Raw genomic sequence first — 288,358 nt, 5'->3', positions numbered from 1 at the left:
ACATTTGTGGTGGAGGACTGAAAACTCGCTTAACAGCCCACTTAAAAGCAATGTAAAGTCTTTAGATACCATTACAGCACACCACACATACAATCAGTTTGAAATGCTATCCAAATTCACTTTAAGAATTAAATCATTGATTACTTTTAAAAAATAAATTCAGTATTTGACAAATGATATCGAATTTGGAACTGGGCCATACGAACTGCATATTGTTTAGGACTGGAACATCATTTGCTATATACAAAGGTTTCTGAGAAATTCTAAACTCTCCTTTTAACATGCACTGAAAGTCATTTGGGAAAGGATACACATTAGTTATATGAAACAATGCACTTATTTAAGTTGCAATTAATGTTTTTAAAAATATTCCTAGTGTTATCTTTTTTAAATGTTTATAATTCTGGAATTGACTGTATCATTCAAAAACCGAAACTGAGCCTGTTGTAAATAAGTAAAATAACACGAAGTAATGATGTGCTGGTTTGAAAATCTCCTTTGAAAGAAATTATAGCTGCCTGCTACACAGGCCTACGATTTGCTGCATATATTTTGCAGGCAACACTTTAATCTTTTCATTCGCCCAGGTAAGATTTTTAAGTATTCTTGTGAGCACTTGAGATTACGTTTGTTTATGTCAGGTTTTTGTTTTAAGTTTGCTACCTCATACATTAGGATGTCATGTTTGTAGTCAGTATGAAGAGCTGGTAGCAAATCTGATCGCTCCAAAGCACCTCACATAGCTGCCAAGGTTTCAGATTGGTATGTGTGACATTTTTATAATGTCAGTGTAATTATGAGTGACATTCCTACAAATATGAGTGACACTTTCTCCCGAACAAAATCAAGCAATGAAGAGGAGGGAAACATAAATATTATGACATTTCACCCATTTGTGCAACAAGAAACTCTAAGAAGATGTTATAATTGCCGGAAAGCACCAGAAATTGAAGGGCAGACACATAGCTAGGGGTCACAATTCGGCCACAAAGTGTAATTTTTTTTCAAAAACACACATTGAACAATTTAATAAAAATCAATTAGCTGATTAAAGTACGGCGCCACCAGCTATTATTAACCTGTAGCTGAGAGTATGTTGCATGGCTATTCTAAGCACATAACATTACAGTACAATGAGGCATGATTGGGAGGGGGGTTAGGACAAGCCTCAGGAGAAAAGGCTGACTGAGGTACACATAGCCTACCTATGTAGGCTGTATTATATAAAAAAGACATTTTCTGAGACACTGACTTGTAGTAATAATTCTAAAGCTCAGCGTCCGACCACCCTGGCCAGGGTCCTGTAAGTTGCCCTGCGCTATGACCTACGAGTAATTGTACCAATGTGTGTCATGCAGCAGGCTGTACGACTAGTCTAAAAAACATATATGGCACAGAATTGTTTACTTTAAGATATTCCCGCTATTTGGCAGAAACATGTCGAACCGACACTGTCATTTGATACTTTTGCATGGCCCTTGCTACCCTTGGTCTCACAGATCAACAAGGTAGTAGCAGGAACCGAAATTAAACAGGGCTCCAAAGACTTATTATCCTGTAGTTTCCATTCCTTGACTTCAATATACCCTTTGCAGCCAATAGAAAGCTGTTGCGAGGCAGAGGGAGGGAGGGAGGGAGGGAAGAGACAAGCAAGGTGCCAAACGTGCATGACATTGGGGGGGGGGGGGTTGTTTGGTCAAAGGGTGCATGATTTCACAACTAGAACACCAGATATGTTGGTGAATTTTGTCGATGATTTTATAGTCCATTTATATTGATGCAGGTTCTAGAAACCCACTTTGCTGAAGGGCTTAGGTATCCCATCCATAATTGAAGAAGATTTGGTGAAATGTGTATTAAGTGGCCCGTGTTAAAATACATCTTGTAAAAAAACACAAACTATGGATATGTTTGAAAGCCAACTCTAAATATAATTTAGTGTAATGGTGCAATAACGTTTAGAATTGGTGTCAGGTAACTGCATAATAATAATTACTATCTGGCAATGACCGTATAAGTGCGACCGGCGCTTTCTGCAGCAGTATTAGATTAAATTGCGTCGCACTCCTAAAATTAAATGAATTTGATAGTGTTAGTGACGCACAAATTATAGTGAGTTCACTTACAGTGTTCACAGTTCGCCTTCGCATTCTCTTCTCTTCCCAGGCTAAGACAGTGTGACTCTGCACCGGTGAAGACAGGCCGGGGCCCTCAGCCTCCCACGCACTTAACGGCATCATGTTGCCTCTTGTTGGCCGGCCCGAGCTGCTGCCGGGCGGCGTGACCATTTAGCTCCTGAGCCTGCCTCCCCAACATCGAAGGTGGCCTGGCTGGGCAGGACACTGACCTGTCTAAATAATGACCATTTTCTCAGCTGTCAAATCAGCAAGATTGCGGGCAGTTCGTAATTAAAACAGAAACGGGTTGGTCATTTAGAACAAGCAAATGCTCTGGGCAGTTAACATTGTTTGGGCTTTTTCTAAAACAAAGTTCTTTCATCGTCATGTCCTTGTGATTTCTGTGCTTAGGAACAATAGGCTGCTTTAATGAAGAGAGGAACCAAAGCACTTTTTAAATGAGGATCGATACTTCGTTCACGTCCTCCCAGCGCTTCAAAATGCCCTGCTGTTTTGGTCCGTGTTTCGCCTGCTGGTCAGCCTATCTTTAGTTCTGACAGTGACCTCAGACACGCCGCAACGCAGGAATTCAAACTTTTAACCTGAGGGCAGGGCAGATCAGTCTGAGTTAGTGGTGCGGGGCCGAGCAGCACCACGATCCCCCCATCGTCACCCACGAACAAGTGAGTAACACTCAGCAGATGGGCCAGTCCGCAGTTGAGAGGGAGTCCTCACAACAATCATTTAAAAACTCCCGGCGGCACTTTCGACGCAGGACGTGACGTCCTCCTGTGTCACTACACTCACTGAACGATGGGCGGGCTATGGCGCCACTCAGGCTGTCTAGTGACACAGAGCCCCTCTGCGCGCCCCACAGGATTAACAAAAGATACATTGTAGCATCATTGGCTGCCACTCTCGAAGGCTGAGCCTGAGTTGCTAGGAGGGCTCCCAAGCCTACAGGAGCAGTCCGTGCAAGCACTGATCCGCGCTGCCAGCTGTAACACACTGTTTACAGCGCACTTTCTGTGACAGCTCTCATGTGCATTATGCGTGACAAATGCATTTCAGTGCGGTGATGCGGAGCACCACACTGAAATGCGTTAGTGTCACGTCTGATGTGTGATACTTGGCAGGACTGACCTCATAAAAGGTTTCTCAAAAGTATGATCCAGCAGTGTGGCTGGGCAGGTTATAGGGTAGGACCTGCACCAATCATTTGAAAACGTTAACGCAAAAATCATCTACTGCCCTGGTAGTGAATTGAATGCTTATGGTCATCACAGAATCGCCATTGTAGTAAAGGATTGTCTCCAGGTTACAATGTTCAGTTTCTTGTGGATTTGGCTGGCATGATGTTGCATATTAACCTAGATTCCAGGTAAATCATTCAGGCTGGGGGCCTCAATATGTGGGTCAAAGATTACTTTTCGGCATCATCCTTGCCTGCCCTCAAAGAGTCCAAACTAGAAATAAGATGCTACCACAACAGATGGCTGCTTCTCTCAATCGGAGGGAAATTTACTGGATCTTGCATTTATCACTATACAGCTTAAGTATCCTGACAATTACCTGGTCAGGTCATGCTATTTAATTTGACCAGACCAAATGCCAGACGTCTGGGCAAGAGAATTAGGGCTAATTGTGTTAAATGAACAGGTCTCTAGCTAGCTAACACATTTCTTCTCTTATCAATGGAGCCAGCATGGTGTTTTATCATTTCACCTCTTAGGTATCCCCCAATTTCCATCAGCTGGTCCCTTTAAGAACAAACTACTACTGAACCCATGGGTCTTCAAAGACGTAGCCCTTCTTTAATCCCTCTAGGTAGAATTCTCAGGTTGTCGGGCTGGGGACAGATAGAAGCAACTATGTTATATATTTTTTTTATAACTATGTTTTGAGTTTTTAGGCTACTATTTATATCTGTCTTTGGGTTTTGACACCATTAACCAAGCATTCCTCCTAAGATGCCAAAAGGGATGGGTCAGGGAGTAATAGTCATGATTAGCGATTACTCTTATTTCAATGTTATTCACAGGTAATTAGGTTTTCAATTTTGTTTTACTTGTTCAGTCAATTACCTGCAGCTCCCTATAAGAAATCTTCACTGGCCTCACATTACTAAACATATGCGTCCATGTCTAATGACCTTATCAGAATGCAAGACTTCATGTTTTGCAAGTATGCCCATCGATGTGCCAGCAAGACAGAGGAAAGCAAAGATGCTATTAGACAAAGGCTAGAGAGAAGCTTAACCAAAAGATATAACTAGTGTCCAGGGGGATTTAAGCCCCAAGACAGTCTGCTTCCCCATAGAGCATTGGGGACATATACACGCAAACAGAAGGGGAACCTTTGTCTCTTTTCCCCCACGTCCATTCACTACGGTTTGATTTCAGATTAGTTTCTGTGTGAAAACCTCAAGTGATCTATCTAGAAAACAATACTGCCATATTGTATTAGATCAGGCAACTGCAGAGTAAATTACAAAGTCTGAGTATCTATACAATATCCAACAAGTGAGATACGAGGACGCCAGATCGGCGTGAATATGTCAGTGGAAAGAAATAAAGGCCTAGGCGCAAACAGTACAAAATGGATCAATATATGGTCATGGAGGAGGTTAACCCTCACCATTAAAGCAGCCATAAAAAACTCACTAAGTAATTGGATTACGGTGAGATACAAGAAGCTTCCTGGCCAGACATATTGGCTGGATGCCATAAAGTCTACTTTGATTTCTGATAAATTATTACATGTGCTAATTATGCAGAGTAGGATTAGTAGTAGTTAATGCATTATAATCATGCTTAGTAAAACGAAGCTTGTTTTCTAACACACATCTTGAAAAACTAATACAACAACCAAGATATAAAAGGTAAATCCAGAATACAAAGTTCATGAGGGAAACACTTTATTATGAAACATGATCGCTCAGGTAATCTAACAGATTCTTAGTTTATGATCAAGTTGAATTACACATGAAATCCCATTTCACACAGTGAAAAGACCATTCATCATTGTTAGAAAAATCAGGATAATTGTGTGCCCCCATTTATCTTGATCCTGTTATGGTGACTGACTATACCATCGATCAAGAACATCCTGGCCATTTTAAATGTGGCATAACACTAATACACCCAGTAAATATTTTGATGCAACAAGCCTAACCTACTATCAACAGCTCTATGCTGGATAATGTACCTGTACACACTGTTTCACAGTGTGTTATACATGTGAAAATGTAATTGAAAGAATTAGAAAAAAGAACGTTATGAATCGTATCTTTTATTCCTAAAATGTATCAGTCAGTCAGTCAATCAATCAAAGTACTTGTAAAGCGCACTACTTACCCTTGAGGGTCTCAAGGCGCTGAGGGAAGGGGGTGCCGCTACTGCTCGAAGAGCCTGGTCTTGAGGAGTCTTCTGAAGGCGACCAGGTCCTGGGTATGCCGTAGGTGGGTAGTGACGGTGTTGCGGGTCTTGGCGGCGAGGTAGGAGAAGGATCTGCCGCCAGAGGTTGTTCATTGGATGTGGGGGACAACGGCGAGGGCGAGGCTGGCGGAGCGGAGCTGGCGGGTGAGGGTGTAGAAGCTGAGTCTGCTGTTAAGGTAGGCTGGTCCGGCGTTGTGGAGTGCTTTGTGTGCGTGGGTGAGGAGCTTGAAGGTGATCCTCTTGTCGACAGGGAGCCAGTGTAGGTCTCTCAGGTGGGGGTTGCTGTGGCTGCGGCGGGGGACGTTGACGATCAGTCGGGCAGAGGTGTTTTGGATGCGTTGTAGTCGTCGTAGGTGTTTGTAAGAACTAAGTCAGTATACTCTAGCTGCCTAACCAAAATAACGTAGTGTGGGAGTAATATCCTGTTTGATGTATGGGCCATTCACACTGTGATGGGGGTTGAACTAGTGGCATACATTTCCCTAATGAAATAATGCAGGGAAACACTGGCTCCAGACCCACACGTAGTACAGTGAAGGGCCATTCCTAAGAGAGGATGAAGCTGTAGAAAGCGCAGAGGTACATCAGTAAATCTCAAATATTCACTCTGTACTTGTCAGCAAAGGGAGAGCCGCAAGTGCTACGCTAGACTAAGGTTCACAGAACACCTTTAAGTCGGCCAGGTCCCTTAGGATCTCAGAGCCAACACTAATTAAAATCTGACTTTCAGAAGGGTGCCTATCTGGTCCAATGTTCATGTCCTTTACTTCACATGCAAAACTCTGATTGATTTCCGAAGAATGACAGGAAAACCCGTTAGGGTAATATGAAGTCTATTCTTACATTTTACTTGTTTTGCCCAATTCCCATATGAGTTTTTCCTTTTTCTAGGATACTAGGTTTAAATATTTTTTCAAGCAGCGTGTTACTCTTGTGCAGTGTGTACTGTGAACTGGCCACATCTATGTGTCACTGTGAGTTCAGGTTGCGGTTGGATGTTTAAGCCGGTGTAAGATTAGGAGCTCTGGAGTGGAGGCTGAAGCCAATGCAAGTTTCTCACAGTGCCTGTCGGTAGGTCATTAAAGTGTTGTCCAAATACATGTTCTCCAATTATTATTTTTTAATGTTTTTATTGATTTTTAACAAATGAAACTTGCAATCAGAGAGATCATTAATACACAATATGGGTTGATTAGTGAGCAATAGCATGTGGAGCAAGGCAAAAGGTGTAACAACAGTTCCTCTGACAGAGAGCACATGGCTGAGGGCCAACATTATATACATACATATACAAGGGTTTACTTCTGACATAGTTACATCTGTCAACAGAGGGTCATGCATCACAATCATCAAGGCCCCATACCCGGGGTACATCCATTCCTTCCTCATCCACTCATCCATTTCCAGGTCTAAGCCATAATATTTTATCCATGGCGCCCAAATTTTCCGGAATTTCTGGGGGGACCCTCTTGCCTTATAAGTCACTTTCTCAGTAACCATAAAGAGACCATACTTGATCTCCATTTTTTGAGTGTAGGGAGTCAGGGGGGGCGCTCCAGCATTTGGCTATGTCCCTCTTGGCTACCACTAGCCCTAAACTGACCAGCAAGAGCTTATGTCGCGGCAGGTCTACATCAGGAGGGATACCTAAGATGAGGAATTTTGCGTCCAACCCAAGCTGGGCTTCCAGTACATTGTTTAGTTCCTGCACTATCTTGCACTAGTAGTGTTGAATCCTACTGCAATCCCAGAGGGAGTGTATGTATGTAGTGTGTTCTGTGTGGCATCTGAGGCAATCTGGGTTGTCTGCCCTCCCCATAGAATGTAAGCGTGCCCTATCAAAATAGGTTCTGTGTAGAATCTTGTACTGTATGAGATGCAGCCGCAGTTTAATCGCTACTTCGCGCGGCCTCCCAGTCAATGTCTTCCAATGGGCCGGTGGTAAGTTTCCATTTGGCTCGTAGCAGGCCGAGTTTGTCAGGCATGTTATTTAATTGTGTTTTATAGGTCAATGATATGGCTTGAGTCAGAATCACCTCTTGTAAAAGTCTGCCTTCTAACGGGTCATACTCTGGCAATGTCTCTGTGTCTAATCCCTCCGCTTGCCAGGTGTGTTTCAGTCTGAGGTTGGCATAAGCTTGGGAGTCCCGAAACAGGTATGTAGCTTGAAGCGAGATGAACAGAGCTAAGGAACTCGCCTCTAGTTGATCTCCTATTTTGGAAATCCCTATTAATTCTCACTGTTTAAAGCCTATCAATTTTCTAATCTCAGGCAATCTAGTCCCTTCCCATAAAGGGGTTTCCCCCGTGCTCATCCAATTATTAGTCATATGTGCAAATTGTAATTAGGATTCTAGGCGAAAGTGTGCGAAGGAGATAGGCAGCTATGGCGTAAGTGTCTAACATAGAAAGATTAAAGAAGAAAGTGGTGGAATGCGGGGTGACAGACCCCAAAAAACACTACTACTTTTTATAAACTTCAGTGAACTCTAATTCAGAGTCTCATATTTTCGGGATTGAAACCATTTTCAATGTAATTATCCACAACAAAATTATTGTTACTAATTTATCTTATACAGAGAACAAACACTGGCAAGCCAATAGTTCTGGCTTGGGCAGGCATATGCCCGCTGTTGTGTTATTTATATGGATGCAATAACAGAAAACTCATAGAGAGGTACCAGAATATTAGTTGTGGCTCTCTATTGAAAGCACATGATTTTGGTTTACATGTTTTAAACCATGCCCTTGATTACATAGCGCATGCCTCTAGGAAAGGATTCCTAGATGCGCTCCTTAGGTCACAACCCCTCTAAAAACGCCCCCCACACACACATACTTTTACGCCCCCCACACACACATACTTTTTCCATCCTACTTAAAGACCTAGTTCACAGCATCAGCAGAAGTGTAAGAGACAGAAAACAGCAACTCCCCTGCAGAATCCATCTGCCTGTGGCGTCTCCATAAACAGTGAAATGATTCGATCTCCTAGCCTGTGAGTGACAAACCGCTATCAAACGTGTGCTTAGCAAAGTAAGAAGAAAAGAACATTGGAATACTGTAGAATAAAGATCTTAAGGGATGTGGTGAAAGATGAGATGAGCAAAAAATAGGGCTTAAGAGTAGAAGAAAGCAATGAGACATCAAAAAGAAAATATAAATAATTAAATATGGGGCGAACATAAAGATTAAGAGAAGAAAAGAGAAGGGAGACCAGCAGTGGAATGGAAGGAAAATTACCTCAATGAGACCATCGTGTGAGACATGAGAAGCGAAAGGCAGGTGGATAAATCAGAGATTGTGCAGTCCATGCTGCTGTAGGCAGAGGCTCAGGTGGGTTGTACGTTCGTGCTGGAGCTCAGTAAGGGCCTGCAGAGGATCGAATAGATGCAGGCAAGAGGATCCCTTCAAGAGATCGCTTGAAGTCCTATGGCAACCCATTAAGGGCCATATGTATGAACACTTTTTCCCATAGACACAGAATGGGTAAAACCCTTTGATACATCTGGCCCTAAACCACTTGCATGAAGTCTTAAGAGGTGACTGTGGAAGCTCTCTGGCACACATGCTGGCGCTCAACAGCAGATGCTTGAATGAACTTAGTGAGGTGCTACCATGAGCTCAGTCGGGCGACTCCCACAGCTCAGCGGCCGTCTATAGGAGTTCCTGTGGTTGGTTACTGCAGACCCCCATCCAACAGCAGGAAGTCAGTGAACGGGGTACTTGTTATTAAAACAGTTCACTTACATTTAAAACGCTTAAACTCCATCAAGACCGCAATAATTTTACTTCACTGTATATCAGCGAATGTTTGCTAAAAAATCAGGATAGGGTATATTTCAAAACTGGCTTTCAGGACCAACGTGCACACAAATAATATCAACTATAGCTGTAGCAGCTTCGAAGTGACAACTTAAAGCAGTACTTTACAAGCAGCAGTGAAATGCTTAGTCCAACTTGAAGATTTCTCTCGAACCATTTAGTGAAACCATGGCAAGACTAAAGAATGAAACTGCAAAGGCTGTGGACGAGCGCTTCCAGTAATATCAAAGCTTACTCCTGTGCTGTATGGGAAATAACCTTTACAATGCAGTCATTACATCGCACTATACTTACAACGCAGTCATTACATCACAACATCCTTTACAACGCATGTCACTATCACGCAGGCATTACAACGCATACCATTACAACACATGACACTACATCGCATGTCACTACAATGCAGGCATTACAACACATACCATTACAACGCATAGTACCCCTACACTATCCAACACTTACCCTACTGTCGCACCCCCTGGAGTTAGAATAGTAATTTTTACCCCTACACTATCCAACACTTACCCTATTGTTGCACCCCTGGAGTTAGAATAGTAATTTTTACCCCTATATTATCCAATACTTACCCTAAATGCAATGTAATGGTATGCGTTGTAATGGTATGCATTGTAAAGGTAGTATGTGATGTAACTGAATGCGCTGTAAAGGTAGTTTTTTAAAATGCGATGTAGTGTCATGCGATGTAATGGAATGCGTTGTAGTGGATGTTGCGATGTAAAAACTGAGTTGTAAGTGCAAGCGTTGTAAATGTATGCGTTCTAACGTCATACATTCGTGCTGTTCGAATAGCAGTGTCAAAAAAACCAACTCAGAAACACAGCTAAAAAAGTTTAAATTTTTTTAATATTTTTCTACAAAAAAAACGTTTCTGTAACTCATTTTCAACACGTTTTAAAGCAAATAGCGTTCTCCATTTTAGCAGCTGTCGGAGAGCTCACATGTTATTCCCTAGAGGCCGCTCTTTATCTCGGTGCACCACAATGAAGGCATTTCACTTTGTCATGCCACATTCCACCTTACCCCATCCCCTAGCCTAGAAATAGGAAGCCTCCTTGTTTTTATCCCTCAAAGCAGAAATAACGATTCACTGCAATGCTCGTAAGAGCACTTAGAAAGCAAAGCTCTAGAAAACAGACATTCAATGTAAATATATTGGAAATTCTTACTATTACAGCGACACAAAACGTTATGCTGTGTACTACTTTACAACGCAAGGTTTGCTTCACATTGTCATTTGTAGTTACCTCTTTAGTGGCTCGGGAGCTACGGTATTTTAACAGGAATAGACTACGAACACAGTTTACTTTAAGTTTGTATGGCAATGTCTGCACAACATTTCTTTTCATAAGCGACTGCGCAATGCTGAGCACTTCTATTCCTTAACGTCTTAACATTTTGAAGCAGTGGTTACAGCGTGAGCGCATAAATGATGTGCGGCAAAGTTATGGTGTAGCTGAGTTTACAGGACCAGGCACATTAACAGCCTTAAATAAAATTCAAATATTTTCATTCTTGCTTTGTACAATGATGGTTTTATCAGACTGCAATTGAGCACTCACGTTTCCAGAGATCAGTCTAGGTAATGACTTTACTTTATGAATTCATGGTATAACACTTTAGTATTTCCCACCAACCTTTACTTCTCCTTAATATCTTGCACGCAAGAATTCTCATTTCTTCAAAAGTTTTGATTAGAGCCATACTTTAAATGTGTCTTGTATGGCAGGAGACTGACAGTTATTTGCTGTACGGACAACATACGCTGGGTAAATTATTAAGGCATTTGAGGAGTCTGCAGTGCGAAGTGGTTCATGCATGTTTCTACTTGGTGTAATTGCTACTTAATTTGTACTGCAGGTAATATGTTATTTGGTGCTGTTCTGCTTGTAAGCAAATGACGTCTGCCAGTTGCCCAGTATTTGGAAATAGATAGCACCCTCATCATATACTATATTCAAATGTTTATATTCAATACTATATTTAGAGAAGCCAGTAAAATGGCATACCTTCATACCTGATAAGTTATGTTGATGCTACTAATTGAGTCTGTGAATTAATTTTTCACACAGCTGGAAGTTATAAATACGAAGAAAGGTATTTTGAAATCCCTGATTACCATATAGATAAGGTGTGTGTTCGTCATCCCGTGAAAACCCCTATGGGAAGAAGATTGTCATTGTGATAATCCTTGTTAGGTCCTTTTGATATGTTGTATACTGTGTTGCCAATTGTAATTTTGCACATATTTATAATTGCATAACTGTATGCATGATGTTTGCTAGAATATGCACACTTCAGTAGGTCGTATTGGTTAAGGTGATAAGCCATTGGTAAAGACTATTGGCCTTATTGGTTAATGTGGCCTAAAGACTATGGGCCTTATTGGTTAATGTGGCCTAAAGACTATGGGCCTTATTGGTTAATGTGGCCTAAAGACTATAGGCCTTCTTGGTTAATTTGGCCTAAAGACTATAGGCCTTATTTGTTCATTTGGCCTAAAGACAATAGGCCTTATTTGTTCATTTGGCCTAGAGACTATAGGCCGCCTTATTTGTTCATTTGGAAAGGTTATGTCAGATTTTTAGGTTTGTTAAGTTTATTAGGAAAGGTTGTAAGAAAAGCACTAGGTCTGACTAGTGAAAGGAATGTGCTAAAGGCACTAGGTTTTAAACAGTGGATTGTTAGTACGCCATAGTCGAAACATGTAAGGAGGTATTTTGTTCAATGGAATCTCTCAGATTACCAGAGTAGGTAAGGCTTTTGGTATTGTTGACCTACTCAAACAAACCATGGAGATATAAGATTTGCAATGTGATACTCCCTAATAAACCCCACCATGAGTGATTTTATATGGCTTGGACAACTGTCATTTTGTACATATTTGTAATTTTATTAGTCTATCTGATGCTTGCTTTGTGGGAAAGCCCATGCTCAACTCAGTATGTGTGATTTGGTTATGAAGACAAGCCAGTGATAAAGGCTGGAAGTCTAATTAGTTCATTGGGAAAATGTATGCCATGTGTACTAGTTCCGATCGATTTTAATAAAAGTTCAACCAAAATTAAAAGGCCTTGTTTATTAAGAAACACATATGTTAAAGCCAATAAGCGCTTAATGCCTTAACCGCGGCGGCAATTCCACTGGGGTGCGGGCATTCTAAAGACGGCTGAGATGGCCAACGGTCGTTCGCAGCACCAGGGAGGGAGTGCTCCCGTCGGGCAACGAGCACGGAAGGGGTTACGGGTGGATTGTTATTGTATACTGTGTTAAGCATGCACACATATTTTATTACATGAAATCTCACAGATTACCTTTGTGGGCGAGGGTTTTGGTGCTGACTGCCATCTCTGACATACCCTGTGGGGTAAAAGATTGTACTCTAATATTTCTTGCTAGAATCTCTTGGGAGGCGCAGGGTCTTACAGAATTACTTGTCTGCCAGGACTGTGTAATCAAAAATAAATATTAAATCAGATCAGAAAAATGATTTTACCCACATAACAAGAGTCAATTGCTGAACACTCCAAATGTATTCATGACCATTTTCAGCATGGGGCAATGGGCCAATCACTACAGAAATTGGCTCTAGTGCCCCATGAGTGACAACATTCTTCTGATCATATCCACATCCACCTGAAAAGGAGTATGCTTCATTGCCAGGACTGGCAGACCAGTTCCTCAGTTTTCCTGTCATACTTTGCTTCTCATCTTTCCATTTTAATTAATTTTAGAGTATACTATAGCTCCTAAGACAATTCCAACAAAGTACTTGCTTGCCATTCATTTAATCTGCAGTGTGTTGCATCCCACAAGGCAACAGCTTCTAGACCAGGAATGGTTTAGTCCATGGTTTCACTACCTCAGCATTTCAAGATGGCCAACACATTAGATCAAAATGTGACGGCCATACCACAACTTCAAAACAACAAAATACCATGTACAATACCATTGCAAGATGGACACCTGCTGCTATGTTTAATTGTATATGTTACTGCAAGCACATGCCTGTTTTATTTTTAGGCAGCAGCGCATTTTCTTTTTCCAATTGCATTCCTTTAATTTATATTGTGTATGTTGTTGAGTTTGTCCACTAGCTTACTGTAGTAGTATATGCAGAAGAATGAGTCAGTGGGGTGAAGAATGGGTGTGCGACTACTAAGATGAGTGACAGAATGTATGTTTAATTACTTACTGAATGCGTAAACCCATCACTGACTGAGGAGGCACTCATTTAAAAGCCAGGCCTACAGTCATTGCCAATGCTTGTACGAATTGTTTGGTACGGTTTTAAACAAATACTGTAAATGATAAAAGAGTGATATAAACAAGTAACCTGAACACTTACGAACACATTTGCAATCTAGATTAATTAATATTAGTTATTTTTTCCTTCCCAACAACTGCGGCCTTCATACAGCGCCTCGAGACCCTTTAGGGTGACTGGTCGTGTTTAATAAGAAAGCATAACATATGTACAGCGCTGATTCTTTATAATCATGTGTAGTGTAGACTACACACACCGAATTATGATTTAGTCTATTTATAGCCGTCGTTTTCGGTTGTCTAGAGCAACTTACTCAACCTTTTTTAAATAGTATTGGAAGCTTCAACCCAATTATTAACCTGAAAATAGGGAAGCACCAAATTCATAGCAGAGCTGTACCAGAGACAAACCACGGGTTAGGTTTGGACATAAAGCAAGAGCAGAGCCATTGATAGACCGATCACGTCTGCTAGACATAGGTGCACGTTTTTGTTCTGCAAAATCTATTCAAATAGAAACAAACACAAGCTTCTTGTTTTATTCATGCTCATACCGAGTTACAGCATCTTTCTTGCATTACGCAAAATACTGTTTTTTATTTATCTTTATTAGCTGCATAATAGAAGAAAACAGAGAGGACATACATGGCAGTATCTTGGCTTATCTGCAACTAGTCCTTTAATAAGGTCAGAGAGAAGAACCAGGGCCATTTCTTTGGTCCGAGCCAGGCTCGAGTCTGCCGTGGCTCAAACACCTATATTAACACTTGCGTGTATAAGAAACCAGATTAAATCTATATTGCCGTACTATCAACGGCGAACATAAAATCACAAATACCGTGCCACGTACTATATGATTGATACATTCGAAAGCAGAATATAGGAGAAACGCGAGGGCTATCAAAAGCAGGGTCATGGTAAATCTGATTGTAAAAGTGGAATATTCAAAATTCCAGAATTGTCTTCAAGTAGCAGGAGTTCAGTAGAAAGATACATAAACTGTCAAACTTTTTGGACAGACTCGGGTAGTTACAAAAATTGGTAACGTGCTAAAACCAACCTAGAACGTACTTTCTAAATTATAATATATATACGTAAGAATTGTATCGTTATGCGTGTGGAGATGTCATTTAGTGAAGCACATCTGGTACGTTTCAGATCTAAACATCAACTACATACTGCATGAAACCGAAGCCCATTGATCCAGGCTTTCTTTGGAGTTGACAAACACTGCAGCCGAGAGAAAAAAATCTTCCTCGCTCCACTTTAGCACGTCCCCTTCTCCCGACGACTGCCACACACAATATCACATGATCTTACCTCTCGTGACCATTGGCAGTGTCAGATTCCTGACAGTTGCCACACATTGTAAACAAGGGTTTACTTCATTTGACAACTGTCGAAAAAACACAGTGTCCCACTTCAAAGCTAATATACACACTGCCCGTCACGTCCAGCAGGGAAAGAACTCCACATGAAAGTTAATCCTCGGCCCAAGCCGGTCTCCTGTCATATCTAAATATCAAAGAGGCACTTCTGCGCCAAATATCCGTTCGCAAGGCACACGGTGGTCCTCTCTGACAATTGTTTCCCATTCTACAGGCTCGTCTCCAGTAGTACCCTCCCGCCTCCCTTAGAGGACCTGATCTCCCTGGACTAGGTCACACCCACCCAAAAAGGCACTCAGGCACATTCTGCACCCAGCCCAAAACAAAATCCCATAGAAATACAACACTACACAAAACACGCTGCGAAGGGGTTATCATTCATAAAAGTTATCCCTCTCATTCCTTCACTGACGAAGGTGGTCACTCACTCACCTACAAGACCAACTATCATGACAACTGAAATTGCCTTTAAACTACATGGTGTCTCTTTGACAGAAATAATGACCTTTCCAAAACTAACAATCGTCAGCCCTAATTCCCCGTGCCACATATTTTCATAGCACACGACCTCATATTCCTCACACCTATCAAGAATTTCCATGAATAAAAGAGAAGGGTCATTAATGGCACCCGTGATTCCACCCACTCCAAAGAGTTCCCTCCCACAGGCTTCTTTCGACTCTCCCTGCAGGATCGCTTTGGATGACAACTGTCAATCATCCACAACAGTGCAGAATCACTCCTGACAAGCATCTCTCCCGCAGGGTGAGTTTCTTGACAGCAGCAACCCTATTGAACTGGGTAAAGTCTCATTTAACTGTCAGGATAAAAACGCCCCGGCCGCCATGAAGTGCATGGCCCAGTCTTCTCGTGCCAGCGGTCATCCCCATGGTGCATGGCCTCACTTTGATACGCTAATCCTTCATCAGTAAGATGTATCTTTTTCGAAATATGTTAAGCTCCTACTGCCCCAAAAGAAGGCACACTCTTCTGACAGCTGTCACTCCAACCGTTCTGCGGATTTTCTTTTCTGCATAATGTAAACTGCCTCGTCTGACAGCCGTTACTCCCCCAACCCAAATAGTACAAGGTATCTCTCCTGATTATTAACCAAGACAGAGCAATGTCTATCGACTGACTCCTGTCACTGACGCCCTCCGCCACTTCCCCCCGTTCTCCCCCCAAAAAGTGCACGAGTCTTAGTACAGCTGCCAGCCACCAAAGTATGTGCTGCAGTCAAAATACTGTCACTTTTTCAATAGAACATGGTTCGCTCTGGTCAGATCTCATTCTAAAAATCGCAGGGTCTCTCCCTTGACTGATGTAAATCCTTAGTCTTCAACAGTACATGGGCTGTAAATTGGCAAATATAATCCCTTCACCCTCAAAATAAAGTGCACATTTCAACACAATTGCACCCATCCTTCCCTACAGGGCAGTCTGGCTCACATTGCAGATGACTGCTCCTGACTGGTCTCGCCCTCTAAGTGTAATCTCTCTCTTGGGAGATGTCACACCCTCTACAGTCCATGTTCTCTGTCATGACAAATGTCACTTCTACCCTCAAAGTGCATGGTCTGGCTCTCTCTAGACACATGACACCTCCTCCGGTGCAGTCTGTCTCCTGACAGCTGTCACTAACAACCCATCCCGCCCCTCAGCTGCTACGGATCACAGTCGGGATCAAAACACAGGCGCACGCAGTAGTCAGCTTCAGACGCAACATGTTTCTCCCCGAGAGAAAACTTCTACCCGTGGCCCTGTCCCTGACAGGGGAAGCCTGCAGGGGCCTCCCCTTCCCAGGAGAGGGGTGTCGTTCTCCTCAACACCCAAACCTTGCCACACAGCCCCGCCCCCGGGGGTTATTCCCCTTCCAGGCCCTTAAAATAGCAGTTGCTGCTGGAAAAAAAAGCCCCGCCGTGCCTCCTCACCTGCTGCGGCAATGCTTGCGTCTCCTGCCCCGGCCGCCGTCCAGTCTCGGGTTCGTTCTCCCCGTCCCCGGTGCTGTCTTTCCTCAGCCGCCGTATGCTACGCTCTCTCAGTCTCTAGCTCCCTTCACGGATCCCCGCCCCTCAGACCGCGGACCCCGCCCCCTTCCTCTCAACCGTCAAACCCCCGTGGTTCTTTTTCCCCGTGCTCCGCAGCGCCGCCAAGCGCTTAGCGGCGGCACCTTCAGCCTTCTAAGAGAAGCAGCTGCGCAATAGGGTCGCGGGCACGCGCGCACAATAGTTAAAAAAAAGCAAGACTGGTGCTGATAGGTTTGAAGGCTCGGAGACAGGACCAGCGCTACTGCCTTGCCCTCCGTCTCCTAACGTGTACGTTTCTCGGGGGCGCGCTTTGTACGTGTCCCGCCATAACAGTTGCCATGTTTGATCCAGGCGAGGTGTTCGTGATTTTGCCTGAATCCAATATGGCAGCCGCACAAGATAACGGCACGCCCATATGCCGTTTACCTACTTACTTACACGCAACCTCAAGCCGCGTCCAACAGTGCGCAGAAGCGCCACTTTACTGAGCCTCGGGTGTCTCGGTTACTAACCCTCAACCCACTGCTGCGCAGTCTCATTTGCTCCTATGTTTTGATTATTGTCTTCTCGCTGCGTAGCGCAGGTCCGGTACAATGTCGAGTCTGAACTAGCAGACCTAATACATACAAGTTACCCTCTAAACCTAGAACTCGAGCATTCTGAAGAGATCGTTCTATTTGCTGACCGGACAGGTTTTTTTTTTTTTTTTTTTTTTTTTTAGTCTTTAACGTATTGATAGTTAATATGACGTTTTTAATATAGGTACGACAGTTAAAAACACGCTTTAAAACGTTTCCTACCCAAACATGCGGTTATTTCCTTTTTCGGACGTTTCAATGAGAGCGATCTTGCCCCAAGGACAATATTTTATTATACAAGTTAAGATAGTTTTTTTCAGTGAAAATAAGTGATTTGCCGATGTTGAGCTAACACCAGGGGTCATATTACATATTGGATCATGCACTTTCCCTGTTTGCGCCACAGCACACTGGGCACATACAGGGAAAGTGTGCTGTTTTACCATGAATGCGCTGCCATCAAGTGAAATACAGAGCAGCTGCTTCAAAGCCACACTGTTTCACTTTGCAGGCAACAACGCACCTGTACTTTGAATAAGGGAGAGGGATCCCCTTGCAGGCGGGTGCAGTGAGAGACTGCACCCGCCTGCCAGGGGATGTCTGGGGTGGTTCCATGAAAACCCTTTTTCTCCCCTCCACAGGGCTGCCTTTAGGAGGCGCACTTTGACATATGTGCTTCTGTGCCTGCTTCCATAATAAGGTGAAGGCTCAATGGCACAGTGATTCCCTCGCTTGCATGGGGCCACGCCAGGGTCGGATTGGGATCACAATTTGGCCCGGGCACGGTCAAAAAAGTGGCCCACTGTTGTGGTTCTAGTTGTTATTTGTTGAAATCCTTTCCTATTGGTTACTAGGCACGCGCACATTAATGTCAAGCATGTATATAGGTGACGTCACGGACTGAATACCAGGAGAGACTCCGTGACCCGGCGTAGTCACCCATCCTCGCACAGGCTCTTGTAATTACAATAAATACTTAATTCCATTCCTTTCTTCTGGAAATTCATTATTATTCGATTTCACAACAATTGGCGACGAGGATAGGATACGATTCACTTAGAGCTTGTGGAGGAATTTCTTCAGGAGGACTATTCTTCATTTCGAGGCAGGTACCTGCTTTTCAATTCTAGAAAGGGGGCATTTCTTAAAAATAATTCTTCTTCTTTTCTGTGTTTCGATGAGAGGAAAGGAAACGTAGGAGTTCAAGAGTCTGGGTTTAGGAAATACATCGTGGAGGAACGTCGATTCACAGAAGCATCGTATAGTTATTTTTCAGGCAAGTGAGAATATTCACGTTTGGGAAGTGAAAATTTTTGTCATTTCGTGAAATTGTGTCACATGTATTTTACAGCGTTGTTGTGAAACTGATATTCGTGGCAAAATATTTGCTGAGGAGAGTGCATAGTTCGTTGGCAACGTTCGTTGGTAAGCAACTGTCAACTGTCAAATCACAGCTGACGCCATCCGTCATTCATGTCCATTCTTCGATCAGCATCATCGGAAGTTAAAGCTGCGTGTGCGCGTCATCACGTGTTCGACGTAAGTACGCGACGCCAATTTGGATTGGCGGTTCTTTTCCTTTCAGCAGCGCATATTTGCGCGCATACGAGGCAAATAAGTGTATTCGTTTTCGTGACTAATTCTTCGGTTCTCATCTCTACGCTGAGGGAAGATAAACGATCGGAATTTGTGGTTATTATTGGTTATTTTGAAGATATTCTGAGCATAAAAGGTAGAAGTATCTGTACCAGAATTTACGTGGTAGAAAGGGGAAGAAACGTAGTAGAGTGGAGAGATCTTGCCAAATTGAAGATAATTATAAAACCAGGTTCTGACGATCCCGGTATGCAGACAAAATATTGATATTTAAATATCGATATACAATTATATCGAAGTTTAAATATCGATGGGACAAAATATAGAAGGTAAGTAATATCGGTAAATTAAATATCGATATTAGTAATATCGAAGTATTAAATATCGATGTCAGTAATATCGATGTTAATAATTTCGATGTTACTAATATCGATTTTTAAATTATTTTTGTGTATATTATTATGTATTTATTATGTATTTCATTTATTTTTATGTAATTGAATACAATTTTGTATTTTAGTACTGTAGCGGGTTGTGGGTTTATAGGGGAATAGGGTGGGAAGTAATTTAATTATGTTAAATTAATTATTAATTAGTAGGAATTATAAATTAATATTTATTAATTGGTAATTATTTTTAATGAATTGGTAATACATTTTAATTAATTGATTAATTGATAAATATGTTCTGTAGTGGGTTGTGGGTTTATGGGGGAATAGGGTGGGAAGTAATTTAATTATGTTACATTAATTATTAATTAGTAGGAATTATTAATTAATATTTATTAATTGGTAATTATTTTTAATTAATTGGTAATTAATTTTAATTAATTGATTAATTGATAAATATGTTCTGTAGTGGGTTGTGGGTTTATAGGGGAATAGGGTGGGAAGTAATTTAATTATGTTACATTAATTATTAATTATTAGGAATTATAAATTAATATTTATTAATTGGTAATAATTTTTAAATAATTGCTAAATATTTTTAATTAATTCATTAATTGATAATTATGTTTTGTAGTGGGTTGTGGGTTTATAGGGGAATAGGGTGGGAAGTAATTTAAATGTAATTAAGTAATAATGTTCTTTAATTAATAGTTTGGTTAATAATCTAATTGTTAATTAATTATTAATTGTTAATTACATATTATGAAATGGTATTTTTAATAATTTTTTTAAATACATATATTTTGTTCACATGTTTTTAATAATTATGTATTGGTATTTGTAAATGGTTTATATTTATTTAATAGTTAATATTTTTATTATTTAAAATAAAACATTTATTTATAAGTATGTTATTTTTATCCCTACGCTATCCAACATTTTCCCTAATGTTGCACTCTCTGGAGTGGGAATAGTAATTTTTACCCCTACGCTATCCAACACTTTCCCTACTGTTGCGCTCTCTGGAGTTGGAATAGTAATTGTTACCCCTACGCTATCCAACTCTTTCCCTACTGTGCACTCTCTGGAGTGGGAATAGTAATTGTTACCCCTACGCTATCCAACTCTTTCCCTACTGTTGCACTCTCAGGAGTGGGAATAGAAATTTTTACCCCTACGCTATCCAACTTTTTCCCTACTGTTGCACTCTCTGGAGTGGGAATAGTCATTTTTACAACTACGCTATCCAACACTTTCCCTACTGTTGCACTCTCTGGAGTGGGAAGAGTAATTTTTACCTCTACGCTATCCAACACTTTCCCTACTGTTGCGTTCTCTGGAGTTGGAATAGTAATTTTTACCCCTACGCTATCCAACACTTTCCCTACTGTTGTACTATCTGGAGTGGGAATAGTAATTTTTACCCCTACTCTATCCAACACTTTCCCTACTGTTGCGCTCTCTGGAGTGTGAATAGTAATTTTTATCTCTACGTTATCCAACACTTTCCCTACTGTTGCGTTCTCTGGAGTGGGAATAGTAATTTTTACCTCTACGCTATCCAACACTTTCCCTACTGTTGCACTCTCTGGAGTGGAAATAGTAATTTTAACCCTCCCACTATCCAACACTTTCCCTACTGTTGCGCTCTCTGGAGTGGGAATAGTCATTTTTACCTCTACGCTATCCAACACTTTCCCTACTGTTGCACTCTCTGGAGTGGGAATAGTAAATTTTACCCCTACGCTATCCAACTTTTTCCCTACTGTTGCACCCACTGGAGTGGGAATAGTAATTTTTACCCCTACGCTATCCAACGCTTTCCCTACTATTGCACTCACTGGAGTGGGAATAGTAATTTTTACCCCTACGCTATCCAACACTTTCCCTACTGATGCACTCACTGGAGTGGGAATAGTAATTTTAACCCCTACGCTATCCAACTCTTTCCCTACTGTTGCACTGTCTGGAGTGGGAATAGTAATTTTTACCTCTACGCTATCCAACACTTTCCCTACTGTTGCGCTCTTTGGAGTTGGAATAGTAATTTTTACCCCTACGCTATCCAACACTTTCCCTACTGTTGCACTCTTTGGAGTGGGAATAGTAATTTTTACCCGTACGCTATCCAAAATGTACTTATTTTTTTAAGTAGTTTTACATTATTAATAATTGTTATTTATATTATTAATTTATGTATATAAATTTATTTGTAATTTATTATATTTTAATTTATTTATAAGTTATTAAAATAAATATTTTAGAGTTAAAATTAATTAAGTATATACTATGTATTATATTTTTATTATTATTAGTTTTTATTACATCATTTATTAATTTTAAATATTATAATATATTTTTAACTATGTTTATTATATTTATAAGTATTATTTTGTTAATATTACATTTTATTTACATTAAAAAAAAACGATATTTTCTAAAAAACGATATTTTTGACATCGATATATTATTTTCGATAGTTTTGTACTTACCTTTTTAGAGTTAGGATCCCGATATTATTGTCCTCGATATTTTTGTTGCAATATTTTTGTACCTCGATATTTTTGTGGTCGATATTATGTCATAGATTCGACGATCCCATTGTGTTAGATGAGAGTTTAATTTCTCTTGTTTCTATTCCATCAGAAGCCAGTGACGAGTAATTACTATTTTAAGTAAGTATAGTCATGGGTCGAAGATCGTATTGGGAGTACGCAAGGTGTAGGAAAGCATACCCACACTTTAGTTTTCAGATCTTACAATGTAATCCTCGCAGGGAAAATTTAAGCACTTCTGAAGTCATTCTGTATTACTATTTTATAACGTTTTGTCCATCAGGCTAACTAAATCATTTTTGATAATTATTCGTTCCTTTAAAAGAAAAGTTTATTGCATGTTTGTCAATATATTGACTCTGATGCAGTGTTGGACTTCCTATGATTTTATTTCCCCACTGAAGATATTCCTCGAGTCTTTCTCGCATTCGCATGGTGTTTGCCTAGAAAAGTCTTCATCATACTCTCCAAAATCCTATGGACCCATGGAAAAAGTTAACTGTTTCCTCATGGACGTTTACAACTGGCTTTGGCAGCTAAATTAATGGTAAAGACTTTATTCACGAAAGAGTTTTCTTGTACAATACTACACCTTACTTGGCCACAGGATATTAACCGTTCTTTTTGAGGATAGGGATAGAGGTGTCAATGAGGTTGTTTCATTGTTTTACTATTTATGTGACAAATATGTTGTTCCAAAGTTTTACTTACAGGTGTTAGTATTTGATAAATGATCATAGTTACAAGTAAAAAAAAATGATTATTGTATGTCTGGTAAAATCTAACAGTGTCATACATCGTGCTAGGGCTACGTACATGGAAATCTTCAAGGGAGAAGGTCTGTTAGCTATATCCAGATATTATATTGGGAGAATCTATATTCCTCTATCCTTAAGAAAATATGATTCTTTTCGCCACAAATATGATGGTTGACACAACAAAAGGTAGGAGGTATTGTTCAACAATATACACAAGGAAAGAAAAGGATATGTTGAGGGTATTAATAGTTAAAATATCAGGACCCATTACTGTAGTAGATAAGATGTTTGTTTGTGACAACCTGTTATTTATTATTGATAACAATGTTATGGTCTTCTCTTTTAGGAAGATCTATACCATCAATTTCCGTAGGGGATATACCATATAGGCCATGTGCGATAGAATTCTGTTGTTCATAATTCTACCACCTTCTGTGTTCACTCCGTGTTGTGCATAGAGTGTGGTAAGGAACAGGCACATATATCATATATCATCTCAATATCCAAGTTAACCAGTGTACTTAAAGAGTATTAATTTATGTAAGCTGTTCTTCCATAAAAAGGAAGATGTTGTGGTTCTAGTTGTTATTTGTTGAAATCCTTTCCTATTGGTTACTAGGCACGCGCACATTAAGAATGTCAAGCATGTATATAGGTGACGTCACGGACTGAATACCAGGAGAGACTCCGTGACCCGGTGTAGTCACCCATCCTCGCACAGGCTCTTGTAATTACAATAAATACTTAATTCCATTCCTTTCTTCTGGAAATTCATTATTATTCGATTTCACAACACCCACGTTGGCGGGGCATGCCCTTTCACAAAACACCATTTGGTTACTCTCAGAGTTCTAATTTGGAGATAAATGTTTGGTAAATTAAGCATTTTAAAGCTTATAGAGCCAGTAACATTGGTAAAGACTAGGAACACTGCAGTTCTGAAAATTGAATTCTTACTTGCTGTCTTAACGCCTTCACAATGTAGTTAGATCCTCTTTCCCAACCAGCTATGTCCTTGACTCTGATCTTCTCATAAACCAGAAAACTATTACAAAGTCAAACCGAAGGGGTTAGAATGAAATCTTTGGGAATAGAACATGTAATAACAAAAGTAAGAGGAAGAGCAGCTCTGAACCTATGCCTTGGAGAACATTTTGAAAAACACTCAAAAGAAATGAAATCTACTTCACTCAGGAGGATTATATTTTTCTTTTGATCCTGTTGGGAAGTGTTTCCTTGTCATGCGTGATGGTCACTGAGGCGCGGATAACATGTAATGGGATGAAGTACTTGGAAGTGTGATCGATGAACAAGTGTGAGACACATGCACACATTTTATGGTTTTTAGTAAGCTGGTAGCTTTTAGCTGCTCTGTAAAAAAAAGCTGCTCTGTAAAAGCAGAGTGAGACCCCACAATCCAAAGGGACATGGTACCGCAACTAGACTATCAAGTTCTATACAAGAGCTCCCTTTGGAAATGTCTTGTTGAATCTCACACTCAAATGACATTCAACTCTTGATTACATCAAATAGTTCCCTAAGACATCAAGGTCGGACCTCATGACTGTACATTTCTTTCTTTATTGATGTAGGTCGCAATAACTACAAATTAACAAAAACACTTATTCATAGAAGTTGTTAAATTAAAAAAACTCTGACAGTTAAAAAGTTCTTACATATAATTAATAAAAAATTTATCTTCTCAATGTATAGGCTGGTCAACAATAAGAGAACTAAGAAAAATACAGTAATTAATCACACTTTTATTTATATGCACAAATATACAGAGACAGTCTACTAGTTTTGAGAAATACAAATTTATATAAACAAAGACCAGGAGAATACAATCAACAGAACACTTATGTCTTTAAGTCACTAATCTACAGGGTCATGGTCAAGAGTACAGGGTATCTAGAATTCATTAATATCCACTGTCTCACTCATTGCCTTTTAGATTTAGTACATAGTATTGCATTGACGCATTTCGATGTATTTCCAATGATTCGAGCCACCTTCTTCAGGATAAATTTGTTTTCTCCTGTCTTATCAAACATTACTTGGTGCAGAATAGTATAGTTATGACCATTTTGCTCATTATTTCAGTGTGAAAACGATTTTTTCTCCCCAGGAGCTTTGTGGTCGAATAGAGGTTAATGCTAATTATTTCCTTATGCTCCAAAAGTCTCAGTCCTTCATTAGGGTATACTTTTCAGGTTTTCAGGGAATTATTGTCTCCTTTAAACACTTTGTCTTTTTACTACTTCATATTTGATGCAGTCTACAATGGGGCTCTTTACTGTATGTTCAAAAAGGTCTCCTGAACCTTCCCTTCAGACGGGATGCATGCGTCTTCCATTCCCTTACAACGCGTTAAAATCCACATAACAAGCTGTAAGGGAGAGGATGACGCACGTGTCCCGTCTAAAGAGAATGTTCGGGAGACCTATTTGAACATATGATAAAGAGCCCCGTTCTGGACTGAATCTAATAAGAAGTAGTAATAAAGACAAAGTGTTTACTGGAGAAAATAATTCCCCGAAAACCTGAAAAGTATACCCTAATGAAGGACTGAGACTTTTTGGATCATAATGAAATAATTAAGATTATAGTCTATTCGACCATAAAGCTCCTGGGGAGAAAACAACATTTTCACACTGAAATGATGAGCGAAATGGTCATAACTACACTATCATGCACAAACAATGTTTGATACGAAAGGAGAAAACTAATTTATCCTGAAGAAAGTGTCTCGAAACATTGGGAATCCACCGAAGCACGTTGATGCAATATTCTGTACTAAATCTAAAAGGCACCAAATAATGTTTCATATGACAGGAGGAAACTAATTCATCCTGAAGAAAGTGGCTCGAATCATTGAGTATCCACTGAAACGCGTCAATGAAATATTGTGTACTAAATCTAAAAGGCAATGAGTGACACAGTGGATATTAATGAATTCTCGATTCCCTGTGCTCTGGACCATGACCCTATAGATTAGTGACTTAGAGACATACGTGTTCTGTCTATTGTATTCTCCTGGTCTTTGTTTATATATATGTATTTCTGAAAACTAGTAGTCTGTCTCCTTATAATGGAGCATCTAAATAGAAGTGTGATTAATTACAGTATTTTTCTTATTTCTCTTATTGATGACCTGCCTATACATTGAGAAGATCGATTTTTTTTATTACATGAAAGAATGTTTTAACTGCCAAAGTGTACATTTTTTTTAACAACTTATATAAATAACTGTTTTTTATTAACTTGTAGATATAATGACTTTTATCAATAAAGAAATGTACAGTCTTTGATGTCTCTGGGGAACTATTTAATATAATCAAGAGTTGAATGTGATTAGAGTGTGAGATTCAACAAGACATTCCAAAGGGAGTTCTTGTATATAGCTTTTAGCCGCTCTCCAGGTTCCTTATTGTATTACTATTTCCATAGTTCATAACGCTGTGAGGGGAAGTCTTTGTCAGTACCTTGATTATTTTTAGTTTGTCGTCTCCCTCACACACTACCTGTTGCTTCCTCCTTCCTACTCCACCCATCCACCTCTGCTGTACCCCCATGATCTTTTATTCATTCAGTTAGGAGAGTGCGATAGCAATTGCCAACAGCTGCTCAAACGTAGCTTGCTGGAAACCTGCCGCCACTGCCGAGAGTCACTCTTACCTTGCTGGGGCTTTGCTGAGGGAGCCGCCACTGCCGAGAGTCACCGGGGGTCATTCCAGCAGAAACAGACGCCGGAGGAGAGGCGAACTACGCCTCCCAGCGTCCCCTGCGGCGCGCACGCCGCTGACACCACTACACAGCGCCAGGAGGGGCCCAAAAGGACGGTCGGGCTCCTGCGGCAGGGGACGCGCGCAGATGTGCCCGGGCAAAGCCCGGGACAAGGGCGGGCCGTTTTAAGCCGTCAGAGGCCAGAGGAGGCCGGGCTGGGCCACCCCTCTGAGAGGTCCATTATTGGTAAGGTTAGTGGCAAAAAGAAATTGAAACATGGGGAGACGCACAGCAACACCTGGATTAAGGCCTACCACCACCATAGATAGCATGCTCAAAAGAGCTGTTAGTATCGTCCCATCAGAGATTGAATTAACAGAGAGGAGACTATCCTTGGGCCTACCTGCATCCCAATTGACTCTGCCTGAAGGAGTTGAGTAGGGTAACTTTAATGCCCCTCTTCATCTGATACCTACTGTGATAATTAGCACTACCTGCCACCAAGAAACGCAGCCAGATGGTCTCGAGTCGTTGGGCACCGAGATTAATGAGGGTGGTGTGGATTTTACTGATTGCCAACTCCCGACTCCTGCTAATGTCACTGTTGAAAGTCAAAGTATGCCAGTGCAGATTGTTGATCTCCCTCCCAACATCGCTTGTGATATGTGTGGTAACCGCAAAAGTAATCCATCTTCTAAATCAACCCATAGTGCTATGCCTCCGTCACGTTCAGCATCTGGTCATAACACCATTAGCAATAGTTTGCCTTGTAATCCTGCACCAGTCGACCCCATGCTCCTGGACCTTACACCCACAAATATTGTTAAGGTCCCAAGTGCCCCTTCCACTTTAGATAATTGTGATAACAAGCCATCCGCAGACGTCCTTCATCTACCACCTGAGGCATGTCCGTATGTTGTAGTCCTAGCAGGCGTCCCTCCCCTAAAGAAAGACCAAATTGAGTCTTGGGAGCAACTCCGGAACAAGTGTGTCGACTGGCTATCTAAACATAAAGGTCTAAGGATGGCAAATGCCGGTGAGATATTAATGGTCCGACAGGTGGGATGGGTTGGATCTTCCCAAAAGAACATCACAGGGGACTGCATTGTTGTAAATTTTAGACGCTCTCCGCTGGTAAAATGGCTATTGCGAGCACAGGTATTTTATAATAATTTTCCATTTCTTATCCATTCATTACCCCTGGGTTTTTTCTACAAACCTCCCCAACCCCCATGTAATCTCATCATCCCTACACACACCTCACAGAATCGGTTCGCTGTTCTGTCCAGTCTAGAGAGTCTGGCTGACTATCGAACCGACTATTACCTGCTGCACCTGAGACCAAGGAATTCCCAATAGATTGTCCCACTGCCGTTTATCCCAGACCCCAAGATTCTAACTTAGGTGTGCTTAGTTGGAACGTCGCAGGACTAGCAGCCAAGCTAAATTTCATGGAGTGGGTTGACCTGGTCCATAAATACGATATTTTAATGTTTCAAGAGACATGGTGGACAAAGGAATTATTCTTAGAAGGTTTTGTGTGTAACAATTTATTTATTTTTTAAGCTTATATCGCGCACAGCTACCCACAGTGGGTTTCCCGGCGCAAGGGATAGACTAAAGAAGAAGGAGGCAACTTCACCTGATTTGAGCTACAGCAGACTATAAGGCACGTTGAGTGAAAAGCAGTGTCTTTAAGGCCTTACGGAAGCGGAACAAATTGGTCTCTAATTTTAGAGCCAAAGGGAGTGAGTTCCAATATTTAGGTCCTAGAGTGGAAAAGGAGCGACCTCCCATCTTTGTCAGCTTCCATCTTGGCATGGTAAAATTTCCCATGTCTGATGACCTTAATGGCCGTAAGGGTTTATAGGGTGTTATCAGCTTTTGGAGGTAGGCTGGGGCACTGCCCTGCTTAACCTTGAACATATAGCAGAGTGCCTTGAATTTGATACGTTCAGGGATACTCAACCAGTGAAGGTCATGTAAGGCGGCCTTGGCTGAGGAGCGTCTGGGAACATTCTTAAGAAGGCGTGCAGCTGCATTTTGCACTACTTGTAGCACCTGTAAGGTGGCTTTGTCTGCACCCAGATAAAGGATATTGCCATAGTCCAGGCGAGATGTTACAAGCGCCTGGACTACAGTTCTGCGGGATGGAAGAGGGAGCATCCATAGGATCTTGTGGAGCCACCGTAACGTTGAAAAACAGATGGCCGCAACCTTAGTGGCCTGTTGTCGCATAGATAATCTATCATCTATGATAACACCTAGGTTGCGGACAGCGGTGGAAGGAGTTGGCGCGGTACCCAATTCAACAGGCCAGTGGCTGGGACCCCAGAGATGTTTATTCCGGCCCAGGATGACCACCTCGGTCTTCTCCCCATTCAGTTTGAGACAGTTTCTCCGCATCCAATCGGCCACAAGAGTGAGGCCAGACTTGAGTGCGGAGATGTTGTTCTCGTCTCTCCCTGATAGGGAGAAGACAATCTGGGTATCATCCGCGTACGAAAACAGGGTAAGTCCCGCCTGTTCTACAATGGATGCCAAGGGTTTAACATAAATATTAAATAATAAGGGACTAAGGATTGAGCCTTGAGGGACACCGCGGGTAGAAGGACAGATGGTGGATGCTGCTTTAGGAGAGAACACTTGGAAACTTCGGTCATTAAGGAAAGACACCAGCCAGGCCAAGGCCTGGCCACCTACTCCTAGAGATTTCAGAGAGTCAATAAGGATGGAATGTGACACGGTGTCGAACGCTGCGCTCAAATCCAACAGGATGAGCGCCATAGTGTTACCTTGGTCGACACCGTGCCTCAGACTCTCCGTTACCCCCAGGAGTGCTGTCTCAGTTGAGTGCCTAGGCCGGAAACCCGACTGAGAAGGGTGGAGAAAGGCGGTGTTTTCGACCAGTTTAGAGAGCTGTGAATTAATGTGTCTCTCCAATATCTTCGAAAAGATTGGCAGCAAGGATATCGGGCGAAAGTTGGCAGGGTTGGAAGAATCAGCAGCTGATTTTTTTAGTAAAGGTACCACCATGGCGTGTTTCCAAGGTTGAGGGACCTGGGCCTCGCTCAGAGAGGTGTTTAATAGCTTAATGAAAATGGGATGGGTGAGGGGATCCAATTGTTTTAAGATTTTGGCCGGGAGCACATCCTGTGGGGAGCCAGAACGCACGCTGTTTAAACAGGACACAAAAGAAATGGTGTCTAGCGGCTGCCAGATAGTGATGGTGGCATCAGAGGTTGCATTCACTAATTCCTTGGCCATGTTAGGAGAGATGAAAGTGGTCTCAGAACATGGAGAAAAGTGGTCATAGATAAGATCCACTTTCTTTACAAAATAATCTGCCAAGGATTGGCATTGTGCGGCATCAAGAGCCGGGGGAGGGGGAGTGGAATTTGCACCGGTCAATTTTTTCACGACAGAGAATAATACCTTAGGGCAGTTTTGTGCATCAGTCACTGTTCTCGTGGTGTAATTTGCTTTAGCCGTTTTGCAGCTGTTGTGGTACTTTTTTAAGGCTTCTTTATATGTGATTTTACGGGAAGGAGAGTAGCCTTTTCTCCATTTTCGCTCCAGGATCTTACATTGTGAGCGAAGACTCTTAAGTTGTTCCGAGTACCATGGAGCAGGAGGATGATGTATAACTGAAGACTTAGACGTCATTGGTAACGCCCGTTCTACAGCATTAGTAAGCCAAAGTTTCGTAACGTCATCAAGAACAGTAATCGATGCCTCAATAGACGGAAGAGTTTTGATCAGTAGTTTGTTAAGTTCTGGAATGCTGACCTTCCCCCAATTCCGAGATGGCCCCAGTTTTCCTGTCAGAGATCTAGTTACTGTATCAGCCATATCTAAGGTGAAAGGGACAGCTAAATGATCAGACCAAGTAATTTGTAAAGCTTCACGAGAACAATCTAAAGGCAAATTCGAAAAAATAGGGTCAAGTAGGTGGCCGGCACAATGTGTGGGACCAGTGTTGAGTACATGAAGATTAAAAGCTTCTAGGGTGGAAAAGATCTGATTTCTATAAGAGCATTCGTTATCATCCAAATGAATGTTTAAATCTCCTAGAATAGTAAAATTAGATGCTTTAAGCAGAACTGGGGCTAGTAGGTCAGGTAGTGAAGTTATCCAATGACTCGCTGTCCCAGGGGGACGATATGCCAGTAAGCCTGACAGCGTAAATTGAGGGGTTATGGACAGTTGGAATAGAGCTGACTCACAATCTTTTTGGGTTGCATCAACTAGTTTACAATTATATATATTCTTGTAGATAATTGCAATTCCACCCCCTCTGCCAGAAACTCTATCTTGGCGAAGAATAGCATAATTAGAGGGGATAGCATTGTACCTAGCCCTAAAGCAGGTCGCCCTTCCGGCGGTCTCTCCACATGGATAAATATCTCAGCCGGGGGTAGTATAAAACCACTTGCGACAAACAACGAGAATTTTCAAGCCACGATTTATACACGGGAGGCATCGATTTGTTTTATTAACTTTTATGTTACGTTAAAAACATTTATACCTCGCTCGATCACCAATCGGTTTCATGGCGCTCATATAACAATGATTTTACAACACTACCAAACAGGAATTTTACTAACTTGTTCGAGTTCATCGATAATTTAGATCATCAGTACGCGCACGATAAACTGGATGGAATTTGCCTAGGTGGCAATTTTAATGCACAGCTTTTTAGCGATACTGATACAATTACCATTACTTCAGTTAGGGAGCCCACATTCAAAAGAGGGGTGGAACTTCAGGATCATTTATCCTCGTGTAATTTAATTAATGTAATGGAAAGGGTTGGAGTACATCCAAATAACAATCGCCCATTGCCCACTTATAGGGGACGTGGATGGTCATCTATAATAGACTATGTTTTTATATCGTCCTCATTGGCACACCTCTTAGTAAAGGCGGAGGTTCTATGTACCACCCAAGGCGATCATAACCCAATTTCCACAATCATCAGATTTCCCCCCAAACCCAGCACCGTAACAGAAGAAGAGGCTTAACATTTAGTGGCACCTACTGATAAACTGAGAGTGATTTGGAAGGGCATAGATAACAAAGTATTATTTGCAAACATGATAAAACTGCATCCCTACTTATAGAAGCATGTTTGTCATGTAGCGTTTTTGATGTAGGGATTATTGAGGCATTTAGCAGCCTATGTGCTGGCAATAAACATATTATTTCAAGACCAGCCATTACCATTAGCAAGAAACCCAAATGGTTCGATGGTACATGCTCGCGGGCTAATAGAGAACTGCGTGTAGCATTAGCGGCTACACCCAGGGACATAATCTTAGTTAGATCGTTAAGAGCTTGTTATAAGAAAGCGACCAGGACACGTACAGATGAGATATTAAAAGAACGCTGGGCTTACTAGTACTGCCTCACTTCATGACGGAACTGGATTCTGGAAAGCAGTGAAAGCCATGAGATCTATGGGCTTGGATATTACTCCATAGCTGTAATATAACGAGCGAATCATGGGAGATGCATTTTGCTAGAATCTACACAGTACCTTCAACGACTCCCAACATCAATATCAGCTCGTCAGTCACCAAGGTTTTTATATCAGTGACTGAAGTTGAGGATGCCATACACCAAAGCATAGGGAATAAGGCCCCAGGACCGGATGGACTCCCCACCGACCTTATAAAATATGAACCGGATTTTTGGGAACCTCTTTTATGTAATGTTTTTAATAACCTGACTAATACAGCCATCCCTAGTACCTGGTCAACTAGCATTATCGTGCCTATTTTCAAAAAAGGAGATCGATCCAACCCCAGCTGTTTTCGCCCAATTTCTTTGATAGACAACACTCTGAAGATTTTGGGCAGGGTTGTTTTCAATAAGAACTGTTTAGAATCCTTAAGGAATTTACCACCCCTACTGCGAGTAATCCCGCAGGTCCCATGTCGCAAGACTTTTGTGAGGAGTTGGCTCTACATTATACTAGCAAAATAGATGAAATCTACAATTCCTTGTCCGCATATCCGGAACAAACGTCAGATAGTTTGCTCGTAGATAAGTCTACGCTCTTAAAACTGGAGCATTTTGACCCCGTAACGGTGGAGCAAGTCCGGATGTTATTAAGACATAGTAAATCAGGTTCTCCGGCTGATGTGGCTCCGTCCCACATCATGTCCACCTTGGGGATGGAATTGGCAAATTCCATTACAGAAATTTGTACTCTTTATCATCTGCCTCTTTTCCTCTGAAATGGAAATAGCCTTTTATTAAACTTTTACCTAAAAAACCCTCGGCAGATCAGGGGGATCTTCTAAACTATAGGCCCATTTCTCTCTTGCCCTTATGCTAAAAAATCATGGAGTCGACAGTTAACCATCAACTGTCAAACTATCTTGAACAGCATAACCTCTTGGATCCATCGCAATCGGGCTTTCGTGCAGGTTTTAGTACGGAGTCCGCTCTAACTGAAGTGTCAGATACGATCAGGCTGCTGTTAGATGAAGGGACACCTACAATGCTGGTTCTGTTGGATCTATCAGCAGCTTTCAACACCATCTCTCACAGGCTCCTTTTAGAGAAACTGTGGGCGATTGGTGTCAAGGGGAGGGCGCTGGACTGGGTACGGAGCTTCCTGTCGGAAAGATCCCAATGTGTCCAACTGGACACCTTTGTGTCCAGGGTCACAATGGTGGACAAGGGAGTCCCCCATGGCTCTGTGCTAAGTCCTAAGTCCTACATTGTTCAATATCTACGTGTCGTCTTTGGACTTCCGTTATTAGGTCATGCGGGTTTCATACAATCTCGTACGCCGACGACACGCAGATTATTGTCCCGATAGAGAAGGACATAGGGGGAACCAGAGACAGATTCAAGACTTGCATGTCCAAGATTGCAGTATGGATGAAAAAGAATTTTCTGCAATTGAACTCAAATAAAACTGAGATCTTACTGTTCGGCAAAGCCGAGCAGATATGGACCATGGACTGGTGGCCGGAAGAACTTGGAGAAGCTCTTCCTCCCAAAAATTGGGTAAAAAATCTGGGTGTTCTAAGGGATTCTAAACTATCCATGGAGGAGCACGTCAAGACATTATCGGGTAAATGTTTTGGATTGATTCGTATGCTAAAAAAGATCTTTCCTTGGATTCCTCTATCTGCCCAAAAGGTGCTACTACAGGCAATGTTGGTGAGCAGGCTAGATTATGGAAATGCCCTGCTGGTAGGGATGAGGGAAGATTTATTCTCCAAACTTCAAGTCGTGCAAAACGCGGCGGCCCGCCTAGCTCTCAATAAACCAGCATGCACCCCATCTGCTCCATTATTGAATGAGTTGCACTGGTTACCAGTGAGGAAAAGAGCAGTTTTTAAGCTCCTGTGTCTGGTCTTTAAAGCCGTGGTCGGGCCAGGACCAGAATATTTAAGAAAAAAATTAATATGGTACACTCCTTCACGTCAGTTAAGATCTAGCGGCCATAAGCTTCTCCAAATACTGAGAATCAAAAAAAAACAGGATGGGTGGGCGTGCTTTCTCTTATGTTGCACCTAAGCATTGGAACGCCCTACCAGAAGATCTGCGGATCTGTCCCACCTTTATGACCTTTAAGAAAAAACTAAAAACATGGCTATACTAGTGTATGGACGTCTGAATAATGCTGCCTGCCTCTGGGGCACCGAGAGATCCCTCTGGGGATGATTTGTGCGACATATAAATAATAAATAAGAATAGTCTAGTTATGACCATTTCGCTCATTATTTGAGTGTGAAAAAGCTTTTTTCTCCCCAGGAGTTTTGTGGTCGAATAGACGTTAATGTTAATTATTTCCTTATGCTCCAAAAGTCTCAGTCCTTCATTAGGGTATACTTTTCAGGTTTTCAGGGAATTATTGTCTCCTTTAAACACTTTGTCTTTTTACTACTTCATATTTGATGCAGTCTACAATGGGGCTCTTTATTGTATGTTCAAAAAGGTCTCCTGAACCTTCTCTTCAGACGGGACGCGTGCGTCTTACTCTCCCTTACAGTGCGTTAAAATCCACAAAACGCGCTGTAAGGGAGAGGATGACGCACGTGTCCCGTCTGAAGAGAATGTTCGGGAGACCTATTTGAACATACGATAAAGAGCCCCGTTCTGGACTGAATCAAATAAGAAGTAGTAATAAAGACAAAGTGTTTACAGGAGAAAATAATTCCCCGAAAACCTGAAAAGTATACCCTAATGAAGGACTGAGACTTTTTGGATCATAAGGAAATAATTAAGATTATAGTCTATTCAACCATAAAGCTTCTGGGGAGAAAACATAATTTTAACACTGAAAGGATGAGCGAAATAGTCATAACTACACTATCATGCACAAACAATGTTTGATACCACAGGAGAAAACTAATTTATCCTGAAGAAGGTGTCTCGAAACATTGGGAATCTACCGAAGCACGTCGATGCAATATTCTGTACTAAATCTAAAAGGCACCAAATAATGTTTCATATGACAGGAGGAAACTAATTCATCCTGAAGAAAGTGGCTCGAATCATTGGGTATCCACTGAAACGCGTCAATGCAATATTGTGTACTAAATCTAAAAGGCAATGAGTGACACAGTGGATAATAATGAATTCTCGATTCCCTGTGCTCTGGACCATGACCCTATAGATTAGTGACTTAGAGACATAAGTGTTCTGTCTATTGTATTCTCCTGCTCTTTGCTTATATATGTGTATTTCTCAAAACTAGTAGTCTGTCTCTGTATATTGGAGCATCTAAATAGAAGTGTTATTAATTACAGTATTTTTCTTATTTCTCTTATTGATGACCTGCCTATACATTGAGAAGATCGATTTTTTTATTAAATGAAAGAATTCTTTAACTGCCAAAGTTTAACATTTTTTAACAACTTATATCAATAACTGTTTTTATTAACTTGTAGATATAATGACCTTTATTACTAAAGAAAGAAATGTACAGTCCTTGATGTCTCTGGAGAACTATTTAATATATTCAAGAGTTGAATGTGATTAGAGTGTGAGATTCAACAAGACATTCCAAAGGGAGTTTTTGTATATAGCTTTTAGCTGCTCTCCAGGTTCCTTATTGTATTACTATTTCCATAGTTCATAACGCTGTTAGGGGATGTCTTTGGCAGTACCTTGATTATTTTTAGTTTGTCGTCTGCCTCACACACTACCTGTTGCTTCCTCCTTCCTACTCCACCCATCCACCTCTGCTGTACCCCCATGATCTTTTATTAATTTATTTAGGAGAGAGTGGTAGCAATTGCCAACAGCTGCTCAAATTTATAAAAAGCAATTTGTACTACGTGGAATTTCATTTATTTTATTTACCGATTTATATATTTACCTTTTTATTCCATCCGTTCTCCTCTCCAGCCTTCTCACTTCAGACGATTCCTCAGTGGGTTAAACGCACTTTGAGGAGGTTTGAAACTCAAGTATGCTGAAATTGTCATCCTTCCCATGTGGATAAAATGGCACTGGTGCAAAACACTACTGCTTTCCTAGTACATATCTGTACGGTCAACACTGCAGCCCAGAATAGTGCTCTCATGGTGTGCACCTGTATGACGTCTCTGCAAAGGTGACAATAGCCTACTGCATGAGCAATAGAACAACTGCCAGGCCCCTTCTATTAATAAATTACTCTGCAGCCCTCCATTACCGGAGCAAACAAACAACAGTGAGGCCCCTTCAATTACTAAATTACTCAGCCCTCCCCTGCCCTCCGCTGCCTCAGGGGAGGCGATTTAGAATTTGAATTTGAATTTAAAATTTTGAATTTGAATTTGAATTTGAATTTAAAAAGCTTATATAGCGCATCGTACACCATTGCGGTTTCTTGGCGCTTTAACGGCTTGCAATAACCTAGTACTAGACCATTTATAGTGGGAAAGCCTGAGCAAACAAAAAGGTTTTCAGGCCCTTGCGAAAGGCAGAATAATGTTTAGAACTTCGAAGGTGGTCCGGCAAAGAGTTCCAGAATACCGGAGCTAGGAAGGAGAAATTAGAACCTCCCCATTTTTTTCTAGAAAAACGAGGAACTTGAAGTAGGGACCGATCCGACGAACGAAGTTGTCTGACGGGAACGTAGTTGATTAGAAGTGATGAAATGAAGGCCGGAGCCGTTCCCTGTCTTGCCTGAAAGACCATGCACCCCATCTTAAAGAGTGAGCGTTGCCGGACAGGCAGCCAGTGTAGTTCCTTCAAAAAAGGTGTAAAATGATGAAACCGGGGAAGGCCATACACCAGCCGTGCTGCTTGGTTCTGCACCAGCTGGAGTCTGCGGAGGCTGTATGCCGGAATGCCGTTGTAAAGGGCATTGGCATAGTCTAGCCGGGAGACGACCAGGGCAGACATAATGAGTTTAAGTGCCAGCGGGGAAAAGAAGCGGGAAACAATACGGATAGTTCGAAGCATCAGAGACCACAGCAGCAACCTGTGAGTGAAGGGTGAGCTGGTGATTAATTTTTATACCCAAAGTTTTGACCGTAGAAGAAGGAAGGGGAGGGATACCAAGAGTGAGGGGCCAAAAGGAAGAGTTCCAGGGACTGGAGGAGCCACCAGTAAGCACCAACTCGGTTTTGTCCGGATTGAGCTTCAGATGGTTGTGGCTCATCCAGTCCCTGATAAAAATCATAATAGATTGAAAGTTTGAAATAGCGTGAGGAGAAGAAGACAGGTCAAAGACCAGCTGGAGGTCATCCGCATAGTTATACACCGCGACCTCCAGCTGTTGAAGTGCAAAGATCAGAGGATAGATGTAAAGATTAAACAATAAGGGAGAAAGAGAGGAACCTTGAGGGACACCACAAGTGATCTTCAAAGGGTCTGCCATGAACTCTCCTAGCCGGACCGCCTGTGTGCGATCCCGCAGGAAGGACGAGAGCCACACTAGTGCTGACCCCCCGATTCCCGCCGCTCCGATACGTGAAAGTAAGATGGAATGGTCCACCGTATCGAAAGCGGCGGAGAGGTCGAGGAGCACCAGGGCTTGATGTTTATTTTGGTCCCGACCCTCCCTGAGGGTGTTTAGGACCGACACCACCACAGACTCAGTCGAGTGTTTGGGGCTGAAGCCAGCCTGGCAGGACGCCAAACCTCCCGTGGCCTCAACATGAGTGCTAAGCACCGAGGCTACATGCCGCTCAAGCACCTTGCTCAAGAATGGCAGCAAGGAGATGGGCCGATAGTTAGAAGAAATTGCAGGGTCGGCCCCTGGTTTTTTCAAAATGGGCACAATAGTTGCCACTTTAAGGGCCGGGGTCACAACTCCCTGAGAGAGGGAACTATTTAGGAAAGTAATCGGGGGCTGTGCGCAAACCGAGAAAATCTGCTGCAAAATACGAGCCGGGCAGATGTCGGCTGGTGAGCCCGACTTAACTTTCAGCAGGGTATCCCGGAACCCAGTTTCCGTGATAGGAGGAATTGATGTTAGGCTAAGCGGCAGGGCTGGTGGGCAAGGGTCAACATAAGAAGCAGATGGAGGGGAAATGTTGTTTTTAATATTAAGCACTTTATCGATAAAATAAGAATTTAATGAGTTACAGAGGGTCTGGGTAGGAAGGGGTTTCGATGTACTCCTATCTGAGAAGGCTAACTCCTTAACTAGCAAGAAAATTTCTCGAGGTTGGTTCTCAGCTGCTAAAATTTTTGAAGAAAAGTAAGTGATTTTGGTTTCAACAATCAGTTTTTTATAGTCCTGCCGTAGTGTTAAGTAGCTACTTTTCAGAAGGGGGCAATATTCCCTTCTCCACAATCTTTCAGCACGCCGAAGGGACGATTTCTTATCTTTAAGGTTAATGTCAAACCATCTGTTCGCCTCCTTGGGTCTTTTAATTGAAATCCGGCGTAGGGGCGCCGCTGGGTCGCAGCCTTCCGTTAGCCAAGTATCAATCCCATTGACTTGTGCCGACGAAGGTAAACCATCTAAGTCAGGCACAGTGGCTAGGAGAAGAGATGATAATGAGGTCATATCGACCCGGTTCCAGTTCCTGGCCCAGACGTTCTTTTCCCGCGGAATCCTAGGTGGTAAGCTAAGATGGAGGGTAAAGAGAATGATGGCATGATCGGACCAGGGACAGGGAGACACTGCTACTGAGGAGATAGAATAGTTAAGGGACCAGACTTGGTCGAGCACGTGTCCACCGATATGAGTAGGCACCTGAACACGGGAGATAAAATTTAAAGACTGAAGGAAATCCGAGAACTGTTTCGAGGCCTGACATTCAGACGGATCCTCGGGCCAGTAATTGAAGTCCCCCAATATAAGGAGAGAGGCATGATTAACCGTCAGCGTGGCTACTAGATCTTGAAAGGCTGTCGTAAAGTGAGGGGTATTCTGAGGGGGACGGTAGGTAAGTAAACAAATCAAAGGAGGGGAGAAAGTGTTAGACCGGGCTACCAGATACTCAACAGAGTCAATGAAGGCAGATGGAAGTAACTGAAAGTTGTATTCAGTTTTGGCGATAATCGCCACACCGCCTCCTTTTTTCCCAGCCGGGCGGTCTGCTCGAAGAGCCACATAGGTAAGGAGAAGAGCCGCTAACAGAGCGGGGAGTGACGAGTCCCCGAACCACGTCTCTGTTAAGCACAATATATCTGGCTTCTGGGTGTCAAGCAGAATAAATAGGTCCTGGTGATGTTTTACTGCTGACCTTGTATTCAACAAAATAAAAGATAGCGAGGAAGGGGGGGAAGGCGGGGAAAGGCAGGGTATTGGGGTAGCGGGGGTGAGGCCCAGAGATGCAATCTTAGTAATGATGACAGGAGGAAGTAGCCACTCACCTTGTAGGAGCCGCAAGCTAGCCGGGGAATAGGTAGTAAAGGGAGCAGAGTGACATGCCCCTAGCCCCGGCCGGCCGCGGACGGGCGCAGACGGGCTTAACTCAGGCGCAACTCCGGCGCGCCTCCGTCGCGCCCGCTGCGCTCGTCCGCTGCGCTGACACATGAGGTCTGACTAAGTAACCCGTGACCAAAGTGGGCGGGGTCACCAGGGCGGGTAGGGCGGGGAGATTAAAATTAAATACCCAAGAGAATCGCCGCTATTAATCAGCGGAAGAGCAAAAGCCAAAGGCTTGCAATCAGCCTCAGACGAAAGTAAGGGTGAGTGTTAAAAAAATATCGCTAGCCGTCAGCGAGCCCGTCCTCTGCCACCGGACAGCTCGAGTTAGGCAGGCGAGTCAGAGCAGCAGTTAAGTAACCCGTGACCAAAGTGGGCGGGGTCACCAGGGCGGGTAGGGCGGGGAGATTAAAATTAAATACCCAAGAGTATCGCCGCTATTAATCAGCGGAAGAGCAAAAGCCAAAGGCTTGCAATCAGCCTCAGAGCAAAGTAAGGGTGAGTGTTAAAAAAATATCGCTAGCCGTCAGCGAGCCCGTCCTCTGCCACCGGACAGCTCGAGTTAGGCAGGCGAGTCAGAGCAGCAGTTAAGTAACCCGTGACCAAAGTGGGCGGGGTCACCAGGGCGGGTAGGGCGGGGAGATTAAAATTAAATACCCAAGAGGTATTTAGAGCATTAGGCACAGCTGCTAGGCCATCCGTAGGGGTGGGGGGCCGAGGTAAAGATGGCCCTAGTCCACAACATCCCCAGTCCCCGGCAGCCAGGCCCCAGCATAAACCCACCCTCCACCGCCCACCATGCCCTGATTGAGAAGGGCGGTGGGTGAGGTGTCAGATAAAAACATATTTTCTGGGCTGCATTGGCCCCAGGGGGGCTGAGGTGAGAATGGCTGAATGGCCTGAGCATTACCTGCCCCCCAGGGAGCCTTATATTCGAAGTCATCTGATCCCCAGCTCACCATCAGGACGATTGGCAGAGCAGGGGATCAAGGAGGGACCACAGCTGATCATCGCACAGGCCATGTCACACGGCCCCCGCTTTACTCTCCTGGTCCAGTCCCCTCTGTGGGTGGTGAGGAAGAACAAAAGAGCCCACAGAGGGCACTGAGACACCGTCCTTTCGGCCAATGCCCGACTGCCCGCTAGCCAATCTGTCCCTCAGCCACGCCTCCATGCAAAAGAAGGAATGCCCTCTTGAAATAGCACTGCCCTTACATGTGGCTAGCGCTATCTGTATTACAGACTGGGCTGCGCAAGCTTCTGCAGCCCCCTGTAATACCAAAGTGCCCTAAGGGTGCACGAAGAAGGTGCACATACCCGTTGCACCCTGGGGGAACTTTCAATAATACAGCCCCAGGATGTTAAACTGGTGCCACAGTTCCTAAGCCAGCAGCTGTACCCTTTAGGCCACATCACTTAGGTTAGTTTGAAGGTAAAGAGATTGCATGGTCATTCAAATAAATTCTAATTTGGTATTGGCATCCGATTCCAACAGGATGTTGATCATATGACAATTTCAAATCCATTATTTATACCTTGGTGAGCCCTGCTTCATAATACTCAACCAGCCATGAGACGTTTCACAGGTATATGCATGATAATATGCTCCAGTTCATTTTTTTTTTAATTTGTGAAGCCTGTACTTGTTTCTTTCTTTAAAAAACCAAAACTCAACAAGTATTCAAAGAAAAAAAGCATATACTAGAGTAGCTCATCACGCATGGACCTGGGAAACTTTGCAGCTATGCACAAAAATGAAAGACTCCAAAACACTTTAGTAAGACTATTCAGCTACCTTTGCCTCAGAGTACACATGACGCAAGCGTTGCAAACCCTTCATTGACTGCCTTAAGCTAGACATTTAATATTGGAAGCACTTTACATCACCAACCGAGCCTCCCAAGGAAAAAGACCACTGCACCTTCAAATCAAAGTTAAACTATACAAACAAAACAGAGCACTGCTTTCCAGGCTATCACCACAGATCATCATATCATAAGAAATCCATAGGAGCTTATATGTTTTCATAAAAAATCGCCAATCCGAAGCATCTGGGAGTATTTGAAGTTCAGAAGAGAGGTAAAGAAAACGTGGTAGTTCCTATGATAATTACATTACCTGGTGATCTTAATGTAGAGCCCGGAACTATAAACTTTCTACCAATATATGCACAGCCGAGATTAATGGAACAGTTAGAGTTGGGCAAACGACTGAATGCCCGAGCCAGATGCCTAGCTCTCTGGCTCAGATCACGGTCCTCCTGGGCTCAAGTTCAAAATGAGTAGAGCTTTAGGGTAGCACCTGTGCTCTCTTCGAACTTGGCACTTGATCACTTAAAGTGCTGCCAGTTGGACACTCCATACAATTCAAAGAGGCTTTGTACACTCTGGTTTTATGTTGCTCTAAATAACACATTGCATTGTGTTACACACATTAATAACTTCAAAAAAGACCGGTAATTCAAATCAAAGGGACGTTTCTAAGACATGTAACATGGCACTTAAAATATTAATGTCATTTATCATTTCACATTCAAATAACTGATAACTAGCTGCCCCAAACTTCTTTGCTACTTATAAGTAAGCAAACAATTAGACTGTACCCTTCTATAACTTCCTTTCTTTTTGTATCTGTAACATTTGCTGCCAGTGCCTGATGAAGGAAACAGCAAAATCAGACTTCAATGTACTACTAGATCAGGTTACGCACAGGGCCGGACTGGCCGTAGCGGGCACAGGGCACCGGGCATTTCCCCAGTGGGCCTGAAGGGTGTGGGCCGGTTTTGTGGCCGCAGCGGTCCACTTTTCTTACAGGGTGCCGGTTTTGCAGCAGTGCTGCAAAATCGGCCCTCTGTAAGAAAAGCGGGAGCAGTGCTTAGCGGCTAACAACCCCATCCCCTCCCGTTCCCAGGGCCGGTGGAGAAGCAACCTGCCAGGGCTGGTTACTGTTCCTAGTCCGGCCCTGGTACGCAGTCTAAATATAGCACTTTGTACTGTACTCAAGCACTTTGTGTTGAACTGAAAGACTGTCTTAATTCTTAAAATATGAGGATAAGATATGGGGCAATGGAGATATTAATTTTGAAAGTTTTAATTAGAAATAACCCTAAACAGCACATAGTGCTGATGATAGTCAATGGCCTAGGTAGACCAGGACCTAGGTGCTATTTGAGGCTGACTGCAATGAAGCAGAGGTCCAATACACCAACTAGGCTCATCCTGGTAAAATATTTCCCTTCCTTTAAGTTCCAATCCACAGTAGTACACTTCTAAAGCCCAACCAGACCCTTATGGGAATCAGTCAAGGGCGGCTCCTCAGTATGGCATAGGAGCGTCGCCCCACTGCTGGAACTGTAGTATGGCCTAGGGCCTGCTTTGCGTGCATGTTATGTTAACATGGCTTATTAGAAGTTTGAATGCCATTTTACCATTTGCTGCTTTTGCACACGACACTGCATAGCTGTTTTTGTAAGTTAGCCTTCACAAAGGTCTACACATGAGAAAAGGTTTGTTTTCGACATCTCTAGACTTACATCGTGCCACTAGTCTGCACGGTGAGTGCTAAAGCCGCCAAGGTTATCAAAACATTTTAGTTGTTTTTCAACATGTTCGGGTAACGATTTCTAGACACAACATTTTGGCAGCTGTGAGCCAAGTAAGATTCTGGCGTCCTTATTATCACACACTAGCCATGATTTCAGGCACTTGGAAGATTTTCCGTTTCCAGGGATGCAGAGAGTCAGATATAATTTACTCTTGCTGAGCGGAAAGGTAATGGGGTCCCACAAAATAAGCCTAAGAGACCTTCTATAGTTTATAATACATAGTTCCTAAATAGGGAGGGTGTTAAAACTAGGCGTTATAGGGCCTGTTTTCACCATCATTGTAATATGATTCCTCCTTTTGTATTTTATGGAATTGAAACCATGATGACCGTATGATTTTTAATCATATGTCTGCTTATGTTGGCTAAAATACTGCACATGAGATCACGTCGTTAAAATAAATATTTTAACCTTATTGTGTCTCTTCTTTACTCCTGTAGTGGACTGGTATGAGAGTATAACAAAAGAGTGTTCTCACTTCCCACCATTCCTGAGATGGTTCTAAGTCGCATGTTCTAGGTTGTCTAACCATTGGTTACTTTGCTATAGGACGAAGAGCTAATGTGATAATGATGCTAGCTGGCTGGGTTTTTTTAAAGTATGGAGGTGAGTTTCTGGTACACCACAATTCACTGACGTCCTAGGTCTCTGGGCACAGTTCTGTGTATGAGCAGGATCCTTGCAACATGGCGCCACCAACGAGAGTGGTCTTATTGTGAGACACTTGAGTAATGCTTATATCGGTCTAATACCCCCTCACTATTGTTTCCGGTTGACAGTAGTGATGGATAAAACCTACCTATGGTTACATAGGTCTTTTCAAGCTTGATATTTTAAAACGGGTTTCTATTGAATTACTACCCAGTTGAGCCTTTTTCTATTGCATTGTACCTATCTATCACTGTCTCAATATGGCTGTTGATATCCCAGCACACAGTCGCTTGGCTGTGCGGAATCACTTGCAGGATTACCTCATTTCTTTGGAGGGACAGTCAGTAGTTTTTGTTGTTGTATCAGCTGACGCAGTGTGCCCGTTTGAGTTGTTTTACTCATTGGTCACGTTTCCTGCGGTAGATGTTGTGTATTTCACACTTACACCCCTGCTGATGTGCCTGCAGTGTACGCTCCATATAGGACAGTGGAAATTTCGATTTTGGCTTGGCAGCATGCCGTTTGGTTTAATGGCGCCTTCACACACGTAATAACGGCAGTCAGACAAGGACCGTTGTCAATCCAAGGCGCTAATTGGCCTGTTTTAGCTGCTTACACCCCACATCCTCAGGCGGGGTAGTTAACAGCTCCGCAACTGAGACCCCTTTATGCTTCTGCTGTGTCAGTTATTAGGGGTCTAGTTCATTACATTACCCGCAACCTCCCGGGTGGGGCCCTGGGTGGTGCGGGCTGAAGCTTAGTCCTGTCATGGTTAATGCTTTCATGGGCAAGCGTCCCCAGGATAAGGATGAGATGCCTTTTTGGCTTGCTGAGAAATTCGACCAACTGGAAGCAGTATTCCCGAATACTACTCCTGTGGAAAAACACAGGATCCTTACCATAAGTTTGCAGAAAGACTCAGTGCCAGACGTAAATGACTGTACAACTTGGGGTGTGATTTTTGCGGCAGTCTATACTAGGTGGTTCGGCACCCCGTCAATGGCTGTCCTGCCCCCCGTCATTAAGCGTGTTCAGGATGAACACGAGCCGGAGGCGGCTGTGGAGTTGGGAATGTGACTCGTGGGAGCGTTTGACATGGTACGCGATCTCGTCCTTGCAAATATCAAGGGGGATGCGGTAAGTTTGCAGGTGTCTATTGCTTTGCGCGATGTCCCGGACGCCGACAAATCTCGTCAGTGACCAAAAATGATTATGGAGGCTTATAAAACCGTTGGCCGTAATAGTTTGGGTGTTAAGCCTTTTGCTGAAAAACAAACACAGCAGCAAACTCAACAAGCGTCATCTGATAAAGATGAGTGCCCAAAAGTTCAGAAACAAAATTGGAGTAAGAACAAAAAACAGTGGAAACAGCAACAGAAACAGGGGTCCCATCCTGCTTCACCTACACCTGCCTCTACTGATCGTACATATGAGTTACGTGACCGCAGTACTATGAAGTCACCTGATAGATTTCAGGTTCCTGAACATCGATCTCCTCGCTCTTTGCAGGAAACATCAGTCTCAACCACCTGTGGAGGAGGCAGCAGCAGAGGTTGAGGTGCCCAACAGAGCTATGAGCAGTCTCGCAAGGCTGACGGAAAAGGCAATCAAGACGAATCACAGCGACAAAGACCCCAGTTTCAGAAGAAGAAAGTTGCTGCTGTAACAGCGAGATATGCCACAGATAGTGAGAACGCAGCTTCGGAATCAGACATGGGCGCTGACGCTGTTGGACAGCGCGGCGGAGATTACCATAGTGCGAGAGGCCCTGCATCCACTACTGAAGGTGACAGCGACTGACACCTTCGTTGTAGTTGAGACAGCGGACACTAGAGTGGCTCCCCCTGACAGGCTCTATGAAATTGTCCTTGTAATTGAAGGTGACATAGAACGTACCATAAAAGAGGTATTTTGGGAAAATCTAACTACTACCTATGATATATTGTTTGTGGAGGTCGACTGGCCCCCTCCTTTTGTCTTAGCTGCCCCCCAAGGGGAGGAGGTAATCCTCCCCAGTTTCGCACACACAGTGCCGATAGAGCAGGCGCTGCATTTTGCAGAAGTTTGGGCTAAGGTGAGGTTCTGTAATTCTCCAGTCTGACTCCATTTTGTTCTGTGCCACCATTTTGTGTTGCGCTCACGTAGGCCTGTGAAGGTAGCCTGGCGAATAAAGTGGCCAGGCCTTCTTAGTTCATGTATACATTAACTAAGGTTTCTTTTTGACTCTGAAATGAACTGTAAGAAACTGACCTCGCAAAGCCAATTTCCCGGATCGATCTTTGTCTGAGATTGCCAATCAATGTTCAGGACATCGTTAACTTTTAGTTTCCTTGCACATGCCTTATCTTGTTCATCATCTGTTACTGTTTCTTTTTATGTTTCTTCATTACATGGGTTATGCTTTCAATTATAGGTTTGTCCGGCTTTTGGAGGTTGAATTTGGGACATTCTTAATGATTAACTTTTGGGTTGGGATACTGTACATGTAATCATGCCATGCCCTGCAGTGCCATCTAAATCAGATTAACCTTTGTGAACTATGTAATTATAATGTTTTGCCCATATCCTGCTAAAACCCCAAAGGCTACTCACCTGCTGACTCTCCAGATTTTCCATTTGTTTAGGAATGTAATTGGTACAACTCCCTTACATGTGTGGGGCAGGATAAGGAGTATATAAGACGTGAAGTAAGACCATTCTGGCAGACTGCCTCATTCAGTTGCTAAGGCTTCTGTGTGACGTAGTCTCACTCATTTGAGGTTAATAAAAATTTACTTTTATATTCCAGCTTCTGTGTCAAGTTCTTCTTTGTGAGTTTAAAAGGACTAAGTATCAGTGGAACCCCTGAGAAGTGGATTTTTTATTTCTACAAATGGCGCCCAACGTGGGGCTCATCAGAGAAGTGGCTATCTGAGGGAGTGATCTTGTCAGAAGACAGAAATCTACTGAAGAGGACAGGACAGGACTCTACTAAGGAGGTACTCTGTGCACGGAGGTTCTGGGGATTCTTTGTATCTACAGCCGGGTATATTTCTGATCTTCCTGATTTTGATCCTCCACATGATGTCACTCCTGACTGAGAACCTTTTTGGCGTGAGTATTTAAAAAAAAGATTGTTAGGTCATTTAGAACTTGGCAGTTAGAATTTGGACAACCATTTGTTTGGTATAGCTTTGGAATTTGGGAATTTGTGTTGGCCAACTTTGGATTTGTATAGGTTTGTATATGCGAATTGCAATTTGTGTAGGCAGGTAATGAGGAGACTTTTCTCTACTTTGTATAAAATTTGAACGGTGCACGTATGAAGAGTACTTTAAGCACTACTTGGGGTATAATATTGTATATTCTGTAATATTTTTGGCATGCCTGTTTCAAGCTCACATCAAAGAATGTGTTACTTTATTTGGAAGGTACCATAGTGAGATGTGAATTAAATTAGCCGGCTCCCTTAGAGGAAATACCTAAATAGGTTTAGGTATAAAAACATATTTCTTCCTTGGTGATTTTGTATCCCCAGGGAATTAAAATATGGACATAATACAAACAAGGATCCTTTGTTCTGTGCAATTTTATGAATGGAGATATGCAGGACGATTTTTGGTGTTCTGCCAGCCAAAGCTAGTGAATTGAGTGTATTTTGGCTTCTTGGACATATAGCAGTCTGTTGGACTGTTTTTGCAGTCTTTCGGAACACTATTGAGAAGCGTTTCTTGTAAATATGACTTACAACTAGTATTTACAAATGGTTTGGTTTAAGTACAGTCTGTGGGCTGTCCTTTGTTTCCGTTCTGAGTGTTGATCTGTGGGTTAAATGTGTGTTTAAATGTTTATGTGATTTTCCCATTAGTGCAACTTCTGTACGTGAATAGCGATGGCGCTATTTATGAAATGTTGTTGTTAAGTGCGCTGTATTGTGCGTCCTGAGTGTTTTCACCCCTTTCTGTATATGTCTGATAATGTGCTCAATATGTGTTTGCAGTCTTTCTTGTTGTCTTTAGTCTGTTATGCAAAATGTTAGTTAATTATTATTAATTAGAAATGAAATAAAATTCAGATATGAACTATATTATATGCTACAATAGCTATTTCATTTATAGAGTAGCAATTGCGCACATGTACAAACTGTTCAATGCTTAAAAAAAAAAAGTTAGAATTCACATTCACTAGGAATGAAAGGCCTCAAAAGGGAAATTGTGTGTTTTGTGGCTGTTTTAAATAAGACTGCCACCGTGCCCACGTTTTCAACACTAAGAAACAGCTGTTGCTGCCACTAAGTAAGCAACATGAAGCAATTACGAATAGACAGGAATGTTTACTCAGTAAGGACTTTCCCAGTTAAACACGGGTGAACCTTTGCATTTCAGAATGTTGCTTTGAAAAAGGTTACACAAATAAGGTTCATTATTTTGTATCACAGGAAGACATTTCAAGTGCGGTTTTCTTCTCTTTATGCATTTTCTGTAAGCATATTCTCGGTTTTAATGTTAAAATAATTGTCCTTTTAAAAAAAAAGTGGCGCAAACATTTGCCATGTTTTAAGTTAGGCTTCTGTGCTTAGGCTTGTGAATGAATGCGTCTAAAAATGATAGGCAAGGGATGCAGATTGCTTTTCATGTGGAATTATCAAAAATGTTTGGTTTTATTGAAGAAGAAGGAATTATTATTAATTATGAAAAAAATATTTTTAAAAAAAAGTGCTTCTAAAATCGTTTTTTTAATATTCATGAAGCTTACTACTCATACTATGACCTCCTAGCATTAACATTTAATTTAAGTTGTGTTGAACAGCAAAAATGAGAACATTTGCACATGGAATTTCACTTGGCGCAGGCATAAAAAAACTCATTTTTCTAAGGATTTACAAGAGAGATGTCCAATGTCCAATCTCTGCAATGTGTAAAGAACATTCTGAGGATGATTAATATGTAACACAATCATAGGATATAAATTTTTAAGTGCCCCAAATACCAAAGTCGAAATTGGGTAAAACAGACTATTTAAACAGTATTCTTGCCATTTAGAGTAGCTTTTAAGGTGCCTGAAGCTTCAGTAAATACATACATTTAGGTATAATACAAGTTTCCAGGTTGTTCTTATTTGGGGTTGCTTTTAATGACTCAGTGAGCCAATGTGCCCGGTGCAGAGGTTTGAGTTTGATATCAGGGTTGAAGGTTCTAACTCTAGCTGGACCTACTGAGACGTTCATCCATTTAAGGTTGATGAAATGAGTACCATTGCATGGGATGGTAACAAGCATTTGTTCTAAAGCTGGTATGTTGTGTTGTTGTGCTCTGGAATTCTTCACAGTAAATGTTTTAATAATCTAAGAATAAATACATTGTGGCCCCTAAAAGGAGTAATATATATAACAAATGTTTTTAAATAGGGTTGATTATTGCAGGTTGGAAAGAGTTAGGAAGGTTTTTTGTCTTTGTCAACTTTAGAGTGAGGAAGAGAGAGGGGGGTTGAGGAGCGTGGAGCTCGCAAGGCAGATTTTGACCTTAAGGTCTGTATGGTGGGGGTTTAGGAGTAAGTGGAAACAGATGTTTTACTGAGGTATTATTCTTTGCTCTTGAAGGACTATGTGAGGCTTTCACGTCGACATCTGCATCCTATTAAATTAGGGCTTTGTCTCCGAGAAGTGCATTCCTGACCGGCCTTCCAAGAAGAAAAAAAAAAGGCAGGGCCTCAATGGGGGTTGGTGCACGGGACACGCAGAGTGTCTGTTAATGAGTTTTACTTTTGGAAAGTTAAAATTAAGGTGGTTTAGCATGTTTACAAAAGATGGTTGGTTACAGTTGAGATTCTGTGTATTATGTGCAGTGTCAGCAGTATGTTGAAAACAGATGTGTTTTTATTATGACTTCTTTGAAAATAAATGTTTGTGCGTTTCTAATGTTTTTGCATTTTATCCTTTATGAATAGTTCCTGCTGGTCCTGTGTGTCAGAAGCGACACAGTAAGTTGTATTTGACAGTCGATCTCCACTAACTGGTGTTCTGCTGTCAAAAGGAGGGAGAGTAAAAGAAAGTGTAATTTTGGTGTAATTTTGATTTTAAGCCTGACAAATTAAGCAGGCCCGATTATTGGGTTTTGGGCTGCAGGTTCACAGTGCATGAAGTGCGTGCCTCACCGCTCATTTACATGTGCTATTGTAATTTCTCTATGCTTTTTGTGCTTGGTATACAGCACGTATATCTGATGGCTTGATATGTGCGTTTTTTATTTTTATGCATGTTTTTGTTTTATGTTGCTGCTTTTGATACTATTACAAGTTCACTTGTGTTGTGAAGGGTTCTACATGACGATGTATATCACTGCACAACAGTTGGGTGAATTTGCTCTGACACTAAATTTCACAGATATGATATTTTCATGCTGTGAACAAGACAGACAACACTTCACCAGTGTATGTCAAATTTGGCCATAATAGTATTGAAGTAAAATAAAAGAGATATACAGGATCAAAGTGTGTCACCTGCAGTTAGTCATGTTACTGCCCCCTATCCTTAAGGAACAGGCAGCCCTAGATTTATGTTTCCTTGATTGGACCTGAGGATGAAATTATAGATTTGTGACTCTTGTACAAGGTGACCTAATTTCTATATTGCATTAGTTAATCATGTTCTGCTTCCTAAATAGTGTATGGCTTAGTTCCTCAAAGGGAACCAGCTTCATTTTTTCCCTGAAAAAGGAACAGGAACATTAGCTGAGATTACCGTATATGGTGTAGCGGCCAGCGGTAGAGTTAAAATTTGTGTACTATTTTGACTTTTGTGCATCACCCATACTCTTGGTATTATGTCACAAACTTGACTATCACCCGAGTAATTTCTTGTTCGTCCTATAGATTTTTATTTTGCCGCTTCTCCCCTTGATCAATGTCGCATTGTGTCTAGTTATTGGGGATTTTAGCTGTGTCCTAGTCCCATTTCCCTTTTTCCATATTCCTTTCACTAGTCAGCCCATTTATTATTATTATTGGTGTATTGTTCAGGTTCATACTTCCAGACTGCAGTGATGTACCAGGGACCCCCATATTATGTATAATTCCCTTTTGTATGACCAGACTGGTTTTCAAGAATTTTCTTTAGGCCTACTTCGATGTTTTCCAGTCTGACTGTCAGGGTAGTGATAGACTGGTTAACTGACTCAATACTATAGTAAGACAAGTTTTCCTCCTCAATAGGAGACACCTTACGTTTTTTTTTTAATATGACAGATTCAATGCCTATTTGGTTTTTAGTTTCTTTTTTCTGCTGCTTTAATTTTTGGTGGATCAGATGTGTTCTAATCATGGAAATACTAGGACTCTCCAGTTCTTGTCTTTTGTTTCCACATTTTTGATCATTAGCTTTTGTATTGCATAGTCCACCTGATGCACAATTATTAAAGGGAGGTATCTACATGTCCCTGATAATCTGTATTATGTGATTTCTCTTTTGAGGTGTTCTAGATAAGGAATTTAGGAATAAATGAATGAATGAATGGCATTTTTATACCGCGCAAACTTAGCCCCAAGGGGTATCAAGGCGCAATACAAACAAACATAAAAGTCCAAACTACCAGATAACTAAACCAAGAGGCCACTGGGAGAGCAAACCCTAATATACTTGAGAGAAAAGCGAGGTTTTCAGAAGTTTTTAAAAAATTGTTAAGGAAGATTGACTAGTGAGCTCCAGGGGGAGGGAATTCCAGAGTTTGGGAGCCAAGGTGGAAAAGGCTCTACCTCCCCATCTTACCTTTGCAAACCTAGGAACCACAAGCCTGTTCTTCGATGATGATCGAAGAGTTCTAATGGGGTGTATGCACACAAAAGAGATCTAATACCCTCTGATCCTGAGCCATAATTAGCACCATGGGCCAGACAAAGAATTTTGAAGGAGATCCTAGATGGAATCGGAAGCCAGTAAAGGTCCCTTCTGGCCATTGTTGCAGAAGCTCGCCTAGGAAGGCTTAAGACCAACCTGGCTGCCGCATTCTGTACCATTTGGAGGCGGTAGATGGAGCCTTTATTAATGCCGCCATAAAGGGCATTACAGTAATCTAGCCTCGATAGTACTAAGCCAGCTGTTGCTTGTTTCCCGGCTGCCAAGGACAGGTAGGGGCCAATTTTCTTTAAGATTCTAATAATGCCACAACAGGTTGACACTGTCCTATTTACCTGAGACTCGAAAGATAAGGCAGGGTCCATTTGTACGCCAAGGTTCTTAGCAATTGAGGTAGGGGTCGGACACCTATATGTAATCATTTAGAGAAAAAAATGTGTTTACCCCATTAGACGATGCCACTATGTGCGAGGACATCCATTCTGTTAGAATTCCCATGTAGCTATCTACCCTTAGATGGTAGAGGATATGCTCTCACATGGAAACCCAATTGAAGAATCTAGAGGCACTGTTTTGCCTACTGCCTTTGTCTTTGTATTCTATGAGAATGACAGTGTATTTTAGATCACAATAGTCCCATGGCGTATGGCCATTCCTTTGAAGATTGCAGGCCACTTGCTTGCAGTCCCCTTGTTAAAACACTGAACTGTTTTTGTACTAAATTGAAGAAAACTAACAACTGTGTTACATTTCCTACGTCACTAGGTTCTGCGGGATCGAGTCATGACCTGCAGAACGCTGATAAGCCTAATTCCCATCAGTAACAGCTGCAGATGAATGGCAGACGTCTTGGCCCTATAGTCCCAGCACCCAGAAAGTAGCAAGGCTGGACAGCGATTGCCAGCGTGCCATCAGTGGTATCTTCAAAGTATTGTGCTTGCTTCATCAGAAGGCGTTGAACATCAGAAAAGAAGGAGGAGCTGGTTTTGCCACAGAACCAGAGTTTCAGTGCAAAAGAGCGAAAGAATTGAGGCTTGAGTCTTCTACCTGTCATGTGCTGGTAACCTCTGATAGTGTGCGGTTCCCTTGAGCCCCTTGGCCTGAGTTTTTGGCTACCACCTCTTTTTCTTTGCTCCAACGGAAGGGCAGTGCACCGGAGGATATACGGCACTACATTATGGTGTCCATGAAAGAGCAGCTTGAGCGTCTTCTGACACTGAATAATGAGTGTTGGAGCCTGAAAGTGCTGCTGAGCATGAAAGTCTGTTGCTCTTTTCAAATTATTAGTACTTGGGTCTGCACGAGATGATCTGTGCCCATGATCAATGAAGAGCACACTATCTGCAGTGCCTGCCGCAGAGGAGAGATATTGGTGCACTGCCTTGAGAAATTGAGACTTTCGAGTGAGCTGTGAGTGTTTGCCAGGAGGGCACTCCAACTAAACAGTACTATTTTCATGAAGAGGCCTGAATCGAGAGGCCCAATGCGGAAGAAGACAATGGAAGTAGATTTGATGGACGATAGAAGCCTGCCAGAGAGGCTATGAACGGACTTTGGGCATAGTTGCACAAGCGATTCCAGTGCAATTGTATAAAGTAAATGTTAATTAAGTTCTCATTTGACTGAATTGCCATGGAAGAGGAAGTGGCTCCGCCTCTAGCATCCAAAAATGGTCCACCAGAAGTGAGTCTTTGTGCTACTATGTGTGTTCGGAGACCTGTCCCGAGAGAAGTAGAGAATAATAGGATGATGCTACAGCAACACTTAGATGACCTAATGAAGATTGATATGGACCTAGATTCAGATTAACATGAGTTTAGGGTATTGCCTACGTAATGGCAAAAGGAGGGCTGAGGTTCTGTAATTCTCGAGTCTGACTCCATTTTGTTCTGTGCCACCATTTTGTGTTGCCCTCACGTAGGCCTGTGAAGGTAGCCTGGCTAATAAAGTGGCCTGGGCTTCTTAGTTCATGTATACATTAACTAAGGTTTCTTTTTGATTCTGAAATGAACTGTAAGAAACTGACCTCGCAAAGCCAATTTCCCTGATCGATCTTTGTCTGAGATTGCCAATCAATGTTCAGGACATCGTTAACTTTTAGTTTCCTTGCACATGCCTTATCTTGTTCATCATCTGCTACTGTTTCTTTTTATGTTTCTTCATTACATGGGTTATGCTTTCAATTATAGGTTTGCCCGGCTTTTGGAGGTTGAATTTGGGACATTCTAAATGATTAACTTTTGGGTTGGGATACTGTACATGTAATCATGCCATGCCCTGCAGTGCCATCTAAATCAGATTAACCTTTGTGAACTATGTAATTATAATGTTTTGCCCATATCCTGCTAAAACCCCAAAGGCTACTCACCTGCTGACTCTCCAGATTTTCCATTTGTTTAGGAATGTAATTGGTACAACTCCCTTACATGCCTGGGGCAGGATAAAGAGTATATAAGACGTGAAGTAAGACCATTCTGGCAGACTGCCTCATTAAGTTGCTAAGGCTTCTGTGTGACGTAGTCTCACTCATTTGAGGTTAATAAAAATGTACTTTTATATTGCAGCTTCTGTGTCAAGTTCTTCTTTGTGAGTTTAAAAGGACTAAGTATCAGTGGAACCCATGAGAAGTGGATTTTTGATTTCTACAAAGGCGCTTGCGCCTGCGTTGTACCATACTCACTGTGAGTGGGACAAATTTTCGCCTCGACATGAGATTTCTTTGCGGTCAATGCCACAGCCTCAACCTCAATACCCCATGCGACGTGAAGCAAAGGCTTCTGTTGCAGAAACAATTGGAATATCAAGGTGTAATTGAAACGTCTGTGTCTCCGATGAATAACCCCCTTTTTACTGTTACCAGACCAGATGGTTCGTACCGTTTGGTATTGGATTACCGCCACTTAAACTCACATTACCTTACGTGCGGGTTGAAGAATACTCACAGTTCTGCTCTTGTGGATAGTCTCGAACGTAAACGGTTCAAAACCACACTTGACATAGCCAATGTTTATTTTGCCCACAATCTGTCCCCACTTAGTAGTCAATGGACAGCTTTTACCAGTGGTGGAAACAGCGCCAATTTCGCCGTTTGGCCATGGGCTATAAGAACAGTCCAGGCATAATTGCCGCTTGCGTTGTCTCTCTCTTGGAGGGGATCGACACAGAGGCATGTTCGTATGTAGATGACATTTACCTCACAGACGATGAATTATGGCCGCATCCGTGCCGAGTGGACCGCATAATTTGCAATTTTGCGGATTTTGGCTACAAGTTTAACTTCGAAAAATTTCACATTGTAGAGTACACAGTGTTGTTCCTGGGCTATGAGCTCAACAATGAAGGTCGAGGATTGGCTCCTCACTTCCTGGAGAAATGCGCACTTTTGCGAGCTCCCTTAACACTGAAGCAACTACAATAGTTACTGGGCTTTTTGAATTTCGGGCGTACCTACATTCCCCAATATACCCAGCGTATCAAGCCTCTTTATGCTTTGATACAACCTATTTTTTCCAAATCGTGCTGGCTGCCTGAGCATTCAACCATCTTGCAATCTTTGCAGGCTGATCTGCTTGAATCTAAATTCTTGCTAACCCGTGATAACCACACCAACCTGGTGATAAGAATCGTGCTGGGGCGGTGGGGTTCACGTACCTCACTTTTAATGAGGGTGGCACAGTCCCTATTGCTTACAAGTCACACTTGTACACTTCGGCTGAGTTGTGGTTTTCCACTGTGGAAAAAGTTTTGACAGCAGTGCAAATGGCGATTCTTAAGGAACGTTCACTGTCGCAGGGAAAACGCATTTTGGTTGTTACTCCATATCCTGCCTTAGAGGCAGTGAGCAGAGCCAGTGTAACACATTCTAAAGCTTTGTACCCTCTGTGGATACAATGGGCCACGTCCTTGACATCTCCGGATGTCACGTTCATTTTTGATTCCTCACTGCAGATTCAAGAGTACTTGCAATATGAATTTGTTCATCCTGCTCCTCTGACTATGTGCCCAGTAGAAGATTTCTGTTGTATCATTTCCACTGATGGCAGTGCGCAAGCGGCTACGGGTTCAAAGCACGCGTATTCTTCGGCCTGCGGATGGTGAATTCAAGTCCGATGTCGTGCATACTCAGACATTAGGGGGCTGTACCGCCCAATTGGTAGACCTCCATGCTCTGATGCTTGCGTTAGAGTACACGGACCCCATTGTGACCACTCTAATTGTAAGTGACTCTTATTATTGTGTTCAATCCTACAATGACAATCTACCCTTCTGGACTCAAAATGATTATTGTGACTCCAAGGGGCGCACAATAAAACATAAACTGATCTAGGTTCGAGTGGCTAAGCTTAAAGAGAGGCTGCCACTTGTCTTTGTAATTCATACTCTGGGTCACCAGCGTGTTGGCGTTCACGCTGTTTGCAACTGTCTCGCAGACGAGGCTGCGAAGACAGCAGTTGCAACATATGCAGTGGCAGCGGTTACACGTTCCGTTCCAAAAGTAAGATTGATGATGACATCTTGGCAGCTATTGCCGCGACAGAGAAGGGAGGTAATTACCGTAGAGGTTTCCCTTCTAAATACTCTTATCATTTAAGCCCTGATAAAGTTCCTTATGTGAGAATTAACAACGTTGGTGACAGGTTAATACCCAACGCGGACCGCAGGCAGGCTTTGATTACAGCAGCTCACACCGGGATGGCTTCGGCGCATGCCGGCGTGTCAGCTACCATTTCTCTTCTCCAGCAACGATATTGGTGGCGGGGTTTGTACAAACAGATGCGTGATTATGTCCTTCAATGTGGCATTTGTCAGCAAATTAAACCTTCTACTGCTGCACGACTGACCCAAACTCAGTTGTACATATCTAATAAACCCCTTGCATGTGTTTATTTAGATCACTGCGTTCCTTTCTCATCTGATACTGCATATAAGTACATCTTAGTAGCAGTTGACTCTTGCACATGCTTTGTGTGGGTATGGCCTCAAAGGAGTGCTGATTCCAGATCTGTCGAAAGGGATTTGTGTGTCTTTGTGGGATTTTTTGCTTGTGGTACCTTCCATTCAGACCAGGGTCCAGAGTTCGCCTCAAAGGCGTACAAGGATGCCATGGCTTCATTGGGGGTTCAGGTCAAATTTTTGTCTCCATACCAGCCTGAGGGTAATAGTGTTGTGGAGTGGATCAACCATGACTTAAAGCAATCCTTGACAGCTAAGGTATTAGGTACTGGCAGAGACTGGCTTAACCACCTCAATAGCGTACAACGTGAACTAAAAAATATCCCTAGAAGGTCTCTCCTGGGCGGAAGGGTAACAGGTACATCTCCATTGACAATGTCAAACTACACAGGGTAGCCGATTCTTCATATTATGACTCCTGCCGTTTCGTGTCCAGCGATGGTGCGACACTCTGTTTTAGTTCTGGATCCTGCCATTGGGCCTGATGTTGTCATTAAAAAGCATACAGTTGCGAATACTTTATTGAATTCATCTGCTGATGATCCTCTTAATGATACTGAATATACTGACCCCACTGACTTGTCTAGGCCTGATTTGGAGACCCGTGTGGCTAATCAATCCTGTTTTTCATTTGACACTGGCTCTACAACATCTAAGGCCCCTTCAAAAGTTTTGATTTTTGCTGCCTGGTTTAAAAAACATTTTTTTATCCCCCCTTGGACTTACATTTGGCTGGTACTTTTTGCAATTTTTTTATTCATGTCCATCGGATTTGTGGTGTATTTTTTTTGTTTTATTAATGGACACTACGTTCAAGAGAGAACTTCAATTAGACTAATTGATGGAACTTTGGCCCCCCCACTCCTCTTCGCATAAAATGAAGAGGGACCAGACATTTGTGAATATAACTCCTTGGCCCGTTTTGGATGGAATTGTATGGGAGGCTGTAAAGTTACAGATTCATGGTCCCACAGAGGTTATTAATGTTCCCAATGTACTTCGTGTTTCTATGGGGGATGTGGTTAAACAAAATATTTGCTCTGATGATTGGGACGTCCAGGCCGTAGAGGCTTTGTTTTCTGATATGATATATTATGCTGCCTTTGATGCTGAAGATTTATATTTAGAGTCTGCAAACTATAGTGATTTGTACTGTTACCAGCATTTTGGCAATCACTTTCTGCATAAAACAAATTCATTTAGCAATGTGGTTAACTACACACAGTGGGAACATTGTCCCGCACCAGTGGAAGGCAGCTCAAAAACGCTTTTGAATTTTTTTTTTATTTAACAGATTTTTTTTTAAAAACATTTTTATTGGCTTGACAATGTAAATGTAAATGTGTGTATACTTGTAAAGCGCACTATCACCTGAAAGGTCTCTTGGCGCTGTATGCCGCTGTGGAACCCTTCCTGGCTTTCCCTGTGAGATGCCCCCTTACTGGGAACCTCCAAGGTGAGGCCAGGCATCCTAGCGCTTTCGGGGCCGTTGTGGAGATTAAGCAAGCTATTGCCCAGAGTTTCAGAGTGGGACCCATGATTAGAGTAGGCACCTAGGCGAGAATTATCGAGTCCGTGGACATTGAGCCCAAGACCCTGCCGCGTCGGGAATTGAACCCTGGTCCCGGGCCAGACCTCTGCCTCAGGGTCTGCCGCTCTAATCGGTGAGCCACACTTCTCCACAATCAGGGCATAATACATTTATCTATAAATGGCTGTACTCATAGCTACAAAGCAAGGCGACATTACATACTCCAACAATACCTGTTGTAACCCCAATATTTCAGCTGACCTGTGTTCAGGTTCATACCACTTCTTCTTTCCATTAGTCAGACATATTGTCTGTCTCCAGTGCTGGAGGGTCACAAATATAACCTCTAAACTTGTACCATGCTCCCCAGATTTTTCCCCATTTACTTGGACATCCGCGGTGGATAAAGACCACCTTCTCCGCCACCATGGCCTCATCCATGACCTTGCACCATTCCCGGAGTGTAGGTGTTTCCCCCGACCCCCACAAATATTTTACTGATTTTAATCAATCCAACCCTGATGCATTTTATTTTAAGTTGACTGAGAAGTCCTCTTCCAAGGTTAGACTTACCCACACTAAACTACTGTATTCAAAGTCCTTTATTGGCCAGTTGACTGTTGGGGGCTATGAACTGTGGAACGATACAATTGATCTTAAATCTGTTTGGGGTTCTAAAAGTTGGCAAGTGCAAGGCACTGAGGCTTTGCCTCATGCATGTCTCATCCCAAACCATATGTTGTTTCTGAATACTACTATAACTACTTCGAAAAAAATAAATGCTTCTTCATTTCCTGTACACCAGTACTTCCTTAAGTGATTTTAAAGCCCTGTTGAAAAATTCCTCTTTTAATGTCACCAGCATTAATGCCGAAGGCTGGTTGCTATGGCAAAAAAGTGCATATTCCTGCCAGCACCGTTTTCTGGGCCTGACCCCTGGCTTTACAGAGTTTAGAGCAGATCCCCGTTTTCAGACTCAACATTCAGTCACCACCTATTCTGTAGGCCAATTGTGTCAGAGCTGGCTCAGACACTCGACCTTAGCATCTGTTAAGTTGCATTTGTCCAAGCTGACTGACATCGTTGACTTAAATGATTTTGTTAAAGGTCCAGCAGCAGGCAGATCGAAAAGATGGATATATGCTGCTTACAACGAGGTTTGGAAACTGTCCCAGATTGAAGCTGCTTCTAGGCTTAGAGCTATAGATCAGGCCAATTTAGAAAAAGTGCTTGCAGTTGTAGATAATAGCATTAACACACCTTTTCTCCCGCATTTACACATTGGATAATATTGTTTAATCTGATGTTGATATTGTGCAAGAAGACGTTGTTGTACTGTACCATGGGCAGAATCAATTGCGTTCTGTTATGCAGTTTGCATGGACTCGTCAAACGTTGAAAAATGGCAAAGTGCCTTGGGATTACATGAACACGAGTTTGTTATTTTTACCTTTTAATTTGACTGTTAAACTACAATTTATGTCAATGAATGATGCCACATTATCACCTTTGTATATCGAAAAACTGGAGCTGCTACCATTTTTAGTGGACGAGTCGAATTCTGCAGTTTGGCTCATTCATGGGTTGATAACTCTACCTTTTCCCCTGTTTAAATTTGAGTCTTGCATGAAACACTATGCCATAGGTAGATTTGAAAATGTAGGTAGTGCTTATCTTCATGAAGTTTGGAATCTCCCATTCACATATAGGTGCTTGAGGGAAGGAAAGGAAGTTTATTTGAAAGGTGAAGATTGCACATCCACACCAGATCATTTATTAGTCTGTAGAAATCTGCAATTGCACGGTTCTTGCAATGTCCAGGCACCAAATCTTGCGTGTGTTTTGAAAGGCACCCCCACTCCGGCTATTCCACCAACTTTCACATTGCTCGCAAATGGTAGTTATTTGTTATTAAATAATGAAGATTGTTGTGGTATGCTTGCCGGTATTCCTTATCTCGTTACAGTTTCCCAGCGTGTGGCTTGCTGTAAGAATGTCTTGTTTCCTCCTCCACATGGGAGGCTCGATGTTTCCATCTAGCCTTCTATTCCGACCTTGAAAGCAGAATTCAACAAGATGAGTCGAATAAGAGCTCTTTTGTCCCAAAAGGAAGTCCCCCTTACATCTGCGCGTGAGACATTCATCCTTCACGTTGCAAATACTCGTACTGAGGTGAATGCCTTATTAAACACAGACCTGCCCCTGCATTTCGGTGCTTTGATTCACACAATCTTTAATGCCTCGTTAACCACTGGCCTGGCACACTTTTTTAAAGTAGTATGTTCTGGCCTTGTGACCTCATTTCAAACTATATTTAGTGTGATCCCTGCATCTTTCCATTCAATTTTTTCGAGTGTCTTCGGCGTTTTCCCGTTAATTCTTGCTTTAGGAGCGGGCATACTGCTATTAATTTGTTTACTCCAAAATGGATGCACAATTTGTGTCCCACGACGATCTGCCCCGGCTACTCCAGCTTCGTAACCGTATGCTAGAATACTATGGATCGCTGCCTCTGCCGACTCTGGGTGTGGCGTATGGTTTATATTTCCTGTAAAGTAACATGTGTGTTCTGAACCTCAGAACACATCACCACACTCGCACTCAATCAAACATCATAATCATGTATAGTCCTTCTTTAGACTTCAACTTGCTTTTATTGTTTCATGATATTTTCTGTAATTTCTTGACTATTAAACTCATAGTCTTTATATTGTATTCTTCATTAATTTCAAATTTGAGCCCAATGCATTTCGGGCACACTGCCCTTCATCAGGGGACATCAGGTGACATCTATAAGAAACATATAATTAATAGTACATAGAACTATACAAAACTTTATAAAACAACTCTGTGAAAAACAATTTATAAAAAACAGCTATGGTCCATCCGTTCATTTAAATGAACGGATGGACTATAGCTGTTTGTATAGTTTGAATACTGCCATACCGTCATTGAACCATGAGCTTAAAGCAAATTGTATATCATGGTAACAAAGCAGAATTGGAGTTCACGATGAGTGTCATGTAAATAAATGTATATGTCTTAAGTGAATTGTTGCCCCCCCGTCATACAAATCTTTATCCACACAAATTCTGACAACATCGGTACCCGCATTACTATTCAGAGCTAACTTCTACACCTTATTTACATTTTGCGTCGTTATATTGTGGTACATTCATACCTCTCTAATAGTACCGCTACTTATTTTTATTTTTATTTTTAATTTCATTTTTATTTGTTGCATCTTCTGATCTTTTCAGAAAACAGACTTTGCACGCAGTCTGTTCTCTATTTTTAACTCACGTGACCGGGTAACACACAACTTAAGTAACGTATTGCGGGAATCCCCTAGATACCGGAAGAAGCGCATTTACAGTCATTTGGTGGAAACGACCACGAAACCGAATCGGTAAGGAATCCCTTTGTCATTCTTTAGTCATTTTTTTACGTATTCCTCTCCAAACGCTGATACGTACCTCGGCCACATTATTTACAATCATGCTCATTTCTGTTTTAGATCGAGCACACGCGGAATTCACCCTCGGGTACGTTCGCATGCATAGAAGCTTCGGCTTCATTTACTTACAGTTTTTATATCTAGACCTACCAAATCACAAAGTTGTCGCATGTTCATTCACGCTCTGATATAAACACAATCCTTTTACCCTTTTTGTAATGCTCTACCGAGTACCATCATGTTGTGAGATTTGTTAACCACGTTTGAACATATGTTTAAATACACATAAACACTGGGTGTAATGGCAACAGGAAACTAATTAAAAGTTGACAGAGTAATGTACTAGTAAATATATGTTTCTTATAGATGTCACCAAGTCCCCTGATGAAGGGCAGTGTGCCCGAAATGCATTGGGCTCAAATTGGAAATTAATGAAGAATACAATATAAAGACTATGAGTTTAATAGTCAAGAAATTACAGAAAATATCATGAAACAATAAAAGCAAGTTGAAGACTAAAGAAGGACTATACATGATTATGATGTTTGATTGAGTGCGAGTGTGGTGATGTATTCTGAGGTTCAGAACACACATGTTACTTTGCAATTATCTAATCCTTGTGCCCAGAAGTATTTCCAGCTCAGCACCACCCACCTTAAGTAAAACTAGACATTCAGAGAACCAGAGTGCAACCCCACATACCAAGTGGCCTGATATTATATTTCCTGTTCTCATTCTTCACTTGCGTGCAGCCTGTTTTCCATTGCCTGGATTGTGGATTTGAATGGGCCCTGGATTTGTGTCTCTGCAACACGGTGTCTCCTGACCTGGATTTTAATCTACTAATGAGTCCCTTAGTTGCTCATGAAATAGATTGTTCTAGTTTCGGGATGATGGCCTGCGCAGCAGCTCATGGGGTTCTAAGCAATTGGAAATTTTGGACCGCTGCCAATTACTTTCTGGCGCACAGTTATATTGAAGTAAGCCCGAGTTGTCCTCTGATGGGGCTAGAGGCTCCGGCAATCTAAGAGCATGTATGTTCATTTCCATTACTTAATTGGATGGCTGAAATGTTCATGGATGATGACAATAACTTCCTATTGGAGGCAGTTGCAACGTATGGTGCCTATACGCTGTTGGATTGAAGTGTGACTTTTTCTGCTTCATAGACACGTACTGAACTCGTGAAGAAAGTTTTTTCCCCCTGTACTGCCTTAATATTTTTCTTACTTTTTGAGGTCTTTTTCACAGCATGGTCACCCGTGATTATTTTCACTAACTTGATTTCTTTTTAATTCAGATTTTACTCCCAATTCTCAAGTTTGGCAAAATTCCTAAACTTGGTTCTATCTCATTCAAGCTTGAACTCTGCGTTCTATGAATCTTGCCCCCTCTATTCTGCGTTCCCCGATCAAGGGAGGGTGTAGTATGGCCTAGGGCCTGCTTTGCGTGCATGTTATGTTAGCATGGCTTATTAGAAGTTTAAACGCCATTTTACCTTTTGCTGCTTTTGCACACAACACTGCATAGCTGTTTTTGTAAATTAGCCTTCACGAAGGTCTACACATGAGAAAAGGTTTGTTTTTGACATCTCTAGACTTACATCATGCCACTAGTCCGCACAGTGAGTGCTAAAGCCGCCAAGGTTATCAAAACATGTTAGTTGTTTTTCCACATGTTCGGGTAACGTTTTTTAGACACCACATTTTGGCAGCTGTGAGTCAAGTAAGATTCTGGCGTCCTTATTATCACACACTAGCCATGATTTCAGGCACTTGGAAGATTTTCCTTTCCAGGGATGCAGAGAGTCTATGCTGATCCAGATGCAATTTACTCTTACTGAGCGGAAAGGTAATGGGGTCCCGCAAAATAAGCCTAAGAGACCTTCTATAGTTTATAATACATAGTTCCTATATAGGGAGGGTGTTAAAACTAGGCGCAATAGGACCTGTTTTCACCATCATTGTAATATGATTCCTCCTTTTATATTTTATGGAATAGTAACCACATGACCATATTATTTTTAATCATATGTCTGCTTATGTTGGCTAAATATTTTAACCTTACCGTGTCTCTTCTTTACTCCTGTTGGAGACTGGCATGAGAGTACAACAAAAGAGTGTTCTCACTTCCCACCATTCCTGAGATGATTCTAAGTCGCATGTTCTAGGTTGTCTAATCATTGGTTACTTTGGTATAGGACAAAGAGCTAATGTGACACTGATGCTAGCTGGTTGGGGTTTTTCTAGGTACGGAGGTGAGTTTCTGGTACACCACAATTCACTGACGTCCTAGGTCTCTGTGCATAGTTCTGTGTATGAGCAGTATCCTTGCAACAAAACCAGCAATTGCATGTGAAATAAAATGATAATAAAGCAGTTAATAAAACTGCTTTGTTATCATTTAATTTTACTATGGAGCCGCCGCCGAGTCTTGGGACTTCCGGCAGCAGGAGGAGTGGTGAGCTCAGGCACTACCATTGCACATGCAGGTTTGGCCAGCTGTCCTCGGCTGGCCAAAACGACTTGCGCACTTGGATATCTCCAAGTTGTTTCTTGGAGATATTGCAGGGCTCAGGAGCACAGGCTCCCAGTCCCTGTTCAAGCTAGGAACCAGCCCGCTCCACCCAATCCCTGCGCTCCTCTCATGCTGGGTAATACCAGCATGAATGTAGCATCTGGATTAGCACAGGTGACACTGGGGCCTGGGTGAGAATTGTCACGTTGCATCTGAAGAGGCAGTAGACATCAGGCTTACATGTAAATTTCTCTTTTTTTTATTCACCCCCCCTCACCGATTTACCAAGCTAGCAGCCGCCACTGGTAAGAGACTCTCAGGGTGTCAGACAGAGGCCAACAACAGGGTCCTGTCCGGATCCAGTAGTCACAGGTCAGCTGGGTACTTCCAGGATAAAGTCTTTTGTAGTTTGTTGTATCCCCGTAGCTTGCACATGAAGTTAGTCTTATGACCCTTGGAGTCCACTTCTTTGTTCTAGGTTCAAGAGGGAGCAGGTCCAGTCCTACAGACTCTTCTCAGGTCACAGATAGCTGGTTCAGTCATCTTCTGATCTCTTAAAGGTCCAGGAAGTGTTCTGAATCGGGTGTCTGAAGGTGCTACATTAATGCCTAGCACTAGTTAGTCAGTAGGAATAACTTTTGTGCATGCCCAAACCAATGGGGTAAAAGTTCCTGGGACCAATCCTACTCACTTTGGGCATTTCCAAGGTGGCAAAAGTCTTCGGCCAAACTAAACTTGGGTGTGTGTGTTGGGAGTATAGCATGGTAGTCCTAGTGTTCTTCCACATCAAACTCTAAAACCTAGTTTGGGAAGCCACTGTACCCACAACAAACCCAGAGACAAAGTTTGGTTAGGACAAAAGCAGAGTTCACCTGCAACCAGACAATATATCCACAAGATTTGTCTCGGCATCTTGTTCTCTCCACTTTCAAGTGTGCCTTCAAAGACTAGACGTAAACCCAGAGACAGACATCTGGTAAGACAAAATGAGAGTCCTTCAGCAACCAGAAAGTGGAGCCTTGAGAATTGTCTTGGCATCTGGTTCTCTCTCCTTTCAAGTGTGCTCCTAGGGTTAAACGTGAACCCACCATACCTGTCAAGCAGGATGCCCACTGCTCCCAGCCTGCATATACTGAACTGGATTTTTAATAACTATAAAAAATAATTGTCTAATTGTTTTCTAGCTGGTCCCTTTCTGGGGATATAGTATTAATATTTAATGTCACTTCTCATGGTAAATCCTAGGGCCAGCCAGTGTGCCTTCCTACAATGAAAATAGCTTTTGAATGCTAGTCAGGGTAAGAACATGATAACATTATATTTCTACATTTTCTACATGTCCTACTTTTGAATGTCATGCACCTTGCCTTGTAGGATACATGGCCTACATTAGTGACCTAATGATATTTAAAATAAAGGTTTCTACTTGTCAAACCGGGTTATTTTGACCAGTTGCACTACGGCATTACACTGCAAGAGTACACACGGTACACCTGTAGCCATGTTTGCACTACCACTGTAGTGGATGGCACACTTGGTACTGCAGTTCACAAGTGGCATTTAACTTCCAGGCCTTGGATGTACTTTTTACTCCATATGCCAAGGACGTACTGGTAATTTAAACATGTCAATCAGGGATTAGGCAATTTAAGCTTGGTTTAAGGCACAGCACAGGCACTATACTATTGGTTAGCATTTGTAAATTGTGCACAGTTCTAAAGCCAGCAAAAAGAATTGTCCAGCAAAAGGCAAAAAATCTCGGGTGACCACTTAGAAAAGGCAAATTTCCTGTAAAGACGATAAGGCCTTCCAAAGGGTATTACAATCAATGAAATTATTGCATGCATGATAACATGTAGGAACACACAAAAGTGAGACATTTAAGCAGAAACAGGGAAAATTGCATGCATTCTGGATGCAGTGCCTGCTACATTTTCATATTTGCTTAATTCACAGCATAAAACAGCCATGGACGGTGCTTTTGATACCACTTCTGTTTTTTTTTAACCAACATCTTATGTCATCTACGATTCTGCATAGATGGATGATGTTTTGAATTGCAGGCTGAATAATGGCTTTTTGCTAAGCAAGGAAATGGATGTAGCAGAGAAACATCCTTCTATGTTTCTTGCACCAGGGAAGACAACATCTATGATAAGGAAGTGGTGGTCTATAATGCACATTTTGAGCAAAAGGTGAATGCCTCTTGCTTGCAGGCATATATTAAATTTAGCATATCCACTGAGCTCCAGAAAGCGAAGAATAACAAAATGGTAGTGGCTGCTGGATGCATGACCAAAACCACTACTGTGAACCGCCACCTTGTGACCCACATATACAGTTGATAGCCAGATTACAATTCAGCCAGGGTGGTATCATCACCGTGAATGCCACTCAGCCTGACCACAGGTACCCCAGTGATCGCAAGCCTGGGATTACAGATTTGGAAACACCAAGTCCAAAGAAACCTGGCCAGTAAAGTTAGGGCATGTCCAGGTGGCGCAAAAGGTACAGACACTGGCCTTCTATGGCACAGAGGAATCATGGATTGCTCCCTCATGCATGCCTACAGCATCACCTGGCCATAAACACCATCAATGCCCCTGCCCCCACCTCCTCCTATAGAGCTTCCTTGCTCCCATTTACCACCCACTTTAAGCATGTGTTAGATGGTGGCGAAAAGGGTTCGTTATTTGGCACAGAGTGGAGATCAACATGCATTTTTTTGATCCAGTGAAACCTGGGCTGTGTGCTATTCCTAATTGTAGGTGGAATAACTCACAATTGCACCATGCAGGGGTGAAATTGCCACCCAGAATTAGTAATTTAGAAACTTGTCATTTCAGCATCCTTGTACCATTCAACAAGTATTCTGCCCTTAACAAGGACGATCACATGGCCCAACTCTCCTCCCTCGTACAATTACTCCTATTGGCATTAGCCACATGCAACAAACAACATCACCCATATCAACTTGGTTGAGGGGATCCATCGCCACTCTACCCTCCAGTCCCCCTGGAGAACTTCCACAGGTAAAGGCAACTGCAGACTGAAGTCTCGAAACTATATGTCTTGCTCTGTTGGGTCAGTGACCTACCCATCACTTCTTGTCTCACCCTCACATGTGCATCGTTTCAGTCTGTTTAGGTTTTGACCCATAGCCCCACCCCAGTTGAACTGACTGGACCTAATATGACTGTGGGAGCCTTAGAGCTAATGAGAGCACCTTGGGGAACTTCTATTTTGGCCTCCTTTGGTCTTTAGAAGATCCTGTAGTGTCTTCTCAAGTTTCCCAACTTTGAATGCTATTACACATGTTACCTCACAGTTCAGAAGTAGGCACTATCCCTGCCCTTTAAAAACCCTATATCAGGGCATGGCCAAGATGGCGGGGGAGTAGCCGCTTTCTTTCGGAGCTCCATTCGCCATGGCCGGTTGAAAAGCATCTGTCCGCAATCTTGGTCAGCAAGTGCCACTATCAACTCCTCAGCCTCGGCGGAATAACATCTGAAAGCCAGGGTGCCCTCCCTCCGTGCCTCCAGGGAGCCGGCTGCAGTGGTCCAGGGAGGCCCGGGATCTCTGGGCCACAGGCAGCAGTCAAGCAAGGAGAGGCCTAATCAGGCACCAAGCAGAGTATTGAGTCTGCAAGTCTAGAGACCGAAGGAGAGATCACCTGGGCAACAGACCGGAGCTACCGGAGGCGGAGGAGTGGGCTTGGACCACAGCCAGACAGCACCGGAACCCTTTTTCGTCGCTGGAGCTGAGGAGAGGCGGACGGACAGCCTTGTGGCGGACAGAGTCGCGGTCTGGACTCCCCTAGAGCGCAGATGGTGAATAGCGCCTGGGAAGCAGAGGCGAAGTGGGGCGGCTGTGGAGACATGCCTCATGTCTAGGGGGTTGGATGCCACCCCCGAGCCTAGTCTGGGTGTGCAGGCTGCCACAGCTAATTTGACCGCAGGCGCTAGGGCTAAAGTGAGGCCCGGACCAGGGCCGATCCCTCACTCGGCGCAGCGGCCTGTTGTAAATGCTTCGGGGATAGCCCACATCCCACAGACGGAGGTGTGGAGCGCGGCAGCTCCGATCCACAGAGGGCATTGGGCAGAAGCAGGAGTGCGGAGCGAATCGGGGCTGCCCCTGTGGTATCAGAACCGGAACCCGCTGGAGACGCGCGGCACCGCAAGAGAGGGCGACTGGGGAGCCGTAACACTGCCAGGCTGCCCCGGGCCACAGCAGGGGGCCACCTAAGAGGGCGGCCACCCTTAGTGCCACAGGATGACACAGACCCCCAATGAGCGGTCTAGTGTGCAGGACCCTGGGGGTCCCCAGTGATGTCACTTCCGGCGGGGGGAGGGGCCGTAGGCATATAGCCTGGGGTCGCGGGCCTGGCGCCCTCTTTGACCCTGTTCAGCCTCGTGGACGGTCCCTCTCCCCGCCGCCTTGCCCCGGACGAGCTGTGCTGCTTGGACGCTGTTTTCCCTCCCTACCGCTAACCCACCTGTCGGGCAGCAGGGGGGGGTGAGTTACCTAATACTATTTTGCTTTGTGTTGCAGGCGGAGTTACAGGGCGATCCAACGCTGAAAGGTACAGAAGGGTACCCTCTACAGGAGCACAGTAAGGATGCGAGAGCCAATTATCCCCAGGGAGATCCTCGGTGGGATCCTGGAGGAGCGACAGCGCCCCGTTAGTCCTTCGGGCGGTTGTGGACCTGAGCAACCGGGGCTTGCCTGTAACACTACGCCCTTCCCGTAGGGGGAGGGGGCATGAGTAAGGGGTGGACTGGAGGTCCGCTGGGGGGAGGGAGGTTAGCTCTCCTCCCCAATATTGACAACGCCCCCGCGGTTAACACCACAGGGGGTTCATGGCTCATCAGGTGGGCAGGTCGCGAGGGGCGGCCTGACCCTGGAACGCCCGTAAGATAACCCAACATGTTGGCATAATGTTTATGTAAATAAAGCTGCAACAACTTTCTCCAACAAAACATTGTGTGGTGTCTGTTATTATGGGAAAGAAATTGTTGTGAGTGGTTTGGGGTATGGGCCGATGTTGGCACGAAGGCATAGGCCCCACACAAGTGCTGGGGAGGAGTGCATAAACACAGGCATAGAGGGGGTGAAGCCTGGTACGTAGCTGCTGCACCCCCCAAGACTGAGGGAAGGGGTATCTTTGGAGCGGTGAAAGAGGTAACGGGCCGGGAGGATCGGGCTCCGCATTGAGAGGGCTGGAGCCATCCCGAGATCGGCGTTTACTGTGTCACGCAGCATCATAGGCCCTGAAATGGACAACTGACACCTGTAGTGGCCGCTCTGGGAGTGCAGGCGTGGGGACTCCTGGGTCACAGATCCGGGTCCCCAATTAGAGGAGCGCCACTAGTGCGAAACGCAGCCTGGGAGTTTGGGATATCTCATGGCCTGGCAACACAGATCTGCTTCGGTGCGGCCTTCCCTGGGGGAGGTCCCCTTGCGAGCTGTGAGAGTTCCAGGAGTTGGAATTTGTGCCACCAGAGGCTTCAGGTCACCCGGTGACGCTCAGCAGAAGGAGCGCCCGGTTCAGGATAGCAGGGCCCGGCCTGCAGCCCCTCCAAAGTGCGGGAGAGTGGAGGAAGGTACAGCAGAGACCGGTATCGCACGGTGCGGACAGGCAGTACTCCCTAAGATGACGGCGTTTTGAGGTAAAAGAGACCCAACAATCAAACGGGGAAACTCCTGGCGACTCTGCTGCGGGCTCAGTTGGCCGCACATCGGATCAGGCAACTTAAATGCTCCAGGGGGGAGATCTTTGACTCTGATGAAGAGATAGTAGGATGATTTGAGTCCTTTCATACTGAATTCTACAGAGCGGACGCATTAGACCCTGAGGCTGCCAGACAATACGTGGCGGACATCCCGGTGACGCCCCTCCCACTCTTGGAGGCAACCAACCTGGATGCGGACTTCGAGTTGATGAAGTTCTGACAGCTGTAAAGGGCCTCACTTCAGGGAAGGCCCCAGGTGAAGACGGCTTCCCATCTGACTTCTATAAACCCTTAGCCCAGGAACTGGCCCGGTCCTGGCCCGGTTCTTTAATTTCTTTAGCGCCACAGGTCGAGTAACGCAGACTATGAACATGGCAGAAGTAGTCGTAATACCGAAACAGGGTAAAGACCCCATAGACTGTGGCTCGTATCGCTCCATTTCACTGCTAAATGTGGACCTTAAGATTTTTACGAGCATTCTGGCGTCCAGACAGGCTCCTCACATGTAGGGGCTGATTGACCCAGATCAATCGGGATATATCCCGTAACGCAACTGCAGTGATGGGACCTGTCATATGTGTCACCTACTAAACAAGACCCAACGTACTCAGACGCCCCCGGACCTTCTCCTGATGACGAAAAGGCGTTTGATTGGGTGCACTGGCAGTACTTGCAGCAGGCTCTACACAAATTTGGAGCGGGAGAACGCTTCTTGAAGTGGGTGGAGTGCACCTATGCCGATCTGCAGGCTCAGATTCGGGTGAATGGGGTCATATCTAGATCCTTCCAGATCTGAAGGGGTACGCGACAGGGGTGCCCGTTGTTGCCCCTGCTCTTCGCAATTTATATGGACCCCTTTGCGGAGAGGGTGCGCCAGCATCCGGGAATATCAGGGATTAAAATGGGAGATAGAGTGCACAAGATCTCACTATATGCGGATGATGTGATCTAAGCGGTTCAGCTTAGCACCTGGCTTTAAAGTTAATCTGCATAAAACACAGATTAGAAGCCAGGAACCCAATGCATATTGGAGCGCCTTGTGGTGTTGGTAGGTATTCTTCGTGGCAGTAGGTTTATATCCAATAACTACCCACTTTTTGTCTCTGGAGAGTAGCCTTATGTTGATAAGTGCCAATCTTTCCCACTCTTTTTCAGTAAAGTTCATAAAGTGCATCACCCACTTTACAGTCGGAAGCGTGTTATATCTAGTAGTTGTCAATGCCCTGCACGCCATGGCCCGCGCGCCACTCTGTGTATTCCATTTTACACGTGGGCGGCGCGAGGGATGTTATAAGGTGAACGGGTTTTGGAGGCAGTTGGAGGCACCGTGCCAATAAAGAGGCTACTTTTCCCGCATACGCCTTTTTTTTCTTCATTATAATAAGCCTGGGTAATTAACTCCTCTGTGAAGTAAGATGACGGGCACGGCAGAGAAGACATTATTCAACCCTTGAAACGCTCCTTTGAGGTGTCCAGACAAGGAACGCGGATGGATTCTCGGTTGTCAGCTGACTCACTGATTCAACAAATCTATTTTTCTTTCAATTTTACACTCTGGTAGTACCCATTAGGAGACGGCAAAAACATTAACTAAGCAGTGTTTAGATTTACCTGGGAAAGCTTTCTCAGTCTTTGTGTTAAGCACATAACGAATAGCATAGTCCAGATCGAGACACAAGGACAGGGCACAAGTCCTATAAAAAGAAGTGGAGGGACTGACCAAGTTAGGCAGTATGCAAGGGACATCTTGACACGTGCCAACACAGCACATGACGTCACAAAGCGTCCCACATGGCATCACAGGAAGTGACCTCACTGGAAGACTCTGCATTAATATGATTAGCGCTAGAAAAGAAATAAAATAGTGCTATTTATATTGTTATTTGTGTAAATACTGGGAAATACCATCCCATCTGACATTCTTACAGCGCATGCACTTATATACAGGGACTGAAAAAAGTAAAAAGCATGCATCTTTTAAGTATTGGTGAAGCGATAACAAGCTGTGTGCTTTTTGTTTCCTCTCCTGTGCATTTGCATTTAATTGATAAGTTCCAGGCCGCCACCCGGCCCACACTCGATCAAAAGGAGGCAGGCCCCTTAACTTCTGCCTTTATCTTTGGCACAGCTGGAGGTGTAAAAAAAGCCCCCTAACTGCATGCACGTTGCTGCTGAGAATGAAAAGCAGACAAAATGCAGAAGCTGCTGAAAGTGTCCCGGTGTCAGAAAATGACACTGGGACAAGGTCAACATATTTCTGTGGGGCCCAACTTCTTGGCAGGGGGGGATGGCATCCACCCTGTGAAAATAGTGAGTGGATGCCGTGTACCCGCGTGTACCCCCGACTCATGCCCTGCACAAGGATTGCATAGTTCTTTGGCTAATGCCATCGCTAGCTCTTCTCAAACAAGTGTCAGTGGGAAACCGAAACAAACTACTTCCACTGAGACATCTTCCCCACTCACTTCCTCTTACAGCTTCAGTGGTAGGTCAGTCACAGTTTCCACATGGTGTTACTAGTAAGGAAGTTGAAGTGGCCGATGATCTGGAGAACCTTTTAACGTCTTGTCTGCCGATTTCTAAGTGCTCAAAGTTTCATCTGAATTCAGACTGGCCTTCCTGGCATTTCTCTGATGGTTGCTGGGTAAGGGGGCTGCTTTCAGAGCAGGATCGGCTGCCATGATTCAACCATGGCCCATGGCCACAATCATATCCTAGTTTAAAGTATTCAGTTTAACAAGAATAATTCTCTAGACATGGGCAGTACTCAATGAAGGCAGGAATAAATGTTACACCAGACCCATTTCTGCTGTTGTAATTTCAGTTAAGAGATGACTCAGTTATGGCCATTTCCTTAGTAAGATTCCCAGAACTTTCTGAAGAAAGGCCTCAATTGTGCCCACATTGTATATTTCATTTCTCATTACTCTGACGGAGACAGCATTTTAGCCTTGAGCTTGTAGAAATCAACAATACAGTATCACAACTTGTCTTGTGTCCCTATTGCACTTGATTCAGCAGAAGTGGTGTAAATTTGGGAGCTTTGAAACAAGTTACCCACCACACCATAAACTCTAATCTCCATAATATAATTCACAACAACACAGTGTTTGGCCCCATAGAAACTTTACTTCCACTTACAAATCATGAGGTCCTCCGATAGATCTTTGTAAGAGCTAATAGGGACTCAGATAATTATAGATGGAAGCCATTCCTTCGTGAGGACCTGTAATGAAGAAATGCCTATCTAACAACAAAAATCAATAACCATAACTTGTCAATAAAATTCATCAATAAGTAAAACAAACTCAATATAGTCATCAAGGCACTTTTATCTAATCATCAAAATGAATAATCAATACACAAAAACACATTAGAATTTTTTTATTACATGGTTTCTCAATTAAATATAGGTAAAATCATCACAATACAATCACAGTTTAAAGCAAAATACATCATAAATCAAATAACTGGCATGAGGGGAAAGAGAAAAAATAATCATGCATTGCAATTTCAGTATGCAATTTGAGAACTAATACGAACCAAAATTCAGTAGTAGATTATCAGGACCGAGACACAAAGGTGGACTATGCACAGCGTGCAATTAGTCTGGAATAATTAACCTTTTCAGCCGTAAGGTTTAGCCTGGTAAACATCACCAACTAAGGAAGTGCTGGGGAAATCAGAAGAGTTCAGTTCAGGATAGTCAGAATTTAAACCGACAGCAAGGCACGTCCAAGAATTGCAAGGAAAATAGCCGCACACGTAATTTTCCCACAAAGTTTTTATACCTGAAAATGTTCACAATTACAGCCCTCAAATGTAGCTAATTGCACAGTTTTACATGACTCTATTGGTTGGGATCTATGGTGTGATCGTGAATGATCATTCTTCAGCCCAAATCGTCCGGAGCCTTCACATAATACCTTTGTTCTCTGTCCGCAGTGTTCTAAGAATGTACAATATTTAATTTCACTTCATAGAGAGAGGATATTCAGTCTGTAAGATAGAAACTTCAGTGATAATACTTGTAACCAGAGCAATCAAGTCAGCATTTTATTCTATTTCGAAGGAAATAATGAAAGACAAAATACATTTCTCTAAGGCCTACAATGGAGGACATAATACGTTTTGAGGCCTACATGAATAACCAAAAACATGTTAACTTTAAATACTTGAAGAAAACAAACGCATAAGAATCTAATATATCTACCATTTCACAATTTTTATAATCATAATCTAATCATATTTCATTAATAATCAGTTTCTCTTTGCAGTTTCAGATTTACGGTACGAGAAAACATAGCAAATCACATTTCAATAGAGCAATCTTTTCAAATAATATTTTGCTAGAAATCCACCAATTATATTATTACTTTTCAGATTGTTATCATAACACAGTAGTAGTTTTTCTCTCTCTGTCGTAAATCTGTAAGTTTCACCTGTTTGCGACCCTTCTGCATGCTTTTACAATGCAGTTTTTAAAACTCTCAGTGTTCAATTAAACACAATGTTAGTCATGTGTTTTAAGTATGCTTTAGTAATTCACACACAATGAGCAGGATTTGACCAAGCAAAATCATGCTTAAATAATCATGCTCCATCACCGTTCTCTGGTCAAGCCCGGCACCACTTGATCACTGATGAGCTGCACACAGGCCTTTTCTTTGCCAAAGCTTTTTCAGGGCCAAGCCAAAGTCGCTTAACCCGGCTTGCGGTTGTATACACAGCCCACACCACTAGTTTGACCAGGTGCTGGTGTCCAGGGCCAAGTGGTAGTGAACTGGATTATGAAATTTAAAGTTTCTCAGAACTAGTGTATCCCGGACAGCAGCAAGAGAAGGCGAGGAGCATACACCAGGCACTCTAAAATAAACACTTTGGTCCATGCCCAGAACTCATAGTAATACATCAAAGAGCATAAGTAACACTACATTTTCAAATTATTTGATTCAAGTCATCCATCAGGATCACAACAAGGTTAACTACCATCAACAAAAAAAAATCAACACCAATATTTGCAAGGTAGATTCACTTTTTGATCAATACTGCACAGCATAGTTGCCACATTCCTCTTTCTGTTAATCAGACTATTGTGATGCCTTTAAAAAAACCACACACTCAAAGGTGTACATGGAGAACTGAGAAATGCATGAGACCCTCTTCTAAATTCCATATATTTCCAACTTTACTGGAAAAGCTGTTTACACTCCACTACAGGAGTTCGTGGAATCTACTAACATCTTAGGTCTGGTTGCAGCCAGTTTTCACCGAATGCCAGAAAATCAAAGCACAGAAATAGTGTTGGGAGCCACTATCAGTAAACTTCGATGTATCCCTGACTCTAGCAGAGAAATAACCTTTTTTAAATCTGTTGCTTGCAGTCAACATCACAGAAAGAGGAATGAGGATTTAGATTATATATATATATCTATATATATATAGATATATATCTATATATATATCTATATATATATATATATATATATATATATATATATATATATATATATGTATATATATATATATATACTAGACACTACTATGGAAAATAATGCAATGGCCCTACCTCCACAAGGCTAGTGAGAAACAGTAGTCCATTTTGCCTTTTTTTAACTTCAAACTGTGTTATTAAAAAATAAAAAAAAAAGAAGGATGGTAGTCGTACCCCAACATCCAGTGGCACGCTTCATCATTGGGTTTCTCCTCACCACATCTGTGCTTGCTGGGTCACGGTCAGCTTCTGTAGGAGCTCGTTGGTTAGGTATGTGTGTCCCTCATTTGGGTTTCATTCACTCTGTTGAGTAGATTATTGATTCCCCCAAATGAGTTGGTATTAATTCACTCTCCTAACTTGTGAGGTCTGACTAATAGGAACTTGGCTTAAAATTTGTAAGGACTCGGATCCACTCCCCGGTCCATCACAGCTGGTGCTGTTTGTGTGGAGGGAGTTTTCAAAATGCGACCCATTGTGTAATTTCCCCACTTCCTGTGGGACACTTGGGGGGCCATTTTGGGATAAGTGACGGTCTAGTCTTTTGACTAGGCTCAATTCCCCTCACCTATTTTAAGCGCTGAGGGCGCAGACGCGCAGCGGGCGTGCCAAAGGCAAACGCGTCTGCTCCCGTCCGCACTAGGACCGGGCCTAGGGCCAGACATGCTGTTGCTCCAGGTCAAAACCAGCCTCTTTCAAGGGATTTTATATTATCGCTAAATAATGTTACATCTAAATGCCATCAGTTCCTAAATGCTGCAAAATGGGAAGGACCAATCAGTTGTATCAACTGTAAAAAGGTTTTTAAGTGTACACAAGCATTTACACCCTTGGAGAAAGATTCACGTAGAAGTCTACATGGGGGCCTCATAAATGCAAGATCAATGAGCAAACATGCTCTTCATATTTGTGATCTTATAGTTGACAATGGTCTGGACTGCCTTTTTGTGACCGAGACATGGCTGAAAGCCTGGTGCAGTCCAGACATCGTGAACACCCTCCCCCCGGGAAATCTTATCCAAAGGGTTGACAGACCAGAGCAACGTGGGGGTGGTCTTGCAATTATCTTTTGCGACATCTTTTGGTGCGCAATAGAGCAGCTACCTGAATTGAAAGAAGCAGAGAGCATTGGCTTCTGTATCCAGCTACATGACTCCTTCTCCTTTGCAGGGGCATTAGTTTACCACCCCCCGGGACAGCATACCGAGTTTTTAGAGAGCATTGGAGAGGTGATTAGTACTCTTGCTTTTAGGTTCTCCAATTTCAGTCTGTTAGGAGGTATTAATTTACATCTTGACTCCCATAAGGACCCTGGAACAATCTGCTTCAAGGAGGTAATGGATGTCTTTGGCCTACAACAACTCTCGCTGACTGCTACACACAGTGCAGATCATATCTTGGATTGCATTTGCTCTAACTTGGATACTCTTAAAGTAAAGCCCCCGGTTATGCAAACCTGGACTGACCATGAATTAATTCCTTTTGAATTCCTGATAAAGGATAGGGCCCCAGGTAAGGAACCAACTAAAACCCAACAACAGGACAAAGTCAGCTGGAAGGCACTTTTGGGGCTCCCAGATCTCGTCCCTAAAGCCCTCATGGGTAGACCCAATATGGTTGGCGATCCTATAACTGATAACCAGTCTTTTGGGAAATGGATGCTTGAACTAAGAAATCAGTTAGCACACACTAATACAACACACAGGCTACCAAAAAAGAAATCCTCTGCGCCATGGTTTTCTCCATCCTTAAAAGAACTGCAAGATCAAGTTAGAATATTAGAACGTAGATGACGCTAGAACTATGATAGAAATGTCCTTAACACCTATAAAATCGCACGCAGGAAATATCATGGGGTGATCAAAGCTTCGAAAAAAACTTTTTATACTGAGGCTGTTAAAAATTCCAAAACCAAACAGAAAGAGATCTTCAAAATAGTTAACATGTTTACAAATCCACATACCTTACGTCAAGAGATCCCCCCTCTCAGAGCCTCTGTAATAACATAGCAGACTATTTTGAAGAAAAAGTCTTGACACTTATAAAAGACTTTCCCTCTCCTACTCCAGTCCTTTTGAATAAGAAATTCACAGCTGACACAGACACTGCCTGTATGAAAACCTTCCAACCCATTACTTTGGAGGAATCCCGTTTGGCTATCTTATCCATTAAATCGGGTTCCCCTTTTGACCCTTGCCCCCCTCTACTACAGGCCCCTATCGATGTTGTAGAACCCATTATTAACAACATTATAAACTCCTCGATCCTCACAGCTAAGATCCCAACAGAATGGAAACTTGTGGCAGTAAAACCCCTTCAGAAAAAGCAACTGGCTGATCCAACGACCCTCTCTAACTTACGACCCATCTCGCTCTTACCCACTCTGTGTGAGTTAACTGAAAAATCTGTTAATAAACAACTTACCACGTTTTTAGAGGAAACAAATGTATGGCCCCGAATCAGTCGGGTTTTAGAACACTCGACAGAGTCTGCCCTTCTGTATACGGCAGAAACAGTGCGAGCATCCCTGGATCAGAGAAAGCAAGCAGTTCTGGTGCTGTTAGACCCGTTCGCGGCCTTCGACATGGTCTCACATACCTTTCTTCTAGACCGTCTAGCATCAACTGGCGTCTCTGGTAATGTCCTAGAGTGGATTAAGAACTTTCTTCAAGATCGGCGCCAAGTGATCACCCTAGGACAATTTAACTCAGAAGAAAAGGCACTCATTTCAGGGGTCCCTCAGGGATCGAGCCTGAGCCCGACCAGTATCAATGCATATATGTCTCCCCTGATCAAGCTAATATCGTCCTTCAAAATCAATACCATCTCATATGCGGACGATACACAACTTATCTTGAATAATGACACCACTGAGGCGAAAGATAACCTCAGAAATTGTCTTTCAGCAACCTTCAAATGGATGCATAATAACCATCTGAGGTGTAACTCGGAAAAAAACAGAGATCCTGCCATTTGTTAAACAAAACCCCTTCATGCCTAAACTTTGGTGGCCGGAAAATCCCAGCCCTCCCTCTATTACAATAAACACAGCCAGAAATTTAGGAATGAAATTTGACACCACCTTATCCTTCAAACAACAATCCTTGGCAGTTGCGGGCACATGTTTCCAGATTATAAAAAGTCTAAAGAAATTCTTTGACTTGCTTCCCTACTCAGCTAGGCAAACTGTTGCTGTTGCACTTATTACATCCAGACTGGATTACTGTAACAGCCTTTATGCAGCGACCAACAAATCAGTCATGCATAAGCTTAAGATGGTCCAACATGCGGCTGCTCGGTTGGTATTGAAGTGGCCTACGAAATCATCTGCCTCCACTGCTTTAGACATCTTGCACTGGTTACCAGTTCACAGACGCGTTCTGTTTAAGGTCGTCATTATTACCTTTAGGGCCTTTCACTCACGTGGCCCACAATATCGTCAAACTTGCTTTAAGTGCTACGTTCCCGCCTGCAGCTTAAGATCATCCAACTGTAATCTGTTGACTATTCCAACTTTCAGATTAGTGTCAAAGGGCGGAAAATCACTGGCAGCAATGGGCTCAAAGGCATGGAATCAACTTCCACCTCAGCTCCGCCAGATTGCTTCTGAGTCGGTATTCAGGAAGGCCCTCAAAACTAGGATTTATAGCGCACCAGATACCATGTGCAAAACTCTGATCTGAATAACCTACCTCCTTTTGTTATGAGCAGTAAACCATTCTTCCTTCCATCTTTAGTTTCCGTATTAGCCCCTAGATGCTCCCTGGAGTGATAGTAGCGCTATATAAGTGCGCCTTTACATTACATTACATCCCGTCACATGGTTGAAACAATGTCCAAAGGAGGTTGTATTGGGAAACTCTATAATGTTCTCTAATGTTCCTGCCTCATTAGTTGCTATCCTAAGGTCATGGCCATTTATCAAGTCTGTTAATTCCATATGTGAGCAGTTTCAGGAAAGGTCTCTTTTAGCTTGTTGTATCCCTGTAGTTTGAACAGGAGGTCCACCTTATGACCCTTGGAGTCCACTTATTTGTCTTAGGTAAAAAGAGAGCAGGTTCAGTTCTGCATGGCTCCCTAAGGTCATAATTAGCAGGTCCAATTCACGTCTGTTCTTCCTCAGGCCCAACAACGTTCTGAAAAGGTAGCCTGGAGATGCCACATTTATGCCTGGAACAAGCTAGTGGGCGTGAATGACTCCTGGGCATGCCCGTGGCCGACCCTCCGACTTTGGGCATTTGCAAGATGGCAAAAGTATTCAATCAAACTAAAACTTGGGCTCTGAGGGCTAGGGGTATGCTTTGTGAGTGTACTGAGGCAATCCTAGCATAATTGTACAACAAAAAATAAAATCCAGCTTGGGGCAGCCACTGTACCACCAATAAACCCAGAGGTCTGGGGGACAAAAGCAGGGGTTTTCAGCAACAAGACAGTCTATACACAGGAATTGTTTTGGCATCCGGTTTCTTCCTTTAAAGTGCAACCTAAGTGGTTATATGTAAACTTCAGCAAACCTGTCAAACAGGTTTGACACTCCAGCAGGATTTGAAACTGTAATGTCAACAAGCATTGGCATAGCCAATAGGCCTCGCTTTTGGGACTTATAAGAACACAAAAAGGGTTTTTTAAAGCTAATGTGGGCATGGGAGAGAAACGGGGTGCAAGATGAACGACAGAAGTAAAAAGGAAGGCAGGTGGGGAGATGGTTTTTTAAAGCAAGTAGGAGGAAGCAACCAATGATGGAAGCAAAGCGATGGTGTGGGTGGGGGCAGAAGCAACACTGGAGATGAGGTGTGGAAAGAACATAGTACATAGTTGGGGTTAAAAAGCAACACAGGGCACAGGTGGGAAGCTGCAATATAGGATTGCGGGTGGGAGGATCATATGGGCAAAAGACAGCAACATGGAGATGGTGGGGACCAAGCACACAAAGAGAAGGCAGCATGGGTGAGTGGGGAGAAGCATACAGGCGAGGGAGAGGAAGCAGAGAGTTGGGAAAGAGTCACATGAGGGAGACAGTAGGACAATGCACCCACTTTCAGTGAGTGCATAAACAACAAGCAGCACACATATATAATTAATATATGAATACTATGTATAAATAAAAAATTATGGAGCAGAGATAGGAAACATACATAAGCATGGGTTAACTGTATACAGTACTACAATACTAATAGAGGCTTGTTTGGGACTGTAGCATCTCGCAAACGATGAAACATGCTTTTGAACTGCCTGAGTGCTTTCACATTTACCCACTTATACTTCTCCCAGCCCCAATGCCCTCACGGTGCTCTGTAAACGTCACTGAGGCCGAACGGGGGTCGGGTCGGAATGGCGGTCAGTATACAAATATAAATGAGGAAATCGAACGGGGCAAAGCCTATAGCAGAATTCTAATTCAGGGAATGGGAAATATAGGGGTGAAAATACAATTTATATAGTAAGACGTGTAATGAAACATGGAAGAGAATGTAAGAGGGAAACTGCCCGGACGGTGTAGGGGGGAGGGGAGGACATTAAAGAATGCCCATATAGGGAAGACGGGCAGAGGAGAATATATATTAGGAAAAAAACATAAAGCTGGGAAAATAGAGGATTATAGGAAGGTAGGAGCTGAAAGAGGGGAATATACACGGAAAGCAAAATATGTGCGTAAATTCACCAGGAGGGGATTTAAGGTAGGAACTTTCAGATGGGAAATTTGATGATGGGGTGTTGTGTGGTTTTAGTTCATGGCTGATGGGCACATTCCTGAGTAGAGTGGGTTCTGCTGGTGTAGAAAGGCTCCAGTAAACGCATGGGGCTGCACAGCGCCCCCTCCCAGCCACCCTCTCCCCTCTCCCCCCCCACCCTCACAATGGAACCTTCCCAATCTGTGGCCAAAAAGCACAGAGCTACTGGTGGAATGTGTGAATGAAGGAATGAAGCGGTGTGAATATCAGCCCCCCCACACACATACACCTTCTAGACAGAGCCTACCGTACTTGCATTAAAAAGCAACCACTGCATGCATGTTCACGCACACAGGCATTCTCACGCACATACATGAACACGTAAACAAGCAGACAGACATCTGCGTGCTGGCACATAGTACCGTCATGGCGACACTCCCCACTCCCAAGCACACAGCCTGCATGCAAATAAATACACACCACACAAGTTTGTTATGGGAAAAACTACTGCAGGTTTATTACATACAACGTTATGTAATATGGTGGGTTATTTTACGGGCGATCCAAGGGCAGGCAGCATTCTCGCCACCTGCCCACCTGATGAGCCAAGCAACACTGGGGCGAACCCCATCTGTGCTGTCCCTTCTGGTGATCCTCCTCCCGGATCACGTGACACTTATTACTCACGCCCCTTTCAGGGCGTAGTGTAGCAAGGCAAGCCCCCGGTTGTTCAGGCCCACAACCGCCCGAAGGACACACAGGGCGCCGACACGGTTTACAGGCACCTCCCATGAGGCTCCTGGGCTCTGGCACCCCTATGTGCCATGCAGAGGTACTCTTCTGTACCCATATGCTTCCAGATCGCCCTGTAACTCCACCTGCAATGAAAAAGTACAAGATTACAATGTTCTCACCATGCATCCTACCACCGACCACGCCGGGTAAGCGGTAGGGTGGGAGACGGCGTGTCCCCGCGAGGCAGCGGCCGCGCGTGTCCGGGCGAGCAAAGAGGTCGCCAGCATGGTTAGGGGGGCATAAATACCCCCCTCACCCCGCCCACCGGACATGACGTGGCCCTGCCCGCACCCAGAAGGTGACTCCGCGAGAGTCCCTGCCCCTAGGGGAAAATGGAGAGGGGTGTGGAGCGCCCGATGGTACTAGAGGGCCGCCCTCCTGAGTGGCCTCCTGCAGTGGCCTCGGGCAGCCGCATAGTACCGTCATGGCGACACTCCCCACCCCCAAGCACACAGCCTGCATGCAAATAAATACACACCACACAAGTTTCTTATGGGAAAAACTGCTGCAGGTTTATTACATACAACGTTATGTAATATGGTGGGTTATCTTACGGGCGATCCAAGGGCAGGCAGCATTCTCTCCACCTGCCCGCCTGATGAGCCAAGCAGCACTGGGGTGAACCCCATCTGTGCTGCCCCTACTGGTGATCCTCCTCCCGGATCACGTGACACTTATTACTCACGCCCCTTTCAGGGCGTAGCGTATGAAGGCAAGCCCCCGGTTCTTCAGGCCCACAACTGCCCGAAGGACACATGGGGCGCCGACACGGTTTCCAGGCACCTCCCATGAGGCTCCTAGGCTCTGGCTCTGGCACCCCTATGTGCCGTGAAGAAGTACTCTTCTGTACCCATATGCTTCCAGATCGCCCTGTAACTCTGCCACAGCTCTGGCGGCAGCCACCGTCGCCGACAGGGCCCCCCCACCAAACAGCTCTCTGCAACATCCCTATACCGGCCCCCTGCCACATGATCAGGAAACCCTAATTCTATCCCAGTGACCCTTGGAACACACAATGTCTGACTATGCTGAGAACGCTGCCAGACATGGTGGTGCCTATTGTTGCGGACTAAGTCCTGCTTACCCCCTCCCTAGCATAACACGACTAGGGGGGGGGGGTTGGGGGCATCGCCTGTACCACTGAGCCGCCCTGGGGTAGGGGTTTGACCTGCCCAGCTGAGATAAGTTCTAGTAGCACCCTGCACGAGCCACCTGCTCGATTACAAAGTTTTTTGTGTTAGACACCATTGGGACCCCATTTCTAAAGACGGCCGCAACGAGAGACCTTGCGCCGTCCGTTTGGCGTGCCACGGTAAGTCACCATGGTCATGAGGACCTTGAAAAGCACCAGATTCCCACTTGGGCGTAACTCCACTTAGGATCCAAGGTTCCCCCGTTGGGTGCAGACCCTCCCACCGAGGTATATATGCTTCCGTTGGGGGGGGGGGCATTGTCTACTAGCCCACATCCCTCTTGACATCTGGTAATATGTTTGACTGTGGGAAATGTCCCCCGCTCTACACAAGCTGCCCCTGTTCCTCCCATTTGGCGCAACAGTGATTATTTAGAATAATATGATCTGGTGCGTCTGCCAGAACTATCACGGGTCACTGGCCCTCTCCCACGTCAGTTGTCGTGAAAGTTGAGGGCTAGTCCCTCCCATTAGCCAGCCCCCCCCTAAAGGAGTTGTACCCTCCCCCCTTTTGTGGCATAGAACACGGGCCCGCCTCTTGTTCCGGTGAATTCAGGATTCACGGTACTGAAGACCCAGAGGCTTGGTACTGGGCCATGTCTGTGAGGCACAGGTGACCTTGAATCCTCGGCTTGGAGAGGCTGCGAGTGAATACTGTCTAGCTGACGTGCAAAACCTAAGACTCCTGCCAACGGGGAGAGGTGGAAAATGTCAAATATCAAGCCCGCCTTGCTTCCTTCCCCCAAAGGTTGCTTGCCCGAAAGAGGCCAAGTTGGCTGTCACCCCGGTCGTCATATTTAAACTTTGCGCCCTTAAAGCATGGCAATGCTCATTGCTGCAAGCTGCCCTGTGCGTAAACGCCTGTTAGTGCGCTATTCCCTGCGGCGATGGTAAATTAATAATACTGTGCCTATGAATAAAACCCCTGCATGATTTGCTGGACACTTTCACCTGACAGTACCTGTGAAACTTATAGGTTATTCACTCGCTTTAAGCCAGTCACCCCCTAAGTTATGTCTTGCTATTTTACTCCCCATAACACTATTTGTGCTATTCAGGCATGGTGGGGGTTGCGGTAAATTAGGAAGATTCTGTGACATGCTATTACACCCTTTCAATGGTAGGAGGGGCCTGCAACTGCCTGCATTCCAGCTATTTGAATTTTGCATTCCCCTGATTATATTTACATTCCAGTGGCAGGATTTTCTCAGTATAAGGTCAGCTCTTTGGAGCTGTACTCCACAAAACTTACTGAATTCACCCAATCATTCACCCTTTAATAAGGCACTAAACCACTTCTTTCAAAGTTACATATTATAAGATTTGAATCAAACGACCTAGTGGTAGTCTGCTCCCAATAAAGGCCATGATCTAATTGTGATGTTTCCTCCAGTCTCGGAGGTGGGATTACCTCATTGTAAAAGTTGGTATGATTAAGGGTGGAACTAAGAGTAATGAAGGTTATAGCTAAGTAATCAAGATAATTGATGGTTGTGTCATGGCTGCCCTGTGCCTTTCTAATTCTCAGCACTAGCTTTTTCAGCTTCTAAGATCACTTGTGCAATGGGCAATTCACATTGGGAGTGGTGAGGTGCACCAAGAGAACAAGCAGCTCTGCCAAAACCGCATGGTCCGACAGAGAGTTTGTCCAAGTCTTTTCCCAGTACGCATGTTTTATATTGCTTCTTCATGAACTTGCACAGCTCCTGTACGCTGTGTTGCACACGGTTCGTTTTCCAAGCTTCTTACCCTTTTGCAATCCTTCCAATTAACCAATGGGCCACAGTATATTAGAGTCTGAACGCGGTTCAAAGCATCTCTTTCTACCATTGGCATGTGCTCCATAGCCTCACACTTTATGTTGTTAGTATAAGATTGAAACGTTCCTATCTCATTTTGTTCATAAGAGGCAACACAGAATCGCAATCAGACACACGGACGCGCACACATAGCCACAGGTACGCACACGCGCACTGGAACGCATATCCTCATACATCTATCAATGTGTACGCTCCTATGTACCACAGACAGCCTACCCTGGTCCTATGATCTGTGGATTTATTTCTCAATTTTTGCTAAGATGGGATTAAAAAATAGGGGGTCGGAGAGACAGTCGGGGTGCAAAATATGTCCACCCTGAAGAATGCAGCTGCCCGAGGCCACCGCAGGAGGCCACTCAAGAGGGCAGCCCTCTAGTGGCATCAGGCACCCCACCCCACCCCACCCCTCCTCCTGCTGAGGGGGCAGGGACTCTGGGGGAGTAACCTTCTTGGCGCGGGCGGTGTCGCGTCATGTCCGGTGCGCGAGACAGGGTGAGGGGTATATAGGTCCCCCTCACCATGCTGACGACCTCTTTGTCGCACCGGACACGCCGCGGTCGCTGCCTCGCGGGTCACGCCGTCTGTTTCCTCACCCTGACGCCGTTTGGCTGCGTGCCCGGGAGCTGCTGCATCTCATTTGCACGGTGAGTGCATTTCTTGGGCTTCTCCCCGCTCGATCTTCCAGCTGGGGTGGATCATGGGCAGGGTGGCCCGGCCAGGGCTGGAGGCCGCCTAGGGGGGGCAGCAGCAGCCCTCGAGCAAGCACGGTATCTACGCCTGCATTTCTGGCTGTGGGTTCAATTGCTGATTTGGTGGGCTGTGGTCTATGGGTTACATACCTCCCAACAGGCAGCATGTGCTGGACAGCTCAGGGAGGGGAGTTATTACACGATGTTTGAGCAGGAGCGGGTCTCTGGTGGCTTCTATATCCGCTGCTTCTGTGTTATTTAGGGTTTAGGAAAACTGAATACAGAGCTCTGTACTGAAAATTGAAAATGCGCATATTTCAAATGAAGCACATAGAGTCCTTCTCTGCATTGTTCTGAATGAGAATTAGGTTGAGGTCAGTGAAGCGACGTGCATGTGTCAGTTAGTTTCAGTTCGAACTTGTATATAAACCGGGTCGGGTTTGTTGAGCTCCTGCTTCGGCTGCCCCCGGAACCATTGTGTTCCCCCTCTTGGTACTGCAAACCACGGCACCGGTCTGACGCATGCTTACCAAAGCACTCCAGTCTGAAATGGTGGGTTTACGCGGTACTGGGAGCAGGGACAGCCGTGGTTTTGGATCAGACGTATGCCCCCTCCCCCCTGTTTTACTAGCGCTGGGGGCCAGCGTGATAGTCCCCCTCTCATTGTAGCAAACACTACACAAGCTGACAGTGTGTGCTGCAGTATAGTATCAGTTTCTTGGTGCAGCGCCAAGAATACCTAGGTGGAGGCCCAAAGTCACGTTGGAGGCCTGACTCAACCGACTGTTTAAAACGATGATGGAAACGACTATGCACAACAACAAGCGGCAGGGTTGCTCACGGTGGGTGGAGACTGCCATAGATAGACCCCTCGACGTTAAGTGCCCTGAGGGTGGTGGGTGTACAGTTTTAGTATCCGAACCTGAGTGGCGGCCTTGCATCCTTCTCATGCCTGTGAGAGGTCGCGTCGCTAGGCTGAGCGTTTTACGGGCGTTCGGTTCATCAGGTAAATGTGGGCCATTTACACCCCCCCTCTTCCCCCTCCCACACACACACCTTTCGATACGTCCGGTGGCCCCAACCCCAGTGGTCGCGAGAGGCTTGAGCTACAGGGCATGGCACTGCAAAGGGAAGTCCCTGGGTGTGAGCTCCACGATGGGAGCAGTGACCTTGAGTCCCGAGTCCCGACTAGTTGGGCGGTCGTGGGGGGTGGTGACTAAGAGCAAGCACTCTGCGGCATGGGCGCCCCCGCAGTGTTTGAACAATATATAATTACAGGCTACTCTTGGTAATTGGTCCAAAATTAGATTGCTGGCAATAAGTGAGAACCACGCGTCAGACAGTCGGTGATGTGCTACGTGCTTGGCCTAACGCGAGTCTTTCACAACTAAGCACAACTATAGAACAACTGTGTAACACACAGGTATGATTTGGTATTGTGGGAGGCATGGGCACATAGATAATATGCAGGACATACATCACCCCAAGTGTACAGTTTCAAGCTGGCAGTGACTTCATTAGGAATCCTGAATTTAAAGTAAGACAGCAAAAAAACAAAAAAAAACAAAGGTAGAGGTGTCCAGGAAAGAGAAGGGCGCCGCATTTAATGTGTGGTCAAGGTTGCTTCCACTTTGCCTTTCAGTTTGTGGGGTACTGGACGGGGATGGGGCAAAACAGTATGGGAATGAATATTTAGCATGTGAAACCAAATTGTACTGCCATGCTTCCATAAGGTGCTAAGGTCACTTGGTGGCAGTGTTACTCACTTTGGTAATGTGACAGTTTCCCATAGCATAACAGCGCAAACTGTTTTAAATGTGTTGCCTCTAAGTTATATTTAGTCGCAATTCTCATGCTTGCCCCCTTAGTGCGAATTCCACATCTACACCTTCCACAGCATTAGAGTACCTCCCCCACACCATGCATAGGTGCGCAGCCTGGGGGCCGAGACCAGAGTCAATGGACCCAATAGATGCATTTCAATATGCTATGCAACAAAGTTATAATAGTGGCTTATGCAACTAATAAGCATTGACAAAGCCAACAGATGGGCTTGGTGTAGGTGTAGTTCCCTTTCGGGGTAGAGTTGGAAGTAAAGTGTAGTGTTGACATATTTTGTTTTATGTCAGTTTTGACTTTTGAGTCCATAGTCCTGCTTGCTGTAGGTAGTGACACGTGTTCATTACATAATTGGATGCAATGACTGAGGAGGCAGAACCATGCAGCATACTATGCGAAGCAACGTTCCTGCTGAATTGTTTTTCTCCAACGCCGAAGTGAGAGCTTGTAGTGCAGGACCAGAATCATTAGGCGACTGCAGCACGACTAGGGTCTCTAAAAGGCACTGGTGAAAAAGGGTGCATGCTAATTTGTCTTTAAGACCTACCTCTTGCCAGAATGGGGGATCTGGCTATTAGCGGGCCAGTCTTGTGAGTAAATAACCGGCATAAAATTTTGAGGTGAGGCTGTGGAGTTGTTCTAGCATGGTTTGCCTAGTTCAGGGGCCAGTGTTTGTTACTTTTCAGGGTTACGGTTCGAAATCTTAGTCGCGTTTGCGCACTTTGACAAGTTGCCCATATTCAGGCAATGCTGCGATAATGTTGTAATTTTGTGGAGAGTTGAACTAGGTTGTAACTTACGAGAAACTCATCATAGATCGTGCAGTCCCTCCTTCACAGAACATAAGAATTTTCAACATTCTTCACGGAAGCCAGGGTTGTTGCTTAGTCAAATCATGCAGCTATTAACCATGGATAAGGCAATTTTGTCTCCAACGCGGGGATTATGTGCCGCTATTCCGTTTTCAAAAGGGCTGCCGCTTTCTGGTTGCAGCACCTGACCTGTCTGGCTATTGCGTAAGAACGGAGGGACTCCGGTGGTCTCTACATTGCCTGATATAGTGCTTCTAGTGGTGTCGTTTGGCTACAGCTGGTTTTAGCGACCATGAAGACAAGTTTACATTGGGGCTCTGCCTACACTAAAGTGGGTCAAGATCACACAAAGTAGGTGATGAGAGATTGCGGTGGCAGTCACACATGTTGATTGATACTGGGAGGTAAGGCGGGCTTGATAACTCTGGCTTCTACCTGTATTGGCACATCATGTCAGGAGTCATGGTAAAATATATTTGCACTACAGCCAGGAAAGGGTAACACCCATCCACACCAAGCCGATTGGAAGGTCACCCTGGGCCGCAGATGCCCAGCCCAGTATCCGGCCCCTGTTGTGGTCAGTTTCACCCTAGTTGGAGTGAGAGTAAGGGGTGATCAAGCCAGCATTTTGGGGTGCGATCTGGGCCCCCCCAATTTGTGTTGTCATGGCCGTGGAAAGCAGTTTTGTTCGGTTGTGGGGGGTGAGGCAGCCAGAGGGGTTAGAAGCTGCACCCTAGTCCCGGCGTGAAACCAACTGTACACAGCATTATGGTGATATGTGATGCCTCAGTTGAACATGAGGTACTTTGATATGCGCCCTACTACAAGTGTTAGTAGGGGACACTGCTGATTAAGTGGATGCATAAGGTGTTATGCTAAGTGGCCCTAGCCATTCCTATAACTTTGAGGACTTGGAATAGGCGTCAGTGTCACCATTGCACGCGTGTCGGGGTTAGCAGTTGTGGTGTTACTATGATTGGCAGCAAGGCAGGAGCAAGGTCTGGTGCAAAAGGAAGTGGCCGCCTGACGTGAGTCTTTGCATATTGTGGCACAAGTGTCAGGTTTTGCCGTCGAACTGCCCTGCTGCATGTGGTGTGGGCGTATGCGTAGTCTAGTTTTGCGCAATATTGGGCGTCTCGATGTGTGTCCCATCGTGAACGGCTTTAGGCCTAAACTTGTGTTTTACCCGGCCTTCATTTGGGGCTGCAGTGCATCTGCCTTGATTGACGGTAACCGGACAGGGTGCCCTGGGTCGGGCAAAACAGTATATAATTTTAGTGTTGAACATTGGGGTGTCAGACCAATTTGCACGGCCAGGGTGCCATAAAAGGGGAAGGCCACTTGGGGGCAGTGTGTTTTCACTTGGCTGCACATGAATGAAGAATGTCTGCATTCACCAATACCAATAATGACCATTGCTCCATCCTCCTCAGCAGGGTAGACCAAAGCGGTTGATATGTCCTTTGACTTTGAGGAGCGACTCATTCAATGCTTTTCTTTCAAGGAACAATTCTTGCCAATTTTAATTCAGTAGTTTGGATGGCGCCTATGTCTTGGATCCATCTATATGTCATTGACATTCTGGTGACTCAGCGAGTGGGTAACCCAGACCTGTTATCAGCGTCAGCATTCACCCGGGGACACGCGCTCCCACAAACATACAAAGATGCAACCAGTAGGGTACAAAGTGGCATAAACCAGTAGATAGGTTGAATACATTTCTTTCTGGCCTTACGGCTGTGTGGAGCCAACCTCATTGAAGGGTACGCCCAGGTGATAATTGTGTGCTAAGTTCTCATGACCGATACGGTTTGTGGTAACACACCAAGCTTATTGTTTAAGGCCATCCTGTGCTGCCGTCCCAGGAAATGGGGGAACAAGGTGTCAAGCACAAAAGACTATTATAGAGCATTTGGGACGTCCAGTGTTCAACTAAAATTTAAATTCAGCGGGGCAGGTTATTTCCACCCCTGAGGCTGCTCAGTGTGGGCAGTGTGATGCTCCCACCCCCACCCCCCCCATTTGTGTAGGCTAGGGGGGTAAGTAGGACTTCCTTAATGTTAGGCTCCATATGACCGGCTTCGGGCACTGTATTAAATCGGACATCCTCAGAGCAGGTATGCCTATGGGGGTTTCACCACGGAGGGAGCTGAGCTGGCGTTCCCCATAAGGATCCTGGAATGCCAGGCAAGGGCAGGAGGGCCTCCCTTGCTCACTGTCACATACTTCTAGTTAGGGACACTCAGGTGCGTCCGGATTTAGAGAGCAGAGGACGGTGCCGATGTTAAAGTATAATCCTCCTCGCCCTTTAGCCCAAAGTAGGCAGGCGGGTGTGGGAGCGGTCAGCTAACAAGTGGGCTGCTGTCCCTTAGATATGGGCACAGGTGTGCAGGACACACAGTGCTAGTTGGACGGCAGCTAGGTGAGATCAGCAAAGTCAGGGGCCTTTGAGAGCCATAGTGTCTGAATCCGCCACGCCCAGAGCTGGCCGGGCAGAGTCATGTGGAGCTGGGGAACTTTCTCATTTGAGGACCAGTTCTTGGCGCAAGTTCACAGGCCTGAAGGACGTTTGATTTTATTAGACACTAGCGGTCTAACATCAAGGGCTATTGCTATATAGATGGGTTCATCTATCCCCAGTAGGGAGGATCCCTTCCCTTGGATTGGCAGGGGGCCTGTAAATGGGAAGTTGCAGGTGAGAAAGGAGCTGTTTTGGTGGGGGGCTCTGTCGGCGATGGTGGCCGCCGCCAGAGCTGTGGCGGAGTTACAGGGCGATCTGGAAGCACATGGGTACAGAAGGGTACCTCTGCATGGCACATAGGGGTGCCAGAGCCCAGGAGCCTCATGGGAGGTTCCTGGAAACTATGTCGGCGCCCCGTTAGTCCTTCGGGCGGTTGTGGGCCTGAACAACTGGGGGCTTGCCTTGCTACGCTCCGCCCTGAAAGGGGCGCGAGTAATAAGGGACCAGGTGTCGCGTGATCTTGGAGGAGGATCACCAGAAGGGGCAGCACAGTTGGGGTTCGCCCCAGTGCTGCTCGGCTCATCAGGTGGGCAAGTGGCGTGATTGCTGCCTGCCCTTGGATCGCCCGTAAGATAACCCACCATATTACATAAAGTTGTAAGTAATAAACCTGCAGCATTTTTCCCAATACAAAATCTGTGTGGTGTATACTTATTTGCATGCATGCTATGTGTTTGGGGGTGGGGAGTGTTGCCATGATGGTACTAGTCATGCTGTACATTTGTTGCCCAGTTTAACCCAAATGCGTGTGCTCTGTTGAAAGCTTCCAGTTTTAAAGGCAGTAGGCATGTGCTAGTTTCCCTTGGCACTCATTATGTCTGTTCAGTCGCACTAAATATTTCCTTTTGCGCTTATGTGAGCACCTCTATGGCAGCAGCTGCTTCGTGGTTTTAGAGGTCACTAGTTTGTGACATTCGGGAGCCTTTCTCGCGCCAAATGTCGTAAATGTCATATTTAACCGAACTGTAATGTGTAGACATATCCTAAAAGCCTTAAGCGGACAACATTAGGCATTACAACCAACAGACAATACTATTTTATAATCCGAAGAGCTTTATGCAGCTATTTTCCCCACCAGAAATAGACGCGTAAAATTCGAGCCGTCCGACTGCGTCACGTTTGGGAATAGAAACAGCAAGCCGCGCAAAGATCGCGGATGCTTTGAAATGAATAAATAAATGAAAAAAACCAATAAAAGGAGCTGTAAAATCAAGGTTAGCGGAAATCGGAGCAGTCATGTAATGACGCTCTGAGCATTTCCTTAATGACGCTCTGAGTGTTTCCTTAATTGAGGACAGGCCCACCCGACATCTTCTACGCAAAGCGAAGGGGGGGGGTGTGTGGCTCATATCGTTGTGTTACAAAAAGGTGCCTGGTTCTGAGCTTGGACTGTGACCCCTGTGAGCTGCATGGCAACACAAGGTGTAATTTACAGTTCCTTGAACACAAGAGTCAGGGAGTTACACTCTGCTCACAACTTTAATGCGGGGGTCCCGGTACCAGCTTATTTGCGGGCTGCGCCACTTCAGGGTGAACCCCCAGCCCTTCCTTCTTCACAAGCATGCCCAGCACACACTGTTATCACGGTTTCACGCATGCACGAACACATAGCGCACGCTGTTCACGATCCAAAGGCCAGTCCACAAAGGCATTTTAGAGTACAGAAGACAGTACTCCTGTGTTGTGTTCTAGTCGGTGGAGCACGTCACGCCCACGTGACTTTCTGTTAAATAAATAGCGTCTAAGCACGCACGTACGCCAGAGAGGCAACGGCATGGAAGACGAAAGAAGCAATGCAAATGGTGTCTGTGTCCCCGTTATTTCTGGAACAAGTGTAGCCCCCTGTGCCCCTCAGTTATCCCCTGTCCCAAGTTGTGCGCTCCCGTACAACATAACACTCCTGCAGTACTCTGGTCCGTACTCTTCACATGCCTAGCGGAGTTTACCTAAGTTGTCTCAAAAGGGAGCGTTCAGACACTGGTCATATACAATGACAGCTACAAGCAGCCACGGTAAGAGCGGTGGGGCCGGGTAGGGGGTACTTCAACGGACGACAGGGACAATTAATTATTTATTTAATTTTCTCTCAGCGTAGTCGTCTGTCACTCTATCACACCACACATAAGGCACACAAATGTTTGGAAAACTGAAGTTAGTTCAGACCTTTTACAGATGAGATAACAGACATGTGGAGCAATTTACTGACCTTTCAGTTTGCATCTATTCTGCATTTGCATTTTAAAGTTCCCTGAAACTGCACACGAGAGAGCACACACAAGCACAGTTTAGCGATTTTTAAAATCACTTGAAAAGTGTGGAACTCACCCAGACATACGCACACAACGGGCACAAGGAGAAAGATCGGAGGTTATACACAACGTTTAGAGCTACTGAAAAGAAAGCATACAGTATAAGAACTCTAACCGTTACAAAAACACAACATCAGACTTCGACAAATGTCTCGGAAGTATATGAAATGCATGAAATAAATATAACATATCAGACAGCATCTTTGTAGGGGTAGAACTCTATAGTTAGATGGACTAGGTATGTATCGAAGTTAATGCTGTTTTCTAACACTCGGGAAAAAGAACAACAAGCCCACGAGTGGTGCGCGGGCGCGTGCCACAGCGAGCAATCTGTTTTAATTATCGTGCCTCTGTCCGGGCACGATAATTGAAAATAGATGTGGCCTTTGTGGTCAACCGCAAGCGATAGGCCGTGGGCGGAGCAAAGGTGGGACATGCACCCGCCTTTCCCCGATTGCATGCTGTCTTTCTTAGAAAGACGCACGCAAAGCCCAATTGCCTGCGACAAAAACAAAACAACACGCCCAAGCGTGTGGTTAGATTTTAAAAGCCCTTACAGAAAGTCTTCGCCAGAACAGAGCATTCGCGCCGTTACAGGCTCGACCTAAAAAGGACTCAAAAACGATGCTCATAACCCCCACTCTGCATATTCTGTGAGGTTCAGAGGATCATCTCTGCCCATTCAGATCGACCTGCCAATCATCAGAGACCTGTTGTGTAGGTTTTGCGGAGGGAGTTCACACGTATTCAAATGCTAAACACCACTAAGCAGAAGCTGGAGAGCAAATGCAAAATAGCCCCCAGAATCTTCAGGCAGGGAAAAGGTAACTTTTTAAAGTTACTTTTTCTTAATATGTATTCAAATCTGACTTCACCATGAATTGGATAGCTATCAAGCATTAAAAATAGTTGTTTATGTGGAGTCCCCCGAGGCTCTGTGGGAGGCCATGAAACCAATTCTTCGGGGTGTAGATATTGCATAGCGCACGGCACAGCGTAAGCAGCAACACGAGAAGCTGATAGAGACAGAAGCCCAGCTAATGGATCTGGAGAGCAGGGGTAGAGGTGGGGGGTGGGGGTGGGGGTGGGGGTGTGGAGGCACTGTGCTCTGACTATTGCTCCATGCGCAAAAAGTATATGCCAGCAAATTGATGGATGAGGCCAGAATTACTTGGTTAGCCACGCAAGGCAGGATATTTCAGTGGGGGGATAAATCCAGAGCACTACTACATCGCCTATGTCAGTGGGTACTCTGTCTCTTGGTTATCTCGAGTATTCGCAGTCCTGCCGGGGAGATACTCACTGATCCATTAAAATTGCGACAAGCTTTGCCGATAATTTTGCAGACTTAAATGCTTCCAAAGAGATCCTCTCGCCGTCTACTATTTATAAATTCATAGATGATTTGTCTCCACGAGCCCTATCCAACTCGTGAGAGAGGAACTGGATACTCCAATAATGGCTGAGGAACTCCAGAGGGCACTATCCGAGCTGTGCTCTGGCAAGGCACCAGGCCCAAATGTCTTCCGATGCAACTTCCACAAAAAGTACCAGTCCCTACTGACGACCCCCATATCTAGCAGCACTCAATGCTGCTGTGGATAACCGTTGCCTTCCACGAGAATGGCGTCATGTAGAGATAGTAGTGTTTTTGAAGCCCGTTCAACCCCCTGAACTCCACGCCTCATATCACCCAATATCGCTCGCTTCTTAACGTGGAAGCCAAACTCCCTGCCAAGGTCATCGCTAATCGCTGTAGTGTGGTTTATGGGCCTCTTTTTGCGTGCGTGTTAATTTAGCATGGCTTACTAGAAGTTTAAATGCTATTTTTCCTTTTTGCTGCTTTTTGCACACGACACTGCTTAGCTGTTTTTGCTGAGTTCGCTTTCACAAAGGTCTATACATGAGAAAAGGGTTGTTTTTCGATATCTCTAGACATACATCGTGTACCCAGTCTGTACAGTGAGTGCTGAGCCACCAAGGTTATCATAACGTGCGAGCCTGTTTATCGTCGTGTCCGTATAACACATTCTAGACACAACAATTTGGCAGCTGCAAGCAGAGTAGGATTCTGGCGCCTTTATCATAGCACACTTGCCAGAATTGAACACACTTGGAAGATTCCAGGCATGCAGAGAGACTAACCGATCCTGATGTAATTTACACTTACTGAGTGGACAGGTAAATGGGGTCCCCCTAAGAAAACTCCAGAGACCTTCTATAGTTTTATAATACCTAGTTCCTAGATAGGGAGGGTGCTTTAAATAGGCACTTTTATCACCTGTTTGCACTATCAATGTAATATGATTCCTCCTTTTGTATTTTATGGAATTTTAACCATGCTGTCCATATTATTCTTATCCATATGTATGCTTATGTTGATTAAAATACTGCGCTTGAGAGCACGTCGTTAAAATAAACATTTTAACCTTACTGTGTCTCTATTTTACTCCTGTTGTGGACTGGTATGAACTTATAACAAAGGAGTGTTCTCACTTCCCACCATTCCTGAGATGGTCCTAAGTCGCATGTTCTAGATTGTCTAATCATTGGTTTCTTTGCTATAGGACAAAGAGCTAATGTGACACTGATTGCTAGTCTGGTAGGGGATTTTGGGTACTAAGGTGAGTTTTGGAACACCCTAATTCACTTAGGTCCTAAGTCTATGTGCATAGTTCTGTGTTTGCGCAGAATCCCTGCTACAGCGCATTGTACCATATATTACAGGTCTGGTCCACCCTGACCAAGCCGGCTTTATGCCAGGCCGTGCTACATGACACAATATCCGCCATGCACACAACACCATTGCGACAGTAGATCGCCTGAAGAACCGGCGGCGCTTCTACTGGCTGACAGCGACAAAGCTTTCGACTCCCTTAGCTGGACTTACCTCTTCGCACTTTTGAGTCGACTAGATTTTGGTCTTCACTTTCTTATGAACATCCATCTTCTATATACTGACATCACCACCTCCGTCCACATCGCAGACTGGACACCACACACCTTTTCCATTGGGTGGGGTACTCGCCAGGGTTGTCCCCTTTCTCCCTACCTCTTTGCACTGGCCATGGAGATGCTTGCGGCCTGGGTGAAGCTAGACGCACAAATCTGCGGGTTGGAATGGTCCAGAGAAGTCCCTGCTCGCCTAGCTCTATATGCGGACGATGTCTTGTTTTTCCTTACACGTCCTGACAGGTCGGAGAGGGCTCCGGGCTGTATATGAATGCCCAGAAATCCTTTTTGTGGCCCATGCAGGGTTGATGCCAACTGGGTTAAAGGGTGCTCGATGTGACGGTGGTGCTAGACAGGTTTAAGTATCTAGGGCTTCTTGTCGATCCCACATCCTGGGAAAGGAATTTGGCCCCGTTGTGGATACAGATTAAGGCGCAGACTTGCTCTTGGTTGCTTTGACTACTCTCCTTGTTTGGCAGATCTGCCATATTTAAGATGGTCCCCCTGTCTCGTCTTTTATACCATCTTCAAAATTCCCCATTCCCGATACCTCTCATCTAGTTTAGAAAACTAAATGCAATTTTTGGTCACTTTCTCTAGAGAGGGAACTCGGCTCGGGTGGCATTGAGAACATGCTTCCAATCTACATATTGTGGGGCATGGCAACTCCCAATGTACAGGCATATCAAGCGGCCTCACACCTCCTTATCCTGAAAAATTGGTGGTACGGAGTAAGATGTGATCCCGCATATGCGTTAGATCGTAGGTTGATAGGCAATATGTCACTACACACGATCCTATACACAGGCCCGATGCTCAAAATGTTGCCGCCGGCAACTGCGATGGTGTTTACAATCTGGAAACAATTGCTGCATCAAATGGGGTGGTGGGGCCTATTGACAAAGGAAGCTCCCCTCTGGCATAACAGTCTTCTACCTCAGATATCAGTGCTGTCTGTTTTTTGGGGCTGGGAGGCTATTGGTATATCTACGGTGGGAGATGTTCTCCATGGCCAGACCTTAAAGTCTTTCAGGGAACTACAACAAGAATTTGATATGCCCTGCTCACAATTTTATAAGTACGTTCAGTTCCGCCATGCCTTCTCCCCAGACCTCACAAACCAAGAAGCCATACCTGAATTTAACTCGATTGAGACCAAAGTATTTATGGGGAACTCGGAGAACACAAGATTACCAAGATTTACCAAACACTTGTGACTAATAGCCCCACTACACTTAGCAAAACACGAGATGCCTGGCAGGAAGATCTGGGTCCCCTAGATGACGATGACTGGACCGAGGCACCTGAAGCCCCACGTTGTGCGGCCATTGCAACACGTTTACGGTTCATACAATTCAAAGACCTTCATTGGGTTTACTTTAGTAGATACAGGCTGATGTTGCAGTATCTCATTCGTTACCTGATGAGGTTGCAGACAGTACAAGGTGGGTGCCAGAGCTGAGGACTAGATGTGCTGCACTGTCACTCCCTCATTATTACAACACATACATAACGAAGGCCAATGATTATTTTGACAGATTGGGTATTATTCACAAGACCACTTCCTTATACAATCCCAATGTGAAAGGTGTGGTCGAACGCTTTAACCGTGTCCACTAGAATATCATCCAACTAGCTCTGTGTGAAAATCACAGTTAGGAAATCTAAATGGAGCAGGCTCTGTGGGGCTAATGTGCACCTAAGAATGAAGCAGCAGGGCTTTTGCCACTTGTGTTAATGAGGAGTAGAAATCCTGGAACTAAATATAATCCTAGTTGGCTGTTTTTAAGGCAATGTGCAGCAATGACCTGTGGAGGGAGTGTATGAGAGGGTTGGGTCTGCTCAGCTTGAGAAGAAGTCGCAGTGTGACCAGAAGCATTATACTAAAGGAAGTATTAGAGCTCCTTAGACCTCCTACAACTTTACCCCACCCCCTTACCCTTCTAAGCTCCATTTATTTAATCTTCCAACGCTCTTGAAATGTTTTCTTGTAACTGATGTAATTTTGTGGAACTTTATGTAAAGCGCTCTGATACCTCCGGGTCTAGCCAGCGCTATATAAAACTCAAATAAATAAATAAATAAAATAGGCTCTGGCATGCGGACCAATTGATGCTCCTCCCTGCTTGCGCTGTAGAGCCACAGATGGTACTCTCCTGCATACTGTGTGGCAGTGTATGGCACTCTCGAAGGTCAGGCAGGGTGTAATAAATGTGTGTCAGAAGTGTTGTGGTGGGACATTCCATATTCACCACTTCTGTCCATGCTCCACATTAAAGAGGGTATGGGGCAACATATACAAGCATCACTTATGACTCCTTGGCCTTACACTGGCAAAACGTGATATAGCAAAGGCATGGAAAGACACTTCCCCACCACTAGTTGGGGTATGGCAGAAAGAACTTGATTTTTACCTGCGGCTGGAATTACCAGTGTTTAAGGTAAAAGGGTGCCCCCAGAAACACCCCAAGATTTGGAAGAGATGGGCAGAATATCGGGGACTGTATCTGGAGCCCATTCCAGCTATATCTTCAAGCTTAAAACTGGATAAAGCAACAGATGATGTGAGTTAAACATGGTTGTAAATGTATAGCTATTCGATCTGGGTGGCTGAGAATTGCATGTATTAGATTTCGTACTGGGTGTATTTTCAAGTATGTTTTATTGAAACCAAAAAAGTCGACATATATTGAGCTTCTGCAAAACCTGTTTGCATCAGGATGGATACGGCTGTTGTCAATAACATTTGTTGTGAAAAAAAACATACTTGTTTATTATGTTTTCTTTTGCTGGTTTCATTCCTGAGATACAGTATTATGATTTGAATCCGTACTCTGGATTTCTTCATCGGGCATCTAAGTCTGCCACATGAAAAATTGCTTTTTTGGTGCTCTTCACTATAAGAACATGTTAACATTAGATTTCCAAGTCCACATGTCCTACTTTTAAACACTATGCATCCTGCCTTGTGGGTTACAAGGCCTACAGAGGGGTGACTTATTCATATTTAAAAGGTAGGTTTTAAGCTGTGAAAATGGCTAATTTTGACAGGTCGAATTGCAGTTTTTACACTACTACAGTCAGGTTACACAAGGGAGGCCTAAAGCCATGTTTACATCGCCACTGTAGCGGATGGCACAATAGATGCTTCAGTACACTGGTGGCTTTTAACTTCCAGGCCATGGATACAGTTTACACAATTTTCTAGGGACTTGTAATCAAGTTAATTATGCCAATTAGGAACTGGCCAATTCAACCAAGTTTAAAGATGGAGCACATGCACTTTACTACCGATTAGTAGGGCTAAAGAGTTATAAAGCCAGCAAATATATAGGTTCCAGTAAAAGGTGAAAAGTCTGTGGTGACAAAGCAGAAAATGCAGATTTGCTATAGACTGTAACAGCGGGAGCTCAATCAATGTGATGGCCAAGCAGCTGTTTGAAACATTTGTCTGCACTGCAGCCCACCAAGATAAAAAGTATGTATAAATGGACACCCACAATCCTGCTGATGGCAGGCAGGTTTATGACTGACATTGAGCACAATAACATAGTCACCTGAGCAAAGGTATATGTGACCCAAGGAGACTAACGGATGCAATTGAGTTGACTGGCGGCTGAAGGACTACAACCTTTCCAATTTGTATTTCAGGTGCATTCCACAGAGCGTGAAGGACTGCTGGAAGAGTTCCAGTCTATTTGATGGTATAAGATGTTTAAAAAGGGAGGCATGTACACCTCCCACCGTCCAACTGTGGTAAATAAATAAATAATACCCTATTTTTGACTAGGCATATATCATAACAGATAGCTCAATAAATAAGAGTCAAGATTCGAGGTAGTAGGAGTTTCTGCAGGTTTATTACAGCATAAGGACGGGAACAGGACAACCTGCATAGACAGGGGCCCGGCAGCTGCCGGGGCTAGATCTGGGATGAGCGCGCTAACTTTTAATAACAGTACATGAGCATTTATACATAACGCAAACACATAGCATTACATTGCAGTAGGCGTAGCAGTGGGTGGAGCAGAAGGCGTGACGCGTAGCAGTCGCGAAAGATAACAGTAAAAGTAGGTGTAACTGGGCGTATACATAGACATGTGGTGTAGACGTAACAGAATATGTCATGAAATGGGCGGAAACATTGGAGGGGGCTACCTAAGGAGCCGGGACCTCTAACCTGGTGGTGCGCGCAAACTGGCAATGACGTGTTACTAGGAGAAGCTGGGGGCTATGAACTCTGTGCTAGGAGCAGAGACTAATGTCTGGAGGGTCGGAGCGACATGTACCTAAACCCTATCTAGTATCTGATGTTTAGGGAACATGTTGATATAAACTAGAAGTCAGGAGGGGAAAAGCTAACTTGACTTTAAGACTGGACCATGCATTATTCTACATGTAGTGCGTGATGAAGAATATTAAATGACCATTAAATACAGTATTTCTCTAACGTGGAGACGAGAAGGCTAGACAATGACGGAAACTATTGATGCAGTTCAGTAGCTTAGGAATGCAGAGAAGGAGGACTGAACTGATAACTGGACTTTTGGCAGACTCAGAGGCAGAGCCAAGCTGCACCGGGCACTGCGAGGCAGGAAGTAAGTGAAAGGTCGAGGATACAGGTGGGGGCTGGATCGCTCCTCAGCAAGGCTTCAGGAGACAGGAGCTGAATCTGATGTCCGGGCCCTTTTGAGGCCTGGAAACGGGGACTTTATAATGAAATAACGTGCACACTGAGAAACGTGGCAACGTAGCTTTACATAGGCCTGATATTCGTAGTATTCACGAGGACTGGAAAATGACATACTAGAGGTGGACACAACTGTAATTGCGTCATTAATCGGACATGGGGAATAACATATGCATATTGGTCATGCACACATAACATATGATGGATGACACGTGGTGACACAGAACATGGCAAAATTTACTTTTCCACATTCCCTCCTTGTCACTACGTTTCCATCAGGAAACATCAATATTCATGATACCATCTATCATTTCATACAGTACCATTTGTTCATCTCGAATTGTCTTGGAACGGGATTTAGAACGGGGCTTGGGACTAGGAATACAAGAGGTAGCACAAATGCCGCAAATCGCAGGGCCACATTGTATACAGAGGCAGCAGCTTAATATGATCGCTACTGCAATACCTAGAAAGGACAGGACTTTCCATCCCCATGCGGAAATTATATTCCAGAACCAACCGGACCATGTCCAGGTGCCTGGATCTTGGTGTAACAGATGGGCAATTTTATGAAGTCTGGTTATAGCTGAATAAACAGACGGCGCGTTATTTGGAATGAAAATGCAGCAACTAGATCCGAGGACTCTACAGGCCCCGCCCCTATCGGCCAGTATGACGTCAAGGACGAGACGATTCTGGAGCACGACAATTCTCATAAAGGATTGCTCTTCGGTTAAGTTACTTAGAGCGGAGGCAGTCTCATCTACTACTGCTTCAAGGGTTCTTGTTAACCTACGGATTAGCTTACTGTTTACAACTGTACCTAAATAAGGGAACACACCTTTATCTATATCAATGAATTGCTCTGCGGCAGTTTCAGTATAATCGACAATCGGGAGGTTTTTCTTGTGTCTAGTATGTACTAGATGTGTGTTTCTATGATAGTCAGGTGGGGCTAGAAAAACAGGTGGCAGTAGGAAGGCAATGTAACAGGTTCCCTCCCAATCGAGGGGCAGATGAACATATGCAGTTTGACCACAAACAAAATAAGAATGACGTGAAGCTTTAAAATTAGATTTCCCACTGTCACTATACTGGATAATAGTAGTACAATCACTATGTCCTACGTGTACAGAACCATGACTACGGACACATAATTCGCCTTTGACTGGTAGTACTGAAATAGCAGGTGAGTCTGGAGTAGTATCAGACTGGACATTCAGGACCATGAAATTCGACGAATAATTACCTAAATTATACACTTCATTTTCTAGATCTAAACCTGTTCTGTGGGGGAAACCTTGCTTGTCTGGGAAACATGTACTGTTAAGAAAAAACATATCTGTTGAGGAGGACGTTAACGTGGACCATGCTCCACACGAACCATTATGTGAGAATGGATAAGGAAAAAGTGGCAGAACTCCCTTCGGGGTCTGGAAAGGGGGGAGTCGACCACACACCCAACAATTAGTGGCATTGCTGGTCTGGTGTGAGTAATGTAACATACGGATAAATGAATTGTTACGCATAGCGAGGCGGTAAGCATATTCGTGAGGAGGCAGATCACTAAACGTGTGCTCTACTGTAACATTAGCAGACTTATTTACATGAGGAACTGAAAAATACAGGAAAAATGCATAGCTGATGCAAGAAATCATAATGCTGATGAATAATATGAAGCTTAGAAAAATGATACATTGAATTGAGCTTTGACTGACTCTCTCACTATGGGGGTCTATTTTATACATGTCAGAAACAGCCTAACCGTTTCACCTAGGGGAGGACTTAGACAATCAAACTGACTGACTTATTTTACTAGACCGGAGCTTTAACTTATACTCCTGCTGCGGAGTTTTCTCTAACAGGGAAGGGGTTGTGTCAATGTCTTTTGCGGGACAGTCCTTAGGAACAATATTTCGGCAGTCTTTAAAATCCTGGGAATCCTTGGAAATATTTTTAGAAACGGGTTTCAATCCATTGAAAAGTTTTACATGAGAAAGGTGTATCCACCCCTTCCTGCCTTCCAGCTTGACGGCAGTACGGGTGGTCAGGAGGACCTGACGTGGCTCCTTCCAACGAGGTTCCAGCGGACTTGATCTGTCAAAATTTCGGATCATCACCAGCGAACCTGGAACGATTTCATGCGGTGCCACCTCGGTATTGTCTGGAAATGCGGCGGCAACCTGTGAACGACATGAGTTGAGGGCAGACATCAAGGAAGCTAGGTAATCTGTCAGCATATTACATGAAACATCAGTAATACTTCGGGGTCTAGGAGTACCCCACATGTTAGGGGGGCGGCCGAATACGACCTCATACGGGGACAGACCTGATCTGGAATGTGCGACCATGCGCATATAAAATAAAGCGACTGGCAGGGCTACTAGCCAGTCCACACCTTTTTCTTTGCATACTTTGGCGATACGGATTTTCAGAGTTTGATTATGTCTCTCGACTAGACCGGCTGCTTCGGGATGGCGTACACAATGGAACTTCCACTGGTACCCTAACAAAAGGGAAACGTGCTTCATGAGTTCAGATGAGAATGGCTGACCGTTATCAGAATATACGACTCTAGGGAGTCCATATCGAGGGAAGAATTCACGAACCAACTGCTTGGCAGTGGTCGCGGCTGTGTAATCTGGGACTGGATATGCTTCTGTCCATCTGGACAAAGCGCATACAACTACAAGGACATACTTGAAACCTCGACATCGCTCCATCTGAATATAATCCATCTGGAGGACCTCAAAAGGGTGGTCAGGGGGCTGGAAACCACCTTGTTCCACCGGGACACTTTTACCTGGATTAAACTGACAACATATCATACAGGTACAGACTTTCTGCTTGGCTGCAGCTCGTAAATGCTTGTTGAACCAAATGTTCTGGATACTGTCTAACATAGCTTTTTCTCCTAAATGTGCTGGACTATGTGCGGTATTAACAATGACTTGAACCATAGAGTCGGGGAGAAACCATGTGGCTCTACCCTTTGTTAACCATCCTTGATCTGTCTGGACCCCTCCTTGTTCAGACCATTTCTTGATTTCATCGCGAGTAGCATGTAACTGGATATCTATGACATCTTGTGTAGGGTCCTTAACTGTCATGCATGTAGTCAGATCTGGAGTATGTGTCATGTTAACTGGAATGTCTGGAGTCTGTGCTGTAAGCTTGGCTGTGCGATCTGCTAGATCATTACCTTGAGAAATAATGTCAGTAACTTTCGTATGTGCTTTGCACTTCATGATAGCAATAGATGTCGGTAAATGTATGGCATCTAGCAGAGCTTGAATAAGGAGACCATGCTGAATCTTGGTTCCATGAGAAGTCATGAAACCTCTCTCCTGCCAGAGCACTCCGAAGTCGTGTACAACTCCGAATGCATAACGTGAATCTGTGTAAACATTAACTTTCTGGTTCTCGGCGTGTATACAGGCTTGTGTCAGAGCAACTAGCTCTGCTGCTTGAGCGGACAGAGTGTCAATGCGGTGTGTCTTAATAACTTCAGTGTCAGTAGTCACTGCATACGCGGCGACTAGTTCTCCTGTACTAGTTCTCATACATGAACCATCCACATAAAGTGTCAGGTCGGGGTCTAATAACGGAATATCTGTCAGGTCTTGTCTTGGCTTTGTCGTAATGTTAACTATTTCCACACAGTCGTGTGCGGCAAGATTTGAATTAGCTGATGGTAACAGTGTAGCAGGATTCAGGATGTTGCAGCGTCTGATTTCTATGTGTGGCTGAAACAGTGTCAATTCATAACCTGTTAAACGTGCAATTGTCAAGTGCTGTGTTTGTGTTCGGTTTAAAAGAACTTCCACGGAGTGTGGGACTTGTACTGTCAGGGAATGTCCTAAAACTATGGAATCACTTTGTCTGATAGCTAGTGCTGTGGCTGCAACTGACTTGAGGCACGCAGGCAACGCCTGGGCGACTGGATCTAATGTGCTCGAAAAATAAGCACAGGGCTTGTATTGTCCTGCTTGATCTTGTGTGAGAACAGATAATGCTGTACCTTCACGTTCTGTAACGAAAAGTGTAAAAGGCTTACTGTAGTTCGGTGTAGCTAGAACTGGAGCTTGGCATAGGGCTTTCTTTAACTCGTTGAAACTAAGTGTATGGTCAGATGTCCAAGGGAGGACAGTCGATGCGGCTGCCTCCTGTGTCGTTAACTGTATCAGTGGTTTGGCTAGAAATGCATACTGCGGAATCCATTGTCTACAATAAGAAGTAAGGCCGATAAAAGCACGTACCTCCTTCTGGGTTCTGGGCTGGGGAAGACTCGCTATTAACTGGATACGGTCTGGTGTCAACTGCCTACCCCTCTTGGACAGCAAGTGTCCTAAGTATACCACTTGCTGGACACAGAATTGAAGCTTCGAAGGGGACACCTTGTGCCCCTTCTCGGCTAGGAAATACAGTACTGTAAGTGACGCTCGCTCGCAATCACGTTCAGAACGGGCTGTGATCAGTAGATCATCGACATACTGGAGCAGGGCAGTGTCAGTTGGCATGTGAATATTGTCTAGTTGTCTCTTCAGTGCTTGACTGTAAATACTAGGGCTTTCTGTGAAACCTTGAGGAGCGCGTGTGAACATATAGCTCCTTCCATTTAAACAAAATCCGAAAAGAAACTGGCTGTCTGGATGAATGGGAACACTAAAAAATGCATTCTTGAGATCTATGACAGTGAAGAACATGGCTTCGGAATCAATAGCTGTTAACAGGGAAGAGATATCTGGGACAACTGGGTACTGCGGAATAATACATTTATTAAGCTCTCGTAAGTCAATCACTAGTCGATATACTGGAGGTGCATTTGGATCAGTGCGTTTCATGACTGGAATGATCGGGGAATTACATACATTGGAGTCAGTTTCTACAACTACTCCTTGAGCCATGAGCTCGTCTATAATTTTGGATAAGGCTGCTACAGCCTCAGGTGGCAATCTATACTGTCTGATTCGTGGTAACACTACACCTGGTTTGAGAGTCACACGATGGGGTGTGATTTGCATGTAACCTACATCAGTTGGACCTTGCGCCCATAAATGCTGCGGAACTTTAGACAGTCTGGAATCAAAATCTCGTAATACATAGTGACCCTTAAAGTCACGTAGGAACAATCGTATTCCCTCTGGGGAACAGCAAATAACTGCACCTAACGCTTTCAGTGTCTTAATGCCTAACAGATTTTCTGGACATGACTTAGTAAGTAACAGATCAGTGGTACGGGACAATGGACCTACTTCTAGAGTGACTGGCTTTGAAATCTCATTAACGATCGGCTTTCCTGAAAATCCAAGGGAAACATTTCTTGAGCCTGAGAGCGGAGCCCCTGGAACTTCGGCATGACTAATTGTGGTCCTACTTGCCCCTGTATCAATCAAAAACTTTCTGTCTTTCCCTAATACTTGACTGTGAACATAGGGACCTTCTTGATCTACAGGTATCTCGATGAGAGGCAAGCCTACCTCCCTCTCTAGGCTGTTTCATGAATATGGCTGGTACTCTGGATACTCAGACTGTGCATACTGGTACATCTGCGGTGTGACATGCTGTGTTGCAGCAATAGGCTGCGGTACTGTAACTGTCTGTGGTGCATTCTGTGACTGAGGAGTCTGTGAAACTTGTTCTTGTCTAGGCGGACGTGGTCTTTCTTTAGTCTTACCAGTAGCTATGTTATGTTTCAGAACTGCACACTCGTTTATAAAATGACCTGGCTGTTTACAATAATTGCAGTTCCCTTTAACGGGAGCTGCAGGGTGACTGGCTTGATTCGGACCCCTCTTCTGACTGTCTTGAGGAACAGATTGTGCAACTAGCACTTTCATTTTCGTGTCTTTCATACGTTTTCTTTCGTGTTCTTGCTCTTCCCTGATTCTATTCTGGTGATACTGGAGCATCTGGAGCACCTGGGACGGAGTATTTGCTTGCCAGGTGCTTTCGACTTTCAGAACTCGATTTTTAATTTGTGGGCTTGAATTCTCGACTAATTTGGTAACGAAAAGGTGAGGGTATGACTCACTACTTGTCTTGAGGCCACTGTTGATACTAAAACATTTTTCAAATCTAGAATAAAAATCACTAATATCTTCGTCTTGTTTCTGTTTACAGGCTGAGATTGCATCCCAGTCTTCTTTTCTCGTTGTTAATAATCTGGGTAAAACTTGAATCAATAATTCTGGTAATTCTTTACATTTATCTCCAAGACCGGTACCTGGTACACGTGCCTTGTCTTCAGCTTCTAGAACTGCCCAATCTATCTTTTTCTCTCCCACCTCCCATTCTTTTTCCTTTAACTTTTCATACACCCCTGCGGGTAGCAGAACCTTTAACATTTTAATGATATCTGGGTAAGTGTATTCTCCCATACGGAGCATGTCTTTTAATTCTCTATGGAACCCTGCTGGATCTTTGTCATGACAGGGAATTAATTTCTTCATCTCGAGGAGTTCCATCTTTGTAATCGGAGTGTATACAAACACTCGTTGCATTTCGCCACCCGTTCCTTTGACTGGGTGGACTTCTCGTAACGGATTCTGTCTGTCTATGTAAAACGGTTTACTTTCTGGGGGTGAGACATGAACAAAATGCGGGTTCAAGAACGTTCTATATTTGTGACGCTGTTCTAGAATGACACTAATTAAATCGGTACCTAGACCTCTCCATTTGTACTGGAGTAACTCGTTCAGGACATCATGTAACGGGCCTGGATCAGAGTGCTGACCCTCATACAGAGTAATGAGGTGCTGGATCATATACATACCCACCAGTCGTTGTTCGGCTGGGGGCAGTTTCAGGAACATTTGTGCCACTATTTCGTCTGGAAAAGTGGTAGAATCAGTAATCCATCGGACTGCTGATCGAACTAGTTCTTGTTCATGCATAGTACTTAATTCACTGTAACCGATTCGTGATTTCAGAATGTGATCGGTAGCTTGAAATACTTGTTCTAGGGAACCTTGTTCTGGTGCTGAATGATGGAAAATAGACTTGGGTTCTAGACGTAAATGGCGATCTGGAAATCTAGATTTTCCTACATACGCTATTCTGGCGGAATTCTCGTCGTCTTCCTCTTCAGGATCAGAGGTACTTTCTTTCTCGCTTACTTGTGCTGCTTTACGCTGTTCGTGTATCTTTATTATTTCTTTACGGATTTTCTTGTACATACTTTCCATGGCACCGACGGTCTTGTGCTTACCCTCGGCTATATTATCACTCCACCTTGTCAGGATTCTCATTTCGGCAGAATCTTTAGACGGGTAATCTTGTTCTCTTATTAGACAATTAATCAGAAACTTTAATATCATGAGCTGGATCTCGGCTTTCCTTTGAGACATGGCTTCGTGAATACTTTCTGGATCATCCCCTGTACGGATGAAACAATATATTCTGTCTAGATCTTCTTTCATATTCGGTAAGGTGACTAGATACTTGGCCACCTTTCTTACACGGAACGAATATAAAACCATATTATCCTCGCCTGGGACTGGATCATAGACACATTCGGCAAGGGATTTTCTTATTTCTGCTACAGTCTGATGTCTAGGCGTACGCTGTGACGCTTGTGCATGTAATTCGGCTAACGTTAAACGCTTGTGTGGCGGCGGGGTTTGAGGAGGACCTCCTCCTGCGGCCCCTAAACTAGAATCATCGACGGACATTCTTCGTGGCGGAGCGGGAAGTTGAAATGCTGGCTGGACCGGGGGTACCGTAGCAGGTACTCCGGTGTCTGGAAGAGCGGGAAGTGCCTGATTTACAGGGACTGGCGGAGCGCGAACAGGATTTGCATATTCTGGGACTGTGTCGTCCAAATAGGACGAAATAAAAATATCAGCTGCGGTCTGTTTGTGACGTAGCTTGGTCGGAACTAATGGTGGCGGGAAATTACTGGATGCCTCTGGGGTCGCTTTTGGCAAGCCCTCGGCAAGAAGAGGATACATACCCTTAATAAGGGCATGCCTCTGTCTGTCTGACTGTTCGGCTTTGACTTGTTCACCTATCTCGATTAATTCTCTTTCTTGGGCTCGTTCTTGGAATTCTCTACTTAACTCTGACTTTCTGACTTCCTTTTCGGTTCTTCTATGCGCTTCTTTACGCCATAACTCGATGGCATCTTTCTGTGACTGTCTGGCTTTCTTTTTCCATAATGCTTCTTCTACTCGCATGATACATTCGGCATCCCATGTACCCGATACAGGCCATCTATACTTTTCTTCTAACTGTTTGGTATACTCTACCCATAAATCTAGATACAATATGGCACTTATGCCATGTTTCTGATACATAAAATGACCTGGACTGTCCCTCGGCGGAACAGGAACTGCTTCTTCTAATAAACCCTTTCTAGTTTTTAACTGACGTAACTTGGAAAAGAGCGGCATTGTAAACTTGAATTGGAACACAATACAATACACAAAGAATAATAACAATTGGGAAAACAATTCAGGCATACCACGACATTGAAAATACATTAAACAATATCATAACATAACAGTTCGAACAGAATATTACCTGGAATACTGAGAACAGAAATACAAGAATTTTCTCGAGAACGGAACAGACTAGAGTTACTGGATGCACTGCTGTAACAGTACGGAACATACCGGTCCCATAAAGGGACGCATCAAGACCCGTATCCACCTAGGTGAACACTTCGTTTGTGAGTCTGGGTACCACCAACCCACGGACCAGGAGTCAATTTAGATTGGTCCTGTCTAGATACTACCCCAGCAATGGTACTCACCGGGCAGCACGGAACGGAAAGCCTCGGACTGGACTGGACTGATGACGACGAACTTCGGACTTCGGACTTCAGTTGCGGGTGGGCCTCCGGATACCTCGGACCTTGGACTCTCGGCTTGGGCTTGGGCTCTGGTCGGGACTCGCCGCGTTCCTCCACCGTCTCGTTTGGATGCTGGACCGCCTCCTCCGTCTCCTCCGTGGGCCTGAGGGATACTTGAAGCAGAAATATCTGCACTTGGCCAGTATGGTTCCGTCACGACTGCAGAGGGTCAGGGGGTCGGCGTGGCTTCACCGACGCGTGGGGAAAGGGCAAGTCCCTGTTCGGGCGCCATTATGTGGTAAATAAATAAATAATACCCTATTTTTGACTAGGCATATATCATAACAGATAGCTCAATAAATAAGAGTCAAGATTCGAGGTAGTAGGAGTTTCTGCAGGTTTATTACAGCATAAGGACGGGAACAGGACAACCTGCATAGACAGGGGCCCGGCAGCTGCCGGGGCTAGATCTGGGATGAGCGCGCTAACTTTTAATAACAGTACATGAGCATTTATACATAACGCAAACACATAGCATTACATTGCAGTAGGCGTAGCAGTGGGTGGAGCAGAAGGCGTGACGCGTAGCAGTCGCGAAAGATAACAGTAAAAGTAGGTGTAACTGGGCGTATACATAGACATGTGGTGTAGACGTAACAGAATATGTCATGAACTGGGCGGAAACATTGGAGGGGGCTACCTAAGGAGCCGGGACCTCTAACCTGGTGGTGCGCGCAAACTGGCAATGACGTGTTACTAGGAGAAGCTGGGGGCTATGAACTCTGTGCTAGGAGCAGAGACTAATGTCTGGAGGGTCGGAGCGACATGTACCTAAACCCTATCTAGTATCTGATGTTTAGGGAACATGTTGATATAAACTAGAAGTCAGGAGGGGAAAAGCTAACTTGACTTTAAGACTGGACCATGCATTATTCTACATGTAGTGCGTGATGAAGAATATTAAATGACCATTAAATACAGTATTTCTCTAACGTGGAGACGAGAAGGCTAGACAATGACGGAAACTATTGATGCAGTTCAGTAGCTTAGGAATGCAGAGAAGGAGGACTGAACTGATAACTGGACTTTTGGCAGACTCAGAGGCAGAGCCAAGCTGCACCGGGCACTGCGAGGCAGGAAGTAAGTGAAAGGTCGAGGATACAGGTGGGGGCTGGATCGCTCCTCAGCAAGGCTTCAGGAGACAGGAGCTGAATCTGATGTCCGGGCCCTTTTGAGGCCTGGAAACGGGGACTTTATAATGAAATAACGTGCACACTGAGAAACGTGGCAACGTAGCTTTACATAGGCCTGATATTCGTAGTATTCACGAGGACTGGAAAATGACATACTAGAGGTGGACACAACTGTAATTGCGTCATTAATCGGACATGGGGAATAACATATGCATATTGGTCATGCACACATAACATATGATGGATGACACGTGGTGACACAGAACATGGCAAAATTTACTTTTCCACACAACCCATTGCGTTGCGACAGAGGCATGTTGCATTTCATCTCAGGAAGAGCAGGGAAAGCTGGAAAAGATAGGAGTCACTGAGGCTGTGAAAGGGCCCACTCTGTCGGTATCACCCACAGTAGTTATGTTTAACCCAAAGCAGCCTGATGAGAATGTCTATGGGCATGTAGCTTCCAAATGTGGCCATCAAGAGATAGAGAAATATCACCCCAACGGATGATGACATTGTAGAAGGGTTGAAGAAAATGGAAGTAAGATTTGGTTACCAATGTATTCTATTGGCTCCAAAATCCCAGTACATCACCACCTTTTTAAGCACCTAGGGATTCAGAGATATATACAGTTGAATTTTGAAATCTCAAGCACGGCTGACGCATTACTAAATATTGTCAGAGAAGTCACCTCCTGTGACTCTGCCCCTACGAATAAAGATCCCAATCCCTCTGCCGGACGGCCCCCCCACCCACTTCCCCCTTCAACCTCCACCAGCAAACCAGGAATGGCACATACTTGCAACCACAGAGTCCCTATGACATCTAGAAAGTCAGCTGGGAACCATTATCCGGGGCCTGAACGGAATACAAACCGAATGCCTATTCAACCACCTACCTGGACTACCACTGTGCCAAGCTCCGCCCAACCATGGCCTTCCAAGGTGCCACCCCCCAGTGGGCTCCCTGCCCCTCCCACGTCCCGGCCTTCGACTCTCAGAAGAACGGTGACTGAGAAATGTTTAGAGAGACCCAGAAGAACAAAAACCGCAATGTCTCAATTGAAGCGACAGACCTAGCCTCAACCTACGACTCTCCTCCCACAACATCCCCAAAATCTAAGATCCAAGTGATTACTGGAGTCAGCAGAGATCACCCCCCTCTGATATCCTGCCCTCCTCACTACCCTATCTGGGGTCCCACCCACTAAGAAACAGAGCAAAGAATGGCCCCCATCAACTGCATGCTCATAAACTGCAGATCAGCCCCTAAACATGCAACAGAAATAGCAGAAGCCATCCTCTCCCATGACATAGACATCGCATTCATCATGGAGACTTGGCTAAACGAACTCTCCTACCCTAGCGTGGATCTGCTTGTGCCTCCAGGCTTCAAAATTATCAACAAAGACAGAAAAGATAAAAGAGGAGGAGGTTAAGCAATCATACACAAGAACAACATCTCCATTGTGGAAACCGACTCCTGCTTATACAGCATCTTTGAACGGCTCACAGCCAACATCAAGACAAGAGACAACAGACCAACACTTTGCCACCTTCTGTATCATCCCCCAGGCAACACCACCACATTCGGGCAACAACTCTCCGAATTGATTGCTCATTGCTCACTCAGAAACTTAAATAACTTAATTCTTGGAGACCTCAACCTATGTTGGAATGAAGTAAACAACTCGCTAATTCAAACCCTGAACAACCACCTACATGACAATAATCTTACCCCTGGAAGAACACTACTAAAAGCTAAGGATGGTGCTGAAGAGACTCCAGAAGACAAGGACAAGTGTCAGTTCCCGCGATCCTCAGCCCACAAAAACTTCTGCAACTCTTCCTTATAATTCAACTAGACCTGGCGAATTGTATGTTGCCTTTAATGACCCTGTTAAAAGGTTCTATGAGGCCATTGCTTCTTGGGTGGTATAAAGAGATCTTGGTGTGCTTAATAACCCAAAAACTTAAGAAATCAGAAAACTGGGGGGGCGTGGCCAGCAGCCAACGATGGCGGCAGCTTAGAAGGCAAGCTCCGTGGTTGAAGCGGCCTCCTTGAAAATCCGATTATCTATCCGTCACACAACCATCGCCTGCGGAACGGTACTGAAGCCCAGGACCGGGCGGCGCAAACGGAGACCGGCGGATTATGAATCCGACAGCGAGAAGTGAAGTTCACAGCGTACCCCGTCCAGGCCATTAATACAGACTGGAGCCGGGGCGTTGCTTAGAGCAGTGAACGGACAGGAAGTGCGACGAGTGGGGAGAGACGCCACCGGAAGTGCCCGCTCGGGGACGAGACTCGGACGACAGAAGAGCCAGCAAGGCGGAACCACCACCGGACTAGAGGTACCCGGGTGTAGAGGACCAGGGATCACAGGCAAAGACTCGGCGCGATTCCGGAGCTCACCTGACTCACCCGACCAGACAACGGAGGCGGAGATACCCAAGCGGACTCAGGGGCCGAGGACGCCATCTTGAGCACCGAAAGCGGTGAGGCCCGGGGACCTAGAAAGACTAGTGGCCGCACAAGCCTCTACGAGACCCGGCCGCCGACCAAAACCAAGGGGAGGCATCCCGCAGACCGCGAATTCCCCGGTGGGGAAAGGGGCTGACATAAGAACGCCTATCAGACGGCAGTGGCGCGAATACAGGAAGTAACGCGCCGACGCTTGGCCCAATCCAGTCACCAAACGGAACGCACCATCTCCCAGACCCGGACCCGACATCCCAGAACCCCACGTTCCATTGGGAGTTGGGGTACGCAACTGTGCCACGGATTCCGGCACCGGGGTAAGAGTGTGCATACCGCGACGCTTCGGCTCCTCATAGGGAGAGGCGCAACACACAGCATCACATAGGTGGCCTCGTGGTGGCCTCACTGTTGTGACTGAGGCGGCACCAACATTAAAACCGGTCGTACCGCCAACAGCCCCCGCCATTGAGGGTCAGGAAGGGAAGTGCCGACTCGGACTGCACGCACAAGGGGACCGTGGCTGGAGGGACACAACGGACCACTGAGCGCTGCAACTTCGATTTCCAAACCATAACTGCTATACTGACTACCTGCGATGAGAAGCGAGGGTCGCGCTCACCGCTGGTTCAACGGAGCGGCAATTGTACAAGGTCGGCCCAAACAACTTCGGAGGGGGCTGCACAAGGGTGGCTTCCCATTAGCCTCCACACCATTAGAGACTCGGCGCAGAACGAACATACCCCTGAAAACCAAGACGGGGGTGAACGCCGGGATGGCCGGTAAAGGGACAAAAGGCGGAGCCACCCAAGCCCGGCTTGAAAAGTATGCCTATGACAAAGCTCCCTCCTCTTCACCAGATGCAAAAACACTACCGGGCAAAACAGTGGAGGCGACGGGAGGCAAGAAAGCGACCATAGATGATGTTATGAAGGCCCTCGCTCAGGTACAGGCGACGGTGGGATCGATATCGACCGAAATCACACTCATACGAGCGGACTTCCATAAAATGACAGAGAAAGTGCACTCGATGGAAGTAGTAACCAAATCCTTGGTAGAGGATGTCTCAGAACTACAGATAAGCATGGAGCGGATATCGAAAGAGAATAAGGACCTACGTGACAAGCTGAATGATCAGGAGGGGCGCTCAAGACGAAATAACATCCGTATAATAGGGGTTCCGGAATCGGAGGGCACGAGAGCTATGGACCTCTATGTAGAGGAGCTAATCAAACAACACCTGCGACCAAAAGGTCTCTCCGACTTTTTCACAGTAGAAAGGGCGCACCGGGTTCCCGGAGGCCGCCCGAAACAGGGCGCTAACCCAAGGCCGATCATCGCTCGCCTCTTCAATTTTAGAGACAGGGATGCGATCCTACAAGCTGCAAGGAACTCACCACCAGTTCGAATCCAAAACTACACGCTGGCATTCTTTCCGGATTATACGGCGGAAGTTGCACGGAGGAGGAGAACCTTTTTCGAAGTGAAGAAAGAACTTAGGGCCAGAGAAATTCCTTATTCGATGCTCTTTCCAGCCAAGCTCAGGATAGTGGCAGATAATAAAACATGGTTTTTTGACACTCCGGAGACAGCACAGGATTGGCTGGAGGGTTGGAGATCCACGGACCGACCGCGCCGTTCTAACAGGCCAAACATGCACCGCAACGGTGAATCCCGTCCGCGCTCCCAAGCATCCGGAGGGGAAACAGACCAGCGCTCACCTCTGCACGGCATTCCAGAAACGGAAGATACTGAAGAACAATGACTTCTCAAAACGGCCGTTTTAGACCAACTGCAGCTCTGACCGGGCGTGCCGCCATGGACACTGGGCGGAGGACCTTCGTGACTGTGGAGGGGGGCCGCCGACTCCGGAGAGTCCTTCACCCTAGCGTGCAAGTACTATGTTTTGGGAAGGGATCAGGCACTCTGCTGAGTTGGGGGGGCGGGCAGTTCTAAGTCCGTTGAGCAGGGGGGCAGGGTGGGGGGGAGTTGGGGGTTGGGAGGTTTTGCATTTTAGGAACTGTTACATTGGTCGAGATTGGAAATACATGGCATACTCGCATCACATAGCAGGAATCGGGCACAATAGTCGAGCTCAGTCGGGGCGACACAACGATACATTCACATACGGAACCTATGGCACACACAACACAAGTTGAGGCAGAGAGGGGGGACCCAGGATTGAGGCAGGTATCACCGTTATGCCTTATGTCATGGAATGTACGGGGATTGGGGGACAAGGTCAAGCGGGGATTGGTATTGCAGAGTGTACGACGCTTTAATCCAGCCTTGGTCCTATTGCAAGAAACACATTTAACGGGCACAGCTACACGGGCCCTAGACAGGAAAGGATACCATATGATCATCCACTCAGAATTCACTAAGGGGTCCCGTGGTACAGGAATCCTAATGCACCATTCCTCAGGGTTCATCGTTCAATCCACGAAAATAGACACACAGGGTCGTTTTGCGGCCGCGCATGGTCAGTGGGAAGGAAGGCCGCTGAATGTAGTCTCGGTCTATATTCCGCCGGCACTGCATGCAGTTGCTCTCCCTGAATTGGGGAAGTTTCTGTTGGAACTACCGGAGGGAGATCTCGTCTTAGGGGGGGACTTTAACGCAGTGGCACACAACACACATGATAGATTCCCGGTGCGAATTCAAAACCCAGGGCCCTCCCGACTGCATGACTTCCTGGAGGCACAGGGTTTAGTGGACCTTTGGAGGCAATTCCACCCAGAGGTTCAGCAATATACATATCACTCGGCGGTCCATGACAGCCTGTCACGGATTGACTATTTCCTAACACTAGGGCACGGCCTCCTCACTATCAATGACGTACAAATTAGACCTAGGGGTGTTTCAGACCACTCACCGTTAACACTGACTCTCTCCAACCCTGAGCTGACCAGAAAACGCATTTTCCCGATCTACCCAGGGTACCTTAAAGTACCTCTGGTAGCCAAAACACTGAAGGAGGGAACGAGGTCGTACTTTGCCGAAAACGAGGGGACGGTAGAGTCTCCCACTACCTTATGGGAGGCCTATAAAACGGTTCTTCGGGGGCAGGCCATCTCCGCGATCGCGAGACATAAACGTACACAAAAACAAGAACTTTTAGACCTAGAAAACAAATTGACCAAGGCCAGTAGAGAACATGAGGCTGACCCGACCACGGACACGCGGCACGCACTCCAGTTGTGCCAGCAGCGTCACACCGACCATATACGCAGCAGGGTGGTAGACAGTATAACGACCGTAAAACAAAGGATATACGATGTGGGCGACAAGGCTGGCAGACTCCTTGCCTGGCTAAACAGGAAAAGGGATGGACAAAGGGCCATATTACATCTGAGGGATCGTACGGGTGTGTTGTAGACCCAACCATCACTGATAGTCGAACTCCTGGCAGACCATTTTCAGGCAGTATACACCCCTGAAACCGAGGTTACTAGGGAGATGGCGGAGACGTCTCTCACGGGAGTACCCACTCGCACCTTGTCGCAGGCCAACATAGATGACCTAGAAGTAGACTTGACCGCTGAAGAGATTCAAATAGCTATAGCAGCATTACACTCAGGGAAAGCTTTAGGTCCCAATGGGATACCGACAGAATGGTACAAAACGATGTCGGAAACGCTCTCCACACCCCTACTCAACATGTTTAAGGACAGTCTAGAACGGGGACAACTACCGCCCGACCAACGAGCGGCGACTATAGTAACGATACCAAAACCCGGCAAGCCACCTGAGGATTGCGGCTCATACCGCCCAATATCCCTCCTCAACGCCGAGAACAAAATCTTGGCGAAACTACTGGCCAATAGGCTACTGCCACATCTGGTGCACTTAATACATCCTGACCAGTCAGGGTTTATGCCGCACAGAAGCAGGCAGCTGCATGGGGTGATGGCACGGGCTCCGCTGTTGACAGAGCCGGCGGCAATCCTCTCGCTGGACGCCAAAATGGCGTTTGATCTGGTAGAATGGCGCTATCTTTTCGCGGTTCTAGAACACTTGGGTTTCGGCCCGAAATTCGTAGCGTGGATTAAACTATTAAACCAAAACCCGGTGGCGCGAGTGACGGCAAATGGCCGTCTCTCGAGAGAAATATCATTGATGAGAGGTACGAGACAGGGTTGCCCGCTCTCACCGCTACTGTTCGCCCTGGTCCTGGAACCTTTAGCTACTGTCATTAGGACTACCCAGTTGCTACGAGGAGTGCAGTGGGGTGACGGATGGGAAGACAGGGTGTCCTTATATGCCGATGACATGTTAATCTACCTGATGGACCTACCGGTGGGTATACCGGCACTGCTGGCATTGTGTGAGAGGCATGGGTTGGCCTCGGGTTATAAAATAAACTGGACGAAATCGGTGCTATACATGTTAAACGGCACGCCACCGGTTCTGACCGCAGACTGTCCATTAATAGTAGAGGACGTCTCCTTCAGGTATTTGGGGATCCATATTACGCGAGATCATGATACCTTTCGGGACCTGAATCTACAGCCGCTGCTCGGGAGACTGAAATCAGACGTGCGACACTGGAAAACCCTCCCATTGACTTTATTAGGCAGGGCAGCACTGTACAAAATGATGGCACTGCCCCGATTCCTCTATGTCTTGGAAAATACACCAGCGACGGTCCCATCATTGTTCTTCAGACAAGTATCGACTCAGCTGTCGGGCCTGTTATGGGGAAACAAACCAGCGAGAGTGGCACATTTGAAGCTGATCAGGGACTGGTATAGTGGAGGGATAGCCCTCCCAAACCTGGAACTGTACTATTGGGCAGCACACCTTAAGGTGATCAACCAATGGTTGCATGGACCGCGTGATGATCCGGCGTTCCTGGCGGATAGACAGCAGCTAGGCACTGCCACCCTTTTGGCCCCGCTCTATAACAAAGGAATGATTAGAAAACTGAGAGGCCCCACTAGGCACACCGTGACACTATGGCATAAAGCCCAGACGCGACTGAAATGGGAGGGTGTGATCACACGCATGACACCGTTATGGGACTCCAAGGTTCTGGGTAGTCTAAGACACAGCAAGGGCTTTGACCAATGGGACACCATCGGGATATCCACGGTGGGGGATATGTGGACAAGGGGCGGAGTAGTGTCATTTGAGACCCTCAGGGAACAATACGAGTTGGGAGTAACTGAAACATACCGATACATACAGATCCGGCACGCGTTAATGACGGCACTAGAGCCTGGTACTACGGTCCCGGAGTCAGATCCTCTGGAGGACCGACTGCTGACAGACTACATGGAGGCCAAGGCTACTTCTCTCACTTACCGTAAATTAATAAATAACCTGCCCGACCCGTTGCAAAAACTAAAAGAAGCTTGGGAGGAGGAGATTGGGGAGTTAGATGAGACGTGTTGGAATGCTGCACTGGCGTCTCCCAGGGAAGCCGGTATATCGGCAAGATTTAGGCTGGTGCAGTTTAAAATACTGCACCGAGTCTATTATACACGTACTATGCTACACAAAATACATAGAGCTGAACACCCGCACTGCCTGAGACAATGCGGAGCACAGGGTACACTGTTCCATACTCTTTGGGCCTGCCCTGACATCATGGTTTACTGGCGGAGAATAACACGCACTATAGCTCAAACTTTACAGATCCCCATCACACCTGACCCCAGGGTTTGCCTATTAAATGTATGGGGCCCGAACAACTTGACGACATATGGGAGGCAATGGGTGGTCATCGGCATGATGTTGGCGAAGCGCGACATAGCGCAGAAATGGGGTGCATCGGAAACACCTACCTTGGCTCATTGGTGTAGGAACATGGACATGCTGATGGTGACGGAGAGGGCGGTGTACCAACAAAGATCTAACCCACGTAAATGGAACAAAATATGGCTACCCTGGAATACATATAGGGGGGATCTATGCGAGCCTCTGCCAGAGGAGGAAGACATAGATAGTGCGGGGGAGGATGAAGACGCGGAATAGGGGTTGGATGGGAGGAGGGTTGGTGCATGGAGAGGGAGGGCCCTATGATATTACACGACCTCCTGACGGGGCTACAGAATACACAGGTCACAGAATGTACAGCCTATATTACTGCATTGCTTCTAAACATTATGATGATGATTATAATGATCAATGCCAAGTGTCCAATCAGTGACATTTTCAGTTACTAGTTATAAAAATGAAAATAAAAGTTGCGATGTCGGTTGGTTGTGGCTGAATGTTCAAGCTACTCTGACGAATCTCTGTATATGCAACTATGACTGTAAACATGCAACAATAAACACAAATTAAAAAAAAAAAGAAATCAGAAAACTGGGTAGCAGTGAATTGGCAACCGTTATCTGATAAAAGTTAATCAGGAATGCCTTCCCTAAGAAAGATGGATTCTAAAAATACGATGATACTGGAAGTACAGGGAGATTGGACAAACCTAATTTCCGGCAAACGGCAATAAAAATCCACAACAACAATACCATATTCCAGCATGCCTCCAGAAATAACCATGGGACCAACAATGTCAATGGCTAATTTCCCTCATGGCTTACTGGGCACTTCAATTGCTTTCACAGGACTGAGGACAGTAACTTGACACTTGTCACGGCTGCCACAACTGACACAATCTCTGACAAAACGCTCAACACTCCTGTCCAACCCTGGCCACCAGAAACATTCCCTACTGCTTCTTTTCATAGCATGCATGGTGATGGCATGGGCCAAAACCAGGATTCTGTTCCTCATACCCTCAGGAACGACTAAGGCATTGGACCAGTAGAGGAGATCGTTAATGATGGACAACTCCTCAAAGACATGTCTGTATGTATCACTCTTCACCCCATCAGACTTCCAGAGAGACCACCCTGGTCATATTCCATCCTTCACCTCAGTGATATGTTCATCTGAATCACAAGCAGTGAGCCACTCACTTTCTAATATAGCACCATCATGCCGCTGTACGACAGTACACGCAAGATGAGTGTCCATGTGCTCTGATCTTTCCCCCTTATCGAGCACATTGTGACCGGGAAGACGAGACATGCAATCTGGCAACACATTTGTGGCTATACTTAACAAAGAAGGGAGGTAGAGTACAACGTAGGATTCCTACTCCACGGGCACTGATAAATAAACAAGAAGAATCCTACTACCAAAGTGTAAATAAAGGGGGAGAAAGGGGGAACACTCAGTGTTGTGTAAAATACCCCTCACACACCAACAGGCCCCTTGGTGTCATGCTTCATCATCGGGGTCTTCGCACCCCGCTAAGGTGATGCGGCACGCTACGACCTGCGACTACGCGGGAGCGTTGACAAATCAGACTATGTGTGGTGTGTGTTGAGTGTAGGTGAAGGGAAATAGATGTGAGTGGGAGGTGTAGTGAGAAATTAAAAAGTACCTGGCTAGTGGGTAAAATGAAAAAAACTTTATTTCGTACCCCTGGCTGGTGCTGTTAAAAAAGTGCAAAAGAACGAGTTTTTCTTGTCTTAATTAGGGACAAAAAACTCTGGTGTGCGTCGACATGTTTCGGTACTGGTGTACCTTCTTCAGGACGGGGCACAACTCCCAACCCTACTCACGTTTTTCTAAGGAAAATGGGTTTATTTTAATTATTCTAAAAAGTGATTACACTCATTAAAGACGGCTACAATGTGCCTACAGCGGTTCTCTGGATCATGTAATTACATGTCCTGAAAAAAGAAAAAAACCATTAGGTTTGGTTACCATATAGGACTGGCTCAGACAGGTGCAGTCACCTGGAGCCCCAAACAGTTAATTAAACCTGTAAAGTAAAACAGACATACAAACACACAACAACATATAAGACACATTTAGGTTTTTTTTACATATTGTCCTTGGACATACTCATGGTCTTTGCTGTCTATTGCCTCATGAGCAAGTCCTGAGCATCAAGGTAGGTAGGTGGATCCACAATCTATAAGGATAGAGAAGTGGATTCAGTGTTGTTGCTTTTACTCACTTTTACACTCCGCCATACACCTAGATAGGCTGGACTTTGTTTGAAAAATACTCACGAAATCCGCCTATATCGGCCTCCTTCTACCACCCTGTGCTGCTCCGCCGTGAGTGAAGTACGGATGAGCTAGGCGGTATTTAAAGGAGGAATGGATGTTTTTCCATTGGTTGATTGGCGGAAATGGCAAGTGACCATGTACGGAGAATACCTGTGTTGCCGCCCCCTCCACGCGTGTGGTCTAGTCACATGTAGCATGTAACCCTCTGTTATTCGTTCATTGCCGGGTTTGGGTATGTCCAAACATGGACTTTCCGCTCGTCAGCCACTCACTGGCTGTTTCTGTGACTCGCGTTGATCGAGAGCCCATGGGATGCAGCTGCCGCGCGTCTGTCTATCGTACGCGCATGCGCACAAACGAATTTTTCGGCGCATTCTGTGAGCATGCGCGAAAGCGATTATCGACAGAGCATGCGCGATGATGTTATGTTATTAGCGCTAGTCACTGAGGATGCTTTGTTTCTAGTTTACCAAAATACATCATCATTCAGGGTGCATCTGGTTGTTGAATGCCAGTTAGTTATCTAAACAAAAAGGGGGCATTGGTTTAAGTATGAAATGACCATGTCTCTTTCCGTGCCTACTTTTTTGCAGAATATTTTCAGGGATTTGGTGCACTATGTTGGTTGTCTGGAGGGAGTTGTCATTCAGATATACTCAATTCTGTGGCGACTTATTACCTGTACATAGGGTTGTACTTTTAATGACCCAATGATTAACTCTTTGGCCACTGGTAAAGGTTCCCAGGCTCACACTTAAATCAGAGATTGTTGTCATTCCTGTTGCATTCCAGGTGTGATCAGGTGATTTGGCTCCACGGTATATCATCATTGAGTCCTGTGATATGAGTTGCCAGGCGGAACACCCAACGTTGTTCCTTTTGGAACAAACCTACTTCCGAGGGTAGTCGTTCGATGACAGTCCAGCGTAGATCGTTGATGCAATGCTGGTGTGACAGAAAATGTGATGCCATCTTGGTTGTTGTTTTTTTGCAGCGTATATTGCTTTTATGCTCCCCTATCCTTATTTTGACGGGTCGAGTGGTCATGCCTACATATTCCAGTCCACATGGGCAAAATATTATGTAGACCACATTTTTCGTATTGCAGTTGGAAAACTGGCGTTGTTCCCATGTTGTGCCATTTCTGAAGGTAAGGTTTTTGCTTTTCTGGGTTTGGTGACAGCAACTGCAATCTCCACAAGGGAAATGACCCTGTACACCAGTTACATTGAGTCTCGCCGTCTGGTTTTCCCGTGGTCTAGTGTGGACCACGATGTCCTTTATGTTTTTGCCCCTCCGATGTGCATGCATCGGTTTCTCAAAACTTAGGTCTCCACAATTCAATATACCCCAGTGCTTATTGATGACCTTTGATACCTGGTTTGATATGGTAGAGTAAGTTGTCACACAGACCGGCCTCTTATTTGTTCCTTTTTCTTGGAGATTTTCTTCTATGAGTGCCTCCCTGTGATTGTTCTTTGCGCGTTTCATCGCTTTCTCGATGGTTCTGGTGGGGTACTGCCTTTGCATTAGTTTAGTTTTTAGGTCTTTTGCTTGTCGATTGAATTCGCTCAATTCTGTGCAGTTCCTCCGTAGTCTCAGAAACTGCCCGTACGGCAGATTTTCCCTTAGATGTCTGGGGTGAAAACTGTCGTAACGTAACAGACAATTCCTGGAGGTGGGCTTAAAGTGGGTAGTGCTTTTCAATCTCCCGTCCTCACTGTAAATGTTTAGATCCAAGAAAACCATCGATGTGTTTGAAACTGTGCTGGTGAATTTTAGATACTCGTTCTGGTTATTTAGCCAGGTTACAAAATTCATGGCGCTGTTGACGTCACCGTTCCAGATGATGAAAATGTCATCTATGTACCGTTTCCAGGTGTCAATCTGGGAACGGTAAGGGTTGCTTTCATGTAGAATTTTTTGTTCCTCTAAGTGGTAGACGTATAGTCCCGCTAAGCTTGGAGCAAAAGTACTACCCATGCTCGTTCCGTGGGTTTGTAGGTATAGTGTCTCTTTGTACTGGAAGAAATTGTCTTTCAGGGCCATGGTGATACACTCTAAGACCAGGTTTCTTGGTGTCTGGTATTTCCAAGTGTGGCTGAAAAGTACTTCTTCAATGATCTCTAGTGTCTCTTCATGGGGCAGGCTTGTATACAAGCTCTCCACGTCGAGGCTTACTAAGAGCTGTGTGGTTGGATCAAAAGTTTTATCTTCCAGAAGTTGTAGGACCGATTTGGTGTCCTTCAGGTACGTATCTGTTGCTTGTACCATTGGTCTGAGGAAAGCGTCAGAGAATTTTGATAGAGGCTCCAGGATAGATCCAATCCCAGAAACAATGGGTCTTCCAGGTGGGTTGTCGATGTTCTTATGTATCTTGGGGATACAATAAAAGTATGGTATCCTAGGTGTGGGTTGTTGTAGGAAATCAGCTTCCTTCTTACTGATCCAGTCATGGGCTAGTCCTTCCTCCACCATGCCACCGATCCGTGTTCGAAGTCTTTCTGTTGGATCACTCTCCAACATTTTGTAGTTCCGTTCGTCGGACAAAAGACGTTGGCATTCTTTGTCATATGTCTCAAGGGTTTGTAACACTATTGCTCCCCCTTTGTCTGCTGGTTTGATAACGAGCTCCTTATTGGCCGTTAATTCTTGAAGGGCTTGCTGTTCCTCTCCACTTGTATTGTAGAAGACATTCCTCCCTTGTGTGTTCAGCTTGTTGACCTCTGTGGTCACTGCCTTCTCAAAGGTTAGAATCTCTATGGGGACGCCTGAGTCGGGAGGGGTGAAGGTTGACTTCAGCCTCAGACCCGTGTCTGTCTTCTCTTCTGGCAAAGGTTTATCCTTGAAAAAAAGCCTGCAGTTTCAGTTTTCTGAAGAAGTCCTTGAGTTCCACATTGAGTTTGAAAACATCAGGTTTCTGGGTGGGTACGTACCCCAATCCTTTGTTTAGGATATTCTTCTGCATCACTGTTAATGTGATGGGTGTGAGGTTCACCACTAAGTCCCCCTCTTGCTGGTTGATGGTTGATTGGGTAGTGATCCCGTCATGCTCCGAGTTGTTCGGGCATTGGGCTGATCCTGGTCTTCCCACCCTACATTGTTCCCTTTCCGGTTCTTCCCCCGTGCGTTCTGGCGCGCCCCTAAAAAAGGCTGCTGTTGCCCTCCATAGGGTTGTTGTTGTCCGTAATAACCATTATTGTATTCCTGGTTCCACATCGGTCCAAACTGGAAGGGGTTAAATTGTGGTGGACCCATAAATTGTTGGAAATCGTTTGGTGGTTGGTATCCCCGCCATCCTCTTTGTCTAGGGAACTGTTGGCGTCTCTGTCTCCATCCTCCTCTGCGTTGTCTGTTTCCCTTGTTTCCGCTCGAATTGGAACCTGACGAGCCAGCATCTGAAGTGTCGCTGTCCGCGTCGCTGTAGTTGTTTTTCGAGACATAATCCACTTTTGTGTACGGATATGCACTCTCAGGAGTGAACTTTGCCACATCTTTAGTCAGTTTGTTGGTTTTGCTCTGTTTTAAATTGAACTCGAAGTCGGTCATCTGTTGGTTTAGTTCCTCGAGTCTAGTTTTCAGTTCTTCAGGTGACATATATGTTTTCAATTGGACCTCAATTTTATTTATTTCAATTTTGAGTTCCTGTGTGATCCTGGCAGCTGTTTTGATTATAAGGACTAACCAATCTCTCGAGCAGTGCCAAGAGATTAGTGACCACTCCTTTTTGAAAATCATATCGTGCTGGAAAATTAGTGGTTCGTTTTTCACAATCAGGCCAGGTGGTGCCATTTTGTTACGCAGGTACTGGGTCATGAACAGCCCATGCAATGCTGCTTTTATTTGGTTACGCCTGAGGTTCAGCAGTTCATTCCAGTCGTTGGTTTGTGGGCCTGTATCCTGATTGCATAAGCCTTCAAAAAGGTTGCTGTCTGCTAGAATTTTATCAATCTCGTCCTCTGCAAAAGTGAGGCCATGTTCATATTCCATTATGGGTGGACCGCTGGCTTCTTTTGTTATACCTAAGTGTGTGTCTTTCAATGTGTGTGATATGGTATGTCTGTAGGGAAAACTCCCGCAGCTGCGCGCTGCCTAGAAACTATACTTAACAAAGAAGGGAGGTAGAGTACAACGTAGGATTCCTACTCCACGGGCACTGATAAATAAACAAGAAGAATCCTACTACCAAAGTGTAAATAAAGGGGGAGAAAGGGGGAACACTCAGTGTTGTGTAAAATACCCCTCACACACCAACAGGCCCCTTGGTGTCATGCTTCATCATCGGGGTCTTCGCACCCCGCTAAGGGGATGCGGCACGCTACGACCTGCGACTACGCGGGAGCGTTGACAAATCAGACTATGTGTGGTGTGTGTTGAGTGTAGGTGAAGGGGAATAGATGTGAGTGGGAGGTGTAGTGAGAAATTAAAAAGTACCTGGCTAGTGGGTAAAATGAAAAAAACTTTATTTCGTACCCCTGGCTGGTGCTGTTAAAAAAGTGCAAAAGAACGAGTTTTTCTTGTCTTAATTAGGGACAAAAAACTCTGGTGTGCGTCGACATGTTTCGGTACTGGTGTACCTTCTTCAGGACGGGGCACAACTCCCAACCCTACTCACGTTTTTCTAAGGAAAATGGGTTTATTTTAATTATTCTAAAAAGTGATTACACTCATTAAAGACGGCTACAATGTGCCTACAGCGGTTCTCTGGATCATGTAATTACAATAATAATTAGAATTAGAATAATTAAAATAAACCCATTTTCCTTAGAAAAACGTGAGTAGGGTTGGGAGTTGTGTTAGGAAGTGGATGGCGATCGATCCAAATTTGCTGGTCGCTGCTAAAAGGACGCAGACTCTGTAAGTAACAAGATCCTTTATTGCGCATGAAGATGACAGGGCAAGGTACATCACACGACTCAACCGCCGCTATTCCCACATTCCATTCCCTTGACAACCCCAGAGTTCCACAGCATGTAGGACCCAACAGGGAGTTGGATGACGGCGAGAGGCACTAATGTACCATAGAGAACTAGCGGTATCTGCCAAGTTCCGCTTGATCCAGGGTAATTACCTGCATGCTACCTATTATGCTTTTGAAGCCTACCATATGCCTACCATATGCTGATGTAGGGTTTTCAGACAGCCAAGCGACAAATTCCTACTTACCCAATATGTGGTGAGGGGCGGTCATTTTTTTCTTATAGTGTGAACGCCCTATAGACTGCTGGGCATTGCTTGTAGTCCTGTGCCAAATAGAGGATCTGAGAGGTAAGGGGGTAAAGAGACATTGCCCGAAGGTGAAATTTGGTCACCCTACTCTCGATGTTGCCTAGCGCAAGGGAATGGACTGGTGCACCTAGACAGAGAAACACATCGTTATGGCACGGGGCTCTCCATATAAACACTGCCTATAGGGCTGAAGGGGCTTCAGCTCCTCCGTCATGTGTCTCATCCCGGGCTAATGCTCAGCCCAGGCTGATTCAGGTTTCAGGACACACACATTCACATCTGGAGCTGCTGTGGACTGGATGGGCGGTGGATGGCGCCTTATCTCAGTCTCATTAGAGAATTTTCACAGGTCTTTAACACTTTTGGTGCTCATGACGGAATGGTTCCATCAGGAGCAGCAATGCTCCTGACGGAACCATTCTGTCATGAGTATAGGGGCACTAAATCCCTCGGCTGCAGACAACAGAGGAACTTCTTTTTTTTTTTGTTGACCTCAGGAGGTGGGGAAAAGCTTCCCCAACTTCCTGAGGCTGAAGTCTTTGCTTTGAAAATGAAACTTAGTTTCAGTTTCATTGTTTCGGTGCTCGTGGGGCTATCTCAGTCCGAGCACCAAAACACTTGGGAGAGGTATTGCTGGATAAGGGGAGAATCTCCCCTTTCCAATGGTACCCTTCCCTAGTGGATCCCTGTTTGGGAATCACCCCAGGAGGGCAACACCCAAGCAGGGATCTCACCCCATTCAATTTTGCCACAGCCAGTCTTTCTGGCAGTAGCCCCCAATCTGCCCCCCCCGGGGCCAGAAAGCACCTTAGACGCCAGGGATTATTCTTTTATAGGCCAGGGGTGGGGCTGCACAGAATGGGCATACCACCCTCCCCCCAAAAAAGGCAAAAGACTTTCTGCCCCTCCGGAGGCATATGGGGGTAATAGCCCATGATCTGTCCCCGGTGGGGCAGAAAGACCACTAGGCACCAGGGATTTTTTCTTTTAATATACGTAGGGGTGGGGGGGGCTGCCCAGAATGGGCCTGCCAATTCCCCATCCCCCCAAAAATGCTTGTCTTTCTGCCCTTCACCCCGGGAGGTAGATGGGGCAATAACCACTTATGTGCCCCCAGTGGGGGCAAAAAACCCACTAGGCACCAGGGATTTTTTTTCTCCAGTCATACCTCACTGGCCACTGAGTCCGGGGCCAAAAACCCAAGTGCCCCCCCCCTTGCAAAACCAGGTCGTTTTATGATAGGTAATTTTGAAGTTTCCACACTAAGTTTAGGGCCTTTGCCTGTCACAGATACTTGACTCACCCACACAAGTGCAGTACCATTTTTATCGGTAGACCTTGGGGAACGCTGGGTAGTAGGAAATTTGTGTCAGCCCAGTGATCCTACAAATTCCCCACACAAAAATGTGAGGAAAAATAGATTTTTTCAGCAAAGTTTGAGGTTTGCAGGGGATTCTGGGTATAGAAACTTTGGGGTATCCACGCACGCTATAACTCACTGGACTCCACAGGGTGTCTAGTTTTCAGAAATGTGTGGGTTTGGTAGGTTTCCCTAGATGGCACCTGAACCCGGGTCAAAAACCCAGGTGGCACCCTTGCAAAACCAGTTAATTGTGTGATAGATCATTTTTGATGTCTCCAAAATACATTTTGGGCCCTTTTCTGCGACAGGTCCTTGGCCCACACACACAAGTGAGGTACTATTTTTATCAGGAGACCTGGGGGAACGCTGGGTGGTAGGACATTTGTGTCAACCCAGTGATCCCACAACTGTCCCACACAGAAATGTGAGAACATTTTTATTTTTTCAGCTAAATTTGAGGTTTGAAGGGGATTCTGGTTAGGAAAACTTAGGGGATCAATGCTAGCCACAACTCTCTGGACTCCACCCGGTGTCTAGTTTTCAGAAATGTGTGTGTTTGGTAGGTTTGAGTCAGCCGGGTGATCCCACAACTTTCCCACACAGAAAACTGAGTAAAATGTGATTTTTTTCAGTTAATTTTGAGGTTTGTGATAGGTAATTTTGATGTCTCCACAATACCTTTTGGGCCTCTGCCTGTCACGAGTACTTGACCCACCTACATGTGGGAGGTACTATTTTTATCGGGAGACTTTGGAGAATGCGGGTTAGGTGGTAGTGTGTGGACCCAGGCAGATTCCAGATCTTTCCATTACAGAAATGTGAGAAAAATGTGTTTTTAAAATTTTCAAAGTCTGAGGTTTACAAGGGATTTTGCGTAACAGAACCTGGTGAGAGCCACACAAGTCACCCCATCCTGGATTCCCCTGGGTGTCTAGTTTTCAAAAATGTATAGGTTTGCTATGTTTTCCTAGCTGCCGGCATAGCTAGGGTACAAAATCTACAGCTAGGCACATTGCAAAAAAGGGGTCAGTTTTCACTGTAAAAATGTGGTGTGTCCATATTGCGTTTTGGGCCATTTCCTGTAACGGGCATTAGGCCTACCCACACAAGAGAGGTACCATTTTTATTGGAAGACTTTCGGAATGCGGGTGGGTGGAATTTTGTGGATCCACGCAGATTCCAGAGCTTTCCATCACAGAATGTGAGGAAATTGTGTTTTTTGTTTACAAGGTTTGAGGTGTGCAAGAGAATCTGGGTAACAGAATCTGTCACCAAGTCACCCCATCCTAGATTCCGCTGGGTGTCCAGTTTTAAAAATGTAAAGGTTTGCTAGGTTTCCCTAGGTGCCGGCTGAGCTAGGGTTTAAAATCCACAGCTAGGCATTTTGCAAAAAAACTGTCAGTTTTCACTGTAAAAATGTGGTGTGTCCATGTTGTGTTTTGGCCATTTCCTGGCGCAGGTAATAGGCCTACCCCCACAAGTGAGGTACCATTTTAGCACGAGACGTAGGGGAACACAGAATTGTGGAGCAGCTGTTATTACCTATTGACTTTCAATGCATTTCTGCCTTTCAAATGTAAGAGAATGTGTAAAAAAAAAGTCACTTTGAAAAATGTACTATAATTCACATGCTAATATGGGTACCCACAATTTTGGAGATGTGCAAATAGCTACTGTTCCTAAACTCTATATTTTGTTCCCATTTTGGAAATACATAGGTGTCTTACATACTGATTGTTCACTGTTTCTATTTTCCCAAATGGTTTGCTATATACCTGGTACATAATAAAAAACAATTGCAAGGCGCTGCTCAGTTATTGACTCTGAGTTCCTCCGGTTCTTGGGGAGCCTACAAGCCCTATATACCCCCAAAACCAGAAGGGTCCAGCGGATGTAACGTTTTATTGCTTTAACAAATCTGGCATACTTTGAAGAAGTTACAGGTGAATAACGTTGGCACAAATGGTTGTTTTTTTCAACTCATTATCAATTTTTCCATTTTTCAGCTGTTAGTTTGTATAAATAAACCTTGACGGTTCTACACAAATGACTCCTTGCTGAATTCAGAATTTTGTCTACTTTTCTGAAATGTATAGCTTTTCAGGATTCATTATTGCTTTCATACCCATTTCTACCATTATCTGGAAAGAGGTTGAAAGCACAAAAAAAAGCAAAAATAGGCTATGTCCCAGTAAATTGCAAAAACTGTGTAAAAGATTTTGGTTTTCTGACAAAGGTCTTTCAGTTCATGAAAGCTGGGAATATGGTGATTTCAGCACCATAACCCCCGTATTGATATTATTTGCAGGAAAAAAAACAGACGCTTTCTTCTGCAGTACATCCCTCCCTCCCCCCAAAAGAACATAGCTGTATTTTCGCTATTTTCCCTCCAGGGGAATCAACAAACCTTGGGTGCCTTTAAAATCCCCATGATGGTGTAAGAAAAGGACGCAAATTTGTCATGGATACCTTATGTGGTCAAAAAGTTACAGGGGCCTAAGAGCAAATTACCTCAAACAGTCAAAAAAAGGTTTAGCACAGCGGGGAAAATGCCTAGCAGCGAAGGGGTTAAAGACTGATTACTTGTTTATTACACTTTCTTTTTTTTGTTGTTTTTTTACACCTGGTCCCAGACACTCTTCATGCCCACTCTGCCTATTCCTTAAATTGTTAAGTACTTTTTCTGCCACAGTGGGAGACTGCATTTCGAAAAATAAAGTCATATTAGGCCTATAAAGTTGCCATGTTGCCGTTTTTTCTACCGGCAAACTGGTATTTTGAGCAAATGAAAAATCACCTAAGCTCATATTTGTATTTACTTCAACCAGCAAATATAAACAGAAAGCACATTTAAAAGTGTCTAGAGCCATGTTAAAAACCCTGACTAATAATTAAACAAACGCAGAAAAGTAATGTTACAAATGAATACATAGGGTTGCCACCTTTCCAGGCCTTGTATTTTTCTCCTGGAAAGGTGGCATCCCTATGAAGGTATTTCAAGAGGCTGACAGCAGGATCCACAAATCATGTATTCGCTCCACCCTCCAACCCTGGTTGATATAATAATAGCACTATTTTAAATTATATCTGACACCCCACTTGCCATCCGAACTGAGTTACTCAGTGTGTTCCTGGGAATTCATCCTCCATATAGACAACTCACCGATCATTCTCACCGCTCAACTTTTGCTTTTAAGCTTAGGCTGCACTCACAGCGATCACATAGCACTTACATTGCCCAACATGAACTCACACCATTCACCCTCTTCTTTCCCCACACTCACACAATCACACCACTCACCCTCCACTTACATGGCACTCCTCTCACTGCTCGCCCTGCAGTCCCATCACTCACCCTGCATTCACAGTGATCACATTGTACTTACACCATTTATCATGCACTCATGCACTTCCCCTGCACTCACGACGTTCACCAAGCTCTTAACCTTCAATCACACAAGCACACCACTCACCCTGCATGCACACGGCACTCCACTCACCTGCATTCACACCACGCACCATGCTCTCGAACAATCACACTGTACTTACACCACTCACAATGCGCTCAATCCGTTCACCCTCCTCTTACCCTGCACTCCCATGAGCACACTGCTCACCCTGCATTCACATGACATGTCACTGCTCACCCTGCAGTCTTACCATTCACCCTGCACTCAATCTCAAACATGCACATCACGTACCATACATTGATTCTCCCCACACTGCAGTTTCACCTGCACCCAAACTCAAGTGAGTACACCACTCACCCTGCACTCCATCACTCACCCTCCACTCACTCCTCTCACCCTACTGTCACACAGGCACATTGCTCACCCTGCACTTACATAGGCACTTTGGTCACTTACACAGCTCACCAACCACTCACCATGTACTCACACACTCAAATAGGCACATCACTCACCCTAGACTCAAACCAATCACCCTGCACTCCCTCCTTTCATTGTACACTCACATGAGCACTCTGCTCAGCCTGCACTCACACAGCCACTTTGTTCACACATCACTCACACAGTTCACCCTGCTTGCACACAGGCACAATAGTCTACAAGAACTCACTGGGACACACAACTCATCGTGCACTAACTCCTCTCATCATGCGCTCACCAGTCACTCCATTAGCTCACCCTTCAATCACACAGGCTCACTGGTCAAGCAGCACTCACACCGGCACACCAGTCATCCTGTATTTACACTGCTCACTCCTCATGCCTCTCACTCTGTATGCACTACTCTCACCTGGCACTCACTTTGGCCTTCGCTTGGCTTGGGCTCATGCAGCTCACCCTGCCCTCACATTGGCACACATTTCTCTCGACATTCATACTACTCACACTGCATTCACTCACAGTATGCGGTCTTGGAATAACTTTATGAAAACGTGTATTATGTGCTTTGAATTACAATTTGTGGTTGTCAATGCACTCAATCTACTTTTTAAAGATCACTGGGAGTATCCGAAGAACAGTGCCAAATCTACAAAAACATGTTTGTTATATTGCCAGGTTTGTCAAATATGTTAAAATTGTACAGGTTGTAATTTCTTTTTCTCATATTGGGTAGTTCCAACCACACTTCTGGAAATGCTTGTCCTGACCCATTACTGGAACTGTTAGCCCCCCCCGCCCCCGAAGTCTGGGTCTAGTTGAGCCCCTGCCGACAAGATATGTATTTCATTCCTGATGCTGTAAAAGGTGCTGTTAATGTTGATCATAAAATCAATAAAATCTTAGATAGGAAAAAAATGAACACAGTTCAGTAGTCTGCCTTATCTCCATGTGTACTTCCTACTTGTTACTAGTTACCGCGGATGTCAGTGGTGGGAGTTGAATCACTGAGCCATCTTGCTGGCTATAATTTCATCTCAATCACTTCCTGTCGGAAACCCCACTGTTTTTATTTACAGTAAATGAGATTTTTTTTTCTTCAGTTTTTGCAGTAACAGCACGTTTTATGAGAAGGGCATGCAAGGGAAAAAGATACCCAAATTGATGAGGGTGGGGGCTGAAGGAAATGTTGGATTTGATGAACAGGAAGCAGGCAGCCTCCCTCCCCTCAGCGAATCATAACTCTGCAAAGGCAGCATTGTGATTGGTGGGGACGGCGCCCAGCCGGCGCCTATGGGTAGGCCATTTTCTCTATGTAGGCTGCATGCTGCATACATAGAGAAAAGTCAGAGTGCGCATGACTGGTTTGGTTAGCCCCAGAGGGCTGACCAAACAGTCAGGGCCCACAGCATTGGGTAAGCCACTCCTCCCTTACCCTCCCATCCGCCCGTCCCCAACCAGGCATACCCTTCTGCTTTCTCGCAGTGCAAAAAGCAGAAACATAAAATAGTATTTAAAATGCCATTTTATGTTTCTGTTTCTTGCACTGCGAGAAAGCAGTGGGGTGATCGCTCCTCCGCCCGCATGGAGGAGCCGCCCCGGTGTACATCTGTTTGCTCATGAAATGCCAAGAGTGGAGATATCGTGTGGAAGAACCCTGTCAGGTATATAAGACGTGTTTCCAACGCACGTCCATATGTTCAGGATAACGGATGAATTCAAGAAAGTAGTCCATTGAGTGGCACTGTATGTAAATTTAGCTTGTGTGGATATTTTAGAAAGCTGGTCTGAAACTGGCTGTCCTGGGCTGAGTGTTTCCCTCCCTTGTTACACAAATAGTAGAGTCGCAGCGCTGCAGCATGTATGCAGTCAGTTTGGGAGGAGGTTGCTGTTTGTGCACTGTGGCGGAACAGTGCAGAAGGGGACTTTTTAGAGCGCCCAGATAAAAATACACACACATGCACTAAGAAACGAGTGCATCCGTTTGATAAACTGCCAGCTTCTTTGAGAGTAAGACCGCAGTTTTAAGATGTTATCCTGCGTTCCACGTGCCTCAGACCCATTCACATAACTTAGCCCTGGAGTGAGAGAAAAAACACCCTGACAAAGTGCTAGAGCGTGAACAAAGAGTGGCCATACTTCCTGGAGAGAGCATATCATGTGTGAAGCCAGACACTAAGGCAATAAATCAAACTTAGGTACATGGAAACTGTCCCACACAGCTAACTGGGTCTTTCTAGGACTGGCATCTGCCTGCGTACCTATTGTTACAAATGTTTTAAGGGGCCGTGAGGTGAATGATGTCACAATGTTTTTTAAATCCCACGCTGACCTCATCAAACTAAGCAACATGTTAGAATGCCTGTTGTCAGTGATTGTTAGCAATGCAAAGCTGGACACGATTTTTTTCTTTACACTGGATCGCCCCTTTAAACTCCACATAGGCTCTCCATGGAGGAGTATTTTTTCTCAAGCTCATGTTATTGGCTGTTTGCTGTATTATTACACCTTCTAGAAAGTGCTTTCAGTGGAATGCATGGGGGACTATTTTGCATCTAAAAAGTATAAACAGTCATCGCACAGTCTGTTACATTCAGTTCGGCATTTTATAAAGAAAACACTTAGTTGGCACTTGATTCCCCAGTACTGGCAGAACCAATTGGTCAGGATGTAACATGCTAAAGAGCATTTGAGCATGCAATGTATGCAAACAGAATTTGTCTAACTCTGTTGACATGGGTCTACGTATTAGGGCCAGGCATATTGGCTTTTCCAATGTTAGTTGTCTATCTGCACCATAGCAAAGTCTTTCCCTCTGCACATCAGCAACTCCTCAGAGGCGCAGAACAATACCCTGCACAAATCACTATAAGCAAACCCTTGATGCTTTGTTTCTCTCTTCTTGGTTTTCGTCAGAGACGGACAAGTCACCAGTGGCCTAGAGGTTAAGGTCTCAGACTCTCACTATGCAGTTCGTTAGATGGATGCATATTTATTTATGTATCAAGCGCTTTATGCCTAAAGCAGCAATATATTGTATTGGTGTTTGTGATGAGCATTACAAAGGTATACAGGAGTTCCCAGCTAATTGTGGTGGGCATAGCCAAGCCATAGGAATACAAGGGTGAGGGTGGCCTTGATCTCCTAGAGGAACAGCAGGAAGGGGAAAATTCGTCTCAGCCAATTGGAGCCTTGAACCCAAAAAGAGAAATTAAGCGGTATGCCTTGCTCCCCGTTGAGATCTCCCATCACTGGCAAAGTATTCAAGAAATGGTGACCTGATGCACACATTTAAAAAGTGCCTTCCTAACATACAATGACACCCTACTGAGCAGCTACGGACATAAAGTACCACATTACAGATGAATCTCCTCCACACTGTCCAAATACTTGCCCACCTCTACGGCTTGGCTGTTCGTCAGCCCAGCATCTAGAAAATTTACAAAAATAGAGAGGCAATGATTACAATAATTGAAATCGCACAAAAGTTCTTCTAAGATGTAAAGTCCAGTGAAGTGAAGAAAGTCTCCAAACTTTGTGGTAAAAGACACAAGTTCTCTTTATACTGCTTGTTCTCAAGAAAATCAGCCACTGTTTTTCACTTTCATAGGAGCTTCATCAGGGCTGAAACATGCAAATACCAATAAAAGCTAATTAAATACCATGTAATTACCCACAAATCAACTTAAAAGACAAAACACCGCTTAACTCAACAGTACCAAGTACTGTATGGATATTTATCAAGCAGAAAAAAAGTATACATTGTTTTCAACATCTCATTATTTCAAACGTACTTACCTTTTTAGCAAACCATAGGTATAGAGTTTTCAGTGTAGTTGAAGGCAGGTACCATATATTTACCATATGTTTTATAGCTTTGTACTGAATCTAGATCCATGTATAACAATTGATCCCCCCACCCCGCCCACATTACCTGATGCGGTGATAAGTTGCATCATGGCCGCCCTGTTCAGGTTAAGTTCACATTTTAATCTATAAAGGAGTTTAACAACTTTAGATGACTGCTCCAAAGCCTTGAAATGACCAGAACCGAGCTTTACACATTGAAGGTTCATCAAAAGTGGATTATAATATTTGTAAGTTAAGGTAGCCTAGTCTTCTGTTTTCCGGGTTTGAAATTCAGTGGTGACATTTTTTTCCATTTAACTTAAAAGGCTATTTTTTATATCATGAAGAGCGGGGGCTAGGGGCGGGGGAGGAGGAGGGGTAACTCCTGTACAGATGAACAGGCTTGCATATGCTTCCTGTTTCCAAGTTATTAACACCTCTGCATGATATGAGGATTGTTTGGTACTCATTCCTGTCAGGCCGGTATTCCACCATTTCGGAATCTTTGTGGCAGATACGCAATCCTAATTTCACCTCAAAAATGGATTTCAGTAAAACATGACGGAATTTGTACTTTCTAAGGACTGTTATAAAAATGTAGAGTTACTGTTATCTATACCCAATGAATAAGGCAGCCTGTGGTATAGGTATTTATTGGGATCTATATTACCACCTCAAACACTGCATTACATGGAATGAAGCCTTTATGATTAGTGTGCAGGGTCAAGGGCATGTTGCATGTTTTCCCTTTCTTTTTTTCCCAGCTGACTACCAACATTGCAGTTTATCCATTATCATTCGTAATAACGTTTTTTTCTCTCCCCTAAGGTTTCCCCCGGTTTAAAAATATAGAATGGGAATTTGCATAGCTCTAGTACAGGTAAGTTTGATTCTATTAAGGATACGGAGGCGAGGATTATGTCTTCTTACTTAGCTTTTATTTTACAGCAGTACATTTTAAAACAACTAAAAAACTACTATTCCCATGAACATTCGGGAGTAGATCAAACAAAATCACAATAGTCCATCAACACAGTCCATTAACCAGCCTCCACTTAGTCCCTCCTCAGTGCTTCTTCCTCTTTCTTCGCACAAACAGCCTCTTTCAATACGTCACGCCTCCTGCTTGGAACCATTGTTCCATTAAAAAAACAGGCCATATCAGAATCAAGTCCAAAACATCAGTCAACAGAGGCAACACTGAAGAGACATTGCTGAGCCACAGAAAGGGTTTCCGAAATCAATGACCAGAACTTCAACAATACAATTATCAAAATTTCAGTAAATCCCAAAGGGCAGTACTTACTCCAGAACGGGGAGGGTCCGTGTGTCCTACAGACGCCGGGAGGGATAATCCTCGCCTCCGTGTCCTTAATAGAATCTGAACTTACCGGTACTAGAGCTAAGCAAATTCCCATTCTATGTCAGGACAGGAAGCTCAGATTATGCCAGTTCAAAGCTTATCCACCACCAGTTGAGAAACCTACAGCACTGGCTTAAAATAGAACCTCTATAAAGGTTGAATCCGAGGACCAATCGGCTGCACGCATGAGATCTTCTAACCGTGCTCCAAGTGCAAATGCTTTAGAAGCCATAGCACCTCATACTAAGTGAGCTCCAAACTTCCTGGTGTCAATCCCCGCCTCATGCATAACCCAACAAACCCATCTGGCTATAGTTGGTGAAGAAACCGCCTTGTATGGCTTTTGGAGTGCAATAAGCAGCTGCTTAATAGGCACAGCGGCATTGCACCACAAACAATTTTGGGGATTCTCGAAATGACGGGTAAGATATCACCCTATTATGACATTTAGTCTTTCTACTGACCGTGAATGAAACCCCATCCGGGGAAAACACTCTAGCCGAGACGTCAAGGGCCTGTACGTCAGACACCCGTCTGCAAGAAATCAGACTAAAGAGAGTCGCTAGCTTAGCCGAGAGTTCCTTGCGTGACAAGAACCTATTCTGTTGCCAGGAAAGAAAGATTCACACTAAATTCACATCCCACAATGCAGAATAGCGTGGTCCCGGTGGGAGGGATAGGCGGATGCCTGTCAGAAGTCTACACACAAACGGGTGTTCCCCCACCGGGGACCCCTGAATGAGGGTATGATTCGCTGATATCACTGAGTGGAAGGTGGGTGTTAATAGAGCGGTAAGCCAAACCTTTTTCCGCAAGATCTGCCAAGAAATTGAGAATATGGACTACATCCATGCCCACAGGATCGAAACCCCGTTGCAAACACCTAAAGCGCCGTCTGCTCCAGGCGGAGCGGTACCTCTTTGTTGTACGGTCCGCCCATGCCTTGGATAGCCAGGACTCAGCGTGTCCCGAAAGGCCCAGGAGCGACCAGCGACGCCTGAGATCCGCCAGGAACATCAGCTTTAGCCGCCCCTCCGCCACCATGCGGTGGGGATTGAGGTTCAGATCCAGAAGAATGTGATGAAAGTGGGGGGTCGCATTGGAAAATCCCAGGAAAGTTCCAGAAGAACTGGAAACCACACTTGAGGCCTCCAATGGAGAAGAGAGGGAACGCATAACACTGCTCCCATTGCCAGTCCTGCAGAAACGCATCCGTCGCTTCAGCTAGCGGATATGGCCTACAGCTGAAAAACCTTGGTAACTGATAATCCAGCCGTGACGCAAAGAGCTTGACTGTGAAAGGTCCCCATCTCTCCGCTAATTGGGAGAACACCAGGGGATCCAGCGTCCAAATGCTGGCATCCAGCAGGTGACGCGAATGCCAATCTGCCACCTCATTCGCCCGGCCTGGAAGATATTCTGCCGTGACGACACCTGATTGATCGGGCAAAAATGCCAAAAATCCTTGGCGAGGTTTGACACCTAGATGGTCGATGTACCATACCACTGAAATATTGTCCATCTTGAGGAGAACGCAGGACTGCACTCTGTCCTTGGTCCAGCATTGCACCACGAACGAACCCGCCAGTAGCTCGAGACAATTGATGTGTATCGATTGCTCGGGTATTAACCAGGCACCACCGGTTGAAAAATCTATGCATCTGGCTCCCCAACCTGTTCGACTGGCGTCCGATTCTATCACAATGTCTGGGGCGGACCTGAAGATCTCACGCCCATTCCACACCTCCATGTGGGTGTGCCACCAACTCTTCTCCTCCTTCACCCCTGCGAGAGAGGAACAGACTGCGAATAAGTTAGACCTCTCCAGAGATGGTGTGCTTTGAGCTGCTGCAATGCGTGGTAGTGCAGAGGCCCTGGAAAGATGGCCTGTATCGAAGATGAGAGGAGCCCTATTAAGCGGGCCAGCTGAAGCAGTGAGGTATGTGATTTGCCATTCTTCGCCATTTTCCTGGCCACAAGGCTCAGCATCGAAGAGGTGGATTCTACCGTGAAACCCAGGAACCTTGCGCTCTGCACTTGGGACAGGAGAGATTTCTTCTCATTGATCACAAAACCCAGCCCCGGTAGCATGTTGACTGCTACCTGAAGTTGATTGGAAAGAGTCTGGGGACACTGGGCCATCAATAGCATGTCGTTGAGGTAGACGATCATACGAATGCCCTGAGCTCTGAGGAATTCCACTGTCGGTCGAAGGACCTTGGTGAAGCACCAAGGCTCAGAAGATGAAACTGAAAAGCAGAGTGGTAAACCTGAACACCTGACCGCCCCAAGCAAACTGTAGAAAATGGTAGTGCGTGGGAAAGATCGGAATAGAGGTGCACATCCTTCAGATCCAGCCGGACCTTCCAGTCGCAAGGCCTCAGCACGTCTCTGAGGAGGTGGATCCCCTCCATTTTGAAATGGCGATACACCACCCACTCGTTGAATTCTTTCAAATTGATTACTGGTCTAGGGCCCCCGTTGGGCTTTTCGACCAGGAAAAGATTGCTGAGAAAACCTTGGGGGTGCTCCCTTGAATAACAGATAACTTCTTTTTGGAGGAGAGCTGGGAACTCTTCGCTTACCAGCTCCGCATTGTGCTGTAAGAAAGAGATGGGGCGAGGCCAGGATATCTGACGAGGATGGCCATGGAACTCCACTTGGAAGCCCTAAACAACCTGCAGTACCCAAGCGTCGCTGATGAGAGAGACGCTGGGAGAAACTGCTCAAACGACCACCCACTCGCAGGAGCACCGAAGGAAGCACACTCACCTTTGCCAGAAGAATTGGCTTGTCCCTTTAAACCTCCACGACCTCGGAACTTCTGTCCTCTGGTGGGGTAGAAGATGATGAAATGGGAACCGTCCTGAAACTGACCATGTCCGGAGCCTTGCCCCCTGTCAGGGTTGTGATAGTTTCAACAGCCAGCCGAGCAGCCCCTACCACGACGGCCCCTTGGAAAACCTGAGGGGTAAACACATTGCGAATGTTGGACTGGGCCTTATCCAACGACGTGAAGGTGGCCATGAATTTGCCCAATTCCCTCACAAAAGGGTCGCCGAAAAGGCCAGCTGGGCAACTGCACCCGCTTCCGAAGACGCGAGGTCCCCCAACTTAGGGGCCACCTTAATAGACCGCTTTGCCCAGCTGGAAAGGACCTCAGGGTCTATCAGGGACCCAGATGCCTTAGCCTCTTCGACCACATCAAGGATTTTCGTGACAGGCCCAATGGCATTGAGCTTATCCTGGCAAGAGCGGCAGGACCTGTCAATATCCAATTTAGGGTCCTTAACAAATTTGGCAAGAAAAGTTGCCATTTTGGGGTCAATGTCTGGGGTGAGGGTGACCTTATTCTCTAGACAAGGGCGAAGGCACTCCGCCCAGAGACGGTTGCGAGCTTCCTTCTCCCTTGGTTTGCGCAAACGGCCCGCAACATACTTTGCAACCTTGTCCGCCGGGACCCAGTCTGTAGACCTAGAGTGGACGGTGTCGTCCAGGTCCAGCATATCTGACCTGCCACCTGGGGTGGTGGAGGGAAGCCAAGGTCGAAAAGGACCTGCGTTGTCATCAGTATTCCCTGGGGAGTCCCCGTTGTCTTGGGGATCGGGAGTGGCGTGTGGGGGGAGTCCGGGGGTCATCCTGGGGGCCACCGGCGCCGGGAACTTGCGCTAAAAAGGCCTGTTTCCAGCGCGCTAACGCATCCGCGTCCACCCTATCGCTACACTGTTTTTTAATGGGCAGGGGACCCTCCCCTTGTGCTGCCTTGGGGGCTTCAGTAAGGTTCACTGAGGGCTTCATTCATTTGGCACACTCCCGCACAATCTGCGACGAGAGGCACTGTTCAAGAGGTTCCATGGCCTGGTTTATGGCCATATATATGGAATCGTCAACCGCCTGGTAGAAATCGTCATCCCAGGGCAGGTAGGACAAATCATCCCTCTCTGGTACTGATCCAGGTCCTGGGCTTGCATAACAGTTAATAAGCCTCTGCAACCAGCAGGCAGTCCCTCAAAATACCAGGAACATGGGGGTTACGGGCCACGCACAAAGCTCATACAAATTAGAGCTGGGAGGGAGCCCAGACTGTTGTGGGTGAACCGGGGGCTCACAATAAGGCGGGCAGGGCCCTGGAGACACTTACGCCCTGTAAATTGAATGGGCCACTATCTCCAGAGAAAAGTGCAGCCGCCAGTACAACAGACTCCACGTGGGGCGTAAACAAACGTTATTGGGGATGAACAAGACCCAAATTAGGGCGTCACTCAGGAGACCGGGGATTCGCAAGGTTCCTCACCGGGCAGCTCTCGTCAGCACTCTATGGCCAGTCCTGGCATGCGCTGCCCGGTAAAGGAAACACAGCGCCCCCACGCGGTCGGAGGACTCCACCGCAAATAAGGCAATGTCGGGTAAGGTACGCAATAGCTTCCTGCGACTAGGGGATCTGCAACGGAAAGCAGAATAGCAGGCAAACGCACCAGTAACCCCCATAACATGCAAAAACATCCACAAGAACATCCCCACAAGCAGAGAGTAAATGAAAAGGTGACTTATCTTGCTGCTGAGCAGCGAAGAAAGAGGAAGAGGAAGCACTGAGGAGGGACCAAGTGGAGGCTGGTTAATGGACAGTGTTTATGGACTATTGTGATTTTGTTTGGTCTACTCCTGAGTGTTCATGGATGTAATAGTTTTGTGGTTGTTTTAAAAGTTGCTGCTGTAAAATAAAAATGAAGGAAGAAGGCATCTAGAACAAGCAGAACCAAGACCAGGAGAACTAGGAGTATCAAGGTGATCAGAGGCAAGAAGACCAGAACAACAAGGACCACAATGAGGAAGAATGGAAGCACTAAGGCCAGGAAGACAAGCACCCCAGGGTCAGAAGGACTCAAACCTGGAAGACCATTATCAGGGCAAGGATTATCTGGCGTACTGTGAGAACCAGGGCCAGCAGGACACGATGTACGGGCTCTGGACCATAGGAGCTAGCACCAGGAGGACCAGCATCAGGAGAGTAAGGACTAACAGGATCAGGAGGAGCAAGAGAGCAGGAACAGTGCCAGTAGGATGGAGCTTAGACCTAGGGCCAGGAAAATGAGGGGGACTAAAAAGGTGCAACAGGAGGTCCCAGACCAGGGGTTGAGGAACATACGTACTAAGACCAAGAGAACAAGAAAGAACAGTATCAGGGCCCAGGGGAGAACTAGATGTATGAGGAGGAGGAGCAGGAGGACCAGGATAGCGCAAGGAGGGTCAAGACCAGCAGTAGCACCAAGAGCAAAGCTAGGGGGAGAACCATGAGCAAAAGGACAACGATGACGATGTGGAGATGACCAGAAGAGAAGGGTGATGAAGGTAAGCAGGAGGAGATAGAGAAGCATGGGAAGGACTAGGAGGAGAATGCTGAGGAGGACCAGGAAGAAGTGGAGGACCCAGAGTAGGCCAATGTGATCTAGGCCACATGTACAAGGACATCCCCCTAGTTGTAGAAGACAAAACTCTTGCAAGTGAATCTTAGTCACTGTTCTTATTTCACATCCCCTTCAGAGACCTTATCACCATTTTCAGCCCACCTAAAGCATTGTGTAACCCCTCAGTTATCTTAAAAATACAGTTTATGTGTGACCAGTAAGTAAACCAGAACAACTTCTTTGGTGGTAGAGTTGCAGTGACTGATTTTCATTGGCTCGGTTTCTCATGATGCCACTCCTCATAACGTTGCCCAATTTATGGGATCCCAGAACACAATCCTTTAATTTTCACTATAAGCCCCAGTCATACATGCCTTTTGGCCAGTCTTTGTATGATTACATTTAATAAGTTCAAGGCACACTAACTTCTTGACAGCTAGAGACACCATCAGGCATTTCGTCCTTTTGCCATTAATTTATAGCTTAAAGAAGTAAAATGTGCACTAGCTTAACATGATTGGCTAATTAGAAAGAAAATAGAAATCAAGGCAGTAAAGCAAATGATTGATTGTTATTTAAGGCTATTAAAAGCACAATATGTCATCATGAGCATTTACAAACATTCTTTAAACTTCTACACATTTGAAAGGAAAAGAAAATGTCAAACAGTTAACACTGGACTAGAAAAGGCTGCCATCCTGTATGAACACTTGCAACAAGCAATGTGGTTTATTATATGGTGTAGTTGTGTCACCTCACCGTGTAATAAAGTCATAATTCAGTATCATGCCAGGTCAGGTACATGTGTAAAAACCTTAGCTCTGACCTGGATAGCTGTGGCTCAGAGCAGTCAGATTGTATCAAAGGAACAATACAGAAAAGGGGGTGGTGATGAACAGAGTGTCTGAATTAAGCAGACCACTCTTACCCAGTCCAAAGATCAGGGCTTGATCCATCACCGTTATTTATCTCACTGCCCCATCCCAGCTCAGAACCTGGCTATATGCAAATTAGTCTGTCCCTGGCCCAGTGCATCATGGGAACAGGGCAGACCAAACTACCAAGCCAATTCTTCACCACCCCTTGTTGTAAATAATTTTGTCCACCCTAAGCGTGGAAGGGTATACTCAGATGTGAGTCCCTTGCTCATTGCACCATCAGGATTCAAGCAAGCCGGGCCGAAGACGCCTGAAATGGCAGAAACCGGTCCCCGGAAGCTTGTTTCCTTCCCAGTGTAAGAATTGGCTTTTGTAGTCTGGTCTGCCCTGTTCCCATGATGCACTGGGCCAGGGACAGACTAATTTGCATACAGCCAGGTTCTGAAACTGGGATGGTGCAATGAGCTAAAAAACGGTGTTGGATCTAGCCCTGATCTCTTGACCGGGTGAGAGTACTCTGCTTAATTCAGAGACTCTGTCCATCACCACCCCTTGTTGTAAATAATTTTGTCCACCCTAAGCGTGGAAGGGTATACTCAGATGTGAGTCCCTTGCTCATTGCACCATCAGGATTCAAGCAAGCCGGGCCGAAGACGCCTGAAATGGCAGAAACCGGTCCCCGGAAGCTTGTTTCCTTCCCAGTGTAAGAATTGGCTTTTGTAGTCTGGTCTGCCCTGTTCCCATGATGCACTGGGCCAGGGACAGACTAATTTGCATACAGCCAGGTTCTGAAACTGGGATGGTGCAATGAGCTAAAAAACGGTGTTGGATCTAGCCCTGATCTCTTGACCGGGTGAGAGTACTCTGCTTAATTCAGAGACTCTGTCCATCACCACCCCTTGTTGTAAATAATTTTGTCCACCCTAAGCGTGGAAGGGTATACTCAGATGTGAGTCCCTTGCTCATTGCACCATCAGGATTCAAGCAAGCCGGGCCGAAGACGCCTGAAATGGCAGAAACCGGTCCCCGGAAGCTTGTTTCCTTCCCAGTGTAAGAATTGGCTTTTGTAGTCTGGTCTGCCCTGTTCCCATGATGCACTGGGCCAGGGACAGACTAATTTGCATACAGCCAGGTTCTGAAACTGGGATGGTGCAATGAGCTAAAAAACGGTGTTGGATCTAGCCCTGATCTCTTGACCGGGTGAGAGTACTCTGCTTAATTCAGAGACTCTGTCCATCACCACCCCTTGTTGTAAATAATTTTGTCCACCCTAAGCGTGGAAGGGTATACTCAGATGTGAGTCCCTTGCTCATTGCACCATCAGGATTCAAGCAAGCCGGGCCGAAGACGCCTGAAATGGCAGAAACCGGTCCCCGGAAGCTTGTTTCCTTCCCAGTGTAAGAATTGGCTTTTGTAGTCTGGTCTGCCCTGTTCCCATGATGCACTGGGCCAGGGACAGACTAATTTGCGTACAGCCAGGTTCTGAAACTGGGATGGTGCAATGAGCTAAAAAACGGTGTTGGATCTAGCCCTGATCTCTTGACCGGGTGAGAGTACTCTGCTTAATTCAGAGACTCTGTCCATCACCACCCCTTGTTGTAAATAATTTTGTCCACCCTAAGCGTGGAAGGGTATACTCAGATGTGAGTCCCTTGCTCATTGCACCATCAGGATTCAAGCAAGCCGGGCCGAAGACGCCTGAAATGGCAGAAACCGGTCCCCGGAAGCTTGTTTCCTTCCCAGTGTAAGAATTGGCTTTTGTAGTCTGGTCTGCCCTGTTCCCATGATGCACTGGGCCAGGGACAGACTAATTTGCATACAGCCAGGTTCTGAAACTGGGATGGTGCAATGAGCTAAAAAACGGTGTTGGATCTAGCCCTGATCTCTTGACCGGGTGAGAGTACTCTGCTTAATTCAGAGACTCTGTCCATCACCACCCCTTGTTGTAAATAATTTTGTCCACCCTAAGCGTGGAAGGGTATACTCAGATGTGAGTCCCTTGCTCATTGCACCATCAGGATTCAAGCAAGCCGGGCCGAAGACGCCTGAAATGGCAGAAACCGGTCCCCGGAAGCTTGTTTCCTTCCCAGTGTAAGAATTGGCTTTTGTAGTCTGGTCTGCCCTGTTCCCATGATGCACTGGGCCAGGGACAGACTAATTTGCATACAGCCAGGTTCTGAAACTGGGATGGTGCAATGAGCTAAAAAACGGTGTTGGATCTAGCCCTGATCTCTTGACCGGGTGAGAGTACTCTGCTTAATTCAGAGACTCTGTCCATCACCACCCCTTGTTGTAAATAATTTTGTCCACCCTAAGCGTGGAAGGGTATACTCAGATGTGAGTCCCTTGCTCATTGCACCATCAGGATTCAAGCAAGCCGGGCCGAAGACGCCTGAAATGGCAGAAACCGGTCCCCGGAAGCTTGTTTCCTTCCCAGTGTAAGAATTGGCTTTTGTAGTCTGGTCTGCCCTGTTCCCATGATGCACTGGGCCAGGGACAGACTAATTTGCATACAGCCAGGTTCTGAAACTGGGATGGTGCAATGAGCTAAAAAACGGTGTTGGATCTAGCCCTGATCTCTTGACCGGGTGAGAGTACTCTGCTTAATTCAGAGACTCTGTCCATCACCACCCCTTGTTGTATCAAAGGAACAAGCGTAAAGCATTAAGAAGTACCAAAACAGTTGAAGAAGTAAACTCAACACAATAAAAATCCAACAACAATTTATGAACATAGGCTGTATTTTTGTCTTTAAATAGACATTTCAATGACAAAAATCCACTAGAGGGTTTGGTAGATATGAATTTCTAAAGAAACAATAAATCACAGATTTTCACATAGATCAATAAATCATTGTTATCTATAGTGACTCACGGTTTAGGGTTAGCCACGACAGGTAACTTGAAAACAGCTATAAAGGCCCGTTTGTGGCGACCAACTCCAACAGGGAGCCAATCACAGGGAATGAGAACATCCAGTTGAACAGCTCCCTACAGTTAAAGCAGTTTTCAGTCTAGTTCCAGGGCCCATGGGTGAAACGCTACAGGAATCAATGGAGTGGTCCTGATGTAAGGAATGTAAGATGCTGTAGATGCTCAAGGATGCTGAGCCAGTGTGGGTGGTCTTCTTGTTGCTAACCTGTGGTCCACAAACACAGTGGGGGATGCTGGCATCAGGGGTCCATGTCCCTCGAAGTAGCAGTGAAGTCCAGCCATAAACAGGTTGCAACTGGTCTGCTGGTTACAGCAAAATCAGTGGTTCCTTTTAACTGGCAGTAATGTCCTTGCTGGGCTACAAAACAGTACCCCGAAGACTCTCTTGAGTCCAGCAGACTTGGGTGTGACTTCTGAGGTCAGGATTCAGTCTCTCCGGGGGGCACATTGGTGGCCAGTGGAAAACAAGCATTTTTGGCTACCTACTTTCCAGGACTGGCTTCTCCAGTTTTTACGGCCCTCTAGCTATGTCCAGGAGTCAGGGGAGAGAGAGAGAGACCGATCAAAGGGCACAGTCCTTTCTATGCTAGCCCTCGGTACAGTACAGTTTTGTCTTTGGTTCAGCCTCTTTTTTGCTGGTTTCAGGGAACAGTAGAACAGTCTTTCTTTGGTCTTTTATCCAGTATGGACATTATCTGAGGTCTGGGTTCCAGGGGTGCTACTTTTATGTCCATTACAAGCCCAGGGAATGGGACAGCTAACAAGTCAATCAGGCTACCTGGTGCCTCCCGCATGATGATAACGTCCTGCAAAATGTGGCTTCTGGATAGCCCAGAAAGCACCATCTCCCCACTCTCAACATGGCAGAACCCTTCTCTTGGTGTATAGCGCTCCCTAGCCCAAGCCAGTAGTGTGGCTCTCTGAGTGCTAACAACATACAGAAAAAATTGTTTTGCAACTGCTTCCCCCTCTCTGTCCAAGATTCCAGCCTTTCTGCTAAAACAAAAGAGGAGCCCATTTCATGTGTGACTACCATTTGCCCTTTAAAGGAGGCTTCCGGTGCGTGGCTGAGATAGTGGCCACGTAGGACATCTTCCCCAGCTCCTGAGTTTACCGTATCAGATAGTGGTGTTCCTGGAGGGGAAGGCTGCTCGAATCATCCTGAGATGGCAAGACCACACTTGTAATCACACTGAGATGATTGCTGCAGAGATTTATTATGGTGAGGAGGCGGCATGCGTGTTCAGCAATCCTGCTTGTTGGCCGGAGCCCTGACTCGGCGCTGGAGAACATGATGGCTGTGGCCTGCTGAGGGCCCGCTGCTCCCACACATTATTTTGTTCTCCGAGTTTCATATAGCGTGAATTAGACCCGAGACATCGGGTATCAGAGCGCTTTACATGAGCACCAGTTTCGTTCCAGATGGACACATTCATTTTTTGTTAGGCACGGGGAGATTAAGTGATTTGCCCAAATCACAGGATGTTGAGCGTCATTGCCGAGACTCAAAGCCGGTTCCCCAGCTTCGAGGTCGACTGCTCTAGCCGTATGGCTACATCCTCTCCCCAAAGGATGTGGGTCGTTTCGCCCAAGATTCGGAGGCAGACCGCAACGGGAAACATCATTTACTACGAAGGAATTACCCCGCATAACATTTACCACGCGTCACTCACCACGCAAAGGTCTTTTCCACGCGTATGCCTTCAACGTCCGTCTTTACCACGCGAGTGGTATTCCTTCCTGTCGTTCTGCCTGTACGATCTGCGTGGGCTTGGGGGGGGGGGATTTAGGGGCTGGGGCGGCTAGGGGGGAGTTGGGGGGCGGGGGCTAGGGGGGGTTGGGGGAGTCTCCCCCCCACAAAAAAAACAAGCGGATAATAATAAATAAATAAGAAGAAAACTTTAAAAAAAACGCTCTACAATGCCTCAAAACGAACAAGGAAATAGCCTCACCAACAAGGAGACGTGTACGTCATAATTGAAGTCCTTTATCAATTTTGATAGACGTGTTTTGACGCTTGTTTCCGTGGTCGGTGGAAGAAAGGGCTGATGGGGAAAGACGTACAGGGGTCAGATAAGAATCAAAACTTTGTTAATTAAGGTATTATTTAAGCGCATTATGAAAAAAAGAAAAATAAAATGTAAGGGAATCTGTTGTTTTTAATTGTTTAAAACATCGATCTTTTTCTTCGTACTGCATGTAGCCTATCAGCATCGTTATGTAAATTTAAATGGGACGTGAGATGTTTCGTAACGTTATTTTTGCGGAGTAAAAACATGCGTTGTCAAATGCTGCGTGGTAAAGACACATGCGAACTAAAGTTCGCGTGGTAATGCCATGCGTGGAACTTGTCTTCGTGGAAAAATCATATATTCACCGCAACCTCGGGCCTTACTGGGTTCCTCTGTCCTGAGGTTAGGTGCAGAGAGCGAGTGGCAAGTGCTCTGACTCCAAGCTTGACCTAAAAAGCAGAGATATGCTGCTACTTTGGGTCTAGGAAACCAGGCTAAAGTTTCAGAGTGCAGATTTTTCATCCAGCATGCATGGTACTGTTGGAAAAATCAGGACAAGCTGAATGTCAGTGACATGCTGACAGCTGAACACCTGGTATAGCAGGGCCTAGGGAGGAGGGGGGTGAGAGGGGCACAACGTCTGCCTCTCAGACTACACAGTGGATGCTTGGTGCCAAACATGAGTTATTGGAGATGCCAAGAGGGAGCAATAAGCTTGACACGGGCAGACAGGATGGGCTTTCAGCTGAGTGCAGACCTAAGGTCCCAACACCCAAAGTGATGTTATCGAAAAGCAGGACCCTGAAGGGGTCTTTTGTAATGGGGTCACTTTATAGCTGTATGACTATAGCTTCCTACTATCTCTCCAGGGGACAAGAGATACACCACCCATATGTCACACTCTAAAAACATGTCCTGTTAATGCAGGTAAATGTGAGGAGGAGAGTGGGGAGAAGCCTGACTTAGGCACCAAAGTTCCTTTTCCTGCTGGCCTCTGTATATCCACAAGCATGTGTACACACGAGGGATAGTTGCCCCTTTCCCCTTACCGTCTGTGTGTTAAAAATGCAAGCTAACAACTGCATGTGTAGTCTTGGGGTGAATGTGACCCATTTGACAGTTCGATGTGTACAAGTCTCAGAGCCTGTGTGCACGTGTACATATGTCTTCTGCATTCATTGCTTTTGGGTACAACTCCCAGGGCCACAGATGAACGTGTGTAAACTAGTGATGACGGCAACTGTTTTTCTACATTCCAGTGTCCGTGTTCATCCTCCTGGGTCCCAGCCACATGCATGTGCACATAGGCAGCTTGAAGGCTTCTTTCTAGTCTATGTAAAACCAGGAGCCTCCTGTTATATTCAACGCATTGATATATTGACATCAGAGACTCGGTTTAACCTCTTCTATCCTAGTGGTAGTTGGAGAGGTATTGAAGGAAACAAAATAGTTTTGAAAAAAGGAGGTTCTCCCAGGCATTCATAATGGACTAATAAAGGGAGTACTGGTTCAAACAGGCCTCCCTTTTTGGTCCCTCTGAGTACAGGCAGACACCGCAAGTTATTGTAACCTTGGCTGAAGCACACGGTATCCATGACACTTGGGGGCTGCTGCCATGACAGGAGGCCAACGCTCTCTTACCTAAAGTGGCCCACATGTTCAACTCTATCCACTACTACCTAATCTCAAAGCTCGTGGTGTAGTTTTCAAAAACAGCAGGCACGTAGTTCTGAAAGAGGGATGTGATAGCAGCTGCTAGTTAGTACCGCCATGTCGAGAGGGCTGACAATTATTAGCTACAGTTGTGTTAAACAGTATCAAAGCAGGTTGAATTAGAGAAATGGTAACTTTCTTTATTAAATTGTAGTGATTACTGTGGAAGCCATGCAGATTTCAAGCGCTGTAAATTATAAATGTCAATGTAATTCCACTGCAGCGACATTCCATTTATTTAAGTGCATTAATATCCCATTCATCTTAAATCCGTTTTTGCAAGTGCCTTTATAATCCCACTTTAGTGGCACTTAGTTTATTCATGTGCCATAATAATCTCACTTTAGCGGTGCTCAGTTTATCCATCTCGGAAGGATGAAGAGCAATATAGACACAACGGTGGATTGGACAGAGTGTACTACATGTGACACACAATCACCACAGCAGGTTCATTCACACACAAATTTAGCGCACCAGCCCCAAGTTGGAGCGATGTTTGTTACGCTGCTCGTAATTGTTATGCAATGTATGGACATAACCCTCTGCATCAATTGGTTAGATGGACTGTATCAAGCTAAGGCACCAGAGGTTAAATTAATGGTAGATAGGTATCCGGGCGCCCGCAATCTGCATGTTCATGTGATGTGTGTTTATTATGCGGGAACTACCTGCCTTCTTCAGTGTGGGGTTTACTTGCAGTAGGAACAGCCATTCCAATATCCACTTCTGCAGCGCACAAGTCTGCAGCAACCCACCCTGCCCGGCCATATCAAACCCCCAAATGGGCATCCATTAAAGGAGAATAACGTCCTTTTAGACCAGGGAATCTGTGTTCTGCAAATCATCATGATGCTTTTGGGTTTTAATTAAGGTTGAGCATCTCAGACTCTAGTGTACGCGTCACCCTCCGATGTAAGGCAGTGATAAAAGCACACATGCAAGTAGCCCACATAAGGTGTAGTTTGTAAAATACACCTGCCCGGTCGCTTCACTGAAATACTACTCCTGTTGTGTGCATGGCAAACCACGAGGAACACAGGAGGTGGAGCCATAGCGCCGCTGTGCCAATTATCTGCCATAAACATAACCTTTTCAAAACAAGTCCTAAACGAGTGCATACACCTGGAGAGGATAGCTACCGGAACAAAGCATGCGTCCTTCCGCTGCAGCTGCTGCCGTGCACGTCGCTGCTCGCTCCCGCGGCGATACTCCGTGGGAGTGAACTTTTGAAGAAAGGTGGGACATGCACCCACCAGTAGCCATTTGCAGGCTACGATTTTTTAAGGACATGGGAGAAGTCAGACCTCCACAAAGTACTTACAACAGATTGCCTACCAGTGCAAGTGCTGTATAGGCTCGACCTCAAAATCATGGGTAGAGCTATCAGTGGTGCAACCTGTGCAGTGGTGCCCAGCTAGCTTGCATGCAGAGACTGCATTTATTTTACTCATTGGCTGCTCAGATCAGTGTTTTTCCTCGTATCTGCCCTGCACCAACCTCTCTGTTTCCACTTGCTGGAGAGAAAGATACTGGATGGGCAGGTAGAAAAAAACAGACCGGCTGCAGATAGGCATCAGAGATGAGCAGTGGTTTAATTTGAGTGGCGCAGCATCAGCCATCCAATGACAGCAATTCATAATCAAGACACTTTAGAGGAGGTGCTGAGAAGGTAGGGTAAGCACTTTCCGCACATGCAATGCTTTCAGTTCGTCACTCACCACCAGGGCCGGCTTTAGCTCTGGTGGTGCCCGGTGCTACAGTCTTTTTTGGCATCCCTCCTCCAATGACCTCCTCCTCGGATTCCCTCACTGCCATCTGGCAAAAGTGCCCCATATCTCTCTAAAGCCCCTCTTTCACACATACATTTTATTTGTTTTAAAGCACTGTTAAAGGCTGGAATACTAATCCACTCACCTAGCCTAATAAACAACAGAGCTGTTCTTTGCAGCAGGCATATCAACCCTCTGTGCTACTTTATGGCAAGTTAAAACTGCCACTAGACACAACTCTGATCTATTTCTCTAGCAGGAACATTCATTACAAGAGTTATCTTGACATTTTTATTGCTGCTCGAAAGCTGTATGAACAAGGAACTCTGCAGCAGGCGTTTTTTAATGCGTAAGAAGCAGCTAAGCACAACGCCCCTCCTTAGTACAGTGCCCCAGTCCAGGTCTAGTGCGGCCGAAACACTCACACTGCCCTCAATCCAGCCCTGCTCATCACTCTCAAGCTCAATTGCTATATGCATATTTCTCCCTAAAAGCTAGAAGAACTTAAAAAAAATGAACCACTAGGGGAAAGTTTAAATAAACACATCTAAGGAAGACAACGTGATTTTCCAGGGTGAAGGAAGGTGAGTGCTTCTGGTCTTGTTCCAGAAACATAGACACTTACTTGGCATTAAACTAAAGTTCGTTGTCGGTACATACAGTCCCTCCTGGGGTGCAAAGCCTTTTCCATTTTTGGGGGGATGCCAGGGCTCATTAACACAATGTATAAATGTGCTTCGATTCACAGCAGTCCATTTGGGTGAAGCACTTGTGCTGGAGAAAGGTGTTTTGACCTGAGCTCTATGGTAGACATTGCAGAGACCCCAAGCACACAAAGCGCTGGCCAGTGCATATTTGAATGTAGGGGTAACAATGCTGCAATTTGTATTTTTCAGATGACATTATGTTGTTAAAACCAATTTGCAGTATTATATTATAATGCTGCCAATGCATGAGGTGATGCAGCCCTTGGAGTTATTTAACATATTACTCCAGTTTGGGATTCTAACCTTATTTTTTAATTCTCATGTGCAAAGTGAGACGTCTACACAAAATAAGTCTGAACTCTCAGAGAGAAATATAAGGTGTTGTGTCGTGCTAATTACCCACGCCGAGACTGGCAAGCTTTCAGTATATTCTTTATTCCTTTGGTTGCCTCGTGCCCACATGCACGTCCGTTCCCTCTGCCCTCGTCCAGTGTAATGCCTGCCCCACTTACTGACCGGAAGTGGTGTCTGGTCTCTGTCTCCTCCCCTCGGTCCGAGTACAGGGTCCTAGTGCCCCTGACCTCAGGTCACTACCTCTCCCCCCTTGTCATGAAAATATGTGACGATAGAGAGAGAGAGTTCTTTGTGTATTGTGTCGAAATGATATGGGAAAAGAGAAAGAGAGAGAGATGGAAAGAATGGATAGACATGTGGTCACCCCATTGCTAAATTTCTTCAATCAGTTTTTTTTTTCCTTTTGCTCACTCTTTTTGGGCAAGTCTCTTCCACTTCTTTTTGTGATTGCTCTTCTTGTCCGTCACTCTTGTCCGTCCATCTTCCTTCCTTGTCTGTTGCTCTGTTTCTCTCTTGTGCTCCTGTGTTCTCTGCCATGGCATCCTCTCCGTCTTCATTGATGGTCTGCCCTCCTTTGAAGTGAGAACTGCTTCTTGTTATTCGGTATGGGCCTGCCTTCGCCATGATCATTGCCCCCTTGAACTCCGTTACTGTTAGCTGGTCCTTGGAAAATGGACTGTCAGACTGTTGCCGCACTATCCCTTGGTCTCCCTGCTTGAGGTGCACTGTAGTGGTATGTCCCCTAGCGTCTGCGTATGTTTTCATCTTTTCTTTGGCTCCTGGTCCCTGACAGCAATACTGCTGTGTTCTGAGGACCTCTTTGCTTCTAAATGTGGTAGCCGTGTTCTGCTTGTCCTTCCCAGCACTAACTCAGCTGGACACGTCCCTGTGGAGCTGTGGGGGGTGTTTCTATAGTCTTGTAATACCTGACAGAGCACCTGTCCTATAGAGATCTGTGCCAGCTTTGCTCTTTGGACAGCTTTCTTGATGTTTCCAATGAACCTCTCCACAATACCATTCGCTTGTGGCCACAGAGGCATTATCTTCCTGTGATGAATGCCTAGGTAGTTCATAAATTTTTTGAACTCCTCCCCTGAGAATGGAGGACCGTTGTCTCTCTTTAGTGTCTCTGGTGATCCCAGGCTGCAAATATGTCATCTAGTACCGGCAGTGTTGCGGTGGCTGATGTCGAGGAGACGAGGCGTACTATGGGATACCTCGAGTATTCGTCAATGATCACAAGCAAGTAGTTGCCCATGTCTAGCGGCACAAAGAAGCCTGCCCCCAACGTTGTCAATACTGCCTTTGGAAGTTCAGACATCTGTGGTGGTTCCGGCTTCGCTGGCTGGCCTGTTGTTTGACAGATCATAATGGTGTCTTTCACCATTTTGTCGAGACCAGGGAACCATACCTTCTTCCGTAGCATCTTCTTCGTTGTGACTAGGCCTCTGTATGCCTCGTGTGCCAAACTGACAGTCCGTCGACGTAGCCCTCTTGGCATTACTATCCTTGTTCCTCACATTAGTATGCCGTTTTCAGTCCTGATAGTTTGTTGTGTATCTTTTTGAATGCTATAATTTCCTCCTCGTTGACTCCGTCTCCCATTGCGCAACTGTTGTCGATGTGTCTCCATCTTTGCTGTTTTGTTGTTGCTTTCCCTGCTTGCATTGTGTCGTCCTTTTCTGTCTCCTGTTCTAGTTCAGCCAGTGTTATCGGCGCTGGCGTGTTCTGTCTTAGTATGAAGTTGAGATGTTCTTCTGCCATTGAGGTCTTTTCTGGTGCCTGTGGTAAGGGGTGTTGAGACATGTAGTCAGCCGGGTTGTGTTCTTTGCCCGGCTTGTGCACTATCTTGAAATCATAGTCCATCGGTCTTATGCCCCAGCGCTCAATGCGAGGCGGCATCTTTGCATTCGGCTTGCCATATATTGTTACCAGAGCCTGATGGTCAGTGACAATGGTAAATGGTTTTCCGTAAATGACCGTGTGATAGTGTTCGCACACCCAGACCACTACTAAGCTCACCTTTTCAGGTTGGGAGTATGCTCTTTCAACATCAGACAGACTTTTGCAACAATTTTTCTTGGTGAGTCTCTCACTGGCAGGTGTTGTGCTAAGATTACTCCTAGTCCTACCGGGCTGTCGTCTACGGTCAGCTCGGTGCATAGCAGCGGATCGAAGTAGGCAAGGTGACCTGCGGCCATCACAACCTGTCTGATGGCTTTAAATGCCCAGCCACACTCTTGTGACCAGATGAACTTCTGACCCTGCTTTGTTAGGTCCCGCAGTGGTGTGCTTACCGTGACAAAGTCTGTTATGTAGCAGGCACAGTAACTAGCAAGACCAAGAAACAACCTCACTTCTTCTGCAACATCTATTGGAGGGTTCACCTTGTTTAATGTCTCTACCTTTCTGCGGTCTGGCCTCATTCCTTTTTTAGCAAACTCGCTTTTGTAAGCGTTTAATGTTAGTCCTGCTAGTTCCAGCTGCAGGCATACTTCACGTACGGCATTGTCATTTGCTTCATTGGACCGACCAAACACCAGGATGTCGTTGCTGTAGTTTAGACTGTTCTTTACCGGGCTGATTACCTGCCTTATTGTTTCCTGAAATAGCTCCGCAGCTGATGATATGCCGAAACTCAGTCGCTTGTTGTGGAACAGGCCCACATGGGTGGAGAACGTGGTGATGTATCCTGATTGCTCGTCGAGCTCCAGTTGATTATACCCTTTGCACAGGTTCAGCTTTGAGAATCGGCATGCTCCAGTGAGACAGCTTATCATGTTGTTTCGATGTGGCCCAGGGTGTCGTTCTCTTTCAATGGCTGTGTTTGGTATCCTCATGTCCACGCATATGCTGATCTTTGGGGTGCTCTTTTTTGGAACCGCCACAATGGGAGACACCCAGGGAGTCGGCCCTTCTGCAGGCTCAATGATGTCTTGTGCCAGCAGACTATTTCCTCTTCAACCTGAGGTTGTAGGTGTAGGGGCACTCGTCGGTGATGCTGCGCCACAGGTTGACTGCCTTGTTGATGTGCAATGTTATTTGTTTCAATGTTAGCCTCCCAAGGCTTTGTAGTATAGCTGGATGTTCTTGTAGGATGTTTCGTTTCTCTGACATGTGGTATGTCATGGCCAGGAGGCCCATTACCTGCGCCGTGACATTGCTCAGAAGGCATGGTGCCAGGATGGCTACCCGTAGCACATGTATCTCTTCTCTGCATGGCCGGTCCTTGTACGTTAGTTTTTCTATGAATTTCCCCATATTTTCCACCGGCTTCTTCGAGCCCCAGATGAAAACATCGACGGTCGATGGTGAAGCGGCGTTCTTATCTTTCATCTTCTCGTACTCCGATGTGCACATGATGTTGCACGTGGCCACACTATCAAGCACGAAGCGTGTACTGTGGCATTCTACTTCAATCTCCACCGTTGCTGTTTTCTTTATGCATTGCTTCTCCACAGCGTTGATGTGCTCTTGCCTTCGTTCTTCTTTGGGTGCATCTGACATCAAATACAGTCGTTCCGCCCTTTCCACCGCAACTGTTCCTTCCGATTCACCTGAGGAGCTGCGATTTGCCGTCTTCCTGTGCCTGGCATGCCTGGTCATTACTGCTCACAGTCTTTCCGGTCTTCCCGGCTCATTTTTAAACTATCTACTCATGCAGGCACTCACAAAGTGATTGTCTCTGTTGCACTTTCTGCATTTCTGGCCCATTGCCGGGCACACACCGACGTGTGGAAAGTCAAGGCCGCACCGGTAGCACGTTCTTTCTTGTCTCTACGTTGGCGGTGTGCTGTCCTTTTTCTTGCTGCTTCCCATTATGCGATTCGCTTGTTCTGCCCTTCTATCTTTGCCCTGCTCCATCTCTTTGGCATGTATTGTTGCTCTTGCTTCTGCTCAGGCCACTGTCAGCATTTTCTCCAGCGTTGTTGATTCTTTCAGAATACATACGCGGAACTCTACGGACTGGCAGCCTTCGATGATGCGCAGTCGTATCGCTTGTTCATTGTCGAACTTTTCAAACTCGCAATACGTTACTAGCTTTCGCAGTCTTGTTGCGAAATTGTCCAGGGACTCCTCTGCTCTTTGACACGCAGTGTTGAATGTGTATCTCTTGAAGTCGATGTGTCTTTGTGGGTCGAACTTCTCAGTCCCTTGTACGTCTCTGTTTTATCACTGGGGAATGTTGTGAACAGGTCTTCTACTTCATCTCCTGCAAAATTCAAGAAGAGGTCAACATGTTTGGCCTCTGTGATGTCTGTGGCATGCATGTAGCGTTTGAATTGCCGAGTCCAGCGTTCCCACTTGATGCCAGCCTGGGGTTCCGATATGCTGAATGGTAGCGATCTGCAAAATACTACCTGTGCGCTGGGTTTGTCCCTTTCGTTGGCCATTGTTCTTCTTTTCCCTTCTTTCCATTGTAATGCTTTGTGCCTTCTTTCCTTTTCTTGCTGCAATTTTCCTTTAGTTCTTTATTTTCACCTTTTTTTCTGGCTTTTTTCTTAATGCCTGTCTTCAAAATGGCCGCCGGTACTTTCTCAGCTCTTCATTGGCTGTCCTGCCTGACTTAAAGATGGCCGCCAAGCTCTCGCGAGATTTCCAGCGGGCGGCTTTTTTTTACGATCGGGATCTTAATTTGCACTTTCCTCACCTCACTCTCCTTGGTGGGGCCGGGGTGGGCTCCTAATGTCGCCGTGGATGGCCTACACGGACCAGGGTGGGCTCCTGGCTCCTTTTCTGTCGTGATCGGGTGGGCTCCCGATTTCGCGTCTTCTCTTCTTTTGGGCCCGATGGACCAGGGTAGGGTCCTGGTTTTCATCTTCTTCTGTGCTCCCAACGTCGTCTTGTCGATTGGTGGACCAGGGTGGGCTCCTGGCTCCACGCGGACGTGTTGGGAAGGTGGTTTCTTGTGGTGGCTCCGGATCCCACCTGCTCATCGCCAGTTGTTGTGTCGTGCTAACTACCCACGCCGAGACTGGTAAGCGTTCAGTATATTCTTTATTCCTTTGGTTGCCTCGTGCCCACATGCACGTCTGTTCCCTCTGCCCTCGTCCAGTGTAATGCCCGCCCCACTTCCTGACTGGAAGTGGTGTCCGGTCTCTATCCCCTCCCCTCGGTCCGAGTGCAGGGTCCTAGTGCCCCTGACCTCAGGTCACTACATCAGGAACAGATTGGAAGATGAAATTAGAGCTGGGGGCACGTCTGTCAGAACGAAGAAAATGAGAGAAGGGAAACATTTGATTGAGAAGTGTAACAATATGAGGGGAAACAAATGTGAGAAGCCAGAGAAAAAATTAGGTGACAGAAGAAGCAGAGCATAAAGGGTGAAGAACAAGAGGGGGAGGAAAAACATAATGTAAAACACAGGAGGAGCAATGTAACGAGAAGGAGATAAGTAGAAAGAATTAGAGTAAGTGAGGCAGAGAGAGAGAGAGAGGGAGACGAAGGGTGAGAGAACTAAGAAGAGAAGATGACTTTGAGAGAGGAAGAAAGTGAGAGAGAAGATACAGTGAGATCAAAAGAGGTTGGTAAATTTGTACAGTTATGCCTTTGAGACTGCAGAAATAGTATCAGTGAAAATATAAGACCACAAATCTGAGAAACTTTAAAGCAACCTGAATTGTGAATATATAAACAGAGAGGAAAAAAGCTATGTTTAAAGAGCACAAATGTGTACATGTGAAAAAGAAAACAGGATTAGAGCTTTAGAAAATGTATTAATTTGTACTTAGGAAACAAACACTCTGGCGTATTAAAGAATACAAGATCAAAAGGTGAAAGAAAGCCCTGAAGAGAAAGTATAAAAGGAGACCCAGAAACCCAGAGAGCCACATAAAGAATGAAAGAGACCCGCAAGGCCAAACGAGGTAACGTTGAGAATGAGGGAGAAAAGCAGCAAAGCCACAGGAATGAGAACATATGAATTTTGAGTTTTGTAAGGATCACTGAAAAACAAGTTCTCTTTCTATTGAACACCATCAAAATATGTTGTGCAGAGAAAACTAAAGGAGCCATAGATATTAGACTGTGCTGAATGAACCGGTGTAAGGGGATAGATAAAGAGAGGATGAGCAAAGAGAGAAAGGTAATGTTAGACAACCTAGGAGAGAGAGAAAGAAATCACTTCAAATAGATTGAGAGATGGGGCGAAGATGAATGAGGTAGGGCCTCAGGAAGCAATAGTATGGGCCCAAGGGAGGCACAAAGGGTGAAAGAAACAAGCCCAGAGAAAGGTGATAAAATGCTGAAAAAGAGAAAGAAAGAAAGAGCTACATAATTGCAGGGTAAAATGATCCTAATTAGGAAAATGGGTGGAAGAGACCGGGAGCCCACAAAGAGAGTGAAAAAGTCAAAGAGAGAGCGGTGAAAGACAAAGGGAAAAGGGAGAAGGCTTCTAAAAAGTATTAAGACTTTGCAAAAGAGAGAGAAATAATGCGGAAGGAGAAATCCACTGAAACAATGGGTAAAGGAGACACATAGGAAGAAAATTAGATAAAGGAAACACCGGAGGGAGAGGAGAACATTCTTCCCTTTACATTAGTTGGTTTTCAGTGTTCAGTGCCTGTGTGATATGCTGGATTGTGAGCACAGAGTTTGAAGCTCTCTAGTTAAGTGTAAATAGCTCAGACTGGCTGATCAGCCACTGCCGTATTCCCCGACAGTGCTACCTTCTTAGATCGAGGTTCATTCATTAAGGCTCATGGACCACTACTGCATATTCCATAATTAAAATCCAACTCTGTCAGGGATTAAACTTCCCAAGCTGATAACTCTTAATACATTGATGATTTGACATTGAAGGCTCACATTTACCATCATACTAATCAACGTGAATGTACTTTCCTTCAAACTTGGTGCAATTAGAATATCTTTGTTTATAAAATAGCTAAGTATTTGTTCGCATATCCTATTCTGCTTGATATAATGAAGCCTTGGCTTTTTCCCTAATTTTTTTTAATTTGCTTTATTCTCATTGTAAATAGTGCTTCTTATTGATGTACACCACTTTGAATTTTACTTGTGTTGATGGAATATTATATTAACAATGTTAAAATAAAAATATTTGCAGACTCATTGATCTTTTATGGCTCAGATCTTTTTATTAATGTATCCAGGAACAAATACTCTTACCTAAATCCAAAGACTGATGAGATAGAACAGTGGGACATAACAGTGGGAGAACAGAAGAAGGAGATAGAAGGTGAGGAAGGGAAGGGAGGATACCAGAGGGGACTAGGAAAAGCGGGAGGGGAGGGATAAAATATCAGGGGTTGTGACCCAGGGAGCATAGCCTCTCTCACCAGAATTAGCAGTTTCGCAAAGTATTCAGTGTCAGCAGGCTGGGTCTTTTAGTGTGCTGTACCCACTGCGGTCAGTCTCTGTCTTGCTGATCAGGCGTGCCCCCTCGTCCTGTAAGCTGGTGTACTCATAAGTATAGAGGACTAGTAAGTTCCCAAACGTCGTGTGCCAGAGATTGGATGCATGGGCCCCTCATTTTGTCAAAGTGTAGTAACGTGTTCTGCAGGGAAGCAGTAAGCTTTTCCATCCCTGTAAGGTCCTACACAGTTTATGTGGCAGTCAAAGTGAGAGGACAATGTATCTGCCCCATTTGGCTTTGAGGACATGTTTAGACCCACACAAAGCCAAAGCCATTATCATTGCCTTCCATTTGTTAGACTGTAGAAGGTGTGTCAGCATTGGGAAGTCTCAGTAGATCGTAGCTAGAAAGACCATGTATATATGTTACAAACAATTCATTGATATCTTTCAGACGACCAGTAGCGTTTGAGACTGGGACATTGCCAGAGGAGTTGAGTCAGTGTGTCTGGGTGGCCGAAGTTGCGTTAACAGCCATTAGGACTGTTGAGTTTCCATTTCACCTTTTGGCTGGGGTGTAGTACCAATAGTGTGTCACCTTAAACATTACTTCTTTTCCTGAGGCATAGAATGAGGAGGTGTGCACTTTGTGGAGGATGTCAGTCCATTTCTTTTGGATGAAGTGAAAGTCCAGTTCAGCTTTCGAACTGCGAGGCTAAAATAGTTGCATAACTCCCATGTTTTGAATCGTGTACCCAGACCTGCCTTATCCAGTATTTTCCACAGAAAAGAGCCAGTGCACTCGATCAAATGCATTGTCTCTGTCAACTGACAAGAGAAGTGCTGAGACTAACTCTACAGTGAACGTATGTCTGTTCCTCAGTCTCTCAGACACCCTGGAAGACAAAGCTGCACAGTGTGAAAGGTTATGTTTGTGACTGGTTGTCTTTGTATTTCGGGATGACACCTTGGATTGTTTCTGCAAGACAGTTGGTTGGAGAAAGAGGTCGGTATTAGTTTTGGGCTTATGATCAATAAGTCAGGAGTTGGGGAAACTAGTAAGTCTTGCGTAGCGGCATCACATGTTGGTAGGTTGGGTGTTGGCAGGAGATCCTTGAGTTGTCCTCTGAACAATAGCAGGTTGGATGGGTTGTGATGCTCTACAGGAAGCCTGTTTGAAGGGCTGTTGTCAAACATTAAATAGATCATCCCTCTGCGGAGTATTTTAAAGTGAGTTATTGGGAAGGCAGTGTGGCGTTGAAACACAGCTTATTTTTTAGGGTGATTTTGTCCTTGATTGATAGTGCTGCTTATCAGTAGATGGCTTTGTAAGGTAGTGGCATAGAAGTTGAAAAAAAGCAAGAGTGAGTTGTTAGCATCCAGGAGCTACAACAATGGACTATTTAAATACATCTGTCCAAGAAAGGGAACAGACAGTTGCATGCGTTAGCCCTGCCTGGTCTTCAAAATTTATTATCAGAGTGTGTACACCAATGAATTAGCAAAATTAAAAGGCAGCCGGGAGAGATTCAAAGACGAGGTTTACTAATGTCACAGCTGATGGAAAATGTTGATAAACGTACTCTGACCACAAGAAAAGTGTATATCTTCTTTAAGCCACTGTGGTGACCTAAATGATGCACCTCATGCATTATACTATTTTTATCTTTTCCTATGTTGGAATATGCCTAGGGGGTTTTAGGAGTTGTGTCAAAGTGTATGTCTCTGTATATGAGGTATTAACCTGCTGGGGGCTATTTTTGTTTGCATAAGAGCCCATAACAACATTGCTATGTCACTGTACAGGATGCTGTATGAGTGGTAAGGGAAGTGAAGGGGGTTGAACAAGGCTATTATACATGGCCCAAAGCAAAAAGTGCTTGTGGTGGGTCTGAGGTAAGGATGTGTCTTCCACTCCAGCAAAATCCTCTCCTCCATTAGTGGCCTTTTTGTATGTGTGTCAGTGTGTGTGTTTGTAGATGGACAGAGAGCAAGAGAGAGAGAGATTCAAACAATTTAATTAAACACTGATTTGCTACAAAAGGTTGTTGGACAATTTAATGTGTGTGGCAAGGTGCAATGTCTGTTTTGTCTGTGTCGTCGCCCAATACATTGAGCAGCTATGGTGGTGGGCACTACGGGAGCCAGGACAAATAGCACTGGGTAACCGGCACCATCTGGCCTCTCTAGAGACACCAGTGAAGACTCTGCAGTAAACAAATACAACTTTTGTGGCTAGGGGTTCTGGGATAGTATGAGGAAGAAGTAGGGCAATAAGGTCTGTGCATGATTGATGAAGAGCATAGTGATAGATAAGAATGCACTGGAAGCGCTAATCAAGGGACCCAGTGAGAAAGTATGAAGGAAAGAAATCACGAGATGGTATAGGGACAAGGTCAGCTGGGGTATAAAAGAGGAAAAGAGAAGTAGGTATTGGAGAGGGTGAGAAAATGGACGGAGGGAATACAAAGCAGATAGCAGAAAAAGCAGAAAAAGGGAGAGAACTACTGCACAGGAGATAGGAAAAGCATAGGGGAATGCAAATTCCCCTTTGGTCTTCATTCAGTGGGTCACGCCTTGGGTTCACCTTGGAACACGGTTTTCTCTTGACTTGTTCTAATGGCCCCATTAGGCCTACGCTTAAGAACGTATACACATATATTTATACACACGAAAAGAGTTGCCTCTAGGTGGGATGCACTCCCAGGTGGAGATTACGACAAAGCAAGAACACACGCCATGTGCAAAGTCCTTTTTTGTATCCTGCCAGACGTGTTTCGTGCCAACGCCCTCTTCAGTGGCAGACCATGTGATGTAACGGCGTGCGGCAACCACCAGTAATAATTATGCTCAGGTGCACCACCTGAAGCAATGCTTTCTGGGACTTGTGGTTCAGTAAAACCCAAGTGGGTCACAGCTGGCACTCACATTCAAAAAATGTCTTTAAAAGGATTGCCGATGTTCCCGCCGGCACCCCTGCATATAACAGGCACTTCCTGTTCCACAGTTAGCTGTCCCAATAAAGCAGCGGCGGACCCGCTAGTGTTTCATGGTGGTGCAATCCCGCGACCGGGCTGGCGCTATACAAAATGCAAAAAGAGTTGCCCCTAGGTGGGATGCACTCACATGTGGAGATTATGCCAAAGCAAAAGCACACGCCATGAACAAAGTCCTTTTTTGGTTTCCTGCCTGATGTGCCCTCTTCACTGGCAGACCATGTGACGGCTTGTGGCAACCACCAATAAATCTCTGTAATAATTATGCTCAGGTGTACCGTTCAAAAAAATGTGGGCAGGAAACCAAAAAAGGACTTTGTTCATGGCATGTGCCCTTGTTTTATTTCCCTTGGGCCTTCTCACTAGTGAGTGCTCTGATTGGCTGCCAGCAACATGAGAAAGATATTGCTGGCAGCCATTACAGGACTCAGGGACTTAATCCCTTGTCTTGAAATGAGAAAGGACCCAAGGGGTGGACCCAGAGGGACCCTCCATGGGGTCAAAAATGAAAACAAAATCGTCGAAAAATGCAGCGATCCCGCAAGACTTTCATAGGATCACAAAAAGAGGCAGCCGGACCGCATTCAAATACCTTACATTGATTTAAGGCTGAAAAGGAATGATTATGAGTCAAATAAAGTGCCACACCAATGCTGCAAAATTTCCATTTTTGTGCCGCTAAATTTTCAAATCTATGCCGCAATATCCTGGGGGGGTCTGGACAGTGCTAGAGTTCATAAAAGCTAACAAGCATTGGCAATGCCAATCGGTCTTGCCATTAGGATCTTATATGTATTTAGCTATGCAGCACATTAGCGTGGGTGCTGAATTACTTTCGCAGTAGAAGTCGGGGTAAGTGCGTATGAATAAGGAAGGTGCTTTTTGAGGCAGTGAAGCCCTCTGCAGATATCAGCTAAAATGCCGAGTGTCGCGCTTCTTCTCCGCTAATGTGCAGCATTTACGATATCGGCCAATCAAAAAAATAGTCGGAATGTGGGCAGAGCTTCCCCCGCTATACTGTATACTGCATGCCTCATAAAGCGAGCAGCGCATGCGCTGCATCGCTAGGCGAGACCTAAAAATGAGGATCTAGAATCACATTCTAGAAGAAACAACCTCTGTATTACTGGGGTCCCGGAGACTACTGCCATCTCTAGGGTGAAGAACTATCTAGAGGCCCTGTTACATGAGCTATTCAGTACCGAATTGCCCGCTGTTTTCATTGTTGAAAGAGCACATCCATCACTCGGGCCAAGGCCACCACTTAGACCCCAGCCCTGTCCCATAAAAGCTCGCCTGTTGAACTATCGAGATCGCAACACAATACTCCGATGCACAAGGAAGCGTGGGGAGATTCAGCATCAGGCCAATGTCCTCTCCTTTTATCCCGACTTTACCTTGACTGTGCATGCTACGAGAAGGGAGTTCTTACTGGCCAAGCACGCACTTCAGCAACTTGAAGTGCCATGTGCTCTTTTATACCCTGACCATGCGCAAGCTCTGAAACTCGGCAAACAACTTAGAAAAGCCAAGTGTGCCTCATCCAAATCTCCCCATTCATCAAAGGAAGGCCGAACCAGTTACAATGTCTAATCGCATATGCGGCTGTCTGCTATTGGTCCACTTCCCTCCAATGGAAATTGAACTTGAATGATAACATTGTTGAATTTTGGTTCTCTCTTACAAGGAGTGCAGCACGTCACCAGACGGCTGCCACGCTTGCGATTTATTTGTTTTCTCTGAAAATCATTGCTTGGCCACCCTGATCCTTGAGACAGGGTTGTTCGCTGGGTGTGCCCAGGGCCCCATGGGATGATTCCTACATCTTGTTATGCTGTTTCGGGTTCTGGGTTGTGGGAGGCGGGTGGGCCTGATAACTCAACCTGTTTGGGGGTTGGGGGCTGGAGAAATGTCTGTGATTTTGTTCTTATAATGAGGATAGCTGGGGAAGGTGGGGTGAGGTGGGTTTGAGTTACTTTTAATTAGTCATTTTGGGCGACTTTTTTACTTTGAGATTTATCCTTGCTATGTCCCTCTCACCTTTATACTCGACTGACTTGTACACGCCACTGTTTCAAGAGACCTTTTTACACAAGGACAAGACTAGCACTGATAACCACACACCTGCAGTCTGTCATGATGACCAGCGTTAATTGTCTGACTTGGAATGTATGTGGCCTCAACGACCACCAGATGTCTCGCCTGGTACATGCATATCTGACACGCCTCAAGGTCGACGTATGTTTTTTGCAAGAGACCCATCTGACTTACAGTACTATTTCTCGACTGCAGGCTCGCTGATGGGGCAAGACACACTCCTGAGTGTATTCCAATTACAGCCATAGCATCTCAATACTATTCAGGAAAGGGTTATTGGGGCATAGCACACAGTCCCTCACAGATAAAGAAGTATATTATTCTGGCCAGCAGAATGTACAAACAGCCAATGATATTGGTAGCAATATACGGTCCCAATACGGACGATCCAGATTTTTTTTTGCGATTCCCATAGACAGGCAGCAGATTATGGCACACGGACGGTACTGTGGGGTGGGGTTTTTAATGTGGCACTGGAAGGGACGCTGGATCGCTCAGGTGCGCAACTGTAGAACCTGTGATCCGCCAAAGCCCTGAACACATTATTATCAGACAACCAACTTATAGATGCGTGGCGACACGTCCACCTGACCGCCCGGGAAGGCACACGCTTCTCCTCATATCACAATACGTGGTCCTGCTTAAATTACTGGCTCGTGTCCAGTGAGGCACTTGCCAGGACTACATTGGTCACACATCTTCCACACATACTCTCTGATCATGCACCGGTGAAGCCGACGATTTATGATGTGTCATTATACATTCGAGACCCGCAGACAAATCTGGAGACCATAATACGCGAAGTGGTCCGATATGGCGGATACTCGGGAATTCAGATAAACTGGTCTAAATCAATTCTATTTCCACTGACGGAAGCTACGATACCCTACAAAACTGAATACCCAGTGAAATGGGAAGCAGGACCGGTCAAGTATTTTGGCATATGGCTCAGTAATCCAGGGAAGTTATTGAGGGTGAACTATGATTGCGCTCTGGGCTGTTTTGTTTGCGTAGCACTTTTTGACTGAAGTGGGATGGGTATGCCCAGATGTGGGTCCCTTGCTCACTGTGCCACTGGATTCAAGCTAGCCTTGCTGATGAGGGGTAATACCCCAAAACTGGTTCTAGGATGCCTGTTTCCAGTCCAGGGAGGACCTGGCTTGGCATTTCAGGCTGGACTGTTCCAATGAAGAACAAGGTCAAGACTTATTTGCATATGGCTGGGTTTAAAGTGGGATGGCATGGTGAGCAAAAGAACAATGGATTTAACCCAGACCTTTTGACTGGGGGTGAATGTATGATTTACTCAGCATTCCGCCCATAATTTGTTTGCGTAGAACTTCATGGACTGGTTGGAGACACGAATCCAATTATGGATTAAATTACCATTGTCCCTCGCCAGCCACATAGCCATCGCCAAGATGGTAATACTTCCCAAATGTTTGTATATCTTTGTAAATATTCCGCTTCCACTTACTGCACAGTTTTATAAAAGATTACGATTCAATCTGATCACGCTGGCATGGGAAGGCCAACAGCCGAGGGTATCCTCTAAATGTTTAATGCTGTCACCCGCGTGTGGAGCTTTGGGTGCGCCAGATATGCAGCTATATGCACTATGTCCTCTGACGCAATTCTTGCACCATTGGCTCCAGCTCACCCCGTTCCAACCGCACCTAGCGATTGAGCAAGATCAAGTGACACCATGGCCACTCAATTCTGTACACACCTGCCTCTTTTACAGATAATCCCATATTCCCCCTTTACAGGATAAGGGCACAGATGAGTGTGAGTCATTAAAGCGGACCTGTACCTCGATGGTGAGTTTCTTCCCTGCTTTGCCGGCACCAATACACAAAAGCTGACACTATCAGATACATTAATATATATTATCAAATAAGGGCCACTTATAGCACAGTCCATGACTCATTCCCACTCCCCGTCTTGTCTCCACAGAGCTAGACTATATACACTCATCTACGTCACTGTGCAAACTTATTACCCAGCTATACACACTCACACAGGCTGCCTCCCCAATTGACACTATGAAGGCTTGCATGGCTTGGGAGAGAGACCTAAATTCAGTTATATCAGAAGCGCAATGGAACTACTGCGGCATCCAAACTGAGAAGCTGTCTCTCAACTACAGATTGTGATTAATCCACTGTACACTGTTTGCGCTCTTGAGGGCCGGGAGCCACCGTCTTACATTTAGCATGGACCTGTCCTAGAGTGGCAAGTTTTTGGACTACGGTCTGTGACACAGTGAACACCATAATTGAGGCCCCATTGCCACCAGAACCTATTGTGCGCCTCCTGGGCTTTGTGAAAGATGTCCCGGACGGGTACCCCTACCTCACTGCGATGCTGCTGGCTAAGCATAGGGTAGCGATACACTGGGGGAGACGGCCAATCCCGACCAAACAGGCCTGGGTTGCAGGCCTTTACTACTGCCAGGAGCAACTGACAGCATACTGGGACCTGATGCCCCTAGCAACACTACCCAAGGACATTTGGGAACTATGTGTGACTGGAGCATACAGAATGAATACCCCAAACCCCGACACACCTCCTGCATATCTTTTTACTGTGCTGGCCCATAGTTTGTTACAAGAGGGTGTCTGGCTCTGAGCCGCCGGACGGAATGGCCACAGGAAGAAATGCTATTTTATTATTGTTGCTGCATGTATTTCCTGAATAGTCGTGTACGTTGCACACTACATCCTTTGCAATGGAAAGTGGGACAACGAGACTCCCCGCCATTAATGCCATTGTTGGGGGGATTGTTAATGGTCATGTAATCCAACCTCGAAACTCTATAAATAAAATGTAAAAAAATCATGGGTAATTAAGACCCTAAACAATAAGATTGATTACCAGTCATGCTAGAAGTGGACTGGTTATTGATCTGGCAACCAAAGAATGGATCTGGCTGTTCGAGGGGCGTGCACCCCAAGCCTCTGGAGCGATAGCTAGCCCATGCTGGTTAAGAAACATTCAGTACAAGCTACTCAAGGGACATGCAGCCCAAGCTGCTTGAGGGATACCCAGTTCAAGCTGCTCGAGAGCCACCTAGCCCAAGCCGCTCAAGGGACACTCAGCCCAAGCCGCTCGATGGACACCCAGCCCAAGCTGCTCGAGGGATACCCGGCCCAAGCAGCTCGAGGGACACCTAGCCAAAGCTGCTTGAGGGTAAACCAGCCCTAGCTCCTCGTGGGACATCCAGCTCAAACCACTTGAGGGACAGTCCGATCAACCTGTTCAAGAGGCATCCAGCCCAAGCCACTTGAGGGACATTCTGTAAAGGTCCCACTCATCCAGGTTCTGTGAAAACAAAGATTGGGAAGTATGGACACTCTCACCTTCAGGCTAGTCCTCAACTCCCAATAAACACTAAGTGCAGGTGATTAGCCTTTAGGGGAAAGTGGGTAGGAAAAAGGGAGAAGGAGGTTTTTGGAAATACATCTCACCACTTGGTATAGTATGTGGCAAGGCTCTCAGAGGTTGCAACACTATTCCTTGTCACCGGGTACACACTTCCACTGTCTTCACACACCCCTTGGGAGTTAAACACAAAGACGGCGTGATTACCTCCAAAACATACATTCTTGCCCATTCATGTTCCACTCAGCCCTTTCCCTCCATGTCCCCTAAGCTCACTTATCATTGCTTAGGTAGAGGGTACCAATAGTCCAAAGTTCTTATTATGACATTGAAATAAGCCCAAGAACTCCTATTGTTCGTGTTAGACCTGGTATCGTTGGCGTAATTTCCACCTGTCTTTTTGCCTCTACCTCCTGTATTTTTGACTGTATGCTGGACTTTATTTTTGCTGGTATGTGTACTCTGAGCACTTTACCACTGCTGAGCAGTGCTAAAGTGCAAGTGCTCCCTGTGTAAATTGTGATTATAATTGGTTATCCATGATTGGCATATTTGTTTTACTGGTAAGTCCCTAGTAAAGTGCACTGCGTGTGCCCAGGGCCTGTAAATCAAATGCTACTAGTGGACCTGTAGAACTAATTGTGCTACCCACATGAGTAGCCCTACTACCATGTTATGGGCCTGCCACTGCAGTGTCTGTGAGTGCAGTTTTAAACTGCCATGTAGATCTGTCAAGTGAACCCACTTGCCAGACCCAAACCTTCCCTTTTTCTACATGTAAGGCACCCCTAAGGTAGGCCCAAGGTAGCCCCATGGGCAGGGTGCAGTGTATGTGAAAGGTAGGACGCTTGGCAACCATACATGCAAGAGTGACCCACAGTTTACCATGGCTCGAGAGGTCGGAAGGTTCCCATACGTTAAATAGGCAACGGCGTGCCTCAAGTGCAATCTGTACACCCCACACCTCACTAATTTTCTCATGGATCTTGATCCAGTAGCCATGGATCTCCGGGCACTCCCACAAGATATGCAAAACGTTCAAACCATACCACAACCCCTACGACAATCTGCGTTCAAAGCAAGCCCCATCCGACACAACCCTGGGCTCGTGGTGTAGGACCGGTGAAGAATCCTAAGCTGCACCAGACGGAGTCTCATAGGAACCGCCACTACCCGAGGGGAAGACACAGCCTCCCCCCAGTCTTTCGGTGGCATTGAGACTGAGACGCCTTTAGGTCTCTCACCTCCCGCTGAAGTTCCGACACATCGTCTGTGAGGCTCGACATTTTATTCTCGAGTGTCTTGACCTTCTCCGTGGTTTTGGTTAGGTCCGCTCTGATAAGGCCCACCTCGATAGTCACTGTGTCCAGTTTGGAGTCCATCCTGACCAGGGAAGACTGGACCCCTGTGATCGCTGCCATCAGATCCTTTATCGTCGGGTCCTCTCCGGAGGGATCACTCTCCTGGCCTCCCGTCTGAGCGCGCTTCTCATCCACCGGGGAGCCCTTGGAAAAACTGTACTTTTCCAGTCGGTTGGACTGAACCAGTCTGGTAGTCCTCGATGTTTTCGGCGGTGGCTTTTCGGGGTCCCCTCTCGCCGCCATTATCAAACCCTATCCGGACACCACCTCCGCCGATCGAACAAGGCCGAACCAATGTGTCGCCAACGTCAAGCAAAGAACGCTTGGCAACCATACATGCGAGAGTGACCCACAGTTTACCATGGCTCGAGAGGTCGGAAGGTTCCCATACGTTAAATAGGCAACGGCGTGCCTCAAGTGCAATCTGTACACCCCACACCTCACTAATTTTCTCATGGATCTTGATCCAGTAGCCATGGATCTCCGGGCACTCCCACAAGATATGCAAAACGTTCAAACCATACCACAACCCCTACGACAATCTGCGTTCAAAGCAAGCCCCATCCGACACAACCCTGGGCTCGTGGTGTAGGACCGGTGAAGAATCCTAAGCTGCACCAGACGGAGTCTCATAGGAACCGCCACTACCCGAGGGGAAGACACAGCCTCCCCCCAGTCTTTCGGTGGCATTCAGACTGAGACGCCTTTAGGTCTCTCACCCCCCGCTGAAGTTCCGACACATCGTCTGTGAGGCTCGACGTTTTATTCTCGAGTGTCTTGAACTTCTCCGTGGTTTTTGTTAGGTCCGCTCTGATAAGGCCCACCTCGATAGTCACTGTGTCCAGTTTGGAGTCCATCCTGGCCAGGGAAGACTGGACCCCGGTGATCGCTGCCATCAGATCCTTTATCGTCGGGTCCTCTCCGGAGGGATCACTCTCCTGGCCTCCCGTCTGAGCGCGCTTCTCATCCACCGGGGAGCCCTTGGAAAAACTGTACTTTTCCAGTTGGTTGGACTGAACCAGTCTGGTAGTCCTCGATGTTTTCGGCGGTGCTTTTCGGGGTCCCCTCTCGCCGCCATTATCAACCCCTATCCGGACACCACCTCCGCCGATCGAACAAGGCCGAACCAATGTGTCGCCAACGTCAAGCAAAGCCTGTCGATCGCGGGGTGTACGGCCCGGCAGGAGAGTACAGTAAGAGCAAGTCTTAGAGAGCGACCCGGAGGCACCTCAGATGCGACACGACTTCCGTGGACCGGGCTCCGCCGAGCACTTCCGGTCCCACTCGCCGATGTTGTTGAACTCCAGAGCGGGCAGTGCCACACTCAGGGTCCCTGTGTCGTTTCCAGAAGGCCCCAAAGTTCCAGACGATGGTGTTATGTCATCGAAGCGCCCACATAATTCAGAATTTCACCTGGTGGTTCAGGTGCTGGTCCCCCACCCGATGGTAGGGATGGGGCTCAGGAGAATGTGCCGGATGGCAAGTCAGGATGTGGCGGCTGGCGGAGCCGATGCTCAAGCGGCCATCTTGGTCGCTGGCGCGGCTCCTCCATACCCCACATCTTTAGAATACTTCTGGATTGAGGGCTGTGCCAAAAGGAAGAGCTGTCAGGAGGAGTGCTGCACTTTTGCTGTGTGTTGCTTTGCTGTGTTGGCCCACAGTTGCTTCTTTTGTCTGTGGGCAGTGTAAGAACTAGACTTTGCTTCTGAATCCTGCTTTTCCAAGGTTCTCCAAGGGCTTGTGTGTACATGCCTCCTGTTGGAAGGGCCATGAGAGACTGCACCTGCAGCATCCCTGAACTCCAGTACTGAGAGTTCTGACCTGCCAAGTGGTGCCAATTCCGGTTCTGGGCGCTTGGAGGTGGTCCCTGCTGCAAAAGGACCTCATAATCGACGCATCACCCTTCCAGCTCTTGTTTGTCCGACCCAGAAATTCCAGTACGGGAGAAATTTCCACTCATCGTCACCGTGCGGCTAAAAAAAAAAAGCAGCCCCTTTCCGCAGCTGAAGAAACCGCCGCAGTCGGAGTTCAGCGCACCGAGTCTCTGACATCCGAGACCACCGCTCTGATTCTGATGCAGGCCCTGCTGTGCTGCTGAAAGCAGCAATTCAACACCCGTCTGCGGCTGGAAAATAGATGCAGCGCCTGTTTGCCACGGACACATCGACTCCAGTGCACCTGGATTTACATGCATCACCCGCAGACCAGAACCGACTCATGGCTTCTCCTTACAGCCCAGAACTGACCCAACACTTCTCCTGAGTGCAGCAGAACTGATGCATCGCTTCCCTATGGACTCAAGAACTGATACACCACTGTGTTTTCCGACACTTCCCTCCTCTGTGGCTGTTTTTCCTTGTGGAGTTTGATGCATCCATAGAGTTCTATGGACAGAATTGCTTAAAACCTTAAATAGTGATATTTTGAGTTCTGTATGTTGGTCTTTTGTCGTCGTTTTAGCCTTGTTTGGTTTAGATACAGTTGCTTATTTTACTCAACTGCTGTGGTGGGCATTTGTAGTGTTTTCACTGTGGTACTGTGTGTGTTATGTACAAATACTTCACACTTTGCCTCTGAGATAGGCCTGACTGCGCGTGCCAAGCTACCAAGTGGGTGAGCAAGGATTTTCTGAGCTGTGTGATCACTTTATGCTGATTGGAAGGAAGGGTCCCTACTTGGACAAGGTTATACCACTGCTAACTAGAGACCCCCATTTCTAACAACCAGCATATGTGCTTAGTGCACAAATAAAGGCTCCGGGGAACTGAGAGATTCACTGTCTCTAGTCTGTCACAAATGTTCAATAATGTTATTGCTCTCGGTAAAAGAAGAGTAAATGTTAGTGCCATTCAAAGTTGCCAGGAAGTATTTAAATCTCACTGTTTGCGCTCTTGTTTTCCTTTTTCCTTCAATAACAAAATCTAGGAAATCGAGGCTCAGTGCACTGACCTTCTGCGTTAGGGTTTTTTGTGGAATACACATTAATTAGAATCTTGTCTTTGTCTTGTTTTCTTCTTCAGGCGTGGCATCATAGAAGACCCTGCCGATGACGCAATACCCTGGACACCACCACTGGCAAGTTTCTCAAAGCCAAGCACAAGAGAAATCGTTAGGTGTGGTATTTGTAGACCGCACCCCTAAGATTGTGGCCAATACCATGAGACGGAGATGCAGTGAGCACAAGGTAAGTGGTTTTATTTACTTTCACCTCTGACTTCGTATGTCGAACTCCACTACCCTCATCCCGCCCCGCCTCACCACAGCTTTATCTCTGCGAGCCGCCACTGCATGAGGACTTGCAGAATAGTTAGACAAACAAATTTGCAAAGATCAAGTTGAGCCATCGGTAATAAACGGTAACCAATAATATCAACGTACAATGCTAAACGCCTCTCAGACTTCGAAAAATCGATTTATGAATATGAAAGATGGTACAACCATCTGTCCGAGATACTTTCCTAGCAGGGAGAGCAAGTCAAGTCACAAGCATAAGACAATTAAAACACCATGTATGTGTCTGTGTGGTTCTTTTCCAAAAGTTCATCCTTTCAAGGCGATCCAGCGCTGATGTGTAATTTCACGCTGCAATTTTAGCTAATTTCAGTCTGTGGTTAGGATTTATTAGCACCTTCACAGCAAGGTGGGAGTGACTCAGCCTGTTGGAATGCTGCATCTAAAACTGTTGCGTGCGAGAGAGAAGGAAGGCGGGGGCAAAGAGGGGGCGGGAGAATAAAAAAGGTTGAGACTGCCATTGATAAATACACTTATTTATCTATTTGCGAGCTAGACCTGAAAGTATCAGAGCGCTTTACAACAGAATATGTTCACATCAAAGATAACAAGTCTATACAGAGCATCTGATTCCGAGCACTTTGCAAAAGTAAATGTTCACAATGTAGATACCAAACATATACAGAGCACCTAAACCTTTGTCCTTACAACCAATACTGCACACACAATTGAAAGGCTAGGCTCCATGTAAACTCGGACATATCCACTCAGAGTGATCCCTGGAAAATGTAAGGCCTTCACTCACATCAAATGTGGTATGCTTCAGCACTGGTCCTCCCACACCTTGACCTGATTGAGTCCCAGGTATGCTTTATCGCCCTGTTATCCTCAAACACGTTTTGGCCGTCCTCCCTAGTGCTTAAAGGGTGGGTGGGCTTCATCTGGATGTCAAAGTCTCTTGCTACTAAATTTCCCAATGTCTATGTTGTTAGCGATAATCTTGCCATTTATTATCATGATATGATAAGTATCAGGTGACCAATTACTAAATAGAGTATCCATGTGAGGTTTACAGGGTGATTGATAACCCTTTAGTATCATGCATGTAACTTTTTTTTAATCCTATCAGGACATCCAGTAAAAAATACTTTTTGGCTAGTCCTAGATACTTTTAACAGTCTTTTTACTCTGGCGACTGGCAGTTCTTTAGAGGATCAATTTTATTTAAAAAAAAAACTTGCTCCCTTGCAGAGTGGTAGAGCCCAACTTAGACTCATTTGGGTCCAACGTGTGGGCACCCCATGATGAAGCATGCCTCATTTGATATGGGTGAGGGCATAACTTTTCCTAAAGATCAGATAGAGTTTACATAAAGGCTTCCTTTCAATTGTTTGTGTAGTCAGTAAACATGGCATGCAAGTATGAATGAGAAATGGATGTGAATTAATTATCTAGATCAAGCAAAAGAAATACAGGATTTACAAACATAAAAAACCTAATTAGGCAGCATAACGTTGCGCTATATTATTCTTGCTGGTCCTGAAGAAAATCATTTCACTGTAAGGCACTAAATGAGTGGCTGAAACATGTAGACCATTGTTGATGTAGGATCCGATAAACATTCCATATACATCAAACTGCCTCTTTTTAATCTTGCCAAGGGATCCATAAAGTAATAAAGGACTAGAACATGCTGGATTCCTAAAGTCAATTATATTTCCAGATCTCATCCCAAGAAAACACAGTAAGTGTCCAGTTATTTTTTAACGTTGAGCTCACCCAGGTACATAAGGTACCCTAGGTGAAGACTTGATGATAATGCATGCAACTAACTAACCCAAGTGGGCAAGGGCCCTTTAAACTAAAGAGGGACGTCCCCATTAGATTAGTAAGGGAGGCTTTTGTAAAGAATACGAGTGGGTTTCCTCTCCTGGGTTTTGGAAATTAATAAACAGGACTAGAGTGTACATGAGCTAAATCTTCTCTCTCTTCCTTCTTAGAATTTGAATATGGAGGTAAAATTCTTTAGTATCTTGCTTAATTTTTTACATTTAATTCAACGCATTCAATCCTGAATTATATCTACACAAGAAATGTTAAAGTAACAGGCAGGGTGGATTAAAATATATGATCTGCTTGGGATTTCACCATCACTGTCATCTTATTTATATCACCTCTGAAACATTCGTACATACATTTTCCATATTAACAAAAACACACTAAATGCAGTGACTACAAGGCGTGTGTTATTGTTTTCTTATACAGTATGGGCCAATAAACAGGTATTCTGATGCTTTCTGTAAGTGTGATCAGCACATCGAAGGCGGTTGCCTATTTTGTTGATAGTTTTGTTTAATGAGGCCTTGATTATAGCAATCAGTGATAGGCTGTTTACCTAGGTTATCATCTTTGAAACTCATTTTTCATTTATTTGCGTTCATATCCAATTTTCAACACAAAGGGATCATTTGTATACTTCTGAATGTATTCCTTTAACAATCAATGACGTTAGTATTGGTCCTAGATTTGCCATTCACCCAGGGAAGGGAGAGAGAAGGGCAGGCCCCTCTTATGTGAAATGAGAGTATTTTACCTATGTGGGACAGTTAGGTGTATTGTACAGAAGGCCCAGCAACAAGGTGGTTAACATTAATGAGCAAGCACATGAGTCTACAGATTTATAAAGGAGCATCTTTGTTCCACAGTACTGAAATAAGGGCCTATTAACCTGTTTGCTGAAAAGTTAGGGTTAATCTGCTCTTGCAGCCAATTCCATACCACTCACCAACCTGCTCATCTTAGCCAAGATCCAGGAGTGGATGGTAGTTATTCAGCTCAAGGTCTGCTTGGAGGAGTAGAGCTGTTTTGCACACGCCAATACACTTTACATCCTGGAAGATGGACTTGAGCTACTTTACTGTACTCTTAAAATGTTCTGCAAGGAGGTTCGGAGTATACTGTTCATATAAGACTTGGCCATGGCCTTGAAAACGGCAGCCCAGTTTGGTCGTCTGTACAGGGTGGCGTCTACGGGCAGAGTTACAGACGAGAACATGAAGTGGTCTGTGGACCTCTCGTATATTAGGTATTGGGCAGTTCTCAATATAAACAAGTCACTAGGGAACAATAGGGATCTCGGCATCTCTTCGAATGTCAAGAAACTAATGTCATCTCTCTGCAACTTACTCAAAGATACATCAGAGTACTACAATGCTATGGTGAGGCCTCACAACCTCTAATAAGAGTGCCACTAGACACTGCTTCCTTTCCATCCCTGGTGTAGCGCCTCGAGAGGATTTAGAATAAGTAAAAAGAGAGCGTTCTCAAACTAAATGCAAGGAAGACTGTGGTCATGATATTGGAAGAGCAGGCATATCCCCTGTTCATGGATGAAGAACTTAATCCAGCAGGATAACTTGATCAAATAACCTGTTCTCCAAACTCCAAATCACTACCGTATTGATGGGAAATTCCTTAAAAGCTGTTCGACAGACTGAAGAAGTAGGAGCAGTTAACGAAGGGCGGAAGGAAACTCCGAGCGGCGAGCCACATTCTGTACAAGTGGGGATGCCAGGAATTTAAGCTCAGGCTTCCTTGTTTGAGCAGGAAGGTTTCCCTTTATTTCATTTGGAGGTAATGGACGGCTGACTCCCAACTTCTGTCTGGCCTCTAAAGGCAGCAGGATACAGATGCTTAGTTTATGCTAATTTTACTGTCTCATTACAATACACACAGATCTTTTTTATAATCTTTACAGTGTCGGCTGGTGTCAGGGCTGAGTGGTAGGGTGGCGGAGGGGTTGGTGGAGGACGAAGGAATAACCAACAAAAAATTAAAAATAAACTCATCTTACCTTCAGCCAGCCTCATCATGCTCTTCTGCTCCTCTACAGACATGCTCCCAGAGTCCCCTGCAGCCAATCCTGATGCTGCTCTCAGCAGCATGAGAGCAGCATTAGGATTGGCCTAATTGCACTCGATTTTCACTCCCAGGTAGACTGGGAGACTGTGCCTAGTGACTTGAACTTGGCAACGCAGCTGGAGTTGAAGACACCTTCAGTGCGAATGTCGGTTTGGCCATCCCTCCCAAATACTTGGCACATTTATATAACGGGTTGAAAATCAGTTTCATTTTTCAAGATTTTGGAAGTGCTGCGGTGGGGAGGGAGTCGGGGGTGATGGAGAGGCAACGCTCCCCCCATAGCCAAAGTTGCTGCCGCTGAATCTTTAATTATACTACAAAATACATATTTAGCACAGTAATGTCCTACAGGGGGGAAACCGAGAGGATATTATTTTACCCATTTCCCCCGTATCTTTATGTATTCTAGAAACAGCTGAAAAAGAGATGGTCATTTAGACTGCAGCCTAGAGATCAAGTGGGGTGTCAAGCATTTCCTTAAACAGAGAGGATATTCTGATTCATGGAATCAAACAGCAGGAGTAAGCAGGTTTCCAAGGCAGGACACCGCGTTGACTAGAAAGATTGTTCACTTGTTGTCAATGTCAGTCTACTTGGCATAGGTGTAGGGAAGGAGGCTTACTCAAGAAATACTACACGAATACTCGCAACCTTCTGTAATTTTGTGAATTCAAAGGTCTGAGTAACTAATGATTAATTTGAGCCGGTGGTTACAGGTGGGGTTGACTGGGGTTCATTTTGGGATACCGGAACGCTTTTAATCAGACTTTAACCCAGAACAATTAAGAGAAAGGCAGAAAAGAGGAAAGATGGGGGAAGGAATAGTCCTGAAAATGTGAGCTAAGCAGCAACGGCTAACACAGGTAAACGCGGTGGGGTGGGGCAGGGCGCGGCGGGGGGGGGGGGAAGCTGACAGACGACGGAATAGGTATTATTAATGTATTTATTATACCTATTCTGTCACCCGTCGACTTCCACCGCCTCTCACCCTGCCCTGCCCCTCCCCACGCTTTAACCTGGGCCGGCTGTTGCTGGAGCTAAGTAGGCATGAAGTGTACAATGGTGGATGAAAGAGGCATGAGGTGGAATCAGTACATGGCAACCTTGCTTTTCAGTAATTCCAGCATTAGGCGGAATTCAAAGGAAAACTTTGGGAACTGGGGATTATTATTTAAACAAATGAAGCACTGTGAGTAATGAGACAAACAGACTTATTTTTACTCTATTACCTTTGTGAATTGGACAGTGTTAGGCATACTTTCAAAATGTAAAATAAAAATCCTCTGTTTGGACAGGTTAATAGTAAAAAATAAAATATTTTTGAAGAAATATCCTGTCAATTTCAGACACTCCTGGAATAAAGAATTTAAGGAAAATTAGAACAGACTTTCTAGGTTTAAGGGCTCTCAGAAGCAGTGCTGTTTATTATGGATTTAAACTATATTAAATCATGGCAAAGCCGGTGAATGCGAGATGCCTAGGAAATAAACAGCTGAAAGGCATGTGAAACTGATGGAACTTCCTTTTAAAAATGGATACCTTCTACGTTTTAACCCCATGCAAGAGGGATGGGTTCACTGCTTCTGCACACTGTATATCTACATGCTGGTGAGACAGTACAGTGGGCTCACCACCTGCTGCAGAGATTTTAGTTCAATCTGCATATGGCAGGCTCAAGCGCCAGTAGGACATATTTATCCTTTCATCCCAATGACTTTCATAAAATGAGTATGATAGAGTCAGAAATAATTAGCCTGTATTATTTAAATTTTGTTTTTTTTAATTCATATATACTTTATTAATCTGCTAAATTCATTCATTTTCTAAACTGTTGTGGCCCCCCTGAGTGACTGCGGCCCTAGCCTAAGGACTACATCTTCCTCGGCGAACTAAATTTCCACATTGAGGACCCTAATGATGACAACACCGTGCCCCTCTTTGACAGCATGAGAAGCCTCGGATTGACCCAGATCGTCCATGACCCTACACACACACTGCTGTACACATGCTGAACTCCATTTCCACCTCCAGCAATGCGTCAAATACAGCCATGTCAAGGAACTCACATGGAGCGATCACTCCATCGGCCACCTCAGTATCTCCAGCCCCCACACCGCCGTCCCAAGCCAACCAGCACCTGCAACCGGAGGTGGAACTGCTGACAGACTCCCTCAACAACGCCAATCCTGCTACCGCCACAAACTGCGAACAGGGAGTAAAGAACTTCAAATCCTGGTCACCAATTGCACCAACAGCATCGTCCTCATCAGGGGCAACATCCAAAGCCAATCCTCCAAAAAGGCCAGCTGGTACTCAGAACAGTGAAATCAGACAGCAAACAGCTAGAGAGGAAATGGGGCACCAGCAAGGACACCTCTGACAGGGCAACCTTCAAAACCTCCCTCAACTTCTACCACTACCTGCTGAGGGCAACATAGAAAACAGCCCTAGCCGCAAGCATGGAAACCAGCTCCAACACCACCAAGGAACTTTTCAACATCGTTAAGGAATTCTCCAACCAGGCTACCAGCAAAAACATCATCACACCCTCACTGGAGCTGTGAGGCAACCTTGCCGACCTCTTCCACGACAAGATTGCAACCATATACAGAAACTTCGAACCACAATCCACATCTATGGATTTCTTTGACAGATACGCCACCACCGCAACCGACACAAACCACAGACTGGCCACCTGTAACCTCCTCTCCACCCAGAACACCACCTCCACCATGAAATCTATCCATTCGGGAGCTCCCAGAGACCCATGCCTGCTCCACATCTCCAGCCACAGAAACAAAAGGATCAGCTAGGAGCTTACCACACTATGTAACACGTTTATCACAACTGCAACATTTCCTGACGCCTGGAAACACACCGATGTTACACCACTGCCCATGAAACCCTCCGCTGATCCCAGCAAACTAAAAAATTAGCAGCCAATCTCCCAGTTTCAATTCCTAGCAAATATACTACAAAATATCATCAACAGCCGGCTCATGACACACCTGGAGCAGAACCAGCTACTCAACGCCTCCCAATCCGGCTTCTCCACTAATCATAGCACCGAAACGCCCTGATAGCAACAACCGACTGCATTGGAACCCTCCTTGACTTAGAAGAAACAGCAAATCTGACCCACCTCAACATCTCGGCAGCCTTCAACACTGTATCCCAGCACATGCTGATTAAAAGCCTTCACCACATTGGCATTTAAGGGGACGCGCTCAGATGGATCACCTCCTTCCTCACCAGAAGAACCCAGAGGTTCTACCTCCCACCTCCGAACCCAAGGGGATCACCCGTGGTGACCCCCAGAGCTCATCGCTCAGCCCCACGCTCTTCAACACATACGAACTTGATGGCCAACATCGTCAGATCCCATGGTCTCAACATAATTTCCTAAACAGTTGACACCCAACTCATCCTTTCACTCACCGACGACCCCACCACCACCAGAACCAACTTCCACAGATGAATGACAAGCGTTACCGACTGATGAAGAACAATTGCCTGCAGCTGAACACAGACAATATGGATGTATCCCCGCCCGACCACAGCAGAAACCTTGGAATCATGATTGACAACAAGCTCACCATGAAATCACTGTTCATTGCTGTCTCCTTCACCAGCTTCCTCACTCTGTCCATGCTACGTATGATATTCAAGTGGCTACCCCTACACACAAGATGCACTGTGACACACTTCTCCTCCACAGACATCAGACCATTCAGGATGCCACACAGCCAGACTCATCCTGAGCCTTCCCAGACGAACCTACATCACACCCCACCCCACCCGACTCCACCCCAGGCATCCCCAGTAGCTCCCCATACAGAAGCGACCCATGCTTCAAAATAAAAATGAAAAAGAAAAGCTCCACACTGGTCTGCCATCTTGGAACAGTATAAATATGATGGAGTAAGCTGAATACTGTTTCAAGATGCTTGCATGGGTTTGAAACTTGCAGCAGAGAAGCTTGGCTCTCAGCATAAGAAAGGCTGTGGTCCAGTAGCTATGGCAGCAAAGCTGCTGGTACTCTCATTATTCAATTAGCACAAGTCTGCAGCTGTGGGATGAACTAAAAAAAATCTCTCTGGAAGTTGGAGTCTTCTGGATGCACAATAACACAGAGTTAGCAGTCATAATACTATTCCTGGTCTGTCTTCCGGGCCCACATCTCATCTCACCCATGGATCTCCACTGACTCCCGATACACGAGCACGCACGCTTGAAGCTTCTCAATCGCACATGCACAGCACTTCACAACACAGGCCTTGTCAATTTGAACAGCCAAATTCCTCCATCCCTCCACGAACCTTCTCTCTGCCGGACTCTCATTACCGTAAACAAAAAGAGATCCGACGGTCCTGCCTATTTAAACATGGCTCATAAAGTCTGGTAGGACCTCCTGCAACAAATCCGAGCTTCCTCCTGCCTTCTTAAATTCAGCATGAAGCTGAAGACCTGTTTTGTAAAAGTAAGCCCTCCCGCTGCTTGCCTCACACACCTGCTCCAGCACCTGGATATCCTCTTGGCGATAGCACGCTATAAAACTATAGTTACTTTGATATAACATCCTACGAGCCAGCCAGTGCAAGTTTCCTTCAAAGACATTGAACAAGTATGGCACTGCAGGGCCGCTGTAAGCCTCCTTCAAAGACATGGAACATGTGTGGCTCAGGGCAGCACCATTTACCGCCTCCTTTAGATACAATTAATAGGAAGAATTTCAGATTTGGTACAAGTGTAAGCAACCGCACTAGGGTGTATGAGTGCAAGCTTGGCTTGCGAGCATAGGAAGATTTTCCCACTCAAAATAAGTACATCAGCGGGCAGGATTACTCACTTCCCTCATACCAATAGAACATATACTGTTGTGGCCAGAAACATGCAAGCTTTCCTCACATGCACAGACGATGGAGAGCATCTGCAGCAGCAAGCCTGTATGTAAGCACACACACACAATGCACGCCATTTGGCAGTAGTGCAAGTTCCCCCCAAACATTGCACAGGTACAAGATAGTTAGCACCAGTGCAAGCTAAAACAGTTCTCACATTACCAGCAGCATCTAAGGTTATATCAGGCACAGAACACCCAGAGGAAAGTATAGAGGTGGGTGAGCCACTAAATCCTGAAGCCAGATGCCAGGCTCTGGTTCAGTTCCAGGTCCTTTTGAGCCCTCGAGCTGAGCTTTGATGTGGCTTCTGTCTGCTACCCACGCTCTAACCTCATACACCAAGAATGAAAGACAAAGTATTAAACTTTGATGCCAAACAGGAGCGAGAAAGGTAAACCAATCTAGTGGCTGAATAACACAATGTGAAACCTGAAAACCTGGGATCAATTCTGGCTTAACTACTTGACCAAATTGAGTAATGCAAGGCAATTATTTTATTTTATCACACCTCCCATTTTTTCATTAGTGCATATGAGAAAACCTTGAAATATGTGAGATCATGTGCTTTACAAAGATCTCTCATGTTTGACTTAATGAACTGTAATGCTGCTCTGTGTAAAATAAGAATATAGCCCACATATTTGGTGCACATGACAGTTGAAGGGCTTCTTAATTCATTAATGGTGTTGCCATCAGTTTGGATTTTGGGGGCATGAATGTTTAAACACTCAGTTTTAATAAATGCCTCTAAATGCATTTATATTACTGGATGTTCTAAGGTGAAATGCTGGTTAGAGAAATATACTTTTATGAATTTTGAAAATACTTTATCATATTTTTACATAATATTTGGTGCACAGTTTCCATGCCAAATGTTCCCAAGGCTCAACTCGTACCTGGGCTCTTAGAGCCAAGACAGGCTCCTAGAGCTAAAACAGACCCTTAGCTCAGATTTACCTGTTAAGTTGTTGACTAGCCCATTCTACTGTAGTACTGTGTACAATAGTTCTCCTGTGAGCAAAATCTTGTTTTCCGAGATTCTGCTTTGTTTTCACAGGTCTCAGAAGGATAACTATTCCTACTTCTGGTTTTAAAAAGGAAGAATTGTGAGTAGCGGCCCCAAGAAGTTGTTTTATAGTCACCTGTGTATTTCTTTTAGCATAAAATGAAGAAAAAAACGCTCAAATAATTATTTCCAAATTTAAGTACTCTATCCTAAGTAGGTCTATGTTATTTTATTAACCGTCATCTTCTGCCCTTTACCCGTCAGGATGAATGAAAGTAGTCATTACTGTGACTGTCATGTCTTCTGAAGCCACGCAGCAGAATAGTCATAACGTATTCTTTGACCTCTGCTGGTGGCAGGCAGCCAGAGCTGAATGGCTCACTTTGCATTTATAAAAGTGATCATGAGCACTGTTTGGCCATTAAGTGTGCACGCAATGAGGCCTTCACAGTGCCCCTGCAGGTGCTCAGAGTCAGACTCCTGGAACTGAGGGAATCAGAAGGAGCTAAAGGCAAGCTCCTAGTACTTCAAGAGTTCATATTGCCCTTTCAGGCAGTGTTGCAAGAGCAATTGTTAGAGTGGGGGGCTGCCATCACTGTTACATCACTTAAGTCATAGGGATTCTGAAAAATCCAAACAAGTGCCACAAATGAGACACGCCCATTCAGCAGGAGAGTGGTAAGGGACTAGCATGTGGCTGGTGTTGCTTTTACGATCCCATCGTCATAAATGAACTCTAAATTTGCACAGACAGCCAGTTTTACTGATAAGATTATATAGCACACAAAGGTAATTTGTGGAAATTGGGATTCAGTGAATAGGTGTCATTTGCGCATCATCAGATAAAGTGTCTTGATTTATTTTGATCCAATTAAAATCTTTGCTTCAATCACAGCCCAGAATTGGGGAAATAGATCTTAATTTTTGCTGTCCAAACTGTTTATTTATTTGAAATATGTTTACAGCTCATTTATACTTATTTAAACTTGGAGGAAATGGACATCCTACAGTGTTCACCTTCACACTAGCAAGATTGTCACATGGTTCACTTTACACCTCCCATTTTGCAGTAAGAGAAACAAAAGTACATACCAGCCTCCATGTGAAAGAATAAGCAGTCATTTGTCAGAAGACTAGACCAGTGGTTAATTTGTAGAAAAAAATAAAAAGAGGTGCCGGGGCTCTCATTAGAAGCCAGCTTCGACCAGCCCATTTCTCCTGTTAGTGCTGGTGAGAGATTTCTCAGTTTGCCGCCCAGCGGCAAATGCATTAAGGAACCGGGGGAGTTGCTATTGCCGCCTGAGGCGGCAGTTAAGAGTGGGGGAGGCCGCCTCCCCCAAAACTCGTGGCGCCCAGGACGGACCGCCCCCTTCACCTCCCCTAGCTACGCCAGTGCTCAACAAGTCCTCATAAAACGGAAACCTGGCTAAACAAATCATCCTCGCCCATCCTAGACATACTAGTTCCCCCAAACTATCACATCACAAGACTAGATAGAATTAATAGACCTGGGGGTGGTATTGCGTGCATTCATTGGAACAACCTCTCTGTGACCCGTCCCAACTCCCTGATTCTCTATTTCTGTGAATACTTATGTCTAGACATCACTAACAATAACAAGCCAATATGCTCACTACACTCATTCTACCATCCACCAGGAAAAAACCTTACCATCATTTAACACATAATGGATATCCTAGCCACAAATGTCGGACAACAGAGCATTCAGATATTCCTGGGGGACTTCTACCTCCACTGGAATGACCATGGTAACTCTGAGGTCAATAGCATCAAAGCTTTCTTAACTGACCTTAACTTGTCCCAAATTTGTGACAGCCCCACCCATGAAAAAGGCCCAACCATAGATCTAGTAATTTCCAAAGCAGACTCCACCCATCTGGAATTGATGCTCCCCTGTGATTGGTCTGACCATCACATCATCACTTTTCACATCAAGGAAGCAGTTAAACTATTCTCTATCCAACCCAAGAGAACGAAAATCTGGAAGAGTAACCTAAAACATATCAATATTATTTCACTCACAACTGCTAGTCCTGTCCTCACGCCCCTCACCTGATAGTTTACATGACGTACATGATCTGACTAATCATTACTTCCACTCTATGAACATGTTATTAGACAATATAGCTCCCCTACAATTGAAAAGATTCTCCAAAAAAGACTCAAACCCATGGTATGATGGTGGGCTAAATGAAGATAGAAGATCGCTTAGAGCAATTAAACAACAATGGAGAGCAGCACCATTCTCTATTCACCTCAAATTACTAAGAAGCACGAGAAACACCTATAACAGAAAAATTAGACGATCAAAAGCTGACTTCATCAGTAAACATTTAGACCGAGCCAAGAATCGTCCCAAAAGACAATTCGAATTATTCATAGCTCAATCTATGGGTGTCAAGTTCATCCAATAACACTCCCCAACTGCGAGGCAATTGCTTCCTTTTTCACAAAGAAGACAGAAAACATAAAGACAGACTTACTTAACGATCTATTAGCCCAAACCGACCCTCACATGAGCTCTTCACTGACCCTGCTTAGGAACCCGCTTAGTTGTTCCGCAAAGCTTTACCTCAAAAACAACGCCGCCTGGGCCTCCTTCAACTTCTAAAGCGAAGAAACTATTCTAAAAACGCTCACAACCTTGTATCCCTCCAATCACTTCACGACCATCTCCTAGCAACCCACTTAAAAGACTTAATTTCAGTGTTAGTGCCTCTATGGATCAGGATCCTGTGCTGCAAGGAACCCTCCCAGATATCCTCAAAGCTGGTCCGGTATCCCCCATCTTAAAGAAACCATCAGCTTACCCGTCAGACCTGAACAACTATCGCCCTATATCCAACATCCCTACCCTGGCCAAATTATTAGAAAAATGTGTTCACTCGCAGCTTAACAACCACATAGACCACTTCAACCAACCTGCTCGATAAATTCCAATCAGGCTTTTGAACAGGGCACAGTACCGAAGCAGCATGACCCACATAATAGAAGACATATTGGGCCAAAACAAAGCCTGTTTACTAATCCTGCTTGACCTATCCTCTGCCTTCGACACCGTCAAACATGCCAACTTACTACATCTTTTGAACCATAGAATGGCACTATCTGGAACGGTTCTCAAATGGTTCACTTCCTTCCTTTAAAATAGAACACAAAGATGCAAGACCAATCAATCTTTATCCAAGCCCACTCCAGTCACTTTAAAAGTCCCCCAAGGATCTTCCCTCTCCCCGACATTCTTCAATCTGTCTATGGAACCACTCACCGAGCTTCTCAATTCCTCAAATGGCCAATACCACATGTACGCAGACGACACACAACTCTACATTAAGGTCCACTCACTTGAGGACATCAAGTCCCTATACTCAACAATCCAAAAAACGCAGACCTGGCTGGCAAAAAAACACTTAAAACTAAACACCCGAAAAACAGGATTCATCCTTATAACTCCACCCAGCCAAACAACCATCATCCGTGAGTGGATGAAGCACCTAACAGCACTTAACGGTCAACCGCTCATTTCCGACCCTGTCAAATCGCTAGGAATAACTCTGGATAGTAAGCTAAATATGCAGAATCATATCAGCGCAGCAACTAAAGGAGCACATTTTCAGATTCACACCTTGAGAAGACTGAAACCCTTCAGACCCGCAAATGACTTTAAACAGGCAGTTCAAACTCTAGTAATCCCCAGAGTGGAGTATGGGAGTGTCACTCACCGGGCCTACCCAGATCAACGACAGCCCCTCTCAGAGCGTCAATCAACGCAGCCGCTAGACTCATCACTGGCTCCAAAAGAAGCTGTCACATCTTCCCTGATCTGTGTGCCCTTAACTGGCAACCTTTTAATGCCGGAATCCATTTGAAAATCACCTGTATGACACACAAGGCTTTCAACCCAAAATCCAGAGATACCTAGCGGAGAAATGAGTACTATCAGGTGGTAACAGAACCACCAGGAGTTCCTATAATCTTCTACTGAAACCACAACAATTTACCAAGACGAAAACATATAACCGTTCCTTCTCAGGAATGGCCCCCAGGTTTTGGAATATCTTGCCCCCAAAAAACGAGACCGAACCCTCACACTGCATCTTTCAAAAAAGAAGTGAAATCAATTCTCCTGGCCAGATGCACTTTTTAAAAAAAACTTTATTTACCATTTTAGTACATTATGACAATACTAACATTTGTGCTCAAAAGCCACCAAAAAGTCAACAGAAGACAAAAATATAAAAACAAAGGATATGTGATAGCAGTCCCCGTGGCCTGCCGATTGCGCACATAGAAATGACAGTCCCAATCCGCCTGCCCATCAGCCCCATCCACCGATGAATGTCACAAGCCACAGCAACACAATCAACAATAGAAACAATTGCATTATATCGAAGGATAATAGCTAGCAAACCATCATAATCATCCTAATGATCAACCCACCCCAGTCGGGACTATCCCCTGTTCGAGCTGCGAGTCGGACTCACGATGTACAGCCGCCACATGATTCTTGAATGATCCCCAGATATCTTTTGGACGAGAGGATCGAGGTAATATACTGGAATAGACCTCGCTGTTAGTGTTACAAGACGCTAAACTATTTAGCCAACCTTGTAAAGTGGGTGCAGTCTTAGGGCCCCAATAGATGGAGACTTCTCTTTTAGCTAATAGAAAACTGAGGGAGACAAATTTCCGAACTCCTATGGGGAAATTTACCACATATACTAATAAAACAATCTCCCGCATGGGGACAAGGGTCAACCCAACCATTTCTCCCAATTTTTTATGTACGGTCTCCCAATATGGCTGAATTTTAGGACAAGCACAAGTCAGATGGGCAAAGTCTGCATGCGGAGCACCAAATTTGTGACAATTATAAGGTCTGGACGGATCAAGTCTGTGGGATTTGTCAGGGGTGATGTATACTCTTCGTAGAAATGTAAAATGAAGTAATTTGTGTCTACTGTTTGGTGAAACTGATTTTGTCACAGCACAGCACTCATCCCTCTGTGCATCCAAGATGGGGCGTCCTAAGTCTTACTCCAAATCATTACGGATTTTATTGTCAGAGACCGGCACCAGGGAAGCACATGTTTTATATAGTCTTGAGATGAGATGTACCCCACTCTGACTCTCAATAATGATGGAAAGAGGAATAAAGGAATCTGGCTCAATGGGGAAATCGGGCAAAGAGGCCCGCAGAGCCGAATGAATTCTGTTCAGAACAAAGCGGTCCATAAAAGTAGCATTGCGAAAACGCTCATCGTCAGTCGCCAAAAATACATGCCCCCCAGGGAAAACATCTCCAAATTTGGTGATTTCAAAGTTAACCAGTGTGCCCATCACCAGCCTCCCGCCTGTTATTGGCAGCCAGCAAGAATTGGGCTGATGAGTATAGAGAGGGGGTGCCAGTAATTCACCGTAGCTTTTCCCATGCCCATCTGGTGGATATCTTTGGGGTCTCTGGGAACGCCTTTGGGTAACATCGCAGCCAGCGTGTCAGGCAAGACAAAATCCGCCTCAAGGCAGAGATATGTGATCCTGGCATCAGGATAAAACCAGGCAAATACGTAACTGCACTGGGCCACTAAGTAGTACAGCTGGAGGTTGGGGACCCCACACCCTCCCCTCATACGGAAGGGTCAGCACCCCCCAATGAACGCGAGCCTGCTTGCCACCCCAAACCAGCCTGATAAGGTGCGAGTACAGCGTGAGGAAAAACCTATTAGGAAGAGGAATGGGGATGTTATCAAAAAGGTATAAAAATTTGGGGAGCACAATCATCTTGATAACTGCCACTCGTCCCGCGATAAAGGTAGGCACAGCCATCTATCTACCTGAGATTCAAGGGTGCTAACTGCTTGCCCGTAATTAAGTTGGAGAATTTGGGCAGTGGTCAAATGGATATGAATACCCAAATATTTAGTGGAGTCAGTACACCACTTAAGAGGGAATTCACACGTTTTTTATTATTTATTTTTTTATTTTAAAAGGTTTTATATAGCGTTGACTAGATCCGGAGGTATCAGAGCGCTTTACATGAGCATCAGATTATAGTTACAGGTTACATCGTTACAAAGGTTACACAGTTCTTAGAGCATGGCAACATAGTTACTTGTAAGGTCAAGATAAACAATAAGCATAAATACGTAAGGGGAAAAGCAGGCAAGGTGAGAGATTCAGGGGAGGGGGGGTTGGAGCAGGGGAAGTAGACAGATAATGAAGGCGGGAAAGAGGAGGGGAGGGTGAAAGAGGAGGCGAGGGTGAGAGACAAAGCCTGGGGAGAGGAGGGAAAGGGTGACGGGGACAGAAACCGGTAGACGAGTCAAGGCAACGTCCAAAGTCCAGTAAGCTGTGATCCCAGGGGAAGTGGTATCCCTTCCTTATCTCTATTGCGAGAGGCTCCCTTTACGCAGTGGACTCTCTCAGAGGGGTCTCTGAGACTCCAAGGCCTACATACTGGATCCTTCCCCAAAAAGGGGAGAGGGAGTGCTTTGGCAAGTGGTGCCATACCATACCTCAAGTGTGAGTGGCCCCCTTGGTGCAGTAGACTCACTCAGTGGGTTCGCTGAGACTCCAGAGTATAAATATTGGATCTTTCCCCAACAAGTGGAGAAAGAATGCTTAGTCAAAGGGCACAAAGGACAGGAGGGTAGGCAGAGTAGCAGGCAAGGGGAGAGATTCAGGGGAGAGAGGATAGGAGTTAGGGAAGAGACAATAAGGAGAGACGAAAAGAAGTTTGCCTAAAGACCGACTGGGTAGGTGACGACAAAGGAGGGAATCCACAGCCCATCTCCCCTATAGCTAAACCAAGTTGCTCCATCGGGCATCAGACAAAATAGTTCAGTCTCAATACATTGAGAGAGGAGGGAGGGAGAGACATAAATAGAGGGAGGATGCGGTAGGAGACGACAGGAGAGACGAAAGGAAGTGCAACAATGTGGTTCAACAATATACCAGAAAAAGATCAACAAGTAAACATTATATCAAACAATCAGCAATACAATTAGGGGAGGAGAGCAAGAAGGGAGAAGGTAGTGGGGCGTAGGGGAGGAGGGAAAGTGAGGATAAGGGAAGAGACAACCGTAGAGACGAAAGGAAGTCTGTCTAAAGACCGACTGGGTAGGTGATGACCAAGGAGGGAATCCACGGCCCATCTCCCCTATAGCTAAACCAGGTAGCTCCCTCGGGCATCAGACAAAATAGTTCGGTCTCAATACATTGAGAGAGGAGGGAAGGAGAGACATAAATAGAGGGAGGATGCGGGAGGAGACGAGAGGAGAGACGAAGGCAAGTGCAACAATGCAGTTCAACAATACCAGAAAAAGAACAACAAGTAAACATTAAATCAAACAGTCAGCAGTACATTAGGGGAGGAGAGAAACGAGAGAGAAAGTAGTGGGGGTAGGGGAGGAGAGAGAGTGAGGATAAGGGAAGAGACAACCATAGAGATGAAAGGAAGTCTGTCTAAAGACCGACTGGGTAGGTGACGACCAAGGAGGGAATCCACGGCCCATCTCCCCTATAGCTAAACCAGGTAGCTCCATCGGGCATCAGACAAAATAGATCAGTCTCAAGTGGCGAGGCAAGAGGTTCACAGAAAAACAGGGTGGGGACAAAGGGCAAGGGCATGTGAGGGCGAAGGTCAGAAGCTGGAAAGAGTAGGAGCGGAGAGGGGGGAGGGTTGGGGAAGGGGAAGGGGTAAGGTAAGGTCAGGAGAGACGCAGGCACGTTAGACCGAAGTCCGGCTGGGTAGGTGATTGTAAGTGCACAAGGTCAACGGGAAAATAAAGTACTTATGCCAATTTATGCCAAGGCCAGAATATTGACCAAATCTAATAATTTATCTAATAGGAGGTACCAAATTAACTTGGGGTTCCCTGAAATAAAGAATAATATTGTCTGCATAAAGTGAGACCAACAGAGGTCCGGTGTTAAATTGTAGGCCCTGTTGTAGATGTTTCTCTTGAAAATGACGGACTAAGGGATCCATAGCGAGGATAAATAATAATGGAGAGAGGGGGCAGCCCTGCCTGGTGCCACGGGACAAAGCGAAGTAGGGCCACTGTATAACATTTCAGTGGTCGCCACGAAGTCCCTGGGCATTCCCATTCTGCGCATTACGGACACAAAAAATGTCCATTTGAGGGCATTGAATGCCTTCTCCAATAAGATGGTAGCAGCTGGGACTTCGGGGTTGATCCTGTGAAGAGTAGAAAAGAGCGTCCTGAGATTCAATGAAGTGGATCTAAGGGGAACAAAGCCAGATTGGGCTGGAGAAATGAGTGACTCCATCAAGAGGGACAGGCGCAGAGCTATCATCTTGGCCAAAATGTTATAGTCAATCAATCAATCAATCAATCAAGCATTTGTAAAGCGCACTACTCACCCGTGAGGGTCTCAAGGTGCTGAGGTGGGGTGTGCAGCTACTGCTCTAACAGCCAGGTCTTGAGGAGTCTCCTGAAGGACAGCTGGTCCTGGGTCTGGCGCAGCTGTGTGGGTAGGATGTTCCATGTCTTGGCGGTGAGGTAAGAAAAGGATCTGCCGCCAGTGGTGGTCTTGTGGATGCATGGGACGGCGGCGAGGGCGGCGGTGCATAGCTGGTGGTTCAGGGTGTAGAAGGTGAGACGTTTGTTGAGGTATGTTGATCTGGTGTTGTGGAGTGCTCTGTGAGCGTGGGTGAGTAGCTTGGTGGTGATCCTTTTGTTGACTGGGAGCCAGTGCAGGTCTTTCAGGTGGGCGGTGATGTGGGTGTGGCGGGGTATGTCGAGGATGAGGCGTGTGGAGCGTTCTGTATGCGCTGGAGTCTTTTCTGGAGTTTGGCTGTGGTTCCTGCGTTGCTGTAGTCCAGTCAGCTGCTGACTAGGGCCTGAGTGACCGTCCTTCTGGTTTCGGTGGGGATCCACCTGTAGATCTTGCGGAGCATGCGGAGGGTGTGGAAGCAGGAGGAGGAGACGGCGTTGACTTGCTGGGTCATTGAGTGCGATGAGTCTAGGATGACCCCCAGGTTGCGTGCGTGGTTGGTGGGTGTGGGTGCTGCATTCATGACAGGTGGCTGCCAGGAGTCGTCCCAGGCGGAGGGGGTGGATCCCAGGTTGAGGACCTCTGTCTTGTCTGCGTTGAGTTTCAGGCGGCTGTTCTGCATCCAGTGTGAGACGCCTCTCATTCCTTCATGGAGGTTGGTTTTTGTGGTAGCGGGCGTTCTTGGTGAGTGAGAGGATCAGCTGAGTGTCGTCGGAGTAGGAGACGATATTGAGGTTGTGTGCGTGGATGATGTTGTCGAGCAGTGCCATGTAGACGTTGAAGAGGGTAGGGCTGAGGGATGATCCTTGGGGCACGCCACAGATGATCTTGGTGGCTTCTGAACGGAACGGGGGTGGAGAACAACTCTGGGTTCTGTTGGTGAGGAAGGAGGTGGTCCAATCCAGGGCTTTGTGGCATATTCATGCGTCATGTAGGCGTGCTCTGTGAGCGTGGGTGAGGAGCATGGAGGTGATCCTTTTGTTGACTGGGAGCCAGTGCAGGTCTTTCAGGTGGGCGGTGATGTGGGTGTGGCGGGGTATGTCGAGGATGAGGCGTATGGAGGCATTCTGTATGCGCTGGAGACTTTTCTGGAGTTTGGCTGTGGTTCCTGCTTAGAGGGTGTTGCTGTAGTCCAGTCAGCTGCTGACTAGGGCCTGAGTGACCGTCCTTCTGGTTTCGGTGGGGATCCACCTGTAGATCTTGCGGAGCATGCGGAGGGTGTGAAAGCAGGAGGAGGAGACAGCGTTGACTTGCTGGGTCATTGAGTGCGATGAGTCTAGGATGACCCCCCAGGTTGCGTGTGTGGTTGGTGGGTGTGGGTGCTGCATTCATGGCAGGTGGCCGCCAGGAGTCGACCCAGGCGGAGGGGGTGGATTCCAGGATGAGGACCTCTGTCTTGTCTGCGTTGAGTTTCAGGCGGCTGTTCTGCATCCAGTGTGAGACGCCTCTCATTCCTTCATGGAGGTTGGTTTTTGTGGAAGCGGGCGTTCTTGGTGAGTGAGAGGATCAGCTGAGTGTCGTCGGAGTAGGAGACGATGTTGAGGTTGTGTGCGTGGATGATGTTGTCGAGCAGTGCCATGTAGACGTTGAAGAGGGTAGGGCTGAGGGATGATCCTTGGGGCACGCCACAGATGATCTTGGTGGCTTCTGAACGGAACAGGGGAGGAGAACCCCCTGGGTTCTGTTGCTGAGGAAGGAGGTGGTCCAATCCAGGGCTTTGTGGCATATTCCTGCGTAATGTAGGCGTGTGCATGGCAGACGGTGTCAAACGCGGCCAAGAGGTCCAGGAGGATGAGGGCCGTGGTTTCGCCGTTGTCCAGTAGGGTCCTGATGTTGTCTGTGGCAGTGATGAGGGCGGTTTCGGTGCTGTGGTTGCTGCGGAATCCGGACTGGGACGGGTCCAGGATGTTGTTCTCCTCGAGGAAGTAGCTCAGTTGCCTGTTGACGATCTTTTTGATGACCTTCACCGAGACCAGAAGCAGGGGGATGGGCCGAAAGTTCTTGGGGTCCTTAGGGTCCGCAGTGGGTTTTTTCAGTAGGGCGTTGATCTCTGCATGCTTCCATCTTTCCGGGAAGGTGGAGGTCTCGAAGGAGTTGTTGATGATCTTCCGGAGTTGGGCTGGGATGATACGGTTAGCTTTGTTGAAAATGTGGTGAGGGCAGGGGTCTGATGGTGAGCCTGAGTGGATGGTTTCATGGTCTTGATGGTGTTGTCGACGTCGACGTGGGTCCAGAAGAGCAGGCGGCTGCTGTGGCTGGGGGGTGGAGGGTCTGTGGTGCCAGTGGTAGTGGGGGGGGTCTGGACATTGAAGCTGTTGTGGATGTCGGCAATCTTGCGGTTGAAAGAGATGGCTAGGGAGTCGCAGAGGTCTTGTGACAGCAGGATGTCGTTGGTGCTTGCGCTGGGGTTAGAGAGTTCCTTTATGATGTTGAAGAGCTCTTTGCTGTTGTGTGCGTTGCTGTCAATGCATTCCTTGAAGGCGGTTCTTTTGGTGGCTCGAATGAGTTGGTAGTCCAAATTAAGTAGTGACAAAGGTCTATATGACCTGCATAATGTCGGGTCCTTGCCAGGTTTGGGTAGCAATATGATGACCGCCTCACAAAGGGTGGGGGGAAAGGGACACCCTCTTAAGGGCCTCAGCAAACACTTCAAGTAGCTTGGGCGCTAATAGGTCCTTATAGGATTTATAAAAATCTCCCGTAAAGCCATCCATGCCGGGTGCGGTGGAACCTTTAAGAGCCTCTATCGCACTTTTGATCTCCTCCGAGAACGGTTCTGTAAGGAATTCCTGTAGATTCTTCTCCAGATAAACAAGTGCTATCTCAGAAAGGTATGCTTCCTGTGCTGTGAGGTCGCCCCCAACCCTGGAGGTATACAGTGAGGTATAAAACTCTAAAACCTCATCTCTAATTTCTGAGGTGTCATAAAGTATCCGGCCTGATAAGGAGTGGTAACATAGGCCTTGCTATACGGGGGGCGAAGCATCTGCACTAGTACACGGCCCGGACGCTCACCCTCACCATAACGGCGAGCTGTCTGATATTTACTTAAAAACAAAATCTCGGAGGGAGGAGCCAAGCTCGCGAGCGTAATGGTCGCCTTTTAGCTCGGCTCCCGCAGCCCTCCGGCCTGATCATGTATCCTGTATAATATCCTGTCCGGAGACGACACATTATCGGACAATCGGAAACGGAACACCTCGCTTGTACTCACCATTTGGCCCGGAGGTTTCGACGTGCAGCGGCTCCGAAGTTGTGCCCTCCGCAAGACCGGGGCCTCCGTGGAACCTAGACCGGGACCTAGCCTGTGGGGTCCGACGACTGTCGGCCCCGGTCGAGAGAGTGAACCAATGATGAGAGCCGTTGTGCGAAAATCCCGGCGATCCTGATCTGGGCCTGCCCTGCTGACCGCGCGGCTGATGTGGGTGAGATGCACCGGGGACTGATTCTGTGAAGGGGTCCTCCCCCCGCCGCTGCTTTGACCGGCGGCCCTGGACCTCTGCGCCCGGACTCTGCTTGTTGGAGGCGCCGGTGCTAGTGTAGGCGGAGACCCGCATTGGGCGGACATCCTTTCGGCACCAAGGCCGCCATTGCTGGGAACCCCCCGGAGCTCTGTGAAGTCCTACATTTTTGAACTGTTTTTTGGGGGTCGCGGAGGGCGGCGACTGGGCTGACTTCGCGAAATGGCGGCCGACCCTCTGAAACATGAATCGCCTTGTGGCGGCGGGCTTGGGTTGCCTAATTGCGCGGGGGTCCGGTCTGGTGAGCGTGAGCTTACGGTCAGAGATATCCTGGAAGCTCTGAGATCCCTGCGCGCATCCCTGGCCCCCGATGTCCCTGTGAGTCCGCCACGATCTGCCACCATTTTGAGCAGCCGTTTCTTCTTGCCACCCTCTTGTTTCAGTGACTCCATTGCCTCGCCCCCCTCGATAGCTGCAAGTGTTGCTGCCGCTGATCGAAGATCATTTTGTGTGCCGGTGACTTTGGAGCTCCCTGTTTTTCGAGGTTCTGACCCCGGGGACTTGGACATTGTGCCGCGGCCTGTTCGGCTCGGATGCCTAGAAATATTGGTGGACTGCCGCCTGCACCTGCTCCGATGGCTTCGCCTTTGTTTACTACAGAGACCCCCTCGCCTTCCCAAGCGGCGAAACTGAACTCCTGTTCTTCATCACCCGTGCTGCGATTGCTGATGCATTTAAACTCTCTGCTCGGACTTTTGCTCATTTGCGGACCGATTTACCCCCATGTCTACATGGTAGTCAACATTTTTTTCGATTGTGTGCTGGTCTTGTATTGAATATCTCATTTTACACTGTCATGTGGTGGGTGGGATTTGTGGTTCGGAAGGGATGGGGGTGATATGCACGACTCCTGGTTGATTATTGGTATACAAGTTAGTGGCGCAGTTGTTTGTACCCATAGAGCGGTGGGTGGTCCCCTCCTCTGTAAGTTTTATGGCGCTTGATGGGGTGTCGTCCTGGTCTGTTTTTGCTGCGATTGTCTGGTTGGGCGGAGGGCGGCGGCCGACCAAAATGATTTCTGTTCTTATGCTCCTCCCTCCTGTTTTCTTTATTTCTGTTTGTTTCTTTTTGTCTCGTTCTTCTCTCTTTCTTTCTTGCTATATTTCGGGTTCTGGTTTAGGGCGACAGGCACGCTGTCTGAAGGGTAGGCCATAGCCTTCTACAGGGGTGCAGGGTGGGATGGGTGGGTTGGGTCCTATTTGTTGTTTTTTTTATGGTTCTATGGCCCTTTTTGTATCTCTTTATAGTAACGCCGCGTCTGTCCCTGCCTCCCGTGGTGTGTTCGGGGTGGGGTGTGTGGCGTTGTTAACCCTCCTTTTATGGTTCGGTTGCATTTCTTCTCGATTGCTGTACCCTCACTGGTGCTGATACTCCTGTTTTCTCCTGTACTCCCGCCACGGGACGCCTGTGTCGGCGTGTCTTCTTTCTTTCGTTTTTGTATTTCATTTCTTTTTCTCATTGTTCCGTCTTGTCCTCCTCCCCTCCCCCTCTTTCCCCGCTCTTCCCCCTCTTTTCCTCGCCCCCCTCCCTCCATTTTCCTAGAGGTCACTATGACGGGTTAGTTTTGATGTAATGTTTCTCCGATCCCTCTGTTCTGGCTTAGCTGTGGTTTGGGTGGTGGGCATGTAACGATGATAATGTTCAAGTGTCGATTATGTTTAAATTATCCCGATCTTCCTGTGTGAATTGTGTTGCCTCTCCTGTATTGCGGCCCCATACCCCCTTATTGTCGCTGAGGCTGGTTCTGGGACTTCGGACGTCTCTATATTGAAAGTGAGCCTGTCATACGCCTTATCCCCATATTATAAAATTAACCTTTTTTGCTCCTGTGTCTTGGCCCTCTGGTTCCTAGGTATATTCTCCCTTTCTACGATTGTATTGCCTCTGCTTCTTGCTGCTTGACTCTGTAATGTTTGCCTTGGAACTTCTGATTGCTTTGCGTATTGAGGCCGGCCGATTTGGTTGTAGGCCTAGACTTGTATATCCTTTTGACGCTAATAAAGGTTTTAAAAAAAAAAAATTAAAAAAATAATAATAAAATAAAAAAATCTCGCGATCTGCAGACTCTCTAAAGTCTGAAAAGAGAGCCAGCCGGTGCTTAACCGTGGCCAGGTCAGAGGGGTTCACAGATACTCTGTCAACTTTGACCAATTCTCCTTCTAAACGGGCAAGTGTTGTTCTTAGATTTTACAACACCTGGCAGGTTTAGCAATGCAGACACCCCTAATATAAGCTTTAAAGGCCTCCCATAAAACCGCCCAAGTGTCAACCGAACCAGTATTAATGGCAAAGTATTCTTCGATGGCCTCGCGCACCTCGGAGTAGAATAGATCACTATTTAGGGCATGGCTGGGGAAGCACCACTGCCACTCATACCCATCCAGACGGGGCACCCTGAGGAGGAGTTTAACTGGGGAGTGATCGAAATATGTTCGGGGCAGAGTTGTGATGAAGTGGTACCAGTTACAAATGCTGTGGGCAAATAGCCAGTAATCAATCCTGGTCCATGTATTGTTGTTGTAAAGAAAACAGCGGTATTATTAAGCATTAGCCGAAGCCATAATGCATTAGTCCAAATATCTAGTATACGGATTCCATTTTGTATTTCGAGTCTGCCATTTTCATGTCCTGCATTGCCATGTGCTCAATGTTCTGATTGTCCTACCTCTCTGCCAGTTACACTGTGGATTCTACCTAGCAACAGTTATTATTAGTCCTTCTTGAGAGTGTAGCGCATGCTCAGCAGAAGTAACAGCTGTTCCTTATTAGCATAGCCCTCCCATGTTCTAGAAATACTGTTAGCTCCACCCACTGATATGTTTAGAAATGTCCTTACGTGGTTGTAACTTCTGTCTAAACTGTAAACTGAACCCCTTCCACTGTGTATAAAAGGGGCCATGTGCTTGTATTCAGTGTGCTACTCTGTACAATGCTGTAGAAGTGTTGTAGAGGTTGTATCACTACCTTTAAAGGTTTATTAAACTATGCTTTTTGTATTTCCAGTTTCCTTGCCAACTTCATTTGTAAGTCTAAGGACTTTGTACACAGAAGGGCGAACCCTTTCGGTACCTTTGGGCCTTGCTGAGGTCTGAACTCATCAATTGGCGCCCGTCACGTGGGGCTCATCGGCGACTCGGAGGCTCGAAGGACTGGTAGTGACGAAGGAAAGGAACTCTGCCGGGGAAGTGATCACTGCCAGCGGCATCTTTAGTCCTGGCATCCTGAGGTATTTCTTCCTTCCTTCCGATCTGACCATCTGGGTGGCGCCGGTCCTCGACTGAGACCTCTTCTGTCGGTTTGCTGTGGATAAGCTGTTTGAGCAAATTGTGGAACTTGGCAGGTGGAATCTGGACGCTCGTGCTTGGTAAGGACCATTGTATGGTAATTACTGTGAGTGTTTATGGTAGCCAGTGATTAGCAAGGCAGTTTTAGGATACGCTTGCTGTGGCTTATGGATATGGATATGGATATGGGGAGGTTTGGATGATCGATCATATTATGATTATGAAAATGGGTATATATGCGTTGCAACACATATAGGTAGGTAATGTGGAGATTTTTCTCCAACATATGGTTGTGAGCGGCGCAACGATTAAGCGCTATTTATTTTTTCTGTATAATATTGCGTTTTTCGCACTATTTCTAGCATGCCTACTTTTAGCGCACTACGTAAGTGGTGCTGCTGTGGAAACCGGTTAAGTCTTGAAGAATCGCAGCCGGCTCCCCCAGAAGGGACGCCGAATAGGGATATGTACATTAAGTTTGGTCTTTCTCCTGTAATGTACAGCACATTATGGAGGAAGTATACCAAGAAGGATCCTGAGTTGAGATGGCCTTTGTATGGTTCGTTTGATTTGCGCAAAATTGAGTATGTGGAACAATGCCTGTGTAAGTGCCGAGCGAGACAAGACATGTTTGAGAGTGTGCGAATGTGGGTGAAAGAAGTACGTGAGCGTGAGAAACGTGAACATGCGCTGATTGAGAGAGAGCAGAGGAAGAATGTGCGTGAGAAGGCGCAAGAAATGAGACAACGTGAACAAAAAGAAGCGGAAGAGAAACGGGAAAAAGAACGTAGATGCAGATATCTGGCCAATATCCTATTCGACGGCCTCTTTATCCTGTCCTTAATAATTCTGATGATGACTTTTTATTACTAGATCGTTCTCCGCCTCCGTATGCTGGCCCGTCTGCTCCAAAAGGGGAAGATGAGGATTCTGGATCACTTAAAGATAAGGTAGACACGCGGTCTAAGTTAACATCTGATCGTATGGCGGAGCTCCGACAAATTTCTTATCGTATTCTTAAGGGTAAAACTCCTCTTGCTGAAATATTGTTGTCTCTTGCACAATGGCCGGACAGGGAAAAAATGTATTTTCTTGAAACCTTTTCTGATGAAGTAGTCGGGGCTTTTCGAAAATATTCTCCTGTTCTTGAACCTGATGACATAGTACAAGATAAGAAAGAATTGCGTAAAGGTCTCTTTTCTCCTTCTCAGGCAGCTGATGCAGTTCGACGGTTATTCGCATTGCGGGACGAGACGTCTCGGTTACGAGAAGAAAAACGACAAGAGACGGCGGACGACAAAGAGACGGGTTTGAGTGGCGACGGGAAACAATCACCTATCTCTTCTTCAGATAAGGTCGAGATTGTGCATGTTAAACCTATGCGAGAGGCAGCGCCTTTGTATGTTCCTCCTAAAGGAGCGGGTACTAGTTCAGATAAAAATTCAGCTGATGCCCGAGGGTATTTTATCTATAATTGGGTATATACTCCTTGGAATAGAGCGGATGTTATGGCCTTAAAGAAAGCGCTACCTGACCCACGGAAAAATCCTGCTGCCTTTTATGAGGAAGTTGAGGGGGCTTTGAATTCTTGTACTATGACATTAGCTGACATTGATTTATTCTTTGGTCTTATATTACCCCCTGACATGTGGAGATCAGTACGGAAAATTGACGATTTAGTGACGTTTAAAGCTAAATGGGAAGACATTGAGGAGGAGGACAGAGCTAGGAAACCTGCGCAGAAACCACCCCAGCTCATTCTAGACCTCCCTGCTGCCATTTTGACTAAATTGAAGACGATTATCCCCCCTAAAAAGATTGACTGGACTATGTTAGCATCTTGCAAGCAAAAGACAGATGAATCAGTTTCTGACTTCTTTACGCGATTTGAAGAAACTTTTCATGATTTCAGTGGTCAGTCTCTGACGGATGACACGGGTCGACATCTGTTTGTAGACAAATATGTCTCGAATTTATTACCGGGAGTAGCAGCTCGGTTGAAAGCGGGTGAAAGCTCCTGGACGACTTCGACTCCGGCATCTCTCCTGACAATGGCTCAGTATTACGAGCGTCAGGAATTAGAAGCAAAAAGTAATGAAGATAAGAAATCTAAGGATTTGATAACAAAAGTTATGCTAGCACAAGTGTATGGATCACCCCAGAGAGGAAATGATAGAGGGGGTCGGGGTTTTTATGATCCTACATATAACCGCACAGATTTGGCTAAAGATCAATGTGCATATTGTAAACAACGAGGCCACTGGGCCAATGAGTGTCTTTTAGCGCGAGAACACAGGGCTATGGGACGGGGTAGAGGTTTTGGGAGAAATCGTGGGGGTTTCTCTGGACCACGAGGTAACCTAAATGACAGGGCTAGATTTGAATCCAAGGAGCAACGACAAGGAGGGTCTAATACCTTTGATAGACGAAATCAGTACCAGATGTCTGACTATGTACACCCCGAAAGTCATGATTCCCAATATGCATAGGATTGCGTAGGATGGGGGAAGGAATCAGTTGAAGTGCCAGTAGATCAGAGGGGTCCTTATGTTCAAGCACATGTTTTGGGTTCTACTGATTTCTGTTTGATACAGGGGCTACTCGTAGCGCTTTGTCTAAACAATTGGTTCCGAGGGCTCCCCTGTCTGGCTTAACGATTACATCTGTAGGGTTCGATGGAACACCTTCTCTTAGCCCATTATCCCAACCCCTTGCATTTCATGTTGATAAATTTACAGCACCATGTCCATTCTTGCTTTCCTCAAATACGCCTGACAACATTGTGGGACTAGATATGTTGAAACATTTTCGAGCCACAATCCGCTGCTCCCCTGAAGGAGTACGCGTGATTTTAAATGACAATTACCCTGCAAAAGAGAGAGTGTGTATGGTCGCTGAAAGTACTGCATTAGCCTCTTTACCTCACACGTTGTGGGCTACTTCAGATACTGATGTGGGACAGATGGTCATTCCTCCGGTTCACATTAGTGTAAAGGAGGGAGCTGTGTTGCCACGCCTGCCTCAATATAGGATTTCACAGGAAGGTGACGAGGCGCTCATACAGATTGTGCAGGATCTCATCCAAGTGGGGGTGGTGGAAGAAGTCCCATACAATGTTTGTAACAGTCCTATTCTACCAATCTTGAAGAAAGACACTGATACTAGGGTATATCGGTTCATTATTGATTTGAGGGAGGTGAACAAGATAGTGTTGCCCCAATATCCTGTTGTTTCTGACATTACGACACTCCTTACTTTGGTTCCACCAACAGCGACAACGTTCTCGGTTGCGACCTGAAGAATGCCTTCTTTTCGATCCCTATTCACCCTGATAGCCGTTATCTTTTCGGCTTCACTTTGAATAATCGATCGTATAGATTTTGTAGAATTCCACAGGGCTATACTGAGAGCCCTAGTATCTACAGTCAGGCATTGAAAAGACAATTGGATTCCTTTGTCTTGCTTGAGGGGGTAGTGCTTATTCAATATGTCGATGACATTTTGTTGGCTGCTGACACCCCTGAGCAATGTGAGACTTGTACGTTGTCCTTGCTTTCCTTTTTGGCTTCCCACAATCATAAGGTATCTAAGAAGAAATTGCAATTATGTAGACCTAAGGTGACCTACCTAGGCCACCTTTTGTCTAAGGAGGGGCGTGCACTTACATCAGATCGTATCCAAGCCATCCTGGACACACCAACACCTTCTACACAGAAAGATGTTCGAGCATTTTTGGGTCTTACGTCCTTTTGTAGGCAGTGGATACTGGGGTTTTCACACAAAGTCAAACCACTGTTAGCACTATTGACAAAAGACACTCCAATTCCCCTTCCTTGGACAGATGAATGTGAAAACGCTTTCCAACAGTTACGTCAGGCCCTTTGTTCAGCACCAGTGTTGGGCACTCCTGATTACACGAAACCTTTCACATTATATGTACATGAGAGAGATGGATGTGCATCATCTGTGTTAGTACAGATGCACGGGGACAGGCAGCGTCCGTGTGCATACTTCTCGGCATTGCTCGATCCTGTTGCTCGGGCATTGCCGGGGTGTTTTCGTTCGGTCGCAGCGACAGCTGTGTCAATACGTCAGAGTGAGGGAATAGTGTTATCTCACAAGCTGTTAGTGTTGGTTCCCCATGCTGTTGACGCTCTTTTGAATCAAACAAAGACGCAGCATTTAACAAGTGCCCGTCTGACCGGATATGAACTAACGTTGCTGGCTCCCCATATCACATTGAGGAGATGTGCTACGTTAAATCCAGCAACACTGTTACCATTTCCGACGACTCAGCCTGAGGCACAGGAAGCACATGATTGTATTTTTGTGACTGAGGAACAGACAAAGGGTCGTATCGATCTCCAGGATACGCCTATCTCAGATGTAGATGGAGACTTATGGGTGAATGGCTCCTGCCTGAAGCTACCGGATGGTACGACTTCGGCAGCATATGCCATCACTACTTTGTATACTATTGTGGAAACAGCACGCATACCACAGAAATCAGCCCAGGCAGCGGAGCTGATAGCATTGACACGAGCATGTGAACTTAGTACATAGTTGTGTGTGAATATTTATATAGATAGCCGCTATGCTTTCGGAGTAGCGCACGACTTTGGCCTGCTCTGGAAAGAAAGAGGTTTTCTGACATCACACGGAGCACAAATTATGTATGGAGAATTGGTGCACAATCTTGACATTTGACATTTCCTAAAAAGATAGCTATAGTGAAATGCAGTGCACATAAGAAGGTTACCGACAAAATAGGGCAAGGAAATGCTTTTGTTGACCAAGTAGCACGAGAAACTGCAATGAGACCTGACTCCACTTCAATGTATGTTGTGAAGTCACAAGCAGAACGATGGCATGATGCTAGGAAAGAAGTGATGGAAATACAGAGAGTTGCTTCTGATAAAGAACGAGAGCAATGGTCTGAAAATGGAGAACTGGATGATGAAGGTTGTTGGCGCAACAAACAAATGGATAGGTGGAAGTTGCCCACAGCTTTTGTCCAACCTATGGTTCAAATGGCACATGGGCTAGCACATGTTGGAGCTTCAGCGATTGTGAAATTGCTTGCGCAAGTTTGGGAGCATCCAGAGATTGCTAGCACGGCCAAGAGAGTGGTACAGACCTGTATGATCTGTCTTAAATACAACCCAGGGAAAGGAACACGGACTCCAGCAGGAGGATTTGAAATACCTACTGCACCTTTTGAAGTCCTGCAAATGGACTATATCCAACTTGAACGCTGTAATAATTTAAAGTATGTCTTTTTTGTGGTGGTGTGTGCTTTCAGTAAATGGATTGAAGCCTACCCTACTAAGGACAATACTGCAATGACTACAGCAAAGGTGCTACTGAAGGAGTTCTTCCCTAGGTATGGTGTTTGTAGACTGCTATGGAGTGATAACGGGCCTCATTTTATAGCAGACGTTATCAAGTATGTTCTGAAAGGTCTGGGGATAAAACAAAAGTTCCATGCAGTGTTCCATCCACAGTCGGCTGGCTTGGTGGAACGGTACAATGGTACATTGAAGCTCAAATTAGCAAAGATCCAGGCTTCCACTTCTCTGACTTGGCCAGACGCTTTGCCTTTGGCATTGTTGTCAATAAGATCAGTACCACACTCCCGGACCGGCCTTACACCGTATGAAGTGGTGTTTGGTCGTCCCATGAATATTTGGGGAGTGCCCAAACCAAGTTCCGTATATGATGTACCTTGTGTATTGATGAATGACTATCTGGCACAATTAACTGATAACTTGGTTTCTATTCATCAACAGGTTCGAGAAGCACTCCCTGACCGGTCCACAGGCGAGGGTCATAGTCTCCGACCCGGTGACTTCGTCCTCATCAAGGCGTTCGAGAGTACGAGTGGCCTGGAGCCCCGATGGTGCGGTCCCGAGCAGGTTCTGCTCGCAACAAGAACGGCTGTCCGAGTGACCAACCGGAAAAACTGGATTCACTCCCTTCACTGTCGCAGAGTGCAACCCGGATTGGTGGAACCTGCCGTGTTGACTGACCATCGAGAAATCCTAACTACAGAGAAAGGCCCTGCTGTGGTACCTGATGAGCAAGAGGAGTTCTTCCCGGACCCGACGACTTCTGGAGTAAGAAAATACAACCTTCGACCCAGGAAGAAATTCGCTGCTGTTTAGACTGTTGTCAGAACGGCCCCTCGGTTGGTGTAACGGAGAGCCGATGAGGCAAGGGGGGGGGATCAACCTTGCATTAGAGTAGTGACACCCGTCTTGGCCCGCTGGTGAAGAAAACAACGGCCGCCTTGGGGGAAGAGTTCTGACAACCTTTTTTTTAGTTTCAGGAAGATTTGCGAGACATTTGTTCAACATGGAGAGAAAGAAAGTGATCTGCGCTTTTGGATTCATTGCTATTGTGGCAGTTGTTGCCATTATCACGTGGTTTGTTGAGGATGTAATTCCTGCCCGTGATTTATATGTGGTTTCTACACCGGTGCCAGAGGAGCATTTCTTTTATACGCTCCCCTATCAGGAATCAAAACACCGCTTGTCCTTTGTAAATAACACCTTCATTCAAATGCTACATCATACCCACACTGCTACAAATGAAACAAATTGCTGGATATGTGGTATGATGCCAGCGCACCAGAAGAAGGGGGGAACACCGCTCATACCTCTCCCTTTCTCTCATAATGGTTCTTGTTGTGCCTGGTATACTCTTCTATTTGCCACAAGAAAGCCTGCTGTTGGAAGGTTACTTTTTAGACTAAACAAAGAATGTCACCAGAATAAAGAAGGCTATCCACAAGCCAATGGAACTATATGGGAGTGGGAAGAATATCGACCAGACAATGAGTCTACTCCCTACATTTTTACGAACACTAGAGACACTGTCAAAAGTGAAAAATTTGTGATCTCAGTTGCACAAGCACAAGCACAAGCGGACTTATGTGTGCAAAGTGTTGGGTACATCCCTGTAGGTGTTAGTGATTGTATTAAAGTCTTAAATATAGATGGCCTGAATAATAGCACATTTTTAGCATCCCAAAATACATATTTTGTATGCGGTAATAGAGGATATTACCAATTACCAGCTGGCTGGTCAGGAGTATGTTATGTATCATTTTTATTACCACCAGTGTTTTTAGCACCTGCCACATATCATAAAGACTTGAGATTGTTGAATAATGCCACTGTGAATAGATACAAACGTACTTTATCTATCGATGATGTGGACCAGACCGACACTAGTTTGCAGCAATATGTAGATTTTAACCTAGGTTTATTTTTCTTTGTTGGAGCTGCCCTAAACAGTAGAAAGATAAGAAGATTAACTAGAGTTGTAGAGGCAGTGACCAGCCAAACTACTGCAGCACTAGGAAACGTAACTGAAGAGTTGCAAATTACTAGAATTGTTGCCCTGCAGAACAGAATGGTGTTAGATGTCATATTAGCAGAAAAGGGAGGAGCTTGTAGAATTATTGGAAGTAGCTGTTGTGTCTTCATCCCAGACTACTCGCCTTCTGTTTATAGTGCCATAAATAAACTGCATAAAATAGCTGCCGACATACATGTAGATAATGGTACATGGACCTTCTCTAGTTGGTTTTGGACCTTATTTACTACATGGGGTTGGAAGATTCTCACTGGCCTTTGTATAATAGTAGCAATTCTCTTCACTTGCTGTATGTGTATTCAATGTGGTCCTATGATATGTTCTCTTTGTATTACCTCTTGTATACCCAATAAGAAAGCTGTTTCCGAAGCTGCTTATCAAAAAAGTTTAACTAAAGAAATTTCTAACATTATGAGCATTGACATTCAAGATGAGTATGATGACTACCCTATCAAATGGAATGGCTTCAGCTAATGCTGAAAGGGTCGTCTGTTGTAAATAAAACAGCGGTATTATTAAGCATTAGCCGAAGCCATAATGCATTAGTCCAAATATCTAGTATACGGATTCCATTTTGTATTTCGAGTCTGCCATTTTCATGTCCTGCATTGCCATGTGCTCAATGTTCTGATTGTCCTACCTCTCTGCCAGTTACACTGTGGATTCTACCTAGCAACAGTTATTATTAGTCCTTCTTGAGAGTGTAGCTGATGCTCAGCAGAAGTAACAGCTGTTCCTTATTAGCATAGCCCTCCCATGTTCTAGAAATACTGTTAGCTCCACCCACTGATATGTTTAGAAATGTCCTTACGTGGTTGTAACTTCTGTCTAAACTGTAAACTGAACCCCTTCCACTGTGTATAAAAGGGGCCATGTGCTTGTATTCAGTGTGCTACTCTGTACAATGCTGTAGAAGTGTTGTAGAGGTTGTATCACCACCTTTAAAGGTTTATTAAACTATGCTTTTTGTATTTCCAGTTTCCTTGCCAACTTCATTTGTAAGTCTAAGGACTTTGTACACAGAAGGGCGAACCCTTTCGGTACCTTTGGGCCTTGCTGAGGTCTGAACTCATCATTGTGTTGACCAGAGTAAGGCGTAAAGTCAGTCTTGCAGGGGTTATGCTGACGCCAGATGTCGTGTAGTGATAAGCGTTCACAAAGTTCTAGAAGTGCCCGGTGAGCGCAGGGTTTGGTGACCGGGGATTTTGAGGTGCCATCTAAGTCTGGGTTGAGTAGGAGATTGAAATCCCCTCCCATAATCAACGGGGTTGAGTCTAACTTATCAAATTGAGAGTGTAAGGAATGAAAGAATTCGGGGCAGTCAGTGTTTGGGGCACACACACACACCAATGCAACATTAAGGCTCCTCAGTTTCCCTGTAGTAATAGTATAGCAACCCTCGCTATCCCCAATGGAGGAGTGCAGGCTGAATGGGACCCGTTTGAGGATAAGAAAAGCTGTGCTTCGGGCATAATTGCTAAAATTGGAGAAAAATCGACGTTGCCCCCAGCCAGCGGCAAAATGCGCGGGGTCTGACTTGGGCAGTTTCCTGCAAAAAAGCGATGTCGGTGTTCCGGTTATCGCTGAGACCCCTAATGTTCCAGGAAAGTTGGGAATAAGCCAGAGGGACTATCCCCATTACTTAACTGTACCATCTAAAATGGTTGGCCATATCACAAAAACTATCAACCACTGATGGACATTATAGCGGACAGTGAGCATAGCAAGAGATAAACAACTATATTTATGCAGAACAAACAATCCCCTCCACCCCCACCGAGCCTCACTTTAAAAAAAGTGAGAAACAGATCCCAATAGACAACGAAGCATGGTATACCAATTTTTTTTTAATAGAAATGGAACATCCCTGAAGAGATATACCCAAATAACGAATAACATCTCAGCGGTGTACACCATGAGGGGGTGTCAACGCTACGACAGTCAGACAGCTATTAGAAATATTAAACATTAACACAGGATGCTATCCCAATGCAGCCATTCTAATAAGTTGAGAATAGACATAAGCAATGGTTCAGCCAGCTACATTGTTGGAAAAGAGTTCAACACTTGTATTGGAGCCGCTGCAAGGGGGGAAAGACTCGGCCCCATCAGCAGACGTCTGGCTGCTTTTATGCTTGTATGTGTGGCACAACTCCTGCACTTCAGTAGGCGAGTCAAAAATACAGGCACGGCCATTTACATCAACACGCAACCTGGCCGAGTAAAGCATGCCGTATTTCAGGCCCAGGGTCCTAAGGGTGGCTTTAACTCCGTTAAATTCATGAAGAGCCTCCTGCACCATGAGTGCAAAATCAGGGTATAGCAATAGTTTGGACCCCTGCCATATAGTGGCACCCTGTTTCCTGGCAAGGTGAAGAGCTGTGTCTCAATCACAGAAGTTCATGATACGAGCCGTGCTAGTCCTAGGTGGACAGCCTGGGTGAGGCCGAGGGCCCAGCATGCGGTGAGCCCACTCCACCACAAATCCAGGGGTAAACTGCTCCCTCCCAAACATCTCAGCAAGTAAGGTCTCAACAAAGAGATCCAGTCAGCCAGTATTTGCAGTTTCTGGAACCCCTAAGATTTGTATGTTATTATTCCGACTTCTCGCTTCGAGGTCTTCATTTTTAATCATCACATCTTTTAGTATGCCTTCAAATCGGTCCAGTTGTTTAGGGGATTGTGATGTGCCGTCTTCGATGTCGGAGATCCGGGCCTCCACCACATCTAGGAGTCTGTTGTGTACCTGAATTTTGGCCCCCAGACTCTCAAGCTGTTTATCCAGGGAGTTGAAACGCCCATTGAGTGACTTAAAACCATCTCTCATCTCCTGCAGTAGTGATATGGACTGAGCGGTGAGGTCAACACTCTGGTCTCCACCCCGGGGACCCTCCGACACGTCATAACACTCTACCTGGAACTTCTCAACAAATTTTTCAAAAGGGAGGGTATTTTGCTTAGGGTCTATGCAGCCCATGCCACAATGCAAAGACAGGGAAAAAGAGGGGAGCAACGTCGGAGACTTAGTGTCAATAAACGTGAGGCGGAGGAGAGAGGCAACCCAATAAATTAGACATTGAAGAAAAAGAAGGAGAATCAAGCGGTTGCGATCACGAGCCACAGAGGCTGTAGACTAATGATAAATCAATGCAATCGTCCAAATAGTATGTAGGCAGGCTGCGACGTTTACCTGACAAAGGCAGGCCACCAACTCCAATAGCAAGTGACCATTAACAGAAGGCATGAACAGCCGACAAAGCTCTATCACAACTCAGAGATGAAATAGCATGAACAATGGAATGGGAGAATGGCTCTGTCAAAGAGGAAGCCAATGTAGAACAAGGCACAGAGAACAGGAACATCATGGAGAGCGAGCATGGAGGAGGAGGAGACATAATACCGAATAGTAAGGGCCAGATATCAAGAGTCTGGTGTAATGTGACAGGATAGTGTCCCAAACATGGGCAGCAAGGCCCACTGGTGTGTGCTAATGAAAACGTGCACGCCGGGACTCCAGATGTGGTCATGGGGGCAACGGCTGTGTGCAAACCGGTACTGGGTCGTAGAAACTCCAGGAAATGGCAAGTAACAACAAGGATGGGAGAAATGTTGCCTCATCCCAGCCAAGCCAGCGGAACAGTAGTGAGTGAATCTGTTTTAGCGAAGCGGCGCTATGCTGTGGTTGGTCCCGCTCCTCAATGAGTCGAAGACAAAATGCGGTCGATGAGCCAGGTACCAGGTGAAAACGTGCAGACCAATGAGTAAAATTTTGAGGTCCAAGGTCGCTGCCTAATACGTCGCAGTGAAGGTGCCCATCACAGGTCGTGTGGCGGTGGTGTGCAGCTGGCGGCTTATCTTGTAAAGCAGCGGGCCCAGTGTGGCCAGCGCTGGGGATGCAGTGTTGTGCGGGGGGCAACCGGAGCACGGTCCCTCCTCTTCAAACCCCCAATATGCCTGAACCCCCAATATGCCTGAACCACCAATATGCCTGCCTCCCAGGCTCGCCCGCGGGCCCTGTCCCCGTGGGGCCTCAGGGAGCAGGCAAAGGCAAGTATAGCAGAGTGCGGGCAGCCAAACGTGGCTGAGCCGCCTCAACCCAAAGCGTAAGTGGGGAGTGGGGAGGAAGCAAGGAGAGGGGACCAGCGCCCGTTGCACTCAGCGCGGAGGAGGTTGCGGGTTCCAGGGGATGTTCCATCCTGGGCAGAACATGCCATGGAGTAAAACTGTGCAGGAAACATTGCAGGTAGCAGTCTGTAATTGCACCTCCCGTCAGTCTACAAGTGCCTGGAACCTCAGATCGGCAGCATGAAAATTCACGATGTGGGTCTAAAAATGATCCTGGCTCAGTGGGGCATCATTGTGGTCATGCAGGAGCCAGTGGCCGCAACCATGTGTAGGGATATTGCCGTTGAGCTGTAAACGACTGACGGAGCTTCAGTGGCGTGCGGCCATTTTGGTGGCCGGCCTGGCCATGCCGCCCGGCCAAATTCACTTGAACTATTATATGCAGTCTTGTAGATATTTGCTATGCGGTAATGGTTACCACTCTTAGACTAATGTAACATAGTATTTTTATGCATATGTCTATTACCTATATTTGTTGTAAAGAGCTCTGATACCCAAAAGGGTCTTGGTCACGCTATACAAAATCTTCAAAACAAACATCATGTGATTCTAGGCAGATGACTTAATCTCCTTGTGCCAAAATGTGTAAGATGTATTTGCACTTGATATACACAATCGTATGCATTATTTCCCAAACCCCATGTAATATACAACTCTCAGTTGCTTCTTGGCTAGGTTTGTGCTACATAAATATCAATAAATACATACCATGTCCCGTCCATGTGTACAACATAATCCCACACCATAACCAATCAACCTAAACAATCTTCTCAGTGTAGTACTTATCAACACCCACAGCAAAAACTTAGAACGCATGCACATCACCACATATTCAGCAATTCTACATAAACCACTATCAATGTGAATATATATATATATTTTTAAACAGGTGGTCATGCTCTCTCTAGTACCCATCATTGTTCAACACCTTGGAACTCATAGCCCCACACATTTGCATGCCCGCCACACAAACCATCTCAATATACTTCTTACATTAAGAACCAACCCAGGCTTCATTGATGAGGTATCTGAACTTAACACACAAGCTTCCTCTAGCATAATCAACTTTTTTCTAGTTGATTTAAATCTTCCAGGAAATGACTCATTGAAGACAGACCATGAAACAGTTCTTTCATGATTGATGCCTGCAGCTGACAGCCTTTAATTCACTGTCTAGTAAACCTATAGCAGAGGAAGCAAAAAGGACCAAAGTACATCATCTGTACCCAGTGGTTAATCTGTTCCCATGGTTGCAGGTGTGGCCCACTGGCACTCATTGTTGAGGGCTGACTTATTTTTCCTCAATATACAAAAAGAGCCACAAATAAAAATTGCCAGGGTACCTCTTAGTTTATTTTAACCCACCTACACCAATCTACATTCTGAGCACCTACACTCACACTTCACATATGGCAAAAAATATATATATATAAAAGGATCTCCGCAAAGAGCCCCCTCAAGGGGCCCGTTGGGCATTGCCGCGCCGACCCAATGTGGAGCTGCTCTAAGATGAAACATGACACTCATTTGGGGGTGTGAGAGCTCTTGCTCCTGAGCAATCAGACCCCCCAATCTGCTTTCTTAGTTCACTACTGACCACCTTCCTGAAGGAACTGCATCCACTTTTTGTAGACTTATTTTTTCTCACCAGATTTTGACCCAGCACAAGAGAGGGAAAAACACACAAGAGAAAAAAAAAGGAAAAACCGGACATAGGTAGAAAGCAGGAAATGCAACAGTGAGATAAAAGGGGCTGGTAGATAATGCCCCATATCTCCAGAGAAGAGGGGTTTCTTGATTTGTGTCTCCAGCAGGCTCTCTTCTCAGTCAGCCTAGAAGACCGCCATGAGGCAAAACATTCAGATGTTGTGTAGCCCAAGTAAGTAGAATTATGCATAAAATAGGCTTGTTGCGCAGGCGGAGCTCAGCTGTGCACTATCAGTTCTGATGTATGCCTCTTTCTGACTTAAAGAGGTAGCCAGCTTAGCAATTAACCCCCTGGACACTAATACCTGGTCTGGATTTCATCCAGGTTTCTTTCTTCCACTGATCTCTTTCTCTTAGTGCAAGTATATTTTAATCCCTGCCTCTGCCATTTGTCACTGTTTTCCCATCGTTCTCTTTTCCTTCTTTCTGCCTTTCTCTCACCTGCTCTAGGTCAATGTCTAATGATGAATAGAAGTCCAAGTCCTCAACAAATCAGTCCAGGTTCCACCCACCACCAACCACAGGCAGAAGTTAAGAGCTGTCAATCCCAGGTAGTGACTGAGGTGAAAATTACAAAAAGGACAGTCACAGGGACAGGCACAGGTGATACTGAACGATCCCGAACAACATAAGATAGCGACAAGAACTGTGGTCAAGAGAACAGACTAAGCCTTACAAGGAAGAAAGAACCATATTCTCATGGATATGAATTGACTGTTCTATTTGTGGGGAATGGGTGTGCAGATTATCAAGCAAGAAATGATCCATTACAGCTAGAATGTTTCACGTGGTACGCTACCAGATTCAGGGTGACTGTGGAGGAAAGGTTTTATGTTCACACATCCGGGAGCTGCGCTAGATTTTAGAAACATACAGACACGGTGGGAAGTAAGCTGTTGAGAAGATGGCAACCTTAAATGAACCTGCTACTTACTGGTAATCTTCATTAACCTTCGAGTAGTCCTCCTTGCCCTAGTGCTGATGTATGAGGTTGCCCCAGATCTCCCACAGGGATCATTACCAAGCCTTTTGTTACATCAAAGCTGATTAGTGTATAAGGCTACTACAACCCAACCTACTTCCCATTAAGTAGCAAAGCTTTAAAATTGTGACCAAGATTTGGGAGCGTCTGAGGGAACCTATTATGTCAAAGAGGATTACCCTCTGGGTAATGAAGATTACTAGTAAGTAATGGGTTGTTACCCTACGTGCAGTCCTCCTGGTCATTGTGGTGACATACGAGGATGTCCAAATGGCAAAAGAGAAGACAGACACAATTTTATGCTTCTCAAACAATGTATATTCAACAGTTACTTGGCTGTTGACTTTAGTACAGAATCCTTCAAATTAACATTTGTGTCCGAAGATAAATTCAGCCTGTACTGTGTAAGAAAACTATCCGAATTTGCTCAAGTGGTACCCCTGCATATCTTCTCTAGAGATACTACACCCACTTCTGCTCAAGATATGGCCATGTCTCTGGTTGATCCAGCTAACACATTATCGGGCAAAGGCTTCCCAATAGAAACATAAACTTGAGAAATTGCCGTTTGAGCCTTCTGCTGATGGTTGCTGCTTTGTTTTTCTTGTTCGCTGATCCAGATGAGACCAAGAGTGACTGGGATTTTCTAAAACCCATTGATATCTCTAAATAGACCAGCAAAGCCCTTTTGATATCTAAAGAGGAAGGATTTTTATATGGTCCTTTGGAACACTGAGAACATGATTTCATGGGAGGACTGGAAAGAAGGCTAGATTTCTTGCTTGACTCTAGGGTGTGATCTAAGGACCACACTATTGGGGAAAAATGCAGCTATGGATAGGAAATCAAAAGTGGCATTAACTCCCAAATCTTTTTGTCTGAGCTATTGCTACCAAGAAGGCAACATAAGCAGAAACACATGATATGTGAGCTTAATCTGATGGTTTAAAAAGGCTGAACAAAAAATTAGGTAGGGGAGGGCCTGAGGGGAAAAATGTTTATAGACTATTTTGGTACCTTGTCCCCCAACTAAGTAATGAACAACAAGAGAGATACCAGAAGTCTCTATACAGGAGCCTAAATAGTACTCATTCTGTAAGACAAAACCAAAAGGTTAATGTTCAGGTCATAACAATCCTCATCGATGTATGACCACAGGAGAAGAGAAAAGAACAGATCAGAAAGATAGCCCCAAAGGTGCTAGAAAAATCCCCATCAGCCCGCTCAATAGCGGAGTATCGTCATCTGGGTAATGTGGTTGACAAATGTGGTGTCCAGAGTGCCCTTCCTTAGGAACAACCCAAGGCTAGCATAACTTGGACCCTCACGTTGACCCTCAACCAACAGAGATGCAGACTGAAAGGGTTAAGTTGCAGTGCTCAAAAAAGTGAAAAAGGAAAAGAACCAAAATTCATAATCCAAGTGTTCTAAAAATACCTACCTTGATGTCATGGGAAAAACTTTATTGGGTCTGACCATCAAGGTGGTATGATTAAAAGCAGAGTGAAAAATAGAATGCAAGAAATTGCTATTCACCATGAATCTTATTTGGTCGACATGTTTCAGCCTGTATAGGCTTTCTTCAGGACCTATGATGCACTACTGCAACATCAACTTACTGTGTCAAAGAAACTTATTAAGTGATTCAAACTCCTCTGTAGTCGGGAGTAGGATGTCTTCTCCTGCATGTGAAAAAAGATTTAAAAAAAGATACCAATGGCAATCATTATTGCTGTTACAAAGGGAACTACTTGGTGTCCCGTACACTGTAAATCCCTATGTTAATCCACTCACCCAAGTTGTAGGGAGGAATAACCTCACCTCACCTGGCACTTGCTCACAGTGAAGGAGGCCACGCACTAGAAAAGAAAGAAAAGGAAAAAATAGAGAACATACGTTTCATTTCAAGATCAAAACAAGTTTAGACTCTGAGGGCCAACTACAGGTGGCAACAAATGGGGGTAAGGGATAGTAATACCACACCTTGACATAAGGGCATCCTATGGGTAGGAAATGTACTGAAGAATGACAAAACACTTCGTCTGCAACAAGACCCATATAGTCAAGGCCTCCCATCGGTATACCCACTCAACAGATCAAGGTCTGGACCCAGATCAAAAGTTTCCACATGCTTGAATTACAAGAATGTGAGACAAAGAACACCAATCACAGAGAAATTCCCTGGTGTCCCAATTGTTAGCGAGGAAAGGGCAGGATCAAGAGCTGTCCAGTGGCTGCGCCTCCTCCCCACCATCCAAAATCCGAAAAAACACACACAAGAGACCAGTCTCCTACCTCTCCGTCGTTACCTCGCTCTAGGAAGTGAGCCGAGGGGGAGGTAAGGACATCGTGTGTCGAACAGGAAGAAATACCGTGGCTGCGGACGTGAGAGAAAACTGCTCGTTTCCCTCACGTCCAATCAGAAGTGCAGCCAATTCCTGTGACTCTCAATCACAAGAACTGAGCCCTGATTGGCTACCCTGCTGAGAGAAGCCCCGCTACAGGCTTGTTCGGGGCCAATAGGACTACCGCAATCGTTTTCTTCACCTTGTCTGAAATAACCGCGTCGGGTCATGTCAGCATGCGGAACCCCGTATACCAAAACTGGACGGTTTTTCGCCACCTGCACATGCGGTGTGGCTGATTCTCTACCGAATGAACGCCCTCCTGCTTTACTCGGAACGAGCGCCTTCCGTAGCCCGCACGAAACCAGCCAACCCCTGATAGGTTGACTGGGTCCGTACGCTGGAGCCATTGGATGGCAGTGGGCCAATCAAAATGGCCATGTGTATTGTTTACAAACTGTATAAACAACACCGTCAGTGTTTACAGCCACATCAAATCTATAAGTGAACAAATGCCTCTGTTGTTCAATAAATGAAGATTACCCATACCTGCTCCCTATGCTGGTCAGACCGCCAGATGTAGATTCATGAACGGTCGATCCACACGTTTGAAAACGGTGATCTTATGTAACTAACGGGTAAGTCAGACGTATGGGGGCCCGATCAATCAAAAAAATATATATACTAGGCAGAGCTCGATGGCGCTCATACCTGATGAGTCATAGAACCTACCGCAGAGTTGTCCAAGCCCCCCGGTAGCCGGTTGATTGTATACAGGCTCCCAAAAGGTGGTATGCTCAACAACCCGAGCAAAAAAATTGTCGTGAATGTTAAATCTGTGTAGACCATATTACATACCCAACGTATAAAGGCCAACTGAGTACAAAGAGCCAGAGAGCAGAGTGAATATACTCTCATTTTTCTTATATGGGACATACGACCAAATTGGTCACATAGAAATAGCCAGGACTCAAAACATTAAAGAATACCAAATGTAATGTAGCAGAGATGGAAAACTGAAGACAGGTACTCAGAGCTGTAACCACGGGATATCATCATTAAGCCCCTCCGTGTCGCTCCTCAGTTTAAACACCCATCTTTGCTCCCTTCTGAGTAGAAACTGGGAGATGTCTGTTACATGATTTGGTATGTGTGGTTGTTCCAGGATCACCCACTCAAGGTCATTCGCCTGATGCTTTGCCTGGAGAAAATGGGATGTGAGCCGAGTAGCTTGTTTACTGCGTCTAATCGTGCTCTTATGTTCCTGGACGCGTAATTTTATTTTCCTCGTTGTCATCCCTATGTATCTCAACCCACACGGGCACGTGATTTGGTATATAACTCTCTCGCTGTTACAATTTGTATGGCGTTTGAGTATCCATGGTCGAGAGGTACCTACATCAACTGATAAGGTCTTCTTAGTCTGTGGACAGACCGAGCAGCTGCCACACGGGTAATGACCCTGTACAGGTGGGAGATTCCACAGAGTGGATGTAGATTCATCCATCAGACGTTGTGGTCTGGTGTGGACCAACTCGTCTCTCAGATTCGTTCCTCTTTTGAACGAAAAGAGTGGTAAGGGAATCTTATCGCCAGAACTGTTCAGAATCTTCCACTTCTGCCTGACAATTTTCTGTAATTTCGACGAAGAAGTGTTGAAAGTCGTAACACACACCAATTGACTCAAAGGTGGCTTCTCTACCGGTGCCTCTAACAGGGATTCGCGATGGTTATTTGAGGCCCGTTTGCATGATGTCCTAATAAGGCGACTGGGGTACTGTCGCAGCTTCAATCTAGTAGAGAGGTCCTTTGCCTGAACTCGGAAATCTGACACGTCTGAACAGTTTCTCCTCACTCTCAAAAACTGTCCAAAAGGGAGGTTCTCCCTTAGTGAGCGGGGATGATGACTGTCAAACCTTAAAAGAGAGTTCCGTGCCATAGGCTTCCTGTAAAGGGAGCTAGCCAAGTGATCATCATGTGGAAAGATCACTAAGTCCAGGAATGGGAGTCGATCTTTACTATGCTCCAAGGTGAACTTCAGGAAAGGATTAAGGCCATTGAGCCAGACATGGAAGGCTGACAAAGAATGTTCATCGCCACGCCAAACCACCAAAATGTCGTCTATATACCTTTTCCACACCACCAAGTGTTGGTGGTGTGGGTTGGTGGCACTCAGTATATGCTGGGTTTCAAAACTGTGCATGTAGAGATTCGCCAGACTCGGCGCAAACTTACTGCCCATTGAGGTCCCAGATGTCTGTAGATATAGGGAATCCTCAAAAGCAAAAAAGTTCTCCGTCATCGCGATCCTGGCCAGTTCTGTTATAAAGTGGACAGGCGTCACACTGTCCGGGGGAGATTCTTCCAGGAGTACTTGAATAGTTTGTAGCGTCTCTCTCTGGGGTATACAAGTGTACAGTGATTCTACATCAAAGCTGGCTAAGATGTCCGAATCCGTATTGAAATCTACCCCTGGCAGCAAGCGGAGGACATCCTTGGTGTCCTGCAGGTATGACGGCATTTTCTTAACCAGAGGGTGTAAGAAAACATCTACAAATGAGGACAAAGGTTCTAAGAGAGACCCGATCCCAGAGATGATAGGCCGACCCGGTGGTGGTCTGGTCGGCTTATGAACCTTCGGTAGTGTGTAGAAGTAAGGGATGGTAGGAAACTTAGCCACCAGATAGGCTGCCTCATGAGAAGTGATCCATCCTTCTGCGCCAGCTTCCTCTACCAGATGTTTAATCTCATTCGTGATCCTAGCCGTAGGGTCCTGGTCAAGCAGTGTATAAAACTGGGTGTTACCTAGTTGTCTTAGGCATTCTGTGCGATACGCTGTAGTGTCTTGAATCACAGTGGCCCCACCCTTGTCTGCTGGTTTTATTGTAATCCCAGTGTCTCTAGACAAAGTCTCAAGTGCAGCTCTCTCTTTCTTAGACAGGTTTTGATAACCTACATGACCCGAGAAGTCCAATGCTCTCATGTCATGTAGTACTGCTGCTTCAAAAGCTCCAACTTTTGGCGGTACCTGCTGAAGTAGGGGCATAAAGGTCGATTTGACCTTGAGTCCAGTGTTGGTATCCACGGTAGTATCCTGTTCCTTGTTTTTGAAGAAAAAATGTAATCTGACTGTCCTGAAAAAACGCTCCATTTCCTCTCGGATTTGGAACGGTTCGCCAGCGTTAGTAGGAACAAATCCTAGACCTTTATTGAGCACAGCTTTCTCTAAGGGGGACAATATCCGTGCACTTAGGTTCACAACAAGGTCATCGATGGTGTTAGATGTATCCCTTGTTGGTTGCGTATCTCCTGGTTCGTTTAGAATCAAAGATTGTCTGCCCATTGGACTTGACCTGGGTTCTGCCCTCTCCGTCTGCCCCGATTGCCTCCCCGGCCCTGTCCTAAAAAAGGGGGCTGATTGTAGGAGTATTGTGGTTGCATGGGGTAATTTGCCATGGGCATTGGAAATTGTGGATAACCCCACGGGGCCGGTGGCCACCATGGTCCTGCCTGATACATGTTGCCACGTGTATTGTGTCTGCGATTCGGTCGACCCCCACGGCTTCTCCCTCTTCCTTGGTTGCTTCCACCACTATCTGAATCAGAGGATTCTGCATCTGAGGATGTGGCATAGGAAGATCCATGTGCCTGTTTCTGTTTATTCACATCAGTAGGAGTGTAATCGTCACTCGTATACGGGTATACTTTCTCATGCGAGAACTTGGCCAGATCTTTCTTAAATTTTTCTATTTTAGCAAAGAAAATAGGATCTTTGTACTCCTTGTTAGCCTTATTAGAATCTTCCTGCTGTTTTTCAAATCTTTTAGTGGTAAGTGTTGTCTTTATCTGACCTTCCAGGACCTGAATCTCCACCAGAATGGCGTCTGCAATTTTCTTTGCAGTGGCGATAATCAAAATGAGCCAGTCCCTGGTGCAGCGCCAGGCTATCAGGGACCAGTCCCTAATAAAGGTCTTGTCCGTCAAAAAGAGCCTTGGCGCATTGGTGACTATAAGGCCCGTGGGAGCACACTTACCATGTAGGTATTCGGCCATAATTTGGCCGTGTATAATAGTCCTAGAGTGGCTCTTCTTCAAATTGAGAACTGTATCCCAATCACCTACAGTTGGTGGGGTTGGTGTGGGAATTTGATCTAACATACTGGGATTGTCAGTGAGTATAGATGCCAAAGTGTCGTCATCAAAACCAAGACCCCCAAAGTCAGCCATTGTGTTGCAATCAAAGGCAACGAATACGTATGAAGAGCACCAAGATCGGTGCACAGTCAGGAATAGAAGAAAGAAGAGAGGCCCGCAGCCTTGGCTGCACAGTCAGAACAAAAAATTAGGTAGGGGAGGGCCTGAGGGGAAAAATGTTTATAGACTATTTTGGTACCTTGTCCCCCAACTAAGTAATGAACATCAAGAGAGATACCAGAAGTCTCTATACAGGAGCCTAAATAGTACTCATTCTGTAAGACAAAACCAAAAGGTTAATGTTCAGGTCATAACAATCCTCATCGATGTATGACCACAGGAGAAGAGAAAAGAACAGATCAGAAAGATAGCCCCAAAGGTGCTAGAAAAATCCCCATCAGCCCGCTCAATAGCGGAGTATCGTCATCTGGGTAATGTGGTTGACAAATGTGGTGTCCAGAGTGCCCTTCCTTAGGAACAACCCAAGGCTAGCATAACTTGGACCCTCACGTTGACCCTCAACCAACAGAGATGCAGACTGAAAGGGTTAAGTTGCAGTGCTCAAAAAAGTGAAAAAGGAAAAGAACCAAAATTCATAATCCAAGTGTTCTAAAAATACCTACCTTGATGTCATGGGAAAAACTTTATTGGGTCTGACCATCAAGGTGGTATGATTAAAAGCAGAGTGAAAAATAGCATGCAAGAAATTGCTATTCACCATGAATCTTATTTGGTCGACATGTTTCAGCCTGTATAGGCTTTCTTCAGGACCTATGATGCACTACTGCAACATCAACTTACTGTGTCAAAGAAACTTATTAAGTGATTCAAACTCCTCTGTAGTCGGGAGTAGGATGTCTTCTCCTGCATGTGAAAAAAGATTTTAAAAAAGATACCAATGGCAATCATTATTGCTGTATTCACTGTGAGCAAGTGCCAGGTGAGGTGAGGTTATTCCTCCCTACAACTTGGGTGAGTGGATTAACATAGGGATTTACAGTGTACGGGACACCAAGTAGTTCCCTTTGTAACAGCAATAATGATTGCCATTGGTATCTTTTTTAAAATCTTTTTTCACATGCAGGAGAAGACATCCTACTCCCGACTACAGAGGAGTTTGAATCACTTAATAAGTTTCTTTGACACAGTAAGTTGATGTTGCAGTAGTGCATCATAGGTCCTGAAGAAAGCCTATACAGGCTGAAACATGTCGACCAAATAAGATTCATGGTGAATAGCAATTTCTTGCATGCTATTTTTCACTCTGCTTTTAATCATACCACCTTGATGGTCAGACCCAATAAAGTTTTTCCCATGACATCAAGGTAGGTATTTTTAGAACACTTGGATGATGAATTTTGGTTCTTTTCCTTTTTCACTTTTTTGAGCACTGCAACTTAACCCTTTCAGTCTGCATCTCTGTTGGTTGAGGGTCAACGTGAGGGTCCAAGTTATGCTAGCCTTGGGTTGTTCCTAAGGAAGGGCACTCTGGACACCACATTTGTCAACCACATTACCCAGATGACGATACTCCGCTATTGAGCGGGCTGATGGGGATTTTTCTAGCACCTTTGGGGCTATCTTTCTGATCTGTTCTTTTCTCTTCTCCTGTGGTCATACATCGATGAGGATTGTTATGACCTGAACATTAACCTTTTGGTTTTGTCTTACAGAATGAGTACTATTTAGGCTCCTGTATAGAGACTTCTGGTATCTCTCTTGTTGTTCATTACTTAGTTGGGGGACAAGGTACCAAAATAGTCTATAAACATTTTTCCCCTCAGGCCCTCCCCTACCTAATTTTTTGTTCTGACTGTGCAGCCAAGGCTGCGGGCCTCTCTTCTTTCTTCTATTCCTGACTGTGCACCGATCTTGGTGCTCTTCATACGTATTCGTTGCCTTTGATTGCAACACAATGGCTGACTTTGGGGGTCTTGGTTTTGATGACGACACTTTGGCATCTATACTCACTGACAATCCCAGTATGTTAGATCAAATTCCCACACCAACCCCACCAACTGTAGGTGATTGGGATACAGTTCTCAATTTGAAGAAGAGCCACTCTAGGACTATTATACACGGCCAAATTATGGCCGAATACCTACATGGTAAGTGTGCTCCCACGGGCCTTATAGTCACCAATGCGCCAAGGCTCTTTTTGACGGACAAGACCTTTATTAGGGACTGGTCCCTGATAGCCTGGCGCTGCACCAGGGACTGGCTCATTTTGATTATCGCCACTGCAAAGAAAATTGCAGACGCCATTCTGGTGGAGATTCAGGTCCTGGAAGGTCAGATAAAGACAACACTTACCACTAAAAGATTTGAAAAACAGCAGGAAGATTCTAATAAGGCTAACAAGGAGTACAAAGACCCTATTTTCTTTGCTAAAATAGAAAAATTTAAGAAAGATCTGGCCAAGTTCTCGCATGAGAAAGTATACCCGTATACGAGTGACGATTACACTCCTACTGATGTGAATAAACAGAAACAGGCACATGGATCTTCCTATGCCACATCCTCAAATGCAGAATCCTCTGATTCAGATAGTGGTGGAAGCAACCAAGGAAGAGGGAGAAGCCGTGGGGGTCGACCGAATCGCAGACACAATACACGTGGCAACATGTATCAGGCAGGACCATGGTGGCCACCGGCCCCGTGGAGTTATCCACAATTTCCAATGCCCATGGCAAATTACCCCATGCAACCACAATACTCCTACAATCAGCCCCCTTTTTTAGGACAGGGCCGGGGAGGCAATCGGGGCAGACGGAGAGGGCAGAACCCAGGTCAAGTCCAATGGGCAGACAATCTTTGATTCTAAACGAACCAGGAGATACGCAACCAACAAGGGATACATCTAACACCATCGATGACCTTGTTGTGAACCTAAGTGCACGGATATTGTCCCCCTTAGAGAAAGCTGTGCTCAATAAAGGTCTAGGATTTGTTCCTACTAACGCTGGCGAACCGTTCCAAATCCGAGAGGAAATGGAGCGTTTTTTCAGGACAGTCAGATTACATTTTTTCTTCAAAAACAAGGAACAGGATACTACCGTGGATACCAACACTGGACTCAAGGTCAAATCAACCTTTATGCCCCTACTTCAGCAGGTACCGCCAAAAGTTGGAGCTTTTGAAGCAGCAGTACTACATGACATGAGAGCGTTGGACTTCTCGGGTCATGTAGGTTATCAAAACCTGTCTAAGAAAGAGAGAGCTGCACTTGAGACTTTGTCTAGAGACACTGGGATTACAATAAAACCAGCAGACAAGGGTGGGGCCACTGTGATTCAAGACACTACAGCGTATCGCACAGACTGCCTAAGACAACTAGGTAACACCCAGTTTTATACACTGCTTGACCAGGACCCTACGGCTAGGATCACGAATGAGATTAAACATCTGGTAGAGGAAGCTGGCGCAGAAGGATGGATCACTTCTCATGAGGCGGCCTATCTGGTGGCTAAGTTTCCTACCATCCCTTACTTCTACACACTACCGAAGGTTCATAAGCCGACCAGACCACCGCCGGGTCGGCCTATCATCTCTGGGATCGGGTCTCTCTTAGAACCTTTGTCCTCATTTGTAGATGTTTTCTTACACCCTCTGGTTAAGAAAATGCCGTCATACCTGCAGGACACCAAGGATGTCCTCTGCTTGCTGCCAGGGGTAGATTTCAATACGGATTCGGACATCTTAGCCAGCTTTGATGTAGAATCACTGTACACTTGTATACCCCAGAGAGAGACGCTACAAACTATTCAAGTACTCCTGGAAGAATCTCCCCCGGACAGTGTGACGCCTGTCCACTTTATAACAGAACTGGCCAGGATCGCGATGACGGAGAACTTTTTTGCTTTTGAGGATTCCCTATATCTACAGACATCTGGGACCTCAATGGGCAGTAAGTTTGCGCCGAGTCTGGCGAATCTCTACATGCACATGTTTTGAAACCCAGCATATACTGAGTGCCACCAACCCACACCACCAACAGTTGGTGGTGTGGATAAGGTATATAGACGACATTTTGGTGGTTTGGCGTGGCGATGAACATTCTTTGTCAGCCTTCCATGTCTGGCTCAATGGCCTTAATCCTTTCCTGAAGTTCACCTTGGAGCATAGTAAAGATCGACTCCCATTCCTGGACTTAGTGATCTTTCCACATGATGATCACTTGGCTAGCTCCCTTTACAGGAAGCCTATGGCACAGAACTCTCTTTTAAGGTTTGACAGTCATCATCCCCGCTCACTAAGGGAGAACCTCCCTTTTGGACAGTTTTTGAGAGTGAGGAGAAACTGTTCAGACGTGTCAGATTTCCGAGTTCAGGCAAAGGACCTCTCTACTAGATTGAAGCTGCGACAGTACCCCAGTCGCCTTATTAGGACATCATGCAAACGGGCCTCAAATAACCATCGCGAATCCCTGTTAGAGGCACCGGTAGAGAAGCCACCTTTGAGTCAATTGGTGTGTGTTACGACTTTCAACACTTCTTCGTCGAAATTACAGAAAATTGTCAGGCAGAAGTGGAAGATTCTGAACAGTTCTGGCGATAAGATTCCCTTACCACTCTTTTCGTTCAAAAGAGGAACGAATCTGAGAGACGAGTTGGTCCACACCAGACCACAACGTCTGATGGATGAATCTACATCCACTCTGTGGAATCTCCCACCTGTACAGGGTCATTACCCGTGTGGCAGCTGCTCGGTCTGTCCACAGACTAAGAAGACCTTATCAGTTGATGTAGGTACCTCTCGACCATGGATACTCAAACGCCATACAAATTGTAACAGCGAGAGAGTTATATACCAAATCACGTGCCCGTGTGGGTTGAGATACATAGGGATGACAACGAGGAAAATAAAATTACGCGTCCAGGAACATAAGAGCACGATTAGACGCAGTAAACAAGCTACTCGGCTCACATCCCATTTTCTCCAGGCAAAGCATCAGGCGAATGACCTTGAGTGGGTGATCCTGGAACAACCACACATACCAAATCATGTAACAGACATCTCCCAGTTTCTACTCAGAAGGGAGCAAAAATGGGTGTTTAAACTGAGGAGCGACACGGAGGGGCTTAATGATGATATCCCGTGGTTACAGCTCTGAGTAGCTGTCTTCAGTTTTCCATCTCTGCTACATTACATTTGGTATTCTTTAATGTTTTGAGTCCTGGCTATTTCTATGTGACCAATTTGGTCGTATGTCCCATATAAGAAAAATGAGAGTATATTCACTCTGCTCTCTGGCTCTTTGTACTCAGTTGGCCTTTATACGTTGGGTATGTAATATGGTCTACACAGATTTAACATTCACGACAATTTTTTTGCTCGGGTTGTTGAGCATACCACCTTTTGGGAGCCTGTATACAATCAACCGGCTACCGGGGGGCTTGGACAACTCTGCGGTAGGTTCTATGACTCATCAGGTATGAGCGCCATCGAGCTCTGCCTAGTATATATATTTTTTTGATTGATTGGGCCCCCATACGTCTGACTTACCCGTTAGTTACATAAGATCACCGTTTTCAAACGTGTGGATCGACCGTTCATGAATCTACATCTGGCGGTCTGACCAGCATAGGGAGCAGGTATGGGTAATCTTCATTTATTGAACAACAGAGGCATTTGTTCACTTATAGATTTGATGTGGCTGTAAACACTGACGGTGTTGTTTATACAGTTTGTAAACAATACACATGGCCATTTTGATTGGCCCACTGCCATCCAATGGCTCCAGCGTACGGACCCAGTCAACCTATCAGGGGTTGGCTGGTTTCGTGCGGGCTACGGAAGGCGCTCGTTCCGAGTAAAGCAGGAGGGCGTTCATTCGGTAGAGAATCAGCCACACCGCATGTGCAGGTGGCGAAAAACCGTCCAGTTTTGGTATACGGGGTTCCGCATGCTGACATGACCCGACGCGGTTATTTCAGACAAGGTGAAGAAAACGATTGCGGTAGTCCTATTGGCCCCGAACAAGCCTGTAGCGGGGCTTCTCTCAGCAGGGTAGCCAATCAGGGCTCAGTTCTTGTGATTGAGAGTCACAGGAATTGGCTGCACTTCTGATTGGACGTGAGGGAAACGAGCAGTTTTCTCTCACGTCCGCAGCCACGGTATTTCTTCCTGTCCGACACACGATGTCCTTACCTCCCCCTCGGCTCACTTCCTAGAGCGAGGTAACGACGGAGAGGTAGGAGACTGGTCTCTTGTGTGTGTTTTTTCGGATTTCGGATGGTGGGGAGGAGGCGCAGCCACTGGACAGCTCTTGATCCTGCCCTTTCCTCGCTAACAATTGGGACACCAGGGAATTTCTCTGTGATTGGTGTTCTTTGTCTCACATTCTTGTAATTCAAGCATGTGGAAACTTTTGATCTGGGTCCAGACCTTGATCTGTTGAGTGGGTATACCGATGGGAGGCCTTGACTATATGGGTCTTGTTGCAGACGAAGTGTTTTGTCATTCTTCAGTACATTTCCTACCCATAGGATGCCCTTATGTCAAGGTGTGGTATTACTATCCCTTACCCCCATTTGTTGCCACCTGTAGTTGGCCCTCAGAGTCTAAACTTGTTTTGATCTTGAAATGAAACGTATGTTCTCTATTTTTTCCTTTTCTTTCTTTTCTAGTGCGTGGCCTCCTTCACTGTGAGCAAGTGCCAGGTGAGGTGAGGTTATTCCTCCCTACAACTTGGGTGAGTGGATTAACATAGGGATTTACAGTGTACGGGACACCAAGTAGTTCCCTTTGTAACAGCAATAATGATTGCCATTGGTATCTTTTTTTAAATCTTTTTTCACATGCAGGAGAAGACATCCTACTCCCGACTACAGAGGAGTTTGAATCACTTAATAAGTTTCTTTGACACAGTAAGTTGCTGTTGCAGTAGTGCATCATAGGTCCTGAAGAAAGCCTATACAGGCTGAAACATGTCGACCAAATAAGATTCATGGTGAATAGCAATTTCTTGCATGCTATTTTTCACTCTGCTTTTAATCATACCACCTTGATGGTCAGACCCAATAAAGTTTTTCCCATGACATCAAGGTAGGTATTTTTAGAACACTTGGATTATGAATTTTGGTTCTTTTCCTTTTTCACTTTTTTGAGCACTGCAACTTAACCCTTTCAGTCTGCATCTCTGTTGGTTGAGGGTCAACGTGAGGGTCCAAGTTATGCTAGCCTTGGGTTGTTCCTAAGGAAGGGCACTCTGGACACCACATTTGTCAACCACATTACCCAGATGACGATACTCCGCTATTGAGCGGGCTGATGGGGATTTTTCTAGCACCTTTGGGGCTATCTTTCTGATCTGTTCTTTTCTCTTCTCCTGTGGTCATACATCGATGAGGATTGTTATGACCTGAACATTAACCTTTTGGTTTTATCTTACAGAATGAGTACTATTTAGGCTCCTGTATAGAGACTTCTGGTATCTCTCTTGTTGTTCACGGTTTAAAAAGGCTCTCTTTAATCCTTGCAATACTAGTGAAAGATCCCAAGATTAATAGGATTAGATACTCTTAGTGTCTTTTGTCTAAAAGATCTCAGAAGCTTAGGTACAATATGAGAGAGATCCCAGTAGTTGCTCTACAAGTGTTGATTGCAACCCTTTGGGCTGCTAAAGTAGAAGGAGCCAACCCATTTTAAACCCATCCTGTAATAAATGTAAAATCTTGAAGGGATCTCCATATACGGGATCACAATCTGATTTGTTACACCAAAAAGAGAAGTGTTACCAATGCTTTGCATAGGATTTAACAGTTGACTCTTCCTTAGAGGACTGAATGTCACAGGCACGTTTCTTTAGCAACCTAAGAGTTGCAGGGTAGCCCTCTTCATCTCCAAGCCATCAGTTTTAACTGACGAGATTGCTTGAATGTTAACACTGGACATCGAAGGGAGTTGGAATTAAAAGGAAGAAGGAGATGGTGTTATGTAGACATTTGGGTTAAAAGAGGAAACCAAGGTCTCCATGGTCAAAAGAGAGCGATCGGGATCCCCATTGCCTTCTCCCTCCAAATCCTATGCAGCATTTTTGGGAAGAGGAGAATAGGAGGGAAGGCATACAAAAGTTCCTGAGGCCAAGGAGTTGAAAGGGCATCTCTCCTCCATGCTTCCTCACAGATCATCGCTGTGCAAAAGAGAGGAGGAGGGCATTTGAGGGAGATGCCGCAACATCTAAAGTTGGGTGACCACACTGATAAGTATGAACTGAAAAGCTTCTTGACTGAGAAGCAAATCCAAGGAGGAAGACAAACTCTGACTGGGCTGTCCGCCTGGAAATTCTCCTCCATTTTGTACATGACATCTTGAAAGTCAGTTACTCGATATATTCTACAGCCTCTTCAGATCTAGCACTGGACGAAAAGATCCATCTTGCATCAGTACAAGGAATAGAATTGAGTAGAATCCTGCTCCCTCCTCTGAGGGTAGGGCTGGAATCACTGCCCCTTTTCAGGAGAGCCTGATATTCTTGCTTCACTGAATTTCTCTTTATCTGGTCTTTTGGACATGTAGTTTTTGCAAAATATGGTTCTGTTGGAGGCGAAAGAAACTCTATTCTGTAACCTTGCTGGGGCCATATTTCAGCTGCAGTGCATTTTCCTGGATTGCGCTGGGCGCACCTTTCAAACGGCAAGCCTGACGCAATCCAGGAAAATGCGCCTCATTATGGTGAATACGCTGCCCCCAGGGCAGCCGCGAACTTGCGCTACCCTGGGGGCAGCACATTCATGTGAAAAACAGAGTGGCTGATTTAAAGCTGATCCGTGTTTTTACAGTACATGTGGCAAACTGCCTGCATTTTTAAAGGGAATTAGAGATCCCCTTGGAGGCGGGTGAAGTCAGTGACCCGCCTTCAAAGGAATGTCTGATGGGGTCCCCCTTCACCCCTTCCAGAGGGCTGCCACCAGGGGGCGCACTGACAGTGCTCCTCTTGAGAGCTTCTTTGTAGCTGTACCCAATCCTTATTAGAGACGTAGAGGCAAAGGGGTTCCCTCAGTTTCATGAGGCACGCCCCCATGCAAATGAGGGAATGCCCTCTGAAGATAGCACTGGCGCTTTATGTGTGCCAGCGCCATCGGTATTACAGAAGGGGCTGCACAAGCGTCTACGGCCCTTCTGTAATTTCAAAGTGCCCCAGGGGCGTGCATATTAGGTGCAAACGCCCAATGTGCCTCCAGAGCACTTTCATAATACAGCCGGTGGATGATGTTCAGGAACCATTTGTCCATTATGAGTTTCCGCTACTTTTTTAAGAAGAGGCTAATTGTTCCCTGTACCATATCATCAACTGCAGCTATTGCCGGGTTTCTCCACCTGCTGCAGCTCCCAGACCTTGACCCTGGCCCAAAAGGGGCACTATCTTGAAAACCTTCCATAGACGTCTTGAAAATAAAGGACTTCTTAGGCAAAGGTCTAAATGGCTGAAGTATCTTCTTTACATCAGATTCCTTTTGACAAGATCATCTAGTTGGGGAAAAAATAATTTGTTACCAGAACCAGGCAAATGCAGAATTAGTTATTTTTGGGACTGACCAATCTTCTACAATTTTATCCATAACAGACGTCTCTCAGGAATGGAGGCTCCTGTCGCTGACAAACATATGGAGTCAAATGATACATCAAGCAGGAACTGGGAAAGCAGATCCTTGTTAGCTTACATGTTTGTAGGATCCTTTTGACCCTGTAGACAGTTGTAGAACAACTGAAAATCCTTCAAAAGATTTTAAGTGGTGTAAGCTGCATATGTCGATGCCCTTAAAAGAAAAGTTGGAGGCTGCATATAATCTTTTAATAGCCCCTTCTCACCTGTGGGGTCCAAGCAGCCTCTTCAGAAGCCAGAGAAGATGGGGAAGTCATAATGGCCAAGATAGTGTTGACTTTAGGAATCTGGGGACATTTTTCCTAATATTTCTTAGGACATATCTTGGGAAGAGAAATCTTGGAGTCCCAAATTAGTCATTCTCCATCCAATCCTGCATACTTTCCATCACCTTGTGAATTGATAAAACATCCACTGGAGCAGCAATATACTGAGAGAAAAAATCATCTGATGGGGAGTTTTTAATTTGGAACCCTAGCATGTTCATATGTGTTTCAGAACTTCCTGATGTTGAGCCCCATTAATACATATCCCCTTAGAGGCCTCTTCATCTTCGTGGAGGCGGTTTATGCCACTTAACAGCAGGTTGTGCTAAGGCAGTATTCACAGCCTCATTGATCATAGACTGAAGCCCGGAGTGTGAAACAGAGTGAATTTCCTCTTCCTACCCTTCTGCAGCTTCATTGCTGCAGGATTCCTTGCGCTAAGGCAGTAACTTCCTGTTTTTATGGGTTGCTTGTTTAAATGAAACTAGGGGTACTCCGAATACCCGTGCTACCCTCCTGCTGAGCGCGTGCAGCTTCTGAATGGAAACACAACTAAGGACCTTTAGGCCAAGTCCATCGACTTGATATTTTTGCTGTAAATTTTACCCCACCCCAGTTAGAGCATCTGGACAAGAGAAGCAAGGAGACTTTCACCAACTTTAGGATTGCTGAAGCAGATCATGGTAATTCATTTTTTTTTTATAGAAAACCCTGACCTTAATCTTTCCGTGCTTAATGCCACCATGCTATGTTGCAATCTGTGCCAGAAGGACAGGAAACAAAACGGGAAGCAGGTTGGGTGGAAGATAGACCTATAGACCAATCAGCTTTGGTATAACAAAATCAAAAAACAGTAGTCCGTGACCCTTTCTTTCATTAAACTGAATCAATCAGTACATGATCAATATTTCCATATTGTTTAGGGGTATGTTAATTAAATCAACCCTACTCAATAAATGTACAAAATTCACATCAATAGAAACATGCAACAGCAGTAATTCCAAAATCAGGGGCAATTTTATTCCATTATATCTCCAAAGCACTATCCAACGATAGAAGGTTGCCCAAAGGGAGCGTGCAAAGAATATGAGAATTATAAGGTGATTAAAGGAAGGAAAGTTCAGATAAGGACATAAAATCATTCACAAATTTATTGTACAAAGGATCGGTTCCAAGGTTCACCGTCCTACATTAACCTGGCCTCACATATAAATTGTATACACATTTTTCAATAAAGGGAGAACATAGCTTCCAGAGGTTATTTGCACATGAAAAAGTGTCGCGGGATCCAGGTTCTAAAAGGAGGAGCGTCAACGTTTCGGCTCGTCTTAGGGCCTATAGGTATGTTGGACCTGGGCCATGCGAGTCTTCATTAGGACTAACACAACGGGCAACCCAAAAGTATTGTTGACCCTGGAATGGAGGGAGAATAAAATGCAGGCTGTTGCACTGAGTTGTGACTAGATTCGATCGCGCAACGAGAAAAGGGGTGAGAATGCTTACCCTAAAGTGGGGGACCAAGTGTCGTCTCTTCACTCGTTGTCCCAAGGTTAATATTAACTCCTAAAAGAACACACAATATGGTGTAATCAGACAATAGGTCTCTTGTCACTATTTCCAAAGACCTTATTCCACTTAATTCTCTACACACACCAATTACCTTATCCACAGTGTGTCGTTTAATCCACTTGTCATCATAGGAAACGGGCTTCAGTCTCAACGCTTTCTAATTTCAATGATGCAGTGACCCTGAAAGTGATTTTTAAGGGGTCTAATGAATATTTGATTCCTTAATGTATCTATAAACAACAACTTGCCCGCATATAAGTAGGAGCATTTACCTTTAGCTGGTCACTTGGTCCGTAATTAAGAGTCCTCAATATAATTTATGTCGCAAGGCAGTGATCTATACCATAGTTCTACTCGGTGTAATTTGTATCACGAAGCTGGAAAATAAAGACAATGCTTCCAGTCATTGAGCCCCATAGACACAGTGGCTCATTAAAGAACTGGCTATTCGCGATATCTATAAGGGATCTTTTACCTTAAGCTTGTCACTTGGTCCGTAATTAGGAATCCTCAATATAATTTGTATCACTAAGTAGTGATCTAGATCATAGTTCTGTTTGGTGCAATTAGTCACGATGCTGAAAAATAAATAAAACAATGCGTCCAGTCAGTGAGCCCCATTGACACATTGGCTCTTTAAAGAACTGGCTATTCGCGGTAAACACGGCAGGAAACCTCACCGGACATTCTGCATACGTCTCCAAAAATCGGCATCCAGCCCCGACCGGTAGTTCGTGGGCGTGTAAAAAGATTTCCATGGGTGAACATAGACAACAGACTATCGAGTGTTGTCAAGACCGAACCTGCTCGTATTTGGTCCAGTAACATAAAGGACACAAGAATCTTCTTAATAATAAGAGAATTAATCAAATTGTATATTTCGGAGTGAACACACCTAATGTTGGAACAGCCCCGATATTTCGAATGGAAATGTTCCAAAGAATTTTTTTAGCCACGACATAGAGGGACTCGTGTAAGACAATCCCAATCTTTGACATAAATTAAATTAAAAATCTAAAGGAAGGCCAAGGATGGAAATCAAGTATACCCAGGGTCCCGCATATCCCGAATAGTGGGCATAAAAATAGAGGTTGGACTGGAACCGTCCGCCATTTTAGGAGAGGGCATATTCCCATATTGTACCATAAGTCTCGAAAAATGTGGCAACCGAATGGGACTACATGATCGAGTCCTGTACAAAATTCACATACATTGATAAATCATTAATAACATTCTTAACAACTTTATAACAGCATGAAAAAAATAATCAAATAGATCTATACTCATAATGATTGAACATTAAAGGACGGTGCAATACATTGACAATTAGGAAAGCTCATAGTCCCAATGTTAACATAGTCTATACATGCTAAAGACAACATGTAAATCGCCAATTGGGTCTGCATTTAGTGTTATTAAACATTCAAGTTCATGATATAATGCATTAGCAATTACTGAATGTCCTCTTGTATGTAGTGTACATCGTATGTGCACGAGGATGACCATTGTAAATGTGCTCAATCGTGTTGTAAATACCCCATTACAGCTTGAGGAGTGCCACCTGTCTATTAATCTCCTCCTGTTGGTTTAGCTCCTTATTCACTGTGTTAAGGGAGTATATCCATTTACATTCTCTCCTGTTTAAGATGTTGCCAAGGTCCCCACCTCGTGGGTTGGCTTCCACCTTTTCAATGACCCACCATCGCAGACTGTTACAATCGTGTTCAAAAGTCGTAAAATGCTCGATAAGGGCGCTCCAGGTGTTTTACACCGTATGCGGCTACAATGCTGCAAAATGCGGCATTTTATTCTTTGGATTGTCTGGCCCACATACATAAACCCACAAGGGCACAGAATAGCATAAATCACCCCTGTTGTGTTACAATTACTATGTTGAGTCAGGGTATGTACTTTGTTGTTATGGGTAAATGTGGTACATTCTATTGTCAGATGGCATGCCCGACATGTCCCACACTTCGTGTGTCCCATCACCGGGGGGAAACCCCAGAGTGTGGTTTGGCTGACAGTGCGAGTGGTAGGAAGAAGAGACCTCACTAAGTGGTCCCTAATATTCATCCTTTTGCGGAATGCATGTAGTGGAGGTGGTATTCCCCCTAGTTCTTCACTGACTAAATGCCAATGGCGGTTGATCGATTTCTTTATAGCATTACTTTTTGTGTTAAATGTCGTAACACACACCAGTCGATCCTCGCTCTCTTTCTTGGGTTTTGGGATCAATAGATGTTCCCGGTGATTATGCCATGCTCGCTTTCGAGCCTTCTTTAGAAGTCTCAGTGTATAACCCCGCTCGTGCAGTCTTGTAATTAGGAGGGAGGACTCATCAAAGTAGTCCTCCTTCTTGGTACAGTTCCTCCGTAACCTCAGAAATTGGCCAAAAGGCAAGTTATCCCTGAGGTTACGGGGATGATGACTCGTGTACCTTAGCAGTGTATTCCGCTCACTGCTTTTTCTGTACAGGCTAGTATAAAGTTTGCCTGACTCAGTCTTAATCTGAATGTCAAGGAAATTGACCGAACCATTATCATATTCCAAGGTGAACTTGATGTCTTCAGAACACGTGTTTAGCCACTCATGAAATTCAATAAGTGCTTCACTATTCCCTTGCCATATTAAAAAAACATCGTCGATGTATCGTGCCCATAGGGCAATATGGTTATGATACGGATTCAGTTCATTGAGGATGTAGCGATGTTCATAATCACTCATGTATATTATTGCCAAGTTAGGGGCAAAGCTTGCCCCCATTGCTACACCTCTTGTTTGAATATAATATTGACCTTGGAAAATGAAAAAATTCTGCGTCATTGCTAGAGTGAGTAATTGGATAATAAAATCAGTCGGAACCTGATGGGGTGCAGGTCTCTGATTTAAAATACTCTCTACACAAGTAAGTGCCGTTTGTTGTGGAATGTTGGTATAAAGGGCAGTGATGTCCATAGTGGCTAAAATACCTGTGGCAGAATCAAACGGTCGCCCATCAACCAGCTGGATGATATTCATCGTATCCCTTAAACATGTAGGTGTAGATGTTGCAATTGGTTTTAGAAACACATCTATGTATTTGCACAACGGTTCTAAGAGTGAACTACAGCCCGAAATGATGGGTCGTCCGGGCGGATCCTCTATCCGTTTGTGCACTTTCGGGAGCGTGTATATTGTGGGTACGCGTGGATGTCTGTTGTTCAAATATTCATATTCATGTTTGGTGATTACCCCATCCTCAAGTGCTTTGCTTGTAATTTTGTTAATGGAGGCACTGATTCTTTTTGTGGGATCTGTTTTAAGCAAAAAATAGTTGCCAGCTACTGCCAATTGTGACAATATTTCACTTTTGTATTTTTCGGAATTTTGGACAACAATGGCCCCGCCCTTGTCCGCAGGTTTTATTACAATCTGAGTGTTACTCTTCAAAGTCCCAAGGGCATCTTTTTCGGATTTGCTTATGTTGTAATGGACATAACGCCTCCCTGCAAGGATTCTATCCACATCACGTATTACAACCTGTTCATATGCTACGATTTTGTGGTCAATCAGATGTGTCGGGGGATTAAACTTGGAGGGTGGTCTTAACCCACTCCCCGAGAAGACAGGTTTGTTTGGAATTTTTAGGAAATAGTGTTTTAAACGGATTTTCCTAAAGAATTGCTGTAATTCCATCCTCAGGTTAAAGTTGTTTGGAAGTAGGGACAAACGATAAACCCTTTGATAAAACTTCCTGTTCACTCATAGTCAGCTCATAGTCAGATATATTGATTATTGGATTCTCAGGTTTATGCATTACCACCTGTAATGTTGGCGTCTTGTTTTGATTTCGCCATGAGAGTCCTGTTGGAATTGTATCTGTTTCTTGCCTCTCCCTGTGCCTTGGTTCCAAGTGGCGGAGCGCGTTCCCCTGGGTCTCCCCCAGGGGCGTCCCCTCCCACGTTGGCCCCACCATGGGTCCTCGGCTAAAAAAGGTTGCTGACCAGCAAAGTTTTGTTCTGAGTGGTTAGTCGCTCCACCTGTACTGGTGCCTGGGCGTTCGGAGTCACTGTCAGAACTACTCACAAAAGACGAGCCTGAAAGGTATTATATCTCCTATAGCCACCCCTCCCTCTGCTGGTTAGGCCACCATGTTGATCTCTCACGTAGTACCCTTCTTGAAGGTAGGGGTAAGTAGCTCTCTTATCATATGTTTTTATATCTTTTGCTACTTTGTCCAGCTTGGTGCCCTGAGTATATATGTCGAATTCCCTGATGGTTTTCTCTAATCTTTCCAATACCTCTTTGGCACTTACCAGGGCTTTATCATCAATGATCTCTTTTCTCAGGTCCGCTATTTCCTTGGTGAGTCGTTCGACTTCTTCCACCGCAGTTTCAATGCCCAACACCATCCAATGTCTTGAACACGTGTTGGACACAAAACTGAAGTTTTCTTTAAACTTTGGGTTCTCAAGGAAAATAGCAGGTTCGTTGCGTACTAGTAACCCAACGGGTATTACATTAGACCTTAAATACTTGGCTAGTGTGTTCCCGTGAAGCCCAGTCCTTATTAGCTTCTTCTCCAGTCATTCCAATTTTGAAACGTTTTCATTTAGAGACAAATCACCGGTAGTGGTATTCTCAGCCAAAAAAGTCCCGCCTCCCTCTTCCTGTAAAGGTTTATCTATATAATCATCAGTATAGTGACAAGAGACCTATTGTCTGATTACACCATATTGTGTGTTCTTTTAGGAGTTAATATTAACCTTGGGACAACGAGTGAAGAGACGACACTTGGTCCCCCACTTTAGGGTAAGCATTCTCACCCCTCTTCTCGTTGCGCGATTGAATCTAGTCGCAACTCAGTGCAACAGCCTGAATTTTATTCTCCCTCCATTCCAGGGTCAACAGTACTTTTGAGTTGCCCGTTGTGTTAGTCCTGATGAAGACTCGCATGGCCCAGGTCCAACTTACCTATAGGCCCTAAGACGAGTCGAAACATCGACGCTCCTCCTTTTAGAACCTGGATCCCGCAACACTTTTTCATGTGCAAATAACCTCTGGAAGCTATGTTCTCCCTTTATTGAAAAATGTGTATACAATTTATACGTGAGGCCAGGTTAATGTAGGACGGTGAACCTTGGAACCGATCCTTTGTACAATAAATTTGTGAATGATTTTATGTCCTTATCTGAACTTTCCTTCCTTTAATCACCTTATAATTCTCATATTCTTTGCACGCTCCCTTTGGGCAACCTTCTATCGTTGGTAGTGCTTTGGAGATATAATGGAATAAAATTGCCCCTGATTTTGGAATTACTGCTGTTGCATGTTTCTATTGATGTGAATTTTGTACATTTATTTATTTATTTAATTTTATTTTTGGTATTTGTAGAGCGCAACACTCATCCCAGGGGATATAAAGGCGCTTATACCAGTACTGAGACTACTGCAAGCTGTACTAAGGAGAACATTAGAGTTTGGGGAAGAGGTGGGTCTTTCATTTCTTTCGAGACAGGAGATAGTTAGTGGTAAGCCTTAAGTCAAGGGGGAGCTCATTTCATTTCTTTGCAGCCAGATGGGAGAATGAGCGTCCACCAGTCCTGGCTTTATATATGCGCTTAGTACTTGCTAGGGCGGACTGGAGAGAGCGTAGGTTCCTAGTGGGGACGTAGAATTCAATCTTTCCCTGGAGGATGGGTTGATTTAATTAACATACCCCTAAACAATATGGAAATATTGATCATGTACTGATTGATTCAGTTTAATGAAAGAAAGGGTCACGGACCACTGTTTTTTGATATCATAATATACCCAGGTCTTTGACCTCTTTGGGTCACCCCATTGTATTAATGGTTGGTATAACAAAAGGCTGGTAATAATCCTGTAGTATGGCAGGCAGGCCTCGTATGTCAGTCCTATGACGAGAAGGACTGCACTTAGGGATGTTGTACCTTGGCCGTCCTATGTAGATGCGCTCATGTCCAGCCATGTTAAATGTCATAACCCATAAGGTCAAGGGATTGTTCCCTACTAGAATAAATGTTTATTCTTTGCCCCTGTGTTCAAAGATGCACATGAAAGTTACAGTGTCACGTTTTGACAAATCTTCACCACTGAAGATCTTGGATTATGATCTGTGATACTGGAATCCAATAATGGTAGTTCTTGGATGACAGGACATGAAGTACTAGGGTTTTTAGGTGGTGTCAAGCCCATTGAACCACTGCAGTACAAGAAGCTAAGAGACCTTGGATTCTATGTCAGGACCTGGAGGCGAGGATTAAGCTATACTCTCTTTGCTTTAATAATGCTATTTTTCTCCAAGAGCCTTTTTTTACATAGGATTATTAAAGTGCAAACTACTGTTCCCATGAAAACGTGGGAAAACAATAGAATTAGTCAATCCAATCATGTCATAGAACGCAGTATAATGTCCCTTGTAGACACTCCATCTGCCTCTTTCTTCGCTGCTCCAACAGCGGTTCAGATAAGAGCCTCGTTTTTCCTTTATCTCTGTTCTTTGCTGGTTGCGTTTACTGCACGGTGACCATGCTAGAGCTTTCATTGAACGTGTACCGCGGGGGCTTGCTATCACTCCTACGCGTTCATGGGCCTGGTTTCTTGATGGCTCACGTGCAGGGTGCGGTCTTTCGACTGCCAGGGGGCATGCGCACTCTGACTTTGCACGCTACACGCCCCTAATCCCCCGGCAGCCGGAACACGTAAACGTCACTGTCAGAGTACAGTGAAGTGTTCCTGCTGCGGCTGACACAGGGGTAGCTCCTCTTAATTACCGCTCGCGCTTGAATCGAGCGAGGGTTTTCAGAACGAAATTTCTTTGTTGCAAGCTACTGCCTGAGGCATAACACCCTACAGGGTATCTGTACTTGGGATATCCCAGGCGCTATCTATCCCAGATATCACAGATACCACCTGTCCTATTTCCTCTTGAACTAAAGGCTTTGCCCTCTATATTGCCTTTCTATTGCTTTGCACCTGTGTGTTCCCCATAATGGAATATGAAGAGGCTGGGGATTATATGGAGGAGGAAGAAATTACCTACCTCCCAGTGGATGACCGCTTCTATGAAGTGGTGGACTCATCCATCCTCAGAGCAATCTCCCAAGTGGCAGCAACCCTAGAGAGAAAAATTCTGGCGCTCCAGGCACAATTCCAACAACCCCTCCAAGAGAGGGAAGGCCTCACTGGGCCACTGACCCCCTCCCCTCCAGGGCAGTTGGCTGCCCCACCCCTTCCCGCTCCTCAAACAATTGTGAAGTGCAAGTGCTCGGAAGACCCCGGAGTCGACCTAGATGCTTTTGAATGACTGAAAAAGGAGTTCTTAGACTCCCACCCCTGCTAGACACACGGACTCCTGTCCCTTCAGTGATAACTCCGACTACGCCCCCGGGGGACCAAGGGGATGGGACGATTCACCCAACACCTCGGAAGGGGATGGGGACGGATCCAGACCTTGCCGCCCTATGGCCAACCCCTCGCCAGATGCATCCTTACCATCTGATTGCACGCACTCTCCGGCTGGGGATCTACTGGACTGCGATGAACTGTAGGAACCGCGATCGGCGGAATAGTGCCCTGCTCCCAAGGTTTGCAGAAAAAAAAGGAGTTAGGTCCCGGGACACAGGGTCAGCTGGACCATAGAATAATTTATAAAAAGAGAAATGCTGGCCCTGCGATTTTTGATAGCTATATTTTGAGCAACAAACCAAATCCTTGTTATGATTTGTATGGTCGAATTTATTTAAACCATTTACTTTTTCATATAAATCTCATTAAGTTAAAGCATTGATTGCATGAGAAAAACACTACGTACATACAATTTATACAAAAACATTTGACAAAGAATTTTAACAAAAATACATAAATACATATAACAAAATGACATCCAATCATTTAGTGTACATAAATATACAAATACGGTCATACGAGAAGCATCAGTCGTTATGTAGTATTAAGCAATGAAGCTATTTGCAGTAAGGAAAAGAAAACAAAATGAATTGTAACAAATACAAATTTTCAATTGTCTGATAAATAAACTTGAATTCTTTCTGCTATTGCCAATTCCTTTCTGCTATTGCCGACGCGTTTCGAACTCGCTCTGGCATTTGGCAAGTTCTCATCAGGGCTTTCTCGTATTATTCTTCTGAAAATTATGTACAAAGAAAATGAGTGAGATTTTGCAATCCTCATTTTCGTCCCCTATATACATTGCCCCCTACCAAGACTTTCTAGAAAACGTGTACCTTTATTTTCAAGTTGGCAGCGGGTTTTCAATTTTCAAGAGATCTTATTCAATCAATGTAGATTCGGTTCTAGAAAATTACAACGAACCAAATTACAATATAATAATGGTCAGGACAGCCTGCGCCTAGATGGCCAGAGGACAATCTTGGAAAATTACCTTCAAACCAGTAGTCTGCACTTCTGTTTGGTAAATATTTGAAACAGCCGTGCGTGGGACAAAAATCAGCTCCCACCCGCCAGCCGGCGGTGGACACGTCTTATTGCACCTACAAGGAGAGTTTAAAGTCACTCAACTATTCCAATCGGTTTTACAAACAGCGGTTAGAACGAGTAGAACGGGTAACAGAACCTGGTGCCTACCTTATTGTTGGCGCTTGGGCTGTTTGAATGCAGTTCCCCTGTTTTTCTAACTTCTAGCCGGTTTCAGTTCGTTTTTATATTCGTTTTTATGTTCTAAAATGACAAACACGGACAGTGTGAGACCGCTCCTGTGTCATGCGCGGTATCACTAAGCGTTACCTATCTTTGTGCTTACCTAAATGTTGGTGATCTTGAAGAAACACACGCTCCCAAGTGCACTCCAAACCAATCCAGGGAGTCACTCGTTTGACTAAGTCGCCATCTTAAAAAGCAGACATGTGATCGTCAATGCGTGTCACATGACTGTCACATGACTGTCAGGGCTATCCGGGCTTTATGGGAGTTGGAGTCCCATTTTGCATTCTGATGTTTTCCTAAGTGAAAGTCTACATAAAAGGTTCCACTTGAGCACTGTATTATATCAAAGCGGATTACAATCGTGAAATCTCAGACATCGAATTTAGTCCAGTTTGTAAACTATTGAAGCGCAGGATTAAATACGCTTCTTTCCTCAATAAGACATCGTCCACATCCTTAATACATTGGGCTCGAGTCACTGTGTACAAAACCGTCCACGTGAAATCTGTTTCAGTGTGTCCAGTGTCAACAAAATGTTGTACCATTGGAGCGGTTAGCACTTTTGTTTTTATTCGTGACCTATGCTGTGTTATTCGGGTATTAACCTGCTGGTTAGTCTTTCCTATATACAATTTTCCGCATCCGCAGACAATTGCATACACGACATTCCGTGTTTTGCAGTTTGAAAACCCTTGGTTCTTCCACCTGACATTTTTGTGTGTGAATTCACTTCCCTCGATTGTTGTGTCACAAGAGACACAGTTGCCGCATCTATGGTGTCCCTCGACCGGCTTGAATCCCCACATTGACAATAAGTCATGTTTAGGTTTTTCAATGGTGACGTCCGCACGCACCAGTTGCTGTCCAATGCTGCGTTTTTTTTTAAAGCAAAAATCGGTTTGGGAAAGGGGCATTCTAAGCCCTCCAGCAGGTGCCAATTTTTAAGTATGGTCTGTCGAATTTTATGGGTATGTGGACCAAATGTTGTTACACAAACCAATTTGTCCATTTCGGGTTTCACTTTACTTTGTAATAGACATTCTCTCGGGGTATAGCGTGCTCGTTTGGAAGCATGTTTCAGCAGCTTCCTAGGGTAGCCCCTGCTTTTCATATCCTCACAAAATCTTCCTCCGTGTAAGTCATAGTCTGTGACATCAGAGCAGTTCCTTCTGATGCGGAGTAGCTGCCCATAGGGTAAATTTGTTTTTAAATTGCGTGGATGCGCACTCCTATGGTGGAGAATAGTGTTTTTGTCCGTCTTTTTTCTAAAAAGAGATGACTTTAAACGACCGTCAATGCAGCTAACTTCCACATCTAGGAATGTCATTTTCAAATTGCTTTGTTCCATAGAGAATTTAATGTCGCCGTGTTTGTTGTTTAGCCATTGATGGAATTCCATCAATTCGGTGTGGCTCCCCTGCCACAGGAGCCACACGTCATCAATGTATCTTAGCCATTGTTTTATACATTTCTTGTAGGGGTTGTTATTTGCCACAAATTTCTCTTCATACTGTGCCATAAATAATATGGCCATCTCCGGCGCATAGGGACATCCCATGGCTGTCCCCTTGATTTGAAAAAAGAACTCGCCATTGAAGCAAAAGTAGTTCTTTTTTAGGGTTAGTTCAGCCAACTGCAGAATAAATCTGGTGGGCACTCGATGAGGTCGGTCTCTTGTGTCAAGGTACATCTCCATCACCTCCAACGCCTCCCCTTGCGGGATTTGCGTATAAAGGGACGTGACGTCCATAGTGACCATTATTTCCTCAAGTGGATTAAATTCTAGGCCCTCTATTTTATTGAGGAAATCGGTCGTATCTTTCAGGTATGATGTCACATTACAGATGAAGGGCTTTAGGAAAAAATCCACATATTTGGACAGTGGCTCTAGACAAGAGTCACACCCCGAGACGATAGGACGTCCGGGGGGGTCATTCAGATTTTTGTGAATCTTGGGCAGAAAGTACAATATAGGAGTCCGTGGGAATTTTTTTACCAAAAATTCACCTTCCTTTTTGCCCACAAACCCTTCTTCAACACCACTCGCAATCAATTGCGTTATTGTCCCTAGTATGTCTTTAGTTGGATCTACATCAACTTTCCTATACCATATCTGGTTATTGACCTGTGATTCACCTTCCAAAATGTATTTCTCCCTTGGCCACAACACAGTGGCACCGCCTTTATCTGCAGCTTTCACTACAATAGATGAATCCGCTCTAAGATTTTGTATCGCTTGGCGTTGGCCTCTACTGATGTTCGGTTTGACAAACATTTTGTTCTTTTCAAGTTTATTAATAGAGGACAAGACTACTTGTTCAAATGCCAAAATCTGTTTAGGGATATTATAACTGGGAATAAAGGTAGATTTGTTCCGCAGTCCTGTTGTCTCAATCTCTAGAGGAGGCGGCTGGGTAGCGAAAAAGGCTTTTAATCGCACTTTCCGACAGAAGGCAATGGCTTCCATCTTGGTTTTGGTGAAGTCAGGTTGATAATATCCCTAAACAGATTTCCCCTTTATACGCAAATCCCGCAAGGGGAGGCGTTGGAGGTGATGGAGATGTACCTTGACACAAGAGACCGACCTCATCGAGTGCCCACCAGATTTATTCTGCAGTTGGCTGAACTAACCCTAAAAAAGAACTACTTTTGCTTCAATGGCGAGTTCTTTTTTCAAATCAAGGGGACAGCCATGGGATGTCCCTATGCGCCGGAGATGGCCATATTATTTATGGCACAGTATGAAGAGAAATTTGTGGCAAATAACAACCCCTACAAGAAATGTATAAAACAATGGCTAAGATACATTGATGACGTGTGGCTCCTGTGGCAGGGGAGCCACACCGAATTGATGGAATTCCATCAATGGCTAAACAACAAACACGGCGACATTAAATTCTCTATGGAACAAAGCAATTTGAAAATGACATTCCTAGATGTGGAAGTTAGCTGCATTGACGGTCGTTTAAAGTCATCTCTTTTTAGAAAAAAGACGGACAAAAACACTATTCTCCACCATAGGAGTGCGCATCCACGCAATTTAAAAACAAATTTACCCTACGGGCAGCTACTCCGCATCAGAAGGAACTGCTCTGATGTCACAGACTATGACTTACACGGAGGAAGATTTTGTGAGGATATGAAAAGCAGGGGCTACCCTAGGAAGCTGCTGAAACATGCTTTCAAACGAGCACGCTATACCCCGAGAGAATGTCTATTACAAAGTAAAGTGAAACCCGAAATGGACAAATTGGTTTGTGTAACAACATTTGGTCCACATACCCATAAAATTCGACAGACCATACTTAAAAATTGGCACCTGCTGGAGGGCTTAGAATGCCCCTTTCCCAAACCGATTTTTGCTTTAAAAAAAAACCGCAGCATTGGACAGCAACTGGTGCGTGCGGACGTCACCATTGAAAAACCTAAACATGACTTATTGTCAATGTGGGGATTCAAGCCGGTCGAGGGACACCATAGATGCGGCAACTGTGTCTCTTGTGACACAACAATCGAGGGAAGTGAATTCACACACAAAAATGTCAGGTGGAAGAACCAAGGGTTTTCAAACTGCAAAACACGGAATGTCGTGTATGCAATTGTCTGCGGATGCGGAAAATTGTATATAGGAAAGACTAACCAGCAGGTTAATACCCGAATAACACAGCATAGGTCACGAATAAAAACAAAAGTGCTAACCGCTCCAATGGTACAACATTTTGTTGACACTGGACACACTGAAACAGATTTCACGTGGACGGTTTTGTACACAGTGACTCGAGCCCAATGTATTAAGGATGTGGACGATGTCTTATTGAGGAAAGAAGCGTATTTAATCCTGCGCTTCAATAGTTTACAAACTGGACTAAATTCGATGTCTGAGATTTCACGATTGTAATCCGCTTTGATATAATACAGTGCTCAAGTGGAACCTTTTATGTAGACTTTCACTTAGGAAAACATCAGAATGCAAAATGGGACTCCAACTCCCATAAAGCCCGGATAGCCCTGACAGTCATGTGACAGTCATGTGACACGCATTGACGATCACATGTCTGCTTTTTAAGATGGCGACTTAGTCAAACGAGTGACTCCCTGGATTGGTTTGGAGTGCACTTGGGAGCGTGTGTTTCTTCAAGATCACCAACATTTAGGTAAGCACAAAGATAGGTAACGCTTAGTGATACCGCGCATGACACAGGAGCGGTCTCACACTGTCCGTGTTTGTCATTTTAGAACAAAAAAAAACGAATATAAAAACGAACTGAAACCGGCTAGAAGTTAGAAAAACAGGGGAACTGCATTCAAACAGCCCAAGCGCCAACAATAAGGTAGGCACCAGGTTCTGTTACCCGTTCTACTCGTTCTAACCGCTGTTTGTAAAACCGATTGGAATAGTTGAGTGACTTTAAACTCTCCTTGTAGGTGCAATAAGACGTGTCCACCGCCGGCTGGCGGGTGGGAGCTGATTGTTGTCCCACGCACGGCTGTTTCAAATATTTACCAAACAGAAGTGCAGACTACTGGTTTGAAGGTAATTTTCCAAGATTGTCCTCTGGCCATCTAGGCGCAGGCTGTCCTGACCATTATTATATTGTAATTTGGTTCGTTGTAATTTTCTAGAACCGAATCTACATTGATTGAATAAGATCTCTTGAAAATTGAAAACCCGCTGCCAACTTGAAAATAAAGGTACACGTTTTCTAGAAAGTCTTGGTAGGGGGCAATGTATATAGGGGACGAAAATGAGGATTGCAAAATCTCACTCATTTTCTTTGTACATAATTTTCAGAAGAATAATACGAGAAAGCCCTGATGAGAACTTGCCAAATGCCAGAGCGAGTTCGAAACGCGTCGGCAATAGCAGAAAGGAATTGGCAATAGCAGAAAGAATTCAAGTTTATTTATCAGACAATTGAAAATTTGTATTTGTTACAATTCATTTTGTTTTCTTTTCCTTACTGCAAATAGCTTCATTGCTTAATACTACATAACGACTGATGCTTCTCGTATGACCGTATTTGTATATTTATGTACACTAAATGATTGGATGTCATTTTGTTATATGTATTTATGTATTTTTGTTAAAATTCTTTGTCAAATGTTTTTGTATAAATTGTATGTACGTAGTGTTTTTCTCATGCAATCAATGCTTTAACTTAATGAGATTTATATGAAAAAGTAAATGGTTTAAATAAATTCGACCATACAAATCATAACAAGGATTTGGTTTGTTGCTCAAAATATAGCTATCAAAAATCGCAGGGCCAGCATTTCTCTTTTTATAAACTGCTCCCAAGGTGGCAGACTATATGACAAGTTGCCTGAGAAAATCCCTACATAAGGAAGTGAGGGGCTGCCTTAAGGCGGAGTGTCCCAGACCTTTACTTGGAAGGGAAGGCGGCCGCCACTCCAGAGATAGACCCCAAGAAGGCCACCCTCCTAGTCAAGTTTGTACGGGACCCAAAGAAAGGCATTGACAGGTCATGGTGCTCATGTCAAGGTAAGCTCTTGGATGTGAATGGGACCCTGGCGAAAATAATGGATATATCCCGGAGGACGCAAAAGTTTCCAGGTCTACCCTGACACTTTGTCCAGCTGGACTCAGAGAGCTATCCTCTCTCTGGGGAATGCAAACTGTGCAATTTCTACAGAGTGGCACAGGTCACGATTGATTATGATAGACCCCATGTTAAGGGAATTATTCATGTCGGAAGCTAGGGCCTTGCTCAAGGAAACCGGTTTGAAGACCCGTTCATTAGGGAATTGAGCAAATTCATCAATACGTTGACTTTTCTGGACAAAGTTCAATCCTCGTTAAAGAGGATATTCACACCCCTTGCCGCAGTCGGTCAAGGTAGGGGGCACTCAACCAGCAGCCAAGCCCAGCAAGCCCAGCAAGACCATGTCCTATCCAAGCTGCCGCCGAGGCAGAGGTGGAGGTCGAGGCGGAAACTTCAACAATACACAAGGTGAGGACTCAGGATGTTGGAGACATTCATGGGGGGGGGGGGGTCGTCTGGCCCTTTTTCGTTCGAACTGGGAAAGACTCTCATCTGACGCATGGGTTCTACAGACGAATGGTGGTTTCCATATCGAGTTTTATGTTTTTCCATGCTAAACTCACTTCCCCAGACTACTGGTCTTTTCCGAGGATTAACGTGCTCTGGTGGATCAAGAGATAATTTGCTTTCTACAGAAAGGAGCAATAGCGAGGTCGGTGATTCATCCCAGTGACTTCATAAGCAACCTCTTCCTGGTGGAGAAGAATGATGGCGGACAACGCCCAGTGATAAATCTCAGAGAGTTTAATACGTGGCTCCTATTCCACCACTTCAAGAAGGTTACCAGCAACGTTGGGAAACCTGGGCCTTTCAAGAGAGGCCTCCTCCCTGCTCGCTAGGGCATGGGCAGATGGTGCAAATAAACAATACTGATACACCTTGTCCAGATGGGCAGGTTCGTGTATTCAACAGGTGGATCCCATGGGGGCAAATGTTACCCATGTCTTGAACTTCCTGGCCAATCTAGTCTCACAGGGTTTTGCTTACCGTTCAGTGAATACCTTCAGATCGGCAATTTGCGCGGGCCACCTCACTGTGGATGTTCACCCGATTGGAGAACATCCGCTGGTCCATAGGTTATTGAGAGGCATCAGCCTCTCAGTTCCCCTCGAACCAAGTTATTCTGCATTTTGGGATGTTAACAAGGTATTTTCCTTGTTTAAATTCTGGCCCTTGAATAATTATATCTCAAGGAAACAACTGTCGGCGAAGTTGGTGATGCTTCCCTGCTTGATAACCTGCCGTTGGGTATCGGATGTACGAGCCTTGGATATTACAGGTAGAGTTTTCACCCCAGACATGGTGAATTTTCATATTTCGCGACAAACAAAATGTAATTCCAAGTTGGTGTCCTACCCTGCCTTTCCTCAGATTCCAAAGTTATGTGTTGTAAGGACACTTAAGAGGTATGAAGTGGTTACAGATGAGCTTCGCCCACATGGCGAAAGGCAGTTGTTGATTGCTCCCACAAACCCCACAGAGCGGTGTCTTCCCCTATGATTGCCAGGTGGGTCCGATGGGTCATGCAGGAAGCAGCCATTGATGCATCCCGATTTGGAGCCCATTCAGGGAGAGGTGTTATGGCCTCTAAGGCCTTTTGTCTTGGAGCACTTCTTGAGGATATGCTCAGTGCGGCAGACTGTTCTTCGGACTCTATCTTCAAGGCTTTCTACTTTAAATAAGTTCCATCCTTGGCAGCATGGTGGTTGATAAGCTTTAAACCTCGCCTCCTGATCCTGACATAGAATGAAAAATGTCCTAGCTAACGTAAAGGCAAGTTTCAATTCTATTAAGGATATGGAGGAGAGGATTAGCCCACCCTATATTACGATGGATAACTTGTCCCACCCTACGACAAGCTGCTCATACTTCACATATAATGATATAAATTGTAGTTATGGTGGTTGGTTTAACTGGGGGGAAAGTACAATTCCCTGTTAATGCATTTTGTCTGATAATCCTTCAATGCGTTCTGTGCCAGGGTGACAGACATTGTATATCTTTGATCCATTAGGGTCGGAGTCTAACAAGCAAGAATGAATCAGATGGGGAAAGCAGCCTTCACAGGAAAAAAGAGACAGATGGAGTGTCTACAAGAAACATTATGTTGCGCTCTGTGCCGTAATTGGATGGACTATTTCTATTGTTTTGCCAAGTGTTCATGGGATTTGTAGTTTGTGCTTCAATAATGTTATGTAACAAATTGGCTGCTGGAGAAAAATGGTATAAAAGCAAACAGAGTACAACCGAGTACAACCTAATCCTTGCTTCTGTGTCCTTAATAGAATTGAAAATTTACTTTAGCTAGGACATTTTTCATACTTTACAAATGCCGAGCTAAAGTCGACTTGGATTGGAGTAGGATTTGCAACTGAGACTGGAGATTCAGTCTGCGAGCATCTGTGGGAAATGCCGTCATTGCTTCTGTGTTGAATTGAACCCCTAGGAAGATCTTCTGTTTACATAACATAACGTAGCACGTGTTTTTGTAAAGCGTACGTCTCTTGGCACTGATAAACAGATGTTTGTTGTTATCCAACTCAATGGTACTCATTTTATCGACCTCAGATGGATGAAAGGCTGGGTGGACCTACTGGGATTTGAACCTGTGACCATAATGTCGAATACAGGCCCCTGCAGTAGATGCATTAGTCCACTGAGCCACCAGACCCGGAATAAAGTGAATAAGGTATGATGTTTCCCAATAAGTCCAGAGTGTCAGAGACTTAGAAAAAGAAGAGACAATAATAAGCTAGTCAGTCAAGTAAGAAAATAATTTGACACCAATAACATGAAGATGGGCCACTACCGGTGCCAGAACTTTGGTGAAGCTCCTCGGAGAAGATGAATGGCCAAAAGGTAGAACTGGGAACTGGAAACGTATGTCCTCCATTGTAGAGCGAAGGAAGCTCTGAGAGTCTTGAAGTATGGGCACGTGGAAATAAGCATCTTTACATCCAAAGTTATTCAAAACCCCTCCTTCTGACACCAAGGGAATGATGTACTGCACAGAAATAATCTTGAAAGTCACTTACGTGTTATACTGTTCAGCCTCTTCAGATTTAGGACTGAAAAAAAGATCCATCTTACTTCAGAATAAGGAAGAGAATTGAGTAGAATCCTGCACCATCTTCTGAGAATGGGACTGAAATCTCAGCCTCTTTCCCCATCCCTTCCTACTTCCCTATTTAGCTGTGCTGATTGGACAGGTTTTGATGTTTAGCTACTGGAGAAGGAAGAATAGGAATATAATTTCGGTTTCTTACTTGATATGGCAACAAGGTGCATATAGAGTGCGGGATGCATAGTATTTTTGTACTGTTGTACTGTTGCTCCTTTGCATATTTGCCACATAATATTTCAATCTACAGAAGGTCATTTTTTGTCTTTAAGGTGTGTGCCAGCTTGTTAGTGGCTTATCTGCTCTCAATATTCTTTTATTTGAATTCTGATATTAGTAGTCCTTCTTTTATAATAAGAAAATAGTACAAATCCCACAATGCAATAAAAAAGGACGAGTTACACTTGACCTTCCAGATGTTGAGACTTCTTTGAGATCAGTCTCCACATATAACTCAGGAAGGGTACGGATCTAGCAGACCTACCTTTTCCTTGGGGTCCATCGTCCGAACTACAGGAGGACCGAGAGTGGCACTGATTGCGACGGTCCTGAAGAAGACCGGAGTGACCCACAGAGGCACATACAAAGCGGTCGAAACATGTTGACTCTAGCAGTGGTAGGAGGGAAGCCTTGAGATACCTAATTTTCTCCTTAAGGCATTTCCCATCCTCTTCTTATTTTTAATCCTGATAGGGGTACCAAGGAAAGTTTAATAAAGGTACTTGTTTGGTTGGCACCCTTAATTAGTTTTAATCATCTTCCTTTAACTGCACTTTTTGTCGCACTATCTGTTGTGGTCACTTGGTGTTTACACAGCTTTCACCACAATACATGTTATATGTTGTATGTGTTGAACTTTTTTGGTTGTACGTCTTGTTAAGTGGAATTTATTATTTTTCCCCCTCCCTTATGCTCCGCCCTGAGTGTGGCTACACCAGGGCGTATTGTAAGCAGGCCTGATGATGAAGCATGTCACATACCTTGGTATGTGAGTGAGGGCAGTTTTTCCAAGTAGAGCAATTTGCCTGATTGGGGTCTTTTGTTTATATTTGTGTAATATACTCTACACACCCCCTTTGTGTGTACACTTCTTTGAGATCGCCTGCTGCCTGCCTACTACACATTGATTCGTGATCCCGTCTCTCCCCATATTTCTGTCTCTGTCTATCCCTCTCTAACTGTTTTTCCCTGTCTCTCTTTCTCCATTTCGCCCAATCTTTTGATCTCTCCTCTGGTATTTGTGTGACTCTTCCTTTCTGCCTTTCTGTCTTTCTCGTCTTTTTTTATCCATGTCTCTCTTTTTCAAGTATTTTATTTTTTATTTATTTTTTAGTTTTATATAGTGCAAACTAGACCCAAAGATATCCAGAATCAGAGCGCTTTACATGAGCACCAGTTTCGTTACACAAGGACACATTCATTTTGTTAGGCACAGGGAGATTAAGTGATTTGCCCAGAATCACAGGATGTTGAGCGTCGTTGCAGAGACTCAAACCCGGTTCCCCAGCTTCGAGGTCAACCACTCTAGCCGTAAGGCTACATCAAGTTTCATGTCATTTGTGTCTGTCTCCCCTCTGTTTCTCTCTTTTCCTTCCCCCTTTTCTTTTTCTTTCCTGCTCTCTGTTATATTGTTTTTTAGGTCTCGCGACCTATCAATGCGCGCAAGCGCATTGAGCGGAGCGAGAATTCAAGTGCTCGAAATCCTCGTCAAACCAAGGGCTTCTTGGTGAGATTTTCTTTAAGTTCACGTGAATCACGTGATTAAACAAGCACGCGCATCGGCCTCCCTCCCTCCCTCCTAGTTGTATTTTTTCACGGCCGCACAGCACATCAAAGGGCTTCTCCCAGCGTGTGCTGTGCGGCTTCTCCTCCCCTAATTATTCATGGCTGGCCGGTGGCCGGCCGTACTTTCAAGAACAACAAAACGTCCTAACACAGCTGAGTCACTTTCTGAATGTAAGGTACTGCGCGAGCGCTGCTTACTCTATAAAGATGCCTACAAATATTTTGACCTATCTGGTTACATAGCCAGCTCCTTCCTTTAATTCTCTTTGTGTCTCTCTGCTGAAACACTCTACTTGTGTTACCTCAGCATCGCCCTACGCTTTCAGGCACTGCAACTTTAACTGACTGTGATTTGCGGAACGCTTCTCTTTATCCCCATTTTCCGCGTTTGTTATATTAGAATTGATACTTCAACATCCGGCATTATTTGAATGCACATCGTTACCTGAACGCGCTTCTTGCTTCTTGCTGCCTTCATTCTTCGGTGCGACTCCATTCCCTTTGTCGATGTCACCCTGCAAGTTTTTGGATGCACTTCACCAAAAGCCTTAGCATCTTCACGTCGGCAGATCACTATGAGTCTCACGCTATTGGCCTAGGGGCTAGAATATCTGTCAATGAAAAGCTACTCTGTCTCTGCCACACTTATCGTCCTGTTTCTTAGCGATGACTCCAATTACGGAAAGCAAGCTTTATTTCCTATTGCGTCCTTACGGAAAGAGCGTTTGGAAGTCAACCTTCCTGCTTGGATTTTATCTGTTCTTCCCTGTGCTGCCACGACTTCAGTTTGTACTGCAAGAGGAGAGAGACAGATACATTTAATATCCTGCATTTTCTGTTTTATCCTGACTTCTACGATGTACTGCTTTCGAATCCTTCAATGCAATATTCCTTCGCTGTGTTTACGTCACGGCCGCTTCTCCCTTTGATGTGGTGGCGGCTTCTCCTCCCCTAATTATTCATGGCTGCTTTCGCTATCAGCGCCTCCACTCTTTGCATGCCATGACCCAGGTATCCCCCCGGACGCATTCTAGTCGCAGCCTCCTGCAGTGTGGCGTTATTTTGGCCAGTTTGATCAAGACAAACTTTAGTTTCAATACCGGCCTTGCTGGTAATTGTATGACGTTGCACTTATTGTTGAAGTTGGCTTAAACATTGTGAATGTGTTGGGGCCGCACTAATTGAAGGATCCTTCAATGCAATATTCCTTCGCTGTGACTTCCTTTGTGTTTACGTTGTTTTTACCTCATCGGGGCATCGAGCTCATTTGTCTATGGCCTCATCTTTACACTGAATCATTCCCGTCTTAGGGAAACTATACTCCGAGTCCACGCTCCACGGCTGATGCTCCCCGTGCCGGATGGTGGATGCTTCTAACACTTACGTTCACCGAGTGATTCAGAGGCTCATTTTGAAACGGAGCAGTAGATTATTTTGCATGACTCCACCAAGCTGTTCCATGGTTTTTCTGCTTCTTCTATTCTACCCTGCCAGAGTTAGCACTCTTTATTAATATTCTTTTTTCAAGCCAACCATATGGGCTTCCAGCTGCGGATAGGTCCATTTTTAGATTCACCTCCTTCAGATCTAGTGTTGTTAAAATATCTGATTCTTTTAAATGTATTACTAAGATTCAACAACATGAAACATTGCTTGCAGCCGGTACAAATGTGAGCAATCTACTTTCACTATCCCTGAACAGTGCCAACTATGACCCCTACAGAACTTTTCCGCATTAACGTGTGACAGCATTAACGGTGTGCAATGCTGAAGATTGCAAAACAGTTGACAATATTAACCATTGGCCACATTACATTTTGGCAACATTAAACTTCGAAGTGTGACAGTACCAAATCATTAGCAGTATTGGAGAGCTCATTATTCCACAATATGCTAAAGTGTACAAGTTTAACATCATCTTACCTTGTCTATGGTGTACATAAGACATCACATCTATCATTTCTGGAAGTTGATCTCTTCAAGAACCCCAATCGAGATACCTATTAAACAACTAATGGTAGTGTTAGGAGGCCATGTGTCCAGTGACCGTTATTTCCTAGGCTGGGTATTAAGAACAATGTTATGGCATATTGATTTAGGGACGTGGGTTCTACCTGTGACCCCAGGCCCACTGTTTTTAGGTCTCGCGACCTATCAATGCGCATGCCACCATTGCTACAATAATAAATACACATTTTAATGGCCTACAATAATAGACTTTTTTTGCAATTGGTGTTGCAATATTTAACAATGCCAATAGCTCAAACTTAATTAATGAGAGACCTATTGGCAACGCCAGTGCTTGTCTTGTCTTTGCCTTCTCAGTCTTTTGTGTGTCTTTCTTGCTCTTGCTACCTATTTTTCCTCTCTCTCTCGCCAGCTCCCTGCCTTTATCTCGCTTTATTTGTCTAATGTGTCCTCTCTCTCCCTGGTCTGTCCATGTCTTTCTATTGTTTCATGTCTCTCTGTATCTTTTTTTCTGCTTCTCTTACTCTCCATTTCTTTATATGTTTTCTTTTCTTTTACTATCTCTCTTCCTTTACCTGCCTCGGCCATTTTTGGAAATGAAAAGGTTTGGCTGTGAACAGCCTGTGTCATTTTCACAGACGCTTGCTGTGTCTAGCGTTTCGCCACATCAGCAGGGCAGAAGTATTTTTGGAGTGCCTTCTTTTCCTGCACCTGCAGGACAGGAGTTACTTCCACTCAGGGCCAGATGTACAACGTTTCTACTCACAGAACTGGGCCATTTGCAATAGAAAAAGGCTTTTTGTTAAGCATGAAACCCAAATTAGGATTCAGAATTTAAATGGGGCGTGTTTAGGGTGACCCTTCAAAATACCGATTTGTAATGGAATCTATTAATGTTTTGCAACCGAAATCTAGTTGTAAAACAATAATAATTTGCTGACTACACAAATGTAGTAGTGACCCATTCATAAACGGTAAAGGGTCTCTAAGGAGCCTCTTCCCCTTTGTGAAAGTTGACAAAAACATTTTGGAGAAGGCAGTCCAAGCGGACCTCTGTCTACTGTTAAAAAAATAATGTTACCTAAACTTTAATATTATTATTTTATTTTATGGATCACGTTTTCCTTTAAGAAAAGAAAATTGCTTTATCTAAGAGCATTCACAGACATGGTGCTCTGCTGACCTCAGCAGGATACCATTCCTGTGATGGCTGGGATTCATAGTAGGTTCCAATTTGCGACCTACCTCCTTAATATTCATGAGGTAGGTCAAAACTCGACCCTCTACGAATCAGGTTTTTGATAACTAACCTATTGATTCATATGGCCGTATGCAAAAACAGAATGGATTGGGTAAAAGTGGGTGCACAATTTGGAATCTTATTTTTAGGTTTTATTTGCAAGGTGATATTTTGTCTTCCAATGTGTCTCTTTATATTTTCTTAAGGAAGAAAAGACTTCATACTTACTCCTATCCTCCTCGTTCCTCCCACCCTTTTTCTAAAATGAAAGCTTCCCAGCACTATTTGAGAATTCCCTCTCCTTTGCTGCTTTAGTATGCCACAAAATCACTATTTACAATTTTTTTTGGGGTGAACTACAGATGCTTAAGCCTCAGATGCATAATCTATATATTTTTTGCTTTTAAAGATATCCTACGTTTTGATTTATTTTGGCTCTTAGATTGGGCACCAGAATAATATCCAAACTCATTTACTGTGCCACCATGTTGTTGAAGGATAGAAGAGGGTGGTTCCGAATATTAAAAAACAGAGGAGTCTGATACTATTGAATGCTCTAAGGTCTTCTGTATTTCGAAGGCCCAACACCAGTGCCATGTTTCTTCACAATAAATGCTGTGGAAGTCTAACAAGTGCGAGTAATCCAGTGTCTTATGTGTTGCATTACTAATCCAAGACCTTAATTACAATAGCAAACTCGAATTTATAATTTACATTTTAAAATTCGGATTTATAATTTAATCAGACCAGCTCATATCAAAATCATACATAAAAACCTCAAAATGTTTCAAGAGGCCTCATGTAATGTGTTTCCTTCAGAAAGTTCCTGCCTTCCTATTAAAGAGGCCTCCGCCTCCTGAGGCGTTAAACTTAAAGGCCATATATTTGGGTCTCCTATTATGTGGCATGGTGAGCACCCACAGAGATCCAGGGCATGAACACTGATTCGAATTTTTGCTTACAAAATCGAGTAGTATATGAAGCATTTACAGAAACCAAGCCGTTAAAAATTTCACAATGGACAAAAAAGAAAGCAAAGTATGTTATACAAAAGATGTAAAAATGTGACACAGTCCTACAGTGTATTCGATGGAGAAGCTTTCTAGAAAATAAGCCAAATGTAGAATGTGAGCAGCAAAACTACAATCACCATGTGCAAAGTGAATGCAGACCTGCCAACTTGAGCAAAGATCTCCCAGTGTGGGGTGGGGGCAGGGTCTCACGCAGGGAAGGACCTAGGAGGCTCTTCTGCCCAGTGGCATAGCTAGGCACTTTGCTGCAGGGGCGGTCCCTACGCCACTGCTTCTGCCCCGACCACTGCCCCCAAACCGCCTCCCAAAAAAGGAGCTTGCAGAGGCTGTTTTCACACCCCTTAATGGACGCCGGCAGTGCAAAGCCTCGGAAAACGAGCTGGAAATCCATTATTGACAGTGGTTTTGAGCTTGTTTTCTAGGCCGCCATGTAACAACGGCCCCTCACCAGGTGACCGTGTGATGGGAGCCGATATCTTGCGAGTTGGCAGGTCTGTGAATGTCTGCCCGTGGCATCTATGGCATGAGGCAGCTGGACACTACTGGACAGGCCTAGTGGTGTTGAGCTGGTGGTGCTCGAGGGCGGGATGGACAGGCGGTTCCACACCTCTAGGCCGGTCATCATTTTAGTTGGATTCGTAGGTTTTGAACTCGTGTTACAAAAGAGAGCAGTATATTTTGATCCAAGCATTACCGCTGCTTTAAAATATGTTGTTGGTCGCCCAGGGTCATGAACTTCTTAGCTTTTCATGCCCGATTATTTTTTTTAGCGCACAGCACATTGTTTAGTCATTTAATCTTCTGAAACTCGTTCATCTGTGAGATAAGTAATCTGTCGAGCAACAGGTAAACTCGTCTTTGTTTAGTTTCCGCCAGTAGACAAAGAGTGGGAGATTAATCAGAATGCCTTCAATAGAAGCAATTACACAGATGTATGCGTGTCGTAAGAGAACAAACACGGTCTCCTGAGAGACGCAGACATGGGAGATGCCAAATACCGAGGCATCGCAGGCGTGGTGCGCGCCACGCCCTCACGTCGTCGCTCCTTCCGAGCACCCAAACGTTCAGCTGAAGTGCTGACGTAGTCCTGTCCCACATTGCCAGGCTCGTTAATTATTGTACCTGTACATGCCACGTTCTGCAGTTGGTACATTTTAAATAATTACCCTATTACTTACTTACCGGTAATCTTCATTACTCCTAGTACCACTAATGCTCTATTACTTACCAGTAATCTTCATTACTCCGGGTCCCGTTGTCCTCGTCCCATTCATAACAAAGTGGAGATGACCATCTTCCGACAGAAAAAAACAAGAGGAATGATGGGACCCTAATACTGCCCCTCCGACCGGGAGTACATAAGCAGTACTTACCCAGCATCCCTCCTGTACAACCAAGCCCAGACAGGAAGGCCGTCCGTCCAGGAGGGAGGGGTTTATGAATGGGACGAGGACAACGGGACCCGGAGTAATGAAGATTACCGTAAGTAATAGAGCATTACCCCCTGGTCCCTTATGTCCTCGTCCATTCATTACAAAGTGGAGAATACCACAGCAGAAACCCGGCCTTCCGCACCCACAAGCACACCCAGGAAACCACAACAAAATCAGCAACCCAAGGGAGCACCGAGGAGGAGGGAAAGGGGGACCACAGGAAACAACGGGCCGGCAACCTATAACAGGACAGCAGAGACCAAACAAGGACTGGAGACCAACAGAAGGCCAGGACCCCAACAAAGAGGCCACCAACCAGAGAAACCGGAGACAGGGCAAGCGGAACCAAAGGACACGGCGAAGCAACCCACCGGACTAGGCCGCCAAGCCCCGAACCACCAGGAGGGCACACAGGACCCGGCAGCCACACAGACATAGAGCAAACCGAGACAGCCCCGAAGAAGGCCAAAGAAAAAAATGATCAACAGAGCGCAGGCACAAGCACCAAGACCAATCAAGGAAGGAGGAAAGCACAGGCCAGAAACCAGCCCACACCACCAAACCGAAGGACCCAGCCCCAGAGAATCCAGAGGAGAAAACCCACCAAAACTCCGCAGAGGAGGACCAGGAAGCAGCAAGAGCCACAGGCCAGACACGCCCCAAGAAAGAACCAGCCCAAAGCCGACCAACAAAGGAGAGGCCAACAAGACCGGAAACCAACAACGAACAAGCCCAACAAGGGCGGGGACAAACCCACCGGCCACAACCCCCAGAAACCCCTAACCCAAAAAGGGAGGGAATTTAACGCAGGACGGAAGTCCAGAGCAACCGGGAACACCCAGCAGCCCCTAAACCAGGGACAGAGGCCAGAAAAAAACAAGAGCCAATACGTCAGAGGACCATACAGGCACCCAACACCCAGGCCAAGCAAGCAGCAAGGACAGGAGCAGCAGAAAAAAGAAAAGGCCCCAGGGCGCACAGCACCCAGACTAAAAGCCCACAAAGCCCGACCCCAGCAACGCCGGAGAGGAGCCAAGAAAACAGCACTCACCAGGGCAACAGACACCAAAGGAACCAGGAAGCCAGGCCCAGAGCCAAGCAACCCGACCACACAGGAGGACCCGCCGGCCCAACCAAACCCTAGAAGGAGCCCACGCAGCGCCCAGGCCAAAGCAAAGGGCCGGGAGGAACAGGGATCCCCCAGCACACCTCCGGACCACCCAAAAGGCCGGAAAGATACAGAGGAAACTGCCAAAGCAAAAGCCAGAGGAAGTAGAGAAAGCAGAGGGCAAGCAGCAGGAAATCCTAGACAACCTGGAGTGGAGAAGTGTGGCTCACTGGTTAGAGGAGGCAGACCTGGAAGCAGAGGTCAGCCCGGGACCAGGGTTCAATTCCCGGCTCGGCGGGGTCTTGAGTCCTAAAATGTCCATGGACACGACAATTCTCGCTCCGGTGCCTACTCGATTCACGGGTTCACACTCTGCGACTCTGGGCAATAGCTTGCTTAATCTCCACAACGGCCCCTCGCGGCGGGATACCTGGCTTTCACCTTGCGGATACCCTGCCGGGGTTATCTCACAGGGGAATACAAGGACGGGTTCCCTAAGCAAGCGCTTAGAAACCGCTTGGTGATTTGCGCTATATAAATTCCTGTACATTTACAACCCGCATCCAGGAGGGAGGACCCCACAGAGGCAAGAGCACCACAGAACCGTACCCCAACCAGAGAGAGGGGGGCCCCAAACAGACCCACACCAGGAACAAAGCCCGGGGAAGCAAGGGAGGAAGAAGCGAGCCAAGACACCAGAACCAGGAAAGAACCAGGAAACGCCCAGCCAAACAGTCCCCAGAGCAGGCCGAAAAGCGACAGCACAGCCAGAACACCCAGGAGGCACAGCCCAAGGCCACCCCTAACCAGCAAGAAGCCGGCAGACCTGGAGCCACAGGACCCCACACAGGCCCTCAATACAGGTGAAACAATCCCGGGAAGAGAACCGCCAGCAGGAGAAGGCCCCGAAGGACCCACCAGGACGCGGCCCCAACTGCAGAGCACCCCGCCAGGACACAAAAGAGAGCCCAGGCAAGGAAGCATAGCCCAAAAAGGAGCAGACGAAAGCAGGCTCAGAAAGGGGGACACTGCCACAGGCCACCAAACAGGAGAACTGCAGACAGAAGATGAGAAACAGGTTGCACGCCAGGACAAGGAAGCAGCAAAAGACAGCCAGGCCAAGACAGCAGCGACATGAACCCCAGAGACCAACCACACCAGCCGGAAAAACCTCAATTAGACACCCCCAGGAGGTCCCCAGCCAGGAACAACCAGACAGGAACCACAACAGAACCAGGAAGGCGGTCAGGAACACCAGAAGCAAGCCAAAGGCAAGCACAGGGAGAGCCAGGGCAGAAGCAACCAGACCCCATAAGCAACCCAAGCCCACAGAAGGCCCCGGGACAAACACCCGAAGCCCCAGGCCGGAGCGAAGGAGGAACTCGTGAAGGAGCAAGAGGAACCAGGCGCAGTCCAACAAAGCCCGGAACCAGGAGCCCCAATATGGAGGAGACCAGAAGGCTCAGCTATGCAGAAGAGCAAGCCCCCCAGAGCCAGGTGCCTGAGACAACTCGGCCAACCTGACAGCGGCCCGACCAACCAAGAAGAAGCCCCGGAAGTGGAGGTGAAGAACCAGGACACCCAAGCGGAGCAGAGGCCACAACAGCCAGCCCGCATCGGAGAGAAGGGCACCAGAAAAAAACGCATGCCGCACACCCAAGGCAAGGCCAGGACACCCGCACCAGCGACACCCTGAGAAGCAGGGAGGCAGAGGGGCAGCAAAGAAAAGCAGAGAAACCCGTGGCAAGCCAACAGGACCAAGGGGAGTCAACAGGACCCCCCCAGAGGCATAAGCAGCAGGAACACCGACTCACCACCAGCAGGGGGAAGGCAGCCGCGGAGGATCCAGAAGCAGGGGGAACAGAGTTGCACCCCCAAAAGGCCTGCTGCCGAAGCGAGAGCAACGCCGATACAATAGCAACAGAGGGCAAGGCGTAAGCAAGTAGGCAGGGAGACCCCAACAACACTGGGAACCCAAGGAGCAAGCACAGGCAGAGCCAGCGAAAAAAGGAACCAGCCACCAGAGATGCAACAGGAACCCATGCCAATCCAAGGCAGGAAGAAGCGACCCAAAGGGAGAAGCCCCCTGGAACGCCCAATCCCATAGAACAAACAAGAGCAGGGGCGAGCAGGAGGCAAGGCCGCAGGCCAGAGACAGAAAAACCCAACCACGTATACCAAGGGAGAGGAGCCCAGGAATCAGCGCAGACAACAAGCACCGAACCTGAAACCACAGCGCCCGACTGAAAGGAAAAAACCAGGACAGCAGCGCTAAACCTCAACACCCGTGAACATGTACAAGAAGCAACTGAAGGCAGTGCCAGCACGCAGACACGGGCAATGCGGCACCACACGAACACACGCAGCATGGACACGCAATGACACAGACACCACTCAACAATGCCAAGAAGGAGTCGCCACCCAAACAGACCCCGGGCAGACAACCAAGCACCGAAGGTGCGGGCAGGGGCAGAGAGCACCAGAGAGCACCAGGACGAAGCCCCCACAGGAAGCACAGACCCAACCGAAGGCACCCTCGACCAGGGCAACGAACCCCCGGGAGCAGTGGGGGAGCGGCGGCAACAGCATAAGTGACATGCCCAGAATCACAGGCAGTTGAGGCCACACAGAGACTAGAACCTCGGAACTGGTCCCAAAGTCGGCAGATAGTAAGTAAGTAAGTAAATTGAGTTTGTAAAGCGCCTAGTTACACCTACGGGTGTGTCCCCGTGCTATAAAAGCCAACGTGAAGCTGATGTACCTCTGCTGCTGTTACTTTCATCAGACCCCAAACATAGACCCTTCCTACTCTTTGGGGAATAGGTGAGTTTTCAACTCTTTGCGGAATACCAGCTCTGACGTTTCTAGCCGGAGATTCAGAGGGAGTCTGTTCCATTGTTGGGCTGCTAAAACACGAAAGGAGTGTCCTCCCATTCTCACTCTTCTAAATTTTGGAACCTGAACCTGTCCCGTACTGCTAGATCTCAGCTGTCGGGGTGGATGGTACGGGGTTAACAGGTTGTGAAGGTAGGTGGGCCCTTTACCCTGTAAGACTCGATGGCCAACACATAGGGCCAGATGTAGGTAGGCTATTACCGGTCGGTAACGGCCGAATTCGGCCGTTACCGACCGGTAATAGACTTTTCCTATGTAGGAGGCTTTTTTACCGATTCGGTAAATAACGAATCGGTATTTACCGTTTCGGTATTTACCGAATCATCATTAACCGATTCGGTATTTACCGAATCGGTAAATGAGATGTAGGAAGCACTGTAAACAGTGTGTCTGAGCTTTAAGGATTCGTTATTTACCACCAACTATTAGTTGGTGGTAAATAACGAATTCCTATGTAAATGCAAATATGTGCATTTACACCTGTGCCATGTGACAGATATACATGCCCTTGACACCCTGCCACCCTTGACTTTTTCCAAATTTTACCGAATCGGTATTTACCGATTCGGTAATTGACATTCATTCCTATGGGCCTCCAGGCTCACAGGAATGAATGGCAAATACCGAATCGGTAATTACCGATTCGGTAAATACCGAATCTTAACGATTCGGTATTTTTTACCGATTGATTACCTACATTGCATTTACCGATTCGAAAACACAGAATCGGTAAAATTCGGTATTTTCGAATCGGTAAATTAAAATTACCTATATCTAGCCCATAGTGCTTTAAACTTTACACTTTCCTTTATTGGGAGCCAGTGCAGTGATCTCGGTGCTCGCTTTGAGGATGTTCTCTTGGGTAACTTCAGTACCAGGCATGCAGCCGCATTCTGTATGCGTTGTAGCCTCTGAGTAAACTTGGCGTTTGCTCCCAGATATAGTACATTCCCAAAGTCCAGCCTTGATGTTATTAGGGCTGGACCATGGTTTTCTTAGCTGAGAGTGGCAATAGGTCCAGAGTCTTTCTGAGAACCCTCAGTATCCCAAAACAGGTGCCTGCCACCCGTTAAGTATGGTGCTCAAATGATATTTTGGTATCAAGCCATACCCCCAGATTCCTTACTTGTTCACTTGGAGTGGGTAGAGGACCTAACGCTAGAGGCCACCAGGCTGAGGTCCATACCGAGGGGGCATTCCCCACAATTAGTACTTCAGTCTTATTCCCATTCACGTTGAGGCAGTTATTTGCCATCCAAGCTGCCAGTTCCTCTAAACAAGAGCAGAAGTTGGTGGCCGCTTGTTCTTCCGGCTGTGTCAGGGTCACAACCAGTTGCGTGTCGTCTGCATAGAACACAACTTCCACCAAACTTGTCTGTGATCTCAGTAACTGGTGCGACATACAGGTTGAAGAGGGTTGGGCAGAGACTGGACCCTTGGGGCACCCCCTGTGTCAGGCTGATGACTTTAGATCGGAATGGTCCCTGTGCCACTTGAAAGCTGCGATCCATCAGAAAGGACTCCAGCCATTCCCATGCTTTCCCCCACCACTCCTCCCCTTTTTAGGCCCTGTAGCAGCGTGTGATGGGCTACAGTGTGGAATGCGGCACTTAGATCCAGCAGGATCAGTGCCGCTGTTTGCCCCTCACCCGCATGTTTCCCAAGGAGCTCTGTTGATAATAGTAGCGCTGACTCAGTTGAATGGAGTGCGCGGAAATCGGATTGGGAGGGGTGGAGCAGTTTATTAGCCTCAATGTGGGCTGTCAGCTGGTTATTGACCGCCTTCTCCGCTATCTTGGAGAAGTATGGCAGGAGTGAGATGGGGCGCAGATTCTCGAACTGTTCCATGCTTATGTTGGGCTTTTTTTTCAGGGGGAGCACCACTGCTTCCTTCCAGGTTTTAGGCACCTTCCCTGTGTTGAAGGAGAGCTCTAGTAGATGTCTAATATAAGGCTCTAAAGTCTCCATGCTCTACCTCAGTACCTTGGGTGGCGCTGGATCTTTGGGGGAGCCTGATTTGATCTTACTCGCTATAGTGCAGAGGGCCTCCCGAGAAGGGACGCTGAAAATCGAGAGGCAGTCCATATCTTTAGCCTCGATGGAGGTCTCCCCTCCCCTGTCACCTTCTCTGGCCGCTTCCGTAAAAGAGGCATATATCCTCTCTACCTTGTGTGCGAAGAACTCTGCCACCCGGTTGCAGGATTCTTCTGACCCTGTCATAGGGGCATCAGTTCTGGCGAGATCAGAGATTTCTTTGAAAATGGAGAACAGCTCTTTCGCCGAGTTGTCCGCTCCCTCTATTCTAGTGCTGTAATAGGTCTTCCGGGTTTTTCTAATTAAGGTGTGGTATTCCTTGAGACCAGATTTATACTTATTCCTGTCGATCATACTGAAATTAATCCTCCATTGTCTTTCCAGGCGTTTGCATGCCGCTTTGTTTCCCCGCAGTTCGGCATTGAACCGTGGGGCGGATTTAGATTGCCTCCTGGGTGCAGTGCTCGACCAGGGCGCAGTGCTGTCCAGTGCCTCCCTAATGCGCCGGTCCAGATCCTTGCAGGCTGACTCTATCTCCAAGCCCCCTGTGGGCCCCCCTTGGCTGAGAGTTTTGTTGAATGTCTCTGTGAAGAAATTGGCCCACTTCCTGCGTCTTTCTTTAATTCCCATCTTACCCAGTATTTTGATATCAGGTATCGCCGCCTTAAATGTGATTAGAAAGTGGTCAGACCATACCACGGGAGTTGGGGGTTCGACAGTTATCATCTCCCAGTTCGCAAAAATTGGGTCAAGAAGATGGCCGTGACAGTGGGTCGGCAGTTCTGATTTCAGAGTTAGTTGGAGTACTGCCAGTGCCTGGCGAATTTCTAGCGCCTCTGCGCAATTGGCTTCTTCAAAATGAAGGTTCAGGTCTCCCAAAAGTAGGAGCTTCTCATACCTGAGGGCTGGCTGGGTTAAGCTTTCAATCAGGCTGAAGGCAAACCGCGCCCCCGGTCCTGGTGGTCTGTATACCAGGAGTCCCTTTAACATATGATTGTGTTCAGCCGAGATCGAAAAGAACCCAGTTTCGCTGTCCGCGATGTTCGCAGTCTCAAGGGTGCATTGTATCTCGTGTTTACAGATTATGGCGATCCCTACACCACTTCCTGTAGGCCTGTTAATCCTACTGATTGCATATCCTTGAGGGAGGGCTTCTATGATTTCTGGTGCCGAGGCATTATTAAGCCATGTCTCTGTGAGAAAGAGAACGCCCACCGGCCTGTCTACCAGGTGGTTGTGTATTTCCACCCTGTGTTTCGCTAGTGATCTGCAGTTAATTAGGGAGAGATTCAGTATTTGACCCCCGTTTCTATACTTCAACTGTCGACTTGCGTCATAGAGGCAGTGATTGCACCTTTGGTCACGATTGTGCGGTTCCATGCTGTGCTTGCACTTTTCCTCCAGTATCGGACATAAGGCGTGCGGCTGCTGAGAGTTATATTGCCTTTTAGGATTGAAACCGGCAGGAGTTTTGGCCCTTGGCCCCGGTCGGGCGCAGACGGGCTTGCCTTTGGCGCGCTAGCGGCGCGCCCGCTACGCGCGTCCACTGCACGTTCCAGGCATAGGGTTCTTTTATGTGCTTCCCGCCTGGAGATTCAGGAGGGGGGTGTGTCGCGCTCTGCCGGTCTTCCCTCCACACAAGCAGCAACAGCTGTGGTGGACCGGGGTCAGAGCGAGCAGCGAGCGGAGCTTTCAGGCAGGCTTGAAAAATAGGGAACAAGTAAGTCTGTCTTAGTCACAGAAGTACAGAACAGTTTTAAAAGATTAAAAATGACACCTACAGTGCCCAAACACACAGCCAGAGGTAGCGCGGCTAGCAGAATCAGCGGGCGTCCTGTTCAGCGGCTCTTATGTGCTTCCCGCCTGGAGATTCAGGAGGGGGCATGTCGCGCTCTGCCGGTCTTCCCTCCACACAAGCAGCAACAGCTGTGGTGGACCAGGGTCAGAGCGAGCAGTGAGCGGAGCTTTCAGGCATGCTTGAAAAATAGGGAACAAGTAAGTCTGTCTTAGTCACAGAAGTACAGAACAGTTTTAAAAGATTAAAAATGACACCTACAGTGCCCAAACACACAGCCCAGCCAGAGGTAGCGTGGCTAGCAGAATCAGTGCGCGTCCTGTTCAGCGGCTCTTATGTGCTTCCCGCCTGGAGATTCAGGAGGGGGCATGTCGCGCTCTGTAAGTCCGCCCTCCACACAAGCAGCAACAGCTGTGGTGGACCGGGGTGGGAGCGAGCAGCGAGCGGAGCTTTCAGGCAGGCTTGAAAACGAGTGAAACAAGTATGTCTGTCTTAGTCACAGAAGTACAGAACAGTTTTAAAAGATTAAAAATGACACTTACAGTGCCCAAACACACAGCCAGAGGTTGCGCGGCTAGCAGAATCAGCGTGCGTCTGTTCAGCGGCTCTGATGTGCTTCCCGCCTGGAGATTCAGGAGGGGGAGTGTTGCGCTCTGCCGGTCCGCCCTCCACACAAGCAGCAACAGCTGTGATGGACCGGGGTCGGAGCGAGCAGCGAGCGGAGCTTTCAGGCAGGCTTGAAAACGAGTGAAACAAGTAAGTCTGTCTTAGTCACAGAAGTACAAAACAGTTTTAAAAGATTAAAAATGACACCTACAGTGCCCAAACACACAGCCAGAGGTAGCCCGGCTAGCAAAATCCATAAGGATAAGTTCTGGCCATAAGGTCACGTTTTCAACCTTGGAAAATAAAAAGTCCTCAACAAGTGGAAGCGCCAAAGAAACATCCTCAAGCTGCACTCGTGGCGCCAGAGGCTACCAGAGAGTACCAAACGACAGCCACATGGTGACCGCCCGCGCAGGGGAGCGAACCACGAGAACAGTGCACCCAGGGAGGCAGCAGCGTGGGCCGATGCGCCACAACACTCCACGGAGGACAGAAGCGGGGATGCAGCACAGGAAGGAGGCCATCACGGCAGAGTGCATGCCTCCCGAGTTGGAGGCCCTGGGATCAAATCCCGGTACCCCCAGGAGATCCCTGTGAAAATCGAGGCAAACACCAGAATGCCAGCTCGCCAGCAATACAGAACCGGCACCAGCACAGCGATAAAAACATCCAGGGCGGGGGCAAACAGCACAACGAGGCCCCCACCACCACCGCGAACAGGAACCACATTAATGTGAAAATAGATCCAGAGAAACACGGGAAACAAACACGTTACCCCAGCGCCCAGTACACAGCAGCATGACAGGGAATATCACCATTGAGGCACAAACAAACTGTGAGCAGTGCACGAGCCATCCGATCCACACTGTAACCCAGGATAGCCCGCAAAAGCATGCCTCCACGCGTTGTCATCGCAGTCACCAGCAAGCATCAAGGAAGGTACAAAAACCTGGCAAGCGGGACTCACCCGGAGTGGGGGCCAACCCCAGGAACAAGGCCCCCACTCCAACTGCAAGACATCCAGGAGACTCGCAGGAGCCCATCCAGCGAGGCACGTCTCACCCGGCCAAGCTCGGGAAGACGAGCCTGCGACCCGGAAGCAACTTCGGGAACTCCAGCCCCAGCCGCAAAGGACCGGGAGGTGCACGCAGTGCACAGCACAACACCAGCTCCAAGAGAGACTGACGCCCAGCAAACCCGGCAGGCCAGGAGCCAGTCCAGGGAACTCCGCGCCCGCACAGCCATGCAGCTGGGCAGGGGGTGAAGAAAAAGCACTGCCGCTCCAGCCCAGCAGGAGCAGCTCCAGCACACCATCCATTCTGTCGACAGACAGAAAAAAAGAACAGGAGGGATGCTGGGTAAGTACTGCTTATGTACTACCGGTGGGAGGGGCAGTATTAGTGTCCCAGCATTCCTCTTGTTTTTTTCTGTCGGGAGATGGTCATCTCCACTTTGTGATGAATGGGACGAGGACATAAGGGACCTGGGGGTAATCCCAGTCATCATTACACATGAAGAGACCCCCACCTCCATGAGAGAGAAGTCAACAGAAAATGCTAACAAGCATTTGCAATGCAAAAGGTCTCACATTTTTGAGAGTTAGAAGAACTATTGGAGTTGTTAACAATGCCTTTTACCTATGAGTTTTAAGTTTGTAGTATGGTGCATGTATGAACAGAGACACAGCTGCAGCACTGCCTGGAGGACTTAGAATGGAGGAGTTACCAATGGAACCAGAGAAGCAGCTAGCCGCACTGTATGGGTAACAATAAACATTAAAATTAGGAATTACCACTGTGACCGAGAAGCGGATAGAAGTACTGCCTAGAGGACTCAGAATGAGGAATTACCAATGAGACCAGAGTAGCAGCTCCCAGCACTGCCTGGAAGAATTATAATGAGGAATTCCAGGGTAGCAGCACTGTCTAGAGAACTTAGAATGAGGATTTACCGACTGGACCAGAGAAGGCACTAGCAGCAATGCCTAAACAGTTTGCCATTAGGAATTATCACTGGGACCAGAGAAGCATCTAACAGCACTGCCTAGAGGTTTTAGAACGAGGAATGACCAACAGGACCAGAGAAAGCTGCAGCACTGCCTAGAAGACATAGAATGAGGAATTACCAATGGGACCAGAGTAGCAGCTAGCAGCACTGTTTAGAGGACCCAGAATGAGGAATTACCACTGGGTACAGAGACACAGCTTCAGCACTGCCTAGAGGATTTAAAATGTGGGAATTACCAAAGGGACTAGAGAAGCAGCTATAGGACTGTCTAAAGGATTAGAATGTGGAATTACCACTGGGGCCAGAGAAGCAGCTAGCAGCACTGCCTATAGGACTTAGAATGAGGAATTACCAACCGGACCAGAGAAGCAGCTAGGAGCACTGCCCAAAGGACTAAGAATGAGGAATTACCACTGGAACCAGAGAAGAAGCTGCAGCACAGTCTAGAGAGCAAACAATGAGGAATTTCTGACAGGGCCAGAGAAGCAACCAGCAGCCCTGTCGAGAGGACTAAGCATGAGGAATTACCACTGTCACCAGAGACACAGCTGCAGCACTGGCTAGAGGATTAGAATGAAGAATTACCTCTGTGACCAGAGACACAGCTATAGCCAGTCTAGAGGATTTAAAATGCAGAATTACCACTGGGACCAGAGAAGTAGCTAGCAGCACTGCCTACAGGACGTAGAATGAGGAACTACAGACCGGACCAGGGAAGCTGCAAGGAGTACTGCTAAAAGGACTAAGAATATGGAATTACCACTGGGACCAGAGAAGCAGCTAGCAGCACTGTTTAAAGGTCTAAGAATGAGAAATGTATGCCAGGAGCAGAGAAGTAGCTAGCAGCACTGCCTGGAAGAATTATAATGAGGAATTCCAGGGTAGCAGCACTGTCTAGAGAACTTAGAATGAGGATTTACCGACTGGACCAGAGAAGGCACTAGCAGCAATGCCTAAACAGTTTGCCATTAGGAATTATCACTGGGACCAGAGAAGCATCTAACAGCACTGCCTAGAGGTTTTAGAACGAGGAATGACCAACAGGACCAGAGAAAGCTGCAGCACTGCCTAGAAGACATAGAATGAGGAATTACCAATGGGACCAGAGTAGCAGCTAGCAGCACTGTTTAGAGGACCCAGAATGAGGAATTACCACTGGGTACAGAGACACAGCTTCAGCACTGCCTAGAGGATTTAAAATGTGGGAATTACCAAAGGGACTAGAGAAGCAGCTATAGGACTGTCTAAAGGATTAGAATGTGGAATTACCACTGGGGCCAGAGAAGCAGCTAGCAGCACTGCCTATAGGACTTAGAATGAGGAATTACCAACCGGACCAGAGAAGCAGTTAGGAGCACTGCCCAAAGGACTAAGAATGAGGAATTACCACTGGAACCAGAGAAGAAGCTGCAGCACAGTCTAGAGGGCAAACAATGAGGAATTTCTGACAGGGCCAGAGAAGCAACCAGCAGCCCTGTCGAGAGGACTAAGCATGAGGAATTACCACTGTCACCAGAGACACAGCTGCAGCACTGGCTAGAGGATTAGAATGAAGAATTACCTCTGTGACCAGAGACACAGCTATAGCCAGTCTAGAGGATTTAAAATGCAGAATTACCACTGGGACCAGAGAAGTAGCTAGCAGCACTGCCTACAGGACGTAGAATGAGGAACTACAGACCGGACCAGGGAAGCTGCAAGGAGTACTGCTAAAAGGACTAAGAATATGGAATTACCACTGGGACCAGAGAAGCAGCTAGCAGCACTGTTTAAAGGTCTAAGAATGAGAAATGTATGCCAGGAGCAGAGAAGTAGCTAGCAGCACTGCTTAGAGGACTTAGAATGAGGAACTACCACCGTGACCAGAAAAGAAGCTGCAGCACTGTCTAGGGGACTTAGAATGAGGAATAACCAGAGGGACCAGAGAAGCAGCAGCAGCACTGTTTAGAGCACTAAGAATGAGGAATTGCCACTGAAACTAGAGAAGCAGCTTGCAGCACTGCCTAGATGACTTAGAATGAGGAATTACCAATGGTACAAGTGTAGCAGCAAGCAGCAGTGTCTGGAAGACATAGAACGAGGAATTACCTGCGGGACCACAGGAACGCCTAGCAGCACTGCATAGAGGGCTAAAAATGAGGAATTACAGACTGGACCAGAGTAGCAACTAGCAGCACTGTTTTGAGGATTAGAATGCAGAGTTACCACGTGGACCAGGGAAGCAGGTAGCAGCACTGTCTAGATGAATTAGAATAAGAAACTGCCACTGGAATCAGTCAAGCAGCTATGAGCACTGCACAGAGGTTTTAGAACAAGTAATTACAGGAGGAACCAGATTAGCAGCTAGCAGCACTACCGAGAGGGCTGAAAATGAGTATTTACCACTGTGACCAGAGAGACAGATGCAGCACTGCCTAGATGACTTAGAATGAGGAATTACCAGAGTAGCAGATATCAGCAGTGCTTAGTGGACTAACAATGCAGAGTTACCACTGGCAACAGAGAGTTGCAGCACTGCCCAGAGAACTTAAACATTTCGGAATTACCAGTGGGACTAGAGAAGCAGGTGCAGCAATGTCTAGAAGTCTTAGAATGAGGAATTATCGAAGGGACAAGTAGCAGATAGCAGCGCGTTCTGGAAGACTAATAATGAGGTATTCCCGATGGTACCAGAGACACAGCTGCAGCACTGCCTACAGGACGTATAATGAGGATTTACCACTGGGACCAGAGACGAAGCTACAACACTGTCTAGAAGGCTCATAATGATAAATTCCCTTTTGGACCAGAGACACAGCGGGCATCACTGCCTAGATGACTCAGAATGAGGAATTACCAATGGGACCAGATAAGCAGCTAGCAGCACTGCCTAGAGGACTGAGGAGTAGGAATGTCCACTGGGACCAGAGAAGACGCTGCAGGATTGTCTAGAGGACTTAGAATGAGGACTAACCAGAGGGACCAGAGAAGCAGCTGCAGCACTGTGTAGAGGACTTAGAATGGGGACTAACCAGAGGTACCAGAGAAGCAGCTGCAGCACTGTTTAGAGCACTAAGAATGAGGAATTGCCACTGGGACTAGAGAAGCAGCTTACAGCACTGACTAGAAGACTTAGAATGAAGAATTACCACTGTGACCAGAGACACAAATGCAGCACTTTCTAGAGTACTTAGAATGAGGAATTACCACTGGGATCAGAGAAGAAGCTACAGCACTGTCTAGAAGACTCATTCTGAGAAATTCCATTCGGGCCAGAGACACAGCGGGCAGCACTGGCTAGAGGACTGAGGATTAGGAATTACCACTGGGACCAGAGAAGAATCTGCAGCACTGTCTAGAGGACTTGGAATGAGGAAATACCACCGGAATCAGAGGAGCAGCTGCAGCACTGTTTAGAGCACTAAGAATGAGGAATTACCACTAAGACCAGAGAAACAGCTAGCAGCACTATCTAGAGGACGAAGAATTAGCAATTTCTGACGGGACCAGAGAAGCAGCTAGCAGCACTGCCTAGAGGACTAAGAATGAGGAATTACCACGGGGAAAAGAGAAGCAGCACTGCCTAGAGGATTTAGTATGGATGAGTTACCGACGGGACCAGAGACACAGGTGCAGCACTGACTAGAGGACTTAAAATGTGGGAATTGCCGACCGAACCAGAGTAGCAGCTAGCAGCACTGTCTAGAGGAATTAGAATAAGGAATTACCACAGGGACCAGAGAAGCAGCAATGCCTAGAGGTTTTAGAATGAGTAATTACTGACTGGACCAGAAAAGTAGCTAGAAACACTGCCTAGAGGAAGAATAAGAATAAGGAATTACCACTCTGACCAGAGACACAGCTGCAGTCCTGCCTTCAGGAGTTAGAATGAGTAATTACCAACGGGACCAGAGTAGCAGCTAGCAGAAGTGTCTAGAGGACTTAGAATGAGATATCACCACTGGGACCAGAGAAGTAACCAGCAGCACTGCCCAGAGGACTTAGAATGATGAATTACCGACAGGACCAGAGAAGTAGCTAGCTGCATTGCCTAGAGGACTTAGAATGAGGAATTACCACTGGGAACAGAGAAGCAGCTAGACCACTATCTAGAGGACGAAGAATGGGGAATTTCCACTGGGAACAGAGATGTAGCTGAAGCACTGCCTAGAGGACTAAGTAATGGGAATTACCACTGGAAACAGAGACACAGTTGCAGCACTGCCTAGAGGATTTAGAGTGGAGGAGGTACCGACGGAACCAGAGAAGCAGCTAGCAGCACTATGTGGACGAGTTAGAATTTGGAATTTCCAATGGCACCAGAGAAACAGCTAGAAGCACTGATTAGAGTACATGGAATGGGGGAATTACTGATGAGACCAGAGAAGCAGCACTGTCTAGAGGACTTAGAATGAGGACTAACCAGAGGTACCAGAGAAGCAGCTGCAGCACTGTTTAGAGCACTAAGAATGAGGAATTGCCACTGGGACTAGAGAAGCAGCTTGCAGCACTGACTAGAAGACTTAGAATGAAGAATTACCACTGTGGCCAGAGACACAAATGCAGCGCTTCCTAGAGTACTTAGAATGAGGAATTACCACTGGGATCAGAGAAGAAGCTACAGCACTGTCTAGAAGACTCATAATGAGAAATTCCCTTCGGGCCAGAGACACAGCGGGCAGCACTGCCTAGAGGACTGAGGATTAGGAATTACCACTGGGACCAGAGAAGAATCTGCAGCACTGTCTAGAGGACTTGGAATGAGGAAATACCACCAGAACCAGAGGAGCAGCTGCAGCACTGTTTAGAGCACTAAGAATGAGGAATTACCACTAAGACCAGAGAAACAGCTAGCAGCACTATCTAGAGGACGAAGAATTAGCAATTTCCGACGGGACCAGAGAAGCAGCTAGCAGCACTGCCTAGAGGACTAAGAATGAGGAATTACCACGGGGAAAAGAGAAGCAGCACTGCCTAGAGGATTTAGTATGGATGAGTTACCGACGGGACCAGAGACACAGCTGCAGCACTGACTAGAGGACTTAAAATGTGGGAATTGCCGACCGAACCAGAGTAGCAGCTAGCAGCACTGTCTAGAGGAATTAGAATAAGGAATTACCACAGGGACCAGAGAAGCAGCAATGCCTAGAGGTTTTAGAATGAATAATTACTGACTGGACCAGAAAAGTAGCTAGAAACACTGCCTAGAGGAAGAATAAGAATAAGGAATTACCACTCTGACCAGAGACACAGCTGCAGTCCTGCCTTCAGGAGTAAGAATGAGTAATTACCAACGGGACCAGAGTAGCAGCTAGCAGAAGTGTCTAGAGGACTTAGAATGAGATATCACCACTGGGACCAGAGAAGTAACCAGCAGCACTGCCCAGAGGACTTAGAATGATGAATTACCGACAGGACAAGAGAAGTAGCTAGCTGCATTGCCTAGAGGACTTAGAATGAGGAATTACCACTGGGAACAGAGAAGCAGCTAGACCACTATCTAGAGGACGAAGAATGGGGAATTTCCACTGGGAACAGAGATGTAGCTGAAGCACTGCCTAGAGGACTAAGAAATGGGAATTACCACTGGAAACAGAGACACAGTTGCAGCACTGCCTAGAGGATTTAGAGTGGAGGAGGTACCGACGGAACCAGAGAAGCAGCTAGCAGCACTATGTGGACGAGTTAGAATTTGGAATTTCCAATGGCACCAGAGAAACAGCTAGAAGCACTGATTAGAGTACATGGAATGGGGGAATTACTGATGAGACCAGAGAAGCAGCACTGTCTAGAGGACTTAGAATGAGGACTAACCAGAGGTACTAGAGAAGCAGCTGCAGCACTGTTTAGAGCACTAAGAATGAGGAATTGCCACTGGGACTAGAGAAGCAGCTTGCAGCACTGACTAGAAGACTTAGAATGAAGAATTACCACTGTGGCCAGAGACACAAATGCAGCGCTTCCTAGAGTACTTAGAATGAGGAATTACCACTGGGATCAGAGAAGAAGCTACAGCACTGTCTAGAAAACTCATAATGAGAAATTCCCTTCGGGCCAGAGACACAGCGGGCAGCACTGCCTAGAGGACTGAGGATTAGGAATTACCACTGGGACCAGAGAAGAATCTGCAGCACTGTCTAGAGGACTTGGAATGAGGAAATACCACCGGAACCAGAGGAGCAGCTGCAGCACTGTTTAGAGCACTAAGAATGAGGAATTACCACTAAGACCAGAGAAACAGCTAGCAGCACTATCTAGAGGACGAAGAATTAGCAATTTCCGATGGGACCAGAGAAGCAGCTAGCAGCACTGCCTAGAGGACTAAGAATGAGGAATTACCACGGGGAAAAGAGAAGCAGCACTGCCTAGAGGATTTAGTATGGATGAGTTACCGACGGGACCAGAGACACAGCTGCAGCACTGACTAGAGGACTTAAAATGTGGGAATTGCCGACCGAACCAGAGTAGCAGCTAGCAGCACTGTCTAGAGGAATTAGAATAAGGAATTACCACAGGGACCAGAGAAGCAGCAATGCCTAGAGGTTTTAGAATGAATAATTACTGACTGGACCAGAAAAGTAGCTAGAAACACTGCCTAGAGGAAGAATAAGAATAAGGAATTACCACTCTGACCAGAGACACAGCTGCAGTCCTGCCTTCAGGAGTAAGAATGAGTAATTACCAACGGGACCAGAGTAGCAGCTAGCAGAAGTGTCTAGAGGACTTAGAATGAGATATCACCACTGGGACCAGAGAAGTAACCAGCAGCACTGCCCAGAGGACTTAGAGTGATGAATTACCGACAGGACCAGAGAAGTAGCTAACTGCATTGTCTAGAGGACTTAGAATGAGGAATTACCACTGGGAACAGAGAAGCCGCTAGACCACTATCTAGAGGACTAAGAATGGGGAATTTCCACTGGGAACAGAGATGTAGCTGAAGCACTGCCTAGAGGACTAAGAAATGGGAATTACCACTGGAAACAGAGACACAGTTGCAGCACTGCCTAGAGGATTTAGAGTGGAGGAGTTACCAACGGAACAAGAGAAGCAGCTAGCAGCACTATGTGGACGAGTTAGAATTTGGAATTTCCAATGGCACCAGAGAAACAGCTAGAAGCACTGATTAGAGTACATGGAATGGGGGAAGCGTGGCTCAGTGGTTAGAGGCGGCAGACCCGGAAGCTGAGATCAGCCGTGGCCCAGGGTTCGATTCCCCGCCTCGGCGGGTCTCGGGCTCAAAAATTCCACGGACTCGACAATTCTCGCTCCGGTGCCTACTCGACTCACGGGGTCACACTCTGCGACTCTGGGCAATAGCTTGCTTAATCTCCACTACGGCCCCTCGCGGCGGGATGCCTGGCTTTCACCTTGTGAATACCCTGCCGGGGTATCTCACAGGGGAATACCAGGACGGGTTCCCTAAGCAAGCGCCTTGAGACCCCTGGGTGATTAGTGCGCTATATAAATCGAAACACAAACAAACAAACAAACAAACAATTACTGATGAGACCAGAGAAGCAGCACTGTCTGGAGAACTTAGAATGAGGAATTACCACTGGGAACAGAGACACAGCTGCTGTACTGCCTAGGAGATTTAGAATGGAGGAGTTACAGACGAGACAAGAGAAACAGCTAGCAGCACTATGTGTATGACTTAGAATGAGAAATTACCACTGGGACCAGAGAACCAACCAGTAGCACCGTGTAGAGGACTTAAAATGGGGGAATTACTGATGAGACCAGAGAAGCAACAAGCAGCACTGTATGGCGGACTTAGAATGAAGAATTACCACTCAGAGGTGCTGTTTACACATGCGAACATTTCGTGTTTATGAATCCATGTGTGGATGTGCTGTTCACATGTACGAACTTTCAGTGTGTATGAATGCATGTGTGGATGTGCTGTTTAGAAGCGTGAACCTTCAGTGATTATGAATGCATGCATAGATGTGTTGTTTACACACCCGAACCTGGCCGGAAGGCAGCAAAAAAGGCAGTGGAGTGCTGGGCAAGGACAAAGGCAAAGATAGCTGGTTTGTGGACTCTTACTGCAACACAATGCTGTGTTTTTTAAAGAAGTGAGGTAATGTTGACGGCGGCAAATAACCTTTAAAGCTGCCCACTTCGCTGTTTATGATCACATTGATCTCCCCAAGAGTTGTATGTAATTTTCAAAGAGTATGCTGGGCGTTACTTTCCTTTTACTGTCAATATTGATCTTCTTGCCATCCCATAATACAGACTGGAGACAAATGTATGTAAGTAAAGACAAATTCTATGGAGCCGATTCACAGAACTAAACTGAGATAAAATCATAAACTTACTACTTTTGGTATGCACAGAAGGCAAAGTTAGGACTCCTAACTTTACTACCACTAAAGGCCTTTTGTGAATACCGAAAGTTGTAAAGTTAGGATTTTGTCTCAGTCTAGTAGTAGTAAAGTTAGGAGTCCTAACTTTACTACTACTAAATGCCTTCTCTGAATAACAAAAGTAGTAGGTTTAGGATTTTATCTCAGATTAGTTCTGTGAATCGGCCCATATTTTAATTTTCATCTTTTAGAGATTTGGTGAATTTCTTCTCTGTTCTTATGCATTTTGTGGAACGTTTGGTTCAAGGTAAAGAAGGCTGACAACCGATCGGAGAAAAGCCATCATAAACACATGCGCCTAGACAAACAGCATAATCACTTATACAGCAAATAGCAGCGGGTGATTCACCAGCCTCCAGCGAAAGACACAGAGCAACAGACTCCACCTCAAAATCTGATAGGTTAGGGAGCAAGTCAGTAGGCCAACACCCTCACTGAGTAGGATCTCGCAGACAGCGGTGGCCACCATAAACAAACAATGAGTGGTGCGGCGGGTGGGGTCACAAGGTGTTGGGGAAAAATATTAAAAATAAATACTTACCTTTTACTGCTGGCCGCTCCAGCATCGCGTTTCGTTGCTCTGCCTCTACTCTTCTTCTTGGGTCCCAGCAGCCCCTGGAACAGACTCCCTCTCCAATCAGAACGAGGATTGGTCTGAGCAGGCAGGAACTACACTCTGCTCAGACCAGGGAGTCTGTGGGGTTTCTCCAGCCCTGCTGCTAAATGTAACTAGGCTGGAGAAAACCTAAGTGTGCGTGTGTGTTGGTCGGCCTGAGATGGCCGGCCAAATGCACATGCGCACTTAGGGAGTGGAGTCCACTGGCACTCCTTCTCCTCCCCTCTCCCATGCCTCGCCCCCCCTCGGAATACCGCTGGCTAAGAGCCGGTAAATAAAAAATAAAATTATGCAAGAACTTTGTTATATTTTACATTTGCTGACCCTGAGCCAGGCAGTCGGGCGGCGCTCCTCCGCCATTATGGAGGAGCCGCCACTGCCTGCAGAGACAACCCAAACATTCAAGATAACTCATTCAATTGAACAGCCACTAGTGAAATATGCAGCGTGCTGTAGTTCAGGAGCTCAAATCCCCACAAGCTGACAGCCTTCCAGTCTTCAATGGCCAGTAAATTGAGTACCATTAAATTAGATAAAAGTAACATCTGTTATCTTTGTAAGTCTTTTTTCAAATGATCATGAAAGACACATTACATGTACAGTAACATAGTGTATACATTGTTCGTTACCATCTAGTTTCACTAACAATCTTAAAAATATTAACATCATAGTCAGAAAAGGACCGCTATCATATATTTATCTTAAAAAATGAATATAAAACCACTGATATAATGTACAGACCCTAAAAAGTAGTTAATTTTTATATCATACAAATGCTAAAATCATGTAAAACATAAATATTTACATAAATACACATAAGCCAATCATTCAATTATGTACATAACAACAGGAATTCATCTTGGAATATCTTCTTTTAACCCGTTGCGTGCTTCCGTCGGCCGTTGGCCGACGGGAGCACTACCTCGCTAGTGCTGCCGTCAACCAACAGCCGACGCGGCTCCACCAATTTTGCGGAAGTGCCTCACTGCCGCGAAACCGCGGCCGCGGCAAAGGAGTTAAAAGTAATCAATGTCATCAGTCGCCCCTATTTTTTTTTAGATAATATAAGCTGATCGTATTCTCCACGTCCATCCTAGGTATTTTACTAATGCAATCACAATAGGTTCCTGTGTGTTGGTTTTCAGTATTCGTAATGTGGTTGCACTTGACGTAGTACCCATATTTAAGCAAATTGGTTTCAGCCATTTGCTACGTGGAGATTTGTACGCAGGGCAAACAAACAGTATGTGCAGTACTGTTTCGTCCAGATCGTGGCAGTATGGACATTTGCTGTCAGACATGTTGTGCTAATTTTTAGTAACGAATTTGACAGGAAGGGTGCCAACCCTGAACTGATAAAAAAGTTTCCTATCACTGGACTTGATTATGTAATTCCAGAATTTTTAATAAGTGGGTTCAATCTTGTGTTTAAGGAAGTTATTTACTAATGTTGAGTTCTTGGATGTTCGTGCATTGTTCACTCTAACCATAGCCCAATATATCTCCTTGAATTCTTTTTTGGGCGGAAACTGGTTCCTAACCGCATCTTCCCACAAATGACTCATACCCACTCCCTTTAGGGAACACTTTATCTTGGCTAGCCAACTGATCTTCTGGCGTCTGCTTCTCTTACATCTTTAAGCGCATTGGCATAGTGCAACAGTTCTGGGGTAGACCACAATCTTCGCCAAAATGCCAGGGGTCTAAATCTTGCAACATCTGTGAGTGAGTTACTCCCCAGATCGATATACAAGGGTTGTAATGGGGTGTTTTGAGCAAGGCCTGTGAGGCCCCTCACAAATGTATTCTGAGCCAGGGATAGCAGAACCACATTTTTTAATCCCCATAATTCTGCTCCATACAAAGTAGAGTCCATGACCTTGGTGTTATAGATCTTTAACGCAGGACCAACTGGCTTAGTTTGAGACAGCCTGTACTCATTTAAAGGGCTCCTGCCAGTTGGTGATGTTTGAGTGCCAGAAGGTCTATCTGGGGTTTCCAATCTAGCTTCCTGCGTAATGTGATCCCAAGGTAAGTAAATACATCAGTTTGTTCCAATAACTCATTGTTCATGACGACCCTACCCTTGGTTGCTTTGTGTTTATGCAAGACCATAAACTTGGTTTTATCCACATTAACCACTAGTTTGTGTTCTCTGCTGAAACCTTCAAAGCGATGTAGTGCTCGCTGCAACCCCACCTGGTTTTTCGATATTATTTGGGTATTGCCAGCAAACATCAGTATTGGAACCTTGGTGCCTGCTAGTTTTGGAGCATCAGTCGGGTATGATGTGAAGTACTTAACCACCCTGAAAAACCAAAGTCCCGGGCACACGTTACTAGATAAATGCACTGTTTGCCAAATTCTCTTGTATTCAACAATGTTTAGCAAATATGATCCACACAAGTTGCTCTTCAAATTATTTAATCTTTACGAACACAACCAGCCAACACGTGTTTCGTCACTATGGGAATTATCCCGTGACTTCTTCAGGGCTGGGAAGGATACAAACGGGTAATATAGACATATAGGCTACGCAAAGTGCAAAACTCCACTGAGGGTAGCCCCAAGGAGTAGAAAATAAGAGAGCACCATTAAGTTGTGGAAACCCTAAAACAAAGCAATGGTGACTTTACACAAACTGGAAACACAGACCCGGTGATGAAGTAGGTGACTTAGTTGCCTGATATAGGTTCTTGCTGTCAGAAACAGTTGGATAGACTAATCGTTGCACATTGGCAATTTGCTCCATGAAAGTGCTTTCGTGGTGCATAGTGAGGTGAGTCTATTCAGTGATTTACAAGTGCATTCTAACTGGGCAAAAGGGCTAAAGCAAAAAAGTATAATACAATGTATATTTAAACAAATGATAAAGCTAAGTGTACTCTACGCAAATAGTATCATGCTGGCACATGAATACTACCTCGTTTATGGAATAACTTCAGAGCTAATCATAATATAATTGGGGCTGAACAGAAATATTTAAAGCAGAAGTCAAATTAGCATTGAACATTGTTACACATATAATGTATACATTCCCATTACTGGTGAGTAATACGTAGTAAGTGATGTGTTTAAAAAGTAACCAGACATCAAAAAACAAGGGAAAGGCGGCATAAATGTGCTACCTGTCAGAAAAGCGTCAGTATCAGGTGAGGTCTAATGGGCAAAACCAGCAAGAGGAGGGTCAAAATGAGACATAGCTCACAGAAAAGGAGGATGAAAAAGGAAAAGAAAGCACAATTAACAAAATCTCACCACTCTGCCGGTGATAATTCCAACCCGGCTGGTCTGGTGAGGCAGAGATAAATGGAACAGTCCTCATAATAGTGAAGTGTCAGGAAAACGAAGTTCCTGAAAGGTCAAAGGGCTTAGTTGTAACGGAGTATTTGTGAACGCGGTAGATAAGGCAAGGTGTGCAAAAAGATCTTACCGGGTGCCGGAGACCTCAGTAAAAAGGAGATGTAGAGGGACCCAAGTAAACGGTCTACTGGCAAAGAAAGAAACACCTGGAAATATAAGTGTCAGGTACCCCACAAGGCTTACCTGTTGCTTGCAGAGTATTCCCACAGAGACGACATGAGCTATCACCCACGTACCCACCTTACCCCTGTTACGGAGTGTACACCAACCGGGATGAAGTTGGGACCAGGGAATGAAGCCAAAGATAACGGAAGAGTGTTCAGAAGACCAGAAGAGAACCACCTTTGGTTTGGAGAAAAACCACCAACTCCAGCTGGAAGGCAGATAGGGAGACCCTGTTAAATCCGGCACAGGCAACACCCTATCTGGGTTTACCTCCTACGCACATTTGGGTTCGCGCTTACCTGGTGGAGGGTAGAACCTTGCGTGGAGTTTATCATCAGTGAAATTAGTAAGAAAGTGGCAGCGCTCCTGCGCAATGTTCAGGGACTACGCAAACAGTTCCACAAGGAAACTAGGCAAAGTAAATGGCAAGCACACCAGTGCGGCGAATAGGATTCACCGTCAAGCAGGTAGGTTGTAGTCTAACCCCACCAAGAAGTAAAGCAAGAAAACAAGCATGCGCTCCTGCGTGATCTATACCAACAAAACAAGCGATACCTGCGCGGTGAGTGAATACCAAAATCAAGACACAAAAGAGTGGTGTCTAGATATAACAAACAAAACAAAATCGCTCCAGCACGGCGTGTCAGCAATGCAAATTAGCGCTCCAGCGCGGGGTGTCAGAAATGCCTATAGTGCTCCAGTACGGCATGTCAGCAATGCATATTAGCGCTCCAGCGCGGCGTTTCTGGACTGTAGAATGGCGCTCCAGGGCAGACTAGGGAAATACCTGGAAAGTGGTTCAGCGGGGAAGCAGGCAGGAACATCACAGTGTCGGCGTCAATCTGAAGTGCTGAACCTGCGGAAACCACTGTGGATAAAGCGGTTTCCCCTGGAAGTGCATGGCACACATTGGCGGTTTCCGGTCGTAAGCTAGACCGTAACTCGCCAGCCAACCGGAAGAGAAGCACTAGATCCTGCATGCGTGCAAGAGGTAAACGCGCTGTGGATATTTGGGATGTTCAGACCCTGGGAACCATGACAATAAGGGGGGATAAAACTTATAACCAGTAAAATGGCCAAAAAAAAAGGGGGGGGTGTAGACGAAGAAGAGAGCGCTGGAGGATCTTACCGGTGTATCGGTGATCCTCAATCAAAGAGCGCCTGTATGTTAATGTGCGGCGGGTTCGCCGTAAGAAAGATTCTGTGTAAACAAAATACGGAAGTTGCCAAACCATCGCTCAATGAATTGTAAAAGGTTTGGAAGCAAAGAGAATAACCACAGGGCAAACAGGCTTACCTGTAGTGGGTGCGCTTCGGGAGGACAATAGGCACTGGTTCTCCTCTGCTCCGGAAGTGGACAGAGAGTGAAACAGGAAGTGCCTATAAATAGTCTACGGGGACAAAAAAGACTAGAGCGTATAACTCTACTCACGGAGGCAAATGGCATAGCCTATCACTACGCCCATAGAATGGATAGAGAGAACAATGTCAAAAGAAAATTCTAAGCAGAATTACGTAAAATTGCGATACGGAGCTAAAGTTATTAAAAAGGGAAATGCTACAAGGGATGAAGGGAAAACCGGAGTAAGAATACTGACCCAAAATGTTATTGGCTCAGCATCTGCACGAGTGTAATTGGACATAAAAAAGTGACGTTGGACCTAACAAACTTGAGCCCAATAACACTAAATTTATTTGCAATATGTGCGAAATCGGGATAGATGTGGCTGGACAAAGAGAAAGGGTGAGATCATGAGGCAGCCATATCCCCAAAGTAGATTAAGACACAAAGGGTAGGAAGTCAATGGAAAAAGCTGTAGAACCCTCGTTGGAGCTCTCAGGGTCAAAACTAAACATACCATAGCGTAAGATGTAAAGAATAAACTTGATGAAATTAAAGTAAGGATACCGGAACGTCAATGAAGGGTCGCTAGAAATACCATAGGAGGCTCAGAAAAAGAGGTTACATAAGAGTGAAATGAATATATAAATGAATGTATAGTGTGGAATACAGCAATACAGTACTAATTCTCAGTTCCGCATCATAACAAAATTAACATATACAATAGCGTGTAGTAGAGTAATTATGGAGTAACACATACAGGAACCAAATAATAAGTCTGTACTTTATCATGATGCATCCTGCTCAGTTGCCAAGAAAGTATTCCATCTCATGATCACTGTTCAATACATGCTTGACTGTGTGTAAACGCATGATCCAGGTGGCTTCCATGCGTCGCAATCTGAGTTCTCTGTTACCACCTCTCATGTTTGCTGCCATAACATCAATGCCATAGAAAGAGAACATTTTTCAGAGACCTTGAGAAGGGCAGGTAGCAGCATGCACTGCCAAAGTGTATCTGGCATCCTGTTGATGAAGTGCTCTAGCGTGCTCACTGATTCTTTCTTTCAGTGGTCTGATGGTGCTTCCCACGTATTTACCATTGCATGCACACTCTAAGATGTATACCACAAAATTGGTGTTACAGTTGATGTTGTGATTTATATTGTACGTGTTTCTTTTATCACAGCTGCTGAAATCTTTGATTCTGTGTCTAGCCCATCTGCAAACTCCACAGCAACCGCAGTTGTGGAAGCCTAATGTGTGTGCTGTACACCATGTGGTGTTCAGAGCAGTTCGTGGAACAGTGGGACTGAGTCTGTTCCTAAGTGTCAAGCCTCGTCTGTAGGTGATCTGGGGTCGAGAGGAGATGAAGTCACTGAGTGTTCTGTCTACTTGTAGTACCGTCCAGTGTTTGCTGAAGCCCTTTCTAATCATCTCACTCATGTCGGTGTAGTCAATAACTAGTCTCACTGGTTGCTTGCGCGTGTTAATTGTGCTTTCTTTTCCTTTTTCATCCTCCTTTTCTTTGAGCTATGTCTAATTTTGACCCTCCTATTGCTGTTTTTACCCAATAGACCTCAGCTGATACCGACACTTTTCTGACAGGTAGCACATTTATGCTGCCTTTCACTGGTTGTTTGATGCCTGGTTACTTTTTAAACACACCAATTACTACTTATTACTCACCAGTAATGGGAATGTACACATTATTTTTTTCCAACCTATTTTTATTAACTTTTTTAGCAATGAAAAGCTTTCACGATACATCATTTTACTGTTAGAGTTATTACAACAGTATAAACATGCCAATAGGAGGTATACAATAATCTGTGAATACACGGATTGGGGGCATGGATCCCCAAATGACTGATGCAGAGCGAGAGCGGGGGGGGGACACTTGGGGGAAAAGGAGCGTGGAACCATATGTGGGAAAAAGGAGATTGAGACTGCAAGGGAGAGGGGAGGAAATACCCCCATGAGGGGAGAAAAAACCGGTGGAGAAGGTGGGGGGGTGGTAGAGAGGCGAAGACTGAGGCAGGGGAGCAGAATTAGACAGGTTGTACAGGGCACATCAGCAGAGAGGGCAGTGGGGGGGCAGTGGAGGGGGGGAGGAGAGACGCGAGGCGGAAGGTGATGAAGGGAGGGGAGGCTAGGTCATAAACATACTAGTGAGGCGTTGGTGCTGTCGGGGAGGTGGCGGCGTGTTGAGAGGTACTCAGAGTGTCACGTTTGTGGGCTAATAGAAACTGGTGTGACAGTGTGGCCCATTCCAAAGACATAAGGCGCTTACACTGGCCTTTTGCCTCCTCCTCCAGCAGGGTGTCCTCCTCTGCCGCAGCCCATTTTCCCACCGCTCCCACCCATGTCTCGAATGAGGGTCCGCCAGTCGCCCGACATTGCATGGCTATGTTCCTTTTGGCTAAGAGCAGGGATAGAGCAGCATATTTGACTTGCACCTTGTGTGTCTTTGGGGAATGTACACATTATACGTGTAACGATGTTCAATGCTAATTTGACTTCTGCTTTAAATGTTTCTGTTCAGCCCCAATTATATTATGATTTGCTCTGAACTTATTCCAAAAACGAGGTAGTATTCGTGTGCCAGCATGATACTTTTTGCGTTGAGTACACTTAGCTTTATCATTTGTTTAAATATACATTGTATTATACTTTTTTGCTTTAGCCCTTTTGACTAGTTAGAATGCACTTGTAAATCACTGAATAGCTACGCACCACGAAAGCACTTTCATGGAGCAAATTGCCAATGTGCAATGATTAGTATATCCAGCTGTTTCTGACAGCAAGAACTTATATCAGGCAACTAAGTCACATACTTCATCACCGGGTCTGTGTTGCCAGTGTGTGTGAAGTCACAATTGTTTTGTTTTGACACTTATCTTTTAGGGTTGCCACGACTTAATGATGCTCTCTTATTTTCAACTCCTTGGGGCTGCCCCCAGTGGAGTTTTGCACTTTGTATAGCCTATATATTTATTTTACCCTTTTGTATCCTTCCCAGCCCTGAAGAAGTCACAGGATACTTCCCATAGTGACGAAAAACGTGTTGGCTGGTTGTGTTCATAAAGATTAAATAATTTGAAGAGCAACTTGTGTGGATCATATATGCTAAACATTGTTGAATACAAGAGACTTTGGCAAACAGTGCATTTACCTAGTAATGTGTGCCCGGGACTTTGGTTTTCTGTAAATTGTGCGGGTCTCTACCTACATACAATTAGGGGTTTTAGGGTATTTCCCCTATCCTGGTTGCACTGTGCCATACGGCAGAGCAAATACACTTAACGCAAACAGAGCAAGGCGCCACACTTCCTGGCATATCCCAAACCCTTTCCATTATACATACTACTACCCACCCCATTTATAAATAATGAAAACAGGGTGGGAACCAGGACACATCCTTGACGTACCCCTTTTGATATTGGAATTTGCGGGTAGTTTTGCCCTGCGTTCCCCAGAGAACCTGTGCATAGTTGGACTCATGCAGGTTGACTACAAGCAGCAGAAGCTCTGTTGGCATCCCCAGCCTATTTAAGACAGCCCAGACCTTATTGCGTGGCACCGTATCAAATGCCGATTTTAAATCGACAAAGGCGGCTTAAATAGTTCCACATCTGTTATCACCAGAGCATACAAATGGATTGAGTGTGGTAAGAAGCACTATCTAAAAACACATTTTTATTTATGAACTCCAGTTGAGTTTGGTCAGCAGGTGACAACACCTGACCTCCTGAGGAAGTCAACAATAGGGAAAAACAGCCCACACTCCATACCACACTTACTCATCTGCGCAGGGCTTGTCTATGGATACCCTCACGGAAGTACCTGTTGGCAAATCTACAATCAAAGAAAGGCTTGCATTGAATGCTGCTAACAATTTAAGTAATTGAGGAGTGACTGCATAACATGATAAAATGTACAAGAGTGATGGTCGGGGGGGTTGGGTGGGAGGTGACAGTCACACTAAATTCTTGCTGACTTTTTAAACACTGGAGTAGGAGAGTAAGAACATGGTTCAGATACAGCTTGTCCATGTACAAATACAAGAGACCATATAAATGGTAGCCATTCTGTTCAATTTAACTCCCAAACTACAAGGCTTGCGCTATCTAAATTTTAGTAGATACAAAACGTAACGTAAAATGCTCGGAGCACCCTACATTCTCCCATTCATTTCTTCACTGGTAAACCACGGACTACTGTGGATTTCCCATGGTCAACCAGAGACGATTGCGGTTTGACTGTGGTTTTAGTCAAGCTCTTGACCAGGTTGATCACGCTGTCTTTAAATGGCTCTCTTAGTGGATCAGGTGAATCATTCAAGAGAGTAAAAAAGATGGATTTGAGTGCTTTTCCCTAAAGGTTGCACAGCTGGTTTACCATCTAAAACAAAGAGGCAGGAGCATTCATCAGGAATAAATCCCACCAGTGAGTAATCACAGCTTCAAATTGCCACTCTACTGGATAGTAATGCTGGCAGTACTCGTACTCTGTTCGACTACTGGGTGCACGACATTACTACTGGCCACTGATGATAATTACTACCTGTTGGAATATTGCCATCGGTAAAACATAATTTTCTGCTTTTCAGCAGCTAAAGACTGGTATTTTTTGGTTATCCACCACTAATGAAAATCCCCACACTTTATGGAATGAGTAATGAGCCTGTGCTCATTTTCAAGGCTAACACACTTACTGGAAGCTCTGAGCAGCAAGATTGTTCCACTAATGAGAGTTAGAGTCTGGATAAAAGTGTGCCATTACCAACAAGAATGTAATCAATCTCATCTGATGAATGGCCAGTCTTGGCAAGTGTTCTAAATAAGTCACTCATTTTATAATCAAAACACACTGCCATTGTCCTTGTATGTTTACTTGTTGGTAAATCACTGTTCAAGTTTTAGCTGTTGACTTTTCAGCTGATAATAAGTACAGCCGACGCACTGAGTGTGTGACGGTGCTGTGGCTCAAAGGCTTCTTTGCCAAGACTTTAAAAGCAACTTGACTTAGAAGCAAACATCACTAACTTTGGCCTCCAAGATTGGGACATGTGACGTTTTGCCATGGGTGGATTTAATATTTGGGAAAGTTACCAAAAAAATCTATCTGACATAGTTGTGCCTCCAGCGCCCAAGCAGAGGTCCCCAAGGTGCATGGCGCTTTAACGTATAGTGGCTCCTGGATGAGGAATTTAGGGATTTCCATCTGGAAGTGTTAGGGGCCTTCTTTTGTAACAAATAAGGAATGGTGCAGTCGAAGATTATACCATGGGAAGCATTTATGGTGACCGTCTGTAGGAAAGCCTAGTATTACTTAACTGGAAGGGCTAGAGAAAGAATGAGAAGTCCTGTTTCTAGAAGATCTAGCTACTGGGTTAGAATAAAAACTGACCAAATTCCATGGCAACGGGACCCACCCCAAACTGGAGACTGCCAGACTGAGACAATGATTAGCATAAGCATCAGAATAGCCTACCCACCTATAAGTGATAGTAGGCCATGAACATGTGTGGATATGATTACCACGGCATATATCTTGCAGCGATGCCCCTTTGAAATGCCACCCAGGATGTAGCAATACCCCTTGTTGAATGACCTTGCCATGCTCGGGTAATGGAAGATTCTTTGCTTGGTAAGCTGAGGCGATTGCAATCTGAATCTACTTAATCAATGTAGCTAAGGAGGGTCTTTTACCAGTTCTGAGTTGGTGAACCAGGAATTGACTGCTGTGGCACTACTGGACCACTGCGAGAGCCATGGCCATATCTCCATGCACTACCAGGCAAACACAGACTGTGGCTTTGGTCTTTTGAACCAACATCCATATTTTATGCATCAGTTTTTCCTTTCTTGCCTTAGAAAGAAAAACTTTCTCTAGATCTGTTGAAAGCAGTGCTCCAATGAATGAATATGAAGATAAGCATCTGTAAGATCCAGTGATGCCAGATAATCCCGGAAGAATGAACTGGAGTTACTGTTTTGAATGATACAGGGAGAATGAAATGTTTGACTTTCATTGGATGGAAAACAGAATGGAACTCCCCTGATTGCTTCTGGACTAGAACTAGGATAATGTAGTGATGGAGCGAGATTCAGAAATATATTTGTTTTGACTCGCAAAGTTAAACTTCCATAATAAAATAATCGTATTAATCAGCATGGAGTGAATTATATTAATCAACCTAGATTAAAATGCAAACACGACACAAGGGACTAATATATGTGCTCATACATGTGCTCTATGTTGCAAATACAAGTACGTGAAAAATAATAAACTAACCTGGTCTATTGTTTTTGTCACAATTAAATGTGGCTGTTTTATTAATGGCATGTGCTTATTTCTGTGTGCTTATGTTATGTCTTTTAGTCTTTATGTGGCACAAGTTTGAAAAAGAATCCTGTTTGCTGCTTCATATGCTTCAGCTAGGTAATATAGATGGGTTAATAATTAGATAAGGGGGTGGGTAACAGAATGAATCTCAATTCTTTCATTAATTATTCTTTTGTGTTTCCTTGAATACTAGTTCTCCATGAGTGAGGCCTAAGGCCTGAGGCCTAGCGTTTTAAAGATGGTGTTGTCGAGTTCTGTCCAGAAAGAGCAAGAGCCCTGCGTGGAAAGTTTTATCACGTTGGAATTATTTGCAAGCTTATTTGAAAGTTGTATTATACGTGCTCTTGGAAGGACTAAGCCAAGGTCGGAAACCGTCAAAGATTGCCAAGCTAAGGAAGTCACAGATTGTCATTTACAAAATGTTTCTCTTTGAGGAAGCTGAATGACTTGTGAGAAGTGTGGCTCAATGGTTAGAGCGGCAGACCCTGATGCAGTAGTCTGGCCGGGACCAGGGTTCAATTCCCGCCTCGGCGGGTCTCGGGCTCAATTTCCTCGGACCTGATAATTCTCGCCTCGGTGCCTATTCTAATCATGAGTCCCACTCTGCACCTCTGGGCAATAGCTTGCTTAATCTCTACAACGGCCCCAACAATGCTGAGGATGCCTGAAGTCACCTTGGGGGTGCCCAGGAGTGGGCTCCTCACAGGGAAAGGCCAGGAAGGGTTCCTCGGCGGTATTCGTACAAGTGCCGAGATGCCTACGGGTAGTCGTGCGCTATACAAGTGCCTAATCATTTCATTTCATCATTTCATTTCATTTCAATAAGAGACAATGGACTCTAAGAAAGGTCGGAACTAGGCTTCGAAAAGATGATGACACCATGTGGACTGACGTCTGTCAGCCAATGAGGACTCTGGATGGCAGGGAAAAAGTATACTTTTCAGTAAGATTAGCTAGGGAAAAAGGTATAAAAATTGCCCCCTTGGGCAGGAGGGCGCTTCTCGCTTTCCGAATCCTGAAGGGCGTGACGTGCTGAAGGACTTGTAGGAACACGTGAGGATCAATAGGGTTTATGACTTTTTCTTTAGGTGAAGCGAGATTTAGTTAGGGAAATTAGGGCTTAGGTGATGGAAACTGTTTATTTTACTTTAAACATGCTAATTAATTTTGCTTGAATTTACCCGTCTAATGTGCTATTCCTCAATAATATGCTGCTAATAAAAAGAATTTAATAAAATGTACTTTCTTGAATAAATAGTTAATAAATAGATTTTGAAATGACAAGCTGGTCTTGTTTATTTATGGTCTAGTTACCATTAGTTGATCCATTTGCCTAAGTGACTTAATTAAAAGAAAATAATTATTATGGTAAATTCATTATACTGCAGTTGTATATAAATGTATATATCATGTGAATAGGTTTGATTAATTAGGTCACATGATTCAGTTGCCCAAAAATATGTCCTGTTAGTTTATGGGCCTTGTGAGTGATTTATAATTAATGGTGAGTATTGTGAAGTTAGGTAGCGTTGCTATGACATATTTTCTATAGGGGCGCTGGATCAATTCTCTGGTAGCAGAGTTCGGTTACTATGGTAACTGACATGTTACATGGTAATTTCATAGGATCTATGACTAAAACATGTTAAGTTTGTCAGATTGTTAAATGTTGTTGAAAGGGTTTTTCCAGCAGTGTGAAAAATTCCTAGTTGTGCCGGCATATGAGTAGTGTGACAAGTGAAGTTGCACAGTACATTTGTTCTGTTTCAGAATAGTGGTATTGTCATATATCACTAGTGTTGTGGACGTACAGCACAAGTTTAGGGATTTTAGGTGTGCTAAGTAGAATGTATAGTGAGGATTGTCTATGAAATCGTAGCTTTCGAGTATAGGGACTTGGAGCCTGTTTAAAACTCACTGTAAAAAGAGTAGTAGAATTTATCCAAACTTGAGTGAAGGGTAAGGTGACGTCGTTTATTTTACTGGCGAATGTGGATTTCTATGGTTGGTTAAAGTCCTACCAGGATTTCATGTATGTATGATTAGGGAAACTCTCTGTTTGAAAGTGCGTAAATGATTCTGTAATTCCATTCGAGTCAAACTTTGAATTGCTACTTTTTGTGCATTCAGAGGGAAACGAGTTTGTTAATACCTGTTAGAAGGGTAAAGTAGCTATACTTTATCAACAATTGAATATTCTGTGAGAATAGCGTCGTCTATTTCACGCAAAAAGAATACTTGAATGAATGTATAAGTTATCACTTTATTTAGTGAAACAGACAAATGGTTTGTTTTTCTGTCGTTATTAATTGAAATTTATTGAAGAGGTTTTCTTAAAATGGCGCTGTGAAAATATTTTGTAAAGGAGGGGTGAGCTCTAGGAGCGAGAGATGAGAAGCTGCAGCGGCAGTGTACGTCACAGGGTCCGCTCTGTGATTGGCTAACATACGTCACAGCTAGCGCACTGATTGGCTCATGTGACTCAGACGAGCTGACAGCTGATTGGCTTATTCTGAAAGCAGCAATTCTTTTGGTTGAGCAAGGTGGTGACGTAGTTTAACCTGATTGGCTTGTTGGTGAGTTTCGCGCACGGATTGGCTGGTTTTGCGGAACAACCAGGAAACGTTTACGATCATTTAGAATTAAGCGGATTTGATTAAAA

General features: G+C 45.4%; 1 protein-coding gene and 1 long non-coding RNA gene across 11 annotated transcripts in view; both read right to left on the bottom strand.

Annotated features, from left to right (window-relative positions):
• Window positions 1–17,139, bottom strand: part of LOC144755958 (signal transducer and activator of transcription 5B) — a 1,707,375-nt gene extending 1,690,236 nt beyond the window's left edge. For 3 of the 7 annotated variants that reach the window (XM_078645400.1, XM_078645396.1, XM_078645397.1), the window contains exon 1: window positions 16,983–17,119. The gene's annotated coding sequence lies outside the window, so the exon portion shown is untranslated. Of the gene's footprint in view, window positions 1–16,982 lie in introns of all 7 variants that reach the window. The other 4 variants (XM_078645395.1, XM_078645398.1, XM_078645393.1 and 1 more) reach the window with 3 other exon arrangements.
• A 56,511-nt stretch (window positions 17,140–73,650) lies between these two features.
• On the bottom strand, window positions 73,651–230,951 carry LOC144753867 (uncharacterized). Of its 4 annotated transcripts, none has more exons than XR_013594578.1 (6): window positions 230,911–230,951; window positions 230,706–230,808; window positions 230,503–230,607; window positions 230,322–230,410; window positions 230,165–230,224; window positions 73,651–73,743 (listed from the first exon to the last, which is right to left on the bottom strand). It is a non-coding gene; the product is annotated as an uncharacterized LOC144753867 (long non-coding RNA). The 4 variants fall into 4 exon arrangements; XR_013594576.1 differs by having other exon boundaries at window positions 73,674–73,793; XR_013594577.1 differs by lacking the exon at window positions 73,651–73,743 and adding an exon at window positions 134,984–135,136.
• Window positions 230,952–288,358: the final 57,407 nt, after the last annotated feature.

The sequence above is a fragment of the Lissotriton helveticus genome, chromosome 5_1 (assembly GCF_964261635.1).
Source record: "Lissotriton helveticus chromosome 5_1, aLisHel1.1, whole genome shotgun sequence".
Classification (NCBI taxonomy): Eukaryota; Metazoa; Chordata; class Amphibia; order Caudata; family Salamandridae; genus Lissotriton; species Lissotriton helveticus.
This window is presented reverse-complemented; position numbering and strand designations above follow the sequence as displayed.